Genomic DNA, 288,358 nt, shown 5'->3' on the forward strand with positions numbered 1-288,358 from the left:
GTTTTTCACATCAACAGAAACCTATAACCTTGTATTAAAAAAAAAACAAAACTTCATTTTGATAACACAAGGTAACAAAAGAGGTAATTTATAGTTCATGCGAAAGTTATAGCATGCGACAGATACAGCTCGCTTTCCTGGAATGTCTGAAGGTTTAACACTCCAACAAACAAATACAAAGGATTAACGTTTACAAACGTACAACAACAACAACAAAAAAAAAACATCATACAAACATAAACAAAGAAAACACTACGTATTGCAAAAGAAATTTTTACTTCAGTACTTGTAGGGCCTACAGGGAAATATCATCCCCATTGGATCCATAAATATCGCTATTTTGGTGGGGTTTTATTTGTTTTGTTTTTGTTGGGCCAGTGGAAAGTTAATGATAGGTGGTACATCAGTCAAGTTCATATATGTTGGTGTTAGAGATCGGCAAAGTCTACATACAGTGTTTCTTAGCTCAGGCTGAGGGAAGTGCTTGTTGTTCAGGCAATGTCCATGGCACGACGGATGAGAGAAGCAAAGGTCACTGTTGGACCTGTAGGTAAACCGCTTCCTTGCATGATGTGCCAGGACAAAAGGCCACACATTGCACATTGGGTGGCTGTAAAAGGCTTGGTATGACATCCTGGAGTATGATGGGCTGCTAGCACCGCAACAGCTATGTTGGTGATCTTTCCTTAGTCAACAAAACATTTAATTTGATTCACTTTAGTTCTCATTTTTATTTAAAAGTAATATTTTTAATGCTAACATAAACCTATACAAAATTTGATTTTCATGATAACACAAGTTTGAAGAAAAGTTAAAAAATAAATATCATAGTTCGTGCGACAGATACTTCACTTCCCTGGAATGTCTCAGGGTTGGTTTCACAAACCCCTTCCCTAACACCCAAAGAATAAACACATACAAACTTTCAAAACTCAAAACATTATAAAACATAAACAAGACAAAAAATAAAGTAATGCAAACCAAAGTTAACTCTAGTACAACCAGTTACTTCAAGGTTCTGTCACAGTTGTTGTTTTTTTTTTTTTTTGGCAGTAGATAGTTCTTGACGGATTATACATCCCAGATTCAGTCAAGCTCATGGCTGGTGTTGCGGATCAGCAAAGTCTGCCCTGTTGAGCTCGGAGCAGCTACTGAAGGATGACCCCATCTTGTGTTTCCTGGGATTGGATGTGAGGGGAATGGATGTGAGGGAACATTGGTAATCATGAAGGCTCCTTCTTGTGGTTGTGGAGCTGCATTCTGAGCTGCCTGTCGCGAGTGCGAGCCTCGTGGCACCAGTGACGAATGAATGCATCCTTTGCTCATCCATTTGGCGCATAAGGTAAACCAAAAATTGCCCGCTCTGAGCAGCTGCATCTCTTGCATCTGTTCTTGCACTACGCACGGACTCCAGTTCTGAGGACAGTGAGGATAGTGCTCGAGCTGCCTTTTGACCGCCACGAGAAGTTGAGGGTTCTGATAAATCAGAGACGGCGTCATCTGAGTCATCTCGCTTAAGTTCCTTTCACTTCTCAGCAAACTAGAAAATAACGGAAACCAAGGGTATAACAATCAATAGGATACAATAAATGTGAACTTTTACAGGACTAGGAGTCGGCAAAGTAACCGGCGTAGGATGCGGTGGAGGAGCTGTAGACTGCTTCGTGTTTCCTTTGTTGCTTCTGGTATTTTTGGCTGGAGAGTCTAATGGATTGAGAGATACACATCTCTTCTTTCATTTGATGCACAACTCATTGTTCAAAATTTGTGCATGACTGAGTTAGAACAATAGACAGTAGTGCTACTAAATTTTCATTTGCACGAGCAAATGTCAACTTTGAATGAGTTTTTCAGACCTTTTCAGCAATCTTTTGCAAAATATAAAATCATAGCCTTAATATCCTATCTTTTTCCTTTAATATGATATCCCTTGCGTCAATAATGATCAATATGAAAATATGCTTCCATTTTACCCAGATGGATAGATAGTAAATAAGGAGCCAGTTAGCTTTCCCGACATGCCCAACTTGGTAGATAACAAAGGCCTTCATGCTTCAATGAATTTACTCAAACATGAAGGGAGGGGGTAAAAGAGATTGTTAATGACGGTTCGGTTGTGAATAGGGTCTTAAATTAGCATATGATCATGAGCTTGCCTGACCATGAACCTAACTACAGAGCAAAGGGTGTTCATCAGTGGAATGTTTGGGAAGGTAGGGTGGGAGAAACGGACCTAAAAAAAAAAAAACCTTCCGAGCCCCCCCCCCCCAAAAAAAAGACGACTTTCTGCCCTGCACTTGCACCTCTGAAATGTTAGAAGCGCGAGTTCAGTGATAAATAAAGTGATGTACCCTCTCTTTTTACTTCACCTCCCCCTTCAAAAATTTCAAAACCCTGTCAGTGAGGAAGGACTAACCACGCGTGAGGGAAATGTAGAGAGGAATGAAAACAGTGAAATAAGTTTGAGGTACAAAATCATCAAAATGTGTCATTGTTGTAATGTTGATTTCCCATATCCATTGGACTGCGTGCAGCCTGAGCATACTCACGATATTAGTCTTTAATAATTTTGGTTATGTCTCATAGCTTATTCTAAATAAAGGACAACAAAGGGCGTTCCTTCTCATTAAGCATTCTCTGTAAATACCCCCTCCCCCTCCCCCCCCCCCCCCGCCGAACAACATTCACTGTAGCACTGTGGTTGTTTTGTGTGAATTCAACGGTGCAGATGAGCCCATTGTCGAATTCCGCTATCCGTAAAATTGGTAGAAATGAAGCATGTTTTCATGCAAATTTTTCTCAAGCATGCGTTATTTCTATTTGACGCGTTAGGTCTCATATGAAAGAAGAAAATATTAATATTTGGCTAATGAACTTTGTTTTTCGACAACGTAACGTTAAAAGTCTGAAAAATTTACTTAGAGTCACAATTTGCGCGTGCAAATGAAAATTTGGTAGCACCACTGTTCACTGTTCTAACTCAGTCATGCATAAACGATGAACATTAAGTTGTACATCAAATGAAAAACGAAGAGTCTATATATTTCCATTGATGTATATCTCATATAGAAAATGTATGATTTCGATAGTAAAAAGTTGCATGGAAACCCGGTTTCGTTTTTTTCTGGGACACCCTGTACTGTACTCTGTTCCACATAATCAGCACACTTCAAGAATTTCGAAATGAATATGATACATGTATTTTCTTTTACACACTCTCTTTGGCCCATACTTTATCAATGAATACATACATATTTTTCATTCACTTTTTTCATTCTTTGATAATGAGAACAATAATGACAAAGGTAACACGACTCATTAGAGTTGTAGAACAGTCAATTTTTTCAACTCTAATTATAATGGTGCATTTATGGGCATTTATGTGTCATTTTAGACCAGATTAATTTCCGCCCACGTATGTAATACACTTACGAAGCGTGGAGTGTAACATTTTTTTTTTTTTAATGAGACATCAAACTTAGATTTGCCATTCTTCTTATATATCCACTGTAAATATCATAAATAGTAAATGCATATGAACGAACCTATTATATCATACATGGTGTCCCAGACAGACAGCTACAAAATTGTCTCTTATTTAAAAAGATATGAGCCACTAAATGAAATCGTTACATTATTTAATAGAAAGAACACCTCAAATCTTATTTGACACAATGATAATCAATCTTCGTGCAAGGCCATTTCCCTGAAAATTTGTGATTTACTAAATCTGTAACTTTGGGCACTAATATCCTACTTGACTGAGCGATAGTGAAGCCATAGAAACTGGTAACGAATGCGTCCAAAATAGCTACTGAAAACAGACACAATGAATGAATGCAACTAAATGCATTTTTGTACCTTTTTTTTAGTGGCTCGCAAACAGTAGTAATCAGTCTTTGTCATCGTTTTATAGACCAGAGGAGCAATTTCTGTCGGAAGCTTAAGCTTGAAAAGTTGTCAAAGTTGTCCCTAAGTCAAGAATGGCTTGGGTGGCAATAACAACCCTAAATGTAATACATTTTAATGCTAAATGTAATAATCGAGTCAACCCTAAATGTGATACATTTTAACCCTAAATGTAATAACCGGAGACAACCCTAAATGTAATACATGTCAACCCTAAATGTAATATCGACCCTAAATGTAATACTTTTGAACCCTAAATGTAATATCGACCCTAAATGTAATACATTTTAACCCTAAATGTAATAACCACCCTAAATATAATACACCTCAACCCTAAATGTAATAACAACCCAAGATGTAATACATTTCAACCCTAAATCTTGACCCTAAATGTAATACATCTTATAACGCTAAATGTAATATCGAACCTAAATGTAATACATGTCAACCCTATTAAATTTAATACATTCAACGCTTAATGTAATTACGACCTTAAATGTAATACACCTGATTATAGAGAGGGTAAGCAACGCAGAATATCGGGCAAAATGTCAGGGGGTATACGAAGGAGATAATTATGACGCAATTTTTTCTCGCACTCTTTAAAGAACGACAATGTTTGCTTAGACTTGTTTTTGTTGTTTACCCAGGTAGAAATCACACAGTCTTATTAAATTTATTGTTTGCTGCAAAGTTAATTAGGTCCATGTGACATAGTTCTTAAATATATTACCTTTATCATACTATCACATAAACATTTTGTATTCCAACCTTTCTTCAGTGTTCATTATTGCTTAGACTTTTGTTGAAAAAGAAAAAAAAATGGGCAAAAGTTAAGTCAGTTTGCCTTACTCATATATTCATATATCATAGGAAAGTCAATATACATTAATGGTGACTCAAAGATGATAAAAAAGACATCTATTTCTTTTTGCTTTACTGGCATTTTTTAATTCATTTCGTGTACCCTCCCCACGACCAATTGTCCCAGTGTCGTGTCACTAAGTATAGTAGTGATTACCAGGAGTAGTGAACAATGTCATGAGGCTAATATTTCAGACAGTGATTTGCTGCCATGTCAATGTGTGACAGATATTTCGTCATTGAAACATTACATAGATAATGATGGTTCGTAAAGAATTTGCGAAATCTTTCTAAATCTTTCTAATTTCTAGTTTTCTCAATCTACTTGCTCTATCATCCCGTTTCATCAGTAGGTAGTTGTTTTTCTTTCTTGCAATATTATTCATAATCAGAATTTCCTTGCAAAGAATTTTTGCCCATTTGTTTCTTTTTCATCAAAACTTTAAACAAACATGAACACTGAATGAAGATTGGAATACAAAATGTTTATGTGATTGTATGATAAAGGTATAGATTAAAAAGAAAAACTATGTCGAATGTACCTAATTAACTTTGCAGCAAACAAAGGAATTAATAAGACTGTGTGATCTTTACCTGGGTAAACAAAAAAAAAAACAAATCTAAGCAACTATTGCTGCTCTTTCAAGAGTGCTATAAAAAGTTGCGTCATATATCCCCTTCATACACCCCCTGACCTTTTGCCCGATATTCTGCGTTGGTTACACTCTCTATAATGAGGTTTTTACATTTAGGGTGGTAATTACATTAAGCGTCAAGATGTATCACATTTAAAGGGTTGACATGAATTACATTTAGGATTGTTATTACATTTAGGGTCGATATTACATTTAGCGTTGAGATGTATTACATTTAGTGTCGATATTACATTTAGGGTTGAAATGTATTACATTTAGGGTCGTTATTACATTTAGGGTTAAGGTGTATTACATTTAGGGTCGATATTACATTTAGGGTTAAGATGTATTACATTTAGGGTCGATATTACATTTAGGGTTAAACAGTATTACATTTAGGGTCGATATTACATTTAGGGTTGACATGTATTACATTTAGGGTCGATATTACATTTAGGGTCGACATGTATTACATTTAGGGTTGTCTCCGGTTATTACATTTAGGGTTAAAATGTATTACATTTAGGGTTGACTCGATTATTACATTAAGCGTTAAAATGTATTGCATTTAGGGTTGCTATTACATTTAGGGTTAAGGTGTGTTACATTTAGGGTCGATATTACATTTAGGGTTAAGATGTATTACATTTAGGGTCGATATTACATTTAGGGTTAAGATGTATTACATTTAGGGTCGATATTACATTTAAGGTTAGAAAGTATTACATTTAGGGTCGATATTACATTTAGGGTTGACATGTATTACATTTAGGGTCATTATTACATTTAGGGTTAAAAAGTATTACATTTAGGGTCGATATTACATTTAGGGTTGACATGTATTATATTTAGGGTTGTCTCCGGTTATTACATTTAGGGTTAAAATGTAGTACATTTAGGGTTGACTCGATTATTACATTAAGCGTTAAAATGTAATACATTTAGGGTTGTTATTACATTTAGGGTTAAGGTGTATTACATTTAGGGTCGATATTACATTTAGCGTTGATATTACATTTAGGGGTGATACAAACGTCATGATGATGTCATGTATACATAATCTTATGGCCGTCCCACCACATTTTCTGCATGTATCAGTGTGCACGCACACACACACTTACACGTACAACATGCAATGCTAGCTGGAGTGCACTGAAGAAAATGATTATGTGTGTACAAGACAGTTTTTGGCGCATCAAGCTTTACAATCTCGGAAGATGATAGCACATGCGAAGTAAAGCCTTTCCGAAGGCATTTTGCTATACCTCGCTATAGCAGGTTTGATTGACTATGTTTTTCTTTGTTTGGAAGTCACAAAATTAATCTCGTTATAACAGTTATTGTATTTTCGTTATAGCCGATCTCGCTATAAGAGTAGCATTTTACATAGACTTGTATGGAAGGAAATTTGGGACCGGGAAAATTTCCTCGTTATAACCGATATCTCGTTATAGCAGTGTTCGTTATACCGAGTTTCCCCTGTATATATACTGAGTTGTCTCATATAACCAAACGAATAACTGTAACCAATTCTTCTATCACTCGATCACAGACGAACCTGCCGACCCGTTCGATGCAAGATCTTACACAGATCGTGTCATGTCGAGCTGGTCTAAGAAGTCTAGTAGAAATCGAGTATTGACCGTGTAGTGATCGTGTATTGTTGATCGCATGTAGATCGAGATGTTCGAGTAGAGATCTGTGTGGTTGTCGAGGAGAGATTCTGGAGATGTCGAGAATGGTCGCGTGTGGATCGTAAAAGATCGAATAGCAGTCGGGAAGGGATCGTGTTGAAGGATGATCGAGCATTTGATCGGGATTGCTCTGTTATGGTGCGTTCCCACTGCCGATCAGATCAACTCGATCAATCCCGATCAAGCTTTTTTAGCCTGGTCGGGCTCGCTCGGCATTGGTATTCGGGGTCGATCTACCTTGATCGGCATCGCTCCTGCTTCCTTCACGATAATTTTGGACATGTCCAAAATATTCGAGTAGGAAGCCCGAACACCAACAGCTCGGGTAGTGATCGAGAAGAGATCGAGCTGATCTGGAATCGGTCGTATAGAAATCTAGTGTGGTCGGGACGGATTTTTCCCCGAGCTCAGTTCCCGATCATGTCGAGTTATACTCGACTGCTACACGATTGATTTCAGATCATCTCGATCCAGGATTCATCAGTTTCATGAATAACTCGACCGCTACACGACCGATACAGGACTGCTATCGATTGATACTCGACTAAACTCGATCATGCTTCGACCGGCACTCGATCAAATACCGAGCACTTTTTGACAGTGGTTGCAGTAGGTGCAGACGTACTTTCCAAGCACTCATTTATTGTTCAGGTATTAAGAAAAAATATATGCAGTCCTTGATCACGTTAAAAAGTTAACTGTCGTCAGTATCTTCAGCCACTCCAGACTCACTGAAGAAAAGAAAAGGGCCCCGAAGAGAGAAAAGACAACAAACCCTTAACAGCAGACATGGTAGAATTAGACTCTCCAGACAAAAATACTAGAAGAAAGATAAAAAACACAACTGAAACTGAGAAAAATTCGGTATTCTGGCAATATGACTGTAACGTGAAAGGAAATTTTCTAGATTATTTACTTTACTTATAAACTGAGAATTTATTGTTTCTTGAATTCTTTTGCTAGCTTGTCTGTTTCGAAATTGAAGTTGGTTACGTTGATATAAAATCTATTTCTTACGCTGACGTGTTGAAACAGTATAGTTGTAACGTAGATTCATAAATGCTCAGTGACTTACTTTTTATTTACCTAGATGTTACACTTTTGCTTCGCTTGATAAGGTTTTTTTTTTTTTTTTTAATTGAGAGTTGTATGTACATTGAAGTCCACCTTGATATTGATTGACTGGGATGAGTTGACAAAAAAATAAACAACCAAGATTTTCATCATTTTTGCTAGTGTAAAATGTTATATTGTTTTATTTTCATAATAATGTACTCTGTTCCACATATCAGCACACTTCATGAATTTAGAAATTAATATGATACATGTATTTTCTTTTACACACTCTTGGGCCTATACTTTATCAATGAATACATACAAATCTTTAATTCACTTTTCATTCTTTAATAATGAGAACAATAATGACAGAGATAACACGACTCATTATGGTTGTAGAACAGTCAATTTTTTTCAACTCTATATAATGGTGCATTTATGGGCATAATATAGGCCTATGTTTAATTTTAGACCGAATTCATTTCAGCCTATATGTAATGCACAGTACAAAGCGTGGCGGTGTAACATTTTTTTTTTTCTTTATGAGACATTAAACTTAGATTTGCTATTCTTCACATCCACTGCAAATAGCGAATGCATATGAACGAACCTATTATATTATACATGGTGTCCCGGCAGACAGAGTGCTACAAAACTGTCTCTTATTTAAAAAGATATGAGCGACTGAATGAAATCGTTACATTATTCAATAGAAAGAACACCTCAAATTTTATTTGACACAATGATAATCAATCTTCGTGCAGGCGCTTTGATCTCCATGAAAATGTGTGATTTACAAAATCTGTAACTTTGAGCACTGATATCCTACTTGACTGAGCGATAGTGAAGCCGTAAAACTGATAACGAATGCGTCAAAAATAGCTACTGTTTGTTTGTTTGTTTGGTTTATTTTTGCATTTCTTTCTCCGAATACAATTGCAAATGAAAACAGAATGATACAGATAACATACAAATCAATACAAAAAAAAAATATCATTTGCTAACAACATTAGTCTGAAGTGACATATGAATCAAAATAACATATTAAGGCATACTGTATCTATTAACAAAAGAGAAATCAATACAGGGGACCGTCATCATAAGCAGAGCTTGACGTGGATGAGGCCCTATCTGAATATGTGATACCAACATACTGAAAACGGATAAAATGAATGAATACGACTGAATGCATTTTTGTACCTTTTTGAGTGGCTCACAAACAGTAGTGATCAGTCTTTGTCATCGTTTTTTTTTTCAGGAAAAATGACTATAGAATCGAAACGCCTGCACGAGAATTGATGATCGTGGTTTCAAAATAGGAAGTGTTCTTCTATCAACTATAGGTTTTCCCGGCCAATTTCGCACTTTTGTCAGTCCAATTCCTAATTGCTTGCATTCAATTTAGCAAAATATACCATAGATGACAATGTTCGGTAGTTCAATTTTATGATCTCTTCATTCAAATTTATTTTGGAGCATTCAAATTGCCTTTAGCCTCATTCTAATGAACACTTTTTTTCAATTGAAATTCGTAAAACGAGCACCATTTGGTTATTCGTTCATTCAGTTTAGAATGATATAGTCACGTGATCACGGACATGCTGCTCTCGTTCATTCCAATTCATTTTTTGGCAATCAATTTAACATCTTTTGCAGTCAATTTAGCACGCATGTTTATGGTTTGCTTCTTTCTTTATTTTTTTAACTTAGTTATTGTTTTCCAAGCGTCATTACATTTCATATTTTCGTACTCATTTTAGAGATTTTGGCAATATTATTTTTTTCTTTAATGTGCTTAGTGACTCTTCAAGTCCGAAGATAGTGCAACATGTGCATGGCCACAACTTATCGCACCGTTGAGCACTTTATTCCGTGTGTCGGCCAGTTGTAGGAAGTCAAGGTTATGATCATCAAATATTCCTATAATTCTCTTTCTGTCCCCTTGAGAAATACGTCTGTATCTAACTTGTGCCGTCATGACTTTAAGAAGATGAAGTTAAACTAGAGTATTGGTACATGTAGGCCTAAAATGTAATGTATGAAAGAAAAGGGGCGTTACAGAACAGCAAAGTCGAGTTATATAATATGGTCAAAAATACGATACTTTTACTGCTTAACAGTGCGTGGAAGAAACAATAAGTCACATAGAAATACGCGTTTAAATGTTATCATCTTTTCAAAAAAGAAATAACATGACGTTAATTTCAATGAACATGTTAGGAATTTGACTGCCCATTATACGCGAAATTGAATGACTGAAATACCCCTTTCGCCACTGGCGAATTTGAATGACTGAAGAACACGTGCCAATTTGAATGCCCGTTTAACGAATTCGAAAGGCACATGTGCAAATCTCATTGATCGGAATGCTAAATTAAACGAACAACTTGCAATTTTGAATGACAGAATTTGCAGTGATGAGGATTTTCGCTGAAGTGAATGAACCTTTTATCAAATGGACTGGCAAAAGTGCGAAATTGGCCGGTAAAACCTATACTAAAGATAATTATTTCTTTCGTTTTTCATGCTTTTGCAATTAATAGTCAGTTTTATAGCACTCTTTTGGGCCACGCCGTATTCAAGCATAAATACTGAGTTGCTTCATATAACCCAACGAATAACTGTAACCAATTCTTCTTTCACTCGATCACTGTACGAACCTGCCGACCCGTTCGATGCAAGATCTGACACAGATCGAGTCATGTCGAGCTGGTCTAAGAAGTCTAGTAGAAATCGAGTATTGACCGTGTAGCAATCGTATTGATTGTGTGTAGATCGGGATGTTCGAGTAGAGATCTGTATGGTTGTCGAGGAGAGATTCTGGAGATGTTGAGAATGGTCGGATGTGGATCGTAAAGGATCGAATAGCGGTCGGGAAGGGATCTTGTTGAAGGACGATCGAGCATTTGGTCGGGATTGCTCTGGTAAAAATAGGTGATCGGGATTGATCTCGCTTGATCGAGTTATTTTGATCGGCAGTGGGAACGGGGTATTTAAAAAAGGTGATCGGGATTGGTCTAGCTTGATCGAGTTGATCTGATCGGCAGGGGGAACGAGGTATTAAGGAAGCAGGAGCGATGCCGATCAAGGTAGATCGACCCCGAATACCAGTGCCGAGCAAGCCCGACCAGGCCAAAAAAGCTTGATCAGGATTGATCGAGTTGATCTGATCGGCAGTGGGAACGCACCGTAAGTTACGTATGTCCTATCTTGGCGTTGGTAACGGATCGCACGATAGTTCATCATCATCATCATCAATAATATACATCTGTAATATATACATACATCTTTATTTGTACACAGAACGATTGCCAAGAATAAGTACAAAGCTTGACTTTTTTGGCAACCGATAACGAATAACATTACAATGAAAAACAAGAGGGTCCAACATGATGCTCGTGGAATAAGGGTTAGAGAGAGAGAGACTCAGAGAGAGAGAGAGAGAAAGAGGAATGGAAGGGGAGGAGGTGATAAAAATCCCCCGATCTATAGTCTCGCCAGATCAACTCGATATACTTATATACCGAAACACACACATACATGCATATATTTGTACTTATATGTTACACTGATGTATTCACATAATGAGTGTTGCTTGTGTCATGCAAAAGTTACATTGAATGAGAGAGAGAGAGGAGAAAAAAAAAGCAATCATCTACGAAGCATAGCATTCTATGTGCCCTTTCAAGGCACGACGTTAAAGAGAACCATAATTTGCCCGATCTAACATGAGTAATGAACAACAGCAAAGGAATGAATCCCAGTTTGATCAGAGGAGCACAGTATACTGCAAGTGCAAAGAATCAGGAAGAAACTAGAAAAGCACTCTGAGAGCGCAGACCTCCGCCAAGTAGCTACTTTCCACCGCAACCGTGATCTTGCTCCACAGAGATCAGTGTCCTTCCAACCACTGAAAAATCGCCCGATTTCCAATATAGATACAAGCCTTTGTTATGTCATAAACCCTCAGCTGCGCGGCGCGCCTCGCTCCAGCAGAAACTAGAGCACGCACTTTAGTGCGCGCATGCAAACCTGAAATTCGCGCATCCTGAACTCCTAAGTTCATTGACCCTACGTGTAAAAATATCAAATATCCTTCATAAATTCCCCCAAAATTATTGGATCACTACCAAAATCTAGTCATTTATTAATTGTATCATTCTAAATCTTTCCTGCAAGTTTCATCTAAATCCGTTAAGGACTTTTTGAGTTATTTTGCACACAGACAAACTAACTTACTAACTTACCCTGTACTAGAGAAGCACTCTGAGAGGGGAAGACAATCACCAGTTTGACAGACATGTGTACGGTAAATGTGGCCATGACTTTTATGTGCATGCATGTTGCAGCTATTTTATCTAACGTTGAATAATCCACTTTTACAGTAGTTGGGTGTCTCCAAAAAACGTCCGAGTATCAGGTTCTAACGTTACTAGTCACAATTTGCCTCAGATTTGACAAACTTGTAAAGAAAATACTCTGAATTTTAACATAAAGAAAAGACACACGAACAGGTGCAGTGGTGTTATTTTTACACAGTTGCGCTGTACCGTAATTTTAAAACCAAGGCAACTATAAAGTAACAGAACACTAGATCTAGTAGGCCTAATAGTATTAATAGTAACCGTTCTCATATAGTTAGGCCTAATACTTTTTAACGTTAGATTCGAGCTACTAGAACCTATAGTTCTACGAGTACGACTAACTTGTTACATTCTAATTGACAATACTTATACTAACTAGCGCTAACAATACGTGTGAGATGCACATAGAATCTAGTAGTAGTAGGCCTAGGGGTCTATTAAAACTAGATATTCTCTAGGCCTAGGCCTACTACTTTTTAGTTCGGAAAAGACAAACTCTAAAGTCTAGCATTAGCAAACTAGTGTTAGGGTTTGTTTTACGAACTTTTTGTCGTTATTCTAAAGGTTCGTTACTAGGGTCTAGTTTGTTAATCCGACAAAGAATCAAATAGAAATGTGGATCTTGGTAGGGCCTATAAAAATACGACGTTTCATTAGTCCAAAAATGAAAGGAAATTTAAACATTCATTTACTGAGTATCGAAACATAATTGAAGCACATTTTGTCAATCCAAAAGTGGAAAAAGTGAGTCCACTTGGGGTGTAACGTTAGAATATGTCTAACAAAGACCTAGTTAACGTTAGATTTTAGAGGCAAGGTGCCTACCTATTAAACAAACTTTACCGTACGTTAGAATTAACGCTAACGTTAACCGTTAAGTGTTTTGTTAGGCATCGTAACAACAGCTGCTTCTGTTCTAAAATCTAACGTTGACTTGGAATATAACTAACAGTTCTTTAATGTTCCATAAACCCGAGTTTCTACCCGAATTAAATCCTACCTGCCCGTAGAAAGAGGTCTAACACAGTTAACACAAACAGTCAACGTTAGCCCTCACGTTTAATAGGCCTTTGTTCTAACGTTACTTATAAATCCAATGACACACAGTCGATCCTTTTAACTTAGTTTTAACGTTAACGGTTAGGCCGTTTGTGTTTAAGACTCTGACAGTTAGACTAAGTTTTTTAACGTTATACTGAACGTAACTTGTTAAGTTAGAGTGGTTCTCTAGGTCTAGGGCCTAATTTAAAGGGGCCCTGAAATTAAAATGCATGTTGATTTGTGTTGATTTAAAATACCCTCACGCTCTCAAGTTCTCAATACCAGCATTACCACTTTTGTGGTGAAACGGATACCTAACACGATTAACGTTAACCGTTAGAAACATTCTATTTATTTTTAACGACTTTTTCTTTTTACGTTAGACTCTACTTGGGAACGCCCACAAAAAAAAAAAAAAAACAGAAACCACCTTCCAAACTAACACGTTACAAGTTCTAACGTTAGATCTAGAGTCTACTTTAAGACATTTCTAATCAATATTATTCCTCATCTGTCAGTCATTGGTAAAGACAGTAGATCTATTGTAATGCAGTAGTGAAGTACGTCTACTGAAATATAACAAAACTAAAAAAAAAAAAAAAAAACAAACAAACACCTTCCAAACTAGTTCTAGATTGACTTTAATACATTTCTAATCAATATAATCAAAATAGAGGCTATAATATGGAATGTTTCTTAGAACCACCCTTATATTCCCAAAACTGCAAAAGTGATGTTTTCAAATAAAATTGGATTTCAGGGCCCCTTGCTGGCTTTAGCTTTTCTAAGAGCGTTATCCTAGTAAAAGTAGGCCTAACGTTAGATAGTATTCAATTTACGTTAGGCCTAACGTTAACAGTTAATGACAAGTAGAAATGTGGAAATCACTAACATGAATAGTCTAACATTAGGACCCCCCTAGAGCTAACTTGTAGTAGGCCTAGGGCCTAGTAGTAAGATAGTATCCAGTCGCAGTAGTGCCTAGGCCCAACGACTCTTAACGCCTAAAACGTGTAACTGCTAGGCCCTAACCTTTAGGCCTAATCTAATCATTTTTTTTTTATCTTAACTTGTTAGCGTTAGAAATATGCCTAACGTTGGGCCTAGCCCAACAGTTGAGTAGGAGGTTCTACTTCTACTCTAGAAACTAGTTAGAATTGATGATATATAGAACTTACAGAATTCAGTCAGACGCGACAGAAGCTGTGTCTCTGTGAACTGCTGTTGTCTCGTCACATGTGATAATCCAGTTATAAAAATCCAACCTTAACTTAGATCCGTGAAAAATTGACGAACCAAAGAATTGGTAGAAAACAAAACTAGTTTCTAATCCATATAAACGTTGGAGCTAACGTTAGAGTAGGAGCCCTAACGTTAAGTTAGATGAAAACAAATTCGTCCAGCAGCCGGTCGTAACTTGTACCCACACTAGGCCGGGCCGGCCGGCCCAGGGCTAGGCTAGCTAGGCAGGCCCTGCGTACATGCCCTGTGCTCAGTTTCGTTCAATCGGTGATCGCATCCGCATCATCAGTAGATGCTTGACCTTGACCCAGGCCCACAATGCACCAGCCAACTTTCCAGACATCCGGTCACACCTGCATTTAGGTGGAGAATCGGATTCAATCCGATTACTATAGACCGATTCAAGTGACTGTTCATGGAAGTGCGCCCTCTTAAGGCGACGCCATTACTGGGGGCCAACCAGGCCGGGTCGGCAAGCGCCGTGCGTGCGTGGCAAGGGTGCCAGCGGCAGCCAGTGCTTTTACCACCCGGCGCCAGCCGGCCAGCTAGCTATCTCTGGCGCTGGCAGCGATCGACGCATCTGGATTTGTGACAACTCTAACGTCTATTTTTTTTTTTTCGTTAGCTAATTAATAAAATTAAACAACTTATACCGGCTATGAGCGAATGGGTAGATGGCATATACGGCTGTAGCCAAAACAAGGTAAATATCGGTACGATCCGTGAGTGGAATTGTAACACGTTAGACTCTAGGCCCTACTTTCTTTTGCGATGACCTGGGTATAGGTACTCGCGTGTAAGCCCCTTAACATTAGATCTATATTCACATTTGTGTACGTTAAGAGGATAAAAAACACCTGGGGAGAACTATGGCTAGGCGCAGACAGACGTCTAGATAGTAAGCCTAGACTGTTGAGCAGTTAAGTGATATAATTAAATACAAATAATGAATCAGTTTTGAGCTAGACAGTAGATATGGCGCTATCATTTTATCAAAGCAACTAATAAGATCAGCTAACTTAAACCTTTTTAGGCTTTTGCCTTTTCTCGGACCAGTGGGGGTAAAGTCTGTCTAACGTTTTTTTAGATCATGTCTAGAATTCTAGGCAACAGTCCAGACTAGATCTAGACCCTTCTAGACCTATTGACTTCTACCTAAAGTTAGAACCCTCTAACGTTAGCTACATCCGATCATTTTCGGTTGTCACTAACTTCCGGCAAGTCTAAGTAAACCAAACTGAAGGCAAATCTAGGCGTTTCTAAGCCGTACAAACTTAAGAAGTTAATTTACGTCGCCTGATGTCAACAACCAAACATTCTACTGTTTAAGGTCTAAGTAACCTTGCATTTAACATCGCGCTAACGCCTAAAATTATAATCTACAAAAGTGATTTTCAAATCAAAATTATGCTTATGAAACGGATGTTTGCCACCATTCATGGCAGTTTAATATCTATAAGTATCACTTTATCAAAAATTAATTCAAATTCAGAGTTCCAGGCCCAATGGTCAATTTAATGCTGAACGCTTAGTGAAGAAGTAAAAATTTACAATATAAGATTTTTTTTTACACATCTTGAAACATACATTTGGCTGTAGTGTAGGCTTCAAAATGTTTGTCATATACAATGTAGTATACTAGTAGCCAGGAAGTGTATTCTAACTTTTGTAAGTATTGCACCAAGCATTTGATATATATAGGGCCTATATATAATTTTTTTATATATATATAGGCCTATATTTAATTAATTCTCAAAATCTTTGATCTGAACCATCTGTCTTCTAAAATGAACAAATTTATTTCACGAATATGAATATGCAGTGATTCAGCCTAATCAAGAGAATCTATTAGGCATAGGCCAAAGTTTGTTTCAAAAATCTGTGCATTTTTCATACCGCTGTGTTTCACTTAAGTGTATATTATATTCACCATGCGTCAGTAGTGTCTGAATTTCACACACTGACGTGCAGCTTCCGTTTCCGTTTTTTCGCCTGTTATTTCATTTTGTGCACCCAAACAACTGCACAATATGTGTTTTTTTTCTGATCCTTTGAAGCTTTCATTAATTTTAGATCGATATGTCTGAATTACTCAATTTGTCCAAAAGAAAGGCATTAAATGCTGCTGAATGACTTTTCCACAGTGAGTAAAACAATCACAATTTTAGCGCGGCGGTCGCCGACCCAGCGGCCGCCGGCGGCGCATGCGGCCGCGCCCGGCTAATTATGCGCGATGGGTACGCTGGGCTGCTAGCTGCAAGTGCAACTCGCTGGGTAGCTAGCTCGCTGGGAGCCCCCGTTGGCCCCCAGTTATGGCGGCCGTTATAGCGCCGCTAGCGGCGGTAGGTGAATAGGCCATCGAGATTGAAACGGTCTATAGTATGCGCTTTCTGTAGAAACAACCCGGTTCCGCGTTAGCGCACTGTTTGATTACGCGCTTGCAAATGCTAGGTCTATCGGATTCTCTGTAGAAACACGCTGATAGACGCTTAACTAATAAGACACGAAAGTGCGCGCTTATCCTGTACAAAACAAATGGACAGCGCGCGGTCCTCAAGCGTATTACGCACATCACCTGAGACCACAGTACATAACTTCAAAGGTAGCGCGTCTCAGGTGATGTGCGTTTTTGCCTGAGACGCGCTGTCTTTGAAGTTGTTGCTGTTTCTCAAACATCTTTAGGGGAGTGTTAGTAGCCTGGGCCGGTATTCCATAAACTTCTAAGACAAATTGCTTAAGTTTAAGCAATTTGTCTTAGATTTTTGCTTAGCTAAGGTATTGCCCTAATGGTATTCCATAAACTGTAACAAGTGTTAAGGCATTTTTCTTAAGTCGGGCGATTTGGCTAAGCCAAAATCTTAAATTCTAATGACGTCATAAGCAAGATATTCATGTCATCACTGTTCGCGAACAGCTGCCCCGCGGTGAAAGTCTATACACTACCCTAGCCACCCATGGAAAAGATGTAATGTTAGGCCTATAATTAGATGCACACTATTTCAGAGGCTTTTTTTTTTTATTTTTTTATTATAGGAGCAACGTCTTCATATTACTCTAGGTCTCACAGTGTCTCTGTGCAACACTATGAATGTCAGTCAGCCTACTTATTTAGGCAACCTAGACCTAACACTACAGTTACGTGTTGATTTGGATCTTTTCGGCCAATTCGTAGGTCCTAAACGGCCTTTTTAACTTAGTGAGACTCACACCGCAATCACATCACACCACATTTCAAGTACGACACCGAGTGAACATCATGAAATCACGGGAATCAAAATGAAAGCGAGTAGTATGGTAGGTGTCCAACCCACCGACCGGGTCCATAACGACCGACCGCGCATTATAATGGCATTGCGCGTACAGAAAGAAAATGTACGCATGGGACTACGCGCAACGGTGTTCGATTCTTCACTGGGCTACGCTACCGAGTAAAATGTGGCGAAAACAACTAAGTATTCCCTCTAAATTACCGAAATTTAGCAAAATCGAATAAGGTTTATCGTGTAACTACATATAACTAGGCCTACCTTTGCTGACTCGTTGTTAGATGTAGAGTATCCTTCCGTAATAAATTTGACGATTTTGACCGCAAAATTGTCACCGCCGCTTGTACGATCGTGCACACACATCCACGTTACACATACACATGACATAAACATTTTGTCGCCCGCTACGACCGTACGAGTTGATGCAGAAACGAGAAATGAATGTGAAAAAACAAACCGACTCATCTAATTTATTTCAATTACGATGAAAAGTTTCCTAATGAAAATCAAGTCAAATTCATCAAACAGTCCTTCAAAAGTAATATCGAAGGATTCAAAATATATTCAAATATTATTGGGGAAAAAATTACGACTAGAAAAAAACAGCAGCTTGTCGAAAAAACGCGTTTAAGTACGCTTTATACGTATTGTCAATAGAGGGCGGGGTGGTCGGTCGATATGAGCGCTCGCAGCCGGGCAACTGAGTGCGGAAAAAATGACACCCCACGCGTTCGAAGCCGCCATCTAGAGCGCGTGCGCGTAGGCCTACCTCAGATCGCATTTTCAGTGCGCGCTTGTGAATCCGGAGTATTTTCTCCACACGTGAGTAAAATTTCAGGCAAATTGTGAGATTTTTCACGTTTCTATTGACAGAAAAACGTTAGGTGTCCGATATTATGAACACCCAACCATACTTATGTTTACACCCTAACGTTACTAGGTCCAGATAACTTTAAAAAGTATTTAGTATTCCGTACTCACCGATCCGGTAGAGCCGGAGTGGACGCTTTGTGACAGTACTCGCCTGACTCGATACACAAACTGTGATCGCCGCACGTGTATGTATACGTCTACGTCTAGTCTAGTAGGGAGTTGTGTGGCATAAACGTAGACTTATCCGGGCGGCTATGTGCGTTCCTCTAGCTGCGCGCTCCACTCCGCCGCTAATGCGCGCTGAGAAGGAGGTCGAGGGCACGCATAATACGCGCAACACATACCCCCCCCCCCCCCCCCCCGATTCCCCCGTGGCCAATGGCCCACCGAGTTTCTACCGTATTGATACTGCGCAAGTTCCTACGAGACGCGGTATGAGACGCTTCGTCAAACCCTGAACTCATTTCATTTACATTACTGATTACTGATGAACTTCTTTATTTAGCAAAAAGATGAAAAATCATGAGCTAAAGCCGCCATCTTTTCTACATTGTTTATGCTACACCCATAATTTTTTCTTACTGGAACCCAAGTTAAGACAGCTCAATAGCTGTCTTAAATTTAGGGTAAATTTCTTAGACAAATGTCGTTATGGAATACCGACGGCACATTTTTAAGAAAATATGCTTAGCCAGCAAGCCGAAATCTGTCTTAGCTAAGACAAAATTCTTAGCAAAATGCTAAGACAAATTCTTAGCCAATTTTTATGGAATACGAACTTAAGCTAAGAATTTTATCTTAGCCAGAAAATAAGCAAAATGGCTTAGATTTTCTGACTTAAGCATGCTTATCTAGTTTATGGAATACCGGCCCAGAACTCTAGTTTTAGATCATGTTGTTGCCAAATTGTGTTAGTAGCCTGAACTCTAGTTTTAGGTCATGTTGTTGCCAAATATTCACCTCCACGAAATAATCCTTATTACTTTAAAATCTCGTTCTTCAAAACAATCCTCTTAATCGAAAAAAGCTACGACTATAATTGTTAAATCTTTTGAAGATGATAAAGATACCACTACCTTTGGAAATGGATGATGTTTCTAGGTGTACTGAGTTTGTACTTAGCTCTCTTTTGTATCGTCATGTAGGGTAGCCATTTTGTGTCCATGTTTATCGCGCGCCTTCGTATCTTGTTATCTCTATCTTTGGCAGAAACTAAAGCACGCACTTTAGTGCGCGCATGCAAACCTCACGCGCAGCCTGAACTCTCAAGTTTATTGACCCTACCTGCTAAGATATCAAATATCCTTCATAAATTCCCCGAAAATTATTGGATTACTCCCAACATGTAGTCATCTGTTACTTGTGTCATTCTTAACCTTTCCTGCAAGTTTCATCTCAATCCGTTAACTACTTTTTGAGTTATTTTGCACACGGACAAACTAACGAACAAATAAACAAACAAACCAACGGTATCGAAAACATAACCTCCTCCCTTGGCGGAGGTAATAAACATAATCATACAACAATGAGCAAAGAATGAGTCGTTAAGTTGAAACGCCGCTTTAAGGAACTCTTGCTCTAAACACTTGACTTAATCTGATTACTGCAGATTTTGCAATCAAGACTATTAATTCATTTTACGGTCATTATTGATGATTTCTTCGTGGAAGGCAGCTTTCATTTAAAGTCATTAAAGCCCAAACAAAGTTCTGGTACGCCTGCAAAAGTTGTCAAATTTCGCTCCCAAATGTGAACGTATGCTTAGGAAATGTGCAGGATAACGATGTTATAACAAGATATTCGATGGGTAACGACGAAAATGCGAAATATCAACCAAAAGGGTTCAGTCTCAGTAGGGTTGGGGGTACCACGTATCGTCACCCTAAGGATCTGTAGCTTGTTTATTCTAAATATATAACACAAATCCGCCTAATTCTTACCTCAAATATGCCATAAATACTGCAGTTTTGAATGTCTTGACCGTCTCGTTGATTATGAATCTCCGTTTTAAAATAGCGCAATTTTAGTGCGTGCGTTCCGTTTTCTTCGCGCAGTTAAAAAGGGAACCTTGCGATCGGCACCCCCTCACCTCCATAGGTATACACGTGAATTTCACAGCATAGGTAATACACGTGAATTTCACAGGCCATAGGTAATACACGTGAATTTCACAGCCATGCGTCGTTACTGAGCGGATGTGTAATTTTTAGCTTGGTTTGTTTGAGTTTGATTTTCGTTTCTTCGTTTTTATTGTTTTTATAGCTAATGACACTTAATCCCGCGCGTACTTTTTCGTTCTATACGCAAACAGCCATGATACGCAGGGTGCCGATAGTCAGGTCGCTTAGTGAAATTACCGTTACACGGCGGATAAAAGCACCAAATTTGGAGAGATGACCCTTCATGACCTACTCATTGATATTTGAGTAGGAGCCCTCTGTGATTTTTTTTATTTTCATGGTATAAATGCTGAATTTCATTTTGCAGAAAATATCGCGGGCATGAAACTTTCGCAAATTCGCGAGGAGCTAATATTTGCAAAAGCAAAGTGCGCGCGATTCTAAACAATGCATTTGATGCCAGTGGCAATTCGCGGAATTTTCATGCTGCGAAAAAGACCGTCGGCTCTAAGTCACGAATCATTCGTGTCGCGAAAATAACACCGTATTTATGTATCTGAGGGAGTAAAGTAACAATAAAACGAGGTTTACATTTGTTGTACATGTTTCAAGTTTCATGGAACTGGAAAACAGGAACCCAATCTTGAATTCCTAGATCAACAAAGCATTTGAAACACGGAGGTGGTTGAATTAATGACCGATTTATGAAGAGAAAAACGCTTAATGCTGTTAAGGTGTCACAGTCCCTAATATTCCCAGTTTGATTACGTATACAATATCAACGGGGCTTGGAACGTTTTCTAATGTCAAGGGGGTGGGACATCACTGACCCTTGAACACCCCCCCCCCCTCCCTCAATGGTTCGCATCCCCCTCCACCCCCCCCCCCCCAACATTAGAAAACGTTCTGCAGCCCCTTTAATATCGGGTCTATATTTATGTACAAGTATAGTACATATACGTCTGAACCGCCAATAGTACATCACACTGTGACACCTCAACAGCATTTTCTATTCATAAATCGTAATATATTCAATAACCTCCATGTTTCAAATGCTTTGTTGATCACGAAATTCAAGATTGGGTTCATGTTTTTCTAGTTCCATGAAAAATGAAAAAAATACAACAAATTTAAACCTCTTTTTTGTTAGTTTACTTCCTCAGATACATTAATACAGTGTTATATTCGCGACATGAAATTTTCGCTCATTGGAGCTGACGGTCTTTTCGCAGCATGAAAATTCAGCGAAGTGCCACTGGCATCTAATGCATTGTTAAGAATCGCACGCATTTTGCTTTTGCGAATATTAGCTCCTCGCGAATTTGCGAAAGTTTCATGCCCGCAAAATTTTCTGCAAATTGAAATTCAGCATTTATGCCATGAAAATGAACATTTTACAGAGGGCTCCTACTCAAGTATCAATGAGTAGGTCCTGAGGGGTCATCTCTCCAAATTTGGTGCTTTTATCCGCCGTGTAACGGTAATCTCAATATTTGACATTAAGCGACCTGACTACGATGGGAAGGTGCCCTGCCGATAGGTGGTGCCCAAAGAGATTATACCACAAGAGGGCGTAGTCCAGTAGAGAGGCACGTAGAGAGGCAGCCCAGGCAGCCGCGCGAGGGAGCTGCCATTTTGCGTTGTGGGAGCCGCCATTGCACGGATCTTGTACAGTAGATGGCAGCGCACTGTTAAATGCGCTCGACTTGAATATTCGGCGCAGTGACCTTGCGTTGTTTTATTGTGACGTCACAATGGTCATGTTTAAGCGTCATAATGGTGCTGATGTTGTTTGATTTTATGGCGTGAGTGGGAATGTACGCGAAACAAACGTCATAGTGCTCAACTACTGTCTAGTCTACACCCAAGTTCCCACTGTTAATTTTGCGAACAACAAAAAGGTCTGGACTCTACTAAATGGTTCAAATGATATGGTATCATCGCAGAAACTAATATTTAAACAATTAACCACATTGCGATTCTGAAAATGAAAATGTGTAATGAAGAATAACATATCACTCCAGATATGATATGAGAAGATATGACTTGAACGTAGATCCAGTGCCAGGGGCCTGTTTTACTAAGCTCTGGGATCAATCCTAAGTTCAATTCAATTGATCCCAGGGGCAGTTTTGGGATTGATCATTCCCAAAAAGTTAGGAACTGTTTCACTAAGCAATTTGGGAACGACACGGAGCTGGGAATTGAACCCAAAGTTGGGATTGATTCAGATCTGACCCAAGTTGGGAAAGATCCATTACACTCGCCGAGTTGCGCGCTTATGATTGTTACGTCATAATAGCGATGACCTCACACAGAAGCGTCATAATGGCAATGAAGTGATACAATTTGTCATGTGCTCGTATGTTACATGAGCGAAAAGAGAGAAGAGCAAAAAAGTACGAATGAAGGGACGGAAGAAAGAAGGGAAAGAGAGAAAATAAAGAGGAAGAGGGTGAGGAAAATGTCATTATGTAGTATACTAGTAACACGCCAAGGCTAAGTACATATATATTGCCCAGTATAATATAAAGACCATTCACAGGGTGAAATTATCAATTTAATTATGTTGAACCTCATACTAGTACAGAATTTTCTGGTAGTTTCACCTATACGCCACCTTGGACATTTAACACACATGATGCAGTTACGTGTATATATAACTGCATCATGTGTGTTAAATGCCCAAGGTGGCGTAATAGGTGAAAATGGCAAACAAAAAACAAACATATATACCAAATAAAGAATACAATATTGTTCCAAATATTAATGACAGCAATTACAGTCCTCAGTGTGAGTGGAACAGATACGTTATATATATGTATTATGTATGTATATATATCTATATATATATATATATATATATATATATATATATATATATATATACATACATAATACATATATATATAACGTATCTGTTCCACTCACACTGAGGACTGTATATATATATATATATATATATATATACACAGTCCTCAGTGTGAGTGGAACAGATACGTTATATATGTATTATGTATGTATGTATGTGTATATAGTTAAAGAGTGAGGTTTCAAAGTAAAAGTATTCACCAGCCAAAGGTATAAGTTTCCAGGAATCTGCTTACAGCATACTCTTGTATTTCCTATTACAGTATTATGGAATGAGGGAAATCCTGATGGGGCAACATGTCACACATTCTGACACCAAACAAATCACCACCACTAATCAAACTTAAAAGTAATGAAAACTTTATTCTTCCCTCGACTCCTCAGACGGCATGGTCCCAGCTTCGAGCCATCTTGACTTCCACTATGGGCAGAACAGGCCACACCCACTTTGTACAAATGCATATTCATGACACTATTAACACATTTAGGGTAAAAATATTTAGACAATAATGCCTAAACTTTCTTGCTAAATGACTTTTGAAAGAATACCATTGTTGTTACACAGGGAGATCAAAATCAAAAGTAACCTTTTATTCCCTTATCACCTCTGAATCAACTGTTGTCGTATTTGTGTGGACTTGTTATGTGGAGATTGGAGATGATGAATAAATTGTTACATTACTGTTGGCTCGGCTTATTCATAAGTTGCAGGACAGAATGATGCCGCAGTTGCAGTTCCCCCTAGTTTATACACAAATCCCTCTTCAAAGAAAATGGCGACTCTGCCATGTAATGTGGCTAGAAGCCAAGATCTAGAACAAAGATGACCATGATGATGAGGAAACAGCATAGCGCCATTTATGTGTAGAAACATTCAAAGGCGCCCAGGTCCCAGAATGTATCACACGTCATTCACAAAGTTGCTGGATAAGGGTTCAGTTGAACAGATTTGAAAGCTCAACTTGAAGACAAGATCATCTGTAGCTACAATGCTTGGACAAGACAGTCCCCTAGCTGTTCTCCACGGCTGCATATAAGAAGGAATAGGGTTTCATATCCTCTTATAGAAAGGACGAAGGCTGTGACTGTAGATGTTCCATGTTGACAACACATGACCAATAAAACTCAGCAACTGTCCCTTCCTGAGGTAAAACAAAGCATATAAAATAAAAAGAGAAACATTGAAGACGTCTTGAACCACAAAACGGTTTTGTTACTGTTAAGATTTTTTTTCTATGACATTAATTCTGTAATGACTCATACCATAACTTGATGGACTCTCAAAGATGGTCACATTTAAAAGCAAAAGATTATTTTGCGAATTAAAAAAAAAAAAAAGACATGGCATGTGGGGGTAGCATAGGTCTGTATTACATGGAAGCTACAGATCACATTACATCTCTAGCCCGAGTAATGCTATTTTTCATTTTGATATCTAGCTTAATTTAAGACAAAGTCATGTTGCAAATAGATGTTACTCTGCCAATTAATGAAGTCAAATCTCTCAGGACTTAATAAAAAAAAATGATGGGCAATGGTGATAACTTTAAAGTTAAATATTACACTACTTGCATTTTTTGGTCTCCATACCGACACTTGCATTGGCCATTATTTGACTTACAACTTTGGTTTTAAAAGAGCTTTCTGTACATTCATGATTTTGGATTCATTGCATATCTCATACCGTTTTATTGATCTTGATTTGCCAATGCTGGATTACATAATACCAACTAAAAGTATCTGACGATCCTTTACAGAGAAGAAGAAAGAGAAGAATTTATATTTCTCTGAGGGAGGCAGATTTAAGACGCTAGAAAAAATATGAATTCAAGGAAATTTCACACTTGGTATCATGGAAAATAAGCATTCAAAGTACATGGTGTCATAATTACGACAAAAATGTACATAGGTATTGTGATTAGAAATACCACTACCACCAAATCCCCATTAAATGATTTTTTCCCTCCCACAATCGTATGATTGCGTTCTAAAACTGGGTATAGATAATACATTGAAAAACCTTTTGAATAATGAGCTTTCAGAAAATTTTAAGAAATGAAACTTACACCTTTCCAGTCAATCAATGAGCTCAAAGCCTGGTCAGGAATTCACCTCTCTCATAAGGTTTGCACAGTCCTCTTGTCCACTGTGTAGAAGAGTGCATCACATTCAGAGCCAGTCCCTGCTGATAACAGAATAAAGCAGATTACAAAGTTTAACTATACAAGTCTGTAGAAACATGCTATGACAAGTAAAATATCTCAAGCTCTCGTTCTTTTCTCAAATTTGTCTGTCATTCCTCAAACTAGCGGGAAAAGGAAGTGTCACCGACTTGCATTTGTGCATTGTACTTTCATACCCAGGTAGAGATATTTTGATTTTACTGTAATACCATATTGTATGAAAATGGCAGGAAATACTACCAGCTTTTTTCCAATCATTCACGTAAGTTGGAACCAACTCGGTAAAGGAAATTGTTGATATTGACATTGACTTGCACATGGTTACTGCAAAAACCTCGCTCTCCGCAGCATATACGCTGCGCTGCTGCCTACGCTATCTTACCTGAAGTAACCTACACATCGAGGGATGCATATATTGAAATAGGCTATGGTGTAATATGAATTAACTTTGGTGTAGTCTGGTACAATTTGTTGTACCCCCCCCCCCCAACAAATAATGCACAGCAGTTCAACGAAAAAATATGACCACACGTAAAAGCATGGAATTAGGTCTTTCCACATACCCGGTTGTCAAATTTAGGACAGTGTTATAGTCGAAGTATGGACGGCTTGTTCCAACAAAACAGTAGTGGAACTTGAGATAACATCCGTATAGAGCTCTAAGTCTAGTAAACATGCAACCATGGATACCGAGTACTTAGCACCGAAAACAAAATCAGACAAAGATACAGAGGTCTATAATAGAATCAGCATGCTACGTTGCCATTACTGTGTATCTACTAGTTCTCGACTAATCTAATGTTAGATCTATGTGTTACTGACAAACGTTAGATATCTAATGATACTGACGTTAGCTAACTAGTAGTAGTGGTATGCCTACTACTAGTAGTAACGTTAGATCTAGCCCTAGGCCTAGTCTAGGCTAGGCCTATATAATGGAATCTACTGCACTGTAGTCAAGTGTAGACTGCACTCGAATTGAGTAGTACAGAGTCTAGGTCTAGACAAGAGAGACTCAATTGTGATTGTGATGAAGAGTAACAGGTTAGAGGTCTAACAATGTTAGGTAGAGGGTCTAGAGTTTCTAGGCAGAAAAAGCTGACGTCTGTCCGGAGGAGCCTCAATTCAAATTTGAATTTTCTAGACTATAGCTAGACAGCTACGCGATCGCCTAGCTAGCGGCGTCTGCGATATTGCTGACATTTCACAAGTTATTCGAAGCTCACTTAATCGAAATCTTATCAGTGACAAGTTGTAACTAATCTAACAGTTAGATATATTCTAGGTCTACAGTCGTGAGTCTACTTAAGCATGAATAAAGCAAGGATGGAGCTAGATGTGGATTACCGTATCAGTGGTAGATGTAGACTGACATACGTGTGCGTAATTACACACATGGGACTAAGCAAATCACGATTGTTGCGATTAACATGTTCAATACGAACAGAGTAAAGAAATCGTTGGGCAGTGCTTCCTTATGACTGCCAAGAACAGACTTGGAATGGCATCAGCCATGGAAATAAAAATAAACATGTCATTCTAAGATGAAATTTGTGTACTGAAAATTAAATTTGACCACGAAATATTAATTTCAATGTTTCTTTACCGTACCTTCTGCTTGGTTGTCATGGCCATGTTTCTCTCCTTTAGCTCTCACACTATCGATCACAGCCTCGTTCACTATGATTAAATCAGTCGAACTCAATTAATATCGTTCCCTCCCAAAGATCGATTTGATGAAACGCGTCACAAGAGTCGTTCCCAGGATGGTATCAATCCCAGAGTTGGGATCGGTCTTGGGTTGGATCGATTTCCCATGTTAGTGAAACAGGCCCTTAAACAGACGGCACAGATTGGGGCATGGCGCGTGTTAAACCTATGGGAAAAACGTTGGGTTATGGTTAGGGTTAGGGTTAGGGTTGGGGTCAGGGTTATGGTTAGGGTTAGGGTTAGGGTTTGATGGTTAGGGTTAGGATTAGGATTAGGGTTAGGTTTAGGGATAGGGTCCCCAATCTGTGCCGTCTAAAAAAAAACTATGCCAGGAGCTGTGTGTGCGCTTCCTCTTCAATTTTGGACGCACTATTTGTACGCACGCGTATATGGCGACTACTTACTCTATTGACCGATTCGGGTTCGTTGAGGGCAGCAGACATTTTATGGCACTGGGCGCAGCCATGAGCTCAAATTGCGGTGTCTCAGCCGACCCCCCCCCCCCTGCTCTCCCCCACCCCCAGGGCAACATGTTTATCGCGCACTTGTAACAAAGGTTCGCGCACTAAGCAAGCATTCGCGCACTCAGTACGAGATGCCCATTGGCTAAAACAACCATGCATCAGTTTTTCATTCTGCGCGCGTGAGAGGGGTGGGGAGAGAGGAGGGGGGGGGGTCGGATGATACACCGCAGTAATGGCGCTGCCCATGCCAAAAATACACATAGCGCGTCACAGAATCGGTCAATAGCCGGGTTCACACGTACAAAATAGCGGGATGACGATCGCGATGCTCATCCCGAGTTTTTTTGCGCGCGTCCACACGTACCAAATTAGCGGGATAGCCGCGATCGCGATCGGTATCCCGCTAATTTGGCGAGCGTCCACACGTACCGAATTATCCAGCTAATTGCCGATAGAGATAACAGCAAAGCCTGCACACTGGGTCACGCAGCGCCCTTCTCTATCACTGCCCGCGCGCTCTATAATACCTTTGTCCATTGTCTTTTACGCGTCAGTGGTGTGGTTCGCGCGCTGTTGTTATTGTGCTCCAAAGAGGTGAAGGACCTCTTGGCAGAGGCCTCGCTGTTGTGATGTGCGCATTGCATGATGGGATGTAAAAACTCGAGATTCTAATCCCGACCGTTCACACGTACCAGCGCGGGGCCAATTATCCCGCTAATTGATGAACCAGCGCAAGATTTCTTGGGATTAGCATCGCGATGCTTATCCCGCTAATTTTCGGGTTTTTTCTGTCCACACGTGCAAAAAACTCGGGATGACGATCGCGATGCAAATCTCGAGGTTTGTATCCCGCTAATTGGTGTACGTGTGAACCCGGCTCATAGGTATAATCTCTTTGGTGGTGCCCCAACCATACTTACCCGAATGGGGTCAGGCTAAACTCGGACTCGGGGATAACTCGGCTTCGCTTTGACGGCGGGATGAGTTGTAATGGTTGTCCCTCTGATTGTACAGTGTTGTCCTATGGGAGCTCCGGAGCGGCCTGTATAAACTAGCGCTTCGTGTTCTAGCTACTCGCAGTAATGGTCCGAATTGTTACAACGCGCGCATCAAAAACCTCTTTTGCGCGCATGCAAAATTAGTGTGCGCCTATCAAGCACCTCTAAAACCAAAGACGCTTAACTAATAAGACACGAAAGTGCGCGCTAATCCTGTACAAAACAAATGGACAGCGCGCGGTCTTCAACCGTATACGCACATCACCTGAGACGCGCTGCCTTGACGCTTGATAAACAACAGCAGCGGCTTCAGGGACAGCGCGTCTCAGGTGATGTGTGTCTTTGCCTGAGACGCGCTGTCTTTGAAGATGTTGTTGTTTATTAAGCGTCCTTGATTGTGAGATCATGTTGTTGCCAAATTTTTACCTCCACGAAATAATCCTTATTACTCTAAAATCTCGTTCTTCAAAATAATCCCCTTAATCGAGAAAAAGCTACGACTATAATTTCTAAATCTTTTTAAGATAATAAAGATACCACTACCTTTTGAAATGAATGATGTTCCTAGGTGTACTGAGTTTGTACTTAGCTCTCTTTTGTATCGTCATGTAGGGTAGCCATTTTGTGTCCATTGTTATCGCGCGCCTTCGTATCTTATTGTCTCTACTATCTTTGCTCTAAAACAATAGCCGGGTTCACACGTACAAAATAGCGGGATGACGATCGCGATGCACATCCCGTTTTTTTTTTTTTTTTTGCGAGCGTCCACACGTACCAAATTAGCGGGATAGCGATCGCGATCGGTATCCCGCTAATTTGCCGAATTATCCCGCTAATTGCCGATAGAGATAACAGCAAAGCCCGACAAACTGGGTCACACAGCGCCCTTCTCTATCACTGCCTGCGCGCACTTACCTTTGTCCATTGTCTTTTACGCTGTTGTTGTTGTGCTCCAAAGAGGTGAAGGAGCTCTTCGCAGAGGCCTCGCTGTTGTGATGTGCACATTGCATGATGGGATATAAAAACTCGAGATTCTAATCCCGACCGTTCACACGTACCAGCGCGGGGCCAATAATTATCCCGCTAATTGACGAACCAGCGCAAGATTTCGTGGGATTAGCATCGCGATGCTTATCCCGCTAATTTTCGGGTTTTTTCTGTCCACACGTGCAAAAAAACTCGGGATGACGATCGCGATGCAAATCTCGAGATTTGTATCCCGCTAATTGATGTACGTGTGAACCCGGCTACTCAAAGGCTCTTGATAAACAACAACAAAACTCCAAAGACTGCGCGTCTCAGCACATGAGGACCGCGCGCTGTCATTTTTGTTTGTACAGGATTACGTTAGCGCGCACTTTCCTGTCCATTCAGTCAGGCCTCATTTGGAATTACTGGTATGCAGTGACCAGTAGAATGTGGCGATCACGAACTGCGTGTGAATTGTCTGAAGTAGGGTCGAAATTTTCCCGAGACCGAGTTAGTCTGGAGCCTTCTGGAATAAAAGTCGGTTTTCCTACTATTATTATTTTTCTCTAAATACTCCAAACCGACTCATCAGGCCGGCAAACCGCGTCAACCAGGTAAGTTTCTTAGTGGACTCTTTCGATATATTGCAAGAAAAAATGAAATGGTGCTAGACGGGTTCTAAAGCACTTACCGAAACTTAGTTTTCACTTTAAGGGGGCATAACTTTGGAAGTTTAATCACGTGCTTTTGCATGCCATCACATCCACGGCGGCAGCAATTATCGTTATAATAAACTTTAGATTTTGGTTCAGACTGATATCTACGAAAGATTTTTACAGGTTAAAAGATTCAATTATTAAAGTTCGGACACACGACAATCTATAATTTGCAAACCTGGAAAGTGCCCCACAAAGGTCTGCAAGTTTCCAGGTGTGATAAAATTAAAGATGATAAGTTTGTCTCTAGAAGACAGATTTATGAATTTCATGACAATCATGTTCTAATCAACTTTATTTTTCAAGTCAAATTTATGCAATCAAATGGAACAAAATGATATAACGTATATTGGAGTGAATGACTTGATTGATCGTTATTCAATGTTATTGGAGTTGATGTAATGTTAAGAATTGGCGAATTCATATGGTGTAATAGAGTGGTGAGAAACAAAACTTATATAAACCATGTATGAATCTCATCGTATATGGTTACATAGGTACACATAACACACGTATATAGCATAAACAATGGAAGAATAAGAAACAAGCGGAAATGAATGGTGATAAATCATGGTAGAGTGTATGCGATTACTTGTACAGCAGACGTTTGTTTCGTATTGCTTGTTGTGGGTGCCTGAGACGGGGTGAGGAAGGACCAAGTGACACATTAGGAAAGAAAGTGTATCTTTGGGATCTAATGGCGCCATAATTACACGAAAGGTGGGTTGATACTTTGTCCTTGTAAGTATGCCAAGTAAAATGTAGTTCAAAATGAGAATTGTTTTCATTAGTATACGTGAAATATCCACGGTCTAGCACAACTGATTAGTGTTTGGACTACGGTAGAGAGTGTGTTTTTTATGTGCGTTTCAACTGGTCTGATTATCTCGAAAGCTTTACCGAGGATGTTCATCACCGACCAAGACAACAAGCGTATTCTGGTGGTTGACCTCGAAACACTCAACTTTCCCGCTTCTATTGAACTGGATGAAAAACCGCATGACGTATCGTATGACGAAACTGACAGGAAGCTCTATTGGACCAGCAACTCTGGCGTCTGTCGCTCCTCTCTTCTGAACAAGAAGCAAGAACGAGTTACCAATACCGACTGTAAGCAAAGTTGTTAAAATATTTACGCTGGACAGCATACCCAAACATCCACAACCACACTCATGTATACAAAACACTTAAGCTCAAGTTACACTCGCATTAGTTGCATTGATCCGATTTCATATTTTGTTGGAATATGCATTGATAGTCATTTGACTTGGAAAAGCCACATACAAGCTGTAAATGTATGTGTAAGACGGAAGGTTGGTATTGCGTTTAAATTACGACACTGTGTCCCCCAACATACACTTATTCTACTTTACAAATCCTTTATCCAGTCCAACATAACATATGGAATTGAAGTGTGGGGGAGTACATGCAAATCTTATCTAAACTGCCTTCGTCTTAGTCAGAAAATGGCCATGCGAGCTATCACTTTCAGTCCACTAACACCTTCTGATTCCCTATTTCAAAAACTGGGAGTAATGGATGTATTTGAACTGCATAAACTTGACATCTGTACATTTATATTTGATTTACCAAAGGGAAATATGCCATATAATCTAGTAGAATATTGTCAAAACATCCAACATTCTTATTCAACAAGGGGTAAAAAAGAAGGCTTGCTTTATGTGCCAAAATGCAGAACTATGTATGGCCAACTCTCACTTTCTTATGTAGAAGTGAAATTGTGGAATGCTTTGCCAAAAAAAAAAATTAAGGAGTATTAATACCAGGAAAAATTTCCGAAGTAATTTAGCAAACACATTAAATCTGTATAGACAATGGTACTACAAATTAATAATGTTATAACAGTATTTTTAAATGTATTTTAATAGTTCATTATGTAATACGTGTTTAAAAGGACCAACACCTACTAGCACCTGTGCTACCTCTTGGTTCTTTTTAGCAACCTCATTGTGTACAACATTGCCATATTGTAGCTCTTTTTTATAGATTAACTGTTTTAGATTACATAATCATTTATAATTATATATTATAGATTATATTCAATATGTTTTCTTTAGATCGTCTAGACAGTTACATGTGGTATGTATTAATATTGATGTATAGGCCTAAACATGTATTCAAACTTTCCTGTACATATGTTGTTACAAATAAACTCAAACTCAAACTGAAACTCATATAGCAATATATATATATAGGCCAGAGGCAAGAGTAAGGACACGAGAGGAGAGTCCTGTATCTAAGAACAACGAATACTATAGTAGTGAAGAAAGGGTGCGAACATTGACGCTTAAGTGTTTGCGAAGACATCGGGTGCTCAATGTTTTTTATGACATCTAATCGTGTGAACTACTTTTAACTTGAATCGACGTATATTCTCAAAACTTCCTCAACTTGATTAGAAATAAAAGATAACGCAAAATTTTAGGAATGTTGCATCGCATGGAACATTTTAAGCCCTACTTTATTATTGTTCACTTTATTGCGGAAAACATTGTAGGTCAGAGGTATTGGTCAATATAAAAAATGAAGGATACCTCAGACCTGGCCAACGACACACAGTGTAGGTGTCTATTGTTTTTGGCAAGTTTTTCCCTGTATTAAATTGGGGTTTCATTAGAAAATAGCAACGGCCAAGACGAGTCAGCATAACACATGTGGGAGTGAGGGCGAGCTAGCTATTATGTTTGCATCTGATTGGCTCACTTCCGATTAGAAGACAAAAACAGGAAAGTAAAAACACATCCTATTTTTCAACTAATTGTAGCAAACTACATTACTAAACAAGATTTTCTTCTGCAGAATTCCAAAATAAAGACTACGACCCCGTTAACAGTGGGTGGAAAGGCCAAATGCTGTACCGAAATCGGCCGCGCATTTGGCCAAGCTGTGGGGGTAGTCTTGGCCGCGGCTCGACTGCGGACGAGCCCGGCCTTTCCTCACTGTAAACGCAACTTGGGATAAGTGCGGTATCACATTAAGTCTGGCTTCCAGACCCTCTGCCCGTATTATTTCGCTATTTAGGATATCAACGATCTCAACGTCTCGAACTGGTATAGTTTAAGGTGGTTTTGTCCTTTGCCTTTGGCAGAGGCGGCGACTTCGTCGCCGTTTCGTCGCCGGGGAGTCGCCGGGAAGTCATTGGCAAAGAGACTGGAAACCAGCCTATACCACATTGCGACCAGCGCCCTCCTATTAGTTTACAAGCAGAGCGCCACTACGACAAAATATTGAAGGTTTGAATTAAAGCTCGGGCTGCGCCCGGCGCTGTAAACGGACAAAATTCCGGGGCCGAGTACCGCAACTGAGGCCGTGCTCGACCGCGGCTCGGGGTACAAAAGGCCGTGTCACACCATTCCGGGCAAGCTACGCGGGCTTGTGGAGAGGGGGTAGTTCCCAGCACGTAGAAGATTTTCCGTGGGCGAACAAGAATGTTTGCAATTTTTGCACTTGTTTCTTACCTACTAGACGCGTGCTACTTAGCTTCTACTTGCGTGCATTCCGTGTAACCTGCGTGAGAGCTTTGAAACCGATCCGTTTTCTGTTACGAGCGACTTATGAGTACTGAGAAGTACCTGTGTTGGAGTTGCCTGCGAGGTGCTGCCGGTAAAGGTCTCCTACTGGTGTTCTGCGTGTACCTCTGCGAGTAAAACCCCCACGACTCACTCGGAACAAGTTTTGAGCATGCTCAATGCCTTGTCATACCGTATCTGGGGAAGTTTTGCGGCTTGACCTGCGGGGAAACAAATTTGCTACCCGGAGCTCTTAGCAATTGGTCCGCACCTGACAGTATACCTAGCGCGTATCTCGCCTGTAGTTGCCCGGAGGTGCTCACGCAAGTCCGATTTAACCGCAACGAAGTTTTGAGCATGACCAAAACTTTTTCCGGGTGAGTGGCGGGGATGCCCGGAGAGGTCCACGCAGAACGCCAGTAGGAGGCCCTTAGCGGCAGCACTTCCCAGGCAACTCCCACGCAGGTACTTCGCAGTCCCCGTATGCAGCCAAGATAATGACATTCCGTGTGAGTTCTGCCATTCCTTCAGAGGAATTCCTTCACTGAGTTGTCAGCCCCCATGCGACTGGTACAAAGGTCACACAGTATACCCGCAAGTAGAATTTAAGTAGAACGCGTCCAGCAAGTAAGACACATGCACTGACTCGCCCAAATCCTTGTTCGCCCTCAGAAATTTCCGATATGCTGGAAAATCCCTACACGCAACAAGCCTGCATGGCTTGCCCGGAAAGGTGTGACAGGGCCTAAACATGGTTACGGGTAAAAAGATTTGCGTGCACACCTCCGGGTGACTACGGGTGAGATACGTGCTAGGTACTGTCATGTGCGGCTCATTCCGGGGACCTCCGGGTAGTAAAAATTGTTCTTCATAAGTCGCACGCAAGCCTTGCCCGGAAAGGTGTGACACGGCCTTAAGCTTAATGCTCGTGCACAATGAGAGTTTGTCCATTGCATAAAGGAGGTGATGCGGAATTTCGAGCCATACCGCAGCAACCTCCCTTCAAACATTCTAGTTTAAAGTACGCGTACAAGCTCAACCAAACATGGCGCAAGAAGACTCAATGCTTTAATTTGCAGAAATTAAAGACACTGAATACGTTATTCCGTATCGAAATATTCCGTCGGAAAATTGAAGTGATATTTTTTGTCTATGAATACTCTTGGCTTGAGGCTAAATATTGGATATTTTCGCCTTTGCTTGACCAGATAAATCACAAATAGTTATTATACAGTGTACAATTATAGGTCCGTTCGAAACGTGACTGAAAGACATACTCAATTCTCCCCTCTCCTAGTTTTTTATCGACGGCCCTGACGCATTTTGAGTCCTTAGAGAGTAGCGGTCTACTCTGCAGACTCCAACCGTGCCAGGGCCGTCGACAAGAGGCTTCTCCTCTCCCTACTATATCTTGGTTACAGGCAAAAAGACATAAATTAACCGTTCGAACTCGTCGTTTTCACCGTATCCAGCGTAGTGAAATTGGAATTATGATATGACATGAGCATACGGTTTAACACTCATTAAAGTTTCAGTCTGAAAAAAAAAACGGTCTCATTTTTATAGGTGAAAATTACAAAACACCAGGCTCTAATACGTATGACCTCAAGGAAAATGTTCCAGATATGCTTTTGGAAGTATATGTAACAACGTCTGAGGTAAATTTGACATTAATCTCTTTATCTATCATCTAACATGGATGCCTATCTAGTAAATCAATCCTTATGTTTATTGTCACAAATTAATGATTCCAAAGCTAAACAATTGAATTCACAATATTTGCAGGCGTCTTTTTCGACGAAAGATTGATTTGGCAAACTTACACTATTAATATGAAACATTGTAATGATACACACTGATAAAAAAAAAACCCAAAATAACTCAAACAATATTATTTGACATCAACGCTGGAGACAGTGTGTTTTACCATAATGCTCCCAACGTATCAATTACGTATTAATCGTATTAATGGTAGTGTACCTGCTGAATATTTTTTTATTATTACACTGTACTTCTGCATAACTAGGTCAAGTTCGCAAGGTTCAATCAATATTGATGAAAAAGCTTGGCCGGTTAGAATACATTTATCTATTCATTCATATTTCAGTGAGGTCAATAGGCGAAGATATATTTTTTTTCTTTCCGTGATTTGTCCCACCTTGTGTCTCATTGGTTCTTACTATGTATCAACTCAATAGAATGTCAATACACAAACTTAAAGAAAAGAAAGCCTTTTGCATTGGCAGCTCGCAATGGACTCGCATATACAGCTACAAGCAGTGGACTCGCACGCACACAGTAGCAATCGATCGCAGCTCTCCGGTCGCGTGCTGTGTATGGAGAGTACATTGCTCTCTGTGTGCTAGTGCTGAAATTATAGCGAGCTGCCATTGCAAAAGGCTAAAGAAATGGTGGCCTTTTTTTTGGCTGCTCAAGGGTTGGCAAATTTTCCAATTCTATTTTGCAGTGCACATTCTTGTGTGTGTGTGTGTTTTTCATAATCATCATGTATTGTGTTACTTTCAATATGAGGACCAGCAAAAACAAAATAGGATGAAAGTGAAGTTTTTAGCATGTGGTAATGTTCATAAAAATGTGATCAAAGTGTCACAGTATATCATTATCTTCATTACTTCATCTCACTTCTAGACCCAAAAGCAATCGCTATAATGCAGTCATCAAGGACATTTTACGTGTTGTATCATAACAAGCTCACCACAGTTAGCATGTCAATTGATCGAGAAGAGGAGGAGATGGATGTATTGGACCTCCCTGGCGAGAATGCAGTTGCCTTTGTACTTTACAAAAGGTGAGAATATCTTATGTTTTTGATCAAAATTTCCTGTGAATAATTTATTTTCAAGTATTTCAGAATTCAGCACGTTTGACACTGCATGGTGCACAATATGGAAAATGACGTAGCTTTGTATAAAACACTTTTTTTTTTAAATAGTGCACCAATTGTATAATGATGTATTATTGCTTTGTATACGGCTGCTGCATAATCGCTCAAGAACATCGCAACGATCCCACGACTTCTCGCTTCATTTCCCCTATTTTAGTTATTATTTGATCAAAAAAATTATATAACAAATATACTCTTCCTACTTTCAAGTTTCTGGTTGAAATTGTGGGCCACGATGTCCTCAATAGTGCTGTTCAATAATACTATTTACTGTGTCCGTTTCACACTGTTTTATATTAAAAAAAAAAAAAAAACTCTTGAAGATAAGTAGCGTGGAGATTCACACAGTTGGAAGGCCTGCCCGGTTCCAACATATTCGAGAATCCCCGCATCGAAAAAGATACAGATTTATCACTAACCTCTATGTATTAAAGTACACACACAGCCGAATAATATCGACTGGAGTACACCGTTACCTATGAGCGTACGATTTGAACGATACACATATTCACTGACCGGTGCTATGCGTGGTTTCCGAATGTTACCAGGATGGCAGCGAATTGAAATTCCCCAAGCTACCGCATCTAGAAGGCAACGTAAATTATTTTTTGAATAGTTTTAACGTTAACGCAAGAAGGAGTTGATGTCAACTTCTTCAGAAGGATTCGTAAGTTAGCTTATTTACAGAGCCAATTACTTTCAAACGATCGTTGGAAATTCGACTGTTATGGGGGTGTTTTCCTATGTGAACGAGAGAAAGTGACTGCAATGTATGGCGCGGTTATAATGTTCCATCTTTATTCAGCCTTATCTTACTTACTTGGGGGTCCTGTCATTATTTCAATATGATATTATGTGATATCAACCATTAACTGACTCGGTACAAGGCACGTTTAGTTAAGTTTTACAAAGTTGATGTATTTCTTGGTGATCTGTGATCATTTTCTGTTTCTGTACGATTTTTTTTTTCTTCCTTCTGTGCACATTTTGTGTATTGATTACCTGAAAAGCTTAAGCTCTTAGCTTACGGCCCATATATTTCACGAGCTTAGGATGCCTTAACTTTTATTCTCAGTGACCTCAGTATGACGTCATCACCTGAAATCACATTATTGTTTCTAGTTCCATTTCTAAATGTCATTCTGCAATAAAACTTGGTAGGTACATAATTATTGCATGTAATTAGCTAGGTGCAGGGGCCGCGGAACGTTTTTCAGTACGGGGGGCGGACTGCGGGACCCCCCTCCCCCTTTCCCGCTTTACAGACGCACCGTCGCAGCCAGGATATGACCTCGGGGGCGGTTACTGTAGCTTCCGAGCCCGAGCGAGCGGAGCGGGCGAGAGGGGGAGGGTGCGGGAGGGGGTGTCCCCCCTCCCATGTGAGAACTTTTAGCATTTTGATGTTGTAAATGGTGCAATTTGATGCATGCTTTATCGACTTGAAACGGTCCCTCTTGTTTAAAGTAACAGGATATTTTGATGTGGATTATTATATAGACCAATTTGCCTATAAAGTTGTAGCATTTAAATAAATGTCCTTACAATGTATTCACCTGTTCCATACTGGATTCTGATATCCCCATAGACTTAATACAAAGGCCACCAGGTTCTCGTATGGAACGGGTTAATTCTTACAATGAATTTCATGAACGCTGTCTGTTAAGCAATCAAATAGAAAAGGCATGCACACGTACGAGGGTCTACATAAGGGATATTTCTACCCCCCCCCCCAACATACACGAAGGCGATTTTACATTGTTAGACCTGAAATTCAGCGATCTGGTGCAAACTTTTGGTGCAATACTCTGATTTTTTTCTATCCCCCCCAAAAAAAATTATAATAAATAAAATAATGGAAATAATTAGGGTTTTTTCAGGGAAGTGTTAGTAGCAAAATCACGTCTTGTAGCTCTTATTCCGCGTGAGCATAATCTGTGTGTCTGTACAAAGTCTAGTGAGGCAGGAGGTGGGAGGGGGGTGCCCCCTTCCGCTTGACGGAGCTTTTTTTCGTTTTTAAAATTGTAATAAAGCGATCTGAAGCACACCTTTTGTATACTAAGTCTGTAGAGGGGACCAATCAATGGGAGGGTGGCAAGATACCCCTCCCATATTCGAGGGAGCTTCTTTTTTCGTTTTTAGAACTGAAATTCAACAATTTGGCGCACACTTCTGTTGGAATATCTGGAAATTTGTCAATCCGAGAAGTGCAAGTCTGTGGAAGGAGACATAGCTGGATGATGTGGAAGGGGATAAGCCCTATTCTCCCTCCTACATGAGGGAGATTCTTTATGTTCTGATCGCAGTTAAACGTTTTGGTGCACACATTTTGTGACATGTAGTTGGAAAACTCAAAGTGTAGCCAAAGTCTACTTGTATGCACAGGGCGGGGGGGGGGGGGGGGGGACAAACAGGGAGAAAGAATGGGAGAATTCTATCCCCATCCTTCCCGTTCGAGGGAGCTTTTGCCTTTTTAAAGTTGAAATTCAGATATCTCGTATACACATATTTGGTGGAATATTTTGGAAATTATTAAAAACAATGTTCGGGGAACCTGCGTAAAATGGCCCTGATGCGCACACACGTGCGTGCACCAAATTCCAGAATAAAATTGGACTAGAAATCATTTTGCATACATGGTAGACCATTCTGAACATTTAAAAATTTTGCGCGTACGTCATTAATCTGTGCCAATATGCGCTTACGTAGATCTCCCTCCTACATGAGGGAGATTCTTTATGTTCTGATCGCAGTTAAACGTTTTGGTGCACACATTTTGTGACATGTAGTTGGAAAACTCAAAGTGTAGCCAAAGTCTACTTGTATGCACAGGGCGGGGGGGGGGGGGGGACAAACAGGGAGAAAGAATGGGAGAATTCTATCCCCATCCTTCCCGTTCGAGGGAGCTTTTGCCTTTTTAAAGTTGAAATTCAGATATCTCGTATACACATATTTGGTGGAATATTTTGGAAATTATTAAAAACAATGTTCGGGGAACCTGCGTAAAATGGCCCTGATGCGCACACACGTGCGTGCACCAAATTCCAGAATAAAATTGGACTAGAAATCATTTTGCATACATGGTAGACCATTCTGAACATTTAAAAATTTTGCGCGTACGTCATTAATCTGTGCCAATATGCGCTTACGTAGATCAAAACTAAAATTTTTCGCATGTAATTCGTTTCTGATATCATGGAAATATACGTATATGAACCCGTCAAAGTTAAAATTAGCAAAGAAAAATTGGTTGTTAAGAGACAACCACCCAACAGCATCCTGCAATCACGTGAGTGGTCAAAAGCAACCGCAAACCGATTAATCTGGGTGCCAGAGGCTGAACTTGTCTTCTTTTTTATACCCCGCCAAACGAAGTTTGAAGGGGGACAATAGGAATCAGCGGACGGTCGGGCGGTCGGTCGGGCGGTTGGTCCGTTGCAAATCTTGCGTCGCGAACTACTTCCTCAGTTTTCAACCGATTCCCATAAAACTTGGCACAGATGTGTGCCTTGGGTTGTAGATGTGCAAGACGTAGTTTTTGACAGTACCCAAAAGTACGTTGCCATGGTAACGGCATATTATGGGCAAAAATGGGTACAAATCTTGCGTCGCGAACTCCTCCCACAGTTTTGATCAATTTTTATGAAATTAGGTACAGATGTTCATCTGAATATGTTAATGTGCAAGACACATATTTCCGCAGTGGCAAAAAGTGCGTTGCCATGGTAACGGCATGTTATTGGTAAAATATAGGGCAAAATGCTTCATGGCAAAACTGCTTCATCAGTGTTCTTCCAATTCTCATGGAATTCATATTGAATGTTTGTCTTAGGATATAGGTCAGCATGACACATTTCTTGACAGTGACAAAAAGTATGTTGCCATGGTAACAGCTCACATATTATGAGCCAAAATGATGGAAAATTTTGTGTTGCAAACTACTTCCTCAGTTTTTGCCCAATTTCCATGAAACTTGGTACAGATGTGTGCCTTTGGTTGTAGATGTGCAAGACGCATTTTTCGACAGTACCCGAAAGTACATTGCCATGGTAACGGCATATTAATGGCAGAAGATCAAGGAAAGATCTTGCGGATTTAACTACCTCCTCAGTTTTTTGACCAAAGCTTATGAAATGTTGTTTTGACCAAAGCTTATGAAATGTTGTTTGGCGGGGGTATAACCAGTCGCTGTAGCGACATTTCTAGTTTTTTACCCATTCGAGGGATAAGTTCCATGTCCAGTATAATTAGCGTGATTGTACGTCCGTATATCATGTTCCACGAATGTATTACCCGTCATTTACGTATACTGTACACACTGATATATAATATTATGACAATCTCATTGCCCCTATCATGGTGTATATTCTGTGAACGTGTCATAAAGGTCTTGACGATGGTCTAGGGCCGAAAGCTCGGACTGAAGGGAAGAGAGAAAGAAAAAGCTACATCTCGGTGGAAAATCACTTTTTTTCTTATGCATGGCATGAGTATTTGTATAATTGTAGAAAATGAGATGAGGTAGCCATGTGTGAAGTGTGCATGCATGCGTGTATGTGTGTATGTGTGCGTGTGTGTGTGTGTGTGAGTGTGTGTGTGTTGTGTTGTGTTGTGTATGGGGGAGGTGGTATACGTGAACTTGTCTGCATTTCTTATGTTGTATAATTTGTACATAATCGTTTATGTTTTACTCCATGTAAATATGTTACAGCTTGCCATAATGTAGTGTATTGTGTAAAGGGGCCCGACCACAAGCTGTGCTTCACTGGGGTCCCAAACCTATCATTCTGAATTTTTGCAGTTATGTCTGGTACTTTTGTTATGTTTGATTTGGTTTGAATAAACTGAACTGAACTGAACTGAACTGTAACATTAATGCTGGAATCACGTCTTTGCTTTCAAAATTCCTATTTTCTAATCTATTATCCAACCATTGCCATTGTTTTTACTCATCCCTCTAAACTGTCTCCGCCTAGGTTGCCGTTTTGAAAAGAAATAATATAGGAGAATTTCCTTTACGGAAGGAATAGTCTGAAAACGGACAGGAGCAATCGCAGTATTGTGATCAAAATGATAAGCAAATAATCAACGTTGGTGAAGGTGATGGGAAAAACTATCACTTCCGAGGCGATCTGGATGTAGCTATCTTTCCGAAGCGCAGCTGAGGAAAGATAGCGTACACATTGAGATCGCCGAGGAAGTGTTAGTTTGTCTCATTGCCTGAAACCAAAAGTTGATTATTTGCTTTATATCCACATCTAGGGTCCTAGATATTCCCATTTTATTCCACATCTGAAACCGTTTTAGCTGTCTTAGGGTATCTCAGGGCTTAGGCTACGTAAACTGACCTATCTTGACCCAGGTCAAATGATAGATCACAATGCAACACACTTTTATTTCGCGCGTACTCAAACTTGTAAGTTATATCACGCGTTAGGACTGTGTGGACTAAGAGATAAGCGAAACAAAATGCCTATCATCATACATGTCATAGAGTGTAACGAACTTTTCTTCTCAGGCGATGTAATGGGCAAAACTAGGTTTTATCACGTAATCTTGACCAATCCTTTAGCAAGATTCTTATTATGTGGAATATAACATTAATTATATTCCACATACTAAGAATGTTGCAATAGGATTGGTCCAGAGCTGATCACGCGATGAAGCGTAGGTTTGCCCATCACATCACCTGAGAAGAAAAGTTCGTTAGACTCTATGTTGATAGTCCCTTTTGTTTCGCTGATCTCCACACAGTCCACACAGTCCTAACGCAAGATGAGTACGCGCGAAAGAAAAGTGCGTTACATTGTGTACTATCATGTGACCTAGGTCACTTGATAGTACACAGTGCAACGCACTTTTACTTCGGTGCCGCGCAAATTCATTGTTTTGTCATCTATGCGCACACGTAGCCTAAGACCTATAAGGATACCTAAAGACAGCTAAAACTGTTTCAGATGTGGAATAAAATGGGAATTTCTAGAACCCTAGATGTGGAATATAAGGCAAATTATCAACTTTTAGTTTCAGGCAATGAGACAAACTATCACTTCCTCGGCGATCTGAATGTGTACGCTATCTTTCCTCAGCTGCGCTTCGGAAAGATAGCTACATCCAGATCGCCTCGGAAGTGATATTTTGTCCCATCACCCTCACCAACGTTGACTATTTGCTAACTATTTACGTATACAGCTATTTATGTACCTCTCTCTCTCTCTCTCTCTCTTTCTCTCTATTATATTAACTGTATGTAAATATTGTATGAAATTGCTTTCCTCCTATCTGTCATTGCAGCACTGACACCATCTTACCCTATGGTGAATACGTAATTCATCAGTCAGATTTGGCAGCATTTGTGTCATTTTGTCCGTGTTTTAGAAATGTGTACTGGACGAGCTGGAATAAAGTAGGAATAAAGTGTAAGAGCCTTCAAGACGGAGCTGATTGTACTCCTCTGAGCACATCTGGTAACGACGACATCACCGGATTGTCCATCGACACAATGTGTGAGTAAGATGTACAATGAAATGATTAAAAGAAGTTCTTTTCATGTCAAGGTTCGGAATTACATCATGAATAAGACATGTCAGAGTAACCGCTCGTAACAATAAAATGTGTACTTTTGTGAGATCTGTATTGACCATGTGTTGTTGTTGCTTCCTGATACACTGTACATTGTATATGACATGTGAACTGTTCCGCGTACATGTACATGCAGCTATATATTTTGTTATGTCTATTGTCGGTAAATTGATAGATAATATTAATAATGATAAAAAAGTTTGAATAGCTGAAGAGATGCAACCTAAATGATCTGGAAATTTGGCTATCCATTGTTTTGTGTACGATGTTTTATCCTTTATGTACATTCAAACAAAATTTGTATGGTTTGTTTTTCTTAGCACAGCTCACCTATCATGACCTTAGTGTTACCAAATATTCACATGGGTTTGCTAGGATGTAGTTTCTCGCTCGGACAAACCCTTCTCCATGCAGAAAAGACTCTTTAGAAGTATTCATGGTTCCCATTTTCGCGTTCACATTGATCATTTCATCGGAATGGAAATGATTTACTACTTGTGACAGAAAGTTTCATGTATAGAAAAAGAAACGATTAAGAAATGCATATTCCGCCGCGGCAACGAACACTTAACAGTATCCTCCCAATGAAATAAAACCTTACCAAAATACAAAACAGATAACACTGACAAAGCAGAAAAGAGGTTACTAATACTGGAAATATGGCGGTAACTCTCATGTATAATGGCCAAAGATATTTCAGAATCCAATGAATCCTACACCAATCAAGTCCAAAAAAATTATCCCATCGAAAAATACACAAATGTAAACATACAGTAAGGTAATTTTTGCTATCTAAATAAAAAAAAAAAGGACATCACTGTTAAGATTAAGTGGTAGTGACACTTTGTTGTACGAACATAGTATTTGTCGTAAATCTTTACTTTTCTCCCACTCCCCAGTCTCGTGAGAGGCTATTCCTACACAAGTTGCTGTTCAATAGTTTCCTCTCACAAAATGAGTAGCTTTTATCAAATTCATATACATTAATACTTTTCCTGTTTCCCTCTCTCCCCCGTCTGGTAATATTGAACGTCGTGTATCTTCAAACTGTATCCGCTATAGATTCTATGCTTGCAAACTTCTGAACCTCTGAAGATAAATTTAAACATACTAAAACCAGTAGCTTAGACCAGCATTGCTGAAGAACAAGCTTTTTCTTCAAAGCAGGGAGGAGCCCCACACTCAGCAGACCTTCGATCTGAAAATTATCGGCTAGAGGCACTTCTTTCACCAATGAGACATGATAATGCATTTATTGACTTCAAGAAGGCCTTCGACATGCTATGGCATGCTGCCTTGTGCATGGTACATCATGAAGAAGCACATCGGTACCCAAATTTCCTGAGTGGTAGAACAGTTGGAACAGTTGTACTGCAAAGTCGCAAGAGTTGTCCTTCTGAAAGGCAGGGAAGCCTTCTTTCTCCCACCCTCTTCAATATAATACTTGGAGAGGATTTTGGATGATTTTCTTCAAGACCATAAGCAGGGGAGGATCCAGGAATTCCTAAAAGGGAGGTGCATTTATAAAATTAAAGGGGGTGTCCCATTTTTTCCTTTATTTCTTTTGTTAAAAAGATAAAGAGCGGGTGCGCGCCAGGTAGCCCCCTCTGGATCCGCCACTAATAAGGGCACAGTTTCCAGTAGAGAAAGAGCACTCACATATCTTGGGATTAAAGCGGTTTCAGCCTATCCGGCATGTAGGAGTCGGCTCTGAGAATACAAATGTCATGACAAACGTCACTCAGAGTATCAGCTCTGAAATCAAATTTACTGTGACGACATTGGAAAAGATGAGCACCTTCAGTATCTGTTGGGCTCAAGGGGCACAAAGACTTTCTAAAAGCAAACCTTATGATCTGTAATTTCACTGTGAACTCTTGGGGAGCAACAGAGCTCATTTGAAGTCAACAATGTACACAAGGTAGAACGGCTTTTAATGCCAACAGAACAATTTGAAACAGAGTTCTACATCTTCGGACTCTTTTATTGTAGCATCTGTGGCCAATTGTGTGCATCAAGATTTGAACTTCATTCCCGCATGAGAAGCCACTTCGACAAATGACTTGTCTGCCTAATACCCATCTGACGCATCGACATACAAGTTTCCAAAATCGTTTTGAACGAGAACATCAAACTTGTACCTTATGGCAATACAGAATCACACAAACAACAGTTGTGGTTGCAGAAAGCCAAAACATGGGGGGGGGGGGCGGGGGGGGGGGACGGGGGGATATCAGTCCATTCCCCAAATCCACCTGACGGCAGTGGAGGATAGCTCGAGACAAGTGGAGATTGTGGGTGGTATCACCTTCACATGCGCTCCAACGACATCTCATTCAAGGGACAAGCGGGAGAACTCAAAACTGGTGCTTTCAAACCGTATACATGCATATACCTTATTCCAAATTCGTTTTCGGACGGGTGCTACCTGAACACGAGCTTGAAATCAGTTACAGTACAGTGGAGGGTGTTTGACCAAAACATTACGGCGTAGGACTACTCGTCCGAGATTTGGCAAAACAACCTAAAGCGTTTTGGTACTTTCGAGATATTCCCGATTTTAGAATTTGAAGCAACAAAGTACTAGAATTGTTCCCATTTCTCTCCAGTCGAATAATTTTCCAAGATACTTTTTTTTTGAAATATGGCTTATATTATTTTTCTAGTATCTAGACGAAATTTAAGTCAAAAAGAGATTTTTTGTTCAAAATATCAAAGACTTTTTGTAGATACGTTGTTTTACCTGATCACCCAAACTTCGGATCACGTGCTTGGTTAGGCAAAACAACGCAAGTTGTTCTCGCACCACGGTAGTAGCATGGCAGAACAACGTATCTTGCATCGCACTTGCCAGTGCGAGGCAAGATACGTTTGTTGCGACACGGATTGTCGCCCCCGGTTCGGGGGCGACAATCCTTGACGGAGTTGGCGGCACGGATTGTCGCCCGACCTCGAAGCACATTTTGCTGGGTAATATCGTTCTGGACATAGTCATTGAAATACTAACACATAACCTACATGGCTACATCCATGCAAACATGCCATGTAAAAAGTCATGGTGAGGTTTCAAGGAAGTGTGTACGTGCGCGCGCACATGATAATTTAGTGTCCATTTGTGCGTGTGTGTGTGTGTGTGTGTCTGTGTGTGTATGATGGAAGAATGTGTTTATTATGTCAGCTTTTTGCGTATGTGTATTCTAGCTGCGCGTGGGTAGGGATACCTAGTAAGCAGGTTGCTGGCATGAACGTTGATATTGATTTTATCAGCAGCTTTGACTTTGATGAGTTTGTTTGGCGGATTTGTTTATGAATTCGGAGTGGTGCTTGCGTTGCTGCTATTCTGCATACGGTCCATTATGTCTTATTTATCAACATTGGGAAGTTGTTTCATCAGGAAGGAATGTGGTATCGGTTCGGGTGTGTGTGTGTGTGTGTGTGTGTGTGTATGTGTTATGGGGAGGGGGTTACATTTCGTTATTGCAAAAGTTCGTTATTCAGAAGGCTGTTTAGTCCGAGGTTCTTTATTGGAAGGTTCGTTATTCCGAATTTCATTTTTGGATCAACAAACCTCTAGGTACAGGGAATTGTACAGGGGATGCTGTAGACGATTACGTCCTTCAACGTTTTCTGTTTTCCACTCGCATGGGAACACAGAGACGCGTGGGAAGCCACACAACTCGTCTTGCCAAGCTGCAGCGCATTTACCTGAAGGAATACAACACACTCGGAGCGGTGGAGAGGCAGAACCGCAAAGTCAAGTTACGAAATTTCTCCCACAAATGGTCATTTTAGGAGGCACCCATATACGCATGACATTGCTTGACCACTGGTGATGACATTTTTTCCTTGTACTATTTGAATGTATATTTTTCGAAACTCGGAAGGCAATTTTTGGGTCGGAGATGAGATGACAGCATTTTTTTTTTCACTTTTCTGGCCGGGAAGGTGTGGGACAGCGATAAACTATGTAAACTGAGAACGAATTTAGTATTTCCTTATAGTCTTACCCACTTTACGCTCCATGGATATCACATTTTTTTAAATTGTATTTGGGTGAGGGAGGGGTGTCCGAATGTCCTAATGTTTTTTTTTTTTTTTTTCTGGAAATGTAATAGGCATTGCTTTATTATAACAACCTCCTTAACATAACCCAGAAAGTCATGAATATCGCTGCACAATGACAGTGTAACCACAGTTTGTCTATTCCATGACTGTAAGTGTTATTTTCTTACTCTGTTTAACTATTATTTGTGGTATAATTATGTTATGTAGTCTTTACATTTATGACGTTTATCCATATTTGAGCTACAAAAATAAGATTCAAACTTCACGTTCAAAATTTCATATATCTTTTATTACTGTAAAGCAAATTATACAAATGCGAAAACTTTTCACAACTTGAACGTAAATTCAATTTCAGTTTTCCCTAGTGTACAATGTAAGACAGTCCGTATGTGATAAATTTGCTGTCATAATACATTGGCTTGGCAGGGATCGTCATATTGTACATAATTATTTATAACAATCTGTAACTATCCGAAAATATCCGCAACTCTCCGTAAATAGTCGCAAGTATTCCGAACTATTCGGAAGTTTATGCAAGTTGAAAGAACAAAATTACGTGCCAATTCGTAAGAATATCCGCTAGTGGACGCAAGTATTCGCATTTGGTTGTATCTCTCCGTATCGCCCGCCTATTTTTCCCGTATGTTTTGTAAAAATGCTCTGGTGACAGCAAGGGATCCGCGGGTGTCCGCAGAAAAAAATGACTTATTTGGACGTAACGCCGGACGGGAAGCATTATGTGACTGGGGCCTTACGTAGACACACGAACGCTCACACACAACACACATACGTAGGGCCTACGTAGCCCACGAAAAACCAAACCCCTCAGATACTCATGCAGGCACAAAACTGCGCCCACAAACACGCATCATCACATACCCTTTGATATACACATACGCCACTATATACCACATACACACGTACGCATACAGGCACACGTATACACACAGACAAACAAACCACTACCACTATACAACCACCACACAATATGCACAGTTTCTACATATTGTATTATTATACTGACTCCAAACACACACACACACACACACACACACACAACAATACGGAGACCCATACACAAGTCCACATGTACGCTACTGCAAATCATACACAGCACATACCATGCAGCTCACAACAAATACACACACACACACACACACACACATAACTTACCAGTCATACCCATCCCACCAAAGCTTAACACCGGAGCAACCACCCCGAGCCCGGGGCGACTGGACAATCCTTGACGGGGCGACAATCCGTGTCGCAACAAATTTTTTGCCATCATGGATTGTCGCTATCGAGGTCAAAATCTGCGAACTGCACAAGCGTCACGGATTGTCGCCAGACGACAATCCGTGACGCAGTTGGCGTCACGGATTGTCGTCCCGAGCCGGGGGTGACAAACCGTGTAGGGGCGACAATCCGTGTCGCAACATACGTTGTTCTGCCATGCTACTGAGCCAGTGCGAGGCAAGATACGTTGTTCTGCCATGCTACTGCCGTGGTGTGCAGAACAACTTTGGTTGTTTTGCCTAACCACGCAAGTGATCCGGGGTTGTTATCCGGGGGTAGTTATCCGGGTGGTAGTTATCCTGGGGTTAGTTATCCAGGGGTAGTTACCCAGGGGGTAGTTATCCAGGGTGTAGATGTCCTAGGGGTAATTGCCCTGGGCAACTACCCTCCGGATAACTACCACCCGGATAATTACCCCCGAGGTCTATTCCCCCCTAGGGCAACCTACCCCCCGGACAACTACCCTCCTAGGGCAATCACCCTCCAGGGCCATTACCCCCTAGGACAACTACCACCCGGTCATCTACCCTCCTAGGGCAACTACCCCCAAGGGCAATTACCCCTAGGACGTCAACACCCTGGATAACTACCCCCTGGGTAACTACCCCTGGATAACTACCCCCAGGATAACTACCACCCGGATAACTACCCCCGGATAACTACCCCCAGGATAACTACCCCCCGGATAACTACCACCCGGATAACTACCCCCAGGATAACTACCACCCGGATTACCACCCCGAGATACCCCCCCCCCATAACCATACCCCGAACCCCCCCCCCCCCCCTCCTGATACTTACCCACTGGACAACCCTCCCCCCCCCCGAAAGTTACCATACACCCGTTGTAATTTTTCCATAAGTTCATACACCATATCAGAAGACTAAGCTCATGTAGGCCCTACATTACCGCACCTTTCTCTTACACTGTCATCATTTACTCTTTTGGCTTGTCATTTTCTACCATTATAACACATTAGACGATAAACATAAGAAAAGGAGAGTTGATTTCACTGTAATTCATATTCCCTTAACATTAGCGAGGGACCCTTCGATATAAAGCCATAGTTTCTGATAGGATCCAGACACGGTTTTATTAAAGTTATCAGTCCTGACAAGCTGTCAGTTCCACACAATTACCAATCGTTGTAGGTCGATCAAAGCAGGTCCATGGTAACAAGTCAGTGACTCGAGCTTATTAATCAAGCAGAACCCATGGTTTTATTGAAATTATTAGAGACTAACAAGATGTCATAACTGGCAACTTTTATCAAACGGTGCCCTAATCTGTCATTTGAGTAAAATTACAGCTTATTTTACATACAAGTAGAATTATGCTAGTTTCCACATTAAATGTTCTCGACACTTTAAGGAGAAATCCAGTTCAAATATAAGCTAGTCTGATTAGAAAGAGTAGAATATCACGAGTTTAACGGTATTTCTTTTTTTTTATTTTTTTTTATTTTTTTTTTACAAAACACCTCTAGTTGTTAACGAAGTCTTTTGTCCTGCACCCTCTTTTTGAATAGATCAAGAGAGTTGTATTGACAGAATCCTTTTTACATTAGGGCTGCTCTGTTTTATCCCGGCCATTTTAAGACTACATGTATTTTCTTTTTCACAAAAACTTGAATCCTTCTTGGACTAACATGCTCTTTGATATTTCGTAAGGGGTTTCTAATTATCTCACCCAAAAGATGTTAAAAATCTGAAGTTAGGTCTCGACCAAAACCAGATGATATGAAGAAATGTTGTTGTTGTTTTTTTTTTCAATTCAAATAGCAAACGTTGTTCGAAAATGACAATGAGAGACGTAATTTTCTGGGGGGGGGGGAGTTATTGCAAGATGGGTGATTGTTTGGAGCCTAATTCTAATAAGGAGTAACTGTCAAGGGAGGTAATGCTCTGCGGTGATCATACCATGGATGTGACAATCTCTTCCCCCATCCTTGATATACTAGTTGTTAATGCTCAATGATGCAGTAGGGCAATTCTGAAATGAGCGTTAAAGTATGGTGAACAAGAAAAAAATGTCGGTATTCATAAACAAAATGATTTATATATTTCTGCAAAGCTTAAGTCTCTAGGAATATGAATAGTTAACTTTCAGAAGGTGAAAATGTCTTTAGAACGATTGAGAGATGGTGTTTTGAGGCCCTTTTTAGACCACCTGAACCCGATCTGATGGCGAAATTTTGGTGACCAAAATTATGACGTCATGACATGGACGAATCAGCCCTGCGCTCGCTGATATGATACGCTAGCTAACTTTGCACCTAATCTACGCTCTGTATCACGCCGCGCGCGCCGTGGTTCGCATTCAAAGCGTGAATTCCGCATGATGACCTGAGTGCACCGAGGTATCTGTACGTGTCTTGTTTACTCTATCAAGCAAAAGTGAGTTATAATTTCACTTATTGAATCCATCTTCCTTCGAATTACCATGAAGTATACCTTTTTAAATTTCTACCTGCGCTTTCGCGCCTCAGTCTCTACTCTTAAACGGCTTATAGTAACCGTTTAATAGGCCTAGTTAGTACAGTAGTAGAGCCTAATATTACGGTAGAACAAGAACTCTGACCTAGCTAACGTAAGGATCTACGTAGTGGAGTAGCCTATGTAGGGTTGGACCTACTACTCATCGACCGTCTAATGTTTATTTGCTTGATAAGAATATTTAACACTGAAATTCACGTAAAAAACTTGACCTACGTGATTGAGAAAATCCAGCTCCATCAAATGCCGTTGTTCCCTTTTCGATTCGAAGCTTCAGTGCAAAAATATCGCCGACGAACTAGCGTGGCCTCGTTTCAGCTTCCCGCGGTAAATCGCGTTATCAGGATCGACCGCTGTTTTTTGCATCGACAATGCACGCAAACCGAGTTGTATTGAACACCGTGTTGTAGAAAACGTCAACGAAGCTTTTTAGGAACTTCCATAGACATTACATTGTGCTGTCATAGACATTACATTGTGCTGTCTTTACGATTCGGTGAAAATATTCATTCGAAATTTTGTCCTTGATTAAAACCATTAATGAACATTGAATTATCGCGTTTTCCCACACCATCCTCATCTACATTCAAAGCCGATCCATTTTTATGTGCTTTGCGCGCAGACGAAGTGCGTACTAAGTGTTCAGTGCGCGAATTATACGCGGTCGGTTTAAAAGAATGTGGTCGATATGTAGTGGGGCTACCATACACACCAAACTAGCTCTCCGGCGGGGACTCGGCGGTTCGCTACTGACGTTGCTTCAGACTATATTATTAGTATTATTATGGCTCTTATTTATTTATTTATTTATTTATTTATTCATTCATTCATCTCTTCTTTTTCTAAATAATCGTACATTTTACCCTGCTGTTTCTGCCGATAAAGCAGATGCGACTAAAGACAGGCAAGGTACAGTATTGTATTGCATCCGCTCACAAAGAACTACGTGCTTTATGAATGGCGGACTCGATGTAGAGCTAGCTAGCGCTGCACACTCGATCGTAAAGGGTACGTTCGTCCACGTTATGACGTCATATTTTAGGGCCCCGAAAAATACGGCCGTTCTGGAGCGAAAATCGATGAAGTAAATCAGTCAGTTTTAACTCGCGATTTTTCAGTGGTACGAATATATTTTAAAAAGTCACATAAAAAATCTGTTTTAACAGACATTTCCCTCTGCTTTAACACCTTCTTTTGTATGATTTTCTTGATTTTAATGTCTCGTTCACCATCCTTTAACGGCATAATAGTAAAACAGTTAAAAATTGATGAAACAATGTAAAGAAAGCAAATTAAGACAGAGACGAAATACACAAATAAAGATACAGTGTACTCCCGTTACAACGAACACGGTTATAACGAAATTTCCTTGAAATTTTTCGCAAAACTTCTGGTCCCAAAATTATCGCCATTAAAGTCTATGGTACAAAATTCGCTTATAACGAAGACGGTTATAACAAAATGTTTGTTATCACGAAGTCTTTTCTGAGCGCCACTGACAAAGAAAAACAAAAGAAATGTGCTCCGTTACGACGAAATGCGGATCGCATTCGAAAATGCGTAGCAGAACAAGCATTTTTATAGCGTCTCTGCATGCATGAGCGAACGCTTCACATCATTGTATGTTCACTCCATATTGATCACGCACAGTTTCCGAGGGGAACTTGCGTTATTGTAATACAATAATCTGAATTCAGATAAGGTTTGCTTCATTGTTCCGAAGTCCTTTGATACAAAACACACATATTCTGATACAACTAAATGTCCGCAATAGTTCGGAAATGAAATATTAAGCACATTTTGGCGTTATTCCAAAGGTTCGTTAATCCGATAATAAAATATGGTTCTTATTCTTATTCTTATACGGTTCGTTAGTCCGAAAATGATAGGAATTCAAAACGTTCGTTAATCGGAACATTACAAAAAGAGTCGTTAATCCATGGTGGGAAAAGGTGAGAAGACTAACAAAACTTAAGAATTGCAATCCTTATAATCGTCTAAAGATAAAGAAATCTTCAAAATAACTAACCTTTCTCATTTTTTTTTTCATTAACAAACTTTCTTCGGAATAACGAAGCTTATTTCATTTTCGGATGAAAAAGCCTTCGGAACAACGGACTTTTTGAATAGTAAACCTTTCTATTTTTTTTATTTTATTTATAATTAACCTTCAGAATGACGAACCTCATTTCATTTTCAGATCAACGAACCTTCGGAAAATGAACAATATATTATTTCAATCTAAATTATGAACTTTCGGAATAATGATTTTTCGGAAATGCGAACCTTCAGATAAACCATCGGAATCCCGGGAATGGCGAGACTTCGGAATAAGGAGCCTTCTGAGTAACGTACATAAGTAAGAAAAGAACCTTTAGAATAGCGAATTGTAACCAAATCCTATACACCGTCATTTTCTACACGTGTGACACCACAAACAACTTTATGCTCTTTTTAAAATGTAATATTTAAACGAAATTAAAAAGGTACTCTCCCATTTCACATAGCTTTCCAGCGTATGATAATGATTCAACAAACATTTTTTTTTTTTTTATGCGCGGTTTCCTTCTTTTCGTTATACATTGCATATCATATTCGGTTATAACGAAATTTCGTTAAAACGAAAAAAAAAAAAAAAACAACTGCCGGTCCTGAGCATTTCGTCATAACGGGAGTGCACTGCACATGAACACACACGAGATAAATCCCTTGTAATGAGAGAAAGGGGAAAGGTGAGTAATGAATGACAGGAATAGACTACCTTCACGGTACATGGACAGAGAAAAGCGAGAGGGAAGAGGAAGATGATGGGTCAAAACCAGGGAACGTGAGGCATGAGATATAAGCTCCTCAAAATAAAGAAGTATTACATGGAGTTGTGGTAAACGATAGACGATTGTGGTTTAAAAAGAAATATTGCAAAAAGTGAAGTGTAACATTTCTTCAAAATGTCTTTAGTTCAATGGTAAAGGCATTCTAACTTAAAACTTCTTTTATACTACTATCAAGAGAAATCCGAAATTTCGGAACAGTATAAAGAGAAAATACAGATTTAGCGAAAATAGTTTTGGTTAAAGGCATTGACATTTACTGGATTACCGGGAAGGATATGCAGGGACAGTTTCGTTTTTGATGAACACAGAGTCAAAATACAGAAGGGAAAAATTAAGCTTGTACATAAATCGTCCTAAATGCAAACGATACAAATCGTAAATCCTTAAGATGTTGTTTTCATAAGATGAAGTATCAGTATGTCATCTCCGTGATTCCTGGCAAATGATACAAAGTACTTCGTTTCCTGTAGTAATAATATTCTTTTTATTAAAAGTAAGAGTGGGGGGGGGGGCAATGACCCGGGAATTAGTTATCTGGGGGTAATTGACGTGGTGCACTGTCCTGGGGGTAATTTTCCTTTTGATGATTATATAGGGGAGGGGGAGTTGTAGGCCTACTTATCCGGGGTAATCATCAATGGGAAGTTATCGGAGGGGGTAGTTATCGGGTGGAAGTTGTCTGGGGTCTAGTTATCGGAGGAGGAGGTAGTTAACCTGGGGATAATTATCCTGGTGGTAATTATCTGGAGGGGGGGGGGGTAGTTGTCCGGAGGGTAATTATCCGGGGGTAATTATCCGGGGAGTAATTATCCGGATGGTAATTATCCGGGGGTAATTATCCGGGGGTAGTTATCCGGGGGGTAGTTATCCGGGGGGTAGTTATCCGGGGGGTAGTTACCCAGGGGGTAGTTACCCAGGGGTAGTTCTCCGGGGGTAGTTCTCCGGGGGGTAGTTCTCCGGGGGGTAGTTATCCAGGGGGTAGTTTTCCTAAGGGGGAATTGCCCTGGGGGGTGATTGCCCTTGGAGGGTACTTGTCCGGGGGGTAGTTGTCCTAGGGGGTAATTACCCTGGAGGGCAATTACCCTTGGAGGGTAGTTGTCCGGGGGGTAGTTGCCCTAGGGGGGAATTTTCCTGGGGGGTAATAATCCGGGTGGTAGTTATCCGGGGGGTGGTTTTCCAGGGGGTACTGTTCCTAGACCCCAAAAGAGCGTATCCTTACGTTGTGCGAACATCCTCACACGGCAACGACGATTAGGCAAAATAACGTATCCTGGCATACGGCACGTAAGCATTCTCTCGCGAAGCCACTTCAGTATTCCAAAAGAACGTATCTTGACTTACAAATATCTGCGCTGCAACCGTTTCATCAATGTATAATTAGGCAGAATAACGTATCCCGACTCAATAGCAACAACCTTTATCATTTATCTACTTTGAAAATTTTGTTAACTGGATGATAAAAGTCCCATTATATGCTTTTTAATATATATTAAGATTATTAGAATACAGTCGCTTGCAAGACTATTGATGCCCTTGAACATTTTCAAATATTTTTCTTTCTGAAACGTTATGGAATATGTACTAAATGTAATAAATTGTTTTCTGCCAATTACAGTAAATTTTGGTTTAACTTCATTTGCATAATTACACAATATATAGTTATTGAGATGTCCATTCTTTTTTGTTATCATTGTTTGATTTGTTTTTAATCCCTTGATGTAAGAGTTTTCATTCGTTGATATAAATACATAGATTTGGATTAATATTGAAGACTAAAATACGTGTTTGGGTAAAGTCTGTGAAATGGATTTCATTACCTTTTTTCTTGCATGCAAATGAGATGAACTTGAAATATGATAACTGTTAGTATGACAACGTATGAGTGGCAGCAAAAGTATATGACTGTATGAGAATGGGCATGATATAAAAAAATAAAATGGGTATAAAAAATTGTCTGGACATCTGTACATACACCTCGTTTCACAGACACAAACACGCATTTAAAATGATATGTGTGTTAATATTGGGACCCCTATTTCAATTTTTGTTTTTTATTTGGCTTATTCTAACGGTTTTCATTGAGATGAAAGAATTCGAAGACAAAGAGTGATATTGCGTACTTTGTTATTTTGTTAAAAGTTCTTAATATTTGGTTGATTGCATGAATTGTATACGTAAGGTTAACACCGCTAACGATAATATGCCTCAAGTCTTTGAACAACAATAACAAAAATGATATATCAGGTAATTATGGACAGGTTTTGATGTCTTTAGGTGAACCTTGACCGCACACACACACACACACATACACACACACACACAAACAAACAAGTACAAAAAACACAAAACACACAAAAAAAACACAGACTTGTCAGAGGTGCAAACATTCTCTCAGTAGAATAACTTTGAGAAAGACATGACAGAAATGTAGACGCAGACACTGATTTACACTATAAGAAAAAAATTGTGTACATCTGTTTCTCAAGACAACAGCATTTACAGAAATCATTCGATCATTTTCAAGTCTTAAGAATATGAAATAGATATCTACGATTTCTTCTTACAATTTAAGAGAGGGTTTCATATGTCATTATGCTTTAATCGCAATGAAAGCAAATCAACGGTAACTAAACTTTATCATGATGGTAAATAATAATGAAAAAAAAATGTAATTTAATTCCTGAGTAAAGGAGCTTACAAGAGTATCACAGTTGAACAAAACACTGGTAACAACATTTTCAATTTCAATAGAACAGAACATGACTGTTGTTGTTTTTCTGGAGATTATCTATATTACAGTTTTGTATTACCATATCAGACCTTCGCACCCAGTCTTACCTAGGAAGATAAGAACATCTACAAATTACACATTACAAATTATAAATAGCACACATAACATGCTTAATCCTTACTGTTGTTGAAGTTGTAGTGTAGTAAGAAGTAAATACTTGGGCAAAGAACAATTGTTAGGCAGGTGAAAAGAAGAGAAAAAATGTAACAGAATTCATCTTAAAACACACTTGCATAAATGTTCTATCATGCAAGCGATTTGCTGTGCTGCAATACATTTGTATTGTCTGAGAGCTCCCGGAGGGATTAGGCGCAAAATATATCAAAATTATGCCCGAAATAATGTTACTGTTTCCCTGGTCTTCTGTAATATTTTGGCATGATCCAATCGACATGATATTGATTTTGAGGGCAAGCATTTACAGCAATATTTGATATGAACAAGTGATAGTTTTACCTAAAGTTGATAGTCATCATTTCAAAGGGCAATAAGCCCTCATCAGATATTCTTTTTCGAAATAGAAATCTTTATCTTCATATCAATATTTTAAAAAAATCGTTCTTGTGCCTTCATATTAAACGTGAGAATAGTCATTAGTACTTCCCAGTTGAGTTTTGCGAGTTCTTAATTTAACTGTGAAAGATTTACCTGATCCTATATAAACAATCTGAGTATTATTTTTCTTCTAGAGTTGACTGAGCTAGTGTACAATCCATTCCATCTTTCATGACATTCTGGCGGGCGTGCACAGCTTGTACATTGTACCTTGTAGAAATAGACCTCCGGAACACTTCCTCTAGGGAATATAACTGGAGGTTGACGAGAGCTGGAAGGTGGTTATTTGTTTGGTCTATTTATTGAGTTAGGGCAGTCGGTGGTTCTAATGTGATTTCTGAAGTTTTCGTTTGATGTGGAATCAACGGCACTGTAGGATATAGCCTGTTCCAGGCGGAGATTACTTCCGGGAAGAACGACTGTTGGTGTGGCTTGAATGTGTAATGGTTTATCTTGAACTGCTTTGTATGCGAGCGTCTTGATCTGCTAACTTTAGGTCTAATGTAGTTTTCCGGATTGATGTCTATTTCCCGCGTGAACATCTTGTGAAATGTGATGAGTCGTTGGTCCTGGCGTCTTTGTTCCCCACTTAAGATCTTTTAACATGTCGCTGACACTAGCATGCTGTTCTGAAATTTGTAGTTGCTCTTTCTTCTGCTTTCGAACTGCTCGGCAGACCACTGCAGGAAAATGTAAAAGAAACAAGAGAGAATAATTAACACATATTAAGACAATCTGTTACTTCCATACAGAACAGCTAGCAAATTTCAACTCTGTGTTAGTTATGTTAAATTTTTCCTTACACATGGTTATGTGTAACAAATCGTCTCTCAGAGAACCCCCCTCAAAAAAAAAAATCAAGGAAAATGAGAATGAGTAAATATTCATATACACTCAGAATATTTATTATTAGACATCATACAATACCCCTTGAGGATGTTCAAGGCTGTGTGTTTGTTTTTGAGGGAAAATGGTGACTATTTCACCAGTTTTTATTATTGTGTTTTTTTTCTTTTTGACCGTTAAGGAACAAACTGTGAAATGTGGTACTTTCCAATTATCAGAGAGTCATCATCATGGATTCTGGTTTTGGTTTTTTTTTTTTAAGTTTTCCAAATGCCGGCTTGTGTGGCCAGTGATGGTGACAAAGGTGGGATTCATTTCTTCTCCTTTCTTTTTCTTTTTTTTTTTAATGAATTGATAAGTGATTATTCAGCTTGTACCTTCTATTGTACTTGATACACTGCATTCCTTTTCTGCGCTGGTCCAGGCTGGCGGTTGATGTGGACAGTGAAAAGAAAGACAAGCAAATATGTATTTCAACTCGAATATTAACATTATCAAAAGCAGATGCCTGGGTCTGAATATTTGAATTTTCCATATTATTTGAAACCACCTTACTTAAGAATAAATATCTGAATTCCGTGGGCTTTTGCCCTCAACATTTTTATGGGGGGGGGGGGGACGTAGAGCATCTACATGTCTACAAAGTACAATGCATTATATTGTATCAACCTGAAAAATTAAAGCAACCGAAACTTTAAATTATGGTTTTAAAGAATATCTACAGCTTAAACTAAAACTGCACAAAAAGAAAGAAAAGAAATCAGGCCTCCACAGTTAGTAGGTACACAGTACCATTAAATTTGACTTTGACTATGAGACTAATTTTAAGTGGGTAAAATTCCGGTATGTTTGAAAACACCACAATCATATTCTTAATCCTTTCAAGAAATAACAAACAAGATCTAAGAGACGAACATACTTTTGTTGAACCAAAGTTGAAGACTAAACATTATTTTTTTGTCCTTACTTTTTTACCAAACTAATGATGTTGACGTCATTATTAGAACATATCGTCTGCCATCAGTTTACCTTACCAATGAAGGCTAAATGGAATTCATCATTATCAAGCTTTACTGTCATTTGTTTGTAGTCGAGTCTACTGTCTACTATAAAGCTGTTACTTATTTTTTTAGACATTTGGACGAAAATTGAATTTTAGGTAGACGTCAAGTCGAATGATGTCAATGATCATAACAGTATATTCGGGTACACTTAAATCATTTGCGCAACTTTAGATAAATCTCTTATAACAGTCAGTGTTGAGTAGTAGTAGTAGTAGTAGTAGTAGTAGTAGTAGTAGTAGAAGTAGTAGTAGTAGTAGTAGAAGTTTGATTAGTAGAACCACAACCACAACCACACCATCGTATACCACGCCAATCCACCACTAGCCTACTAGTACTATAGGTCTACTAACGTTATGGGCTACGTTTTGCCAAGCCCACCAAAAGGCAAGGCTGTCATACTCATAGCTCTTAGCTTGCTCTTCATTTTCTTAGCTTGCTGAGTTTCTTTTTCTCTTTTTTTTAATCATCGTTTTCTTAAATCTTAGTGAAATCTATTATGACGCACTGAAAGTACTGGACCCTATACTGGCGAAGCGCACTTATGTCAATTGCCAAGGCACCTCGATGAAACTTGACTGAGTAGGGGGCTGTAGGACGACTGGTCCTACAGCCAAATCTAGATCTAGCCCGACCAGACGCTGTTAGTACGCTGTGCGAATTACCTTCGGCTACATTACAGCGACTGGGCTGTGAATAGTTTAATGGACTAGATCAAACTTAGACCTTACACAAAATAAAACTTACCGGTGTTACCGCTGATTTTCTTTGTGGTAGTGATATTAACTGGTCAGGAGGATATCCATTTCACTGCAAAACAGAACGGTGGGCGTGACTTCGTGGTTCACACTGCAGCAAAGCGTTGTGTTGCCTGCCAGTCGAATCCTTCATAAGTAACTGCTTGCAGCTACACATTGCATTTTCTGCAAGCTAGCACTTGCACTATATAGTAGAGACTACTATGTAATCCCGTGAGATTTTTGTGCCAAAATTGATTTTTTTTTTTTGGCTAACTTTGTCAATTTGGGGGTGCTGAATCCAAAAAACTTTGATTCCATTTTTTCCGACCACGTCTTCAGCCGCCATTTTGAATTTCAAAATGGCCGCCATAGCAAACTGTATTTTTATCCATATCTCATTAAGTGAGCATTGTAGAAATCTCAAATTTGGTGCAAAATGCATGGTTGTGATGTCAGACACTCTGGTATATCTTTCTCTGATATTGTGGCTTGCTTTGATACAACTTGTAGGCTGCCATCTTGAATTTCAAAATGGCCGCCATAGCAAACAGTATTTTGAACCATATCTCATACAGTGAGCATTGTAGAAGCTTCAAATTTGGTGCAAAATGCATGGTTGTGATGTCAGCCACTCTGATATATAATTTTCTGTTATTGTGGCTTGTTTTGATACAATTTATAGGCTGCCATCTTGAAATTCAAAATGGCCGCCATAGCGTTTTTACCCATATCTCATGTTGCAATTATTGTAGAAGCATCAAATTTTCAGTAATGCACATGCTAGTGGTGTCCAACGTTCCAATACAGCTGTTTCCTATTGTCGATCATTAGATAGGCCACCATCTTGAAATTCAAGATGGTGGCCATAGAAAAACATATAGTACTGTGGTAAGCGCCTTAGATAAATTTGCCAAAATTGTCTTAGTTAGACCGAATTCATTTTCAGGTCACGCAGAACGACAGCCATCTCTTCATTCAAAATGGTCGCCATAAGTTGAGACTGTAAGGACGAGGTTCCAATGACGTCATCAAGCCATCCTGAGGGGCAAAATCTGTGTGTGTGTGGGGGGGAGGGGTCAAATACCATTTCCCATAAGTGTGGGCAAGCGTGTAAGCGTTACATCCCACGTCCCATAACAGCGCCAAACGGGTATGTGATTCCATTCGCTTACACGTGATTTGTTTTTGCCTCTCAGGCAAAACATTATTTGGTTTCGTGGAACCTCGTCAATTGTTATATTTAATCCCAGTTATTAAATATTTGTACAAAAGTAAGCATTGATACGATTTATGGTGATCTTCAAAAACTTGATGCTGCCTTGAGAGAATGAAGACAAACATGGAAAAGTCTCGCAATGGCAAGAAATGCCATGGTCACCCTACCAGGCATCCCATTTACAAGCTTGTTTGTTGACCACAAAATGAAACAACTCATCAGGGAGCTCATAATTGCTGGATGTATTTCTGGAATAACACAGAATGAATAAGGACTGCCAATGAGTAGGTTTTTCCTGATTACCCTTGTGTGGGTCATCCTCAATTATCAAGACTTCCAAGATGCTTACTGCTGTATACCGCCAATGACTCTAAAACTACAAAGGAGCAATAGTAGCTCAGTTCTGTGGCACTTTGGATGCATCAGAATTCCTCAACAATTTAGAGCACCATCACACGAGAGTAATCTCAAAAATTATCACTGCTTTGAAACTGATGAATGTGGTGTTTGGCAATCAGGTATCGGAAACATCCATTAAGGAGGATATTCTAGAAAGAGATGAAAATGGATGTTTTCATGTTCTGTACTAAGAATTTGTATCTGAAAGAATTAAAAAAAAAAATCTGTCTGGGATAATATGAGAAAGGCCAGACATTCAGCGCTTGCAATTGAAATACACCATGTAAGATTGGATCAAAAGTCATTAAGCTTAAGAGGACCACTACCTTCTTATAACACTTCTGCCGGTACAACAGTCTGATAGACCTGTCATTATCCAGTCATTACTGGAGGATACAATTATCGGAAGTTATAAGTTCTACTGTTCTATTAAGTAATTCCACAATCACTTTTCATCTCACAATTTTATGGCCTTCTCCTCATTCTCACTAACAAAGGTTCATTTTTCATACCTATGCCTTAGAAACCCACAAAACTGAGCCCAATAATCAGCCTGAAAGTTGAAATACTGATCAGTCAATTCCATCTGACACAGAACGGGGGAAAAAAAGAAACAAAAGGTTCATCAAAGATGCCATGGGAGTTGTCACTCGTCACAATGAGGAAGCAAATATCCTCATTCCATTGCATGTATTAGATGCTACTTCAAGAGCAACAGGGAATTTCAGAGATATTGATGATTATTACGGATAGACACTGACATTTTCATTCTCCTAATGGATCTTTGCTTTACTTTTAATACTGCATCGCATGGTGTCTGCTCCATCACTGGAAAAGGGGAGATGATTAAGTACAATTGACAATGTTGAGAGATTATGTTCCGCAAATTGTTGCAAAAAACAAAGGTCTGCTTGGTCATACCTTTCATGGCACAGGCTTAAGTTGAAAATTTGAGGATGTCTCAAAGAGCAGATGGATCAAGAATTCTCTAAGCCTTGAATCATGCAGAATGTGCAATGACACAGTCCATGCCTTCCAGAAGTTGGGCGTGGATGACTTCAACCTGGACAATCTCCCGCTTTGCTCTCGTAGAGTCTTGATACAACACATCCAGAGAACAAACCTTGTAAACCTTCACAACCTAATTTGTGCCTCTACTATACAGGGGAATATAATATGGTACATTGTAGTTATTTCCAGCGGATATACATCAACTGTGCAATTAAATGCTTTGAGCTTCCTACACTAACGGTAGCCACGGAATTCATTATCATCTTCATAATAATGACAAGAAATGCAAAAGTCATTGTTTCTGGAAAGAATTTAGAACCAATTCTCCCCTGTGTACAGCCCTATATACAAGTGCTGTGACTTTAAAAACACATGCAGGGAATGAGCCTAGAAGACATTAACTAAGTAAATTTCCAATAAATTTTCTAGTACACGGCTAATATTGTTTATTTAAACTCTACAACCAAATCGTCTAAATGGGGGCATTTAGTCACCCAGACAGAGTTATTGAGGCACTTTTGAAAGTCATTTGCTTTGACACCAGAATCACATGATTTCCGATTCACAAGTTTTACCCAAATGCAATGCTCTTAAAGGAATGTTTCCCATGACAGGCATTTTGCATTTCAACATGGCAGTGTACCTACAGGAAACAGTCCCTCCTATGCAATAATAATACTATTTATTGAAGTGATTGACTTACACATAGGTCCTACATGAAAGTGCTCCAGCATGCTTGAGTTTGCAGGGTAAAGATCTTACAGCACCAAATATGGGTCGAAATCCATCTTGAATTTCAAGAGTGGCAGCCAATGCGAATAATCCATTATTACAGAATAATATTGTGTGTGTGTCTGTGTTTGTAAAGGAATGTACAATGTACACCACCATAAACATTGATATGCCTAAAAGTTGCTTGTAACCAAAGATATTAGCTGAAAAGCAGCCATTTTGAATGATAAAATGGCAGCCTCAAAAATGATCTGCAATTTTATGGAGGGGATCAAAGTACATCTGAATGTTCAACATCATGAGCCCGGTTTATGCCCGAAATGTGAACTGTCTGTATTGTTTACAACATGAAATACGGGTCAAAATATACATTCTGGTATGGCGGCCATTTTGAATTTCAAGATAACATAAAAATGGACCATCATTTCAGATAAAGATGTTTCAGAAAGTATGATAGCAAACGCATGCTCTTTGCCCCAAGTTAGAACCTTACACAATGCATACAATATGAGATATAGGCCCAATTACATTTGCTATGGTGGCCATTTTAAATTTCAAGATGGCCGCCAACCAGAATTATCCATCATTTAAAACAAAAATGTGTATATTAGCATATCTGACATCATAAGCATGCTTTTTGCCCCAAATTTATACTTTCCATAATGCTTACAGCCTGAGATACAGGTAAAATACATTTAGCTGTGGTGGCCATTTTGAATTTCAAGATGGCAGCCCTCAAATTGTATTAAAACAATCTAAAATATCAGGAAATGGTGTATCACAATGTCTGACATCATAAACATGCTTTTTGCATCAAATTTGAACCTTCCATGATGCGCACATTATGAGAACTGGGTCAAAATACTGTTTGCTATGGCGGCCATTTTGAAATTCAAAATGGCAGCTGAAGACGTGGTCGAAAAAAATGGAACCAAAGTTTTTTTGGATTCAGCACCCCCAAATTGACCAAGTTAGCTAAAAAAATCAATTTTGGCACGAAAATCTCACGGGATCCAATATTTCGACATAGCAGACCGTACTAATACTAGCACTGCGACTGAAATGGATCTGCGCGCAGAGCAGCATGCAGCAGCAGCTAGCCGCGTAGACCGTGCTGGTAACGCAGCTGCATGCTGCAGTTACGTTGTTTTGCCATGTCACACAACGAAGATGCGTAACTGAGTATTCTGCCAGTACAACCGGAAGCGCACGTGAGATCTGGGACAGAAACTGTTTTGGCAGAACAACGTAAGTAAGTTACGTTGTTTTGCCAAATTATTTGGACTTATTTTGAAAAATCGCTGAAATTTAAATGCATTTTCTGAAAATCAATATCACTTTGAGAGCTGAAATTTTGACAGACGTTCAAAAATGGCTTAATGTATCTAAAAAGCCAAAAACCTGAAAAACCACAAAATTACAGATACGTTGTTTTGCCAAATCACGGCCGTACTTTCGGTAGCTAGTGTTGGATGTCGTATGCTGAAAAGATCCCCGCTATTTGTGCTTTTCCCCATTGGTTAACACCTTTTTATCTCTTCATGTTAATATTTCATGGTAAAATTTTGATGAAGTACGTAATTAGGACTCTACGTTATATCTTCAGGACTTTTGGTATACTCAGTATTCAATTAGCGTGCATGTTACTCGCATTTGCTGTACACACCTATACAAGACGCTTATGTTTTCGCTACAATGATTGTTCTATATCATAGCTGATCGACTGCTCTATTGTGACTGGCATGGAACCGACAGAGCCTACTACACTAACCTGCCTCTAGGGAGTTCAGGGTGGAATAAGGTACCCGGAGTTAATATACGAAGTACAGCCAGCTCCAGAAAACTGAGTGATGTGAGTATATTCAACGATACAGTGTACTGGCTTCGACGTGACGGTGTGGTGGTCACCAGAGACTACGCTTCGGACAGTCCGACTTCCGTGCTGTATCCCATAACACGGAATGAATTCGGAGGTAGTCAAACCCTTAACTTGCAGAGAATAGCCATTGCTTACGATGACGACTTGTAATCCAGAATTCTGCTCATGTTAAAGTCATTAAGACATTTTGATAAACCAAGAATATGATAAAAGTAATGTTTGCTTGTCATCATAAACTTAATACACATGTACTCTTCTTATACCACGCAAATGATTATCTAAAATGATATTTGCGTACATGGCACGTGACTGTTATACAAACGTATATACCCACAACTCGAAGGGGATGACCTGTTAGTTAGAAATCTATAGCGCCTCGAAAGGTTTTGAGTGGTCCTTATGCTTTGATAATCACTTTTCCCTTAATTGAATATGTTGAAAACAAAAAACAAAAATACACTCGAAGAAAAAAAGCGCGCTATAGAATTATCGAACTCTTTAGGAATTCTACATTGAAAAAGAACGGTTTTCGTTAACGATGTTTATGAAGTCCTTCAAGGGATTGTTGTTTGGCGAAAGAAGAATCTTGATATAGAGAGGGGAGTGCGAGAGGGAGGGGCCATAGGGGGAGTATGAGGAAGGCAGGTGATGATTCCCGAAGGTATGGTGAGCTGGAAATTAAGGTCGCACGATCATCTGATTGAGATGGGAGAGTAGATTACAAGGTTGTAATGAAGAATAGAGGGAAAATCAGATGAAGGGTTAGAAGTCTGTAGGAGGAGAATGATGACTAGATGCGGGAGTGGATGGCAAGGACAGGGTTGGAAATTTATGGAGATAAAAAGACAAATTAAAAAATACAAACGATGTTACCCGAAGGGAAATAGAGAACGCGGACTTGGATGGTTCCTAGGAAGGGCTCTTGTGGAAAAGAGTTGTCGGAGAAAAAAAAAAAGAAAAAGAATTATCATCAAAAGTGTAGTCCTGAAAAGAACTCCTGTAAAAGAAGAAATATAGGGGAAAACATGTATTCAAGTAAAAAACGTAGTCCAGAAAAAAACGGGGGTAACTTAGAAATTGATCCCCGTCAATAGCAAAAAAAGTGACGAAGTTGTCGTAAAAAGGAATGATGGATTGTAGGAAAGTAGAAAAAAGAAAATAAGAATGAAATAAGTAAGTCGAAGAGAACTTAGACTCGGATTGGAAAAAAGAAATGGAGAGTCGTGAAAACGACTTAGAAGAAACTTTATTTAGAATAGAGTTCTTTTATCATAATTACTAAGATACTAAGATAATAATGATGATATATCTATAGGAGATGTAAAGAAAATAATTTTTTGTAGAGCCAGAAGTGATAGAGCTAATACAGAGCTTTTGTGGGAATATTGCATTAATGAATGTAGCTTCAAGTTAGCTAAGACGAAGTTCAATCCGGGCTGTCCAAGGAGCGGGGTGGGGGGGGGGGTGGGGGGATGAAGTTTAAAATTTTCAGCTTCTTCTTGAAAACTTCATAATGGGTTTTCACCAAACTTGGCAGACATCTCCCTAAGGGTAACCGGATCTCAATTTGTTTAAAAAGCACCTCCTAGCCGGGAAGGGGGTGGGGTTGACCTTTCACGTTTTCAGCTTCTTCTTGAAATCCTATGACGGATTTTTAACAAACTTGGCAGATAGAATCCCTTGGATACAGTAAGATTTTCAATGGACATCATGTCCAACCCCAAATTTATAATTAGTCTTCTCTTGTAAAACAAGAAATAGGTGACGTGGGTAATGATTCAAAATGTCATTATTATTGATTGAACATTGATGAATGGAGTTTCACGTTTTGTTCACGCCACCCGGGGGGGGGGGGGGGGGGAGTTGGAGTGGGGATTGGGGCTCTGGCAAATCGGTTCTGAGTATTTGCATGTCTAGTTTTACCTTGAAAACTCTGATACGGATTTTCACCAAACGTGAAAGGATTAGCATTCCTATCTAGTGTATTAAAATCATGAAAAAATCCCTGTAAAAATTAACTATAAATCGTGAGAAACTTATTTGTGTTTCTGTGGATGCCTACTCTCAAGCCTCCGTACTTTGGATAAAGTGGTAAAAAGCGTATGATGCAAATTGTGGCATATCTATCAGATAAGAATTTGCGAGTATACCAGCCCAGTCGGCATAATATAAACAGCGTCCAGATGAGGAAACTGCATTGGCGAGGTGATTATATTATAATGATTGTATTCTGTCACTTGACCAGTGTAAGGAGGCTCTTTAGGCATTACTCGATTTTACATCGGCATTTAACACAATTGCTGACTCGATTTAAGATGCGGGTATATAGCTGGATGTGTTCACCATTCATTGTTGCTTACGTCGTATCTGTCAGATTGATCCAATGTCAATTAGTTAAGATTGAGACTGATTCTTCCCATTAAATCCCTGAAGAATGTGGAGTCCTTCAGGCTTCCGTCATAGAATCCGTTCTTTTTGTTTTTGTTTAAGTACACTTTCTATGATATAAGAAATTACATTATTCAAGCTCTTGACACTGGCTCCATAATATAGACTTGTGTGGATGACGTCAATGTGTATTCGACATTCCCAGCAAGTGTCAGAGGGACTGCAATATAGTGCATTAATAACTGTATCACTGGCATTATAGTTTCATGGTCCATCCAGAATAGGTTAATCATCACAGCGTCTGAATAACAATTCACGTCTCATGTCAAAATGTGGTCAACTCCTTTACACCTTGCATGGTTGTAAGCATGGAGCTAGCTCCATGTTGTAAGTATGGATTGTTGAGATATTCCATAAACTAGTAAAGATTGCAATTTTTAAATTATCATTGAAAAATATCTCGCAATCCCCATCCCAGTCACTGTAAATTTAGAAACTCTGTACCAAGTTTAATTTATAGATGTTCGGTGCAAAAGTCGACTAATCATCTACTTAAGGATTCCCTTTACAATCACGACTGCTGACTAGGGAAACTTCACTGGGTAGCAGTGTGCTATTGAAAATCGCGTATTATCTCTAAAACACTCATTAGATACCTGAAACTATACACAGCCGACAAAAATAAAGAAACACCTACATTTTCGCGATTTCAATTTTACTCAGTTCATTTATTTTCATACTTCTCATTTATGAATATTACATCAGAAGTAATAGTAGAAGTTCTTTTACCTTGTCAACAATGTGCAGAAACAAGCAATATACATGGTAATAACAAAGCAACTTTAATGACAACATGTCAAAATCGAAATGGGCTTGAACAATGCGGTTGAACAAAGAGAGGTATGATTTCTTACCGGTCTCAAGACTCAGCTGTTTTTACAAACATTTAAAGGGATCGTATAGTTTTCGTTAAGACCTAATTTCAGATTTCTAACTTTGTGTGTGTGTGTGTGTGTGTGTGTGTGAGAGAGATAATGAGAAACCTCTTATGAAATATGAAAGAGCACGTAATTCCATGAGGAATTTAACATTTATTTGATGAAAATTGGTTCTGAAATGGCTGAGACATCCAAAACAGCGATTCTAATAAAGTGTGGGACCCACACTTTATTACGATCGCTTTGTTTTACTTTGTTTTTTTTAATGTTTCAGTCATTTCAAATCCGATTTACATCAAATAAACTTTGAATTCCTTTTAAAGTGGTATGCTCTGTGTTATTTCATAAGTGATTTCTTGGTATCTTGCAAAAACTTAAAAGCACAATTCTCATCTGCACCAATACTGTACCATCCCTTTAAAAATCTTATGTTATTTGGAAATGCTGAAAATTTATTTCATATCTTTTTCGAAATTAGATCAATATTTTTGTCATTGTTATGTATCAGAACTGCTGTCGTACTGATTGTATGTAGACGCTTAGGGAATTAATCGATAGTAATATTATGCACCTAATTTTTAAAGCCAAAATTATGACATTTATCATACCCCAACTCACACATAGTATGTATGGGGGGTATAATAGTGTTAGGAATCATTCTGAGATTGGGTGGCCGGACGGTCGGTCGGTCGGTCGGTCGGTCGGTCGGTCGGTCCGTAAATTGCAACGGTTGCAAACATTGTGGATCGAACTACTCTTTCGATTTTTAGCAATTGACCGCATATGGTCGCATGTATGACCGCTATCGAAGGTTAATGTGCAAGACCCCCTTTTCGCTAGTGTTGCACAATGCGTTGCCATGGCAGCGGTAAATAATTTTCATTTAAAAATCGTGGATCGAACTACTCTGTCATTTTTTTAGTACAACCCAAAATTTGGCATGTGAGACCGCTATCAAAGCAAAATGTGCAAGACACCTTTGTGTTAGCCTAGTATTACATAATGCGTTGCCATGGCAACGGCAACAGCAAATGAACAAATAGTATAAAATTTCTTTTATGAACTTCTCTCTGAGTTTTACAGCAATTCAGTTGAAATTTGGGATATACGATCAATGTATTATGTAGTTGTGCTGGAAACCTTTTCTGTGTGTGAATAAATATGTTACCATGGTAACAGCACTTATTTTTATACCAGTTATTCAAAAATGTGTGGATTGACCTAACTCGTTGCATGCGTTTGTGAGTATTTGACACATGTGAACACTACAGTATGTAGATGTGTAGAATACCTCTTCTGTCGATGCTGAATAATGCGTTGCCATGCTAACAACATTTTTTCACTAAAAGCATACAAAAATATTGTGGATTCAGCTTACCCCCTCATTCTTTGAGCATTAAGCTTTATATTTGGCACATGTGACGGGTGCTGTTCGTTATTCCGAAGGTTCGCTATTCCGAAGGATCGTTAATCCGAAACACACAAATTTCCTATACCTAGAGGTTCGTTAATCCGAAAGTGAAAAATGGTTCGTTAATCCGAACATTTGTGGCGTCATTTCGAAGGTTCGTTATTCCGAAGTATTCGTTAATCCGAAAATGAAATTCGGAACAATGAACCTTCGGAATAACGAATCTTCTAAAAGAGCCTTCGGAACAACGAACCTTCGGAATAACGAGCTGACCCATGTGACAACTATGGTTTGTAGATGTGCAAATTTAATATTTCGTCATTGTTGAACAAAACGTTGCAATTTAACAGCATATTTTGAAGGAAATTCATACTTGAATAGTGTGGATAGAGTTAAGACAATTCGTCTATGAGCACTTTGCTTGAAATTTGGCGCAAGCGACCGCTACAGTACATAAATGTACAAACTTAAAATCTTTCGTCATTACTGAACTATGCGTTGCCAAGGATGCAGCATTTTTTACTAAAAGCATACAAAATCATTATGGAATCAGCTTACTCAGTCAGTCTTTTTAGCATTTAGAGTGATATTTTGCACATGTGACAAATATAGTACATGTATGTGCAAATTTAATCTTTCGCAATTGTTGAACAATGCGTTGGAATGTTACAGCATAATTATATCTTAGATGAAAATCGTCCGTAAATAGTATGGATCAAGTTAAGTCTCTCAGTCTTTGAGTGTGCTATGGAAACAGCATTTTTTTTTTTCACTAAATAGCTTACAAAATTATTGTGCATGCAGCTTACTCCCTCAGTCTTTTTAGCATTTAGATTGATATTTGGAACATGTGACCATTATTGTAGGTAGATGTGCCATTGGTGAACAATGCGTTGGCATGTAACAGTATATCTTAAATGAAAATCATACGTGAATAGTGTGGCTTCAGATTACTCCCTCAGTCTTTGAGCACTTTTCTTGAAATTTAGCACATGTGACCACTAGGATACAGAGATGTGCAAACTTAGTCTTTCGTCATTATTCAACAATGCGTTGCCATGGAAACAGTATCTTTTTTTTTTTACTCAAAAGTTTACAAAATTATTGTTGATTCAGCTTACTCTCAATCTTTGAGCATTTAGCTTGAAATTTAGCACATGTGACGGCTATGGTATACGCAGATGTGCAAAGTTAATATTTCATCGTTGTTCAACAATGCGTTGGCATGTAACAGATTATCTTAAATGAAAATCATAAGTAAATAGTGTGGATTAAGTTAAGTCCCTCAGGCTTTGAGCAATCTTATTGAAATCTGGTGCATGTGACCGCTATAGTATATATGCAAACTTGTTTTTATGCCTCCGCCACGAAGTGGTGCCGGAGGCATTATGTTTTCGGGTTGTCCGTCCGTCCGTCCTTCCGTCCGTCCGTCCGTCCGTCCGTCCTTCCGTCCGTCCGTCCGTCCGTCCGTCCGTCCGTCCTTCCGTCCGTCCGTAATGAATTTTGTGGACAAGGTAACTATCGAAACATGTTGAGGTATCCTAATGAAACTTGGCATGTATGTGTATTAGGGGGTGAAGTTGTGCCTATCAACTTTTGGGTGCACATGCACAAGGTCAAAGGTCAAAAGGTCAAGGTCAAATACATAAAATTTCACTATTTCCACCATATCTATTGAATGCCTGAAGATATTTTCTTGAAACTTAGTGTATACATGTATTACCCAATTAAGATTCTCTGGTGAAAGTTTGGGTCATGAGGTCCAAGGTCAAAGGTCAAAAGGTCAGGGTCAAATACATGAAATTTCACTATTTCACCCATATCTATTGAATGCCTGAAGAGATTTTCTTGAAACTTAGTGTATACATGTATTACCCAATTAAGATTCTCTGGTGAAAGTTTGGGTCATGAGGTCAAAGGTCAAAAGGTCAGGGTCAAATACATAAAATTTCACTATTTCCACCATATCTATTGAATGCCTGAAGATATTTTCTTGAAACTTAGTGTATACATGTATTACCCAATTAAGATTCTCTGGTGAAAGTTTGGGTCATGAGGTCAAAGGTCAAAAGTCAAAAGGTCAAGTAGAAATATTAAAACTTCTTTTTTTTTTCTCCGTACCTTGGAAAATTGTTCAAGGTATCTTCATGGAACATAGTATATACATGTATTGACTGGAAGTGATTATCTAGAGAATGTAGGGTTCATGGGGTCAAAGGTCAAGGGTCAAAGGTCAAGTGCAAGACTTCAAAATTTTACTATTACCCTCATATTTATGCAATGCCAGCAGCGTTATTTTTTTACACTTGGTGTATGCATGTGTAACCTAATAGAAATTCTCTGGAAAGTTTTTTTTTTTCTTCTTTTTTTGCCTCAAAGGTCAAAGATCAAGTGAAAGTGCTGAACTAACTTTTTCCTCCATATCTCGGAAGTGGCTCAAGTTATCTTGAAACCTAGTACATATTATGCATGTTCTACCTGAAAGTAATTATCTATGAATTTTAGGGTCAAGGGCCAGATGAAAATGGTAACAATTTACTATTCAATTCAGAAATTGCACTTTTTCTCCACACCTGTACCTTGAAAATTACTCAATGCCTAAATGTATGAATGGGTCAAAGTCAAGTTAAAGTCCTTAAATCCGTAGATACATGCTCTCCTATTCATCCAATTAAACCTAGGTCAAGGAAGGTGAACATTCAACACATTTGTGACAAACTTGTCATTTCAATATTTTGCCAATTTTGTGAAAATGTAATCACACATTGTCCACATGTACTATCTAGACCTATTGGGAAAATCATGCATTATGGCGGAGGCATACCAGTCGCCAAAGCGACATTTCGTTTTTTTTTTGTCATTGTTAAACCATGCGTCGCTATGGAAACAACATTTTTTTTCACTTAAAAGCTTACAAAATTACTGTTGATGCAGCTTATTCCCTCAGTCTTTTTAGCATTTAGATTGATATGGTAACATCATTTTTTTTTCTACTTAAAAGCGTATAAAAATATTGTGGATTCAGCTTACTCCCTCAGTCTTGAATTGTTGAACAATGCGTTGCCATGGAAGCCGAATTTCACTAAAGAGCATATAAAAACATTGTGGATGTGCAAACTTTAATCTTTCGTCAATTCTCAACATTGTGTTGACTATGGTAGCAACATTTTTCACTAAAAAACATACAAAATTATTATGTATTTAGCTTACTCTCTCAGTCTTTAAGCACTTAGATTGATATTTGACACAATGTGACCACTATGGTACGTAGATGTGCAAATTTAATCTTTCTCCATTGGTGGACAATGCGTTGCCATGTAACAACATATTTCAAATGAAAATCATATGTAAATACTGTTAATTAAGTTAAGCATGAAATTTAGCAAATGTGACCGTTGTGGTACGAAAGTGTGCAAAGTTAATATTTCGTCATTGTTCAATAAGTGCGTTGTCATGGTAGCATCATTTGTCCTTCCTTTTTATTTAAAAGCATATATAGATATTGTGGATTCAGCGTACTCCATCAGTCTTTGAGTATTTGGCTTGATATTTGGCACATGTGACCACTATAGTAGGTGTATCTGCAAATTTAATCTTTCGCAATTGTCGAACAATGTGTTAGAATGTAACAGCATATCTTAAATGAAAATCATACGTAAATAGTGTGGATCAAGTTAAGTTTCTTAATGTTCATTTTGCTTGAAATTTGGCGCATATGGCCACTAAAGTACGTAGATGTGCACTTTTAATATTTCGTCATTGTTGACCAATATGTTGCCATGGTTCAACATATTTTCACCAAAAAAAAAAGCATACAAAAATATTGTGGATTCAAATTACTCCCTCATCTTTTGAGCATTTGACTTGAAATTTGGCACATTTGACGGCTAAATATAGTCCTGCACATTTCTTTTTTTTTGTTGTTGTTGTTGGTGTTAAACATTGTGTTGCAATGGTAACAGCGATTTTTTAATGAAAATTGCCAATTTATCTTAATCAGGTTTTGAGCGCTTGACTTTAGATAAAGTAAAGCTATGGCACATGTGATTGTCGTTGAGCAAAATACATGTTTATTCTGTGTTGAACAATACATTGCAATGGCAACTTTTTTTTCAATAGAAGACATACAAACTTATTGCTGGTTGAGCTAACTCACTTAGTGTTAATAGGTAAGGGTATTAATCACATTCAATGATAGTTCTACTTATTGCTTGTTCTAGAAGAATTTTATTTCATAACTTTCTCAGATTTAAATCAATATTTTTTCTTGTTTTATATCTGTATTGCTGTCGTACTGCTTGTATGTAAGAATAAAGAGAATTGAATGATAGTTAATATTATGTGCGTAGTATGCGTCAAAATCATTATGACTATTATTATTGCTCGTTCTCAAGACTTAATTGTTTTGCAAATTTTAGAATTGTCTTGTTATATGGAAATACTGGAAGAAATTAATTTCATAACGTTCTCATGTAAACTTTTATTAATATGTTTGTTATTATGTATTTGAATTGCTGTCGTACAGGTCTATTCCTCTCATGTAAGTGCATAGAGAATTGGTTGATAGTAATATTGAATATTTTATAGTCACAATTACTGTGATTACCATATCTTTGCTCTTATCAATAAAGCTGATATGCTGAATCTAAAATGGGAATAAGATCGATTCAACCTTGCAAACTATCAATTTATTATTTCTGGCCAACATATATCAGTCACTCTTAACAACCATCTGTCTGTTTGTTGGCAGCAATATTTCATCGTTGTCTTTTATTTATCAATGAAACGAGAGAAAACCCTAATAATATGTATGATGATTATGACACTCATTGATTGCACATTATTAGTAGAACAAAACAACGAAAGCAAGAAGGACTGATCATAATCATTTTTCATTTGACTCGCGTAAGGAAAACAGGAGAAATAATATAACCCTTTAAAGCGTTTGTCAAGAGCAAGTAAAGAAAATGAGCACTCTTTTGCAAATCAACAAAATCGTTTGAATCTATTTTTTTTCTAGTATTCTTATCCTGCCACTGCGGTCTCCTGGATTTAGCAAAACTTGTTAAAGTATACCAATACCCTGGAAATACATTTGTTTATGTGAATACATACAAAATAACCGTAATTTACATGTGATAGCCCCTGAAAGTATTCATAGTTCGATAAATCATATCAAATCTCCTTAATAGTTTGGCACTTGGGCCCCACGCGTTTAAGTTCCACTCCGTCAGCGGCGGTACTGATGTGCGCGCGTTCTAGCTATACGCGTATGTTTCTACAGATACTGAGTAATTTCGAAATTCCATGGCACGAACGCATTACATTTCGCTATCGTTCAAGACGTATTTCGGAAAAAATATGTCGGTAGTGCGATTGTTCGATTGAACGAATTGAACAAACTAGTCTATTTCTAGTAGTTTTTGTTTGCGTATACTCTTAGAAATTTACATTTAAACCCCAAAAAATCAAAATCCGAGTTACTTAAAATTCGAATATTTTGCAGAGGGCATGACTGTCACAAGTATATTCTACAAATGAATATAGCAAGCATTATATTTAGGGTATTGGTACACTTTAAAGATAAAAACTATTACATAGATTCCCCGAATTTCACTATTACGGGCTTCTAACCACCGCGCTGCATTCACAGATTGATTGGTATCTATTGATTTACCAGGAAGGTGCGTTTCATCTCCCTGATTTTACGCATGAGGCTGGATAGCTTTTGAAGGCTAACTCTGTAAAGATTAATGAATGTACAGGATGTATATTATGATCATGGTTATTCGAAAGTGCCATCGCGACTGTTCAAAAATGGCCTCATTATGTCGATCTTCACGAATTATGTGCTTGTGTGAAAACTATAGAGGAATATTAGATTATGTAAACTGTTTTTTAATGTTTTGCTGGTTGCCGTGTATACCTTCAATGTTTTTAAGATTTTGCTGTTTTAATCGTGATGTTTAGTGCAAAATTGTGACACGCTGAATAAATTCATCTTTAATGAACCTGATTTATTTGGTGATTTTCCATTATGTGTGCAACTGATAATATATAATTATACATATACATATACACACATATATACATATTTATGCATATACATATACATATACATATATATATATATATAATTATATATATACATATATAATTATATATACATATATATTATTATAATATATATACATATATAATTATACATATATATATATATATATACATATATATAATCATATATATATATATATGTTTATATTATATGGATAGTTGAGCGGAAAATAAAATAAGTTTGCATAAATTGATTTTAGGTATTTACCAATAAACCTGCTAAAAAAGACAAAGGAAATAATAACTAAAGATGACAAATAATTCATTATAACTTAAAAATTGTTCGTTTTATATGTAACAAGTGAGTTAACACTTGAAATTTTTAATGTTGATGATGGACTCCATATTACGAATGTTTGAAAATAGCGCTTAAGCCGTTCTGTAATCTAACTCTTCATAAGTAGTTGTAATACTATAATATATGTACATTTTATTGAATATACGTATATATTATACGTTATATGTTATATGTTATATGTATTATATATTACAGTGTAAAATATATATATTGTTGTTGAATGTACACGTATAAAATTATTTGATGTGGTATGACAGATGAATTTCGACAATACAATCTATCCAGCACAAGTTAACCTCCTTCATTATGCATGATACTACCGTATTATGGAAAGAGGAAGAATGTTGATGACGAAGCTAGGATTCCATGTCGACTTTATTTACCGTGTTATTGCTCCTTTCTATCCTGACCTTCTCTGAGGCTAGACAAGAATGATACTTAATATAGCTAACTTGTAAAAGAACAAACATGATACGGATGCGGAAGCTTATTTTATAATAATGATAAACAATAATACAGGTACTAATAATGCAACAATTCCACACGATTAATGTGCTCAAGGCGCGGTAGGAAGAGTGGTTTATGAAATACAAAATCATTACACACACATGTACATGGAAGTAAATGAAACGTTGTATATGACGAAATGTAAGAAATTTCATAATGTACACTTCTATTAAAAAGCAGTTATAAACAAACTGAGTCTTGAGGGCAATTTTAAAGCAGTCAACATTTCAAGTGTAACGGATAGCTTGAGGCAATGTTTCCATATGTGCAAATCACCAATTCCCGTCGGCCGATTGAAGGCATCACTATTTTCTTTTACAGAAGTGTAGATGGCATAATTTCATAGAGCACACACAAAAAGATGACCATTTGTTTTCATGAAGCAGATATCCATAATCAAGGAAGTACAATATTTGAAAATATGTATATGTATATATTATAATATATATATATAAATTATAGTATATATGAAGAGTTTGTTTGCAAAAACCGATAAGTCCATATTTGTCAAATGGAGATATTTGCGATCAAAGGTCAAGAAAAATAAAGAGAACAATAAGAAATTTTTTGCTTCTTTTAACCATAACTTCAAAACTGTACCTTTATATGTAGTGACCAATATATCATTTAAAAGGTATCATTTTGTACTTAATGACAGAGACCGTACTTCAAAATCTTCAAAAATGGACTTATCGGTTTTTGCAAACAAGCTCTTCATATATATATATATATATATATACATATACATATTATCCTTATATCATATGTAGACACAGTTTGATTTTTTTTTTTTTTTTGGTTTATAGGTAATAAACACATGTAATATATTTTGTACGTTCATTACGTACATTATTTCATACTTCACATCTTTATATAAATACCGGTAGATATGCATGATTGTATATGAACATGTGTACAAGATAACAAAACGTCATTCCCTGTTCAACGAGTTGCGATATTCGATATGAAGATAGAATCACTCGTCTCAGTCTATCTGCGGTATCTTGTTGCCAGCGCCCGTCGGATCCCCTTACATCACTCTCCGGCGATGTCCCACGAGAATGGTTTCCGCCCTCCTCCTCCTCCTCCTCCTCCTCCTCCTCCTCCTCCTCCTCCTCCTTCTCCTTCTCCTCCTCCTGCTCCCCAGTACAACATCCAGCGCATCTTTTATACTCCCTATCATTCTCGATCTTTCCCCCTCTCCCACCCTTTTTCTCCCCACCCCCTCCCTCTCTCTGCCAAGAAGACCCCTGAGGAAAGGAGAGACGAGAGGGAGAGGTATAGTCGGAATGCTCGCTATCCCTGGCATCTCTCACGCTTTCCCCTCGAGTCGCCATACGGACAGAGCAGGCAGGCCAGGATGTAGCTCGGTGTCAGAGTGCGGGGAAGGGTTTTGCTCTCCACGAATACAAGCCTTGCGTTCAACTCGGACGACCTATATTATCATAGCGAGCTTACCTCCCTGTCCGTAAGTACCTCCTTATACCTACCATATCCGTATTATTTTGTCCTCTCCTACGAAAAACTCCCCGTGCAGGAGTGAGCGGTTTACTTGGAGTGTTTTGATACAATGTTGATAAATGCTCAGTTCGGGATGAGCAATGAAGTGTATCATTTACAATAGAAATAAAGTTCAGTATGAGCCTGTTTTAAGTAAAATCATTAATAAAAATAGAAATCAGCGAGATAGCGTTTCTGAAGTGTTGAAGGATGTCGCATGTGATTGTTAGGAAAAAATTGTCGTTTGTAGGGAAGTCGTCTTGTCTTTTTATTTGTCATTTTTACGAGTCTTAATTCTTATGTCCGTCACTCATCGGAAAAACGATACAATAGTAGTGACAAACTTCAATGTACTTGCCGATAAAATTCCTCGTGAGGAATAAAGTTCAAATTTTTGCTTTATCTAGGAATTATGAATAATATAAACTTTCTAGAATAAAAGATATCCGCACTCGAATGGATCGTCAGATACATTGTTGCCTATTGAGCACACGTTTCACGCCACAAGAAATCTTCTTATTCTATCTTTGTTCGACAATTCTTTTTTTTTTTGTTTTAGATACACACATGAATGGGTGGAAGTGCGCATGGATTGTAATTGAAAAAAAAAAAAATCTCCAAGTCGACCAATGTAGTCTGGGTTCACTGACCGCGGTCATGAGGCATCTCTTCATAATACATGGACTCGAGGGAAGAGTTGGTTGTCAAAATTTGAAACATGTTATGCGGAAGATTTATCTTTCCTGTGTGTGTGTGTGTGTGTGTGTGTGTGTGTGAATTGTCATAATTTAGCGTGTGAAAGAGAAGGTATATACAGGAAATCTGAAATGTGATGCCTGTGCGTCTTAATAAGAATCGTGTTATAAGAACGCAAGTTACATCAAGCCTCAGTTGGAAAATGCAGGAATGGGTTAAATGTTGTTCGAAAAACATACTTTATCTCAACTGTGAGAAGCTATAGGTCATGCTGTTTGATATACAACGTAACAAAGTTCAAGTCAGTACAACTAAACACACCACATCATAACTAAACACAACACATTCATAAATTGTCATTCCTTTCAATTGCAAATTTCAAGTAAGAATTCATCTCATATCAGCATCTGGGCATCCTCCCCCTACTAGCAAGATTCCTCTTATCACATGCTCAACTGTCTTAGTGTGTTCGACAATTCACCCGTGCAATTTTCTGCTATGTTTATGGTTTATTTGTTGAAACGTGGAATATGGAACAATAAAAACAAACAAGCAAGCAAACATCACGATACTATTACGGCACGCTGCAATGTTGAAAGCTAAAACAAGGTAACATAAAACGATACTAGACCAAGAGCACTGGTATGAGATACCCCCCTTCCATCTTGAACGCTCATATTTTTGTCAGAAAACGTTTGTTGACCAGTCCTTATGAATATTCAAATCAGCAAATTGATGATGCCATGCATGCTGACACAATTTCTTATTCATTTTTATATTCAGAAATAACATAAATCGCATATTTCAGCTGCATAAATATAAAACTTGTCTTAACATTACCCAAAATTCAAAAGAACAAATGTTAACTGTGATATATCTTGGTATGGGAACATGCTTTTACTTGTTTTTGCTGAGAATAATTATTCTTCCCAATTTCACGTGGACATACATGAGAAACTGTGAGGGTATGACATCATCAACTCGCTCATTTGGATATTCATAAGGACTGGTCAAAAAATTTGAAATTTCAAAAAAATAATGTCATACCTTTCTTATTCCTGATCGAATTTTTGTCATTGATGTATCATTCTGTAGGAAATATCTTTGTTTTTCTTTTGAAGTTTATTCATTTTGGGGGTGGATTTGGGGTTTGGGTTTCTGCGGTTGCTCGCCGTCATGTATTCTTTGCTTCCATGGCGGCCACGTACAGCAAATCATGATTTCAATTTAACTCAGTTCAGTGTGGAGAAGAATGACCAGCTGCACGAAGATTACCTGCTATCAGTTTATAACTGGATCAGATTGTCAAAAGGATAGCGAATGAAGTATACTAGTTATTGTAGGTGCAGCACATGAAAGTAAAATAAGATCACTGTTTCAATAGAAATCTATTCTATACAACGACAAGGAAGATATTTCCCTGTGACTGAGAAGTTGACAAGGCTAACAGCTGTGGATGAAAACCTGTCAGGGCGTTAGAAGGGGGATTTTACAGCGAATGAAATGAAACAATGTAACGTTTTGCTACTTTAGCATCATGTCAAGGCAAATAATCGTTGACGAATGCGTACGGCGGGTAAATGAATAGCACATTTTCTGCCCTGGCCTTCATTCGGTATTTGATATTTGTTATTTGATATTTGATATTCTTTGATATGATAATTACAGCTGCAGAAAATCCGGATATGCTCATAGATAAATATGTATAAAAACAAACTTTATCAGTACCTTATGTACCATTAGCAGCTTCTCATTTTCCATAAGTTGGTCCTCAACCTGGTAACCACTCTATTTTCTCTCTCTCTCTCTCTCTCTCTCTCTCCCTCTCTTTCTCTATCTGTCTGTATGTCTATCTATCTCCTACGGATGTATTCGTATGCCTAATGAGTTTCCATTCTTGCATCTAAAGCAATTCCTCTTCCTTTTCTTTTTTTCTTCCTCTTGGTCTTTGCGAATTGCAAGTATACTTTATACCACGTGATTGTAGAAAGATTTTGATGTTTTTGTTACCCAAATCCAAAATCTATCTTATATATTGTGTAAATGTGCTGATGCAAATGGGTGTGTAAACGTGCGTATGAATGTATAGTAAGTTATGCACTTGCCCGACATCGTAAACGTTATACATACTGCAGGACCGCTTCATTTCACATTCCAACGCGTCTTGAATCCCACCTTCAAATATTCGATCCTACCCGCTTCTCCCTCACGTCTCAGTTTCAAGACGCTATACCGGTCGACATCCTTGCCCCTGACACCAGTCATCTCCTCCACGATATCCACTGTATTACACAGAGCGCTCAGTGTCGAAGAGTCTCCAATATGAACACATTCAAACTTCCTTAATGCATTAACCCAAACTCATCAAATCAAAATTGATCTATTCCATCATCTTTGTTAATAGATTCGTTCCATTTATATTTCTCTCTATTTCTCTCCCTCTTGATCTCAACATAATTTTCAAACAAACTCTCAATCTATAATGTTTCATTGACATAGCTTTTTTATCTGTCTTTCAATCATACCTCTTCTCAGTAGCTTCCATTGCTGCTTTACCTTACTAGTTTTGCGTTTGTTTGTTGTTGTTGTGGTGGTGGTGGTGGTGTGGGTTTTTTGGTTTTTGTTTTTTGTTGTTTTTTTTTTTTTGCTCACTCCTGAATCTCATTTCACCTTATCGTTACAAATTTGTATAGAGTTACTGACCGAATGATACACGCCTAGAAATGAAATCAACTGCATCCGATCAGATGTTGGCAATACCTCATATATCCGTCCAAGTCACACAATTTTAGAATGGAAATAATGATCTCTTCGACAATATTCTCAGATATACTGTTATACTGTTATACTGTATTAACAAGGGCTTGATATTAGCGGTTTCTAAGGGCCAATAAAATTGATATCGGTCCCCCAAATATCCAAAAAGCTTATCTTTTGGTCGGGCAATCGGGGCAACTAAAATTCGAAATAGAGTTTTACCTTTGCTCTCATTTCAGGCCTACCTTTCAAATTCAAAGATTTTAGTGGCCATCAGAAAATATATATATATGTATCTTTTTTTATTTAAAAAATATAATATGATGACATGATAACTATATATGACATTTAAGAATGATTATTGTAATGTAAACACAATGTGGATTACATCGTGTGTTACGTGTAGAAAGACTATCACCACTCATCATTGGCTATCTTACCTATAATTCATTATGTCTATGCACCAAAAATAGCGACCATGCACCGCTTAAAATAATTTGCGGATACCACTCCATCACTTGGATAGTTCTTCTCATCCTTAATACCCAAACCTTCCAACATCAACTGACCTGTTTTGAGGCGTCTTGACTGACGTGGCTTCCATCCCATCAACTGACGTAAAACCGTCGCGGTGGTTATGGCTTTTCCGGATTGGTCATTAGAGGCTAGACCGCATTGCACTTTCTATTATTATACCAGAAGAATATTCCTTATACTCATGGTAGACGTGACACTTGAACGCACTTGATCTCATTTGAGCCGACAAGAGCTAGGCAAAATCGAAAGTGCTCAAAAGCCACGTCAGCGGAGGTATCGACCTTTTTATATACATACATTATGTATAAGATTATAATTTTGTATATGGATGATAATGCTTATATGAATCGAAAACCAAGAGGAAGCAACAATATTCGAAAGTCAATCAATGCTTTGTAAAAAGGATAAGTCGGGATCTCTTCTGCCATTTGCAGTCTAGTATAATGCACTGCTCCTTCAATTTTGTGATCTATTAATAGGCCTATATGTATAATGTATATACACAAATAATTGTGTGCGTTTGTGTCTGATTTATTATGTTTGTGTGCTTGTGTTTAAGGTATTGTTTACCACTGAAAACAGCAAGTGATTTAAAAAGAAAAGTTGAGTTATCACAAGTGATGGATATATGTGGGTCAGCTGTATCACAAAGCATCCTACCATATACAAAATGCGGAATAAAGCTTAGAATATAGCAAGATATCACTATTTTTTTCTCAATAAACCATAACTCACACGGTTAATTCTAGAAGCAATTTTGTTCTAACTATTGTCCACATTTTGTGTAATAAACAATACTTAGCATTGATTAAACTGACGAACATCTTTACATTGGTTGTTTCTATCCCTATCTCACATTTTAGAAGAAGCAACAATGCTGAGCTCTTGTTTAAAGTCCAAATAGTATATAATGCCATGAATGTGGCGATTTATAGGAGATACTTCCTTCCAAGACACAGAAGTTGAATTAGAAGACCCCATTTATATCGGAACACACACTCGGGTTTTTACCCCGTAAAATGTAATCGCCAAGTAAACATGTTTTTAATAGTAATTCTTTATTACTCTACTCTACTCTACTCTACTCTACTCTACTCTACTCTACTCTACTCTACTCTACTCTACTCTACTATAATCATTATTACTCAAGGTAGCACCGTTCTGGTTATCAACTGGGGTTTATAAAATGTAGCATTGACGAAAGAAACACTTAAATGTTGTATATAAATGAATATATTCGAGCGGCACACAGCCCCATATGTGATTACTTTATTTGTTGGGCATTATGTACAACAGGCCATTTAACCATGTTTAGATTATGCAAGTGGCGATAATCACAGACTTTTCTGTTCGATTTCCCATGTTTGACGCCGTAAACCAATGGCGTCGTCAACCAATGCCAATGGCGCCTTGTGCAATTGGCGCCAGTGCATGGTTTATTTCCAAGTAATCTATATCTGAGGAATCCGTTCTTCTATACATGTAACTTATCAGTAGCGAGAGAAATAAAGCCTCATTATTTTGTGTCATCTGTAAATTTATGGGGTTTTTTATGTTTCAAACAAGAGTGTGTGTGTGTGTGTCCGCTCCTCAAGCGGCGATCTTGCCAAAGGGATGCATCGAAGTGGCGTAAGTGTATTAAAAGATCGATGCGTTCTCGCTCTGTTCATACCCAGCACACATACCGGCACGGATGATACGTGCTTACACGCATAAACACTGACCAACATAGCAGTGTTCATTCATATACCATTGCGTATAAACATCCCTCATGCTTACTGCGGAGGTAACATTTGATACCCTCCCCCCCCCCCCCCCATCAGTGCGACAAAAGGTTGTGTGCTCGGGTAGCATTTTTTTCCGTGCTCCTAAATAGGTCTTGTGGTAGCGGCTGTCTCAAAATTCATTCATACGAGAATTGCACAGAAGTTCTCAACTATATCCAGCAAGCAAAAGTGGGTTTTATACAAGTTAAGAACACAGACGCACGATTTTCCGATTCATGGTCAGCGTTTGATCTTTAATAGGGAAAGGTAAATGGCTATAGCGATGTTTGCCTATTCTCAGTCACGTAAGCATCAAAGACTGAGTGACAAATCGACTGCCAACTAACCCCTAAAAATAACATCACATATTTGCAGAGGGAGCGATGAGGGCCTAATGGTGAAACAACAAATATATTACCCATATTTAGATATCTACTTCTGTTTACAAAGTTAAAGGTAAACCGGAACAATGACACTAATGTCGAGTGCAGTTGATCAAAGATAATTTAGAAAAATGTTTATTAACACCGTACCATGACCATCCCGCAGCGAGACGGCGAGACCGTACCAGACTGAACTGGGCAAAGACCTCCCTCTCCCAGCTTGAAGCTCGCCCGCCCACCCTAATTAGGTGATACGCGTCTAACGCAGCAACCCAAACACGTGCTCATCGCCGCTAGCTCGCTCCCATGTGGCACTCATACATCACATCACGTCGTTCCCCGTGGGGATACTGGTACATGTAGGTGACGCAGGCGGGGAGAGCCGAGGGCAGGCAGGAGCGCACCGTTCTCTCGGTGCTTACTGCTCATAACGAGCTGCGGGGTCAAATGAGTTCATATGGTTTGAGACGAAAGTAAATCTTGATATACCGGTAGATGAAATCCACAGTGACGTAACTTGATCGTAAGCAGAACTAACATATACCCCCTTCGATTGCCCCCCCCCCCCAACTCGTCCTACACTCTAAAAACGCAAATGTTGAATCAACATTTAAAAGGGCCGAGGAGTGACAGCATTTTTTGAAGTGTTGCATCCAACTTTTAAGATAACATTTTAAATGTTGAATCTAGCAGGAAAACCAACACTTTGAAAATGTTGTTACTCCTCGGCCCTTTTAAATGCTAATTCAACATTTGTGTTTTTAGAGTGTAGATTGTATTGTTTAACGTATTGCTGCAAAGCACAGTTTGATCTTCATTTTGCACCTTTAGGGCTATAGCTGCAAATCAAACAGTAGTTCTTTCTGTTTTTAAACCCAGTGTAATGGAATCCTGTTCTTTCGTGTTCTGTGTAAGTGTAAACATTTCTGAAAAGAGTTTTCTTTTAAAAAAATAAAATAAAATAAAGCAAAATTTAAAAAAAAAAATATTCAAAAAATCGTTGTTCTGATGCGTACAGGCTGATTTGCTTTTCTTCGGAAGCTTAGATTGTCTGATTCAATCATATGACTGTATGATATCAATTCATGCCATTCTGCAGTCTGTATCAAACTATATTTCATTTATCATCTCCTTTGGGGGTGAAATATCAACGTGTTTTAATGCAGGTCCATTAACCGCAAGAATAAACTCTTTCATAAGTATCGTACAGATCCATCTCCTTAAAACAGATTAAGAAATACTTGTTATCGGAACATATTGACATCCTTAATACGTACAGCCAGGCGAAATTATTTTTCGCGGCAGTTTGTTAGATATAAATCTGACGTGAAGAGTACGTAGAAGGTGATTGACGAGGCGCTCAAACACAAAAAATAATACCGATCCTCCCAACTATATTTCAGCGGACGGCCGCCAGATTAACGACCCGGTCATTATGGCGGAATCTTTTAATGATTACTTTGTAAGTCTTGGTCCACATCTGGCCAGTAAAATCTCGAAATCATCAACTGAATTTTATAAATATTTAGGTAATAGGAATTCTCAATCAATATTTTTTGAACCAATTGTTGATGAAGAAATTATAGATATTATCAAGAATTTGAACGATAAAAAAAGTTCCGGATATGATGGAATTACAAATTTTCTTTTAAAAAATATTTTAAGTGAAATCATTTCTCCTCTTACATACATTCTTAATCAATCTTTATTTAATGGCAAAGTCCCCAATAAGGTGAAAGTCGCAAAAGTTGTCCCTATCTTTAAGATGGGACAAAAAGATTTGGTGAATAATTACCGACCAATTTCTTTGTTGACTTCAATCTCTAAAATTCTTGGAAGGGTGGTTTACACACGATTATCAAAATTTCTCACAAATCATAACATTTTATCGGATTCTCAGTTTGGTTTCAGAAAACATTACAACACAATCCATGCTTTACTTACTTTTATAGACAAGGTATTTTAAAATTTTTGAACATTTTGAACATACAATTGGAATTTTTCTTGATTTTTCTAAAGCTTTCGATACGATAGATCACGAAATTTTGTTTTATAAATTGTGTCATTATGGAATCCGCGGGACGCCCTTAGAATGGTTTAAGAGTTATTTAACAGAAAGAAAGCAAATTGTTAATATTAACGGCGGTGATTCGCAATTAAAACCTATTTCATGTGGAGCAGTGCCGTATAATGTGGAGTCCCACAGGGCTCCCTCTTGGGCCCACTTTGATTCATTTTATACATAACGATCTTCCAAAATCATCGCAAATTTTATCATTCATTTGTTTTGCCGATGACACAAGCTTGTTTTTTTTTTTTCACATCGAGACCCTGATGCATAAATTAATATGATGAATACTGAGCTCAGGTCTGTGCAATCCTGGATTTATGCGAACAAATCATTCTTGAACATAGAAAAAACTCATTATATTGTACTCAGTAATTCTTTGAATGTTGTCCCACATGATATCAAAATAAATGATTTATGTTTAAAGCAGGTTAATAACACAAAGTTTTTAGGGCTTTGGATTGACCGAGAATTATCCTGGAAAACTCACATTAAGTTTGTAAGTAAAATTTTATCCAGAAATATCGGAATTTTGAATAAGCTTAAACATTTCTTTTCTGTTTATATTTCGCAGAGTTTATTATTCTTCTTTAATATCTCCACACTTTAATTATGGAATTTGGCGTGGGGAAATGCAATTCATTTATTATTAGATTCCCTCTCCGTATTCAAAAGCGTACATTAAGAATTATAAACCACGCCGGATATTTTGCTCATACCAACTGTTTTTTTCATCAAAACAGAATTCTGAAAATTCCGGACCTATTTTATTATAATCTCGGAATTTTCATGTATAAACTAACAATTAATGAATTACCATCTGTTTTTATCCACATGTTCATAAGGAATCGCTCTATTCTCTGTTATCCTACTCGCCAGAGTGACGCCTATCACCTTCCCCGTACTCGCACTATTTTTTTGCAAAGAAAACAATTATATTTACTGGATCCAGATATTGGAGTGACCTCCCTCAAGATATTACTTCTTCCTTATCTTTATTCACCTTCAAACGCAAATTAAAACAGCTATTACTTAGTGGATACACACTACCAAGTTTTTAGCAACTTTTTTATACTCCCAGTCTATTGTCCTTATCCGCAGCACCAAGTTATTTAATGGTACCGAAACATCAAATATATAGCATTCTTTCAAATTCATGAAGCAGTACCCGCTGCACGCTATAAGGATTAGAACCAACACTTGATGTCGGGCGAAAGCTCGGTGGTCTAGTGAAGATAACGCCTGTCCGGTGATCAGGAGGTGGTAGGTTCGAATCCTGCTCGAGTACGTACGCCCGTGATTTTTTTTTTTTATCATGGCTACTACTAAAACACTGATCAATTCAGTGCTTATTTATGTCGATGTAGGGCAATTTGTCAATCAGTTGCTATAGCATTCTTTTTCAAACACCGCGAGATCCGTATATAGTCTGGTTTGTGCGATATATATGTGGTTCATTAGTTTATTCTTTATCGATTTTTGTACTGGTATGATTTTAGTTGGTCAAGACAAACATATCCGATCTCCGTATAATTATATGCCTATGAATTAGGGAACCCACAGTCTTACAAGCGTTATTATGTAGGCCTCATCGTATTTCTGATACTTACTTGTGACATCTTCATATGATATGACCATATACATTTTTGTCAAGTATGTTTTTTTTTTCTTCTTCTTCTTCTTCAATCAAAAGACATGATTGTATATTTTGTATTCTTGTTTTATTGTCAATAGTTTTGTAATATCATTGAGAAAGTGGAAATATGAAATAAATTTGAAGTGAATATGATGGGAATTACCAAATTGACATGAACCTGAAAAGTACAGCGAAATTACTAGTTATCATAAACTGAGTCATGACTATTATCATTTTTGAAATTATTATTTGCATTTTTCAGTGGATGTTTAAGTGACAACCAATTAAAAGCACTGAAATAGTAATGAGCTAACATGAGACAAGTAATTAGGATAAAGTGGCATGTGTAATATATACACGCGGATTCGAACCAGAGTCGGTCTCCCATGAGACCAACACCCACGAGTCATACAGTCTGCGAGTTCGACATTGAGAAAAAAAAAAGGGTCCATGAGTCATACAGTCCATGAGTTCAACATCAGGTAAAAACAGCCCATGACATTGCACGAGGTTGACATTACACAGACTAATGGGCCTTATTTTCTCAGTGTCGAACTCATGATCTGTACGACTCGTAGGCTGTATAACAGGTGCACGTCACGAGACCGACACCCACGAGTCATGCAGCCCACGAGTTATACAGCTCACAAGTCATACAGCCATGAGTTATACGGCTTACGAGTCATACAGCCCATTAGTTCGACACTAAGCTAACAAGGCCCACGAGACCAACACATTAAGCCCCGTGCTGTATCTGTCGAACTCGTGGGCTGTTTTCACCTAGTGTCGAACTCATGGGCTTTATTTGCCTAGTGTCGAACTCATGGGCTGTATGACTCGTGAGCTGTATGAATCATGGACCTTGTTTCAATGTCGAACTCGTGGGCTGTATGACTCGTGGGTGTCGGTTTAGTGGGATGACCCCGTATGACTCGGGGTCGTATGATACCTAGGTGCTCCATGCACCGCGACTGACAATCTGTGCTCATTTCCAGTGAGCCACAAAACGGTCAGAACCTTTAGTCTGTCTTTTTTCCCCCGCCCAGGTTGTCGTTCCTGCGAGACAGTCATGGCGGACTTTGAGGCCGAGGGGGAGCAGTGAGTATCATTAATCCTTTCTGTGCCATGTAATCAAATTAATGTGCACAAATTTTACACACAAACCTATGGATAGGGAATTATTGTGAGACTCAAAGGGTTAACCATTCGTTCAACATCTTGCGTTTCTTCTTTTTTTTTTCTCGTCCTTTTTCTACTTCTTTTTCTTCTTCTGGTTATTTTTCTACCTCATCTTTTTTTTTTCTTCCTGCGTTTTTTCTTCTGTTTCATCAGCTTCAAAATATTCTTCTTCTTTTTTGTTTTGACAAGCATAAGCAGAATTAGACAATCAGCGGGTGTAATTTCTCGCCAAGTCTTTGAACGTCCTTACAGGAAGCGAGACTATTATTATGGAAGTTTGCAAAATTTACTTGCGCCCGAGCACGATATTATAACACTGTATAGTAAGAAACCTTACATAGAAATTAAAGTCTAGAAATTTTCGTTTGCTAACATAGCAGATCCAAATTTTCATTTCAAATGTTGTCCACTACCAAAATACAGTGTCGTTGTGTACTGATAATTGTTTGGTTTTTTTTTTTGACATTTTTTTTCAGTCATGTATGATTATTCAGCAAGGTCACTTTACAAAGACTATCGAATGAATCGAAAATTAGCTATAGCATAGTAATTGAGAGGATAGAAGATGGTTTTTATCGCAAATCTATTTCTCCCCTGCACTTACATCACCATGTAAAATTTGAAGAAAAAAAAAAACAAACCTTAACATGATGATAACGTTCAAGAACAGAAGAAGATAGCATGAAATAGCAGAAAATGACAAGATTCGTCTCAAACATAATGTGCGTACTAGTTTCCTAGCGGAGAAATCCAGCTTTGGCCTTTCAAAGTATGTATACACATAAGTTTCGGCGCAGTGATTTTAAAAGTGAGGATGCGTAATTCATATTTCTGGTGCCATTTCCGGGTTTCTTCAGCTGACAAGGAAAAAAAAAGGAAAAACAAACAAACAAAAGCCTTCAGCGCAATTTTCAGGTAAAACTTCCGTGGTTTATCGGCTTAAAATCGAAAATTATCTTAACCACATTTGCGGTTGTGCCGGCCCTGCACACAAGTTTAGTCAGATTCACCCAAGTCCCTGGATTAATGAGGAAACATTTTTTTTTTTTCATTTGCATTAGTACCAAAGACGCTTAACTGAAAAGACAGGAAAGTGCACGCTAATCCTGTACAAAACAAATGGACAGTGCCCGATCCTCAAGCGTATTACGCACATTACCTGAGATGTGCTGTCTTTGAAGTTGTTGTTGTTGTTTATCAAGTGTCTTTGATTGTTTTCAGATCATGTTGTTGCCAAATTTTTACCTCCACGAAATAATCCTTATTACTTGAAAACCTTGTTCTTCAAAATAATCCCCTTAATCGAAAAAAAAAAAGCTATGACTATAATTCTTTAATCTTTTTTAGATAATAAAAAATACCACTACCTTTGGAAGTGAATGATGTCTCTAGGTGTACTGAGTTTGTGCTTAGATCTCTTTTGTATCGTCATGTAAGGTAGCCGTTTTGTTTTGTTTCCATTATTATCGGTAAGCACTGTTGGGGCACCCATCCCACTTCATTATGAATATTCATCATCTACATGTATCCGTAATACCGTGGAAATACATGAGTTTTACATTTCCCGGCAAAACTGAACATTTTTCCGTCTCCCGGCGAGACGTTTTTACATTTCCCGTTGATGCAATTTTTCGAGACTGTTGCATTTCCCGGCGATATATTTTTACATTTTATTGCATTATCCAGCGTTCTGGGCACTTACTAGTACAGTATCTTACTGCCTAATGAATATTCATGATGAAGCGGGACGGGTGCCCAAACAGTGCTTACCATTATCATCACGTCCCTTCCTATCTTCCTCTACTCTAATGTCTTTGATTAGTACCCTGACAGAAGAGGAGAAGGCAGCAGAGGATGCAAAGGTACCTCAACATGATTCCATTTTCATTTCAATTTTTATTTCTGGCCACCATCTTGCCACCAATTTTAGTTCTTTCATCATCGTGTATTACAGGTGTAACGTAAAAGGTAAATGTAAAGTTTTTATGTAAGGGAAGTTGCCCTATCAGAACAACTTGTCCACTAAACCAGACGGTTGACAACCTCAATTAAGACTGTTCTTCACTTCGCGCTGTTATATCAAGAGCGGATTGAAGTCTCCTGTTAAATGACCAGAACAATGTCGTGACTTTGTGTAATAGGCAAATTTAAGTTTTGGACTCAACCACAACAACAACAACAAAAGGAATACAGAGTTTTATTTGAAAGCCTCGAGTATAGTGTGATCTTTGAAAATGGCCTTATTGATAATGCAAATATGGCTTTTCCTTATTCTCTATCATTGTTTGTGTAATGCATAAAGTCGTAACTGCCTTTTCAAAGTGCTTTCGTTATGGCGTAGTGGCTTTCTCCTTTAATCTGTTGTTCTTGTGACAACATTTCTCACATCTTTTAATTTCCTGATTACTATCTTTTCGCAAGGTCTGGAATTGAGTAACTTTCTCAAAATGCTACAATTTCAAGGTCTGGTCAGCTCCATTCCATACGGCTGCAATGTCTGATTTTTATCTATATGCTTGATTTTGAATACACAGAGAGTGATTATGAGTATATATAATTTGCAACTCGCACAACAATCTAACCTTCATTTATACATATTATGACCCAGAAGCGAAACTTTTTAAATGATATCATAAATCTGCAAGTGGACGATTAGAAAGTGATCGAACATGTCGAACGAGGAGATAGTAAAAACTGCCTGCTTCCACTAGTATAGTCAAACTTCATATCTACCGAAGATATCTGAATTCGGAACAAGTTTTTGCACGCATGATCAATGGCATTTTGTTGTTCTTTTTGCAGGAACTTCATTGCTTTGCTGGATGGTATTGATTCACCTGCTTGACAGCATGCCAGGACGATCATTGAGCATGTCGCCATTTATTCCAACATCATCTGCATGTCCAACATCATCTCCATGTCGGATTGTTTCAACCACTGCCCCACCCTTTCCGCCCTGGTAGCTAAGAGGAATATTAACCGTCTCTCAACCCCTCCTCTAAATACGATTGGTATCACTTAGAAGCAGGTTGCAGATTGTGCTGAAAAGTTATCCTATCACTACATACCCCTGCCTTTCTAGCTTCACTGACTCTGCCAGGTCTCCACCGGGAAATAAATGGCAAAATATCCCAACTAAAAGTGAGAACAACAGAGACGGCCCTCCTGGTGCTTACACTTCCTTTCTTTTCTCTTTTCGGCATGTATTCTCTGAGCTCCCCTTAGCGCTACTGAACTTTATAACACACATAACGTAAATTTATTATACGAAGTGCAAAAAACTAAGGGTATAAACAATGGAATTAAGAAACTCTCAACAAACCACTTCATCATCATCCAGTGTTTACCCAGGGAGGTAAATCAGCTGAACATCCACATGCTAGCTTTTTAAGCCAAAGGTCCTAGAGGATGTAAATCTATACCCACCATGAATGTTGAAGGTGTCTTTTCTTTCAGGCAAATGCAATACCAGTGGAGAAACTGGCAACGCTGAATAGTTTCTAGTAATTTTTAAAAGTAATATTGGTTAATGTCGTTGTGTACCTGCTTTTGAAGAAAGAAACACATATATAGGATATTAAAAATAAATTAATAATAATAATAATAATAAGGTCTTATTTACCCAGGGTAGCCTCTTCATTGTTACCACTGCTCTACCAGAGGGCCCTGCTCTTATTATTACCCTAGCATTGCCCAGGTACCCATTTATACAGTGGCTAAAAACATCTTGTCCAAGGACGTAAGCACTGGGCGGGATTCGAACGCGGGTCCTCCGATCGGGAGTCGTTATGTTGGGAATTCGAAGTCCCCACAATAGACATTAAACGTTCGTGTCTGCCTTTTGCAACCCTGAAAATTAGATTCCTGTTATAAGCAGGTGTAATGTAGAGGTACCGAACCTTTCCTCAGAATAATAAAAGCGATGGAGGAGATAGATTTCCAGTGAATTTATTCGGGCCCCGGAAAAAAAAAATCCTACCGTTATTCACAGTGAAAATACAAAAGGAAAGGGGTTCTTTTTCTTGAATGACATAGGGTTAGGTTTTCATTTCAGTTTTCATACTTCAGGCTTGTATTTTCTTAAGGTTACATACACGATGTTGTGAGACATTATTCTTCAAAAGGGATTTACGACTTTAAGAGCTGAAGAGCTCTCCTTCTCTCTCCTTGTCTCATCCTCGCTGGACTTCGTCAGTCCGGCGAGTGATCATAAGTTTGCCTTTTCTAACTATGGAAGCACCATGGTCGAGTGGATAAGGCTCTAGATTTGTAATTGGAAGGTCTGGGGTTCGAATCCCACCAGGTTCAGTCATACTTGGACATAACGTTTTGCTAACAGAATCCCTCTTGACCCAGGTGTATGAATGGGTACATGTACCTCATGGTGATGGGGTAAAATTAATGACTGAAACCCTCTATTAAAGAGAGCAGTGTTTACAATGAAGAGGCCACCCCGGGCATATAGGAGCATTATCATAATTATCATTATTAGTATCATTATCATTATTATCATTATTATTATTATTATTATTATTATTATTATTATTATTATTATTATTATTATTATCATTATTATCATCATCATCATCATCATCATTCATTATTGTTATTTTTTATTGTTCTTGTTGATAATATCATTACTATTATTATTATTACCATTATCCATCGTATATTGCTAAATGTCTTTAGTGTTATGACCTACCTTTGTTTAGTGTCCATCCACAGTTCGTACAACAACGTCACTGACATACATTCTCCTGCCACAATTCCAATTCATCAGATGCTACTAATTTGGCACCAAAAAATGCACACTTTTCCACTGTTCATCACGGGCTGAAAGAAACCGGCTGACTCACATGCACATCGATTTTGATTTCGTTTCTGACACATCAAGGAGAACATCATTTCCTGCCAGCACAAAAAAAAAAAAAAAAACCAAGCATGTTGCCTTTTTGTCAAATAGAATTATGTCAAAAGCACTGCTTTGGAGTTTGTAAGAAAATCAAAGGGCCTTGTAAGAGGGAACTTTGCTCATGTGCAAACGAGAGCGATTAACGGACCACGTATCGTTCAACATATATGTCTTACAGTGGACGTGTGACAGTTATGCGGGTTAGGTCTTGTCTTGTGACTTAGAAGAGGTTCGTGGTTCGAATCCTGCAATGGATTGGCGCTTGGCATCTTGGGTAAGACGCCCGCCCTATTTCCTTCCTTCTGAGGATTAAGGCTGCTCTTCCCCTCACCCCCTTTTAACGTTTTTGTGTTTTGAATATGGATCTAGAGAACCAAATTTACCTGCGAACTTTCATTGACTCTACATTCTTACCCAATAAATCAATCTTGGATTTTGCTGGATTTAGTAGTTGCCAGATATCAGTCTTTTTACATAAATGCAAGTGATGAAATTCTTGCTGATATTATATCCCTCAGCAGAAACAAAAACAACAGAGATAAAGACGAAAATGAGTTAGGTCTTCCAGAAAACGACTTTGTCAGGCAGGGAATTTTTCAGTAGCACACTAGCCCTTGCATTTCAAGCATTTAGTGTCCAATCATCCCCCCCCCCAAAAAAAAAAAAAATATATATATATATATATATATATCATTTTGATCAAACAACTGAGATTTCGCTGCGTGAATATGCTAGCGATAGCAAATCGGATGATAATGCCCATAGTTCATGAAAATCCTTTAGTTAAGACTGTGCTGTTAAGATTTCTGACTGATTTTTCATGCCTCGCTTCAAGCACTGTGGGCGCAGTGTGTGTTAATGGGCAGACATTTTACTTCTGAACAAAGATGCACAACGAAGCGCAGCTGTAGGTTTTATTTCAAACCGATGACCCGAAGCTTAAGTCAAAATGAAAACTAACCCGCTAACAGAATCCCTACGTGTCAGCACAAGCTCTTGTCCGTGAACAAAGTGGTACAGTTGCCAACATCTTTTTTTCCCCATTTTTGCTGCTACCGAAGAAAATCTAGCATGAAAAATCTCCCGTCTACACGTTTAGCTATCGTGTTTTTCGTGCAGAGCAATTATCTTTCCAGAGTGATTAATCTTGCCAAATGTTAGCTCAATGCAAGAAGGAAACGAAATACTCTAGTCATTGTGCTTTCCCTCCTATCCAGGCATTGAATGTAAATGAAAAGAAAGATTAAGTGCGACTGGAAATAATACAGGCAGAACCAACAGAAAAGTCATTCCAGTTGTCATTTGTAACCTGGTGAAGATGATATAACTGATATGATCCTTGAATATTAAGTCTCATCGCACAATTCAGAATTGTCGGACGATATAATCATTATGTTGGAATAGATAAATGCAGATTTATATGTTATTTTCAAATCAGGGAATTACATTTGCATAATTCAATGCTATTTGTTGATGGAGGTTTGCATAACCATTTTTTTCTACTCATACAAATTGTGTGAAGATCAGTTCCATTTGCAGTGAAGAGTATATCATTGTGTGCTTTTTCCACTCTCATTCTACATAATTATTTTGCCACCATTTATCATAAAGCGGTTATAGACCATTATACCTGAAAAGCACAATGCAATTTATGTAGCTACTTTTCCTTCATATGGTGATTCAAAACGCATTAATGGTGAACTGAAAGAAAATAAAATTAAAATAGATACACCTCTCTCTCTCTCTTTGTTGTGGATAACAAACTTTCCTAACCATTATGGTGCAAATAGCGCAAACATAATCCATTTCTGAGAGGAAATTTTGAATTCCCTCAGGAAAGTTCCGTATGTTAGTCCTTAAGATAATAAATGACCGATGAATGGGAGGACTTTGTAGCGTGAGATTATAATATTGTGGAAGAAAACAAATATATTTTGAAAGAAAGGTTCAGGTGTGAGTTTCTTCAACTTGTCTCCCTCTACAAATTATATTTGTTAAGATCGCAACTGCTGATCTGTAAATTAACAAACACATCGAAAAAATATGCCTTGTCCGCCTTGGACTACTAATGTCGGAATTTCGGAGCTTGGGTATTCTGTTCTACGTTCATTGTGTCACTGCCGGCAACCAGGGACAGCCCGGAAAGCAGTGGATGACAGGTTCGAGTCCCACTGGTTCTTTTTTTTTTTACCCGACATGTTTGTTAATTCATAGATCAGCAGTTGCGATCTTAACCAAATTAATTTGTAGAGGGAGACAAATTGAAAAAAAAAAAACCTCACACCTCAACAAATATCCTGTCATGTCGTTCGCCGTCGTTATTGTTAAGTGATGTCATTTATAATTTGGACAATCAGAGTTATAAAAGACGAGAGCTTGAGCGCGATTGGGATTTACATAAACCTCTCCTGTAAGACATAAGGTTGGTTACCCTCTTTGCAAAGCATCTAGTTTTGTTTTGTATTTCTTTGCTTTATACTTTTGTTTGCAAATACAGAGGAGCTGGCTATTTGAAGACCTGTGAGCTCATAATTTAGAATTCGTGTGGCAGGAGCTATACATTGAATTACAATACACATAACATACATACACAGGTACATAGATGCATTATTATAGACACTTCGTCGCAAGACACTTATTCTTACTGGACTTCTATTCTAATCGTACAAGCTACAAAGGATGTCTTCTATGTTCTTAAAGAAACACACACGCACTGAGAAGTATAATGACTCTCACCTTCATATTCCTCGAGAACAGAGACAAGATTTTGCTAAAAAAAAATTGATATCAGATAGTAAATTAATATCAATTCATCGGCGATATAGGTTATATGTCGCTTATCTACTAGGTTGATAAAATACTGAGACACTCGGTAAATTTTGTTTAATAAGATTTTTCTTAAATCAAACATTCATCATAAACTGCCTGAATATTCTTCTCTCCTCTCTCTAAATACCTTAGGAAGTATACCAGCTCCTTCCAAGACATAATTATATCATCGTCACCTGTCCCTGCATGGTCTGATAGCATAATGGACTTTTTACGTGTGTATTAAATACAAATTTCCAAACCTTTCCCCCCTTAAAACTTATCTTTTATCACTTACATTATTCACACCTTAACACTGATGCATTCTACAAATATAATGACAATCTTCTAGAGGCAGAAATTCAGCTGTAGGGTGCCTGTAAACTTTTTCATTATTATTTCATAGGATAATTATTTCAGTGAAGCAATTATCATTAAGAGGTAATGACCTCGTTTTCATTGGAAAACCTTATCTATTTGTTATGGGAGTTCAAATAAACAGTTTTTACTTTGTATCCTTAATATATCTTCTGCAGGAAGCAAATTTGAAAAATGTGTGTCATACTGCGGTATATTACAATGCATACATAAATCAGATAAAAGATAGGCCATGTGCAGTCTGGAAATATCAAATCAAAATCTACTTCCTCTTATTTTTTATTACAATATATGTAGTAATATTCATTACACCATTAAGACGTTCTTAAGAACTTCCGTGACATTTTTAATGACACACTAATCGACCAATGAAGTTTGCAAGTCCGACCCTCTGTATCCCAAACAATCTCCTCAATGTATGAGAAAAGCGACTACAGTAAGGCATTACTCAAGCATGCAATTTATAATGAATGTGAGTTGAACATGTTTACAGTTAAGTAAGACTATATGATCAACAAGAAAGACGGACAATGGTACCATCTTCCTCTTTCACAAGAATAGTGTGTGAACAAAACACGCCTGACAATAACTCAGGCATGTCAGAACAGTAAACAAAGTCTTGACAAATCAAAGTTATATGGATTACCCCCGTCATTTATCATCAACCTGAATCTTATCACAATCTTATGCGTATAGAGATGATGGTTGTTTCTTATATTTTTCAATTTTGTTTTCTTAGCTGCAATGTCCACTATAGAGAGGATTTCATTGGCCGTCTTCAGGATAAACTTTTGTGAGCTAAAGAGGAGATGTTCCAACGTAGTCATTTTAAACAGAATTAACTTTTTTACAGTAATATTGAAGTGTGAGGACTGACAGAGACGGACAGAAAAGGAAATTCAAGACAGAATGTGCCGTTTTGCTTGCTACTTTGCGTCACCGTGGAGACCTTTCTGACCGTTTTGAATGCATGACACGGTAATCGCTAACGTGTGACCATTCCTCGTACCAGTTGATGTTGTTTTCCATGTGTTTTTCGTGTTATATCCGTGTGACCACGCCCCATTAGAAGAAGCAGGAGTTTAAGGCCGAGGTGGTCCAAGCTCTCATCATTGTTCGCAAAGTCATCGAGAAGTATGACGAAGAAATTGCCGCTCTGAGGAAAAAACGGGTGAGTTGTGTAAAATTGTTTCTTCTTCGAGTTTTACATGTCGGTAATGTTAATTACACGAATAAATATATTCCTGCATATATTTATATTGTGTTAAATGAACTGTCTATTTCAGTTGGATGATATTCAAATTGACACATTTACCGCTTTGTATCATTCATGTTTTGATGGAAATGAAAAAAATTATTGAATTGCATTAGACGAATAAATACGAAAATTGCACTGTGATAAACATTTTACGTAATGTAACGTAAACTATATCGATAATCGACACGAACATTGTTTTGTTCTTCATTGTTTCCTCGTACATATTCGAAATCTCCCGAGAGCGATTGTTGTACGCGGGACGTCATTGCAACCTTAACCACTGTACAAGGAAGTTTTAGCATAATATGAAATATATGATTGAACTTCCATCCCTTTCCCATAAAAAAAAAAGACAAATTGCGAAATGAAATGAAAGGGGTTTTTCTTTATTTATTTGTTTGTTTGTTCATTTGTTTGTTTGTTTGTTTTTTGTTTTTTGTTTTGTTTTACTGAAGTGTAATGTATCAATCCGACGGGGAGGGGGTGTATCCGTCTTACTTGCACATCATGAGGGTATTTCTGTAATTTACAGCATTACAGACGATTGAAGGGTATTACCTAGAGTCTGACATTTCTCGGGAGTAGGTGGACCATGCTCCATGTGTGCACAAAGCATTTTTTTTCTTTAAATGGCCAGTTGACGCCCCCGTCGTTCTTACATCGCGCACATAAATGAACGTTCTCACTTCGAATATAAATTCCAGTGCATTCTTTGTTTCCACGTTAAAGGCTGAGAGGCGAGAGGAACAGAAGTTGTGGCTCGAAAGAATCACGAGGCACGAAGAAGAGCGCCGCAAGCGGCAGCAGGAGGAGAACAAGCGGCTGAAAGAAATGGCAGAACAGAAGAAGAAAGAACGCGAGGAGAGACGCCGCGCCATGCAGAACCCCAACGCCTATAAGAATGTCATGCAGGTTTGATTTTTGAACACTCAATAGTCAGGGGCCGAGGAACTAAAGGGTTTAGGGGTACTGCAGTCCCATCCCCCCCCCCCCCCTCTTTTGGTTACTGGGAAAGAAAAATTGGATTTAAAAAAAAAATGTGCAAAATCCAGAAAACAAACAAATCACGACACCGGCGACTTTCCGAAAGTTACATCCTTAGATTTTTTGAAACAGGGAAAGGGGTGGGGATAGAGGGATTTAAGAAATACCATTGACCTTGATGACATCTGACCCCTCCACCCTGAACAAAAAAAAAAAAAAAAAAAAAAAAAAAAAAACGTTCCGCTGCCTCAGTCACTGAAGAAGAATTGGGAGAACATGAGAAACTGGCAAGATGAGTTCAATGTTCAGAGCATAAAATTTGATCAATGAATTTAGCAAAAATATTAACACTGGATTCCGGTTGACGAATGCATTCGATTCGTCAGTGTGAAATGTGTAAGATGATTTATCACAAGAGACAGAAGCGGCTCAACAAACGTGCCAAATGAATTGAATACAATTATGAGTAAAAAGCATTTATTCGGCAGCCTGGGGGTTGATTTATTTCTACTTTTTAGATGGCGTAGGACAATGATTAATTCACTGACTGTCTCTCTCCGCAGGACGAGCGTGTTCGATTTGCCCGCATGACGACCGAGGAGCTCGCCCGGGAGAAAGAGGAAACGCTGGCGAAGAGGGCGCCAGCCCTGGACCCCGACGCGATGACCTCGGACGACGCCATGCGCGAGATCGCCCGCGACTTGCACGCCAAGATCCTCAAGGCCTTCGGCAGCCTCTTCGATCTCCAGGAGAAGGAGAAGAGGCAGAAATATGACGTAAGCAAAGTTCAAAGGTTCCAAGCAGTAAGTTGCAGATACCACTACAGATATAACCACTAGAAATTACAAGGCATTGACTGTCAATATAAAATGTCACGTCTAGCAATTAAATCACCAAAATGTACGCATTTTTCTTGTTTACACCACACGCATCTTGTTAACTGATGTTATATCGCTCTCTGGCCATTTATTGGTCCTAAAACCAAAGTCAATGAAATGATTTCCCGTACTTCTGCAGAAAAGAGGATTTAAGGGGTGTTTCTTTATGGACGTGAATGTTCAGGTATGATTGAAGTGTTCAAGATTTTGCATGATATATATGGAAGATTTTGATTCCTCTCTTTTCTGATCAAGTTACACGCGGTCATAAGTTTAAGTTGTATAAGGGAAGGTGTCGAACTGGTAAGAGGTTAAACTCTTTCAGCCAGAGAGTAGTAAATACTTAGAATAGCCTATGTGCGAAGGCTGTCGAGGCAACATCAGTTAACGCCTTCAAGTCTCAACTCAATGATCATTGGAAACAAAAGTATAACAAATTTAATCCAGATTGCATAAATTGACCACTCCGTTGATACATCATATGGAACTCCCAAGGCTCAGAATTGGATCGCATTCCTTTGAATGACCCTTTACAGGTCTTTGACGTTTAATTGGGCGTCATCAGGTTAATAACTTTGCAAGATTAACATTGTGGGAAGCATGACTTAACTTCCACCTTCATTATTGAAAGCGTGAATTAAGATGAAAATTATTATATAGCAATGGACAAACGTGATATCTCAATAAAACTCTTCATTTCATTTTATTTAGTATGTTTCCACACAAATCATACAGTGTTGTATTAACAACATCCATCCACGACAATGTAAAGTTAAACTTTAATTACAAGTTCAGTTGTATCTAAAGAGCTTGCTTCCAAAAGGCGCTAAATCCATCATTTTTCAATGGATTTAGCGCCTTTTGGAAGCAAGTTCTTCATTATAATTAAAACAAAAAACTTTTTGTATAATCGTTTTTTCGAATAATGATTTCCATTGCAGATCAATGAGCTGACTACACGCATTGCCGCACTGCAGAATGCCAAGTAAGCAATGATAGGGATTTGATTCAGTGTTCTAATCCCATATGTATAGAAATATTTCACCGATCCTTCATTAACGAATCGACAGTCAACTGCATCAGATGTTAATCTTTTTGTTTAAAGAAGTTATGATAAAAAAAAAACATTTGTGCATACATATATATATATTCCTACATATTCCCTGGAAAGCTGCTCCTACACTGCACTTGTGATTGAATCTTTTAAACATGGATAGAGTTTTACGCAGTTTATCAGATCAATAATTCAACATAAAATTTCATAATGTTGCTCTTCCTTATGATACTTTGTAGCATATATTAATGATATACACACATACGTGCATGCAAACAAATTACATACACACACACACACACACAGCCATATGTGGTTATTATAATGTACATTTTATATGTATGATATATATATATATATATATATATATATATATATATATATATATATATATATATATATATATATATATATATATATATATATATATAATTATATTCCCATTATGATAGTATTGATTGAATACGAAATGCATGCGTCTAACTTTCAGGTGAAGTTTCAAGTTTCAAGTCATTTATCATCATGCACTAAGGCATAAAAACCTTCTCATGGCATACTGCTTTGAGAATGTGTTTGTTTGCATAGCGGGTGTTCAGAACTCAAATTCCTTTAATTTTCACTGTAATTTCGATTATATGCTGGGAACTGCTATTGTATAAATTTCAATCCTTATTGTTTTCTATCAGGTTGAAAGCCACAGGACATGCTGACGGAAAGATCGGAAAAATATCCATCCCATTTGGTGATGTGGCGGAACAAGTAAGATCATGAAATGTGTCAATCTATAGTCCTCAGAAAAGAAAGATTTTTCATATTGTTTCTGTTATACTTTTAACAATTTATGTTTGATTTTGAAAACAAAAAAAGGATCTTCTTGACACAAGGTTCTTCGTTATGATAAAACCCACGCCATTATGACGTAAGAATGAGTTGTTTTATCATTAGTTAGAATATGAGGGTTTATGAATGACTGGTCAAACCCCAGTGGAGATGCTGGAGGAAATAAGTGTTATGCGTCGCCGGTTTCCATGCAAGACGTGCAAAGAGTACGCCTATATGTGTTGGTGAAATAATATCTATAAGCTTTTCAATACACAAACTTCGGTTCGTCCGCCATGTCTTAAACGAAGTTTGCATGTAGTTTTTGAATAGTATGTGTGCACATTATTAGAGTCAGAGTAAGAAAAAAAAAACACAACAACAACAACAACAACAACAACAACAAAATGGCCGGCATGATAAACTACAGACGTCAACCATTCGTACTGCCTAACTATCGAAATTTTATACCGTTACGGTAGTTCAAACGATATTATTGTATACCTTGCAAAATTAGGACTACACATGTTATGCGCATTGTTGACTTTAAAAAACTGTGGACTCTGTTGCATAAAGGTTGAGATCAAACATAAGTCAGACATGTCAAATGTCAAAATCAAACACATGAAAGTTTTTGAATACTGTGTTCTGATTGACTGTTAGGCCTACCTGACTTACGTTTTCTTTTCTTATGTTTGGTTGCATTTTTATGCAATACGCCTCTCAGCTCCACCAAGAGAGTAAAGTAACATATTACTAGTCAACAATTTCTTAAACAAACGAAGTCACCCCGATCTTCCCTTTTCTCTCTCACAGGAGGCTGCTGCCGACTAAGACCCGCCCATTCCCCGTGACGTCATGTCTGGACTGCTACCGTACCGACTGCTGATTGACCACTTGTCCTATGCAGCTAGCATGGATACTAATGAGTTGTTGTCGTCTGCTAAATGAGAAAGATAAAAATGTCACACTGTGAAAGCTGTCACTTAGCAGCCCGAAGGTTTTAGGGCCGGCACCAACCGACTTCAGGCAATAATTTGTCACCGTCATTGCTCCGCTTATAATTAAAACAAAGACAACATACTTTATTGATAGGATCATTCTATGCTGTTAATAAGTGTACCATGATTATTATTGTCATTGTTATGATTATTGATTTTGATTGTTATTAATACAAAGCATTTTATTGAGATTGAAATAGTTATCTTAGTATTATTAGTTTTCATTTTAGGAAATCTGGTTGATTTTATTGCGGTCATCAAGAAGAGCATTTAAGTGAACTCTGAAGCACAATGGTACCATGATACTCTGTCTTTATGCCAAACTTTCTTGGATAAAAAGCTCACAATCTCATTCTCTGCAGGGCGTATTTTACGGATGATCAAATTACAAATAAATACTGAGCTTCACCAAAATGCTTGAAATGTCATCTGTGTCGAGCAAAGTAAAGTCTTGACCCGAGCCATGAGTAATGAGCGTTTGGCATTAATGTATATAATTTTGCTTTAAGTTAGGCATCTCTTTGGTTACTACGATACTCCTGTAAATGTTGTGTTGATATTATTCATTTATGGTAATGTACAGCTAATTCTACGATACCATCTTTTTTGTTGTTGATTTATTTGTAGCCTTGCTATTCCACTTTTTGAGCATGCTGCTACCATTATAACAGGGATAAAATTCTGTCCATTTTACGTTTGTGTAGAGCATTGTGACGACTGAATAAGATGTGTTTTCAGTAATGTGCTTAGATTAAAGAGGATCCGAAAGAAAACTGTGGCATAAAAAAAGAGTTATTGTTGACTGTTAGTGCAAATGAGACTTATTATTATCATTACATTTTTGTACCATAAGCTGTTGGCGGGGAACGGTGGAAGTAAATATGTATCTAGTGAAATCGTTGGAAACTGTAACTCCATACTATTTCAGTGCTCAAACATGTAAAAGATTAAGAGAGAGAAACAGTTAACTTTATTTTCAGTTTATTTGGATCACTAGTTATGTACAGCGAACTTTTAATTTTTGGAGCTGTTATTTCACTCTATTTATTTCTTTATATATTTTTTCTTCTCTGAAGATAGTGTTTTCTGATGTATAAAGATTGAAACACTTTTACATTATAAGCTCACACCAACAGACTTTTACGTCAGGAAACCCCCACTATTGCCCAGCACAAAGCCATGTCTCCGGGCTTATCCTGTTAGATGATCAAGTTGTTTTGCTTGTTTAACTAGGGCTTGATAGCCAGTAAACCTGAAAGTCGTGGTGGCCTGACGAATCCGTCAAATGTTTTCAGACCCTATTCATCAGACCTGAAAGCAAATTTTCCTAATGTACACTTGATCAAATGGAGCATTCATTAAACATTGCTCTGCTGCAGGGCAGTCTTGATTAAATGGTTATTATTACCCTAATATACTGTATATTGCTTAGTGCCGATTTACACCCCTGGGTCTAGAGGGACATTCCGGGTGAAAAACATCTTGTACAAGGCAGTAAGCATCCTCCAAGAATCTGGACTCCTGACCTCCACGACTGCAAAAAGAGCACAACCGCCCCCATCATGCGACAATGTTTTTTTTTTTTTCTTGTATTTGACAGTGCGCATTATACTTAAACGGTATGTCCGTGAAATGAATGCAGCTAATCAATACCGGTATCCATTTAGAAAATTACACTCAGAAATCCACGTACTCTGGCATTAAGAATTCAGCTAACCTTCTTGAACCTATTGGGCTGTGGTTAACCCAAAGGTGAGCACTTCATCTTGCCTTCCAAAGCGAAAATACACCTTTTCCCATCTCAACACTTTTTTCCATGCATTGAATGGAGTCGAGAGTTCTTATCCTTTATTAAATTGGTACAAAAGTAAATTCAGTACTTGTTGCTCACTCATTGCGAGATGTTTTTTAACAAGTTGCCTGCGGGGCATTGGGTATGTCTTGTATCAGCCAACTAGGCCAACCGCACTATTTCGGAGGCGACTGGTTATTGTGTTGTATTGTGACGTCATATCCGATGTGACAGGTGCGCCATGTACATGTGGGTAAGTGTCAAGACTGGCCATTCAGGGCTGTGGATAAAGTGACGGTGATGGACGTGGGTGTAGAGGCGGGCAGAGACCGGGAATTATCACTCGTGGAGTTCGTCGCATATCGGCAGCTAGTCGAGATCAAGTGATTGAATGGTTGTCGCAGTGTAGCATGATATTATATTTCTTTCCCCATAGAAGTATACAATGTTGTAATACCCGTGCGATGGAATGAACTATATTTGTGTCTAGCCTGATAGAAATCGAAGGAAAATCCGTGCAACAAGCAAAATACAAAAGACAAACTCCTGGCTGTCGCCTCCAGACTGAAATGCACAGAATATCAACTGACCTCTCACGAGTTTTGTACATCCGATAAGAAAAGAGGATTGTCATAAATTTCCCTAGAACCAATAAAATTCCTCTTCATCCTCTATTTGGATTTTCAACAAGTCTCATTCTGTGTGACTGCTTCTAAAGCATGCATGAGTGTCCGGATCTGTGCAGATCATATGCCCACCACGCTACATGTAGGAGTTATGTCCGCAACGTATCCTGTCATGCAAGTAAAAATTGAGTTTTAAGCTAGTAATTGGTGACAAGCAGTATCAAGTCTACAAATTGTTGACACGGACGCACACGCAAACTAAACAGAACTAAGACACCTCACCGACAACGTGTAATCTGTCAGTTACGTTATGTTTTGTTTGTTATAGTAAAGTCTACACCTGTGTGTTGATTTTGTAATATGTTGTTTGTTCGCAGGCACGCGAGTTCGTCCGAGTGTTCGTCGTGTGCACTGAGACGCGCTTGTTTACACGCATGCCATTATGATACAGTGTATTTACAGGCGCGTACCCGCGAGAGATACTAAAATCATGGACACAATCTAAAACGGCAAAGAAATGTCGATTTGAAATGTACCTCTATTTATTGGAAATACATCTTAGAGTGCATATGAAGGTTAACTTTCATTATCATTACTTTGTAAAACAAACATTGAAAACAACGAAGCAGAATGCGCGTTTAAAATATAGCGTTTTGGTTAATAATCTTTGATAAAGAAAATCCATTATGTAATTCAATTACGCAATCGTTTTCTGTCTAGCCTCCCATACCAAAGTCTTGAATGATCGTACGATCAACATCATTACACTGAAAAACATCCTTGCTAATATATATACGAACGTTTACGCAGTCATCCTCTGATTCTTTAACGGAAGTGAGTACAGAGAAATTTGCTATCATAATAAAATTCGGCAAACAGTGCTTTTTCGCATTTTCCAAGTTCCGTTCTTGGGGGCGCTATTGAAAGAGAACAGAACTCTCCTGCTATGTAATGTACTCGATGGACTACGCAAATTGGGTTTTAACTCAACCAATCTCCTTTAAGTTTATGAAAAATATTACTATAACAAGTGAACCTCCGTGGAGATGGGTTATTTTCATAAACGGCAGCGCATTGGTAACATTTTGAACGAAATTTTGATCATTTCGACCATACATCAATTAGCGTTGTTCATCTTATCAAGCATTCAACAGTTACTAGTAGTAGACATTGACGGCTTAAGGGCATCTTTGATATCTCAACAATTAGCTGAGCGAAGACATTATAATTTCTGCCAAGAGTTATATTTTTTATGTTGAAGGCTAACGACGCATGGTTAATCTTTCGCACGGAAAAAAATTTTCCTCACCCCCCCCCCCCCCTCCCGCTCAACTTTATTGGGAATGTCAACCATACAAAATGCTTTTCGGTGTTATATGCTATACACGCGTGCAATTATCGTAACATCATATTATACTGCGCAATATAGTGTAATCGTGTGATTAGCATCATGGCGTTTGTATAATTGTGATAGAATCACATGCTTCTGTACAAGCTTGAAAACTGAAATCCGGACAGTCAAAGACTGCTCCAGTAAAACTGTGAGGCGATGGCCATTGCTTCAGGTCATGAGATGAAGTTTCGATTTCATTCATACCAAGATCGTAGAGGTGGTGATACAGCTAATGGCTCGTCGACGTCGTCTAAAAGAAAGTCCTACAGTATGAACAAATGAAAATTGTAAATAATGCATGAAATATATATGTATTATATATATATATATATATATATATATATATATATATATATATACATATATATGCATATATATATAATATATGTATATACATATATATGTACATAATGTATATGAATTATGAAATATATGTACATTATTATCACTGTACAGTGATTATACGACTTCTAGATACATTTACAAGCATAAGATCAAAATATGATGCCATATCATAATGATGATAATAATGTTGAAAACAACTACTATTATAGCAATGTTAACCTTTATTGAATTGATTAAGTGCTCGGCAGCTAGAAAGAAGTGAAAGTCGAATTTGGAACTCTTCGGAGACAAATCGGAAGAATACTTACACTTCGTCTTCGTAATTCTTGGCTGGTGCCATAGCGGTGATGAGTCTGAGCTTCTCTGATCCCTGGGACACAGGCAAATGCAAAAAACAAAAAAAAAAACAAAAACAAATATATGAATAAACAAATATGGTCGTCATTGAAAATCTGATATCAGATCAGCATACGCGTTTACAGGAAGCTGGAAATGATTCAAACAAAGCAAAGAACATAATATACGCCTACACTAAATCTAACAAGCGATTCTTTACAACTCTGGCGTAAAACAATTTCTGTTCAATAGGAAGAGTTGTTTGGTAACAAGACAAGGTATTACTGACAATTATCTGAAACAACAAGAACCGATAATGCAACAGCAATAAGAAAATTATTACACAATATACTTAGTGGTGCACAATGCAATAATACAAAATGCAATATTCATGATTACGAAACTATGAACAAACTTACATCGAGGGCGCCCTTCATATGACTCTTGAAAGTCTCCTGGGCTTCTTCCAGTGTGACGTCAATGAGTTTCTTTCCTTCCACCATCAAGATCTGATCACCTTTAAAGATTGTACCTAAGAGGCAGTTAAGGAAATAATGGAATGTAAGCAATTATGTCAGCCAGTTAAAAACCGCTAATGATAGACATATATATTCTTTTTAAAACTTGAGATGATATAGCTTGAATTGATACAAAACTTTAAACCAGGATAGGTGCTCGTTTTAACGTACTGCAAGAGGCTTCCTAGAAAAACACATGCACTACGTCTTCAAGAGACATTATTGTGTGTTCACGTATAAACCAGGGTATGTTTCATATGCAATAAAAAAAAATCAATACTTTTATCCACAGAAATAATCGTCAAAAGGATCATAAGTCTTAATGTGACATGTCACTCCAATGTTTTGAAACACCGAGCAGTTTATTGCAATTTATTGACAAATTGCCCTAAATCGAGGTAAATATTTACGTCTATGTAGGGCAATTTGTCAATCAGTTGCAATAATAATAACAAGACGTAAGAATCTCATCAAATGGGCATTTTGTTCGTTTTATTATCCTTTACGGTAGTAGATAAGCAAGGACGGTAAATATAGTAAGTAGGTATTATTTCCTGTGAAATTTACACTTTGAGTGTAATTGCAATTTAAGTGAAATGGGAATGATAATCACATTGTAATATAGGCGTTTCCCTCAACACCACACAACGCACATAAACAAAATGAAAGCGGCGTACCATTTCTGAAGGCCGCACCCTCTTCCATCATCTCTGCGATCACTATTTTGCCCATCAAGGGTGTACCGGCGCCCCCCTCGAGGAACATCTCCAGCGGACCGTCCTTGACAATCTCCACGGAACGCAGCTCTCGCCCGTCTATCTGCCTCGTGGTGAACTATTGTGTAATGGAACGAAACAGGGGATTATGTAACAGTGACTGACTGATTCTTCATGCCCTATCAGAACTGACAAGTCACAATGATCAAGCTTGATGGGTGAATGACTCACGTTACATTTTGCGATATTATGCAAAGAACTTACGGGTCTCCGTATGATTTCCTCTCTATAATCTTTCAAAAAGTGCATGTACTAGAGTGCAGATCAACACATTCAATATCCAATTAACTATCTTCCAGATAACTATATTTCATCCTTTGAGGAATATTGTTTAGAGAGTTAATGTTTAAGATCCGAAAATCTTGGTTCATGCGTTCTCCCGAGGACATCAACAGGACAACAAAAAAAAAGAATAGACGCACAAAAAAACAGATAAATGATGTATACAGTCATAATGATAATAGAAAGAATAACGAAAAGAATTGAGGAGGCAAATGAAAGAGAATTACTTGGGAGCTGGTGGAAAAGGGGGTGAAGAGTTGAAGTTAGAGGAGGAGGAAAAGGAGGTAGAGAGTTGGAGGAGAAGAAGGGGAAGGAGGAGGAGGAGAAGAAGAAGAACGAGAAGGAGAAGGAGACGAAGAAAAGAATATGAGCTTGACCCACCATAGTGTAGGGATCCTTGGTCCACCATTCCGGTAAGTTCTCATCTTCTTTAGATTTCACGGGCGGTTTCTCAGGTTTCTCAGATTTCTCGGTTTTCTCAGGTTTCTGAGTTTAATTCACATGAAAACAAATGTACAAATCTGTGTATAGCACTTTGACCACTGAAATGTAGACATCTATAGAAGACCTCATTTTACTGGTGTATCTCTCCAGGAGCCATTACATTGAATATACGGAAGGCGAGAGGTGCGCTTAATTTCAAGCTAAATGCAAAACAAAAACAAAAACGCGAGAGTTCTGATTCGTCAAACCTGGACTTTGCCTTGGTAATAAACTTGTTCACTCCATTCAGCGTATTACATTTTTCCTTTCTGGCATAGTCACTTGAATCAACTTCTTTCTTCAAAACTAATTTCATAATCTAGATGAAAAAATGCACAGCCATATAAGATGTGAGATGTGAGATGTGTATGTAAATAAAAACAAACACAACAGACATGCTCTACCCTTACAGTTTGAAATTGCCCTATAGTCATACAGGAACAAAGTACCAGCAATGTCAATGTCTGAGACGAAAGTACAAGACGTAGGGTCTTTTTCTCTCTCTTAATTTATTGGTATTCTTTTCGAGGAATCAAACATAATAGCAATTACGTGCATGGTTATGGTAACGACATCACTTTTCTTTTTTTCATGCAGAAAATCAAATTATCATCATTATTCTGCTTTGAGGGCCTCTACTGAGGGTAAATATTTTGTGTTCTTTGAATTCTAAGTTGAAAATTAAAGCTTAGTCGTCATATTTCTGTTATGAGTAAGGAAAGGAAACTCAATTAAGGTGTTCAATGATTCAACTGACAGGATCAGAGAAAGAGTTAATTAAAAATATATGTCATTGATGCCAGTGATGATTGTTAGCGGTTGAACAGAATGATAAAAACCGTTTCAAGCAGCCACTCGCATTTACTGAATGTTAAAAAATAATAATTGGATTAACATGCAATATTGCAAAGCCAAATTTCGGTTAATCATATCAGGGAAAAAAATGTGCATGCACGACCTCTGAGAATTAAAAGAAATCTACATATGAAAGGCACCGATTGCATAGCGAGAAAGCTTTTGTAACAATTTAACCCTTGTGCCAGGGACTTCAAAAAGTGTGTACAGTGCTATAGGGTTTTCTGTGCCGACTGGCACTCTATAGCACTCAAAGGGTTAAAGGTCTGTAAAAGCTTTTATCTCCGTCCCTGTTGACAGGTGTTATTCGAACTGACCCGAAAATTCTGATAGAGGAGTTTAGCGTCATTCCCTGCACACCGCTCAGCACCGCCATTGTATCTTCGGTAGTCCTCTTATGGCATCTCTCAGTTGGTAACTTAGACACTTTGAAACGTACGTACGAGGAAATGCGGTCTAACCCAACAAAGGACGTTCCTTCACTCTCTCATTCACCATTGGCAAGACGAATGCACACAATGTATGATGAAAGGAGCGCTGATCAGTACAATAATGGCTCTGCCTTCTGCAGCCAAAAAGCGGAGGGTGGTATGAGTGGTGGGGGAGGAGCGTATCATTCTGTTCACCCACTTACAGTATCGTCATCACTGATTGGTTTGTAAAATGACCAATGAGAGCCAACCTCCAAACCGCTGGGGACGTCTTTACTCGCAGACACCCATTCCGCGTTTCTATCAGTCTCCGGTTCATCCTTCGTGGGCTGGTATTGAGGAGTTATTTGTATGGCGTCTTCCTGCAAGCAAAATCATAGGATATCAAATACTTTCTCCTTCCTGAGTAAGCAGCTTTCTTGAATGTAACCTCCATCCTTTATATATTCTCTACAGAATGATTAGAGTTTTTTTTTTTATATTACATTTTCACTCTTTTATCTTATGTTTTGACTTGTTTTAGGGTGAATCTGTAAGCTTGTCGGGATTGTAACTTAAGGGTTATGCTTGTTTGCTTGCTACCATTCAAGTAAAAAAGAAAAGATCAATAGCAACGTACGCAGCAATGGGGGGGGGGGGAATCTGGGGCCTTTGCCCTCCCTTTGGAAATTTCAGACTTTAATGACAGAGAAATGCAACTCGAATTAAACAAATGACGCAGAAACTTGTTCACAAGTTATCAGAAATGATTATGAAGTTTACACGATAAAGATAAGTGTAAAATTGCGGAAATTAATGGCATGGCAAACTGGGGCATTCATTGTATCCCCACAAAAAAATATATTACATAGACACTGCCCTGCAAGTAGGTCATGTCTTTTTAAGCTTTGACTTTCCATGCAAAAAGGGCATTTAAAACATTGAAATTGCTTGCAGACTAGTGAAAGGTAGGAAAAACATGGCATTCAGACAAAGGAGATATAGAAAAGTAAACATATCAAAATCTCTAGAACTTTGTTTCTCAACCCAAATGAATTTTTAGTACAATTCAAGAGGAACTTAAAATCAGTAAGAAAAAAAAAAGCACCACCACCACCAACAACAACAACAGCTTATGGTGTAAGGGACTTAAGTGGCATTCGAAAGTAGCCTACATTGTTGTATTAAATCAAAGAAATGAATTCTAGATTGTGCGTTTATTTTCTGACATGATCGGAGAGGAGTAACGACGAAACACATCTCGTACAAACGGTGTCGCACCTGCCAAGATCGGAGCACGATGTTGAGGTGGGTGCTGCTCTTCAGCGCCACGAGAGCTTCGGCGTGAGAGATGTCCCGGAAACTGGTGTCATTTACTGCAGTTATCTCGTCACCCACCTGTGCATGGCATATGCAGGCATAATTTTGTGATATCATGTATGTATTTATATACGATTAGAAGAAACGAAATGACTTGATGACTAATCAATCAGTTGAATACATTATTAGATAATTCAATAAATATATGAATGAATAGATGAAAGAAAGAATGAATGAACGAATGATGATTGAATGAATTGATATATTGTAACATATGCGAAAATTAAGAAGCGTATTAATAAAGAAACCACAATTATTTCACATAAACGAATACTTTTTACATTTCATATAAACCTCCCTCATCTTCTCCAGATCTACCTGCTTATATTAATCCACCCTTCTGTTTTTCTATTCGTCTATTTCTAGACTTCCTCGTTTATCTCTTTATAGAGATAATCTAAGTTGATTCTTATACTCTGATGTTTTTTAAATCTGTCATCGCTTCCACTTCATTGCGTTGACCTCATATTAACACAAGGATCTGCTGACAACTATATCCCGAGGATCCCAATATAGCTGAGGGGATGTTTACATTGGAGGTCAATCACTCACATTAGATAGCAGGAAATAACTCTACAGTTGAGATCTATTCCAGTAATGGACATGAAAAAAAATGAACGTTTGACTTTACTAAATGAGTTTATGTCCCAGGACTTGAAGGAGACTCCTGTAGACTAGAACAGCCGTTGTCTTGAGGAAAAATGTTGTGTCGAGGGGAAAATATAAATACCAAGGGACTGTCAAGTGTTACATTTACAATAATAGATAATACAACATTTAATTGTAGGTCTACGTTGAAATACCTCATTCTAATCTTGCCCCCTCAGCATATTATTGCAGTCTGTCAAATTATGACGTAATATTTTCTGATGTTACGTCACTGTTTGCGAGTATGCAATATAACGATTTCAATCCTTTGTGCAATAGTCACGTGAATGCATTGTGACCAATCGCTGACTAGAATTTGTGTATATAGACTGTTTAATATAAGTACCTGGAATCCCAGTTTCTCGGCCAGCGTTCCCGGGTTGACCTTGTGGATGAAGATGCCGGGTCGATTCATCCTTCCGCTGCTGATACCACACCCTAGTCTCTCCCCCTCCTCCAGGTTAACGAAGATCGTTCGCTCCGTGGCAACGATGTTGCGGTTGGGGTCGATGGCCGCTGGAGTGGCTGGGCTCTGTTTCTGCAACGGGAAATTTTGGTTTGCTTCACTAACTTGGTAGTCATCAACTTCATCAGATTCATCCTGACACTACACATACACTCACATAAAATCCACTCGGATCCCACACATACACATAATTACGATATGCATGTTGCTCATCACCATAGACCTCACCTCAGCAATGCAAAGCGCAAGCAAGGGGATAAAAAGCTTTGATTGTACACTTGCCATTATACTTTATATTAGGCTCCACATCCACACACACACACACACACACACACACACACACACACACTGTTCCAGTTTGTATATCCTGCCATTGAATTCATTATTTGAAATTCCTCTCTCTTGTGGACAGAGAGGGAGAGGGGAAAAGAGGAGAAAGAAGGGAGGAAGGAACTGCAGAGCTAAAGAGTGTATGGGACGGAGAGGGAGAGGTGTAAAGAGTATGTTACAATGAATAAAGTAATAACACACTAATAAGTATACTGCAAAAAAAAAAAATCGGTGTTACAGTTAACACCATGGGTGTTAAATCTAACACCGATCAAGTATCAATAGAGGACCACACCCACAGGCGTAGAAAGTATGTTGTGATGGTGTTGAAAAGTGTTCACCTGGCACTTCGTGGTGTTAATTTGACACTGTAGCTGGTGATATTTTTGACACTACGCTGGTGTTAATTCAACAATGACACCGCATGGTGTTGATTTGACATTGCTGGTGTTAATGTCAATGGTATAACACCCGTCCAGCTTCAATAGGAGACCACACCAACTGGTGTTACTATGGTGTAAGTGTGTTCACACCTTTTTTTTCTTCAAAAATCAAATTCTTGATCGTCTTGTTGAAGTTCAAAATCAACAAGAAGAATAATAACTAAGAAACTATTCAAAAAACAATTTTATCTTTTTAAATGACACTCGGAGGTGTTAATCTAACACCATAAATGAGCACCGGAAACTTAACCCCAGCTCGGTGTTTCATATTTAACACCGAACTTTTTGCAGTGTATAATGAAAAGAACTTACAGATGTTTCTTTGCCACTCTCCACGAATTGCCACGAGACGGTGCTCTCACTCTTGTCTTTGATTGGCACAAGCCCAATGCCTTGCGGGGGAAATAAACATACACAAATAAACAAACAAACACGAATATGAAAGCCTTAATGATAAGTTGTTTTTGTCATTTTTCATCTAACATTATCTCCCATTCTCTTCATTAACGTCTACTGTCATTTATTTCTATATTTCGCTCTTTTAATGTGCTTTGAAGGTTAATGTATATAATGTGAGTGTATGTGGGTGTGTGTGTGTGTGTGTGTGATATGCGCTTCTTATTATCATTGTATTGAGTTTCTCATGAATACCCATACAAGATCCACGTGTATGTTTACATGCCTACAAACAAAAATATATATACATATTATATACTTATATCATCAAATCCGAAGACTTTACGAAACTTCCTTCTTTTACCAGCTGTACGTTGGTATAAAAAATGTTGTTACAATGGTACGATGACCTCTATAAACAAAAACAAACAAATAAACAAACAAAGCGAAGTAGACAATAACTGCTGCATGTTCGACAGTTGTACGTGTTTTCTTTCTTTGTTTTGTTTTTTTTTTCTTTCTGGCTTTACAACTATGAATTACTAGCTGCTGTAAACGGTAGGTATGAACAGTTGGTGTCAAATATTGTAAACTCACTTTTCACTTTCAGTGTCAGCATCTTTTTGAGTTTCATTGCTGCAAGCGCTTCGTTGTGTGTTACCATGGAGACGTTAAACCCATTGACCTGCAGTATTTCGTCACCCGGCTGAATCGGGGTGAAATGGGAATGGAATTGCGCAGATACATTTCTAGGTTTAAAATGAAAGACTGACGTTGTTGGGTTTAATAACATTAACACATATGCATGGAGTACATCGTATGAAAAGAAGAGCTTGTTCGCAAAAACCGATAAGTCCATTTTTGAAGATTTTGAAGTACGGTCTCTGTCATAATGTGCAAAATAATACCTTTTAAATGATACATTGGTCACTACATATAAAGGCACATTTTTGAAGTTATGGTCAAAAGAAGCAAAAATGTTCTTATTATTCTCTTTATTTTTCTTGACCTTTAATCGCAAATATCTCCATTTGGCAAATATGAACTTATCGGTTTTTGCGAACAAACTCTTCAGCATGGACGGGCTGGCGGGAGGGGAAGGAGGATCATGAAAAGACGTTACATGTACAGATTTACTGATATTTTTTAACCTATAAGGATTTGAGAGGCCTACATCTGTTTTGCATGGCCCACATTCATGACATCTTTACAATCTTGCCCTTTACACGGTTCTCTCAATTCTAATAATACAATGATTTTGAACGAATAGTTTCATATTTGTATGTTTATTGTATTGTATCACCTTCAGTAACTGTTCCAACAAAAAAAAAAAGAAATGTGATGTTGGGAAAAACTGATTTGAATGACAATTTTACTGTACCGTTCTGTTATGCTCTCCTCTGTTCTGTTCATTGTTCTCTTTGATTTATTCCACCCATGCAGGCTATCACACTTAACTTGAATATGGTGAGGAGTTACTCTGCAAGAATGTTTGTATTTTTGCTGATCGGCAAACTTAGTAATGTTACGTAAAAACCACACTGATAAACACTGGAATCCCCGAGACAATGAAAAGTACCCTCCTACCTTGATCCCCTTCTGGTCTGCCTGCGAGTTGGGCGTGACCTCTGAGATGTAGAGCCCCACCCCGTGCTCTAGGCCGCCCCGGAACCTAAAGCCAAGAGGCTCCATCCCCCTCCGGGTCATGTGTACCACTCTCGCCTTCCTACTGTTTAATACGAACAAGACGAAATCAATAGAAAAGGAAAACACAATACAAACAAATATTGTATACACAAACGTCTAATCTACTAAACACATACACGAATCAGCACAAGAACTTTACCATACTAGTGGATATAAAGTAATTCAGCATTTTTGTTTTTCCATCGCTTGTTAAAAACAAACATATCGATACTTCGGTTTATTTGTAAGTTTGCCCTTTCGATTGTTTATCAAAGAATATTGAATATACACGTTACATTTCATTGATGTCTTTTTTTTTCTTTTATCTCCAAATCAAAAAAAAAAATTGTTTAAAGTTTGAAGTTATAATCGGAACAATCATAAAACTAATGAAGTAACAGTGTGAATAACAGGCAGTTAAATTTAAAGAATACAGCTAAACTTTCATTGTTGTGCTTGTAAAGCTTTTCTCTTTCTTTGCAGATTAACTTTTAACTCCTCTGATATAATGTCTTTAAACAAGCAGTTGAGATTACTTTCATGCACATTAGCGTTAGATACTAGCGTTGATGGGGGGGGGGGGGGTGAAAGGCATCGTGTAATGGAGAGAGTGCCTAAAAGGTGTAATTTACCTCGGTGGAACGGGGCAGAGGTTGTTATACTCAACCTGCTGGTTGACAGACACGAAGGGGCGGATGTCGTCGAACAGCGCGGCGCGGTCCGGCGAGGCCAGAAGATCACGCATGGCGTTTACAAGTGCGGCAACATCGCGGTCCCTGGATGTAAAGTTTGTGATCATGATAATGGATAAGACTCCCGACTCCCAATCGGAGGACCCGAGCTCGCTTCTAGTCCAGAGTTTACGCGTCCTTGGACAAAATGTTTTTACGCATCACGCGTCTCTCTTGACCCAGGTGTATAAATGGGTACCTGGCAACGCTGTAGGGTAATAATGGCAAGGCCCTCTGGTAGAGCAGAGGCAACACTAAAGAAGCTACCCTGGATAGAGAAGATCTTATTGTTGTTATTATTATTATTATTATTATTATTATTATTATTATTATTATTATTATTATCATTATTATTATTATCATTTCTAGTATTATTTTTTCTTTAAGAAATACTTATAATGATGTGCTTGAACTTGAACCTTATTCTGTTTCATTAAAAAAAAAACACCAACATATCATTAAGTTTGTACAATGACAAACTGAGAACAGGAAACGAGTACATGAACATGCATACATAACATAAAACTACAAATGAAACATGGAAATTACAAAAGACCGGAGTCTTGTCAGGGTCGTTCCCAACAGAAAGAATAACAGGAAACAATATTGCTTTACGAACAAGACATAGGACAGGTAAAAATATTACCAAAAACAAAAAACAAAAACAAAAACAGACAAACATAAACAAAAAATACATTTTCATTATAAAGCTAAGTAATAGTGTTTAGTCATATCAACCCCTAAAAAACAAAAACCACAAAATTATTCATAATCATAGTGTATTTCATTTAATGGCAACTCTAACTTTCTAACAAATGTCTTTTCAGATTCTTCTTAAAAATATACGTAGTTGGATTCTAGAATTTGTAACTGTATCTGTTAATTCCATCATGAGGGTCCAGTGAGTCTGAGTGCATTACATACTAGTACATCTTATCTACCTTAAATAAATGATATGTATTTCTAATTCGAGTATTATAACTATAAATTTGATCATTAGATTTAAACATACCAGAAATCATCTCAGGTATCAAGTTCATTTTATGTTTGAACATATACATAAGAATATTAAACTTATTAATTGATTCATTTTCAGAAACAAAGGCATTGACGGAGCTTTATAATGCGAGTTTGTACAGAATCGAATTGCTCTTTTTTGAAGGATAAATGTGTCGTGTGAATTTGACTGATGAGTATTTGCCCATACAGCATTACAATAATTCAAATGAGATGAAATTAAACTGTTATATAACAAAATCAAAACCGTCGTTGGTAAAATACCTTTTAACCTGTTAATTACTCCAATATTTCTCGAAATTCTTGTATTCATCATCGCTATATGTTTTTTCCAGTTCAAATTGCAGTCAATATAAACCCCTAGAAATTGTGTACATTCTACTCGAGATAATTTTACATCATTTATTTTTACATCACAAAGTTCCAAATCTGGAATCTTTTTTTTACCCTTAAAAGAATACATATAATTTGATTTTTCAATATTCACAATTAATCTGTTATCATAAAACTATTTTGACAATTGAATAACTCATTATTAAAATTAGTTATCAACACATTCAAATCAGAATGAGAAATCAATAAAATAGAATCATCAGCATATAAGATAAATTTTAACCACACGTGAGATATTACACATATCATTTATAGATATCAAAAATAATAATGGCCCTAATGTGGAACCGTGGGAGACTCCACCCACGTGAAACATCACATGTATCCGATAAAGTATCTTTGTATAATGTAACTTGTGTCCGATTGTTCAAATAACTTCTAAACCACTTTAATGGATGACCTCTAATACCATAACAATCAATATTTTGAATCAATATTTCATGATTCATTAGTTCAAAGGCTTTAGACAAATCAAGAAAAACACCGATAACATGCAAATTATCATTTAAAGCAGTAAGAACACTATCTTGCAGATCTACAAGAGCCATTTCTCGAATCAGTTGAAAAATTAATGCCAAATCTATATTGAGAATTACATATTGATAATGATGACGACAAAGATACTAATGTTAATGACCATAATTATTATGATGATAACACTAACAAGGATAACAATAGCAATAATAATAACAAAATGTATATAAATAGAAGGAGAAAAAAAAGAACAGAATGAAGAACAGAAGAACAAAGACAACAACTAGAGTAATATTCCAATTTGCCAAAAAAGCTGGACTTATTAAGCCGAAGTAGCCTCGTCAGCTTAATGGTTTATTTCTTCCAGAGAGCCCTGCCATAGCCATGACCCCTATCAGCATCGCTCTTCTACTCTTGGACAAGTGCATTTTCTCATGTTTACCCAGAACTCACTAAATGAGTTATTATGGTCATAGCTTGTGCACTCTCGGTGATTTTTCCCCTTTTTTATCCGCATAGTTTCCGCCCATTCCTGTTTCTCTCGTGTAGTCCTTAAAATAATTGTGTGTCACAAAATTATTATTTTTTTTTTTAATATTGAGTTTGAGTTTGAGTTTATCTATTTAACCACGGTAAGAAGCTTGCTATCAGCTATAAGCTGTTTTTCAGCATGGCCGTGAAATGATAGCAAAACATAGAAATCATACAATGAAGAGAATGCAAATAAAAAAACACGAAATAACCATTACAAAGAAAAAATGAAAAATTCACAAAGTATACAATGTGTATTGAAAAAAATGAACATTCATAATATCAGAACTGGCCGGTTGTAATCGTATTGTACAACAACGGTTTAAGCGTCTGAATTAAAAACACCAGAGGAAGCCGTCTGAGCGATACTTACTCAGCATACTTCTTGAGGCTGGAGTAGAGGCTTTGCTGCTCTCTCTCCAACTCCAGGATACTTTTCACCTGTTGACATGACATAACGGTTACCATGGTTACAATGGATCCGGCAGATATCAGACATCAGCTTTGGCAAACTTTCAAAAACAATGCAAACCCCCCCCCCCCCCCCCCCCAAAAAAAAAAAAAACAAAAAACACAATGTTTCTTTCCAAATAACAATAATATGGTCATTACGATGACCATATCTTATTCATTGTGGCCTCTTCGTTGTTAGCACTGTAAGTGTAACATCAGAACACCTACCCAAATACCCCAGGGCTGAGAGTGGCGTGGGTAAAACATTTACCATAAGAATGAGAACGTATACTGGCACTAGGCGGTATTCGAACTCAAGACCTCCGAATGAAAGGCAAATTGGAATCTTATCAACTTTACGTGAGTGCTTACACTCTGAAGTTTTACTCAATGAGTATGTACAAGGCTAGATGGGTATCGAGAGGGATGAAGCTATAGGAGACAGGAAAAGACGAAGAAAGCGAAAGTTTTAGCACATGATTCGGAGAGATCATTTACTTTACAAAAATAAATTCTTTTTAAGTGAAGAAGACATGAGGATGAGTAGTTGATGAGCTGTATGATATAGAGAGACAGGATTTCTCTTTCCCTTCCCGCTGTTAGATCCCTATATCACTCGACAGGAATCAAATCGGTGCTTTGTCAGCGAAAATGGCGTATGCGTGACAGAATAGAAATGAAGTATAATGTATAGGATAATTGCAATTTTACAGGTAAATATGATTTGTGTCTGGATAGCAGGAGAAGGAACAATAATAGCCAGCTTATTGAGCACTTGTCTATAAAATTCTCCCCTTCACACTGATTTCAAAAGGTCTTCGTATTTACATGGACTTTGTTTGCCAGGGCGTACACAGTCAACGATCAAAGCGATCAATAATTTTCATATGGGTACGAAGTTCGAAGTCTGTACTACCTCCAAAATATCCATCAGAATATTTCCCTTATATATATATATATATATATATATATATATATATATATATATATGTACTTATAATCATAAATACATGGACATGCCCATCATTTTCGTCTCCAGTGATGTGGGTAAAATTTGACACTGTTTTCCATGTGAGGGGCTGTCTGTCCATACTATTATAAACTCTTCGGTTAATCTTGATGACCGCATACAAGTTACAATATATTGGTTTTTTTTTTTCACGGGTGTTTGACAGACGGATAGACAAACAGCTTTTGACGCAGACAAACATCAGTCAGCTAAGTTGGAATGAGAGTAACACGTAGACAATAGCGGCTATTTGATAAACTATAATAATCCTTCCCGCTAATATAGTGGTTCGCCTGATGACACCGCTGTATACTCAATGGGTGTGTATGTGACAAGTGAGATACCCTGATGGTCCTGAATTGGCTTAGCAGTCTTTATCCCGTGTTTTTTCCCCTCTCTGTATCTCTGTTTAACAAAAAGTTTGAAGATAGCTGGACCACAGGTCCCGAGTACCAGAGGCATGAATTGAAAAAGACAAATTACAGGTGTCAGCGCTATTCGTTAACCCAAATTAGTAACAAAAAACGTAGATCATCCTGTAAAAATTCCTGGTAGGAATGTTCTCAAAGATCTTTGGTGTAGTTGATTCCGTTTCAACGGTGAAAGTTCAAAAAAGTTACATTTTATGTTAACGTCAGTTTAGATGTAAAGATAGACAGTATATAATCATAGATGAATATTATAGGTAGATATAGATAGATAGATAGATAGATAGATAGATAGATAGAAAGATAGATAGGTAGGTAGATGGGTAGATAGATAAATAGATAGATACATAGATTGATTGATTGAGATTGATTGATTGATTGTTTGATTGACTGATTGATTAATTGATTGATTGATTGATTAATTGATTGATTGAGATTGATTGATTGATTGATTGATTGATTGATTGATTGATTGATTGATTGATTGTAAAATAGACAAGTCATATTTGACATGGGTTTTTTCTCACAACGTCATAACGAATGAATTTCTTTCTACTCGAGTGCATATTTTTTATATAAAACCTTGAAAAAGAGCTGTCATTGCTTTGTAATGAGTGCGATAAATTGGCAAATTCTATATACATGTATATGTTTGGAAAGGCAATTAACAAGGATATTCCGCGTATCGCTTAAAGAGTTGATTATGACGAATTGCCGATAGAAAGCAAAGTATACTATCTGCAGGTAGGCACTATACTGACTTTTGGTGTCCGAGCTGTATAGGAGTCAGCGCCGTTATACTGGCACGCAAGCTTGCTCTATCACCGTCAGCAAACCTATTTCGCAGTCTTACTTCTAAATGAATAATACTTTTCGAACTTGAAGATTAACTATATTTTCTAAAATAATTATATAAATCACTTTTACGGCAGAGTATAACGATGTGAGAACGATCAATGTCTCCCATGCTTAAACTTTTGCTATAACCGGAAGTCACATCATGGTATAGGAGCCTATATGCGCAAAAATTGAAGTTATGACACCTGAACAGCCTTTCAGGAGACGTATACACATCCGAAGATTATTCTTACATAGTGCCATAGACAGCGCTAGCAGGCAGGGTCTATACTTATTACAACATATATGGCTGATGAAGGCAGAGTAGGATTATTACCGACTCTTGTTGATACTGCGTGCATCTCAGAGTGTCCTTTCAATAACAAAAGTGATACAAATATTGTTCAGAGTTAATCTATCAATCTCTAGAACTCACCCTGTTATGAAAATCTGACGTGATGCTTCGGTCCATCGTGATTTTCAAGTCGTGGAAACGCTGTCGATGGCACAAAATGCTCCTGCAGAACAACTGGTACAGAACACACCGCTAACTTCAAGGTTATTCTTATGACCACTAAACCAAACCTGCTTTAAACAGTATCCACCAAACTCTTCCTCTCTCTCTCTCTCTCTCTCTCTCTTTCGTGCTATATCTGCATCTAAACACGACAGGTGCATTTGCCCAGGTCAAAGTGCGAAGTCTAATGCGCTGTGTCGTGTTGATCGTTAGATGCCACGCTGCTGAAACCAAGAGCTATGAAAAAAAAAAGCAAACACACGAATACATGCACACCCTATAACACACACACGCACACACACACACACACACACACACACACACATCCACTGACGCAAATCACATATTCATATGAGAAGGCTTATAAGTCCTGACGTTTCGAATAAATGAAACATCCTTTTAGGCAGTTTTAGAAGTGTAAGTTTACCCGTATATAGCAGCATTAGTTGCAAGTTTTGTCGCTATTGTCTAAATATAGTTACAATGTCTCTTTGTTTTCACTTTCTTAGCGCTTAGAAATATGATATTAATCGGTTCATAAATGTTAAATGTTACAATGATAGCAATTGTTATTGTCATTCTTCTTCTTCTTGTTATTATTATTATCATTATTATTGTTATTATTATTATCATTATTATTATTAGTATTAGTATTATTATTATTATTATTATCATCATTATTTTTATTTTTATCATCATTACCATCATCATCATCATTATTACCATTATATCATCATCAATAACAAGACATTAACCCCATCATGCTTAACTGGGAGTGATCTAAAACGTTAGGTAAACGAAGACAGACATTCAAAATAAAATGAATTGAAATGAAAGGCGGAGATTTTTTTTTTTTTTTTTATTAAAGTCGGGGTAAAAACTGGGAAGGCCTTGTTGAATGCGAAAGCTTTCACATGTATTCAGGGAATTAACGGTGAAATTTCATAGCTACCACATATGCAAATTGGATGGATAGTGATGTCATGACCTCACTTTGTAGTCTCCTATTGACCAATACACACAGAATAAGATTCAATCAGTTTCCTTTTTGACATGAAATAAGCAAAGAAACACTGCCTTGCATCCTTCTATACTCAACACGACTGGCAGTGATACCCGTAACCTTTTAGCCGTGAAAACTTTCCGTTCGGAAGTTTGCAGGTGCTAGATTATGTCTATATACGGTATATAGTATAATAATGATTGTAGAATGGTATAGATTACTGGGCACAAACCAAAAAATGAAGATTTATGATTTAATGTCTTCATTTCCTCAGCTAATTTGCACAGCGACACCATGTGGTTGCCGCCAATACCACTATCCGATGAGAATTAAGAGGTAAAAGTAGCGATTTCATAATCTTTATCAAATCTATTATGATGATATTTCTAGCATTCCGCTTTTCTGATTTGTTTTCCTATCTACGTTCAATTTCGGCATGGTGTGAAATTATTTCACTTCAATCTCGAGAAAAGAATACGTTGTAATACGTATTCTTTTCTCGAGAAAAGAATACGTTGTAATACGATGGGCCGGCCATTTTTTTTTCAATCAATGCTTACAATGGCGGCCCTCTGCATAATCGCTTCTTAACTACAATTGTTATTGTAATCCCTGCTGCATAGACATGCATACTGTATATTATATCATTAATTTACTATTCTGCCGTTGTTTATGCAAGTCAAACGATTCTGTTTTAAATTTACTTTGTATATTTCCCACATGTTCATGATTATGTAGCTTATGTATATTGATTTGCAGAAAATAAAGTATCTATCTATCTATCAAACAAAACACCATATCATTACACAATATGGAAAGTGTATAACAATGAAATGACTTGACATTCAGAAATGACCTTTGTAACTTTGGGCCACTTTGCACAATTCTTCTGTAGATGCACTCTACGATATCACTTTGCGTCATGTTTACCAAGGGTGTAGAGCGATTTGATTTGACCCCGTTGCCTGCAAATAACATTTTTAAAGAAAAGTTGTGAACACATTTACACCACACAGTGGTCTCCTATTGACACCCGTCGGCTGGGGGGGGGGGGGGGTGGGGGGAGGGGGGTATATACCATTGACATTAACACCACCAATATCAAATCAACACCATGCATCTCTAGTGTCATTGTTGAATTAACCCCAGTGCAGTGTCAAATCAACCACGTGAAGTGCCAGGTGAACACTTTTCAACAACATCACAATTCTCTACACATGTTGGTGTGATCCTCTGTTGACACTTGATAAGGTGTAAGATTTAACACCGTGGTGCGCTCTTTTTGCCGTGTACCATGCAGGTACCAGTGCCCCTTTTACTTGGTGCCAGAGAACACCAGAGTATAACTTGGCTCTGGAAACAGCAGCGTAAAAGGTTTGCAGGAAAAGATTAGACAGATCAAAAGCTAGTTTGAACTGGAAAAAAATGTTCTTGATTTTTGCAGGATATTAAAAAGCAAAATTAACACAGATATACTTTGATATTATGGATTGTCATATTCAATATCATTCCACTGACTTTATGGTTTAAAAAAAGAAAAAAAAACATACGCTGGATTAGGCTACAACAAGAAGACAAATGTTCAAAACAAAGAAATTTTATTTGTTTTCATTTATAAAGGAGCATAACATTCCAGAACATGAACCTTTGCGGTTGACAAGGGACCAGCATTAATGCTCCCACAGGGTGGATAAGTCGCAAGCTGAACCACGGCCGACGCCAGATCATAATACTAGCGATGATCGATGCTGGCGACTGGCCGTAGTGAGAGTTCCCTCTCACGGCTACAAATACCATTAAGAACTGCTACGAACGCCATACGAACAAGTTTTAGACAATTTCGTAAGATCTTCTTAAGACATTGTGTTACGACCAAAATCACTCTGAGAATGATCGCACAAAAGAAACAATCAACTAATGTTCAGGCGGTTTATTAACAGTGATATTGTGGGTACAGACTCGTAATCGGTTTTCACATCAGTACAGTAATGATCAATAAAACAATTATAAATCAGTAGTGGAATCACTTACACGTATCTGATATCAGGTAATCCTTTAATTGAAAAGGTCCAAATGCAATGTTCGATGCACAAATGAATAATCCTTGACGTGCCGATGAATGATTCCTCCGACGTAACTCCAGAGGCCATTGGAGGCACAGGTTGCATTAATCCACAGTATAAATCCGGGGTAAAATCCACGATATAATGTTCACGGCGAAACGCGCAGAATCCAAACGTTGTGACGACCACGTCCAGTTGATGCGTTGAATGATGATTCACTTTATAATGTCCAGCAAGGAATCCAGCCCGTCACAGCTTTGCCGTAATAATGTCCGTTGACACTAAATATGGAGTCTATCTCCAACGTAGGCAAATTAATTCTCTGCAGGCAAAATGTCTCCCAGGCCTTATCTCCACAAACATAACAGGTCAGCAGGTAACACAGGACTGACTATAACAAGTCGCTTCAGAGCCAGAAGTGACGTAGCTCACAGAGCAGAGGTGTTGGGTGCTCTCCTACCTCAGAATTTCTCCGGCTTATATACTATCCATTCACCCCTTTCTAGTACATTCTGTAATTTTCTCCAACCTGGGGCCCCATACCTGAACATACTAGCAAGTCCAAATTCCAGGAATCCTGGATGACTCACTGCCTAACTATGTGCATAACATCATTGCCAAAATTAACTACCAATCACATTGGGTTACAGGGGCAGTGCCTCACTCAGCCAAATATGTAAGTACTTCCTAGAATTTTCTGGAATGGGTTAAATCATTCTAGATTGAACTCAAGTGAGCTATAATGTATTTCCTGTCACATGCATACATGTACTGTAGCTACATTGTATACCACGTAGAAAATTCTCCACTGATCTGGTCAGCCTGTATGTACTAATACGTATCTATATCATATAGAATGTTCTCCATTAATCTGGTCACCCCATGTACATACACATTAAAACAACCATGCATACAGCCTTGTTGTACATAACTACTTGTGTGTACATTTGTGACAATTGTAAGAAGGCCGTACGAAACCAGCGTTCGTAGACCGCTCGTAGACCATTCGTAAGTTCGTAACCTGGTCGCTGGTCTTGTCCAAGATTTAAGATTTGTCTTATGAAACCCTCTCTTCGTTAGTTAGGCGACCGTACGAACTCCAGAATTCGTACGAACAGTGACATTCGTACGAACGCATCGTTCGTACGAACTTTTGTGACCGTAGCATAAAGGGATAGTACAGTATTGGTGGAAATGAGAATTGGGCTTTAAACTTTTTGCGAGATACCAAGAAAGTACTTATGATATAGTACAGAGCATACCATTTTAAGAGTAATTCAAAGTTTATTTGTTGAAAATCGGGTTTGGAATGACGGAAACATCCAAAAACAAAGTAAAACAAAGCGATCGTAATAAAGTGTGCGTCCCACACTTTATTAGAATCGCTCTTTTTTGGATATCTCAGCCATTTGAAAACCAATTTTCATCAAATAAACGTTGAATTCATCATTAAATTATATGCTCTTTCATATTTCATAAGAGGTTTCTCATTATCTCACAAAAACAAAAAAAAAAAATGTTAGAAACCTGAAATTAGGTCTGAAATTAGAGCTGTTTGTGCTCTCAAATTCCGCTATACCAGTGTACTTCGATATTCCTGCACTAATAATGGTGTCGGGGGCATGGTATATTATGACAGCTTGCATTGTAGTGCTCACTTCACTACAACTGGATGCAAGATAATCGTTGTTGTAAATGCTTTCTCTTCCCAATTCTTCGCCCGTCTGTTCTAAGATCCCAATATACATTTTTTTTTTTAATTATCTAAATCACATTACTGTCAACATTGTTTATGACAAATGTTAATCCCCGGTTTATTGAATCTCCCAATCTGCATTTGAGAAGATTATATCGCTATATTTCCCCGAGTATTTTTGTCTTTTATTTTGTTTTCTATATTTTGGTCCTATCCCAGAAATATCCATGCTCCTTATCTTGATCTCAGTGCGCTCGGTTTCAATATAAGCCTGAGACCGCGCTCAACAAGCCTATACATGTACTTTTAAGTAAGTTCTAGGCCCCTGTTATATTTCTCTAGCATTTATACTCACTATAGGTTGACACTGTGAACGGCTCTCTTTTTCTCATCTTGTGTTCATAGTATATTGAGTTTTGCTACATTTCGCAGTTTCATTTGACCCGCCATTATGCCGACCCCGGGTATTTAAGCTGGACGATGTGGAATGCGATGTGGAATGCATTGCTGACGCAGTCTTAAAGCGATACATAAAGGGAGAAGAATTCCTGAATTCTATTCGTCAAGCAGTGCGTGACGCCATAAAGGGTCAACTAGACGACATGATGCGACGAATTGAAGTCAGTGAAGGAAGGATTATCGACCTGGAGTCCCAGCTGAACAGCAACACAAAGGAGATCACGAACCTCAAGTCCATCATTGAAAGACAACGCTCAGCTCTGGACAAGGTTGGGCGAGCTGCTAACAACCAGGGGGGCATTTCATGAAGGAACTTGTCGGATAAAATGTCCGACAAGTCAATTATATCCGACAAGTTTTGAGAAATTCTTTAGTCTGATTGGCTGATTTCTCCGAACTTGTCGGATATAACTGACTTGTCGGACATTTTATCCGACAAGTTCCTTCATGAAATGCCCCCCAGGAACAATAAGGAAGTTCATGGTTAGCGCATGTCTCATTTGACCCCTACACCACAGACTTTCAAATATCATGGAAAGGACCTGTGACAGAGCATTTTTTTGTTGTTGTTGAAGCATGCCACCTTCGTAATCAATGTCAATGAAATGTGTGTGCAGCTTTTGTTAAACATTATTGATGAGTGACTTTCACCTGTGCGTTCTAACAAGGTGAATCACACAACTTAACATACCAAATCCTAATTTGCCTAAGGATCCTTTTCGTTTGAAAGTCAATGGCAAATACACAAACATTCTCATTTGACCTTTATATTGCACATGCGCACATCGCAACCGCGAACTCCCTTATATCACCAGACGAAATTGCCTCCGTTTCCACGGCATACAGGAATCAGCTGGTGAGGACACTGACGAAATCATTTGCCGCATAGCCAGGGAGAAGTTGAAAGTTGAATTGTCCAGGAATGACATCGAAAGGTCCCATCGACTTCCTTCGAAGAAGAATGAGGACGACTCACGGTCAGCGAGCGGGGTGACACGCAACAGTAGGCGCAATGAAAGGCCTCGAACAGTCATCGTCAAATTTGTTTCCTATCGCATGCGCAGCATGATCCTATCCAAACGCCTTGTCCTCAAAGGAACGAAAATGGGGATAGAGGAAGTTGACAAAAAGTAACGCCCAACTACTTCAAAAAACGAAGTCTTGTAAGAAAGTCCTTGCAGCCTGAACATCGTATGGCAGGGTTCTTGCCCTCCTCCCAGCAAGCGGGGGAAGACAATCAAAAGAGTCATAACCCACGAAAGTGATTTAGACAGAATATGATCCGATAGGCTATCGTCACTTTCTCATTTTAATCGATTAAAAACGAGGGAATTCTGATCACCGGTGCAGTTTGTGTATGATTTTATAACACGACATTAGTTATTATTCGTATAGCTGTAAATGCTAATAATAATTTGTGATATTTTTGTTGATGTTTTAGTTTTGTTGCTTGATAAGTAGTTCATATGGTACGGAGTTACCCGTGCGTGTGCTGCTCTATAGATCTGTGAAAAATAATCAAAAGGGATTACAATGCACTAGATGTAAAAAATGGGTTCACATCCAATGTGGTGGAATAGATGAAAGGGATTATGATGATATGGGATGTGTATTTCTAAACTGGGAATATTCTCAATGCGTTGTGAAACACTAACCTAGTTCCATTGTGATATAGAGATAGCTCATACAATCAATGGCGATACCATACCGATGCAAGAACGGCATCCAATTCACAGTGTATTCCGAATAAGTTAAAATATGATGAGTTAAGTATAAGGGGTTTGAAGATTTTGCACCTAAACGTACACAGTCTCCTCCCAAAGTTATCGGAAATTAAACTACTTTTTAGTCAAAATGATCACTTTCATTGAATGAAACATGGCTTGATGATTCAATATTTGATAGCGAGATTTGCATTGAAGGCTATCGAGTCCTAAGAAAAGACAGAAAGAGATATGGAGGAGGCGTATATGAAAGTGAATTTGAATTATTCAATTTTACAACATGATTCCTTGAGACATTTAGAGGCTATACCCATCATAGTTGGAGAACAATGTCCGAATCTTTCATTTTTGTATCATGGTACAGACCCCCAAACACTTCAGTTTGTATTTTTGATTATTATGAGCAATTGGTGTCATTTTTAGACAGCTTTAACAAAAATATCTTTATTGTGGGTGATTTGAATTGTGATATTTTGAAAAAGAATGTAACTAATGAAACCAAACATCTTAATGAGATAAATAGTTTATATTCATTACAACAAATAAATGGTAACATATGTACTAGAATAACAAATGATTCGTCTACCCTTATTGATCATATAAATGTTATCAAAAGCTCCAAATATTGTATCTGTGTATGGAGTAAAACATACTGGTATAGTGATCACTCACTATGTTTTATGGTTCTGAAATGTCACGTCAAAGATAATGCGCCCTGTACTGTTAATTACAGAAGTATATGAAATATTTTGACCACAATTCATTCATTCGTAGCCTACAGTCCAGACCATGGTGTATGATGTATAAGTGTATGATATAGAAAATATAAATGAAGCAGCTTTTCATTTTGAAAAATTGTTATTGTCTGTGATTGATAAACATATGCCTATTCGTGAAAAACGAGTTAAAAAAAAAAAAAACTTCTTCCCCTTGGCTGTGTAGTGAAATTATCAATCTTATTTATAAAAGAGATAAACTCAAGGATAAAGTGAACAAGCTTAAAAGGATGATATTGATTGAACCTGATGGAAATAAAGTAATATCATTGGAAAATAGATTGAATGATTTGTGTAATGAGTATAAGAAACTTCGTAATGCTGTTACTTTGAAAATAAGAAAACAAAAGAGATCTTTTTTTTTCGCTGAAGAATTCTCAGCAGCTAACACATCTGGTGAGATGTGGAATATCATAAAAACAGTGTTGTCTAAAGATGTTTCTGACATGTGTGAATCAGTGACAGGTAGTAGAGATCAAGATAAATCCGACAAATTTAATACATTTTTCGCCAATGCTGGTAGAGATTTGGCTGCAAACATCCCGAAAGTTCATGACACTTTACAAGATTCTGACAATGTGCATGAACCGGTTGATTCGTTCTCATTGCAATTTGTCACTTATGAAGAAGTGTTTAAAGTATATTCGTGGTATGAAAAATAAGAAATCATAAGGACTTGGTGGTATTTCTATGTATATGTTAAAAATGGCTGTTTCTGTTATAGTGTTATCCCTTACTCATCTGATAAATAGGTTATTGTCCGAAGGCATTATTCCGTTACGATGGAAACAGGCAAAGATTATACCACTATTCAAATCTGGTGACAAGCGTCTCCCTGAAAACTATCGTCCCATTTCTATTATGTGTTCTGTTCTAAAATCATTGAAAAAAATCGTCCATAAGCAACTAACCCGTTATATAAAATTGAACGGTTTACTTTCACCAAACCAGTCTGGCTTTAACAAGCATCCGACTACCACTTCACTGTTTAAAGTGACGGATGACTGGTTACACGCCATTGATAGAGGCAAGTTCACTGGGGCGGTTTTCATTGACATGAAAAAGGCGTCTGACAACGTAACATTGCGCAATGATAAAGAAGCTACACTCTATTGGAGTTTCCGATGAAAGCCTTCGCTGGTTTGAGAATTACTTGTCTGGTCGACAAATACGTACATACTTTTATATGCAATGTCGGATCCCCTGGAAGTGTGTTACGGAGTACCACAAGGTTCCATTTTGGGGCCTCTCCTCTTTACAATCTATATCGATGACATTGTCAAACAGATTGAAGTGTGCAGTATTCATCTTTATGCAGATGACACTATTTTATACTTTTCTCATTCTGATATTAATCAAATTGAACAGGCTATCAACATTGATTTGAATGGCATCAATAAATGGATGTGTTTAAATTTTTGAGTTTAAAATGTTGATAAAACTGAATGTTTGTTGATAGGATCACCCGCAATGTTAAAACGATGCAATATGATAAATGTACAGGTATATAAATGGTAAGCGTGTTCAGTCCAAACAGACAGTGAAATATCTCGGAGTTATAATTGATCAAGAATTAAAGTGGAATATTCATATAGAAACGTTGTGTATGAAGATAAGTAATTTGATAAGGTTTTTGGGTCGTCTCAGTTTCAATTTAGATGAACAAAGTATGAGGATAATTTATAATTCTATAATTAAACCTTTGTTTGATTATGCAGATGTACTTTATGATTCTGCCCATAAGAAGTATAATGAGCGATTGCAGAAATTACAGAATAGAGCGGGGGAATGATCCTGAGAGACAGTCCGTATATGCATATTTCGAATCATGTTATTCATCAGACACTAAATTGGGAATCTTTAAAAATACGCCGTTTAAAGCACATTTTGTTAATGGTATTTAAAACTCTTAATAATTCCAGCGCTCCTTATTTATTGGACCGGTTTGTTATGTCTCATCAATATTCTTTACGATCTTATGGAAGACTAATGCTGTCAAAGCCTAGAACAGAATATTGTAGACGCATGTTCGCGTACCGCGGGCATCCATGTACAATACTGTTCCCTTGGATATAGGTTTTACAATGATGAAAGCCTTATAGGGCCTACACTGTAAAAACATCGGTGTTAGATTTAACACCACGGGTGTTAAATCTAACACCGATCAAACTTCAATAAAGGACCACACCCACAGGTGTTAAAAATGCACTGTGATGGTGTTGAAAAGTGTTCACAGGACACTTCGTGGTGTTAATTTGACACTGTACCTGGTGTTATTTTGACACTGTACTGGTGTTAATTCAAAAATGACACCACATGGTGTTGATTTGATATTTGCTGGTGTTAATATCAATGGTTTAACACCGTGTCCAGCTTCAATAAGGGACCACACCAGCTGGTGTTACTTTGGTGTAAATTTATTTTCACATTTTTTCAAAAATCCAGTATTTTAATGTAAAATTCTTGATCGTCTTGTTTTTATAAAAATTAACAACCAACAAGAAGTGCAGTTACTAAGAAACTCTTCAAAAAACAGTTTAAAATTTGGAAATGACACCCGTAGGTGTTAATTTAACACCATAAATGAGCACCGAAAATTTAACACCAGCTCGGTGTTCACTATTTAACATCGGACTTTTTGCAGTGTACACGAGTTGTCTCGTGTAGGCCCTATATAGTCAGCTTGCCGGGTCTACTGTAGTTATCTACCTAATCCTTGTCACGCAGCCATCTTATCTTACAAGTACGCCAAATTCATTTTTTTTTTTTTTTTTTTTTTACAATAGCATTTCCCCTTCCAGAATATCTGGATTTTTTTTTTTTTTTTTAATGTTTGCTATATGGTGCCGTCACTCCCTTTTTCTTTTCTTTTTTTTATTTATTTTTATTCATTTATCCTATTATTTTTTGTTGAGAAGAAATCGAGAGTATGAGAAAGAAAAAGAGTGGGGGAGACAAAAACAACTAAAGAAAGGAGAAAGAGTGGTGGCGTTTGGGAGAGAAAGATGTGCTGACGTTAAAAGAAAAAAAAAAGAAAACAGAGTTAATACTAGTCGAGTTTATGTTATGAAATTTACATCCTTTTATTCCATACCATGCCGCCCATAAGTATTTTATAAGGAATCCACGCAACTACTTTGTACTACGAATATTGTAAACACAAGTAGCTCCACGACGGACTGCATTTAAGTACACCTGATTTTGAAGAAAAGACATGTGCACTTGATATAAAAAAATATCGTGATATTCATATTATAAATGTAATTTTTTAATTTCAAGCAACGTTTTTTTTTTTTTTTTCTTCCAAAAAGCATCACAAGTTGCGGTGTACAGAATATGACATGAACGAGGCTGGGTGTAGGCGACCTTTTAACACAATTTCCGGTGAAGCTCCGAACAAAGACTCTCTTCATGGTGGTAAGTGCTGAGGAAATTGTCTATATTTGTAGGGTAAGTGCCATCAATAATAGTTATTCTGACCAGCGTTGCCCAACGATAGACCTTCTTGTTCCGTGTCAAGGGAAAATAAGAATATATTACCGCGTGATTTTTATTACATGTGAATTATTGGTGAGTATGTGACTGTAAGTCCTCGACCTCTCAAGACACTACAGACTACAGTAACTACTGTGTGCTGTACACACGTTACACGCACCGTGAATGCAATCCCGTTCATAGATGGCAGTGAACTCGTTGCTCTTTACGTGCGCAATCGCGATCGCCCTGACATGTAGATTCTAATGCGCGAATGGCCGAAGGCAGTGCATGGACATCTGCTGGATTCTGATGACCGTAAATGAGGGTTTACGTAGAATGACCCCGTATGCGTGTGAACAAATTTTATCATATCGTTGTGTCCATGTGATAGGCTGTGCTCTTGAGTCTTGAGGGTCTAGAAATATTAGAATGTCTATGGACGTGATATATGATAGAGATCGTACAATGTACTCTCGTACCGAGTCGTAGTCATAGTCGTACTGTTCGGGCACAGCCTTGCCCTTGCATGGCATGGCTGGGCATGGCATGAGCTTGGCGATCGTCGACGCATGATGCCATGGCATGGCCAACCAGTGCAGTGCAGTGGGTCCCATGCCCATGGCATGGGATTTGTTTTCAGTGTTAACTGTTTTACTTTTTACTCTCGTGTTAATTTACTTCAATTCTACCCAAGATAACCAACATGCAAATAATTTGATTAGGTAACCACACAAGAGAGTATGGTTTTGCTTGGACAGAAAAATCTGTCTGTCTGGAGGAGTTTTATAACATATTTTTTTAACTTGTTACTTTAGCTAGAGTAACTGCGTCAGTAAGCGGCCGTGCAGCCGTTCGCGGCAGGTACAACATACACGGTAATATACAGCTAAACACAGCATTGCACTGTTACATGCACACTACACATACTAACACACTAGCAATCAACAAAAACCAACCGATAAAATGGGCACGATCTCTGACGAAAGTGAAATTTTCTCACCTAAATGACAACATATCGCATCCAAAATGAAATTTTCGGTACTTCTTAACATAACAGTTAAGAAACAATGGTCCAAGAAACTGGATTTTTTTTCGTTTTCTCGATGTTCATGGATTTTGAAAACATATCCTCACGTAAAGTAGAATTTTCGCGAGCCGATGTGGGCCGCCATTTTTTTTCAGAAAGTGGATGTTACCATCGAAAAAAATGAGAAAAACACAAGAAAGACATCAACAACACCGCCAGAAGTGCGATCTTGTTTGCGGCCAATGCATGTGCGCACGCTATTTTCACGTGCTTTCGCAATGGGAATTGGCGCTTACGCAATGTTCGCGAGACATGTGAAGGCGTTCAGCTAAAGATCGCGGAGCACGCGCGTATTGCATAGGGATTGTACATCGTGCCGCAAGCAGAAATACTACGTCGCATATCGCCCTTATCGGCGAAAATTGTGCCGGGTTTTGCCCTGGTAAATCATGAAAACTGCGTTGGTCAATGGTAAATTTCTTTCATGAAAACAATTGCGTTAATGAGTAATCTTGTCTATGATATATGAAATGGTTGAAAATAATTTGCCTGATTTGTTTACAACTTGGAAAAACTCTTACAATGCTTAAACTGCCGCAAACGGGATATTTTACTCTAGTTGTAAAGCAAAAATGCCAAGCCCAAGGTTCGACCTCTATGCCAAAATTTGATAACACGCAAACGCATGTTTTACATGTAACCATTAGCAGGTGGTCGAATTTTGGACGGCATTTAGATCTAATTATGGTCAGCTTGCTTTAGTCATTCTCCTACGAAGTAGGTCTACATCTTTAGGCTGATATAATGATAATTTATCCATGGGAGAATTGAAAAGTGTGAAAAAAATTATGAAACATAAATTTGTAAATTTATGTTTGTATAAATTCTTGGGCTATTTGTGTACTTTCTCACACAGAGTACCAGGTAGATCTAAAGGCAAGCTATAGACCGGGGATCTACACAATTCACTACAGTGTCAGTGATTCTCAAATGTACAATTGTATCCAAACCAGACCAGCCTTCCAGCTCCATAGTGCCCCCACGCTGCTAGGCCTTATAAAATTGTTTTCCGCTGTTTTCACCATTGTAATCTACCGAGTACATGAAGCAATTTTACAATTTACTTTTCAAGCAGGATGAATCTCAACGGATCCATGTATTACAACCGGTTCCATGGCATTTTCTCCTGCAACAATTACTCCCATGAAATATCTGCTCGCTAAGCCAAACATAAATCCTACCCACAAACATAGCCCTAACCCTAATCCTAATCCTCACATCAAACTAAACCTTAAACCCTATCACAACCCTTGCCCTAACCTTTAGTCCTTGGAGAAAATAAGACCAAAGTAATTGTCGCAGGAGCAAAATTGATGTTGTGTCATTACAACCATCGTTTTTCTCTGCCATTTTTTCCTGAAGGTGTACTCGATGTGATTGAAGAGAGACAAGGCAGGAGCACCCACACTTTGTCTTTTGAGAGGCTGTCCACGACAAACTGGGCAAGGTGGAAGGCCCGGCACCAAGAAGTGGTGCTTCTCGAGCTCTTCCTCTTGGCAGGACGCAAGAGACACCACAACAAACTTACCAAAGGTACGTTCAGACATTTTTGAAGATCATCCCCTCGCCTTCTGCTTCTGATGTCAAGTTTTCCGTCTTCTTTTTCCTTTCTTTGTCTTTTTTCAATTCTGTACAGTTGTTTTTCACATTCTCTCTCTCTCTTCTCTTTCCTTGTATACTTGCCTGTATTATAGAGCAGCGTAAAACTGTACCAATGCTGCATTTTACATGTAAAGTCCCATTTATTTTTGATGTGCAGTTTCCTTTCTCATTTTATTTTCTTTTTTCTTGTGTTTCATTTTTTTTTTTTTATCTCTCTGTGACTTTCTATCTGCCTTTGAATATTACTTACAGTACTGTGTAGAGCATCAACAATCAAACCAAAGATTTGTTCTTTTCTACTTCTGCTACCCGTTGCATAAAAGTTATGATTATGGTAACTTTGCCATCCAATGGTAACTTCCATGGAATTCTTGATTTTGATTGGCTGTTGAGTATTGTTGCCATGGTAGTTACCACTGGATGGCAAAGTTACCATAATAGTAACTTTTATGCAACGGGCCCCTGATGTTTTGGTGACACAACATTTTCTCCTGTGACAGTTGCTTCGGTCTTATTTTCTCAAAGGACTTAATAGGGTTAGGGGTGGGATTGGATTTTAGGTTAAGCTGGATGTGAGGGTTTGGATTAGCACTATTGTGTATGTTTGTGGGTAAAATTTATATTTGGCTTTGCATGTAGATATTTCATGAGAGTAATTATTGCATGAGCAAATGTCAAAGAACCAATGTTTAATCATCTAGATGTAATTTTTTTCCCGTCCTATGTTTCCTTTTTTTTTTTCTCTCACAACTGTAAGCCTTATCCATTGCTCTATCTCTCTGTTTCTATCTCTTTATATGTTTGTCTCTGTTTCTCTGACTTTGAGGATACCAGGGTGCCCTCAACCCTCCTCAGCTTTTGCTGTCATACCAGTAATACAAATAGTTTGCCCGTTGATGGCTTGATCTTTATCTCCCTGTAGTTTTCTCTACTTCCATGTATACCTCCTTACTTATAGTACCTCAGCAGCATTACCAAAGGCAAATTCAAACTCTGTTACCTCCGTAGTTGTTTAGTTGGGATGCCCCGAACTCATTCTGTTGGTTTTTTCTTGTTTTCATGTTAAAGCAGAGAGAGAGAGAGAGTGAGCCTTCTTGGGTTAAATGTCCCTCATATTGTACCTCAAGAGTATTCCTGTCAGCAAATTCAAATTCTCCCCCTTGGTGTGATGAGGTACTGGTAATTTCCCCTGTTTAGTCCTTTTTCGCTGGTGTGCATGTATTTTATAGCAGAGATAAGATAACGCTTCCCTGGTGTGTACAGTGTATGTACTGGTACTGCAACAGCATTACAAAGGGCAGTATGCAAATTCTTGCCCTTGTATGATAGTGATATCCCATGATATTTTTTTTTTTTCCTTGGGTGATTTTGCATGTATGGCAGAGGGAAGGTTTCTTCACTGAGACTTGTGTCGGTGTCATTATTGACACCTTCCACTCCGTTTCCTGTATAGGAAATGGCCTGTTATCAGGACACATTGTTGTCCTGCCTCGAGCCATACAGTGTAGAGTGTGAGCATTGTGCATGGTATAAGTAAGCAGGCACATTGTAGTTTCAGAATGCATGTAAGCTGCCTATTGTTTTTTTTTTAGGAATAGATAACGATATGTGTCCTACGCATTGCACTGCATTGATTGTGGAATACAATGTACCCTTGTACCAATGCCTTTTCAATCAGTTTGTGCTCACATTACTCTCAGCAATGCATACTCAATGAAAACATCAGATTTGGTTTTAAACCCCTAACCCTCTTTAGTATGATATGTACTCTGTATTTGACATTTAAGTAAACCAAGAAAGAAGAAATATATGGTACTGAAAAATTTCATTGTGATATGAAATGTAACATCGTGGCTTTTACAACTGTACCTCTTTCTTTAAAGTATGCTGCAGATATGTACAGTATTTTATGGCAGTGAGGCTTCACTAGTTTTAAAAGAAATGAAGCTGAAAACCTGGGCTGCCACTTATTCGCTAGTCCAACCAAAGCATGGACTATCCAACGCGGAGGATCACCTTCCTACTAAGTGTAGCCAACAATCCTCTCTCCTTTTTTAAAGGGATCGTATAGTTTTGGTTGAGACCCAATTTTAGGTTTCTAACATTATTTGGTGAGATAATGAGAAACCTCTTATGAAATATGAAAGAGCATGTAATTCTATGAGGAATTCAATGTTTATTTGATGAAAATTGGTTTCGAAATGGCTGAGATATCAAAAAAAGAGCGATTCTAATAAAGTGTGGGACCCACACTTCATTACGATCGCTTTGTTTTACTTTGTTTTTGGATGTTTCAGTCATTCCAAACCCGATTTTCATCAAATAAACTTTGAATTCCTCTTAAAATGGTATGTTCTGTACTATATCATAAGTGTTTTCTTGGTGTCTTGCAAAAAGTTAAAAGCCCAATTCTCATCTCCACCAATACTGTACCATCCCTTTAATATAATGAACCGTGTTGCCGTTTCCATTTTCATGCAGCAATTACCCCAAGAATGAACCATCTGTGAGAAAAGTGACTCGCTGGGTGCCGCCGAGCACCGTCAGACGTGATGAATCGGGCTCTCGTGATCAGCAAGACGTGGTCTTCAGGCGTGTCCGTGGGTAAGAGCCGACCCCCTTTGACCTACCACCTGTTACTCTGAAATTCAGCCAGAAGTACAATTGCATTATATTCCCAACACTGTATTGCACACAAGGACCACATTCTTTGTGTGATAAATTTACTCCATTATTTTATCAGTTTCTGTAAAGATTATTGAAAGGATATTAGTACACAACATTAATTTGATGCAGAAGATTCAAATTTTCCTTTCTGATTTTGTTTTAAGACAGGAAGACTTTTGTATTAGGTTCAGTGGGAGACTTATGAAAATGAGTGGCATTGTCACCTCATTTAGTTTGTGTGTGTGGTTCCTACAAATAACACTTACACATAAAACACATTATATTATACACTGATATGCTATAATTACATAGCATTCTTATTTTGTGTCCAAGTTTTAGGAAATTTCTTCTACTGATATTCTGTTTGTTTGCATAGTAGTCTATTCACTGAAGCCACTGTGAACATTCAGTGGCATTGATTGCACTCTATGCTTGTATGGTGTAATTGCTTATCTCTAAGCTGAAGGTGCCACTGATAGAAACATTTCTAGGGACAATTCTCTAGAGGGTTAAGCACCTCTGAGCCGTACCTAGGCATTCACCAAACTTTTGTGTGCCCTGTTTTCATTTCTTTTCAGTATCCTTAACAAACTCACCCCCGAAAAGTTTGACAAACTCTGCTTGGAACTCCTCAATGTAGGCATCAATTCAATCGTCATCCTCAAAGGCATCATCTTACTGGTAAGTCATCCTCAGTCAGATCGGGGCCTGTTTCATAAAGATTGAGCGTAAGTTGTGATCAATGACGAATTAAGTTTCATAAACAACTCTGCGATTGATGGCAAGTAACGCTCAAATTACTGAAAGTTACGCTTGATTTTTCTTGAAATCAAACTTGTGTGTCTTTATGAAACAGGACTTACAGTCAGTATTGAACTTACACTCGATTCACATTCACTGAGTTACGCTTTATAAATTGAGTTTAAGATCAATCACAACTCTTTATGAAACAGGCCTCTAATCACACAATAATCAAGTCTGTTCATCCATCAAGTTAAAGTGTTACAGAAATTCTGTTGCAGAAATATTCGCCTCGTCATCAGCAAATTGGCACCTCTGGCTTTGTCTGCTTGTCTTACCTTGGGTAATGATTAGATTGAAATGGTTCAAATACAGTGAGTATGAACAGAATCGGAAAGGAATGAGTAAAAACGTGCCAACTGAAAAAACGGAACGTTTACTCTCTGGATTTGTGTTGCCAGTGTAAGAATCACTCGTAACATTCAACATTTCAGAGGTGTTGTGGAAATTCTGCAACAATAACAATTATACTGTAAAACATGATATATTCGTGGCATAAAAATTTCGCCAAGTGGAGCCGACGGCCTTTCTCGCGGCATGACATTTTTGCAAAGTGCCACTGGCATCCAATGCATATTGTGTAGGCAAGAACTTTCGCGTGCAATTTAATTTCGCGAATGTTGCAAAATTAAAATGCACGCAAACATTCCTCATTTTACAGTATATGAACAACAGTGTGTTTAAAGGAAAAGACTCTTCACACTAACTTTTGAGACTCTAACAATGAATGATAGAACTTTGTAATGAAAAGATGCACCACCAAATGGAATGATAGAACTTTGTAATGAAAAGATGCACCATCAAATGACATGAATGTGTTTTTGACGGTGACGATGTAAGTCTGATCATGGTAATGGAAACCCTCCTTATGAAAAAAAAAAAAAGTTGTGTTGCCAAAAAGGCTTTTTGTATCATTCAAATCAAACCAAAACTGCTCTGCCTGTATCATCCTTATAGGTAAAATTCTATAGTTTTAAGTCACTGGTATACATTTACAGAATTTATATAAAAAGATAGGAAAATAAAAATTGTGATTTTTCATCTTATGTTCCAACAGCTTATTTTAAGGGCATGACATAGATACATTGCATCCAGTAATCCTGTATTATTCTGTGCACTTTATAAAGTTAGATGTGATCAAGACCATCGTGATCACATGTAACATCATATACATGTAATGGAGAACCTATTCCAAACTCTGAATGGAGTGTTTTGCAGAACAAATTTTATTTGTCAGTTGTATTCAGTGCTGATTAATACCCGGGTGATTTTCTCCAGTGTAAGGTTTATATGGCAGCAAGTGGTTTCGATGCTGTTGAGTAACCAGTGTGGAGTTTCGCCACATCCTTAAAATCTCTTCTAAATATGGGAAATCTTCACTCTATGAAGAAACGCCAACTTACACTGCGTACATAATCTTCTAATCTTCGGGTAATGGAAAAATGGTATATAGTAATTGAACTTGTGGAACCCTTCTTCATGCAAAATGCAGGCTCTGCTGATCGTCATGTGAAATTTCTGTGTTGTACTATAGTCAAATTTTATTTCCCCTTTTTTCCCCTCATCATCCAGGTGTTTGAAAAAGCTCTAGAAGAACCGAAGTACAGTTCTATGTACGCGCAGCTATGTAAGCGACTAGACGAAAACGCCCCCAACTTCGAACCTTCGGGTTCAAATGTGAAAGTGAGTGTGGTCTTGACTTATCTGACAAGTTACTGCTTGCCCTATCTGTTGTTGCTGTAAAAGTGGTAATTTTTGGGCATTTTGTGCAACATGAAACTACCACAAAAATGAAATCGCTTGGATTTTTTGCCAGTTATATATGTAATGCTATTTCAGGTATACTTTGATTCTGTGGAATTCAAAAACATGCAGAATGTACTTCACCCAGCTAAGCGCAAACGCCTACTTGCTCAAAAATGTTCACTTTAACAGTATTTTTTATTTTGTGCCGTGTTGAGAGAACTACTGCTACAGTTACATGTAAGTGGTAAACAGCAGAACTATGCTCACATTTTGACCTCTAGGTACAGGTTTGCATGCGATACTCATTCATTTTGTGTTTGGCAAGGCAGTAAAGTGGCAAACATAATGTACCTGAAAGCTTTCCTGTTGTGAAGTTTTTAGAGCAGAGATTACTTATCATTATAAAACAACATTTCTAGATTGAATCTGCCTGTGACCTGCCTGAAAAAAAAAAAAAAAAAAAATGCTAGTTACGCGTACTCTGTTATCTTGAAACTACCACAACAGACAAGTTTTGATATTCCTCTTTTTTCTCAACATAAGTTTACCATACTCTAAATAGAGACCAAAAAGCTGTCATTTGTCATTGTTTTATACCGCTTTAGGTAGGTTAGGGTAAGGAGCTCATGTAAGATTGCTGTCACAGGCATACAAAACTCACAGTACATATAATACTAAGTACACCTTAAATTTAGCAAGTCTAATTTTTTCGCACATTGGGATTCCCAACAATTTCACGAGTGATTAAATTCGCAATTGTGGAGTTCACTACTGAATGGAGAAATGTATGCACTTCTGTCACGTTCATGTCGGGATCAGCGTTAATGTTTTCATGTGTTTTTTTAAATTTGTGAATACCATTCTCCTTCTAGAAATTCTTGACAGTAATAACCTCACAAAATATTCGGCCTGTACAGTAATTATGTTATACAAGAAAAAATGTCACTGTAATATATTATGGTAGTAAGGTATTGAGTTTCCGTACATGTACTTCACGATGCTACTGTATGAGAAAAAGGCGATTGGGTATTCTACTGGTCTTGGATCCTTTCCTCAAATCATATTAAATTATATTAAAGACATTTCTCTCTCTCTCGCTCTTTTTATTCCACACAGACCTTTCGGCGCTTGCTCATCAGCAAGTGTCAGGACGAATTTGAAAACCGATCCAGAGCATTTGCTGGTGAGTGTCAGCAATGTAGAGTTCCGTCAGTGGATATGGACTGTTTTGGTTGAATATCTGTCACTTCCAAACCAATCTTTTATATATGGATAGGTTGTCCTTGGTCTAGAAAACCCTGGAAAAGACATAAAGAAATGAAAGGAAAGAGGTGTGGAGAAGTCAGGAAGTATAGATATGATGACATTTTGCTCTAGTGTGATTAAAGCAAAAAAAAAAGTCTTGCTTCAATTTGTTGTTCTTGATGCTGCATCCTTTAGTAGTTGTGGTAATACTTGGGGGTGGGGGGGGGGGAAGAGGAAATATGATCTTCTAGATTGAAAAAATCATTAAACATTTGTTCTTCTATAGAAGGTGCAGGAGCCCTGTCTATATTTAAGAAGAGTGTACAACGTCAATATGAGGTTTGTTTTGTTTTTGTTTTTGTTTTTGTTTCTGTTTTTGTTTTTGCTTTGTTTTTGTTTTTGTTTTTGTTTTTTATGGGGGGGGGGGGGGGGACTACGACATGGAATTTTGCCGCAAGCTAAAGTGAAGCATTTTGCTCTTTCAAGGCCCCCAAAGTGTTTGCGTAGAAATGATATCTGTTGCCTCCATACGAATACACGGTAGAGGGAACTTATTGGATACTGCTATGTTTGGCTTGCAGCTTTCGACAAACAGAATGGCGCCCTCACGCAAGATGAGGAGGACCAACGTAACCTGGCCAAGCTCAAGATGCTTGGAAACATCCAGTTTATTGGTGAGTGTGCGCTTGTGTAGGTTGTGCATTATTTGTTTTATGAAGTAGATCATGTGTCATTTGTTGTATGAGCTCCTCCCCTTGCTAGAGACTGAAGATATGGAATGACTAATGGCTAAACACACTGCAATAGTGTTAACTATTCACTACGGCACAGTATTTCTCTTTTTATGCCTCTGCCACGAAGTGGTGCCGGAGGCATTATGTTTTCGGGTTGTCCGTCCGTCCGTACGTCCGTACGTCCATACGTCCGTACGTCTGTACGTCTGTACGTCTGTACGTCCGTACGTCCATACGTCCGTACGTACGTCCGTCCACATTCGTTTACGCGATAACTTGAGTAATATTGACTGGAATTTTACCAAACTTGGTCCAAGTATAAAGTATGATGGGGCAATTAATTGATTAGATTTTGGGTGAAATCGGCCAAAGGTCAAAGGTCAAGGTCAAATCATTAAATTGTATCTGTTTACGCGATAACTCAAGACTGGATTCAGCAAATTTCACCAAAATTTGTCTGAGGATGATGTATGATGGGACAATTACTTGATTAGGTTTTGAGTGAAATTGGACAGAGGTCAAAGGTCAAAGATCAAGGTCAAATCCTAATATTTATCTGTTTACGTGATAACTCTTAACTGGATGAAGCAGCTTTCACCAAACTTGGTCCAAGGATGATGTATGACGGGGCAATTAGTTGAGTAGATTTTAGTGACATTGGCAAGAGGTCAAAGGTCATAAGGTCAAGGTCAAATGCTAAAAACGCTGCTATTTCCCCCATATCCATGCAATGCCCGAAGGTATTATCTTGAAACTTATTGTAGACATGTACTACTGCATAAAGATTCTCCAGAGAGAGTTTCATGTCATAAGGTCAAAGGTCAAAAGGTCAAAGGTTAGGTAAATATGTTACAATTTTACTTCTCTTGCAAATGGTTCAATGCATCTTCATGGAACTTGGTACATACACATGTACTGACTGGCAGGGATTTTCTTGGGAATGTAGGGGTCGTGGGTCACTAGTCAGGGGGGTCAAAGGTCAAGGTCAACTCCTCAAAATTTTACTATTTCCCTCATATACTAGTATATGCAATGCTTACATTATTATTTTTAAAACTAAAACTTGATATATACATGTATTCCCTAATGGAGATTCTCTGAGAAATTTCCAGCCAGAAGGTCAAAGGTTAAGGGTCAAAGGTCAGATTTAAATGCAAATATATATGGGCAATTCCATGGGAATGTGGACATGGCACTAAAATTTCAAGTTTATCATATTGCAAAAGAATTACTCATTATGTATTACCCATATATTGAAGTTGAAGAAACTCAAAGAATTATATCAATCGGTCAAATATTTCCTGAGAAACAGCTACAAATGTTCAAGACAATTTTTCAGTCATCCAAATTGCTAAAATGCATGCTTAACTTGATATACATTTTTTTAAAAGAAAAATCCTGCTAGCACTTCAGTTAAATCATTTTAAAGAAGCAAATTGGTTCTACTTCAGTCTCCCATGAGAAAATTTCTATGCCACCTTCAAAAAATTTTTATCACCACCTGAAAGTTCAGCCCTTGAGCCATGTAACGCGAGTTACCGAAACAAAAAATATTTTTCATTCTGAAGGAAGCAGTGCAGGTAATTTGTTGGGAATCATAATTTTTTAAATTCATCACACCCTGATACTGTACACAGGATGTTGACTTGAATAAACACTGTCATCACATTAAAAAATGTCAATGAAAAGTGTAACGCGAGTTACCGGTATGTAACGCGAGTTACCGACTATAAACACAAGTTTCCACCAACGTAAGCAAATTTTAACACTTAATTGAGCTATATCATGGTGAAAACAATCAAATCTAGTGTTATACATACTATGCTGGACTGAAACAAAGGAGAGTAGCCTAATAAACTGTGATTGTATAATACTAGCATCAAGGCCACTGATCACATGCCACATTGAGGAGTCTAGCCAGGCTTACTGCATGTGTACATAGTCTGTACATGTACATCCAGCAGTGAACGAGGTTAACCTAAAATTTATCTTCTGAAATTCCTGCATTAGTATTACAGAATTTTTATTACAGTAGACCTATAAAGCAGCAAGTGTTGGTTCTAATACTTATTCGGTGGTCTAGTGAAAATGACGCCTGTCCGGAGATCAGCAGCAGGAGGTTGTGGGTTCGAATCCGGCCTGCTCAAGTACCCATGTGTGCCCATGATTTTTTATCATGGCTACTAATAAAACACTGATCAATTCAGTTTTTATTATGTTGATGTAGGGCAATTTGTCAATTAGTTGCAATAATAACATCTCAACGAAAAAATTTCATGAATTTGAATAATTATGCAGTACCCGCTGCATGATATAAGGATTAGAACCAACACTTCTAGTCGGGCGGAAGTTCGGTGGTCTAGTTGCGAGATGATGCCCGTCCGGAGATCAGGAGGTCTTAGTTCGAATACTGCTCGAGTATGCACGCCCATGACTTTTTTAATCATGGCTACTACAAAAACACTGATCAATTGAGTGCTTATTTAAGTTGATGTAGGGTAATAAGCCAGTTCGTAATTACACTGTAGTTCATGTACACATTGGTACAAATGACCTTTCTTTTCTCTCAGTTGGTTCGGCACTTCACTCTTTTTCAAAGTGGCATAATGCATAAAACTTGCCTGACATAACAATTTATGGAATTCATGTTCAAAAAAAGAATGAACTTTCATTTCGATCAGGGGATCAGAATACTCCCATCAGTTTATAATTTAGCAAGCATCCATTTCATTGTTTTGTATTGAATGCAGTAACAGCTTATTTCCTTTTATATTGCAAAATACCATTCTTGCTGTCAGGTGGATGTGCTGGCAAGCATCATTTAGATAAGGATCACATGAATAATCATCACATCACAGATGCTTATATCAGTGAATTTACAAACCAAAATGCCTGTTGGGACAAATGAACTTTTTCTGCTCATGCGCAAAGTGGAATTACGAACTGGTCTATTTGTCAGTTAGTTGCAAAGAAATTAGAGTTTTCAAAAAGACAGGATTTTAATTTTTGAAAGATTGTAGGCTTTTTTGTAAACTTGTCAATAGGGTTTGATACTTTTATGTTTTGTTTTTAAAAGAATTTCAACATATTTCATTTTTACACTCTGAAAATTATGTACTTATACACCTAAATCATCTGGGTATATATTGAAACATATTCAGGGTCTCTTTGAGGAGTGAAGCTCTTTTTAGTCTTAAAAACATTCTTCTCTATCAATTGGGTTGATTAGTAAAATATTTGTTTAACATTTATTCATTTTACTATGTACTAAGCATCTCTCAAAATATTTAACACAAGATTCAGTGCCATCAGAACAGTTGTATGTCATCAATTTGTGTCACCCTGTGTTAGTGGACATAATGTAACGCGAGTTACCGTAACGCGAGTTACCGATAAAAAGGCTCCCTACATTTTACCAGGTCATTGTTACTCAACTTTGATAGTGTTAATTCATGAGTCCTAACCCACTATCAATTCAAGGTAGGAAAACTTTTATCAGGATTGTCTAGTATGAGGAGAATTGACCTTGTCCTTTTTGTGTAACGCGAGTTACCAAAATTAAATGATTCAAGAATCCCAACATGTTTGTCCTTTATTTTTCTTTTTGGATTCATTTAGTTGGTGTATGTCTACTTAACCAATGATGAAAAAAGTAACTTGTGGATCCTTCCAATTACAAAGATATTGGCACATTATCCCATAAATGTACCCATTATTTGTAACGCGAGTTACCGTGGAATTGCCCATGTATATTTTACACTGTAATTACACTCTTTCTTCATACCTTGAAAATTACTCAATGCATAAACTTATAAAAGGGTAGGTCAGAAGTCAAGTAAAAGTTCTCAATTCCCCAAATACAGGTACGTGCACTCTTACACAATTATAGCAAACCTAGTTCAAGGAAAGTGAACATTCAAGATATTTCTGACAAACCTGTCATTTCAATATTTTGTTAGTTTTGTGAAACTGTCATAACACATCGTGAAGACATTGTACCATACACCTATTGGGAGAATCATGCATTATGGCGGAGGCATCAGTCGCCATAGCGACATTTCTAGTTTTTTTCTCTTTTTTGTAGGGTAGGGGGTTGTCATCTTTCTATATTATTGGTAATATGATGTTGAAACAAGAAAAAACATGTTGACATATTTGGTGTCTTACATCCTTTAAGAGGTATGTTTTCATGTTTCATTATTGGGTCATTGCCATGTTGTCCAGCATCATTATGACCATGTGTACTGCTCTGAGCATGTTATTGTCTTTTTGAGATTATATTCGTTATTACCTTCGCTAACATCGTCTTTAACAAGAGAGGAGGCATTGTCGAGATCTGATTCTTTTATTCTTCCATACTGTTGTGCAATGTCGTATGTAGCGTTTTCAGAAGGTCTTGTTGTGGCTTATTTTTCTGCAGGTGAGCTTGGTAAGCTGGAGATGCTGCACGAGTCTATCCTACACAGGTGTATCAAACAGGTAAGGATGCTTCCATTACCACCTCGTCCATGCTCTTTGTACACCATCACCACCACAGAATGAAGTTTGTAACTGGTGTTTAGATACACACGTATGTGGGTGTGTGGTATGTTTCCTACCACTTTCACTTTTAATACCGTGCCTTCTTCTTGCTTTTTACCTCCTCTAGCTCCTGGAGAAGAAGAGTCGGGAGAGTCTGCGAGACAAGGCCGAGGACCTGGAGTGCCTCTGTAAGATAATCACCACTGTGGGCCGACAACTCGATCATGACAAGGCTCGGGTACGTTCTGCGCACTCCTCGCACCATTGCCAATCTAGAGTTGCCAAATGATCTCTTACAGTTGCGATGCTGCAAATTCCTTTGCACCTGTACTCTCTTTGCGCTGTTGCCAAGTTGAATTTCCCAGAAGTGATCCTACAGAGTTACACTGTGTCACTGAATTTTTTTTTTTTTTACAAAATCCAGTGACACAACAAGGTCTTTTCCCTGAAATGATTCATAACGTTGAATCATCACAAGGTCCTTGCACAGTTGGTGCTGTTGCCAATTTGGTCTTGTATATCTTGTACAGTTGTAGCATCACATGTTTAGGACTACAATACAAAAAACAAACAAACAAACAAATAGAAACAAAAAAAAAAAAGAAAATGGGAGGAATTGGAAACAAAACTACTTCAAGCATTGTGTTGGAATATCTGTGCTTTTATTTTGAACATTATGTCTGAACGTTAGTTCTTTCATGCAGCTGGTACCTGCATCTCAAATGGGAAAATTAAAACATATCTAATGAGCTAGTGTCTTGTGTTTCAAGGCTAAAAAAAAAAAAAAAAAAGTTTAAATTTTCAGCACATTTGTCAGAATTGAATTGCAGTAGAACAAAATAGAACAAAGTCTCAATGTTATTATAAAAGAACCTTACCCGCATACTGCAGAAAGCGTACTGGTCTTAGATTCATTATAAGGCTAGCAAGAAAGTATCTAGTCATTGATAAGAATGTTTACTACCTGTAATGCGTTGCATGTGTAAGTGTTTGTTGGCCTCTAGTGGTTGGGAGTGGAACAAGAACCTCACACTTAGCTCTCCTTTCCTCTCTCACTCTCTTTATTCCTCCCCCACCCCCCATTCCCGTCTTTCTCTTTCTCCTCATCACTTGCTCTTTCTTATTCTTTTCCTCTCTTTATCTCCCACCCACATATATAGAGGGCGCTGTTTAGCAGCTGCAGACGTGTTTTCAATGTGTTCTATTTTCTCCACTTTCTTGCATTAAATGCTATGTTTGGATTCGTCTTTCAACGTGACTACATGTATGACATTATGCTGTATTTCATTCTCAGGTATATAATCGGTGTCGTACATTTGTGATTTCTGTGAGTCCGATGGAAAGCAACCATATCAGCCTTCGAGCTGCTGGATTGTTGTTTTGTATTAGAACAATGAACCATACTGTTGTTGTTGTTGTTGTTGTTATCATTATTATTATTATTATTATTATTATTATTATTATTATTATTATTATTATTATTATTATTATCATCATCATCATTATCATTATTATTACTATTATTGTTAATATTATTATTATCATCATCATCATCATCATCATCATCATCATCATTATTATTACTATCATTATCATTACTCTTGCATCCACCAGGCCTGGATGGACACATACTTTGAGCGGATGACCCGCTTCTCGGAGAGCATCGAGCTGCCCTCTCGTATCCGCTTCATGCTCCAGGACTGCATGGACCTGAGGAATAACAAGTGGGTGCCCCGCCGCCACCAGACGGACCACGGGCCCCGCACCATTCGGCAGATCCACCAGGAGGAAGCTAAGGTGACCATGCCCTCCATCCTGCATCCTAAGATGCCAACTGTTTCGTTGTGCGTTACCATAAAAAACTCGTAGGACACGCTCGTTTACAAGGTGCACCCCGACTTTGGGACTTGGTAAAAAAAAAAAGAAGAAATGATTAGCGATAGTGATGACAATTTGCAGGTGTAACAAACAACTTGCCTGAGCAGACTTCCTTCTTTTGATATCCTTCTCCTTGTCCCCTCTCATCTCATACTGAAAGGAAGTGTGCCGTATACTTGAGTTTTTAAGTTATTTTGTACTGTTTTGTTTTTGTTTTCACACAAAAGTATTCCAGGTTTCATGGAAAATGCTATTTTCCCCAAATTGTGTCTCTACATATATCTATGGTACAAAATGTAAAGATTTTTTTTTTCACCAAAACTCTAAATTTGATTTAAAAAAAAAATAATTGAATAAAATAGATAATACTAATAGCTACAAAGATATAAATTTCAGACCTCAGAATGCTGCAGTGCTGTTTTCAGGGCTGGCATCCCTGCTCGAGACACCAGACTAATTTGCCACAATAATCAATGTTTTTATGCCTGATGAGTAAAGAAAAGAAGGAAATTATATAATATCTTTCCTCTCAAAAGATAGGCATACCTTTGCAGGCACTGGACTTAAAAAGGTATTTGATAAATGCATTCAAATCAAGAAGTTGTCAGGAAATTTTCCAGTCAAGAGGTCAGGGAGATTATTTGATAGTGATTGGAGTGGTGTTGCCTCACTGAGGAGATTCGTAATTCTCGAGGACAGACAGAGAATACAGGATGGGCACATTCATGTTATGAGTATTGGATGAGACAACGTAGGGCATGTGGCAGGGGCGTAATATCGGGTCGTGTCGCAGTCCGCCATGTTACTATGCGAATCAAAAAGCCCTGATTGAACATACACATCAAGACATGTGGATTCGAGTGAAGCCCCATTGAGGACTGCACTTCACATAGTGATAACTTCGTTATTCCACTACCAACAGAATGCAAAGAAAAAAAAAATGGGTATTGACTTGGTGCTGGGTTCGTTTTGCATTGGAAAAGTGTGTGCTTTTGTTTGTGTGTCATTTGACTGAGACTAATTGCGTGACTGTGCCATGTTCTTCTTGACCCCAGAATGACCATCATGGCAGCCAGTCTCTGAGCCGCTTCAACCAGCCAGATTTCTTCAGCATGAACGGAGAGCGGGGCTTTGCCAGCGGCCCGCCCTGGGCGGCCAGAGGAGGCATGGCTGATCTCTTCTTGCAGGATACTATGTGTGAGTTCTGCGTGTTGGTGCTCTCTGACAAACCCATCCACATGCGAGTACATGCACTCCCACACACAAAACCTGCCCCTACCCCCTCCCCTACTCGCACAGTCACACATTCATGCACACTTTTATTCATGGCATCTATGCAAATGCAGAAGTTAATCCCATGATCAAAGATGAATTATCTATTTATTTATGTATTTATTCAATACTTCATAAAAACCATACAAACAAACAAGAGAAATATACAACATATAAGTATAAATACATTACATTCAAACTCATGCCAATTATCTTCGCACTGTCAGCCACTCTGTCACACCCCATCAATGAGCTGTGACTTAACTTTTCTTGAAACCATACTTATGGCAAAATGAATGTCAATAGCTGTAAGTAAGCCAAAGATATTTGGAAAGCCTGTCTTATTGGTCATCAGATTATAAAGTACAACAATTGTGTGAGTAAAAAAAAAAGTGCAAACTAGCAATAGAACAGGAAACGTTGCTATGCAGGGGGTGAAGCAGGAACATCCGACAATTTTGTTAGAAAAAGAAAATACAAACTACTAACATAAGAAAATTACGAACATCAAAGCCGAAAGACAATTTCAGAAAAAATATAGTGTTTGGCATGATAATACATGGAAGAGATTGAATACTATAAAGCTGAGCGATATATGATATGAAACAAGAGAAGTATATTCTATATTCTAAGACAAGAAAGGAGATGCCATTTATAGTGAATACTCTTGGACCAAGTTTGCTGACGTTTTCTGTCGGTCCGTCTGTTGGTCACCACAGCTGGAAGGGTTGGAGCAGGCCCGGGAGTGATCAGTGACGAGCTGTCGCCACCGCCCGTCTTTGAGAGCTACAGTCCCAGGATGCAGCATCGCCAGCCGCAGCAGCAGCAGCAGCAGCGGGGCAGCAGTAACCGCTCCGACAGCGGGGACCGCCAGAGTCAGGGTACTTTTCCTCAGCACTCTTTCTGTTTTTGAGGGCTTTCGTGTTGGTGGTTCCCTCTAGCGTTGAATTCAGTTTATTCGGAACTGACCACAGCACCAGTATCCAAAGCCAGAGCAGAAAACATTGGGGGGAGGGAGAGTTGATTGTGGAATCATGGTTGTATGTCCAGGGCCTCGCTCCATAAAAGATGTTAGGATAGCAACTCTTGCTGGAATGGCAACTTCCCATAGCAACAGCCAATCAAGAAGTTGGATTCTTGTCATAACCATGACAGTTGCCATTTCGGGGAGAGTTGCCATTATATCAACTTTTTATGAAATGGGGTCCAGAAATGGAGTTTGTCATATCAATGTGATCAACTGATAATGCGGATTTTACTTCGAAAGCAGTTAGCTGTTCCAATTTCAAATCCCTCAACAACTAATAATTATGTTTATCACTTCATAAGGTCTACATTTCCCTTGCCTAATCCCTAATCTCTCTTCAAGCTAAAAGTAAAGTGAGGATGACAATAAGCAAAGATGGGACTGTTTGCTTGAGAATGGTATCTTTGTTTGGGGTTTTTTAATGCACAATGTTCAGGCCATCAGCACCAGGGAGGCTACCAGGCACCTCGATTCCAGCAGAACCGCAACCAACAGAACCCGCGGGGCCCCGGCCGTGATGGAGGAAATGGCATGCAACCACAACAGCAATACCAGCAGCGGTACCAGCCGCAGGGCAGAGAGAACCAGCAACAGGGTAGAGGCAACCAACAACTGCAACAGCCGCTACAGCCGCCCCAGCAACAGCAGCAACCGTACCAAGGCAACTACAATAAGCAACCGAACAAGCAATACTACAACAAGGAGAACCAGGAGTACCGGGGCCGGGGCTCCGGGGAGAGGGACCGGGACCGGGACCGGGACCGGGACCGAGGAGGGGGAGGGGGAAACAGGGGGCCGGACAGAGGGTACGGCCAGCGCCAGGACCGGCAGCAAGGGGAGAAGATGTACGGAGGTGGGATGCCAAGAGATGGGGGAGGAATGCAGCGGGATGGAGGAGGTGGAGGCGGAGGAGGAGGGGGCCCCAGACAGAGGGATGACGGCAGAGACATGCGCCCTTCTCGGATGAACAAAATGGATTCTGGAGAGGTGAGGTTCCATGATCAGCAGTAGATCTAGTCTGACCTCCAAGCCAGAACATTTATAACCCCAACATCGGAAACAACATTCGTAAATCAAAGAAATGTTAGTTCCTATTGAAAGGTGTGTGTTTGTATGTTTGTATGTGAAGCATGTGACATCTGTGACTAAAATAATGTATATATTAACACATTAATAAATGAAATTGTTATCAATGTGTAACACGGTCTCCTCTTCTCTCAAACGTTCCACAGATCAACCTCCGCCCATCTTCAAACATGATGCTCAAACCTCAAGGACCTCGATTCTTGCCACCCAGTGCCATGTCCAACGCCCCGAGCTCCAGCCCCCCGCTGGGCATGACCCCCCTGCAGAGCCTCCTGCCCCAGAACCCGGCGGCAGGCATCAACCAGCCCCCACCCCTGCAGGCCGGCTACCCTGGCCTGCCTGTCAAGCAGCAGGGTGGCAGTGGAGGTGGTGGTGGTAGCGGTGCAGGAGGGGGTGCGGCAGAGAAGAAACAGGAAAAGAAAAAGCAACCCACTAAGGAGGAGCTGCTGAAATCGATGGTCAGTCTTCAGCAGTAGTCTTTCACGAAGCCAATCCTTATGTTTAATCTCTTGTCTGCAAAAAGGCTCTAGGAAATGCAGTAGTTTCCTGTTATATTAACTTGATATCTACATAATTTCTGTTCTACCCCCATTCCACAGAGATTTTCTCTCGTCGTTCACTCATCAGAAGCAAGTTTATCGCTTCTGGCCGCCCACCAAAGTGTATCAGATCACAGTCCGATGAATCCGACTTGTGTTGGTCCACTATCGGGTCAGTGTCAGACATGTCAGGCGGTGATCCGATGAGGCAAGATCGTCCGATGAGGATCATGTGCGACATTTCTTGACACTCACCTGATAGTGGACCAATGCAGTTGGATTCATCAGACTGCGACCCAATATACTTTGGTGGGTGGCCAGAAGCAACAAACTTTCTTTCCGATGAGTGACCGATTAGAGAAAATCTCTGTGGAATGGTGGTATTACAGAAGGAGCGGGAGGGATTTCATGTCTACTGAGGTAAGCACGCATCAGTGATGAGTTCTGATATGTGATGTCTCGGTAGCATGAAATGTGACTGTGTTTCATAACTGTCTTTCCTTTTTGTAATGGTTAGTGAGCTGTGCATGTGCCTTCTTCAGAGGCAGACAGTAAGAACATAGATCACATATTTAAATCATCATACTTTTATTAGTATAATCTTGAATTATACTGTATGTAATGGTATGTGAATTGGTTGTTTGTCCAGTGCTGAAATATGCCATGTTGAACCTAAGAATACTGTATGTTATAAGACAGAGACTGTTACTGTTGGAGACCGTTAGAGCAGGATGTTGTGTACTGACCAGTCTGCTTGTGTTACTATTTCTACTGCGATGCATCCAGGAGGAGCTCTTGACCGCCTACCTGTCCAGCAAAGACAGCGGCCAGGCCGTCCAGGCCTTCAAGGCCTTGCAGGCCCCCAAGAAACACATCCCCGCCCTGCTCTCCTTCATCATGACCCACTGCATCCAGCTGTCGGATGCTGAGAGGGAGGCTGCCGCCGCGCTGCTCTCTGGGCTCAAGAAAGAGGGCTCCATCAACGGGAACAACTTCATGGAGGTGAGAGGCCCCATGGTTCACTTACGGCCACCGTACACCTACACAGCTTTGCCGTAATTTACTGGTCTTACAGCCTTCAAAAGGACAAGTCCACCTTCATAGACATGTGGATTGAGTGAATGGTACTATATTAGTAGAACGCATCAGTGAGAGTTTGAGGAAAATCGGACAGTCTGTTCAAAAGTTATGAATTTTTGACGTTTCTGCTCAGTCACTGCTGGATGAGAAGACTACTACAGTTTGTGATGTCACATGTGTGGAACGATTTATAGAAAATATAAAGAAAATTCAACATACTTTCACTTTTCTCGCATGATAAAAGAATGCTTGGCTTGCGTCTTTCAGAAGGCAGGGGAATAATAGTTATCCATAGGTTCTGCACTCTACAAATGATGTATTATTACTATGCCTTATTCTATATCTTTTCTCTCGCACTCTCTGTCACCAGGCTTTCTCATCCTTCTTGGAGTGCTCCAAGGAGCTGGAGTCCGAGGTGCCGCTCATCAAGTCCCACACGGCGGGGCTGGCGGCCGGGGCGGTGACAGACGAGGTGGTCTCGCTGGCGGACATCGCCGGCCCCCTGGAGAACGGGGCTTTCTACCCGCTCTTCCTGCTGGTGCTGCAGCGCATCGCCAAGGCCCGGGGCCGCGAGGCCCTGGTGGCCGTCTTCAACAGCAGCAAGGTGGACATGCTGCGGATGCTGCCCGAGAGTGACCGCAACAAGGAGAAGATGATGGAGATCCTTGAAGGGAAGGTATGGCTCTGACCACCTTGACCATTGGATTTAAAGGGGCATTCCAGACGATTTCCAGAATTTCACATCATGCAGTACATAAATCAACAGCTCCATGGGTCCTTGTTGTTACTTGAGAAGAGAAACCAACAATCTGAAAATCTTTAACAAATTACACTGAACAGTGTTGGTGACATAGGAGCCTCACATATTTTAGAAATGTAGCAGCGTAATTCCATTACAATACCACTTGCTTAACAAGTTCACCTGTGTGGAATCTATGCATGCCTCCTTCTTTTGTTCTGCTTGCTTGAGCCCCAACTCATGCATTCTTATGGTGAGGCTGCCATGTCATCATCCTTGTTCATTGCAATTTGTTATAAATTTTTAAGAACATTTATTCCTCATCCCAGTCACTATCAATTCTGAATCTCTGTACTCAGTATAACTTATTTATAGTTCAAATGTAAAAGTCTGAAAACCTTCCGGAAGTCCCCTTTAAAGGGACTGTACAGTTCTGGTTGAGTTGAGGATTTAGCTTGTTGAGGATTTAGTTTTGCGAGATATTCAGAAACCACTCCAAGAGATGTCAAAGAGCATGCTATTCTAAGGGGTATCAAAAGTTTATTTGATGAAAATTGGTTTTGAAATGGCTGAGATATCCAAAAAAACAAGGTGAAACAAAGAGATCCTAATAAAAAGCGTGGCCTGTCGCCTTTTATTATTATCACTTTTTTGGATATCTCAGCCATTTGAAAACCAATTTTCATCAAATAAACGTTGAATCCTTCTTAGAATTACATGATCTTTCATATTTCATGAGAGGTTTCTCATCACTTAGGAATGTTCAAAACATGAATCCCCACCTCAACCAGTACTGTGCAGTCCCTTTAACCTTGTCCCATGGCCCCAATGGCATCGTAAATGACCTAGGCTTTTGTTTCCAAGAGCCAACTCTGTCAGCGGGTTGGTGTTAGTATTGAGTGAATTGAATTGTAGATGTGGCATCATGGCCATTTGAAAAAAAAAAAAAAAAAAAAACCTTGACCATTTAGACTTCATGTAAAATTGCTCGTGTAAGCAACCAGAAAAAACAAAACAAAAAACTGTTGACTAGCTTTCATGTAGAATGATGTCATAGAGTTTTGAGCATGTGCAAATGTACACTTGATGATTGAAAAGGCCATTCCGAAGACTGTGCTGGGACTCTGCTCTGTATTCCCCACATATGAGATGTCATTAGTACTCACAAAGCATCTTCTTATCCCCCGCCTCCTTCCAACAACAATTTAAATGTTCGGTATACCGATGGTCGTGTGAAGCAACTATTGCAAAGGTGCCATTTTTCATTGATTCTGCATATACATGTGTATATGTTCAAGTCGTGGTAGGAAAACATGAAAATCACTCTGAATTTGGAATTTTCCTGTGTTTACATTTGCAAACACTGAAGTGTTTGGACACCCCCTTGATAGTCGATGTATGAATGTTGGCAGCCCCGCTGCAGTGTTTATGAGTTTGGTGAAAACTGTTCTTAGAAAAGAAATAGAGATATGGAAAAGGCATGTAAGTTGCAGGGACTTGAAGGAGAAAAGTTCAGCGTGAGATTGAAAACATGCCTATCACCTCCATGAGGTTTATATGAGGATAAGGACAAGTACAGGAGCAATTTAACTCACTTGCATTCCAGAACCTGAGTTTCCTGTTCCCGCTGCTCCGTATGCAAGCCGACGTCACCAAGCAGCTTCAGACAGACCCCAGCCCAAACGCCCTCTACAAGTGGATACGCGACAACGTCTCGGCGACGCTGCAGAAGGACAAGGGATTCATCAACGCCCTCACGGCCAGGTAGAAAACAAAAGAAGTCGGGGTCAGAGGTCAAATTGTAATTGTTATATAGGGCACAACAGAGTCACAAGCATTTCAAGTTAGCTGGTTGTGATAATCTGATGAAATGCCCCGTGTGGGAAGGTATGTGACTTATTAGGAACATATTTCTTGTTTCTTGTTTGAGTAGCATAATTGTATGTGCCTCATCCATGTGTAGATTGTAGTTTGTGGATGTCAAGATTTGAGCAGAGAGAAATATGTAGTTTACGAAAAACATTTAATGTTTCTGACCAACTTGCACAGGATCAAAATTTCTTGTGATTGAGAGTGTCTGGTTTCATCTCAGCTTCTCCTGAGATGAAACACAGAAGGGACTGAAAAGAGATGAAAAAACAACTTTGTAACACTGGCAGGCATGGCTAGGAGAAACCAGGGAATACACAATTTTCCAATTTTCAATTCTGATTCTAATGAGCACATGAGGAACAGTATTCGCAGTCTTCTTCCACTGCGGAATCTCTGACACTTTCCACTGGGGTTTCTTCCAGTGATCTCCCACTGCTGTTAATCTCCCAGCACACATGCACATTTACCCGTAGTTTAGATGATGATGATGATGATGATGATGATGATGATGATGATGATGATGATGATGATGATGATGATGATGATGATGATGATGATGATGATGATGATGATGAAGAAGAAGATATGATGATGAGTGATGGTGATGTAGTAGTGGAGGAGGAGGAAGATGATATGGTGATGTAGATGGGATTATGGGATGGTTAGGATGATTGTGATGATGATGATGATGATGATGATGTTGATGAGGGTGACGATGTTGATGATAAGGGTGATGATGTTGATGATAAGGGTGATGATGGTGATGTAGTAGTGGGGGAGGAGGAGGAAGAAGATGATATGTAGATAGGATTATGGTGATGATGTAGTGGAGGAGGAGGAGGAGGAGGATGTAGATGGGATTATGGGATGGTAAGGATGATTGTGATGATGATGATGTTGATGATGTAGTGGAGGAGGAGGAGGAAGATGATATGATGATAGGATTATGGGATGGTTAGGATGATTGTGATGATGATGAGGGTGATGTTGATGATGAGGGTGATGATGGTGATGATGATGGTTATGATGATGGTTATGATGTTGATGATGAGGGTGATGATGGTGATGATGATGGTTATGATGATGGTTATGATGTTGATGATGAGGGTGATGATGGTGATGATGATAAGGGTGATGATGATGGTGATGATGATGTAGTGCACTTATTGTATAATGCATTGTATCTCTCTGTCTTTCCACCAGTGTAATCCGGTACATCGTGGGCGAGACTAGCCTCTCAGAGGGCGCTGACCCCACCGTGCTCCCTGAGAAACCGATCCAGGAGAAGGAGAAGGGGCTACTGGAAAAGTTTGCTCCCGTCCTCACCAAGTTTTTCCACGAGAGCATCGACCTCCAGCTCAGTGCCCTGTACGCCTTGCAGACGCAGTGCCACAACCTCAGCTTCCCCAAAGGTACACCAGGATCCTTCTTTCTTTATTTCTTTCTTTCTTTTTTTCTTTTTGGGGGGGGGGGAGGGGGAGGGGCATACTATTCCCCTTCCTTTCCCGCTTTTCTCATCCCCAATCCACCCCGAACTTTCTTTGCCAAAATTACAAAGTGCTACTATCTCATCTAAACCAAGGATATATCTTAACCTGTTGAGGACGAGTCCCGAGTATACTCGGGCAAGTGTCTATGGGAAATAGGTGCTGTAGCAAAATCAGCCCATCCTCAATGGGTTAAGCACTTCTTTCTGATATCCCACCTCTCCCCCCACCCCCCCCCCCCTTATCATCCTGTTATTTGATTTGCAATATTAAATGACTGATATTACGTCGTCATGAGACTTGCATGTTTCACAACTGTCACATCGTCGGACAAATCATAGAAAACTTCTCATTTGTCTCTTGGTGTAATCTCTGCTCTACTTGTTGAAGTTGATTTGAACGCGGAGAGATCAGAGTACCCCTTTCACACATCCCTTTGACTCTTTTTGGCCCAACCCTCAGGCATGTTGCTGCGTTTCTTTGTGAACCTGTACAACCTGGAAGTGATCGAGGAAGAGGCCTTCATCAAGTGGAAAGAGGACATCACAGACGAGTTCCCCGGAAAGGGACAGGCTCTCTTCCAGGTAATCCCCACTCAATTTTGATTTAAAGGAAACCAAAACCCAAAGAGCGATGAGGATTGAGTGAAAGCAGCAACATTAATAGAACACATCAGAGAAAGTTTGAGGAAAATTGGACAATCGATGCGAAAGTTATGAATTTTTAAAGTTTGGGTGTTGTAATCACTGGATAAGGAGACTACTAGAGTTTATGACATCATGTGTGGACAACAATATAAAGAAAATATGATCCACTTGATACTGACATAAAGGGTAGTAATTATTCCCCCTGCTTTCTGAAAGCAGTTAATCAAGTGCTCTTTCATCATGCTAGAAAAGTGAAAGCATGTTGAATTTTCTTTATATTTTCTTTATATTGTTGTCCACACAGAATGTCATAAACTCGAGCAGTCTCCTCATCCAGTGGTTCCAACACTAAAATTTAAAAAAATTCATAACTTTTGCATTGATGGTCCAATTTTCCTCAAACTTTCACTGATGTGTTCCACTAAAGTTGCTGCTTGCACTTAAACCACATTGCTCGTTGGGTTTGGGGTTCCTTTAATTTGATTTAATATCACTAGCAGTAGTAGTAGTAGTAGTACCAGCAGTAAGTGGAGGCTCTCTTTCAGGTAATCCCCACTTGATTTTTATGACCTCTGCCAAGGGAGGAGGTTATGTTTTTGTTGGTGTTGGTTTATTTGTTGGTTTGTCTGTGTGCAAAATAACTCAAAAAGTTTTGAATGGATTTGGAGGAAACTTACAGGAAAGGTTGAGAGTGACCCAAGTAACAGACGATTTGATTTTGGTAGTGATCCAGGAATTTTTGTGGATTTTATGATGGATTTTTCGATATTTTGGCAGGTAGGGTCAGTGACCTATGGAGTTCAAGCTGCACATTTTTGAGGTTTTCATACACGCACTAAAGTATGTGCTCTAGTTTCTGCTAGGCCGAGGTATGCCGTCCAACTGGAAGTTGATGATGTATCAGAAGGCTTCTATATTGGGAAATCGGGCAACTTTCAGCATGCATACATATGTATGGAATTCACTGATCTCTACAGAAGAACAAGATGATAAGCAATGGTGGAAATGAGCTGCTTGGTGGAGGTCTGTGCTCTCAGAGTGCTTCTCTAGTTTAACTTGTTTTTGGTTGGCAGTACTAGAACTAGTGTAGTAGTGTAAGTGTGTATAGTAGCAAGTATGATGGTCTTGTTGTAGTGTTAGTATTAGTGGTAGTGTTGGTGTACAGCACCCTCTCCACAAAGAACTGTGGTGCTCAAACCAGCTCAGTTAGTCACTGAGATGAATGGTACTATCGATGAGTCACAGTTGTGGTCTTTCCAATCTGATTACTACTGTAGATAGATTAAAGTACTGTCAAGAGGAAGAAAAAAAAAATCCTCTTGCTGTGAGAGTCTGTGCAGTCACCGTGATTGGTCTTACGCTGTGCTCTAACCTCCATCATCTCTCCCATTCTTTCTCCTCCCCTCTCTCTGTCTCTAGGTGAACCAATGGCTGACGTGGCTAGCAACTGCTGAGGAGGAGGACGACTCGGATGAAGAGACCGAGGACTGATCGTCATGGCAACTCGCCGCCGACGAACCTGTAAACACCGTCATCATATGACCAAAAACGTGTTCAGACCACTGTGCCGGGGTTGACTGGGATTGTAGTGGTGGTCCGCAGATGAAAGGGAAGATTTGCTTGTCGAGACAGTGTACTTCGCACCACAGTGTACAAATTTTTAGCAAGAAAGAACGAAACTCAATTGATGTAATTCCATGTGTTATTATGAATGTAAACCTGCAACTAACAATATGATGTCGAATTGTGGAAGAGAAACTCTAGAGCGATAATATTTGATTTTCATACTAACATGAAATATGAGACTAGTGCTGAGCGAGGAGATGAATGGAAGAAGATTTTAACCATTTTGATTCTAATTTTGATTTTATGTACACAAATGATGTAGGGTAAGCACTATGTGTAGTCTAGACAAGCTAGCTTTGGCTGTGTACTAATCATGACCTTTATTTTATTCTCTGTGTTAAGCATTGTGTGTTGAAATGACATGTAACAGACAAATATTGAAAAAGAAATCAAGAGACTGCAATGTCAAATTTCGTCAATCATGCCGAGATGTAGTCGTAGTTGACACTATTGCTCACTCTTCAGTTTGCCGCCAGATTGGAGCGTTTTCATGTTTATGTGTAGATTAGGGAACAAGCAGAGAAGGAAAGATTTTCACCTGAACTTGTTCGACCTGTACATTTTTGCGTTTGTTTTTGTTCACAAGCAATTGCTGAATTATGAGAGGATGCTTTCCCTTATTTAAGAGAGCAGTGTCAATCCGCTACATTATGTTTATATTTCATGACTCTGTGTATAAAACTTATTCATTTACACAAAAAAACAACCAAACAAACTTGACTCTTGTTATTGATTATGTGATTAATTTAAGGGGGCATTGCTGTTTACTCTGTGTTTCTTAGATGTTTTTTTTTTTTCTTTGTCAAATTACACACCAAAGAGGCCAACAAATGGAGAAAGTGGCAGAATTTCTCTCGATTTTCGTGTAGATCTTCTTTTAAAGGAAAACTACCTCCCCCCTCGCCTCATATTATGTGACTGGTAGGTAGCCGAGTAAGACGGAGAACCGTTTGTTTTGTTGATCTGAGGCTGATCAGAGTCTGCAATGTCTCCTTACTGCTGTGCAGTGGAGAATGCCAAAAAGAGAGATCGAGTATTATGTCACAAAAACGTGTGGATGCGTGGAAGAGATGCTGGCTCAGTTTCTTGGACAGTCCACCCTGCAGACTTCACATACGAGTCTGTCTTGGGGTACCAGTACATGAGACCTTTCATCATTCACAGCCCCAATAGTTTCAGGGTTGTATACTTACTGTTATAGGACAACTATGAGCATTGTGATCCGTTGACAATCGATGTATAGCATGTGAATGCACTTCAAATGTTTGCATTTGCAAGAACTTTTTGCACGAATGATAGCTAAGCCATAGAGGGATTGAACTATGCCTCCTAGAGTAAGCAGATATCAGACAGTCTATGTTGGCCCGTGAGTTTGTTTCAGTGAAACAGAAGTTGGATATTTTTTCTTTTGTGCATATTCATGAAGATTCCGAAATGTTGAAAGTGTTACATATTACATTCATTGCTCATTTGCTCGTCGGGAACCTCTTGACATGATTCTTGTTCCTTTTTTTTTAATTATTATTATTGTTAAGTTTATGAGATATTAATTACATATTTTTGAAACTTTGCAGAGATATCATTTTGAATCTTAGCAGAGATATCATTAAAAAATATATTGTGATGGTAATAATGGTGATGCCAATGGTAACTGTGACAGGAGTGATGATAATGGTGATGCTAATGATAATGGTGGTGATGATGCTATGATGATGAGTCTGTTGGCATTGATGATGGATGTGAAATACAGCCAACGAGTGTGCATATCGCTCCACGTAAATATGATGTAGTATCAAAGATTTGTGTCAAACGTAGCAAAATCACGACAGATTAGAAAAGACATTGAACTGTATCAGATATTTCAGTGGTCAGAGCTTAGCTTGTTGCTATTAAGTGGAGTTGTCATCAATGGCGACAGCCCATCCTCTGTTTTTACAGCTCAGTGTGTGGAAACGATACCTTTTTAAGTTTCATTGTTTAATAAGAATCATCCCCACCAGTGCTAGCTTATTATTGGGATTTGCCAGAAATGTGCATGGTGAGATGAAGAGTGAGTTGATGGCTGGGTTTGAAGTACAAAGAGCATCTGTAGCATTCGGATTTGAGGGGCTTCCTACTCTGGAAAGCAAAATTTTGTGGGCTCACTTTCTGCCAGCATTTAATGATTGAAAGATTGGCAGAGACAATATACCATACTATAATGGTGGAAATTTTTGTGCAACCAGAAACTAGCGCGAAAATAATAGCACACGAATGTTTTTTGCTTGCTGCATGTTCCAGAAGTTTATGTCTTGATTCCGCGTAATTAAAAACACGCGAAACTCTTCTTACCTGGCCAAGCGCAAAAAAAATATGTAGCGCGAAAAATATCTACTTTTACAGTATTCTGAATTATCGGGGGAGGTGGGGAGGGGACTTCCATATGAGAGCTGTTATTCAGAACATTGATTGAGAACAATCTTAACTTTCATGTTTTTGCTTCTGTATATTTTTGGTTGATGTTCCCTGATGATTGCGAAAAAACTAAAACTGCAGTGTGTGCAATCTCATATGAATCCAATAGACTTCAACAATAGCAGTGTTTTCGTTTTGCCTGGACAACATGTACAAAGATTCAACCAGCCATAGGAAATTTGACTAACTGTAGGTTTGCTGGTCGTGCGTGCAGCGACTCCACCTCTCCTGCTTTCGGCGGGAGATCTCCCGCCGAAAGCCCATTTTTGCAAAATCTCCCATTCTTCCGCTTGAGATTTAATTACTCCCGCCCTGGCTCTGTGTCTCCCGCTTGAAATGATTTCTTACTTGATAGTGTCATCGTATGTTGAATAAAAAGCAAACTAAGTCTGAGATAGCACAAGAGAGCATCTAGAACCTGGCCGCGAGGAACTTCGCGCTCATGATGTGGACGAAGCACTTCACACACATCAAGTTGGAGTCTCCAGTTTGCTAGGGGTTTCAGGTGGGAGAATCTCCAGATCAGAAGGTGCTTGGGGTTGGAGTGTGTGAGGACGACTGTAGTTCAAGATATTAGTAACAAACTTTTCAAGCAGTCTGTAAAGAGGCTATGATATCTTTTTTGTCACATTGTACGGTGTGTGCCATTCACATTTGTTTTCTTTTTCTTTTTCCCTTCAGTAGACCGTAGTTGGCAATTCCATTTTCCACCTAACAATTGCATCAGTAAGCTACAGTGTAGATGACAAAGTGAAATGCAATGTAAAGTTAGAAGCACCAAGTTGGTGTAATTGGCAATTCCATTGACCAATTGACAGTTGCACCAGTAAGCTAGGTGATGATATGAAACACAATGTAAAGTTAGAAGCACCAAGGAGGTGTACCTCCTGGGAAGTGCTCTTTTGTGTGCCTGATGTAGTTATTTTGTAGAGACACAGACAGACAGGGGTTTGCCTTTTTCACTCCATCGTAGCGGACGTCTACAAATGTCTAGAATGTTATGAGTAGAGAATGCACGATTTAAAGTTAGAAAGTCTTGAGCAGTTATGTCTTTATGGGGGGGGGGGGGTGGGGTGGTTGCACAAGACAGAAAAATCATAGTTTTTTGTTCATGCTCTATATTAATGTTTTGATATGCAAGATTTATTTATTCCGTAATGCATTCATTATTGTTGGCACAATACTCTTTCGTAGGCAAGATTACATTTCAATCATTGCCAGGAACAGCAGTCGTTGCTTTAGCATTTGTTATTAACGGGCATTTGCTTGTTTGTTTTTGGGTGTGAATATTAGCAAAATCAATTCGCCGGCGGTCATATTCATTGTGAATGTCTGTGTGCGAAGGGAAATCTTACAGGCTTGCATCATTGACTGCAGTACACTTTGGATTATTACAAGGGGAACTGTCAGTGTTTCAGGATATTGCTATTAAGTATTTTTGCTCTATTTTCCTTGTTGCTGTTAGTATTTTTGCAAGTATGTACTACATGATGGTCAGTGGCTTGAATACAATATAAACTATGATTTGTCCAGTGAGGTTGTACAGTTACGTCGGCTTTGACAATTGCTCATATGCCACTCGATTTCTGCCTTGAACAACATTTCTATACATGCATAAGTGAGCTTTCATTCGTTACTGTTTTTTTTTTTTTTTTTTAATATGACAATCCCCCTGACATGCATGTCCGCGCACAAAGCCTGTACAAGGTTTAGTCTTGTTCAAGGAGTTGCATTGTGTTTTTTTTTTTTTTTTTTTTTTTCATGGCATCCCAATGTCAATACTTGAGGTGATATTCATTCTCCACGGATATTTGCATGCACGACAGTTGTGTGTGTGTGTCTGTATGTGTGCGTACACAATCCATTCTTGACGATATTCTTACCTGTAGCAAATCATTATCCACGTGAATCATGGTTAAAGAATGAAAGGGATGAAAAAGAAATGGCAACAAATGAACTTTAGAGAGAGGACTGCAAAAATGTTTTAATCTTTGTGCACTTGTGTGGGCAACTAAATCTCTGATCACCACTCACAAGAAAAATAAAGATGCCTTTGGTATTGTCACAGGATACTCGTACATACAATGTAGTATATTGATGGCTGTACATCTATTTACAAGTTGTTGGTTTTTTTTTTTTCGTTTTTTTTTTTTTTTTTTTTTTTTTTTTTTGGGGGGGGGGGGGTTCGTATTTGTTTCAGACATTTGAATTAGCTTTCATTTCTTCTCTTTTTTGTCATCCCAAAAGTGTGACCTGCAAGATGAAAGATATTCCTTCGAGAGATACACATTTGTTAGAAAAGTGAATAAGCCGTGACTGAATTGATAAATTTGATGCAGAGTTTACACATTTACAGTGAGTTTGAAGTACTGTATGAGCTGAAATTTTCGCGTACAGATATTTTCGCGAATTGCTACTTGGAGGACACTTTCGCGTGTTGTTAATTTCACGGTTGTGAGGGTCTAATTGAACTTAGCCATTCGCGCGTTGTTATTTTCGCGGTTCAAAGGCGATTCGCGAAATTCGCAAAAATAAAACCACCGCGAAAATTTCAGCTTGTACAGTAATGACCCAGTAATGTTTTTCTTTTTTTTTTCACATGACTGGTGCGACCTTAGCAATGGGGATGGATGTAAAGGCTCTCTCCATGAAGCGGGTGGTTATCATTTCTTTCTCTTTTGTTTTTTGCACATTATTTTGAAAATGGCAGGGGGGGGGGGGTGAGAGAAGGATGGAATGGACCTACCACATTGCTAATGACAAATCAGGAGCTAGGTAGAATATGATAGACACCCCCCCCCCCCCCCCAAATCAGTGGCTCCCCTTTGGTACTGGTAGCACCTCAGCCAGCTTATGTTGACTTACTTTCAGCTACCCTCCTTTCATGGCTCTCTTTCGACATCTCCTATTTGGTCACCTATGTTTGATAGCCTGTGAGTGACCACCCCATCATGGAAGCCACTATGTGGTCACAACCACTTGCATGTACAAACCCCCCACCCCCTCCTATAGGGCACATTGATGGAATGTCGCAATTTTCAACATTTCATATGTGGTGTTTGCCTCCAGAATTCGGGTAAAAATCATGGTGGGGGGAATCAATAGTTAGAGCTGTGTAATATACCGAGTATTGTTTTGATCCCCCCCCCCCCCCCTTTTCAGATGTACTGGTACGTGTAGTGTATGAGGCATTTTATCAGTGGCCTTGCATTATAAGGTCAGGGCCCCATTTCATAAAAGATGTTAGGATGGCAACTCTTGCTGGAATGGGAAACTTCCCCATAGCAACCGGGAAGCTGGATTCTTGTCATTGCCGTGACAATTGCCATTCCAGCAAGAGTTGCTATCATATCAACTGTTATATGAAATGGAGCCCTGGTACACGTAAATCTATGATTTCAACGTTACACTGTTAGTAAATGCAGCAAAGTACTGGTAATGTGTTTCAGAGTCTCTAGGGTTTGTTTAAAGCCCCTACGAGGTTCTGTTGTTGTTTTTATTTATATTCATTACCTATTTTAGTGATGACTGCAATTCCGTAGAGTACTCTGTGAATCTACTCAACTTGGGAATTTGACATGGTCATCCGACTTACCAATGCAATTGTACAGCCAAATTTCTTGTATGTGCATACTCGTGGCCATGACCGGATATCTTGCTCTCATCTCTTGCATGAAAACCCCAGAATTATTTACTTATACACATGTAATTATGTCTCTCCATGTGCTAAAGTGGATGCAGGAAAATAACCTTTTTTGTTTGTTTTGTTTTGTTTTGTTTTGTTATGGTTTTTTGGTTTTGTTTTGTTTTATGAGGTTGTGGTGTTTGCTGTTATTGTTGTATAACATACAACTTTCTGAAGTGTAAACCATGTGCCCATAATATACATGCACTCTGGTGAAGAGAACTTGGTATGTGTAGTTGGAATGTCAGTATGAGCAATGAAAGGTAAAAAGTGTGTCAAAACTCTGTTGTTGTTTATGAAGAGAAATATTTGTCGTTTTTTGTTTGGTTGTTTGTTTTCATTGAATATTTCTCCATGATGGTGCAAGTTGTAATCAGCTGTTTAACATCTTGACTCGATTTGGTTGTGAAATATGTTGGTGGACTTACAGTTTCATACTCACTGTAGCAATACATGTTGATCAGAATTAAGCACGTTGTATAGATTATAAGTTCTGTGGACCCATGTTCATTACCATTAGTCCTACTCGTCTTTTCTTCTGTTTTTCCCCTCTTTCTCTCATTAAGGTCTCAAAACAGTTGAGTTACCTTTAGTTTTGTCATGTAATATTTCTTTTGTTGTTTTAAATATGTATGGTTATTGGAAATAATATATAGAAAGTTCTGTGAACGAATCAATTTTCCCCACAATGAAATGAATAAAATGAGGTATGTGCTGTAGTTAAAGGTGTGTCAGAGTTCTTTCATTCAATGTTTAACATGCTCAGTGTCAGACTAGATGCATGGAATGTGATGCTGAGGGTTAAGTCCCTACGAGCACTACAGAGCAGTTGAAAGATGATAATTCTCGGTATTGCCAGTGCACAGAAAATTCTGCGCGCGCTAAAAAGCCACGTCACAGATGCACTGTGGAATTCCTCGGTGCCATTGTCGCTTCCGGTTGTCTTGCTCATGTCTTCGTTCCCATGCAATTCAATGCAATTTTCGTCTACTTTTCTTTAGTTGCTGTTTGTTTGTTTTTTTCGCTTATTCAAATAAAAAAGAGTTTAACATTTAAAAATTGTACTGATTTGCAGTCACTAGAGTCATGGTTCACTACTTCAAGGCTTCAATGTGCTGGTCACATTATGGAAAGTGAAGAAATCTTCAACAAAAAATACACCTGGATAAAAACAGAGCGTGACCCGAGTGCATATGCAGCCTAAATTGGGCAAGTTTATCCCCTGAGCTATCTGTTAATGCATCTAATCGTCACTGTGTGCACGACACCTAGGTACGGTATTGGCAATACCGAGATCTCCTCCTGCCCATGAAACCAGCAGCATGGTATGTATGTGTGTGTATCGGTGTATGTATATTAAGGCCCATGCATAGATGAAATGTTACTACTGAAGTGTGGTTGATTGTACATTGTACAGATGCAGGTGCGCATGTGTGCATGTGCATGTGTATATGTGTGTGATTGTGAAATTGTACTGGTAAGGCACATATCGCCTTTCTTTTTTTTTTGGGGGGGGGGGGGGGTGGGGGATTTTAAACAGCTTTCTCAGGATAGCCCCAATGTCCATGGTTTTATTTTAGTTTTGTTTTTTTGCATGTTCACTTGTTCATTGTTATTGGTACCGGGTACCGGTATTGATACATTAACATTCAGAGGCATTCTTTGAGACAGCAGCATAACAGTATTGATTTTAGGCCTACATAGCCCTACACATGGAAGTCTAGGTTTAAGGTAGCCCAACCAGACCAGACATTCGCACGGCGTCCCCATGCACCAGTATGGCGCCCACGACACTTACGTACAGCAACAGGGCTGTGTGTAGTGAGGTTTAAGGTTTAAGAAAAAAAAAAAATCTTTCAGGATAATTTTTTTGTTGTATAATTATTTAACTGAAAGTGCTTTCTTCTGCCTATAGAGCATTACAAATACAAACTGTACATGAGTCATGTACTTGAGGAGATGACATTTATTCAATATCACAGCCATACAAGTAATGAGCAGAATCCCATTATTGGAAGCCATGTGTGTGTAACTTTACTCCATCACTTTACAATTGTAGTCTGCCATTGCATGATCTCTGTTTGCTTTTGAGACACCCTGTAATTGCCTATTTTCATATCGTAAGTCACTTTTAATGCAAAAATAAGTATAAAAGTATGCTATAGCCGTCATTTGCACCAATCTGCAACTGCCATATTTTTACTGTAGGGTGTGTGTGCTATTAATTATCACCCAAGCTCAGTAGTGCCTCCTCCCAATTTTGAGACATATCACAAAGTAAAGGATCTGGTCTCTGCCTATCACTCTAATCAGTATCACAACCTCCCTGGGTTTTATCTGAAGTTATACTAAGTATAATTTCCTCTGGGAATGTAGTAAACTCAGTGGAGAGAGAGAGAGAGAGAATGGTGCACCAACAGGGCCTGCGAGTCATACGAGTCCGTTGCGACATACGTAGATATGAGTATTTGGGACTATTAGAGAAGGTTACCCGAGGGTCGCTCGACTGCACCGCCAATGTATTGACAGCGCTTTATCCGAGCGAAATTCTCATACTAAGACAACGTTACACGGCTTTTTTTTTTTTTTTTTTTATTGTTGTGACGAAATACAGAATGCTCTTAACGCTGCCACAATGATGTATAATATGTTTGTCTAGGTTTCGCCATATCTTTTTCGATGGGGGTTTTTACGTAGTACAGCCGGCGCAGAGCGACGCCGGTGAGGATTGAAATTTATAAAATCACTTCACTTTCCATCCAAATCCTTGGTAGTATAGTGGTAAGTATCTCCGCCTGTCACGCGGAAGACCGGGGTTCGATTCCCCGCCAAGGAGGATACATTTTTTTCTTTTCTTTTGAGAAATCCTCTTCTTCTTCTTCTTCTTCCCCCCCCCCTTCTTTCCTTTTTCCTTCTTTCTTTTTAACTTCTCGTCTATCTTCCTTTTTTTTTGGGGGGGGGGGCGAAAATATTTGTGTGTACATCCCATGTAGGCTTATAGGCCTATAGATGTTGTGGGTATTATTTATTCTAACTGTACTTGGTAGGACTTATAATACTTGTTATGTCCAAGTGATAATGGCAAAGATGGTAAATAACAACAATGATAACAATGATGATAATAAATGAAATAAGTCATGATAACAATGCATGAATATTGAATCTTTTCTTCACATACGTTGAAATATATTTCTAATTGCTAATCATTATTCAGCGTAACGACCATCGAAAAATAATTATCACGTGATGCATGAACTTCGGTCTTACTATAACAAAATATTGAAGGATCATACGAAGGCACAATGCATAGAAGTAAGATAACAATGGGGCAAATAAAGAAAGCTTTGTGATTCAATTAAGTGCACATATTTTCAACTAGAAACAGTGAAGTTGATCACATCCGCAGCTCATGAACTTATGAGTGTGAATCATGCAGAGTATTTTTTTTTTTCGGGGGGTGGGGTGGGTGGGATGATTTAAAAGTGTCGTTAGTAACCTATGATTACAACAATATGACTTCAGAGAAGGTATACGGATTGCATAGGTGTGATCGACTGAAAGTGGGCAATACACAATGTAATTGAGTACAAAACCAAAATCGTGAATATTATTGTAAGCGGTGAGGAGTCACCATAATAATATACAATTGATATATATATATATATATATATATATTTTTTTTTTTTTTTTTTTGTCTGAAACCCGCGCTTCTCATTTTTTTTTTTTTTTTTAACCCGTCCCCCACTTTGGCTTCCGAGTTCAATTTTTTTTTTTTTTTTTTGAGGGCCAAGGCCTACAAAGCATTATTATTATGTAGGCCTATAGATCGAATTAATTTTTTCTTTATTTTGGGAAGACGTTGTGGCCCATTTGCGAGAGCTATAGCGGCCCATTGGTTGAGAAGTACTGACAGATCGATGTAACTATATATAATACAATATCGTGTGTAACTGATAATATTCAGGTAAAACTTTGTAATCCGAACCTGTCTTACCTTTTTTCTTTTCTTTCTTTCTTTTTAGTTATTTTTTAACAGAAACATATTTGTGTGTTTGATTTATTGTGATGTTTTATTAGTTGTTTTGTTTTGGATGTTTGTTTGTTTGTTTTTGTGTTTTGTTTTATTGTGTTATTTGTTTTGTTTTGTTTTTGTTTTTAAATAATGTTAAAGGGATGGTACAGTTATATTGGTGGAGATGAGAATTGGGCTTTTAACTTTTTGCGAGATACCAAGAAAACACTTATGAAATAGTACAGGGCTAACCATTTTAAGAGGAATTCAAAGTTTATTTCATGAAAATCGGGTTTGGAAGGACTGAAACATCCAAAAACAAAGTAAAACAAAGCCATCGTAATAAAGTGTGGGTCCCACACTAGAATCGCTCTGTTTTGGATACCTCAGCCATTTCAAAAACCAATTTTCATCAAATAAACGTTGAATTCCTCATGGAATTACATGCTCTTTCATATTTCATAAGAGGTTTCTCATTATCTCACCTAAAATGTGAATGTTAGAAACCTGAAATTAGGTCTCAACCAAAACTATATTATGATCCCTTTAAGAATGCACATCGGGAAGTACAGGACTGAATACTCCATCGCTTCTCATCTCTTTGTCTTTGCTCGACCTTCGGTTTTGTACTGAATTCTACAAGTAATTGTCATTATAGACTAATGATTTTCTGAAAAGACCGCTTCACGCGCAAATGCACCTAAATTTGATTATCATGCCACTCCCTTTTACAAATATTATCTAACCTATAACATACAGCGCGGAATGTTTACGACAAATTTGCTGCATTCGATGGGATATACAATTAGCCTGAACGGTTTACGATTTGAACCAGGGGCAGATCCGGGCCAATTCCGGGGGGGGGGGGGGGGGGGGGGGGTCACAAAATGAAATTAAAGGGGGGGCACCCCCTCCATTTTTTCTTTTTATTTCTTTTGTTTTAACAAAAAACAAAGGGGCGCGCCCGATGCGCCCTCGCCTGGATCCGCCACTGTGAACATTAAGCATAATTATTAATGATTGAGAAACAGAAAGAAATGATTAATACAAATGATTGATTTTGTGAGAGCAATAATGTCTGCTAAATGACTATAAAGTATACACTCTCATGATCAAATTTGTCAAAATCGGCGATGACGTAAACGTACTGAGCGTGCTGTATAGGCCTAAACGCGCGAACCAGCAAAAAAAAAAAAAAAAAAGTAATGTGCGAAGAACCGCCCTTGTAATGTTGACGCGTGATAGCATGTGATGTGATTTTACACCGCAAGGATACGAAGTCCAAAGGTATTCCATTTCGCCTCAGTGGAGTACTCCTGTGTCGCAGTGCACCGTCTCTACTCGACTCCACGAAAAAAAAAAAAAAAATCGACTGCATCGAGTTCAGATTCTTGTTTTTTGCAGAATTTTATACACCAATTAGTTGGTAAATCTGAAAACGCCTGACAAAATGCCGGTAAGTTTTCAGTGTCCTATTCTTTTGTAATAGCCGTTCGTCGCTTTGTGTTTACTCTCCTGTTCGATACACAGACATTACGACATCTCTAACCCATGTACAACTACTGCGAAGAATAAGCGAAGAAAAGATCTGTTCAAAGAGCCCTCAACAATCTGTAGAGGGAATATAGGTTGCAACAATCATATAGGCCTGTACTGTGTATAAGTCTATATAGTCCAAGTGGCTGTAATCCTTACTGATCGCGTTGGCCACGCAACCCGAATATCTTTCATGGGTATAACAGTGTGTGTTCGTATACAACGCGTTCTTTGCATGAGAAATGAAAGTTGTTTGGTATGCCGTGATAATAGGAGCAAGAGGAAGTGTATGCGATTGCAACAGCGAGATTTAAGGAACAGTATGTCACATTTTATCATAATATCAACGTTAACGCTGAACGAGTGTTAAAACGAACTCCATGCAGGGTTCATGTCTGGCCAAACAGTGCATGTTGATTGCAGTCGATAACTCAATAATTTTGTTTAGATACTGTTGTCGTTGTGTCCCGAGAATTTTCATATATATATATATATATATATATATATTCTACTTTTCCATTCTTGCACGTAAGACCTTTGAGAGGCTTAACATCATTATTAGAATGTCTTGTAACAAATATATTTGTAGAGTACAAGTTGCGGTGGTATAGACCTAGTCATAATTCTATAGTAATATCATCAATCGTATATCATCAACTTTTAATATCATTATTATTATTATTATCATCATCATCATCATTGTCATTATGATGATGATTATTATCATCATCATCATAATTGTCATTATGATTTTTATTATCATCATTATTATCATCATCATCTTCATTGTCGTCAGCGTCGTCATTGTCATCATCATCGTTATTGCTGATTTTTTATGATTTTTTTAAATCTATTTTTGTAGGTAGGAACGACATTCTCTCAATACAGGGTTTGTATAAGAGCAATTCTTTTTGATAGTTAAGCTATAATGCAAGAGAGAGAGAAGGAGAGAGAAGAAAGGAAGAAAAAAAAAGAGCAGCACAGAATTATTGAATTTTATCGCATATTTACCAGCTGAAAGAATGAGACAAGATTATTTTGTAGCATAAGTATAATCATTATGAATATCTAGCTTTGGAACATACATCAATTATTTCCGCAATATTTTCAAATTCCCAATATTTGTATCAACAATGATTATTTCTTCTATGGGATAACATCTCGTATAATTTATCGACAAAAAGTCAACCCATCGCCAGTGCGGGATTTCATCTTGTCCATTCATGGTGAATAACGTGTATGGGGGATTCCATAAAGCAATCATTATATATCCTTAATCCCAAATAGAATACGGGTTAAACGACCTGAATATTGTATAACTGCAGTGCAAATTGTTGTGTAGCTAATGATGTTTTCAGAAAAAAAGAATGTGTGGCTGGTACTTATCGTTCTTTGGTACGAAGGGGAGTCACTCTGTCATCGGTCAGTTTTCGGTGCTGTCATTTTGGGCATGGTGAATAGCAATATATACCCAGTGGCGTATCTAGGGGGGGGCAAGGGGGGCACGTGCCCCGGGCGCCACTCCTTGGGGGCGCAAAAAAAACGAAAAAAAAAACGAAGAAGAAGAAAAAAAAAAGAAGAAAAAACGAAAAGAAGAAAAAGAAAAAGAAAAAGAAAAAAACTCGCCCGGAAGAGGGGGGGGGGGGGCAGAAAACCAAATCAAACAAGATAAAAACAAAACATGATGATGACGCGGACAAAATGACAATGTTTATTGTGTTCACACAAAAATTCCATGTTCTGTGAGAGGAAATACGAACATTTTCGGCTCGCTCGCCAAAATGTATATAAAAAAGAAGGTAAGAACAAAACGTGATGATGACAAAATGACAGTGTCTATTGTGTTCACATATGTCATTTTACATTTAGCAGGCAAAATGTTTCACGGAGCAGCGGCAGCAATTTCTTTCGTTCTGAAGCGATCGCCAATTGGATCAAAAGAATTAGGCGCCAACGGTTTCGAACATACGGGGGGGGGGGTGCGCAAAAAAACCGCGAATCAAACAAGATAATAACAAAACGTAATGATGACGCGGAATTATACAAATTTCGGCTCACTCGCTCGTACTAATTTAGAGTATTTTTTTCAAGTCCTCATTTTGTTGGTATAAATCGTTATCTATAAGGCCGTCACTATATCTTGATTAGAATTGTAAGATTTAATAAGCAAAAAATGACAAGAGTTTCATGATTTGTAAGCTGAAATACAAAAATTTTCGGCTCTCTCGCTGCGCTCGCTCGCCAAAATTTGTATTTAAAAAAAGAGAAGAGGAGAAGGGGGGCGCAAAAAAAATCAAAAAAGATAAGAAAAAAACGTAATGATGACGCAGAAATATACAAATTTCGGCTCACTCGTTCGTACTAATTTAGAGTATTTTTTTAAGTCCTCAGTTTGTTGCGGTCGTCACTATAATTGTGAGATTTAATAAGCAAATAATGACAAGAATTCCATGTTTTGTGAGCTGAAATACAAAAATTTTCGGCTCGCTCGCTGCGCTCGCTCGCCACAATTTATAAAAAGAAAGATAAGAACAATACGTGGTGATGACGAGGACATATACAAATTTCAGCTCACTCGCGCGCACTAATTTAGATTATCTTTTTAAAGTCCTCAGTTTTTTTGGTATAAATCGTTATCTATAAGGCCGTCACTATGATTAGAATTGTAAGATTTGGTAAGCAAAATATGACAAGAATTCCATGCTTTGTAAGCTGAAATACAAAAATTTTCGGCTCGCTCGCTGCGCTCGCTCGCCAAAATTTATCAAAATTCATTACATTTAAATTACTCTCAAAAGATCCCTTTTAAGTGCTTGAAAAAGCATCATGTGGACTTTGTTTAAAGTCCCTACCGGGATGGGGTTGGGGTTGAACACTTTTTCAGAAATTAAGGGCGCAATTTTCGTGCTTGCCCCGGGCGCCGTTTTCCCTAGATACGCCACTGTATATACCTTTCATGAAATGAATTAATCTAATCACGGTAAATATAGATAGAGGATATGGAAGAGGAAAGTACACACGACTGGCCCGAATCGATACAGAACTGGTCTTGTGACTTTTCAAAACTAACTAACCGGGAAATACGTATTTCTGGAAACAGGCGTTATGGTATATTATTATCTCACACTGTATTGCACAACAGTGGGGAGCATGATGAATACAAACCACACATCTTGGATCATCACTAAAAACTGTTAAACGAAGTGAAAGATAATCTTACAGCAGGGACAGCCTCTGCATGGTACAAGATAAATTCGAAATAACCATTTGTTACGATGCCTTTAAACTCTGAACACATGCACATAAAGTACTGTTGTAGACAACACGAAACAGTGTATAATGACCTCAACAATCAGCGTCTTTCAAAACGTCGACGCAATGATCATAAACGCCACATTCTTGCCCTGTACTCAGCTACTGAAAAATATGGCAAATCCTGTTTTTATCATTGTTATTTAGTTAATTCCAGAAGGTACTATATCGTTGTTATTCTTGATACGTATTGCTGTAAAAAAAGAAAAGAAAAAAAGAATAAATAAAAAAAAAATAAGAAAAAAAGTCTAGGTTCCCTCTGAAATGCCCCCAAAGCAGATAATAAGATAGCCGGTTCCGGTTAGTTTCATTGACCCAAGATAACCCGGCAGACTCCGGCTTAAAGTCTCCGATTCTATAGAAAATCAGAGAGTTTCTTAAACAAAAGGGATTGCAAATCAAACTGCCTTGCTTAGTCACCACAGCTGTATGCATTAATGGGATGGTAATAATTCCCCCATTGTCTGACAGATTATTATCGGTGGGAGTGGGCAAGTGGCTTCCATTAACAGATGTGTCTGAAAACTGACTTCGTGTAATTTTGTGACGAGCGGGGTAAAGAATGAACACTAGAGCGATATAAGCCCGATTGGTTGATATGCGGATTCGAAACTTATTTGTATGCTTGTCTATACGCGAGGCATACATGCAGCAGCGCCTGTATATGAGTCTTCTCTAATGATGACTGGGCAAACACTGCATGGCACAAAATAATGTATACTTTCGGTATTAGATAAGGGATTGAAGTCCAAGTGGAAACCAATATTGCCTTGCTGAGGAAGAAACTGAAAAATGAATGTAATTTAAACAGAAGTGGCCTAGCAAATCATGACGTTGCAATGAATTCTCAAACAGGATTAAAAGCGCGAATCGATTCACGCGGGCGACTATACTGCAGAAATCATGGTAATGAACCGAGTTGCTCAGTTATTTATATAGGCTAACTACAGAACCAAGTTGTTCAACTCGTTTTGAAGGTATTATTTACGTACAAGTTCGTTTCGAAAACAACCCATGAAGTTATGCAAGGAATTCATACATTACAATCATGTCGAACAACTGACAAATGTATACTTGGTATTCATAACATTTTCTTTGATGGAGAAAAAAAAATGAATTAGATTGAATTGTATATAAATAAAGAAAATGTATTTTGTACGGATTTTCATGAAACATAAACACACACACACACACACGCGCACACACACACACACACACCCACACACACACACACAAATATACAAAGGAAACGATGAAGAGATAGCTTTAAAAGTATTGTTGACTATAACTGCTAGATTTAAAGATTTAAAAAATGTAAAAAACAAAATGAACAACCTTCTAGGTAGAGTGAGATCTACTGAAGAGGGCAATTATAATACACATCATGAGTGAAAAAAGCGGGCTGTATAGAGACACTTGAGTTGTCACTACGTAGAAGAGTTGGATGGTAGACCGTAGAACAGTTCCATATATATATGAGAGATCTATAGATATATGCAGTGGGATCCCGTTTTATTGAAATCGTCCGTTCCAAGTGATTTTTTCTCGTTATATCCGGACTCTCGTTGTATCCGAACACGACTGTGATCTCAGAGAAGTGCAGAAGAGTTCGGGGAACAAAATCTGTTTTTACTGTGCACAGATCAGTGCCATCTAGCGTTGGGTTTAAACAAAAAAGAAGAGAAATCACGATGTTAGCTCAGTTCAGTTCAGTTCAGTTTGCTCCAGTTCGGTTCAGTTCAGTTCAATTCAGTTCAGTTTACTCCAGTTCAGTTCAGTTCAATTCGGTTCAGTTTACTCCAGTTCAGTTCAGTTCAATTCAGTTCAGTTCAGTTCAGTTCAGTTCAGTTCATTTTTCTCCATCGCAACAAAATCAATAGCAGTTACAGTGTACGTGAAAGTAAAGAATTTCAACGTAAGTAATCAATAGTAAAGGGAGGTAGGCCTATAAACATCATACTTTAGAAGGGGATCGTACAAACATAATGCTGATAAATAGTTGATAAGAGGATGGAGATGGGGGACCCACTGAAAAGCCGACATTCCGACATTCATCAAATAATGTTCAAAGACAGGTATAAGGAAAGGGGTGGGGGCAAATGGAAATGTGTAATTAACCAAAATGTTATTTCTGGACAAAAAAAAAAAAGAATATTAGGTTTGATTTAATCCATCTGGAAACAGGACGAAGTCCCCCAGGAAATTCTGATTAGTAACATGAAATAATATTTAAAAAAAAAAAAAGGTTTATAGAAATCGTGTCATTCAATTCCAAAGAGTGTGGAGGTTTTATAGCTTAGCACAGACGCCACAGTCATGATAAAGGAAGGGAGAGGCAAATTCAGTAAACATGATATTGAAAGTTTTTTTTTTTAATTTTTTTATTTGTGTATGGAAAGGAGAGTACATCATCGCCTTAAGCATGTGACTTTGACATTACGATTTCATTTTACAATATACTGATATTACGATTTCATGAATAATGAGAGAGTTTCATCGCAACTGATAGGATAGGTGCCATTTTTAAACAATAATATTTGAATAAATTCATCATTGCTATAGCAAAATGAAACCTTTCCAGTGATACCTCACTTGTAACGTGACATGGAATATTATTGAAGTTAAGATTGAATAAATACCGTATTGTTTTATTGTTTTCTTCATCTTTTAGCAGATTTACTGGCGAATCTCGACTTTTGAAGAGTGGAATTGCTCGTTTTGTAATAAAATTCTTCACACCATGATTCTTTAAGACCTTAAGACTTCCTGAATTATTTTCATTCTTCGTCCGATTAGTCATTTTTTTTTTTAAATACTAATGTGCTTTTCTTCTGCAGTTCGGACATCATCACCACCATCACCACCACCACCACCCTCCCCGCCACCACCACCCGCATCACCACCACCACCATCCCGGCGTCGGCGTCGGAGTCGGCCTGGTAGCCGGAGCTGCTCTAGCGGCAGCCGCCACGTCTCGACCAAAGCCCGCACCGCCTAGGACCGTGGTGAAAGAAGAAAAAACCGTTGTGGTAAGTTGGACTCAGTCTCGAATCGGTGTAGGCCTATACTTCACAGCCGCGTCAAGTGAAGTGACGGGATCTTGGCGTGATTTACAGATTTGTGGAAAAACGAAGACCAAAAACAGCAAACAAACAAGGCAAAATCAGACATAGTAACTCAGAAAATAGTAGAGGGCTGTTATTGGCAAGGCTCTTGTAAGCAACTGTATTATGTTCTAAACAACTGTACTTATGCAAAATAGGCTCTATATTCAGTAGTAGTACTGTAGACAAAATAGGGCAAATAGGGATGGTGTATAGTTTTAATTGAGATGGGTTTCAGGTCTCCACCTTTTTTGTGAAAAAACGAGAAACCTCTTATGGAAATCAATATAAAGAACATATAGTTCTAGGAGAAATTCAGCTTATTTGATGAAAATTGGGTTTGAAATGGCAGAGATATCCAAACACAAATAGGTCCTGATAAAAGATTGGACCCACCTTTTACAAGGATCCCTCTGTTTTATACGTTGTTTTCGGATATCTCATCCGTTTCGACACCGATTTCCATTAATAAGCTTCGAATTTTTCGCAGAATTGTTTGCTCTATATGATATTTCATAAGTGGTTTCCAATTATCTAACAAGAGCACACACACACACACACACACACACACCAAAACCCACTACCAAACGTGTGAATTTCTGAGGTTTCTAATCCGAGATTATTCTCGTCAAAGTGACCGGGGGAGGGGTTCTGTCGACCACAAAACAAAACAAAACCAAACAGCCCGTGCACCCTAAAAAAGAAAAGAAAAAAAAAAACGAAAAAAGAAGAAAACAACGAGCGCTACCCTTGACCCCTCCCCTCCCCCCTATATATAGGAACCTTTGTGTACCCCCTCCCCACCCTATAGGAACCTATAGGAACCTTTGTGCATTATATCACATCGGTGCTGTGTGTGTGTGTGTGTGTGTGTGTGTGTGTGTGTGTGTGTGTTTTGAACGCTTTTCCCACTGGTATTATCAATCCAAAAGTACTCTAGTTTACATGTTGGTGAAAAGCATGAACTAATGTACATAGTTACAGGTGATAAGTGTCGGCCTATAGTATAACGTAAGTTTGTGCTAAATAAAGCTGAGATGCAATGACGCCATTTTGAACCGCCGTAAACATCTTTTTACTGTGGTTGGCACTTGCTACGTGAATTGAAACTATGACTATAGTCTAGATACAGCTCTACAGGGACCAGCACTTAATATGCCTTCACATTTGCATGGCATGTCCTCGTATATTATGTGCTGGTAATATAAGGTATCTTCTTACATCGATTTTATTGTTGTTAAATACAAACAATGGGAACAAAACAAAGCACAAGCATTTTACAGAGCATACAAAACCTCGAGACGTCTTTAGGTAAAACAACCAAAAGAAAGTGTTCTTTTATGCGTCAAGTCAGACTGCCGTCATTTGGACTTTCAGTCTACACTAACCTGTTGCCAATTTGCAATTCACCATTGAAATATAATCAATATCACTGCAAAGTATCTGTGACGCATACCATTCTAATCTCTGTGTTCTTTTGAAATGAATTTTCTGTTTAAGGTCTTTAACTCACTGAGTCATTATTAAAGGACAAGTCCACCTTCATACACAATGGTCATGTGGATTGAGTGAATGTTGCAATTTTAGTAGAACACAACAGTTGGGGGAAATTGAACAATCCTTTCAAAAGTAATGAATTTTTGAAGTTTCTGCGCGGTCACTGCTGGATGAGAAGACTTTAACTACAGTGTATGATGTCACATGCGTAGAACGATATAAGGAAAATATGAAGAGAATTTCACAAAATATTATTCTTTTAAAGAAAAAGTGCACATTCCCTTGATTTGGGAATGACATGTCAAGGATATTATTATTCCGCGTGCCTTCTGAAAGAGGCAAGTCAAGTGTTCTTTTATTATGCGAGAAAAGTGAAAATATGTTGAATTTTCTTTATATTTTCTATATCGTTCTACGTCATGTGACATCACTAAGCTTTAGTAGTCTCCTCGTTCAGCAGTGGCTGCGCAGAAACTTAAAAAATTCATAACCTTTGAACGGATTGTCCGATTTTCCTCAAACTCTCACTGATGTTTTCTATTGCTGCATTCACGCAATCCAAATGTCTATGAAGGTGGACTTGTCCTTTAAACACATACACTTTGTCATAGGTTTTATACGAATAATAATTCTTACAGATCTCAGTGTCTTTTGTTGTTGTTTCTGGTGTTTTTGTTTATCTTTGTCAGTATAACGCTATACGCTCTTAGCATAAAATTAAAGGGATGGTACAGTAGTGGTGGAGATGAGGATTGGGCTTTTAACTTTTTGCGAGATACCAAGAAACCACTTATGAAATAATACAGAGCATACCATTCTCAGAGGAATTCAAAGTCCATTTGATGAAAATCGGTTTTGGAATGACTGAGACATCTAAAAACAAAGTAAAGCAAAACGATTCTAATAAAAGCTGGGTCGCACCTTTTATTATAGGACTGCTCTGTTTTGAATATCTCAGCTATTTCAAAACCAATTTTTATTAAATAAACCGTGAATCCCTCTTAGAATTACATACTTTTTTCATATTTCAGAAGAAGTTTCTCATTATCTCTCTCGAAAAAAATGTGAGAAACCTGAAGTTTTATACGCCTCAACCAAAACCATACGATCCCGTTAAGCTGTGCTATAAGCCCGTCCAAGACAACCCTATTATACATTTATACTTTCTATAGAGACATTAAGGAATAGAGTGGGGCTTATAATTATTATCAATTATCTAAAAGTCTGAAGGGTCTCACTCGTCTCCCTGTCTACGTGTCTCTTTCTCTGAATAAAACAGACAAACAAACAAACAACATGTCATTGTAAGATTTTGAGGATACGGGAAAGATGTCATGATTATCACTCGGGATACATTGTATTTTGCAGTACGTGACAAACCCGACTCCGACTGCTGCCGCCTATCCAACCGGATCCCAGCCGCCTCCACCTCAGGGATACCCGTATCCACCGCAACCCTATCCGAACCCTCCCCCTCCTCAGGGCTACCCACCAACAAGCTATCCGAGTGCTCCTCCACCACCGGCCGGGTATCCGCAACCGCCTCCACCACAGGGGTATCCGCAACCACCTCCACCACAGGGGTATCCGTACCCACCACCCAGTTATCCGCAGTGAGGATACAAACGAGGTGATCCTCCGAAAGACGTTATAATAGGCCTACTGCTAGTACTGCAACTATGTGCATTTCAGAGGTTTTGCTGACGTTTGTCGTTATTTCGCCTCCCCGTCTGCACTCGTTATGATCTCTATACTCTGGCCACGGTCACACTGGCAAGACATCGCAAAGTTTACCTTTGCGATGTTTGATATTTCGATGTTTTGCCAGTGTGGCCGCAAACTTCCCGAAAAACTCAACACTCAAACTGCAAGGGGAAATTTCCCGGACGCCGCGGCCTAATTAGCTTCTCGTAGATACCATTATGTGCAATGCGAATCTACTGCGTAAAGTTTGTCACCTGACCAGTCCACCACCTGTTTGTGGGCTGTGCCTCCAATTAAAAAGCGCGTGTTCATTGTCACGTTTACTTGTGTCTTGTTACGTCACAATCACTAGCTGTCACAGGGCGCGCTTGCGTTCTTCTTTGTTGCGCGTGCGCACCAGTGACCCTAACTTTGAGAACCTTTACTGAAACTTCGCGAATTTTGGCTGCATGCAGTGTGGACGGCTGAGCTAACTTCGCAAGGACTTCTCGAAGTTAAACTTTGCGATGTTTTACCAGTGTGACGAAACACGAACGAAATTTTGCTTCAGATTTGAAAGGCAGTACAAAATGATATAATAACGATAATGCAGAATATGACATAATGCCATTACAAAAACCCGCATTAATGTCATTTCGAGGTATATCAATGGCTGTTGCTTGTGTTGTTCTATTTCATTTTGTTTTGATGAGTTTTGTTTGTTTTGACCTCTTATCTGATGTATTAATTGGGTGTACCCAACAGTAAATCCTTTTCCGTGCCATATCTGCACAAATTACAAAAACAAACCTGTCAGCAGCTAATTTATGGCACGCACAGGGTTGATTGAAATGTATAGCTTACTCATAAGGATCTCTTGAAATGTCAATTTGTATTTTCCGGTCCATAACATTAATCCCATTCTTATCATTTTTCTTAATTTCTCAGGTGAACTTTGAACCTCACCCGAAGCGCCGAGCACTGCACAGAAGTGAAGGCTGTCCGTGGGTCGCCGGGACCAGCTGGCGTGATAATGTAAACATCTTTCAAATAGATACAACAGAACAAAACATAAGAGAAAAGGAGACAGTACATGACGGAATGAAAGATGCTTTCAAAACCTAAATTCTGTAGATTTGTACATTAGCACTCCTCTCCCTCTCTTTCTTTCTTTCCATCATTTTCTTTCTCTTCCTTTTCCCATCTCTTTCTCTTCGTCTCTTCGTCATATATGAATAAAAGTTTCATAATATTACAGTCTCACTGAATCCTTCAAATTATATTAATAAATTAATATTATAGTTATGCTCCACCTCCTCTCTATTTCTCTCATGTTGTGCCTTTTTTACCTGCGTATACACCATGAATAATTCTCCTGACAAAGTTATGATAACAAGACAAATTAAATCGACTTGAAAAAAAAAAAAAAACGATGTGGAACCGCTCTCTGTATATCAATATACATCGATCATCTCCTTTGCCTGATTATCTGTCAATAATGACATAATTATTGCGATGAATGAAAAAAAAAAAAAACCCACACCAACAGGGGGTACCATGATCAACATCCATTGTAACATAGTATCGATTCGCTGTATAAAGATTACTCTTTACATGTATTTTCCGTGTTTAAAAAATGAATTTCTGCGGATAATTCTTCATTTATTGGTTTTGCAGCTATTTTCATGAACATACATTTTACAAAGAAAATTATTATTCAAGATAATGTGAAAGTACTATGTTGCAGTTGTGTTGTAAATAATTCTATACATTTTATGATTGCTAATTTCCGTACTTTTTCGATACGACTAGATCTACCAGTCACGATGTGTCGACGTTGGTATAGTATAATCTTAATGTATCTCCAATATTTGACATGTTGCTAATTGTAAGGATCATAATTTCTTGTATCATAAATTGCTGGTTTTAAGAATTCCTCGGATAGGGGATTATTACATTCATGCTGCTATAGCTTTAAACGTATCTAGTTGTATTTAAGAATAATTATATATAAATCATGTTACGTCGGGACAATATGTATTGTTATGTTACAGGCTGTATGATTATGTATGTTTAGGTTTTACGAGTTTAGCTCAGTTTCACTTTATTGAACGCGGCTATAGTCTGTGTCAATATGCCTGTACCATTATCGCTTCCCAGCATGTGCTGGCAAATGGTCTGGAAACCAAACTAGTGCGGCTATACTGCAAATAGTGTATGTCGATATGATGCTTATACGAAGGCTATGGCATGGAATATGGAATGCCTTATAGTGTATCTGATTTAGTTGATTCGAAACAGGGAGCTCAAGATTTAGAGTCCGCTGTCTGTCCGCTGAATCACACAGGTTTTTTTTTTATCTTTTTCTTTGTTTGTTGTTGTTTTTTTTTTTGGCAATTCGCTTGTTCATTTCATTTGATTGAATAATAAATGCTATTACAGAGTACCAATCATTTCATTCTCGTTTTCGATGTAATGATTGTGTGTCCCATGACGCAAAGAACAATATCAACGATAGACCTGATTATTAACGACTAGCTCACTATAATCGTTGTATCATTTTATGGTCCGTATTCTTCATTGTCGTTCCTTAATTGGGGAAATGACATCAAATCTTATGTTGAATTGCATTATCATTTTGGCATTTCTTCACAGGCCTAAATATAGATATTAACCATGTGCATCAAACTGACTATTATAGGTTAGCCCCGAAAACTTTCAGGAATTTTGGTAAGAATCAATACGAAATCCACGCTTTCTTTGAAAAGGTCATAAATCCAACACTTTGCTTTAAAAAAAAAAAAAATGGCCTACATCCACATTAAATTTATCTATCCTGTATCCTGATTGGCTAAAGCGAAGCCACCATTCCCTTTCGTGACCAATAAGAACTCAACACTCTGTGTAAGGGTGTTTTATGAAATCAATCATGCTATATCAGCCATATCAAGGATGATGAACAATGTTATGATGATGATGATTATGATGATGATGATAATGACGGTGATGATGATGATGATGGTAAAGAAGGTGAAGATGGTGAAGATGGTGATGATGACAGTGATGATGATGGTGGTGGTAGTACTGATGATGATAACGATAATGAAGAATAAACATGTTGATGTGGAAAATGTATGGTAAACCCTCTTATAAGAAGCATGTAATCGTTTAATGCATTATTTGGTAGAGATTGTTGCTATTTTGGGCAAGCTTCTAGCTTTCTGGTAATACGGACATGGTGGTGAATGTCGATAAGGTGCTGGCAATAAAGGCGGACCTCACTAAGGCATGAATGGCTGCTGAAGCTCAAATTTTGAATTGATTTTAGGTTGTTGTTATATCAGACAAGGTTTCTATAGCTATTATGTGAACAATTTAAGCAGTTAGTTTCTTGTTTTTTACCCCTATTCTTCCGATTTGTGCTGTTTTTATGCAAGGCATGCCGAGCTGGCCTTCTTTTCGCAGGACATTTTTGCCATAATTATTATGCGCTGCATGTAATCTATGTCACGCTATTTTAATACCTCTCCTTCTATCTAGTCAGTGATAAGGGGATAACTTTGATGGCGTCCCGTGCAAAAGCCCCTGCACCAGGGGGTCAAAGTATGACCCATTTCCATTTAAACATTAAGTTAAAGGGGTTGTATCTAAAGAACGAGGCTACATTATGGTTGACCGCCTAAGCGGAGGGGAGGGGACTAGACAGACATTGTTAAAAAGAAAAAAAAAAACTTGTTTGATATGGATTCAGAAGAAAGAGAGGGGGAGAGAGAAAGAAACACAATCAGACAGACATACCGGGAAGGAAAGAGAGAGCGAGAATCCATGAGAGCGAGAATCTATTGTTCGTGTTTTCACAAGTTGCCTTTTCTGCTTTGTAATATATGATATTATTCTCACAGTTTTAACCGGCTGTATAATGCAGCTGGAAGAGAAGCGGTTGCGATCACAAGTCATCTACATACATGTACTTGACCATTGCCTGCATGCTGCTGCAGCTGGCTAGAAGTGCGCCCGTGTAGCTGCTCACCACGCACCATCAATAGAATCATACATAGCGGCTACCGTCAGAGGGCGAAAGACACCTATAAAATACAAGTTAGAGCGTGCGGACTAGTCTTGCACGATTTCCTCAGACGCAGGCACATGTCATGATCAAGTAGTAGGCCCCATACATACTGGCATACTATGCAGTACTCTTTAAGGTCTTGGCACTGATACATGCTAGATACCAAAATCTATCCTTTGTCTCTCCGTCAATAGATGGCGCAATAAACCAGTCACCATGTCGACGGATACTTACTTTTGGGGTAGTCGACTTGACTGCATGTAACTGGTCTTATACTTTGGTAAATCGACTTGTTTGTTTTTTTTTTTTTTTAATGTCGCCAAAACGACATGCATTTTTTTATTTTTTTATTTTTTTTTAGAAGTCGACTTGGGTGGAAAATCTATGTGGCCATGGCGACAAATAAAAGTAAATAAATCGACATAGCAAGTTACTCTGGACTAGTCGACAAGATCGTGGAATGTTGATTATAATTAGAAATAAGGCGATTTATTTCTTGCCATGTTGTCAAGTCGAATCATTGCACTTCCGTAAGGGCGTATATGGAGCGAGCATGGAGTAACATTATCGCACGTGAGTCCTTTGGACAAACAGGGGGTTTACGAGATGGCGAAGGAGTCACAACAGTCTTATTCCCTTCAAACCCATGTTTGTTTCCGCCACTCATGAATAATAATTGAAGTACTTATGTGCCAAACTGAATCCGCTTCACAGATCAGGGGCGGATCCAAGAATTCTGTAAAGGGGAGACGCCTTTACAAAATTAAAGGGAGGCACACCCCCCCCCCCCATTTTTTCCTTTATTTCTTTTGTTTAAAGAAAAAAAAGAGGGGGCGCCCCCTCTGGATCCGCCACTGCAGATTATAGGCCTACCATGTCTCATTGTATAAAAGTGACCAACCACTCTTTATGTCTAATTGTGTCTAATGGTAATCACTTTTCACCATAAACCATCCATGCCAGGTGTCTAAAATGAGCGATACATGGTGGTAAAGACAATGAATGAGCGAACAGAGATTGGGTAAAAATTGATGAAAATAATCCAGATACTAATCTGATATAATAAGAACTAATGTATATCGGAATTGATCGGAAAGTGATATAATAATCGGCTCTAAAACAGGATGCCGTTTCAAACACGTTCTGGAACCCATACACTTTCACTGCGAACAGCTTCAATTTACTTTTTTTTTTTGAAAATCGGGAGTATTTCTGGACGGCATTAAAGTTTGTTTCTATAAAATCATGTTTAATCTTTATATTATTACAGGTGAAATTTTATTTCATCTATTCAATTTGATCTACTAGCAAACCTTATAGTGTATTCGGACATCTTTTGTGCATCCAAAGAAAGTTGACAGCGGTTTGAATACTAGTAGCTGATAGTTAAAGCTTTATACACTATAGCTGGAGGTGAACCTCGTTAAGATGGGCCAATGTGATTAGTGCAATTTTCTTATAATGACACTGGTACATTCCCTGACAAGAGAGGGCAGCAGCATAGGGCTAACCCAAGGGCCACACTACACACAGCTTATGATGTCGCGTGCGTAGAATGATGTAACGAAAGTATAAAGAAAATGCAATATATTTTAACTTTTCTCGCTTAATAATAGAGCACTTGACTTGCCTCTTTCAGAAGGCATGGGGAATGATATTATTACCTTTAACATTAACTTTTTTCAGTAGTGAGTCGAGGAAATGTGCACTTTTTTTTTCTTTCAAAAATGAATTTATATGGAATTCTCTTTATATTTTCCTTATCATATCGTTCTACCAAGGAAGTATGAGTTCTCTCATACCTCCTTGGTTCTACGCATGTGACATCATGCACTGTAGTAGTCTTCTCATCCAACAGTTACTCAGAAACTTTAAAAATTCATATTTAAACGTTTGAATGGTTGTCCAAGTTATTTTCCTCAAACTTTCACTGATGTGTTCTACACTGCAGCTGTATTCACTCAATTCATAATCATGTGAATGAAGGTTAACTTGTCCTTTAACATTATCTTTAGGCCTATCCAAGTTTTATGGCAGTTTGTGACAAAGATTTGTTTGTCTGTCTGTTTGTTTTGCCTGTTCTGTTCTTTCGTTTTGTGCAGAAAATTAAAACACTGAACATCATCAATTTTCTCCATTTACTTTTAATTACTCCTTCCCGTTCCTGCCTTTGGGATCGGAGTGTTTGATTTTTATAACATAGAAATATTGTAGAATTAATTTTATACTTTCATGGCTGAGTAAAATCTTAATTTCTGACCTCCCCTTTTTTAACGTAAGCTATACATTAAGGTGTACATACTCTGAATTTATTAATCTCGGATAGAAATCATCCTGAATGTGTACTATTCAAGGGAAATGAAATCCAGTATACTATGCCTATACAATCATGTGGATTGAACCAACATGCAGTAATCTAGTATAATATACATGTATAATAACACCTTATAGGCAAAGTTTGAAGAAACATGGACAATCCGTTCAAAAGTTTCAGTACCACTATCGCTTGATGAGAAGACTTCTACAGATCATGACGTCACTTAGGGAATACGACATAAAAACAATAATAACACAGAATTTTTGATTAAGCAAATTCTGTATTAGTGAGTAACTGTGCATGCAGTGGCGTATCTAGGGGGGGGGGGGGCAAGGGGGGCACGTGCCCCGGGCGCCACTCCTTCGGGGCGCAAAAAAAAAAAGAAAAAAAAAAGCGAAGAAGAAGAAGAAAAAAAGGAAAAAAAAACACGAAGAAGAAGAAAAAAAAAACGAAGAAGAAGAAAAAAAGGAAAAAAAAACACGAAGAAGAAGAAAAAAAAAAAGAAGAAGAAGAAGAAGAAGAAGAAGAAGAAGAAGAAAAAGAAATGAAAAAAAAAAAAAAACTCGCCCGGAAGGGGGGAGGGAGAATGGTGTGTGTGTGTGTGGGGGGGGGGGGGCAGAAAACCAAATCAAACAGGATAAAAACAAACATGATGATGACACGGACAAAATGACAATGTTTATTGTGTTCACACAAAAATTCCATGTTCTGTGAGCTGAAATACAAAAATTTTCGGCTCGCTCGCTGCGCTCGCTCGCCAGAATTTATATAAAAAAGAAGGTAAGATCAAAACGTGATGATGACAAAATGACAGTGTCTATTGTGTTCACACATGTCATTTTATATCTAGCAGGCAAAATGTTTCACGGAGCAGCGGCTGCAATTTCTTTCGTTCTGAAGCGATCGCCAATTGGATCAAAAGAAGGCGCCAACAGGGGGGGGGGGGGCGCAAAAAAGCCCCAAATCAAACAAGATAATAACAAAACGTAATGATGACGCAGAAACATACAAATTTCGGCTCACTCGCTCGTACTAATTTAGAGTATTTTTTCAAGTCCTCAGTCTGTTGGTATAAATCGTTATCTATAAGGTCGTCACTATAATTGTGAGATTTAATAAGCAAAAAAATTACAAGAATTCCATGTTTTGTAAGCTGAAATACAAAAATTTTCGGCTCGCTCGCTGCGCTCGCTCGCCAAAATTTATAAAAAAAGATAAGAACAACACGTGATGATGACGAGGACACATACAAATTTCAGCTCACTCGCGCGCACTCAGTCCTCAGTTTTTGGGTATAAATCGTTATCTATAAGGCCGTCACTATATCTTGATTAGAATTGTAAGATTTGGTAAGCAAAAAATTACAAGAATTCCATATTTGTAAGCTGAAATACAAAATTTTTTCGGCTCGCTCGCTGCGGTCGCTCGCCAAAATCTATCAAAATTCATTACATTTAAATCACCCTCAAAAGATCCCTTTTAAATGCTTGAAAAAGCATCATGTGGACGTAAAGTCCCTACCGGGATGGGGATGGGGTTGAACACTTCAGAAATTAGGGGCGCAAGTTTGGTGCTTGCCCCGGGCGCCGTTTTCCCCAGATACGCCACTGTGTGCATGACAGAACTCTTGCTTGGTGCGCCAACACAAGCAATATACGCGCGCTGACAAAGGACATACTTCACGACTGATTTGAAGAGTTTTATTGCGAAATGAGCTAAGCGCCATTTTTAAACATTTCAATATACGTCCACCATCAGATAGAGCAAAATTAAACCTTTCCGGTAATACCTCACCTGTAGCATAAGAAGGAATGTTTTAGAAGTTATAGGATGGAAAATATCCTGTAGTTTCTTACCATTTTCTTTGTTTTTGTTTTTTATAAGCTTTAATCACAAATATCTCAACTTAAGAGAATAGAGTTAGCTCTTTTTGCGATAAACATTTTTTTTTTTTTTTTTTTTTTTCGTCGAAGCTATTTGTATTGTCTGTGCCGGGCTTTGGCTTGTTTCTCAAATCCATCTATTGGTATACGTAAGCCTATGATTACGATACTTCTCTCTATCTCTTTCTGTCTCTCTCTCTCTCACACACACAGAGACACACACATACATACGCACACACTACACTTTGTATTTTTTTTTTAAGATATGAATTTTCAGGTGAACGAAAAAAAGTCGACTTCACAACATTATTCTGAATACAATAACATCTGTCTTTGACACCTGATTGGGTAGAAATATTTTTCTGAATTATCTTGAAAATTGTACAGTTTCAGATCTAAAATCGGTATTTTGAGTATTCACAATTGAGTAAGAAGATATATATTTCAATTTTATGTCAATTAAGCTTAGTATGGGGTTTTGTCATCTTCGGGACAACAGAGGTAGGCCTATATAATAACTATGTAGTTTCTGATCATTTTAAAGGAACACAAGAAATTCCCATTTTGAATTTCATACAATATTTCACAGGATAAATGTCCAGGGAAGGTCATCGAACACAAACTCTTCACTGACCGGGATAAGATTCATACATACCTGTTTATAAAAGGTAAATATTACAGGGGTATAATCGAAAGACAAAGCCAATGCGAACATATCAAAGGGAACTACGGAAACGCGAGGAGGAGGGACGGTAAGTCAGCCGCTGCGGTAATGTGAAATTTGGCCCCCGTAGAATTTTCAAGCCCGTCTTCCGAGCATACCCAGCGTCTAACCGCATACTCCCGCGAGTATGCATGGGTCGTACCACGGGCGCATATCACTGGCGGTATTTTTAGAATGGTTGCCGAGCGTTTATATTCAGTTTGGGGGAGTACGAACTAATGGAGCTGTGAGGGACAAATATCGTGGGATATATCCACGGTGCGCTGCTTTTCCGTTGTGGCCAGTGGTGGATAGACATAATCAAAAGTAGTTTGGAATGTCTTGGGAAATATTCTGGACATAGGCCAGAATTAGTTGGGATGTTGCAGTTTATTCACCATTCTCAACCCAACTTAGTAGTCCCTAATAGTAAGATTGATAATAGCAACATTAACTGTAATCAGTATTTTGAGCAGATAATGGTAGTGCATGCATTAGAGCTTCTAACTACTAGTAACTAGTAGTGGTTGCGGTAGACGGTAAAAAGTTGTGGTAGTAGTACCGATAAAGGCTGTAGGAGCCAAGACGAGAATGCAGTTCAACAGTAGGCTCTAGAAAAAAACACAAAACAAAACAAAACAAAACAAAACAAAACAAAACAAAATAAAACAAAAACAAACAAACAAACAATACATAAGATGACTACTTCACTAGAAGTAATCCCCTTATCACCATGTGACACAACAGTATTAACAATGACAGGATGTAAGGTTATGTAGACATTATCATTCGAAAAAAAAACACAAAAAACCAAAAACTGATATTGTGTTAACAATCAAAAGGTGGAAGAATCCCGACAATTTCAGATGGCAAAGTCTTGGAAAACATGGTTATTCATGGGTCCTTATTGTGGGTAGGTAACGAATATATCGCTTGAAGTGCTCTTGACTTGAAACAATTATCATACACTCTAGATTTTTGTGAAAATTATTGTCCCCTATTCCAACTCAGCAAGTCGACATTTCTGTCGTCCCTCCTTAGTGTGTAAAGGACATTCACCTATTTTTGAGTGGACTCACCCTGACGTCACGGTATGGCAGCTGATCGATTCTCGGATCGCGAAAGGCGAAGACATGTTGATTAGATGGCGAAATGCTGAAAGAAACACACGGGGCCAAAACAAGACAAGAATTTCGGCCACAAAATGCCCCGTATTGACGCGAGATAGTTCCAACTCTGACAAGAAGAAAGGAAAAATATGAGAAGCAACACTCAGGATATTATTTTAGTGGAGATAACGCAAGTTTCATACGTGAAGTGGAAAATCGGGTAACTATTTGTGTAATCTACAACGTGCTTGTACGTACGGAATTCGTCGCTGGGGAATGTACACACGCGAGCCTCTATTGTTCGAAGCCATTTGTACGCGGGATTCATAGAAACGGAATTGTGGATGATCGTGTGTCGCCGTCAACTAGGGCGATGATTTCAAGATCCGATCGTCGAAATTGTATTATCACATGCAAGGTAACGTATACAGTCCATGTAAACTTGTCTTTGTTCTTGTCGAAAGCAAGAAGTATTCTGGCGTTGTTTGTCATATTGCCCCCATTCTGTGACCTAAATGTTTGTGTATGTTACTGCACTGCGACTGCTTACGTGCGCATGCATGGCTATGGCTCCATAGCATGCGAGTGAACTGTGCTACTGAGCTGTACTGTCATCCCATGCACTGTGTACTGACCACTCTAGCTATGCGCTCCCACTGTGCTGTGTGTTGTGGTGCAAAGGAGATAATGAGTTGTCAAGTTCTAAACGTGATAACAAATATGCAAGATAAAAAAAGAAAAGAATCCACCAATAGCACTGGCAACAGCTGACTGTAAGTGATTGGCAGTGATTATGGCGGTGATCGTGTAGATGATGATGTAGCCAAATCATTTTAACAGCAGTGTTCACAGTTCTGTTAATGTTATGTTATGGTTATTTTAGCCAACAGTCAACACTGCACTTTCTTTTATGCACTTCTCACAGATGACTGAATTTACACCATGCACTCTACAGTCAAACAGACTGGTAGTGGTAGAGTGGTATTGTTCAGTGTTACGTTAATTGGTAGTTCAGTGGCAGTATGCCAGTAACAAGATCATGAGTGTTTATGCACACATAGTAGAGGTCTACTACATAAAACCACCTGCATGCAATCTTGTCTCTATTGTAAAAATGGCATTCTGTCATTTAGTTTTCTTGAATTCTGTATGAAACAGGACTCAGGAGGAGCGAAATGCATTCAACGTTATAGCATTTACATTGTTGAACAATACTTTACATTGACCTCTGATTTTATGATTTAACTGTACTTCTGGCATCCATTCAATACCTACGGGTGCTGAACAAGTCAGGAAAGGCAGAGGCTCTAAAAGTAACATTTACAATATTCTTTAAATTGTGCCATTGGCCATCTGGACTGGTTAAAAATGAGGAGAACTAGAAAAGCACTTGGAGAGTATAGACCTCTGCCATCAATGACCCAAGCAGCTCATTTCCGCCCATACAATTTAGTACACACATACTGATAATTGCCCTATTTGTGATTGATAAAGAAGCCTTTCTACTCAGGAGCAATCATCTGTTGCTTGTATCGTCATACAGTAAACTTATCCTGTAAGTTTATCCAAAACTCTTCACAACTTTTCGAGTTATTTTACAAAAAGACAAACATATACACAGCAAGATACACATAATCTCATTGCATTGGTGGAGGTAACAGGAATGATGGACATGTACAGTTTTGTGCATGTACTGTACAAAGTGAATATTCCAAACACTTATTTTGACCTATTCTGAAATTCACTGTGCTGTGGGAGTGAGTACAATGGATCTCTTGCTGGCTGTATGGGTACGTATGTAATTGATAAAATTGGTGCTGTCCCTCTATAACTTGTACAATCATATCAACAGCTGTTGTACAAGTGCTGTAGAATCATAAACTCACACACACGCATGCACACACACACACATGCACACACAAATTATGGAGGTTACACGTTTTAGAACTTTTTTCTGCATCTTTTTCTCTTTTTCTCCTTGAAAAGAAAGCATTCTAAGTCGTTCATACAGTCCATTATCTACAATTGTACATGTACAGTAGTTGATACAGTCTGGCATGCATGAAAGGGTTCTACATGTACGTGGACAATGTACAAGTACAACGTAGTTTTAGTTTCAGCTGGAAATGTATGTACCTGTACATGTAGGTTTGGATGAGTAATGGTTCCATTTTTCAGTGACTCATACAAGCTGTAGATTCAAATAGTAATTGTTGATGTGTTATGGCATGCTTAGTTTCTCTGTTACAACAGATTAAACAATAGAAGTGTTTTAGGGTTTGGAGAAGAGTGCTTTTAAATTGCAAAGTTTGGAAAACTTCTTACTTGAGTTTCAGTTCTCAGTCTGTCACATTCACACGACCATACATCACTTTCCAAGGCCCAGGTGTATGTGTGTGTACAGTGTATGTTGGAGGGGGGTTAATCCGTTTTCAATGACTTTTCATCTATAATGTACAATCTAATGGTTCCCTTATTTTACTTGTTCAGTTCTCTTTCAAAGTTTCAGTTTTTTTTTTTATATACATTGTATATATTTTTTCATGTGTGTTAAACCTCTCTTACTGTAGCATGTGGGGGCGGGGGGTTGATGCTATTTAGTACCTCCAGCCAGGCAAAGTTATACAGGGAAGTTGGCATTGAATAATCATAATACAGGACAAATATTTCAGACCACATTATGTTCCGTATTCTTTCTCATATCATTATGAAAAATTGTAACAGAGCCTTACAAAAACCTGTCTTCATCTTTAAATAGGCCTAGTGCATTGTATGGGCCTAGTTGCATACAGGTGTACCAGCATGAGATTTTTTTATTTTTTTATTTTTTTTGATTGATCAATCTGTTTTCTGTTTATGAATTACTTATTGATCTCTTCCATGTTGTATGTGTATGTGTGTAGACAGGGCTGCACACGAAACCATTTTTTTCTACTGGTCTGACCTGTCCCTGTCAGACCGTTAGATACCCAGTTTTCCATTTTTTACTGGTCTGAACCTAAACTCACTGGGCCATTAAATTCATGAAATGATGTACTGGTACATGTACGAAGGGCAAATTTTTTTTCATTCAATTGCAATCAAGAATTTACTGGTCCTTATCTTTCTTTCTTTTTTTTCTTTTTTTTTTTTGACTGGCCCCAACAATGTTGTTGCCTAAATCAAGGTTGTACTGTAGGAGGGTGAATTACTCCACCTTCATTTTCATATGTTACTGGTAAATTCATCAGACAACTACATGTAGTAGGAGGGTGAATTACTCCACCTTCATTTTCATATGTTACTGGTAAATTCATCAGACAACTACATGTAGATGATCATGTAACCATTCCCTGACAATATTTTGTCCTGTTAAATGCATCCTTGCAGTTGCTGAAAGTGGCCGGTACTGAGGACTTGTATGAAAGAAATATTCCCCACATGCTCCCCCCCCCCCCCCAAAAAAAAAGAAAAGAAAAGAAAAGAAAAGAAAAAAAAAAACTTTTTTTTTTTTGCTTTTTGCTTTGAAATACTTTTATTTCCATTGTGTACACTTCCTACACAATATTAAGAAGGTATGAAGACAGTCTATTTGTCTCAGGGAGTTGCTGGAATACATGTAGATCCTGGTCCCTGCCTCATGTCTGTGACTGGCTGTTTGTTCATGGGTGAAATTTGGAAGGAAGATTGGGGTTTGGGGATTCATTTGGGTTTTACGGAGAGTTTTTATTCAAGTAGGCCAGACTCTACTACAATGTACAACGATTAATCCAGAGGATCTTTACAGTGCTTTAGCATGCATGAGTGGTGAAACAGGTGTGTGTTGAAATGTGGGCCAGGTGTTTGCTCATTTGGCAATAAAGGAAGGAAAAAGAAGAAAGGAAAAACAGAGAAAAGAGGAGGGTTAGAAGGGGAGACCCTTTATCCTGTGAATGGCCAGTGAGGAAGTGTGCATGGGAATGGGGCCTTTTGTTCCCTGAAGTGAATGCGGAAAGATGGGGGGAAGGGGGGTAATCTGCTCAGCTGTCCCCATTATTAATGGTCCACTCCATAATGCAACAAGTGAAGTGGCCTGAACATGCTGCTGCCTTTCAAAAGTCAGGCTCTTGTGGAGAGCCTGCATACTTGTAGGCCTATGGAGTAATGAGAGAGAAGAAAGAAAGAAGGTTGATTGGGTTTAATCATCTCTTGTAATACTAAAGGTAAAGATTATACACAGCATGTGATCCACAGGTAATTAGACAGGAGTGTGAAGATGGACATGATGTGCATGAGCTGAGCTGCAGTTGGTGCTCATTAAAACAGTGGTTTTGTGACAGTACGCACTGTACTTGTAGGCCTACAACACTTTGTATAAAACATACACAAGTAGCAACATACTGTAATAGTGGTGGTGTGTGCAAGTGATTGTGTAGGGTTATTTGTGTAAGGGCATCCATAGTTCTTCTTTAAGGCTTTGATTTTTGTTTCCTTCCTTTATAGGTTTACTTCTGTACATGATTCCGTAAAGAACATGTTACAATGTACATACATGTACATAGTACATGTGGTTCTGCATTTTGTAGGTTTTGCAGCCAAAGCATTGCTGGCTTTGATAGAGAGAGTGGTGTTCTAGTAGTTGCCTCAGGAAACAGAATTGAGCGCAGTATTTGTGTGCTGTGCTCTGTGGAATTCAGACAAGGGGTGTGTAGTAGTCCTCCATGGCCTTGGACAGCTCACCCCTATGACACTTCAGGAGAGAAAAAAAAAATCACATTGCAGGCCATAGAATTAGAAACACAACAGCACAACAGGGAGAGAGAGGACGAGTGTACATCGTGCAAATGTGTACAATACACACTCACTATGGTACTGTATTTTAATAATGTAATTATTACATTTTAGATATTTACTAACCCAGGGCTGCCCACTAACCCATTTTTTTTTTTCTACTAGTCCTACCTGTCTGTTGGACAAGTACACTGCAGGTAGGCCTACCCAGTTTTTCCATTATTTACTTTTCCATCCCTGAAAAATTTGCTGATCCGACAGTGCTTTTTACTGGTCAGGGACTGTGTGCATCGTTGAATAACATATTTACTGTACACTGTATGTACACTGTACATACATTGTATCTCAGTCTCTGTATAATGGTGACTTCTTGCTCTTTAGATAAAGTTCCTGATGGAGGATGAATAATGACAACTATTAAAATTGAGTTGATTTGATGATTAAAATGTATAATAATTTGGACAAAAAGGTTTTTCTTTTCCCACTTTTTACCTACTGTGTAGGCACTATGACAGTAGTGTAAAGTTTGTACACTGGAAAATTGCAGTTGTGTATTAAAGAGGTGTACAATGTGTACTGTATGTGTTTGTGTGTGTTTGAGGAGTTGGAGATCTACATTGTAAAGGACCTATGATGCGCACACATGTATCCCATGCCAGGAGCATATGTACAATAGGTAATGTACTGTACTGCGCATGCAGTTCAGGCTTTAATTACTGTAGTTACTTACAATACAAAAGACAGGTGGACATACAATGTATAGAACTTTGTATAAATACCGTGTACAGACTGTACACATGGTACATGTAATATATACAAACCACTGTACATGCATGCAATGTCTGCTTTGGAAGCATACCGGTAATTATGGAGACCTGTCATGCAGGTTTTCCTCTGTACACAAAGGGGTAAAATCAACTGTGCAGCCTTTATTACCGTCCTGCAGTAGCAGGATCCAACTCCTGGAGAGAGCAACAAAGGTGCTCCGGAGTTTTTTTTTTTCTGCGGGTGTGTGGGTGCCACAGCCGTGCACGTGCCCACCAGACCCATAGGCCAGCAACACTGACTACGATGCGCGATGTGGAGGTATGCCTTTGTGTGTGATGTCGTTTTGGGGGTTGAAGGGAGAGTGGTCTGACCCCTATTCCTGGAGGTTGACCCATGCAGGCGGCCAAGCAGAGGGGCCAGACAATGGAAAGAGTCCGCCCCAGGGTAAACCCTACACCTCCCAGGCTCGACACTCGCACACTGACCCCAGATTCAACCCTTCCCAGAATGCCAGGGCACTTGACACTTGTCTTCATAGTTGGGTCCAGGTGCAAAATAATGTAGTCTTTGAAAGAGAGACAGAAAAAAAAGGAGGGGGGGGGGGGGAGTGGGAAAGAGTGAGATGGAGAAAGAGAAAGAAAAGAACAAACAAAACAAACAAACTCACAAAGCGTTCTTGGTGACTATATTCTTATATTTTTTTAATGCACTTTCATATGAAATTTGAATACTTCAAGTGTAGTAGTAGAATTAAAGCCAGCCATAATAAAGTGTATCATAGTAGGGGACCTATTTGTAAAGGGTGTACAAATGTACATGTAGTATATTGAGTGTGTTCACAAGAAGGAAATTTCATGTACACTTGTATAATGTACAGTGTAAATCCTACTCTGTAGAAGACAGTGCTTCTGAAATAGGCCTACTGTACCTGTGATGTCTCTTGCATCACATGTCATAGAAAATGTAAGCATCTGCTCTGCATTTCTTGATCACATGCTTTGCCTGCATTGTACTGTATGTCAATACTTCTTTCAGGGCAACATGTATACATGTGCAGGTAAAAAGTAGCTGTGTAGTAAAGTTTTGATGATGTCCCTAAAACTGTATGCCCATTTTTAGAGTCCATGACCATCATTAATGTGTACAGTATATTGTGCAAATTGTAGTTTTACATCGTATGTGGTGTACAAATAGTGTACAGTACATGTACGTACATCATCATGGGAATCAATACTAGTACTTCTACAGTGAATATTTGAGGAAGCCATGCCTTGCTCCTTAAGTTAGAATAGTAAGGTGATCGTGTGGAAAAGAAAATACAATTGTACATGCAAACAAAGGTACTGTCACATGCATTGGAATTGATATCTAGGGGCAGGTACCGTACCTACAGTACATAATGAAATTGTGAACTGTGCATTTGAGTGTCTTTGTTGTTTCTTCGTACAATGTACGTTGTACAATTATAAAACGTAATCATTGCAGTACAGTGTATGAACAGGTTATGTACACCTTTTGTAGAATATAGGCCTACAATGTATGATACTGTATTGTATCTTTTTGAAAGGTGCCACAGTGCGTGTCTTTTCTGCAAGTCTCTCAGTTTATTTCGGTTTTATTTTTTCATACAATGCTTGCCATCACTTGAGCACTACCAATATAAAGACAGAGACTCCAACCCCAAGCACCTTCTGATCTGGAGATTCTCCCGCCTGAAACCCCTAGCAAACGGGAGACTCCAAGTTTATGTGTGCCAAGTGCGAAGTTCCTAGGGTTATAGATGCTCTCTGGTGCTATCTTAGGCTTATTTTTGCAACATGCGATAGCAATACAGCTGTAAGTAAGAAATCCTTTACAATGGGAGACATTGAGCCAGGGCGGGAGAAATTAAATCTCAAACGGGAGAACGGGAGATTTTGCAAAAATGGGTTTTCGGTGGGAGATCTCCCGTCGAAAACGGGAGAGTTGGAGTCTCTGTAAAGACTTTTCTCTGATTTTCTACTTTTAGTGAAAATATGATTCTTATAGAAGCAGCTTGATGACTTTACTGGTTATGATTGAATTAATTCCGTCTTCTTTTTTCCTTTTGCTTTCAGCAGTTATAATCAATTTGGTATGAAGTACTACAAATTGTACAGCTGTACTTTCCTTATATGTTCATTCACTCGCATTTGCATGGAAATCTTTATCAGAGATTCAAATTCAATGCTTGTGACTTATACAGTATACACTGTACAAGTACTTCATATACTCTAGTCAGAAACAGCTGTCTGCTGCTATTGTACAGTCCTGCTAGTCATCCTTCACATCTTTGTACATGTACTGTGTACAATGTACATTGCATCTGTACGTACCATTGGTACTCAACATTACAAGGCTATTAACATTTCCATTGGATCCCATGCCCAGAAAGTGTTCGTTGTTTAATACGTACATGGTTGCCTGCTGACAGATCATAGGCTCTTTTACATGTATTGCACAATAAATTGTACAGTTGGGTGCATAGGAACAATTACAAACCTGTGTGAGTGTGTGCACTTAATACTGTTATACATGTTTCTGTTTCTGTTCTGGTTCCGTTGGTATACTCAGAATTAACTGTACTCCACCAACGTTAATACAATTGTAATTTGTACATGTATTATGTAGTTGATCTACTTTTTACACAGCACAATCAAAATTGCATTGTACTTTACTGTCATTCTTTTGATACTGCAACAACAGCATACAATGTTGTATGAAGGTGGAGGCTGGATGCAAAAATGTGCCTACCAGTAGTAATGAGGAACATGACTTGTCAGAAATTTCTAGAAGGATTAGGGGGAAAAAAAGAAGAAGTCATGAGTGCAAACCATTGAGTACAGCTGTACATTGTACAAGTAGGACTGTACTCCTTCCTGTCTCAAGTTTACATTCAGTACATGTGTACATTATACAGTATGACTGCAGATACACTGTACTATACAGTGTACCATGTTCTTTGCTGTGCATTACTCCATAAACTGGCATTGCACCAAGAACAAGTTTGGAAATCGGATTAAGTGGGATTTATTGAGATTAAGCTGCTGCGTTCCAATTGGGCGTCACACACAACTGTGTGCATTAAATGTGTACTGACTTTCAATAGTATGCTGTATCATACAGTTGTACAGCTGTACAATGTACATACAATGTACTCCATACAAAGGTGTACACTGTACATCAGTGGCAGTTGTGTTGAACTCACTATCTACTCTTTATAATAAAGTATTCTTTCTTGACACCCTCCCCCCCCCCCAAAAAAAAAAAAAAAAAAAAACCAAAACCAAAACCAAAAACAAAACACAACAACCACCATACAAAACAGAAAAAACAAAAAACAAACTGGCAGCATAAAAGCATGCACTATATTATGAAAATCATTATAACTCACATGTCTTTGTGGATACAGTTCTGACAGCCTGACAGGATACTACATGTACAAACTGTGTATGCATACTACCAGGGAGGTGAGACTCACCTCCCTGATACTACACAGCTGTACATACAGCTGTACAGTGTACAGAGTCTACTGCATGTACAATTTGTACACACTGCGTAGGCCTGCAGGACTGGTACAATATGGGTACATGTACCTACAATGTACAACCTGTGTACAATGTACAAATTGTAATGATATCAAAGGGTATACAACTTACAAGTATTAAAATAAGAATGGCAATTTCGTGAGCAGTTACCGCTGTACTACAGTGTAGTTAGGGATCACATTGTAGTTTATGTTAATACAATTATTATGGTCAATGTGAAATTTCATAGATATGATGTAATATTATTTTATTTTTTTATTTATTCAGTCTTATTTCAACAGTGTAGCCCCTGTTGATCATGATGACATACAGTTTAAGGACACAATTTACCACTTCAGAATGGAAAATGATTGCAGTACATATCTGTATTGTACAACACAAGCCAAAAGACACTACCAGTAATACAAAAAGGTGCAATCATACAATGTGTTATGTACACATGTGTGTGTACACATAGTTTTCATTGTTTATCATCCTGCAATACATCAGATGGTGAAAAATTTAGTATGGAAGGTCATACAGTGTACAATGGTAGCATTGTACCAAGGTACAAGATTTTGCTGCTAAATTAATTAACCACAGTACAAATGTACAGTGTCAGCTTCATGTACCAGTTGGAACAGACTTCAGCTCTGTTTTGGGTATTTATATGTATACAGACTGTATACAGACATTGTACCAAAATAATAAAGAGTGGAGTACAGTACGTATTGCTTGCTCAAAATTCTGCTGCTAAAAAGGGCAAAGCATGTGATAGAGGTCAAAGGTTATGCTGAGTGAATTACCCAGCTATAGTGATGCTGATACAGCTGTAGATGAAACATGTTGATCAGATGTACAATGTGTGTACTCATGTGTTAGGAGTGACAAGAAGAAGCATGTACAGTTTGTAGATCTCTATCATTGCGGCCAATGCCTTTTGCTCCTCCTACCATACATGTGGACAGTACAAAGTACTGCAATGTATGTGTGACATAAAATTCAGCAAGATATGCGATACTGTAAAAGTGGAAATTTTCGCGGTGTTGAAATTTTCGCGCATTTCGCGCAACCAGAAACTAACGTGAAAATAAAAACACGCGAATATTTTTGCTTGCCATACGTTCCTGTGCGTGATGTCTTGATTCCGCGGAATTAAAAACACGCGAAACTCTTCTGACCTGGCCTAGCGCGAAAAATTAGTCGCGCGAAAATATCCACTTTTACAGTAGTTGTGTAGTGCAAGTTAAAGGGGCAATTGTATGCGGCATATGGTATACATTTGGGAAAATTATGTTTTTGAGAGCTGTTTGGCTCAATCAGGAATTTAATTCTATTTCTAGTGGCAGAATGCTGTGCGTGTGAATACTGTAATCTTCTTCGCGCATATCCTGTGGGCTGCAGACTGCGAAGCCGTGTCGGCCACGATTAGGTTGCCTGAAAGTCAGAGTCAAGAATCCAAGCAAACATGGGGAGTTTCGCAAAAGCGTGGATCCACAGATGCCCCAACGAGGGAATGAGTGTGACTGATAGCTCCCCATCTAAAGAGATCTAAAGATAGATTGATGCTTTCCGCCGAGTTCCTGTCTCCGAAATTTCTCAGTTTCCTACCCTCCACCAGGCCGGCGCTGGCAGGGCAATTTCCCCTCATGAATCGCCGGGTCTGACCTCTTAGTTGCTAGTGAGCAGTGCTACATTTAAGGGGGGGGGGGGACTTTTGTCATTATGGCACAAAGAACTTGCAACCCTTTTTATTCTCATGAGGACATAGAATGGAGCCTACAAAACTTGGCCCTGTTTTTACAAGTTGTAGATTTTTCTGAAAGTGATGTATGGACATTAAACATGGGTATACAATGTAAAACAGGTATCCAATCAAGGGGAGTACCAGGGTACTTCTGATTTGAAAACTGTACAAGTCATTAGCATCAGAGTGTTTTTGGTGATGCCCTCAGCCATGATAGACTGATATTATAGTTTCTGTTGCATCAAAGCCATTTTATCAGTATTTGGTGAGCATTGAAAATTGAATCCAATCTTAATAGAAAACAGTTCAGTGTGCTGGGAGAAGTGACTGTGAAATCAAAAGCTACTTTATTCTTTGTGTGTGTTTGTGTGTGTGTGTGTGTTGGGGGCGGGCACTTAATGGGAATTACAGTCTTTGAAACAATCATGGTTATTTTCTTTTTACAACATGAGAAGGAGACATGGGAGAGTGGTCCTCATGACAAGACTGCTGAGTGCAGTGAGTCAGAGGTAATGACGTTTCCTTGCGAGTGCACATTATCTAAATGCGTTGCCATAAGTTGTCTGTGAGGAAGAAGCGGGGGGGGGGGGGTGCCATTGTACCAAGAAAGTTAACATTCCCATGTCACACGAAGAGCACACTACACTATCTTCAAAAGTTTATGTGGATGAAAGTATGAAGGCTAAACCAGTCCAGTAGGAAGACACTACAATGAATTAATCACAGATCTGACATTGCAAACCTCATTACAAATGTACTGTACTGTAGGCCAGCTGCCAGATCAAGCAATTTTTTTTTTTCTGTCACTGTACACCATACAATTTGTACATGTACTTTCAGTATGGTTTGCTCAGCAGACCCAGTTTAAATGTTAAGCTACACCGTAGTCAACACAGTGGATTTGATCAAACATACATGTAGGACATATTTTGTGCATTCTAACAAAGGGCTTTGATCCCTGCCTACCAGAAAACATGCTGGGAAGTGCCTACTGTAACATGGTGTCTTGAATGCAAGGTGTATTCCAAGAATTGAGTGGATCGAATTTGAATACAGCATTAACTTCATTGTAGCTGAAACACATTCCGAAATGAATAGCTGATTGTCAAGTCCTGCGTAAAATCTGGTATTGACTGCATTGAATATAAACAGCTGTAAATAAACTTATCTTCTTATCTCTATTTTCTCCATCTTTATCATCGACAGTGTATTCCTGTGCATGAAATTTTAATACCCATCTTGTACGACGTACACTACATACATGTATACTACAAATGTGTGTATGCAGTAGTACTGATTTTTTTGTATCATTTTGAGCTTTCAGAATACCATTCATGCATGTACAATGTAGTTCATACACACATTACAGTGCAGAAGTACAGTACATGTATATTGTGGTATGTTCTTCCTAGCTTTTGATTATTATGTCACAATGGACAACAATGAATTGTTAAAATCCAGAGTCAGAAAATGTACATGACATACAGTATTACATGTGAATTATGATAAAAAACAATTTGTGACTGTGACACAACATTACAATGTTCTTGTAATACATTGTAGTATAGTCGCAACTCTTTTTATTTATTTTTTTTTCAGTATTCAATTGCTGACAATCTACAAGCTGTCCTTTTTCCAGCTGTGTATTCAACTTTTCTTTAAAAATGTGAACTTTAACCCGTTAGTCGAATCCTGAGAATTTATACTCGGGCTGGTGTCTATGGGAAATTCGTATCATATCAAAATCAGTCTCTCTAATTCTATCATGTACAAATGATGCATGCTGAGGCAGAATGCAAGCCTCCAATTGTATAATCTGTGCTATGCTGCAATGTACGTTGTCCAAGTGTTCGTACACTTCCCTGTCAGACCTTGTTCAGTAGAATACAAGGCAGCCGCTGTCACATTGTGCAGCCACCAAGCGACTCTCCGCAGAGGGATGCTTCTTATCAGATGTGTGAGTCACAAGGATGAAAAAGTGTTGGCACAAATTTAGCTTTCTCCCTCTAACCACAACTATTTTTTTTTTTCATCATCTTCCGCAAAGATTTTGAGAGCGATAAAGACAGAGGGCCCAGATTAATGAATACACTTTCTCATTTACAAAGAAAATTGGGAAGTTGCGATGTCATACTTCCACAACTTTGCTTTTAAGATAATTTGCTTTTTCAGAGAATGATTAGCATTATCTATCTATAAATCACATACTTAATAATTATTTTATGATAGTGATCAGTATTTGTGTGTTTTCTGAAGGAACAGAATTCTGAAAGAGTGGCATTGCTCTCACATGAATTTACATAGAGTTCCTACAAGTACAAAATGTAGTTACTGTAGAACACACAATCTTAGCACCTATAACCGTTTAACATTTTTACCAATATCGTATGGTACATGTGCTGTGCTCAGTTCTACAAGTCTTAGCTGCATATGTAATTTGGCCCTTTGTACATTTTATGTACCTGTCTTGTGTTTAAACGCAGCATAAACTTGCATCAGAAGACACGTACAGCAGTGTACCATGTGGTGTAGAGCAAGGCATAAAAAAAGCTGTTTCCTCCACCGACACAATTCACATTCAGACAAGAGCCCCATGCATACTGTACAGCTAAGCTTTGATACTACAGTTTGTAATGTACCATCTACACTGTATAACTAGGGGGCACCCATTCATATCACTTGCTCATCAGTCATATTTGTTTGTTTGTTTGTTTGTTTGTTTTTTGCCCTCAGCAAATGGGCAAATGGATGATTTGCAGCATACTATCAAAAAGTACGGTATGCTACATGTACAATGTATGTTGAGCTGTCTACCACAGTTGAGAGCAGTCAGTGTTGCTTGAAGTGACCAGATTAGAATTCATCCAGATTTCTTTGAGAGCTGGGCCACTGGTCAAGTCAAAACAGCCTGAAGTGACTACAATCACATTTGTATGTGTACTTTGTACTAATCAACTCTGTTGATACACTCTCTGTGTGACCAAGTGACCTGTCTTTTTAGGCTGAAATGAGCATAATATACTCTACATGTACATGTAGCTCCATTCTTCTTGATCTCATACGTTTGTAGTTTCAAAAACAATGCTGATACCACAGCTCCGAGAAGCAGCATGGAGAAGAAGTCGCAATATACAGATTGTAGGCAGTGATACGCATGGATTAGATTTTGAGATTGTTGGTGTTTTGTGTCGTGAACTTGCAATTATTTTATAAGAGTTAAAACCCTTAAGATTCATTTGACGTTCAGATCAAACCATCCAGCTGATAGTCACAAAACAAAGACCAATGCAGCGTGTACTTGAGGAAAACAGATTGATTCAAAACAAGATAAGTTTTATTTATATAAAGCGAAGAGCAGAGTCCATGTGGTGATTCCTATTGTGTTTGGCATTAGACCAAAGTTCGCTCTCATTGTCATTTTGGTGGCTGTTTGGGCATAAGAGTGCAAGGAATGTTTACAGAGGCACAAGAATAGGGTTCATAACCTAGACTTGATAGCTTTTGAAATTGGAGGGTAGTATCTGTTTTGTTTATATGCTGTGTTTTTACTGACATTATGGGCCAATTGGGTAGATGTCTCCATTTTAAAAAAAAGAAATTGTTAATTTTCATACACTTTATGTTCTCATGATTACTCAATAGTAAAATGTAGGGATTGTGTGCTTCATGAGCATTATGAAACTAACACTGGCTGTACAGCAAGTACCGGTACATAGTATGCTACATTTTCTTGAAAGGCAATGCAGGCCCCCTTTATAGCCCAAGTTTCTGTCACAAGATATGAGCACCATTTTGGCAAGCTCATTCGTGTCTCCACTGGGACACTTTGCTCAGTCGTCAAATATGACTGCACTTGAAGTATTGACAGCATAAATATGCAAGTATGGGACTAAAGTCACTCTCGGTGCAGTATTATCGAAGATTCATTTAATAGTAACATACAGAAGCAGGGCATTATGAAAGACATATTTCACACATTTGGCCATTAAATGTTGGAATTCAGGGCAAAGAGAGCCTTCAAAATACATGTACATTATACAGCCAAGTGTGCATTGATTTTACCTGCCCAATGTGAATTTCAGTTGCCCAGGCAAGCAGACAGTTGGGATTGTAGCCACCTGACTGAAATGTTGTGGGATGCTTGGTTTGTGCATAAAGTCAGGAAGGCAGCCGTGAAGTTGTTGCATGGAGGAGCAAACTGGGGGCGAGCTGGAGACTGCGGGACAAGTTGTAAATAGCTGGCTTCCTGTATGCTAAAGCCCTGACCAGAGTGGAAGGGGTCCATTTCTGTTTGGGGGGGGGGGGGGGGTGATGATGGCTCGGGAAGGTGCTTACTAGTTCAGAACTCAAAATAGAAAGCGGCATGAGCAATAGGGAGAGTCTAACCTGTCAGGAAAACGCGGGGTGACATTTCGTCAGTCGGAGGCGCGATTGCCCGGGCTCCGGCTAGAGAAGGAGAGATTTGTGCCATCTGTGCATTTCAGATGGGCCATCCATTCTTTGCAGAGTCAACATACAATGATGTACTATCGAAGTTATGCTGATGTCTGGTCTGCTGCCTGATTCATTCAATGCATTGTTGTGTTATGACTGACTGCTGAAGGAGGGGGGGGGGGGAGGGGGGAGGATTGTTCAAGATGTGGCCTATGCATGATGTGAAGCACAGCTTTAAGTATGGAGGAATGTGTGTTATGAGTAGTAAAGTCCTGGACATGAGATTCAGGTTTCTGAGCATGATTTTCTGCCGCACTTACACAAGCCATATTATTGACATTTGATGCAAAGATTGAACTTATTTACTCGGTCATACACGTGTGTGCAATTGCCCTTGTAATATAAAAATGATGATGTTGTTGAATATGAATTGTAAAAGTTTCAGGTTCAGACTTGCACACTATGTATGTGTGTGTATGTAGCCATGCAGGGTATGATCTGTTTAAAGTTCTGGGACGAATGTGTGTGCAAGTGCCAGTCATTGCTGCCAGTTGTGCTGTTGTACACAAACACTTTTTCGTCTGGGCTTTTTGCATAAGTTTCAAGCTATTGTTTACTAGCACTTCTTCCTTTGGGGTTTGCATGTAGGTACAATGTACCTTGTATCATGTACCATGTTTCAAACTTCACATTTTTTTTTTTTAACACCACATCTCATGATAGTCATCTAACTGATGGATTTTCACCAGAGGGTTGGTCTTTATTATTGATAGTTGCCTAGCAACATCACTACTAGTTCGCAGGTTAGAAGGGATTTGTTTTTGTTTTTGTTTTTTTTTTTGGGGGGGTAAATTCTATTTTGATGTTTTTAATTTGACATAATGTGGGCTGATGATAGATTATGTGAAAACATTTTTTAATAGATCACTTTTGTAAAAGAACCCAACACGTGTACAAGTATGTATTCAGTATCTGGTCATCTCTCTCCCTGAGTCCCTCCCTCGAATGCTTTTATCTCTCCTACATTTGTATCTGTGTGCCCTTTATGCACACAGTGCCCCTATGGGCTTTAAATGTGTACATCATTAATTAATCCAGCAGGGTGTTCTATTTCGGGGGGGGGGGGGGGGGGGGGCACTCCATGGTTCTTGCCCCCACAGCTACAAGGAGGCGCGATCAAGACTCTACAGTGTAGCCTTTGACAGGAAAGCACTATTCATAGCTCACAAAAGGGCAAGTACAACAATAGAGCAGTGAACAACAGGGGTAACAAAAGTGGGGGCCCCCTGGAGCAGTATATATTGTAGGCTCACTCCCAGTCTTTTATTTACACATCTTTAAAAATGTAGTTTTGTCTTTGTAATTTACTATGGAGATGAACAGTCCCTCCTTATGGGCAATTCCGTAAAATAGTAAACCTCAACGTCAAAATTTCAAAATCGTCAAATCACTGCAAGTAACATACCATATCAATTGTCAGAGATTATATTTTCAGGGAATTTTGGTGATTTCAATTTGTTATGCATATTGTAAGAATTATGGGTATTGAAGTAAGAGGCTAATTTTCCTCTCATTTTGAGTTAAAAATTTGCCAAAATATACTTTTGATTTATCTCCTAAAAATTTCAAACCTACACAATATTTATATCTTGCCAAGAAGCTTAACAGGTATACTTTTCATTTATTAATCCAAGAAAACTCCAAGGCTTTTCATTTTTTAATGACAGTTTTCCCCGGTTCGACCACTTTGGTGATGTACGTCCGACACCGTAAACATACATTTTTTAATATTCACATTAATCAGAAGCGAGATAAATCATATCACTTAGGATGCAAAGCACATTTGTCATAGGCAATGTAACCATCATCAAAGGTCACTTGTATGGTTTGTAAAAACTGAGATATTGTGGTGTTGGACGTACGCTTTGAATGTACGTCCGACACAGTGTACGTCCGACACCATATTGTCTCTCCCATAACTCCAACAATTTCAGTTAATCAGACATGGCACAGCTAAGTTTTAACTTTTCTTTATTATGGGATATTCTACTGATAAATTCATCATGAAATCAAAGCAAATGATCACACTGTATAAATCTTATGTGGAATTTTAGAACGATCAAAGTAGAAAACAGATCTGGAGCATGCAGTTCTATACAGTTACTGCATGCCTGGCAACAAGGGTCTGTGCTGCTAAAAATAGATTAAGCTGAACTAGGTTACTTAGATTTTTTTTAAACTGTAGTACCCTAATTACGGGCACAGTATTCAACAAGAAGCAGAATACAGCATCTTATTTGCAGAGAAGCTTGAATTGTTGAAGCAAATTATTTTTGGATAATGATACAGAAATATTGTTACTGCCAGCTGGCCCCTTAAATCCAGCTCATTTTTTTTCTAAGTTTGATGGAGATTTGAGAATGAATCATTACAGTGCTCTATTCTGTAAAAGACAAGTTCATCTTCATTTACATGTAAATTGAGTGAAAGCAGCAATATTAGTTGAACACATCAGTAAAACTTTGAGGAAAATCAGACAATCCATTCAAAAGTTATGGATTTTTGAAGTTTCTACACAGTCACAGGTGGATGAGAAGTCTACAGGTTATGATGTCACATGCCTAGAACAAGGAAAATATAAAGAGAATGTCACAAAATCTCTCCCTTTTTTTTAAACAGTACACATTCCCATGACTTGTCACTGATCACATATTAAAGGGATGATAGTTTTGGTTGAGAGGGTGGAGTAAGATTTTAACTTTTTGAGAGATGGGTAATTAGAAACCACTTATGAAATATTAAAGAGCATACAAATCTGAGAGAAATTTTATTTGATGAAAATTGGTTTTTAAATGGCGGAGATTTTATATAAAAAATGAAATAAAAGAAAGTGGTCCTACTAAAAGGTGAGTCCCACCTTATATTTCAAAACCAATTTTCATCAGATAAAGTTTTTACATAGACTTGTATGCTCTTTTGACTTTAATATTTCAAGGGGTTTCTCATTATCTCTCTCTCTCACACACACATACTCACACAAATGGAAACCGAAACCCTATCTCAACCAAAACTATACCATCCCTTTAAGGGTAACATTATTCCCCCTGACTTCTGAAAAAGACAAGTCAAATGCTCTTTTTTATTATGAGAGAAAGGTGAAAATAGATTAATTTTCTTTAATTTTCTCTTTTATTAACTCGTTACACATCACAAGCTGTAGTAGTCTTCTCATCCAGTGATGGCGGCACTGGCACTTCAAACCTTCATAACTTTTGAATGGATTTTCTGATTTTCATCAAACTTTCAGTGATACTTATTGTATCAATATTGCTGCATTCTCTCAATTCACATGACTGTAGAGAAGGTGAACTGGTCCTTTGGTAGTGCTGAGTACTGGTGCCCTTGAAACACAGACTGATATGTAGGTTAATACAAGTTATATTTTGTAACTATCCGCTATTGAAATTTGGCGTATTGATTATTAAATTGATATACATAGTATATTGCATTAATGTTATTGGACAGGAAGGAAAAGGACATGATGCACTAATTAATCATCATATCAATATCTTTTTCTTCACGATTGGTGTAAATGAAGAGCATGTGCGCAATGTTACAAAAACGTGTAAAGAAAGATTGACATTTGCGTATACTCAGCCTTGTTCTTATAATTCTTCATACACTGTAATAGTTTGTTCAGACTACATGTAACCTTTCAAGTAGGTATAATGTAATAATTGCATATTCTGGAAATTCTTTCATATTTACTAACTTACAGTATCTTAATTTTGAACAAATATGGAGATTGAAATCTTACATGTATGTAAAATACAAGTATATCTGTGTACACACTTCAGTGATCTGGTTGCAAATTCAAATACTGCTCTAAACTGAGTTTTATCATTCGTTGGACTATTATAAAGGAAGTGTTTGTTAATCACTCCTATAGATAGGCTAAACAGTTATTTCTATAAAATGCCAACATCACATTGATCGTGCAGTATCTCTATTACATATACTTACATTATGTTTTCCAGCAACTTCTTGAATTTACATTTTTAGAGTTCAGAATAAATTGAAATAATTTTCTGAAGCCTGGGGTATGGATAAGTAGAATTTGTCTGTACATGGAGTTTAGCTTTAGAGGTCTTTGCATGTTCTATACAGTGTGTATAGTACATAATGTACATTGTGTGATGTACATTCAGTGACATTCATCCCAAATAACTTACTGCTATTGTTGTATTTGGGCATTTTAAACATAAAAGGTCAGAAGCTTTATTTTGTATGCTGTGCTATAATCTTTATTTGATATAGATTTTGCAGTTAGTTTGATATCAAATTAGACTGATTCTCTTGTTCCATGATGTTTTGATCATACTTAGTTACTCATTGATAATGCTAGTAAATTTTTGAAATTGTGGATTTTTAAAACTTTTTGGGGGGTATTTAGATCAATGTGCATTTGGAAAAAGAAGTAAGAATTAACAAATAGAAGAGTTCATCATTGCTTTTGAATGTATTCAACTGATTATGTGTTAAAATGCTTTGGATAAAAGGAAAATTTGATCAATTTTTCCACAAAATAAAAAATTACATTTTGGTGTTGGACGTACACTTCTGATTTTCTCAATTTTGTGCACTGGTTGAAATTAAGATAGTAAATTCCTGTGAATGTTAAACATATATGTCTGCATAGAATATTACCTCATGTGTCTGAAATATGAATCATTACTCAAATATTCTTTGTACTTTAGAAAATACAGAGTGTCAGATTGGTGTCGGACGTACTGTCTGAAAATTTCACACGGGTACGTCCGACACCGTAAAATGTACGTCCGACACCGACAAACTTTGATGATTTACACAACTTTCAGAATAGATTTAGACATAATGCTGGTATGTGTTATAAAGCTCAATCCTTCATTCAACCAAAACTGGTATCAGTTCTACTATGAGCCCTCACACATCACAGAGTTTTGACCATGAATCTTCAAGGTTGAAAAAGTCAATTCGTGCGTGTACGTCCGACACCATGGTATTTTTAGCACATTACTCCTTAATGAAACGAGGTGCCACTTTAATAATAAGTGGGTTTATAGTACTAGCACCTTTACACATCTTGCACACTTAAAAACAGATATGCCCCCATTGGCAATAAAAATCCAGGCCTTCAAAGTGTCCGAAATGTACGTCCGACTTTACGGAACTGCCCTTATGCCACATTCTTTTGTTCCTCTGTAGATAATTTATCATCATTTTCAAAAGAAGCAATAGTGTACATGTAGGTTTTTTATACGATGTTTGGGACCATAGTTTGCCATCTTCTTTTTGTTAGAAAGTCTGATGTTGAGGCTAGTAGGAGTGCCTTGTCAATGTGTATACTCCTGTACATTGTATCAAAGGTACCACGGTACTCATGAAAGCATTGTTCTTTCCCTGTCCAAGGCCTGTACTTTCCAAAGTCTTGGCTCGCCATCATTGATTACCTGCTAAGCTTGTCATTAGCCACTGGCCTGCCATTGGCTTCCAAAGGCTCAACAAGTTGAACTGTAACAAAAAAAAAGAAAAAAAAAAAGAAGAAGAATGTATTCTGAAGCTTTTTTAGAACATAAAGGCTTAAAGAAATTTTCTCAGAGTCAGTATCCAGTTGTCTGTAATTTCTTCTGTGAATGGATTTGTTACCTTGATTTATTTATTGTTCAAATTCATATTAATGAATTCATACATGTAGTTAGAAAAAAATAATAAACTTATATAACAAACCTATTCAGACACCCCCCTCACTTTGATGATGAAACAAAGTACTAGGCCTACAAGTTTGAAAATGAAAATCCTTTCATATGATTCAATACAGTGTTCAAACTTTGACAGCAATGTGAGTGCAGTTACAGCGTATAACCACTGTGATAGCATGTTCAAAGCAAGCAAACGTTGTGCATTATGCTTCAAAAAGGGTAGGAAACTGAGAAATTTTGGAAGCAGGAACTCAGCGGAAAGCTTCAGTGCTTCAGGTTGTAGATTGTGTAGGCCTAAATTGAAGTCGATATCACTAACATCAAATGAAGCGAAAAGGATCAAGATTAGATTTATGCGGGTCTGAGTTACCAAACCTAATCAAATTAATTCAAAATCTGTGTCGTCATGCTAGTTGACAAGTGTTTTCGACTGTGACTGGTACAGCCATGTTGCAACTACCTGTACATTGTAGCTGTGCAGCGACAGGACTGTGTATAGTGGTGTATTGATAGCAAACAAATATCCCATTTACAGAACAAACAACAAACACAGCACTCAAATAAGCACAAACATGGTTAAAAAAAAATTAAAGTTATATCATTTTAGAATTGTGTGCTTTTCAGAGTCTTGTGGTTTGGAGATTCTAATTCTTTTAATCTGACAAGCTACAATGTACATGGGGTTGTTATTTCAAAACCGTACCACCAGTTTGAGGTTTGGGGTTTGCAATGGGATACAATACCCAATTTCCACAAATAGCCATGACAAGGGTAGAACCCCTCTCCCCTTTTGTTTAATCAGTCCACATGATATCTTTATGCCTTTCACCAGAGGCATAATGATGTACACTTGTTGATACAGTACGTGATGTCAAAGAACAGCAGTGTATTAAAGCGTGAAATTTGAGTGGCAAACCACTTGTGCAGAGCGCACCAAGAAGTGAAAGTAATTGTATCATTTTCGATCACATTGTCTTTCAACCCGAGACAGATATTTTTAGAGGTACCACATTGGTAATCTGTGTGACAGCTCGTCGTAAGGCTCGTCGACAGTCTGAGGTATCCCTGCTGTGACGTTGTTCACCGAAAACATTTTTGTTATCGTTTTCTTTTGTTCTTTTGTTTTCCAAAAGGAAAGGAACGGGGATGTACATTCCTGTTTATTACAAGGAGGGAGTCCACTCTGACAATGAATTGTCAAATCATTTTGCGATTGGTACGGCTGCCAAGCAGAAAGGCAGGATGAGAGCAAAGAGTACCAGTGGTAGTGTTTTGTTTTAAATCTGAATGACTTTGAAGACATCTCTGTAAATTTCAACTAAAAAGTGACTGATTTGTGATTGAACAGGTCTTTCCTGACAGCCTACGTATTAACCACGTGTACACTCACTGCACAGGCATTTTGCAAGATCTGACATTCTGTCACGTAATGCATGATCTCAGAGATACAATGTCAACAGATCTGTGGTAGTGATGCATTCAATGTGAAAACGTTCATTCTTTTGATGTGACCTGTGATTTATAGTTTTTATGAAGATTGAAATTGTATTTATACACTGATAGGGATCATGACATATTTTACCTTGTGTTATTTTTCAAGATACGGGTAGTGTTTCTTTTGCTACTGTTGACAGCCTTTCAATTTTTTCTTTCTGCTTTCCAGGTATGTCCACTCTCAATAGGAACACAAACTTTGGCTCCCAGACCAGCGCCTTCTGTTCCTTCAAGAAGTTCCACATCGAGCCCACAGCCAACCATTTGCGCCAGTCGGCGTCCAACAACAATGACGTGATAGTGACTACCAACCCCCAGACGGGGGTCTCCACCAGCACCCTCAGAACTGTTCCCCTGAGCGATTCCAACACTCAGGATGTGTACCTGGAGTCCTCCAAGAGCGGAGGTTCATCCTCGTCGCTGCGAAGGACTCAGAACGTGATTCAGGCCTCAACGGTGCGACTCTTGGACACGTATCAGAAGTGTGGGTTGAAGCGAAAGAGCAAAGAGCTGGACAACCACCACCATTACAGCACCCGGCAGGAGAGGCAAGATCGCTATGACAGACACGAGAGAAATGAGAGGCAAGACCGGAGTGACCACAAGGAGAGAACAGACCGAGGAGATAAGCATGAGAAGTCGCATGCGTCAAACCACTCCAGTAAAGCTACAACGAGCAATGCCAATACGGCAACGAATTCCAATAAGAATGCAAACACGTCCAAGAAGAGCTCGTCTGGCGGGGAGGGCGACTATCAGCTGGTACAACACGAAGTGCTGTGCTCCCTCACAAATAGCTATGAGGTGTTAGAGTTTCTCGGGCGGGGCACGTTTGGACAGGTCGTCAAGTGTTGGAAGCGAGGTACTAACGAGATAGTTGCCATCAAGATCCTTAAAAACCACCCATCCTACGCCCGCCAGGGTCAGATTGAGGTTAGCATCCTCGCTCGACTGAGCGCAGAGAACGCGGACGACTTCAATCTCGTCAGAGCCTATGAGTACTTCCAACACAAGAACCACACGTGCCTGGTCTTTGAACTCCTTGAGAAGAATCTTTACGATTTCCTAAAACAGAGTAAATTTCGCCCCCTCCCCTTGAAACACATCCGCCCCACCCTGCAGCAAGTGCTGGTGGCGCTGTTGAAGCTGAAGACGTTAGGTCTGATCCACGCGGACCTGAAGCCAGAGAACATAATGTTGGTTGATCCAGTCAGGCAGCCTTATCGGGTCAAGGTCATCGATTTTGGCTCGGCCAGTCACGTCTCCAAAGCTGTCTGCTCCACGTACCTCCAATCACGATACTACAGGTAAGGCGCTTTGCCACATTGTCTTATATGCCCTGGTGAAACCTTGCTGTCCTCACAGTGAGTCATCAAGCTGTTGTTCAAAGCCGGAAGTTTTTCCTTTTGTGTCCCTTGTCATAGTTCTGGATGTGCCTTGAGCCGTGCCAATTTTTAGCAGCAGTTCACGGCTGAACATTAGTCAGACCAGACTCTAGAAAGTATTCTTGCTCAGTTAGGTGCAGGGTGGCTGCGAACATTTGTCTGATGGCTGAACAGCTGTCTTTTGTCAAACACTGTTGGGGCATGGAAACAGAAATATGGCTTATCTAAACTGTGCTTGAGAGTGACAGCTCATTTACCACGTACCACAGTGTGTATCGAAACATGAGATACATGTATGCATTATTGGCAGAGAGGCAGAAGGTACCTTTCACAAGGAAGTCAGAGAAAGTATAACAGTACCCCAGTTTACATGTATGTTCACAGCAAAGATGACACAGTGCACATATGCACAGTCCACCATTCTTGTGAAGCCAAAATTTTGAGAGTATATTCAGCATAGGGTGCATATCATGGTGCAAGTTATCAGCACATGTTCATACTCTTCCAAGATGACAGGGAGTGGCAATGATCAATATTCTGTTTTCTTGCCTTTTTCCTGAAGTGTGTCGCAGGCAGTGTTCGTTTGTTTGTTTTTAATATGAGAAGTGTGAAAGTTTTGTATTTTGGAATGTTTTTTTGTGAATAGAGTCATTTATCATTATCATTCATAGTCATGAATATTTCTCACCGACAGCTTGCCGATGAACCCTCCTATTCACCTCTTTTAATAAGTTTTTAGTTGCAATGCAATATGATAGCCCTCAGTTGAATGCATGAGTTGTATACTACATGTATGTAGGGCAAGACTTTATATGTGTAGCTATTCAGGCTTCTTGTATTAAATGAGGAAGAACAACAGAAAGTTTCTCCTAAAGGCATGCATAAAATTTGATAAGGGTGATAGACTTGTCAGTTACTTGTATGTACCTGGCTAATAACAAGTATATTGTACCAAGGTAATGCTGCCAACAATCTGCTTGTCTGCTTGTATTACCAAGGAAAACAAAAGTGATCCAATCGTATTCCGCCCCCTATTATTTATTCAGAAAACATCATCTCCCATGATAAAGCTGCAAATGACTTCCGTAAATGGGATTGAGTCATTTTCTAAAAAGAACTCATGACTACAGTGTGTGGGTGTGTTCAATGCAGATGCGTGTGTGTGTTTGTGTCGGTGTGTATGCGATACAAAGGGTCTGCACGGGCATGACCTCATTTGCATAGATGAGTGGAGCTCCCATACCCACCCCTCATTCACCAGCCCCCTCCTCCATCTCCCAATCCCTTCTCCCCCATCAATCACTTGGTATACCATTTTATCTTTGTCCTCCACATACCTTACCAGCAAGCTGGCTGGTAATTATCTCCAAGGGGGGCAACATGTGGCTAGTTGGATGGACAGCATCATAAAGGCATGACAACTGTACCCCTACCAGGGGCAAACTCTTTTAATCGGCACAAAAGTTCTTTTACAGCCCCCTCCCATTGCACTATTAAAATAAAGGAGAAATTACTCAGAATATGTATGGATTCATTTGATGCTGAAATATCAGAAGAACACATGTACAGCTGTAAGTGGAGCTTCAGGACAGTCAAACAGTCCATACAAAAGTTATGCCTTTCTAAAGTTAAAGTCCACCACTGCTAGAGAGTGCTACATGTAGATAAAAAGGCTATCTGAACAGGAAATTTGTGAGACCACAGTAGGATAATATGATATAAAGAAAATATAATTTACAAAGTTTGATCTTTAATGAAAACTGCATTTTCCTTCAGTATTTTTCTGGCTGTGTGTAAAGGATAATATCATTCCCCCACCTTCTGAATGGGGTTAAACCATGAACTTGAATTTCATTAAAATGCTTTAAAAAAAGGAGATAAATTCTCCTCTATTTTCTTCATATCATTCCCTTTGACTCTGACATCACATCTCATTGCCTTCTTGTCCAGCAATGACAAAGTCCAAAAGTCAACCGGAAAGTTTAAAACAATATCAATTTTGAAGGTGACAGAAATGAAATGTAGCATGCCCCCTCTAGCCTTTAAAGTATGTCTTTGCTTCCTGTATTACCCCCCCCCCACCCCCTGGAAAAAAATGTTTAAACATGACACACACACACACACACACACACAAAGAATATGATTTTGAAGGGTAGACAACTTCCAAACCAGCTAAATATGAAAGAAATGGCAAATACCACATCTATACAGACATCATGTTTTCTGTGCAGTGAGTCAGTTTCAAGAACCCCCAAATGATTTGCCTACAGTTTGGTGGCACTGTGAACCAACTGCTACTTGTACAATAGTACGTTGTAGGTTCTGTAAATTTTTAAGTCTTTTTTTCATACTTATTTTTTTACTGTTTTTGATTATTGTGTTGTTTTATTGCTCTGCATACAATGCTGGCTCAGCTGTCATGTGTACAAGTAGGTTGTATTTACATGGGAATGGTTTGTTTTTATTATTCTTTCTGTGTTGTTCTTGTCATTTTGCATCAAATCCAGGGTAACTGACTCATCTTTTCAATAAATTCAATTATTTTACTGCCATTTTATGAGAATGTGAGATTACAATTTGCACTCATTGTTATAAAAAAAAAAAAAAAAAAAAAAAAAAAATGCAGGCATACCTGAGCAGAGATGAACCTCTTAAAGGGGATGGCTAGTAACTGATCAGTGGGAATCACTGTGAATTCTGGGGGATGATTGTTCCAATCCTTGTGGGATTCATTTAAGAGTACGTTATATATCGTTGTATGAAAATTATTTGCTTCAGAATGGTCTCAAGTAATGTGCAGTTCAATGTTTCCAGGTTAGCATGCCTGTACAGTGTTGGGGCGATTGTTAACGACTAGGCGTTAGTGATCACCCCGTAATACCACTAGTAATACCACTGTTTCATGAGAATGTGAAGCTCTAGAATTCTAAAAACATTATCATGATGTCATATTTTCATGATAACCCTGCACCATAGCCGGCATCAGTACATTGTATGGAAAGGTGCTTTCAGCTTGAAAACTACATGTACACTGTACTTGTGAAATTTATCGAGTGTGACTAGAACTTTGACTGCAGTACAGCTGTATAGACAACCGTACAGCGTAGCTAAGACATCATACTTGCCAACTAATAAGATTTTATCAGATTTAGTAAGATTTTTTTACATTAGAAATAGCAAAATAAGATTTTCTGTCAGAGAAATAAGATTTAAAAAAAAATATTTAGATATACCTTTCATGTGTATTTTCTGAAGATTTGACTGAAATTAAGATTTTTAACATCAGTTTGCATATAAAATAAGATTTTTGCAATCCACGAGTAAGATATTTCATCTTGAAATGTTGGCAGGTATGCAAGACATTTGTTGTTTGTTTAAATATTAGCAGGGTATGGGTATGTCCGTGGAGTCATGGGACTTGGTGTGCCGAAATTCTTGTAATGCCACTCATTTAATGTGTGACTCTCAAGAGGTGATGGCTTGATTCTGTGACGTCGTAACAGTTTACCCTAGAAGTCCCAGATGCGAGAGTGTGGACGATTGTTAAAGGTCTCTATGAAGGTAGCCTTTTGGCAAGGCCTTGTGGCTGAAAAAGGGACTAACTGCAAGAGAACGGGTGAATGCAAGACCGACGCCGCGAGGCCTTTTGAAACCCGACATGAATTTCTTAACTTGAGCATTGTTTCTCGCGGATTCTCCTACCAAAAAGGGTAGCGACCGCATTGCTCACCACGCCGTCGCATCTAATGAATATTTAAATGCATAAATATGCATGTCGGCGGCTCGCTCATCCGTAGCTGCCTGCATTGCCATTGCAGCGTTGACACGTCCTCATTAGCATACCAACTGTGATCTGACTCATGAATATTTGAATAATTCATATTCGCCTTCGTCGGGAGGTGGAAGGGAAAAAACAAAACAACAGGTTTCAAAAGGCCTCGTGGCTGCGTCACTCGGTCTCGCGTTCACCCGTTTCTCGCAGTGCTCAGTGTGGCAAGTTACATGTAGTCTCAACCTTCAGCCACGAGACCTGCTATGTTGTATGAGGGTTGATGACAGTGCGCACACATTATGAGCATGAGCATGCGTGAGGTATTATGTGTCATTGTTGTCGTAAACAAGTCGAGAAACTTGCTGACCACTGACACTTGATGTGTGTCTTGTGATGATGTCTCCAAGTGATAGTTGAGCTGGGAGATCGTGTGGCTTCTGGCAAAAATATCGGTGCAGCTGCAGAGACATGAAAAAAAGGCAGATGCTTCAGGAAAATTTCATGCATTTTAGAAGTTGGGACAACGGGATGACCTTGTTTTTATTCTGATTAGGGCTATTCTAACAGTGATGCCCCCATCCCCATTCCCCCATGATTGGAACTTGGAATATAAAGAAGACCCGTTGGCTGCTATAAAATTTCAGCAATTCAAAACCCACTGCCAGACCATGTTGTGGAACTTCTCTTCATAAAGCCTAAATTCCTTACCTGTGTCACACCTTCCCTCCCTTCACCTACACCATTAGCTTTCCACTCCCTCTCCCCCCAAAACTTCAAGTGTGTCCCATGTGTATCAAGACATGTAGGGATTGCTATTGTCTGTGGCATGCAGAATGTGTTTACTGTACAAGCACACAATGCCTGCATGTAGTCTGGGGGGGGGGGGGGGAGGGTGTTCCCTCACTATCACTGTCACTGGTCTTCAAACCAGGTCCGTTTGATCTTGCGAGCAGGATGAAGATCGCAAAAATTTGTGTTGTGCAAGCACAGAGCTATGTATTCAAAAAGAAGGTAAAATCTTGCCCAGCTTGAGTAATTTTTAGGGAGATCAGTTGAAGATGCTTCAAACCAAAAGCATGATCCAGTCAATGCTAGCAAAGCACAGTTATAAAATGTGTAAATGTCGCAAGATACAGTATGCAGGTTGTGGCATCTCTATTTGTTCAAATTCAAAGGCACTGTCACATTTTGTACATCCCTATGCTGTACAGTATATGGCTCAGATGATACAATCTCAAGGGATACTGTGATATGCTAACTTTGCCTGTGTTTACAGATCCATATGATGTGTCCAAGGGGGTTAAAATTCAATCTCAAAACAAGAATGGTACAATTGTATGCATTTAAATTTCTGATGTGAAGGTGGGTGGCAATATGCGTGACAAACAAATGGGCCTTCATAGGGTCTCAAAAGCTTGGAAAGATTCACATCAAAGCAATGTTTACAGACAGAGGCTCTTCGGTAAAGATGAACTCGGGTGATTGACGGTTGACCTCATACACATACAGTATTATGACTCAAAACCTCTTCAGTAGTTGACGGAAGTCCCTGTGTTCTTTAATTATGTGGTTAAAATACACCTTGCATTCGATGGTTTATAGGTGGGGATTCTGCTGTTATAGTGTACGATACTAATTTAAAGACAAAACAGTTTGAATGCACCCATTGGACTGAAATTTGAATTATTTTACAGCCCTATTAAAGTTTTGTGTTGGTGAACTGCCATGATGTTGGCCTGAATATTAACTGTACCAAGCTCATACCCAATTGTGTCCACAACACAGTGACTCGATCCTTTCAGTATCATGAAAGTAAAGCTTAGCTTTTTTAAATGTCATTATTCATTATGGCTTGTGAAGATTTCAATAGTGAAATTTCAAAGTATCTAAAAAAGTTTTAAAGGGACTGTACAGTACTGGTTGAGGTGGGGATTCATGTTTTGAACATTCCTAAGTGAGGTAATGAGAAAGCTCTTATGAAATATGAAAGAGAATGTAATTTTACGCAGCATTCAACGTTTATTTGATGAAAATTGGTTTTCAGATGGCCGAGATATCCAAAAAAGTGATAATAATAAAAGGCGACAGGCCACGCCTTTTATTAGGATCTCTTTGTTTCACCTTGTTTTTGGATATCTCAGCCATTTCAAAACCGATTTTCATCAAATAAACTTTTGATACCCCTAAGAATTGTATGCTCTTTGACATCTCATAGAGTGGTTTCTGAATATCTCGCAAAACGTTAAAAGCTAAATCCCCACCTCGACCAGAAGTGTACACACTCTTTAATATTGGAGGCCACAAAACTGAGCAAACTGTACCTCTCAGTATCTGATATTCTAAAGACTGATCTTTTGTTTACACTGTTGCACTGTGCTTGCATGAAGGTCCGTCACATAAGCGTACATTTACCATATAGGCCTACATTGATGATCAGAAAGAGAGATGTGAGATTGTCTTCAAACATCCAGAATAAGTTTTCAGGTATCTTTTGAAACTTATCTGTGTCGTGGATAGAGTTTAATCTTTAAGTTCATCCCCCTGGGAGAGACTGATACCACATTCTCGCCATCAAGATATAGTGTGGTGATGATGGGATGCTCGGTTGGATTGGTTGTCGAAGTGACGGAGATGGAGACAGAGATCATGGAGACGGACGCGAGAGAAGTAGCAGGAGGAGGAGGAGGGGGATAGCATCCTTGGCAAGCCTTGTGGCAGGCATTCTTGGTTCCCAGCCAGGCATTCCAGGCGATGGGAACAGGGCGCGGTCCCGTGGATGATGCATTCTGTCGGCCGAAGGAGAAGGAGGAGGAGAGGAAGAGCGATGTCGAGGAGGAGGATTGTACAGTGTGGTTGTCGTGTCTGTTCCGTATCCAGCGCCAGACACTTCTCTGTCGCAGCCCTTATAAAACAAGGCAGGGCTTGTTGGCTGGCTGGCTGGCTGGTTGGATGACTGAAGTGATATCGTGGTGTCATGCTGCAGACTATTGTATGTTAAGCACGCCATGTGTGTTGCACATACGTCTGCCCTCTCACTGTACACACTCATCCACAATTTAAGAGTATTTGTGTTGGAATTGGAGCAAATTTGCATTGCACACATCTTTCTTTCTTTTTTTTTCCTGCAACAAAAAAAAAGAAAAGAAAAGAAAAGAAAGAAGTTTGCCCTTTGTACAATGCTCCAGACAAATCACGATTTTGTGTTTGTGTCCTCCCTTTGGCAACTGTGTTGCTTTCAATAACATTGAAGGTTTTACAGAGTTGAAATGACTCTAATGGTCTTCAAAACTGGGAGTGCATAAATCTATCTGATGTACATGTTTAATCACACTCTTTTCCTTTTTGGTGTGTGTGTGTGTGTTTTTTTTTTTTTTTTTTTTGGGGGGGGGGGGATGATTACCTGGTTTACCCATTTCCTGGCCAGTCAACTTTTAACCATCCTTGACAAATCTTTCAGAAATATTTTTATAGCAAGTTGATACAAATGTGTGTTTCAAACACTAGAAGGATGGTAATGATAACAATGATTGTCTTATCTATATACCCAGGGTAGTCTCCATGGTGTAAAACAATGTCCTCCCTGTTGTGTTGAAATGATATGGCATATCTTGCAAGGTTGTAAACACTTCACAGAGACAAAGACTTCATCGTATCATTCGACTGCAGGGAAATCAAATTTTGTGTGCGTTTAAAAAGTCGTTAATGCCACCATCAGTCGTATCATACAGTGTATGTGTAGAACAACAAGTTTTTCTTCTTTTAATTCTCTCTCTCGATAGTTCATTGTGTCAACTATGATTCTGAGCCCATGACAAGTCAATTGTAATTGTATACTTTAGGGATTTATGGATTATGACATTCAAAAGAAATTATGAGAATTTGCTGGAGAACATCGAGTTCCAACATGAATATCAGTTTGTGTGACTATAAATACTGTAATAGTAGGTGATACAAATTTGGGTCTCATTGCAATTTATCTCAAAGTCACCAACTTTGTTCAAAATAATGTTCAGAGTGTGTTTGATCTTCTTTCCTGTTCATCCAAACTATTCAAATCAGGCAATGATAATTCATGACTTTCCCAATTATAAAGGTGATTCATACATTTCGCTGATGCAAGAAAATGACATTAAACACCCTTCTGATAATACCAAAATACACACAAAAAAAGCAGACCCTAAGATGGGGAAAACAGGGTCTGGCATAAATATACAGTCCAGGAAATCCCAAGGAGGAAATTGCAAACCCATCAAACCATGTGACAGTCAGCTGAAGGGATTGTTTGGTGTGATTATTATCACAGGGTCATTTATAATTTGTTTCTTTCTGTCTATTTACTCTTTCTCTTTCCACTTCAGGGCACCGGAAATCATCCTTGGTCTGCCGTTCTGCGAGGCCATCGATATGTGGTCCCTTGGATGTGTAGTGGCAGAGCTCTTTCTGGGATGGCCGCTCTATCCAGGAGCGTCAGAGTACGACCAGGTACAGTATGGGAGGCTCTCCGCATCCCCTCGGGTGTGGTCCTCGTTGCCATGGCAGCAATGATTACATCTCTTTGTGTATTGTGTGTGCATTAGAGAAGATTGGTCAAAACTTAGGTATTTGACCGTGGGGACAGCCATTAAAGTTCACCTACATGTACATTTTATGAAAATTATGACCATCAGTATCATCGCGATAAAAAAGCAAAGCACTGAGCATGGATTTTAGTATAAAATCAGGTTTTTGTTACAGGTTTTATTTTGATGGGGATCTACTTAAGCTTTCAGACTGGAAATTGTGAATTTGTGTACAATACGTACCACATTTCCTCCAGGTTTTATTATAAATAAAAGAGAATAGTTGCAGCAATTTTGCTTTTGTTACTTTCGTCATGATAAGTCATTGCTTAACACTGACGCTGGTCAGATGGTCGCAAACTAGTAAAAGTCACTATTGGGCCAGTAATTTTTAAGCAATTGCCACATGACCAGTAAAAACAATTGCATTTTCGGGGCACTTTGTGTATCAAATGTATCAAGTGAATGATGTTTTGATACTGAAAAAGGAGTTGGTTGAATACTTTAAATAGAGCAAATAAATGTGAGTCATTATTGCTGACCACAAATAATAAGCCCTAGATGAAGGCCCCCCCCCCTAAAAAAAACCAACACACCCAAAAAAACAAACAAGACAAAGCAAAACACACACATGGCAAACAACAATATTAATAAACACAAAGCGTTGTACGCCTCCATGGAGACTTTGGTGCTGCATTCAAGGAGCACCAGTTTGGAGTTGACTAATAAATGTGATTGATTTCCATGGACCTTTTGGACCAGGCCTTGTAGAGAATGAGAATATTTAGATGTACAAGTGTTTGTGCAAAAGTAATGAATAGTGCTTGTCTACAGCACTCACATGTGGGCTATTACTTTAGGCCTATACAGTCAATACAAGTTTCTACCTACCAGGATAGTGAGTGTGGGATGTTTGTGTAACCTTTCCTATGCACTGTCCTCTCTATGTACCATAATGACTAGTCCCAGACTAAAATGGCTCTGAGAAAAAGTCTGGTGTCTTGAGTTGTACAGTATTATGCAGTAATACGGTGTATATTAAAGTGGTGTGATCTAGATCTACTGTGATTTAGATGCTGCACGATGTAATTCTTGTTTGTTGGATATGATGCTAGACATCATTTCTATGTTTTGTTTTAATAGATATACACTTTCATACCTAGGTGCTTATTTTTATTTTATTTTTTTTTATACCGGTCGTTAATACCATTGTTATCATTGTACAATTTGTATTAATAATGTCATCATCAATACCATTATTATTATGTTGAGTGGGCAGGGGAAGAAATAGTGAAGATTGTTGTTAGTATTGTTATTGTGTCTGTAGCATTTGAAATGCTTCTGAGATGCTGTTTTTATGACTAACTCTGCTTAATAGTCCCAGACATTCAAGTACATGCTGGGATAGATGTGCGTGAAACATTCTGATCATACGTACCACGCAAGTGCTTCCCATGACACTTGTCATTAGCATTGCAGACCAGCGCACTTTAATGTCATGTCTTTGTCACATGCAAGCATTCACACATTGTCTTATCCTGGCAAGGGTATTCTCTTTTCCATGAAGCATGGAAAAATGTGTTCATAGTTACAGCACGTGGAACCAACATGTGACGACAGATATGTCTGTTGTGTCGTTTAGTGTACAATACAGTAGTAGACAGTGCAGAGTGAGCCTTGAGGGGAGTATTCCCCTTCTTTTTATTTCTGTCCCCAGGGTGGAATTGAAGACGAGAACCATCAAATAGCGTACCAGCATATTTACCACTGACGGAAGTACTTCTATCGTTAAACGAGAGGCCAGAATGAATATTATGCCAGTAATAAAAAAAACAACAACAGCAACAAGAAACAAAACCAAGCACACATGCATGTATAGTGCAATCTGTACATGTTCTTGGTAAAGGTACGATGTACTCCAAACAAATTCTGTAACCCAATCACCAGCTTTTAGTACACGCTTGGCAAATCACAGAGGTCTCGACAGTGAATCTCAGATTCGTTTCCACCAATAGCAGGATTGCACCTCTGTGCTCTTAAAATGTTGGCATATATAGATACTAGAACAACAAAGGAATTTTGGAGTGGTACAGTGTATGTACATGAAGCATTTCATGCTCAAGTTTTCCACTGCACACTGAATGAAAAATGCCAGGATTTGAGTCCTGATTGAGATTTGATTTTATCACCTGAATGAAAGGCATCTGAAAGAAGAGTCAAGGACAAGAAGGGAATGCTTTTCTCATGGAAAGTGGTCCAAAAAGAAAGACACAACAACAACAAAAAAAACTTTGTGGGGTACGCTATACTTTGTGGGTGTGAATTGGGTCATAGGACACTCCTGCACAGACGAGGGTGCGTGATGGTGATTTGGGAGGTACATTTTGTATGTAGGGACAGTGATAGGAGATTAGAAAGTCTTATAAGAAAGGTCAGGGGAACAGTTCAGAAGTATTTTTAGGTGATGTGTCAAATAACAGGGATATGAGTTGCAGCGTTGTATTTATAGACAACACGCGGTTTAAAGGGGCTTTCAAACGCTAAACCTGTATGCAGCCAGCTCTACTTGTGTGCTTTCTATCCTTGCACCATACCTGCCGACTGTTCCTGCTTTTATACGAATATTCTTCTCTGTAGAAAAAAAAAAAAAATGAAGAGATTCGTTCAATCTTGTGTTCCTATTTTTGTCATCACCTGCTGATAGTAATGTGTGGGAGGTGGGTGAAAATTTCAATTTTTGCAATTTTTTCTCCCAGTTATTGTCCGGAATTTTAAAGTTGGCAGGCATGCTCCAGACCTAAAGCACTACCAAGATAAATTTTGTGTATGAATCAACCCAACCATTATCCAAATTTACAGTACTTGGAATTAAAAAAAAAAAAAGGAAATTGGTATTGTGTATATTAAAAATCCTATGGAATTCCCAACAGAAACACCATTCAAGAAAAAAGTAAATGATAATAACACACGACTTTGTTTCTGCATCGGGAAAAAGAAATTATGATTAAAGACTTGGTAGGCTAGTATCGTAGGGAGATATGGATGGCCTATATAATATTGGATTCGATTTTCATTTGCTGCACACCAAGATACATTACATTTGAAAAGCACATGTGAATAGTTCCATCGACTGCGAACACGTGAATCTAAGGCTGCGTTTATCTATCACTTGAGAGAGAGAATCACGTTTCAAAATGTGTTTGGAACGGTGTTTGCAAACGTGGTTTGAAATGCGATTCTCGGGGAGCCGCGTTTATCTTACCATCATACAATCATGATTCGAGTGGTGTCACTGCACAGCTGCTTTGCGCCGTTTGACCTGGGAAGTATAGGTCAACTGCATACCACCAAACATACCTCCTCAGTCACACACAAATAATGGGTAGAGAGCACAACCGTAAGCAGCTGGGATTTGACCTAGAGATATAAACGTGTTTCAAAATGCTCTTTGAAAGGCGTTTCAAAGCGTCGTTTCTAAATGCGTTTGAAAACATGGTTGCGTTTATCTAACCTCTGAAAATGCCTCAAACGCATTTAGGATCGTGATTCTGCCTCAGAAAGTTTGTAGATAAACGCAGCCCTTGTGTTCATTTATCGGTGACAGTCCACTTGATTGGAGGTTCTTTGGTTGTGTGTGTACCTACAATGTAAAGTACATAGAGATGAGTGATAAAGAGTACACAACTCCTTTACTGGGACTGTTGAATAATTGAGAACCAAAACCAAAACAGAACACAACACAACCATATAGCGCCCACAATATGGCATGTGTGTGGATACTAATAATAGTATTCAAAGAGTTTGTAGCATGTTTTGGTGATTTTGCGTACTTTCATAGTGCAGCAGACATAAAATGGATTTAAAAGGAATAGTGAAAAGTGATACTTGTACGCATGTCACCATATCAATTATAAGAGTGTTTTCCTCATGCTGTTTTAGTTTTTTGCAGTTGGTTTTGTTTGCTTAGTTGTTGTTGTTGTTGTTTTTTTTTTTTTGTAGTTGATGTTTATTCTGTGGGCTTTTCCCACCCGGGGACGATTTCGTTATAAACATCCAGAAACTCCAATGATTTGCTTTCGAGAAATACAAATTGAAACTGAAAGTTAGATTATACATGCTCAAGGATAATTCATTTTACAGTTTGCGTGATGCGACCATGCTTTGCAAATTAAAGGTACAAGCAGGAGAACTGTCAACGCAGACCCGGTAAGTGGATTGCAATTAGGTTAACCCCATTTTCTTGGGGCACATTGATGAAGTTTTAATCGAGAAAATTGCTTTCTGTAGCATTCCATTCAGACGACTCTTCCCTCATTTCATATCTCTCGTTTATTTTTCTCATCAGATCCGGTACATCTCGCAGACCCAAGGCCTACCAGCAGAACACCTGCTGAGTGCTGCCACCAAGACGACGCGCTTCTTCAAACGCGATGTAGAATCCACCTTCCCCCTCTGGAGGTTAAAGGTGAGCTCACTTGGGCAGAGAAGAAGCATGTAACTGATGTTTAAAATGCTGTGAAACACCCTCACAAAGCAACTCCAAATATCCCTTTACATCACTGATAAGGTATTACATGACCTATATAGTCGGAACTATATTTTTACACTATTTTTACATTTCATTCAAGTCTACACTCTTATTCACATAGATGAGACCTATTTATTTTTTAATAAAACACTGTAACTTTAATATATTCCAGCCATAAAGGGGGGGGGGGGGGGGGTTCCAAAATAAGAAGAGATGATTTGATGGATTTTGCAATGAGTCAGGTGCATTGCTATGTCTGGATGAATGAGCTGTTCAGACGATAATACTGAACTCCCTGTGTTATGGCTGAAATAAGCATTAACATAAAAAACAGCCCTCAAACCAAACGGGTCTGAAGTCTGTATGATATTTTGTGCTATATTAATTCTCTTTGGTTATGATTGCATTGTGTGCCCACAATAATGCTTCGCACTGTTTTCCTGACCTACACCTGCATAACAAAAAAATGTAGCAAGAAAGAGTAGCAACAAAGCAAGAAGAGATGACATTTACAGATTGAAATAGGTAATTGGAGATACACATTTGTAGTTCAGGCATTGACCTTTTAGTAGCAACAGATTTTAAACACTAGTTGAGAGCTGCACACTTTTAGATTGTGGAGGATTACCATAGCAGTGTATATTGAGCTTTATTCTACCAATGTGGATAGAGTGGTCATTTATAGGCATATGGCAGGGAATTCATAGTGCATGGAGTGGATTTCCTGGTTCATGCTGAGCAGTCGGTAATAATAGTACGGAAATTTTGTTTTAAATGCCACCTGTGTGACAGTGGAAGTGGTCATGGAGCATGTTCAGATATACAACTGAATACAGCAGGAAACAGTGGTTGATTTAGTATAATGTACTAGTATGCATACAAGTTTTGTGCGTACATACAGTATACATGTTGCTATGTTCACACCTGATTCATTTCTCATGTTCACAAATGACAGGCATGATTTAATGCCCACTTCCTCACAGTCCAACCAGGTACACAAGCAAACAAACAAACAAGCCAAAAAAAGAAAAAAAGAAAAATAAACAAACTATAACAGCAATTTGGTTTTTGATTGTATAGAATGCTCATCTCAATTCAAGGGATATTATTTACACGAGTTGACGTATTCTTAAAACACTCAGCAATTTGTATATAAAATCTCAGTAGTGTGCTGTACTGAAATACAGAACATAACTAAACTAGAGAAGCACTCTGAGCGCGCAGACCTCCGCCAAGCATGCAGCTCATTTTCCACCACAAATCTTGTTCTTCCATACAGAGATATCGGTGATTTCCACCCATACGTACTTATAGCATTGTGTTCTGAAAGTCGCCCGATTTCCCAACATAGACGCCTTTGTTACGTCATAAACCCTCAGCTGCACCGCGCGCCTCGCCCTAGCAGAAACTAGAGCACGCACTTTAGTGCGCGCATGCAAACCTCAAATACGCGCAGCCTGAACTCCCAAGTTCATTGACCCTACCTGCCAAAATATAAAAAATCCTTCATAAATTCCCCCAAAATTCTCGGATCACTACCAAAAGTTAATCGTTTGTGACTTGTGTCATTCTCAACCTTTCCTGCAAGTTTCATCCAAATCTGTTAACTACTTTTTGAGTTATTTTGCACACAGACAAACTAACTAACTAACTACATTGTAACTAACGAACGAACAAACAAACAAACCAACGGTAACGAAAACATAACCTCCTCCCTTGGCGGAGGTAAAAATAAATTTACAACTTTGTATAAAAGAGATCTGTTGTCCAGTAAGAATTTGCTGGAGCGAGCATATAATATGCCTTTTTGTTTTGTTTTGCTTGCTTTGAATTGTTACCTACTTCACTGGAGTGAAGTGTACAAGAGATGTTGTCTATTATGTAAAAATTTTAAAAACTTGGTACTACTATAGTAATAGTGCAAATTTTACAAACTCAGTACTTGTTCTGACAGTTTCTACATCAGTGATCTTGATGACAATATACTCAACATTGTACACAGGCACAATTTATTTGCAAGTTGACCCACTTTTCTGCATTCTTCTTTTTTTCGTCCCCGCGTGAGGCTGATGTGCAACAGTTGCGCCTTGCAAGCTAATCTGAAAAAAAAAAATATATCATTTGATGTGTGTGGGTGAAGATAAGGTATTGTCCCCTCCAGACCTGGTGCGCATGGCTCCGTTCAGCGAGCCCTCCAATATTGTAGCTCCTGCTTTACTTAACATTCTTTCCAGCGTGCCCTTCTCTCCTCACTAGATACGGAAGAATATTTTCATGCTAATTCTCTTTACAGTATGTTCTTTCAATGTCAAATTATAAGAAAATGTATCCTTTAAGTTCAAAATTCCTTTAAAGTAAAAATTTGCATGTCAGTAAAATTTGGTTTGGCATGCATGGTACACTGCGTGCAACTTTCTGAATTTTAAACCAAAGTGTGGTTGGCCACCCTACTACCCTGTATACAACTGTACCTTCACCCATACACATGTATCGGTTAGTGCACACAATCTCTAGGAAGTAGAGACTGTACTGCTGATATTCAAGTACACTTACCATTGCAATTTATTGCAGTATGAAACTTCTTGTTCTTCAGCCTTTGCCCATGAGGGTAGCTGAGGTTTTCTTTTCTCTTTCTTTATTTTGTCTTTATAGTCCAGAGGTCTAACATTTACCTCCAAACATAAAGGTGTCACAGATGAAGGCACTGGTTTGCATTAGCAATCAGCAGATTGATATTGAGGGATACAGAACGTTATCAAAGTTGTCAGCTAATAAGAAATATATAACAGTATGAAATCAACTGCTATCTTTAATATCATGTGACACAGGTTTTTAAAAGCAATTAAAAGTAAAAGCGTATAGTTTATTTGACCATGATGTGCTATTTGTGTTCCTCCCTGTGTGCTTTGCAAAGGATTGAAACAAAGACTTGATTTCCATGTGACTCTGTAGAGGACTCCCCATTCTGCTTGGTATAAATAGCAAGGACAAATGAATGTCCTGTGTGCAAAGTCTTCAGTAGAAAGCGAATGCTGGTAAAATAATAATTCTGAACCTCACAAAGGCCCGAATTCACGAAGGTGGTACAAATGAAACCACGGTTTAAACCATGGACAAAAACCATGGAATATTTCGTTATGAAATCAATCGTTTCGTCGATGAAATTATTATTCTGTAACGAATTGACATTTCTTACTGTAAATGAACATTTCGTCCATGGAATGATAATTTCGTTAATGAAACGGTCATTTTGTCAACGAAATTACTAATTTCGTAAGGAAATATTCCGTGCGACACTTGGCGCTCCATGGTTTTTGTCCATGGTTTAAACCATGATTTCATTTGTACCATCTTCGTGAATTCGGGCCTACACTGTAGGCATGTGTTTTCTAGTCTGATATTGAGCCAGGTGACTATTTCCATTGCACATAATATTTGACTCGTCAGCAATGAAATCTCTACGTTATCTCAGTCAACCAACTGACTGATTCAAATATTTCTCAATCTTCCAGGAGTGTCTTACACTGTATGCCAGATATATAAACTTGATTTATGGGCTTCTTTCTTTTCCAAGGATTTAAAGAAGGTATCTAGACCCTTATGTTGTTGTTTTTTCTTCAAACGATCACTTTATTGGACAGTGCATCAAAGGATGCATGAAATGCCTGGGTCAATATTTCAAAACCAGTTTGAAACGACATACATGTATGAGGCATATCATACTTACAGCTTGTGAGTCATATGCGTACAACAATGTAAAGAAAATGTAAAGAAAATTCAACAAATGTTCACTTTTTTTGCATAATAAAAGAGCACTTGACTTGCCTCTTTCTATTAGGCAGGGGGAATGATATTACCCATAACATATGTCGGTAACGAGTCTGGGGAATGTGTACTTTTTTCAAAAGATGAAATTTTGTGAAATTCTCTTTATATTTTCCTTATATTGTTGTACGCATGTGACATCTAAGTTATTCACACACTGCAGTAGTCTTCTCATCCAGCGGTTACTGCACAAAAACTTCAAAAATGTATAACTTTTGAACGGATTGTCCGATTTTCCTCAAACTTCCAATGATGTGTTCTACTAATATTGCCACATTCTCTCAATCCTTATGTTTATGAAGGTGAACTTGTCCTTTAAGGCATGCAAATTGCATTGTCAGTGTTGAGAAATGCATCGAGTGTGGACTTGGTAGATGGTGTAGCTTGTAGATATCTTTTATAGGAGGAATGGTACTATGAAAAGATTTTAATGTGATAGTGAAATAATGATAATGAAAAAGTCCAGCCCATTGCAAACAGGAGAAGAATGCAGGACATCAAAAGACCATTCAGCATCTAACTTTTGAAGCTCTTCATTCCCGAGAAGTTTTACAATAAGAAGTGATAGTATGCATTCAAACCAAATAAGTCACCACATGAACCGATGAAAAGGAACAAAGAAGGGAAATGTCTCGTAAGCTTTAAAAAAATAGAAGGTACACTGAGTGTTTCATGACACGTACTGTACAGTGTGTCCCTATAAAATAACCAGCATGACATGTTGATATGTATGTAAATTGCCCACTGTAATTAATACATGTATGTATCCATTACATGTTGAACCATAATGGCCTCTACTGATAGATTGCATGAAGTACATGTAATTTCAGCGATTCCCTTCTACTAGCCTTTATTCCAGATGTCCTGAATTCAAATCCAGCTCTTTCAATATTTTCCACACTTACATACACGTCTGTGTGTGTGTGTGTGTGTGGGTGGGGGAGAGGCAGGGTTGGTGATTGTGTATCCATAAACATCTTGGTTTTAATAACATATAGTCTCATTTCAGGCAACTATAACAGCAGTTTCAAATTACCACTATCATTCTTTATCATAAACGCAAACAGGGATATTTACAGGTATTTGCTTGGGTTTGATTGATAATTGGGGGAGGGGGTGGTAATCAGGGGTATGAGACCATACTTTGCAGTTATTTCTCTTGTCAAGTTGTAGGCTCCCTTGCGAGACAATTGTTGATTTGAAAATAAAAAATGATGGGAAAAAATATGATAAGAGACAATGCTCTGGATATGAAAGTCTGGGATGAGACTAGCCATGTCAATGCACCTGTTGGTATACCTTGACGCTACAAAGGATTGCACACGCTGAATGCAATGAAGCAGGCTTGGGAGGAATAGCTTGCAATACTACAATACCTCAGTCAGTCTCCTGCGTGCAGATCATCCTATGTCATGTGACTTCTGTCTCCTCCTGTATGTCACAGTCAAAGGTAGTCTTCTACTCAACCTGGTACAGACTGTATTTACAAAGTCATGCACTTCAAGGAAATTTAACCATAATACTAGGATACTGGTAGAGCTATACCAGTACTATACCCATTACAATTGTAGACAGTATTGCTACTACTGTTTAACTAATTTGATCTACTATTGGTAGGAATGATGATGGTGATGAAAATGATAATCCTGATGGAAATATGGTACAATGGTTATCGTACTTATGATAATGCTTCTTATATCATGAATCAAAGATAGCAATTTTTAATATAACCGTATCATCAGAATGGTAAAGCAATGTTATTCACTTTAATAGCCCACCGTATCCTTGACATCGCATTTCTGTGATTTGGTGCTGTATCTTTTTTTTAAAAAAAATCTTTATTCTTATATGGTTTTTTTGTTTTGGTTCTGTGTTTTATTTATTTTTATGATTCATTGTTGATGTTTCACGTATTCCATACTTGCCAACTAGTAAGATTTTATCAGATTCAGTAAGATTTGTTACGTTAAAAATAGCAAAATCAGATTTTCTGTCAGAGAAATCAGATTTTAAAAAAATATTTAGATATACCTTTCATGTGTATTTTCTGAAGATTTGACCGAAAGTAAGATTTTTAACTTCAGTTTGCATAGAAAATAAGATTTTTGCAATCCATGAGTAAGATATTTCATCTTGAAATGTTGGCAGGTATGGTATTCAAGTAAACTATTCAATACGAATCTGGACCCTTTATTGTCTAAAGGTCTATTCAAATTGTTTTGGTTTTAAAAAAGATTTTCAAAGGCCTCTTGTGCTGCAGTTGCTGACTTTGTACACTTTAAAAAAAAAATTGGCAGCACAATTTAGGAAGGGGAGTTCCTGTTTGCTCTCAAATTGGTAAATTTTTGCACATTTCTTTTTGAGTTTGTGCAAATTTAGTGTAATGGGTTTAACCAGTAATGTCTGATCCTTCTTCAGCATGATGGTACAGTACCTGTACAGTGATACTGTATTCAGAGTTGTCAATGTCGTGATGGCAAGGTGGTTATTTCTGCAGCAAAATGACAGATGATTTGATGGGTCGATATCATTTGTCGTTATCACAACTTTTCTTTTTCACAATTTTCCTTTCTTCCATTTGTGTGTGTGTGTGCATTTCTCCCTGGATATATATAAAAAAAAAAGCAACAACACTAATGTGTGTAAAGTACACATGTACAACTGCGTATCCGGGCAATTACCCCCGGAGGGCAATTACCCCCCGGCCAAATACTGGTTAGTGGTAAGGTAAGAGTATAGATTAGGATTAGGGTTAGGTTTAGGGTTAGGAGTTTGGGTTAGGGTTAGGGTTAGGTTCAGGATTAGGATTAGGATTAGGGCCAGGGGAAGGGTGCGGGGTAATTGCCCAGGGGGTAGTTGCCCTAGACCCGTACAACTGTATGCCATCAAAATGCAGCATGTACACGTATGTGTCAGTGAATATGGGCCTGATCTCGAAGACTAGGCAGATGAATATTTGAAATGTCAAGCACATGTCAATACTGTATATCATGATGCCCCGGGTCCACCTATCAATAAGCCATGCAGGATGATGTGCATTGTAAAGAAAGTCCATCGGAGGATTTCTATATTTACGAAAGAAAATAGTATGCACTATTTTTGATTTGCTATTGAAATGCGCGGGGCGATGATAAACTTTGCCTGATGATGAATGCCCTGCCTATAAAAGCCGTCGTGGGCGGCAATCAATGTGTTGTTATACCTTCTCATTAGGCTTTAGTGTGCTCCCAGACCGTGTGCAGATAGAATCAAACATAGTCTGACCATTAAAGTAAAAGATCGTTGAGTATTGTATAAAGAAAGAAAAAAATTCAACCAAAGCTCTGCTTTAGCCATCTCTAATAAAATACAACAAATACAAGAGCCTCAAATTGAGAAAACAAGAAGAAGAAGAAAAAGAAGAAGAAGAAGAAAAAGGAGAAGAAGAAGAAAAAGGAGAAGAAGAAGAAAAAGGAGAAGAAGAAGAAAAAGGAATCTGAAAAAGGATCTGACTGCTTATGGTGTTATGCAGCAGACTAGATGGGAAGGACAATAAAAAAGGTGAATAGGTTGGCATTCTTTCTGATATGCTGGCATAATCCCAACAACAGCAAGAATGGTATGTTTTTTAAATGCGTTTTGTCTTTGAAAGACTTGTGAACATACACGTGTATGTAATGCGCTGCCTCCAGTACAATGTACATCTGTATGTGCTCATAAACACACGCTTCTTTTTTTAAAAATTTTTATTGTGGTTTGGAGTAAACAAGAACATGTTGCGCCTTCGTGTAATTCTGGGAAAGATTTATTGACACAGTGCTGTGGACCCATAATGACAAGCGACTCGCAGCTGTCACAGTATTCAGTAGGCCATGTGCATAAAAGTTGATATTAAATACATTGACATTGTTAAAACTCATACTTAATAAACCTCCATGTAGGTAAATGCAGCTGTGTGAAATTGATGAGCACTGTCACATTTAGAATACTGCATGGACGTTTTCATGCAGGCAAAACCAGTTGAGGTTTGCAAATTTGATTTAGTGACAGCAGGCCTATTTGTATAAAGTTGAAAGAAAGTTTACTGGTGCTGCTATCAGCACCAAGTATAAATGCAGTTGTACCAGGTACTGTAGTCACTTTGACCAATGATACATGTACACCCATCAGCCATCAGACTAGTGCAGATAATATACGAGTAATGCATTATGAAAAGCTTCTTTGAATAGACTGAGTGATGCTGATTGGCTGAGATTTTTGCTATCACATGATGGTAGGGAAAAAGATTGGTCAAACGAGGATTTAAAACCATGACAGAATACCTCATTATATCAGGGCCCTGTTTCATAAAACTCGTTATCAATAACAAGTTACAATAGTTGTTAAAAATAGCTACTGAAATCCTGGCATCTGATTCTCTGAGAGCAAATTTTTCATAGAAATGTGGCAGTTGTTGAATACTGATAACAAGTTTTATGAAACGGGACCCAGGTTTCTCATGTTATCAGAGTAGTACAAAGAAAACAAAGGAAAGATCATAAAAACTGGGACCTGGAAAATTGCCTTGTTACTGCTTGCTTTTATAATGGACTTATTGTAAATGTGTGTATCCACCCTCTTTGGAATGAGGTTCCACTGTAGAAACAGTGGGTGCATGTATTATAAATTCAAAGACATACAGTATGAACTTCAGGAAATGGGGACGGGTCTCCAAGGCCCCACTCTCTGGAGTTTACATCTTGGCTGGCGGCTTGACTTTATGTCTCACATGATGGTCCTCTTGCATTTCTTGGAAGTATCGTACGTGGTACTTCAAGGACAAGTCCACCTTCATATAAATGAGGATTGAGTGAATGCAACAATATTAGTAGAGCACATCAGTGAAAGTTTGGGGAAAATCGGACAATCCGTTCAAAAGTTGTGAATTTTTTAAATATCTGCACAGTCACTTCTTTTGTTATGCGAGAAAAGTGAAAATATGTTGAATTGTCTTTATTCTTTCTTTATATCGTTGTACACATGTGACATCACAAGCTATAGTACTTAGTCTTCTCATCCAGCCGTGACAGAGCAGAAACTTCAAAAATTCATAACTTTTGAAAGGATTGTCCGATTTTCCTCAAACTCTGAATCACAATGATGTGTTCTACTAATATAGAGCTCTGCATTCACTCAAACCATATATCTATGAAGGTGAACTTGTCCTTTAAAAACCTACTATACTGTGAGAGGGACTTTGACCAAGGCTAGTGCCTATGCCAGGCAGGTGCCTGTTCCCTCCAGTGACACTTGTCCATCTTGTGACCGCCCAAATGTGCACCCATCATTCCCCTCCCCAACACACACACAAACAATTGTACACACATGCATAAAAACACAACATACATGCATGGGTGAAAAGGTTATTAAATAAGGAGAGCATTCTGCCCTACGGTAGGCCAGTGCCAAGAAGAAATGTCTCAGCCTGGGGATTAAATGTCAGCCTGATAACATTGTGGAGGAGAAGAAGATTCAAATTGCTGGCAGTTATCCATAGAGCATAACACAATACATGGCACCATGCAGAGACGGCGCATCAAACATACTGTACAGTCCATAACAAGTACCACGGTACATGCCAATGTAATGTACAGGTACCCTGAAAGTTATTAACAGGATCATAAAGTGCCTTACACAATGGACATGTACATGTGTACAAGTGTAATCTTTATCCATTATCTTACCAATGCTAGTAAGCACATTATTGTTCTATTTATGAAAAGATTTGAGGCTCTTTTGCTAATAATCCGTCAGATTTGAACAACACTGTATAATGATTAAATAGCAAAACCATTTCTTGTTGTGTTTTACTTTTGTTTGAGGTTGGTTTGTTTCTTTTTTTTTTTTGGGGGGGGGGCGGAGGAGGAGGGTGGAGTTGGCATTATGAAAATGGGTGTAGGGTGTGTCACCAGTCCCCTTCTAAAGTGAGTACCGGTACTCCCTGATGGTTCTTATTTACTGGGATAGTTCTGTGAGGGAGCATACTTTAGTAACTGTATGATAAAATGCAGTATATGGTAAGAAAGTAGGAGCCATGTCGTCATGGTGATACTGAGTGGAAGGATCGGGTGGGTATGAATTTTGTGATTATGGATGACACTGAATAGAATCTTTTTGCCACTGTGTGATAATTCATTTTGTCATACACGTATAAAGAAATGAACTTTTCTTCGCTCTTGCTGCGTGACAGCCTTTGCAACAATGGCATTTTACAGTGGAAAGAGATGCCACAGTTATAATCAGTGTATTATACTGCAAAACAACATTGACAAAGTACCAAACGGAGACAAGTCTGTGTATTTAATACGCAGGCTGTGTGTGTGTGTCATCTTTGAATACCACGGGTGTGATGTGTTAAAATAGTTTGAAGCCATAATACATGTACAGCCATGTTTACTGCATAATAAACAACAATGTGTATGGTGGGCATAAACCAATGGACTCTTAAGTGAAGTATGCAGTCTTGTGACCGTGTCTATCCCTGTACACTCAAAACCCTAACTTTAAATCCCTTCTCTTTGTTGTTGTTGTTTTTTTTTTATTTCTATTCTGCTAGAGCCCCGAGGAGCATGAGTTGGAGATGAACGTGAAGTCAAAGGAAGCCAGGAAGTACATCTTCAACTGTCTAGATGACATCGCAGGGGTCAACCTCCCAACTGACCTGGAAGGAAGTGAATACCTGGCAGAAAAGGCAGACAGGTATAGATCTATTTGACTTAAAGGGATGGTACAGTATTGGTGGAGATGAGAATTGGGCTTTTCACTTTTTGCGAGATACCAAGATAACACTTTAATATGATATAGTACAGAGCATGCCATTTTAAGAGGAATTCATAGTTTATGTGATGAAAATCGGGTTTCGAATGACTGAAACATCCCAAAACAAAGTAAAACAAAGCGATTGTAATAAAGTGTGGGTCCCACACTTTATTAGAATCGCTCTTTTTTGTATATCTCAGCCATGTCAAAACCAATTTTCATCAAATAAACATTGAATTCCTCATAGAAGTACATGCTCTTTCATATGTCATAAGAGGTTTCTCATTATCTCACCAAAAAATGTTAGAGACCTAAAATTAGGTCTCAACCAAAACTTTATGATCCCTTTAAAGGAAACGTCAATCTCTCCTGAAAAAAAAAAAAAAAAAAAAAAAAAAATGGGTATTGGAATATATGCTAGACTCATTGTCCAGACACTGCCATGTTTAACTGAATGTTTCCATAATGGTAAAACCAGGATTTTTGGCATGCATGACCCTTTTTGAGAATCAAGGTGCCAAGTTTCGCGGAAGTAAAATGCACGCGAAAGTTCTTGTCTGTAATACAATGCACTGAATGCCAGTGGCAGTTTGTGAAAGTTTCATGCCGTAAATGTTTCCGGTTTTTAATGTAGTTGGAATTAATTTATAGAAGAGACACCATGGCCTCGAAAGGAAAAAGGCTGTTAGAAATTCTGTGGTTATCTCGAAAGGACGTAAACACATCAAAGAGAAAAACATGGAGATATCCTGCAGGACTTGGACCTAATATCGTATTGACCTCTTAAGAAGCATTGTCTTCATGTGTAGGAAACATGCATCGTTAGTTTGCTGTTGTTTTATTGTTTTTGTTTGTCTTCTCATGTGTTGACTACTGATATTAGTTTGTTCAAAAGACCTGCATAGTATACAGCTCTGCCAATAAAACTTTCACTTTGTCGACCTAGACAGTGTGATGAACTTTCCTGCGACGAAGCAAGGATGTTTTATCGGCTCTAAAAGATGAGAGTATTTTGCTCTACATTTGTGAAACTGCAAGCATGTAATACATGTCAGGAAGGCCAAATTTTGCGTTCCTATGAAATACCATTAACATATTCAACAATACAAATATCACTTCAAAATACTCTACACAAAATTACAAACAAGCAAATTTACAAATGAGCAAAGCTAGTATGTAGTACAAAAAAACCCCAACAACAAATGATAATGATAATTCATTGAAAGCTTTGATTACACAGTCATAGAAAGTTTGAAGACTGTTCAAGGATTGTGAAATGTGAGAGAGAAACAAATCGGAAATATATCTGTTTGTATGGACGTTCTGCTATATCTAGATGCATGGGAAAGAAATAAGGGTGCCATGTCAGCAGTATGGTTGGATTTTGGTTGTTAAAGAATGCACAAGACATATGATATGCTCATGTCATAAATGTACAGAGATGTAGCGGCGTCTCTGTGTCGACCTCTGCTCATGCCAAGAACGAGGCACGAATTGTGGACAGCTGGAGAAGAGATAGACAAGAAGTACATTTGACTTATCATCTAGCAAACTGACTATCATGAAGACGGTGCAAATACAGCAAAAAAGCAACAAGAATCGCAGAGCTTGCCAAATGTGCAGACAGAGTTAATACTTGCCAAGACATTGTGTAAGGTTTGATGCGTGAATATATTTGCAAGGGACATAGTGTTAGTGTCACAGAAAATTTTGTTTTACATAAATGTGAACAGGCTTGTACCATGGATGGTTAGGGGTATACAATTATGTAAAATCACACAGTAACACTTGCTGAAAATTGATTAGCTACTGTGATGATTCTCCAACCATTCATTCTCAGGTGCCAGAACAATGCATCAAATTCTGATCTCTTGATAAATAATGCAGTCGTTCTGGTCTGGCCCAGATAGGTGAAAGCAGTCAAGTTATTATGACATGCCATTGACCTTTTCTAACCTGCAGGCGAGAGTTTGTGGACCTCCTGAAGAAGATGCTGACCATTGATCCGGACAAGCGGATCACCCCTCTGGAGGCGCTCAGTCACCCCTTCGTTAGCCTCACTCACCTGGCAGAGTACGCCCACTGCCGCAAGTAAGAAAAGCCTTCCCACCCCCCAGCATGCAATGGACCAGTCCATGAGTCATGGAGTTCACCCTGCCAAGCAATGGACTATTCCATGTTGTGAATTCTCATCCCACCCCCAACAGATAGAACAGAACTTTTACGGGGGATGGTCTCACATTAACTACACCCCATATATTCTTCTGTTTTGCTTGCATTGGGGAAGTGATCATTTCTTTTATTTTGCTTGCATTGGGAAGTGATGATTTCGTTTGTTCTACTCGCTGAGCAGCATTATTATCAAAAGCAAAGTCTACAGAATCAAAGTTTTTATTCACTTGAGGGTTATTTTGTTAGTTTGGTTATTCTTTTTTGAAGGTTGGGAGGGATTTCATCAGAGAAATTTGATAGAAGCCACCGAAAGCTTTTTGACATGCATTGAGTAACAAAAACCCATCAATTTAAAGCATGATTTGGCCCAGTATATAGTGTCCAAGATGTTTCAGGTATAAATGTGTGCACAGTGTTGGATTATTGCACCAAAACAAATTCAAGCAAGATGTGATTTTCCTGGGTTGTCATGGCTAAAACAGTAGTGGTAAGAACAATCAAGGAAAGAAAAAAGTGTCAAATCAGCATTAGATACAAATGCTACACGTTGGTCAGAGCCGTTCTCATAAACCACCGGCCCAGTGCTCGTTAGACGCAATTACAGTGACGTCTTATCTTGTGTGGTCCAAGCGTGCGTCAATTTATGATGCAAGAATGATGGCTCGTAACCATGGTTACTTGTAGTCAGTCCATTGTTGTTGGATTTTATGATTTTATGATTTTTTTTTTTTTTTTTTTCAGGGAAAAACTTCAGGAAACAAACATCAATGAAGAACTTTATTATCCCATTATGAGCCAAGCTTTTTAACAGGGTAGAATTCAGCCTTCTTTTTGACTACATGCAGGGGTCAACAATAGTATTTTTTTTCCTGGTAATATCCTCAGATTTCAAATTGTAGTGCCCCCAGAAAAAAATACAACAAATAGATGAATTATTAAATTGGCCTATAATATATAGAGGAAATATAGCAATACATTTGAAATCTTAGTTGCCTGATCTGGCCAACAATAGATGACCTTTTCAGAAATTTAATGGCCCCCGACATCAATTTTTTGGGGGGAAATGTTTCAGATGCAAAAGGAGGAATGCCCCGATGATGGAATGTAATCTACTCTTCTAGACATGTTCATAGTAGCTTTTCCAGTTTGCATCGGTTTGGAGATCACCCTTACTATTCAAATTAAAAGTGGCAAAAGTTTCACTTGGTGTTTGAAAGTTCATTTCTGATTTTTCTTGGGCTTCTGGAGAGGGACAGCCCATGGTGAGAGCTCCCTCTTTTGATATTCCTGGTGAATCTCTGATTAATTAGAGTTTAAGAATTATCATGCTACTGAAGTATTACCAGCCAGTAACTGATTGAATAGATTAAAAAACACAGAGAGAAACCAACAAGGAAAGGGTTGAAGAAAACATAAGAAATGGAAAACTTATGACACACTTATTGAGTTCATGGTTTCATAGCAATGTATGTTGTTTAGTATGCGTGCTAGTGCCATTATACTTGTTACTTTGTCTTCATAACGTTCAATAAAGATAGGATCTTGGTCACAGGAGAGTGTGGTGAGAAATTGTGCTGACAATTTTGGAAACTAGATTCTAAGGCATGTGGACTGACCGTTGAATTTACCGCTGTCCCTTTTCCCCACTTGCAGCACCAAGTCATCGGTCCGTTGCCTGGAAGTTTGCAAGAGGGGAACGCAGCTCTTCGACAGCAACCTGCCCAGCGTACCAGCAAGCTTCGGCGGGGTCATGACCCCTACGGCCAGTGCGGGCAATCTCAACATCGCTTTCAACAACCAGCTCAACGCTGCCATCCAGAACCAGGTAGGGCCTACAACTGAATGCTGTTTATCACATGACCCTCGACAAATTTGTCTTTGTTACTGAATGTACAAAAGAAAAAAAAAATTAAGCCTTCATTGTCATCATACTGGTTTTATTGTGATCAAACTACATGCATTAAAGTGATCTGCTGATGCACTGTAGAAAGTGATGAATGTTTTTTTTCATATGCAGTCAGGCCAGCTTAGGGTTCTGTACACCCCTAACAAAACTTAAAAACAAAAACAAAAATAAAATTAAAATAGTATAGAAAGCAACAGATCACAGATTTTCTCTTTATATCCTTTTACACACAAAGACTATTTGCAATCTACTGCCATCAACAGTCAGATTCATCTATTGATATCAATCTTCAAGTGAATGTCATTCATTTATATGACACAATTTATTCTCTGGTTGACACTAGTACTTGACTACAGCTAATCACTGTAGGGCATAGAAGTCAAATACATAATATCTGCATAGATTTTCCAAATATCACTTTAGATCTATTTCTGTCAAGACACAGGGCAAGTGCAACTACCGAAGACTATTACAAGTAGGATCATACATACAAAATGTTCTTGCTTTGATCCAGACATAAATGTCATGAATTTTCTATCAGTCGTTGCTAAAAGGAGCAAACTTTATCCATCCCAGGCTCACACCCAGACGCTGGGCACGTCGATCCGGTCCCAGGCGCCCGAGTTCCCCTTCCTCCAGTACCACCTGCAGTCGGGGCCCTACATCCCCTACCAGCCGCCCCAGATCGCCCAGAGGGTGTCGCAGAATACCAATCAGCAGCAGCAGGCATCCACCCAGTACCCGAGACCGGACCCCTTCCAGCAGGTGGGTACCTCTGCTTGCACCCCTCTCCCCATTTTCCTTGCCCCCCTACCCCCGCCCTTCCACCCCAATTGTTCCTCTGTCCCTCCTAGGTCCTTTTCCCTCCCCAGTTCCTCCCCCTTCCCGATGCACAGCAGTACTGCACAAAGATCTTCCCTCCCAAGTTTGCAGACGAGTTGTAAACACAGTGCCCAAAATACCCTCCTCTTTCCTCATCATATCGCATGTGAGGGAAAAAAAAACATACATAAGATAAAACTAACAACAATTTAGAACTCCCAGGTTTTGGCAAGAAGTTGGCCAAAATTAATCAAAAAGAAAAGATAAATAGAGCAATGTCAGATGTCCGAAAGAGTTTTTCATTGGTATAGATTATCCTGTATAGTTGACAGCAAGTATGCCAAGTTTACAGGTTGTCAAAGTTCAAAATGCTTTTGCCCCAATTCAGATGAAGTCAGTTTACTTCAAAAGCACATGTCTCAGCTCTCCACGGGTATATTATCTGTGTTCAATGCAAAAATCTCCCCAAATGCTTTATTATGTTGGCAGCTGGGCTTATGCGTCTTATTGGATACCTGGTTTCGTGTTCAATCAAATTCACACACACACAAACAAATGAAAGAATTAAAGCAAAAAAAAAAAAAAAAAAAAAGGAGAACAGAATAAAAATCATACAACTGGTAAAATTAACCAAGAAGTGTTACTCTTATCCTGCCACGAGTCCACATGAACAGCTGTGATTCCATGTAGGGGACGATATGAAACAATATGCCAAAGGTGAACTTGAAAAGTTTCACCATCCCAAATTTAGGAAATGGCGTGTAATTGCGTAATGTCTCAAGAACCACTCCAAGGAAAATTGGAAGGAGATAAGCGAATGAGATATGGAGGAGATGAGAGTTACAATGTGTATTGTGGCGTCCAGCCCTTACAGGTTTACCCAGTGAGAGTAGACAATGGAGTGGCCATGGTCAGCCAGGCACCCCAGCCTCAGAGTCTTCAGCTCCAGCCTCAGCTCTTCACACAGGTCAGTAGTGTTAAACACCACACATAACACCACTGAGCTAACACAAACACCTTTGGCTTTACACAACTGCACCTTCCTTACACCATAACCCCATATACCGTAACCCTTTGTTTTCCTATTTTTTCCTCTTTTTAACAATGCTGCCTTTTGCTAACACTACTTCCCCCTTCTTACAACACTACCTTTAACTAACACCAGGACAGGTAAATGTTTTGTTAAACTAATCTTCACTTAATACACTACTATCCCATTTTACAATCCTACCTTCACATCTTTCTTGCACCATCCATCCACAGCTTACACCATTCTCCCTCACTTAACGCTGCTACTCCTTCCTAACACTATAGTCCTGTGCACCAGTGCCCCTTTTCTTACACCAATACACCTTGTTTACACCACCATCTTGTGCTTTCACCACTTTCCTTTGTTTACACCCATACTCCTTGCTTATACCTTGATCCTGACACTCTGTAACACAACTACCCCCTTTCTTGTGTATATCCCCTGCTTCATCTTTCTAATTGATTTTAATTGGAAGCACAAATGCCACGTTTGGTTATTTTCTGTCCATCTGGCGTTATTCAGCTGCCAGGTGATGGAAGATCTTGTCAAATTAACACGTGTGCCATGTGGAAATGAGTCAAAGAGATTGGATAATGCTGTTGCAAAGCCCAAGAAACTTAGGAATTTTGAATCCACTAATACAATTTACATATATTCATATGGATAGAAACTGGTAGATTTCAAAGGAGGAGTTTGATGGAAGGTAAGCACCACTTTTAAAGATTTTAGCGTTAGTCCATCATCACGCAGGGCAAAATGAAGCATTTGCAGTGATACCTCACTTATTACATAACAAGAAATATTCTTGAAGTTATGATTAAGTATCTCCCATATTTTCTTATTTTTTCCTTTGTTTGTTTTTTGTATACAAATCTAATTGCAAATATCTCAAATTGACAAGAAAAAGTGAACATATTTGGTTATCAAACATATTTCATACAAACATACTTTTGCATGTTTGCACGATATGAATAAAAATATCTATGCTTGTATACAGTTTAGCATATTATAAATGTGATGGTTACGGAAAGAAAGTAAAGGAGGTAGGTCAGAAAGTATTGCAATTTGGAACTCATCAAATGAGAGAATGCCTTTAATCAGGGACAAAGCAAACTTTGTTTCGAGTGTGCATGGGACTATGACATCCTGGTTTTCTGGAGCCGGCTGAGGAGAGAGCCGAGTGAAGGGGATACGGCGTAATAACCCCTGTCCTGTTGTTGTGACTCCGCGGCATATTTTTAGCCGGTCGCCCTCTATCTCTTCATCTACCATGCCGATTCTCTGCAGAGCCCGTTTTCCTGTCTCCCAGCCGGTCCCCACGAATATCGCTAGTCTCGGTCTCAGGCTGAGAGAAAAAAAACCCACATCATTTCCGCACAGCTAATTTCTAAAAAACACTCGCAAACAATTAGTGTGATTAGCTACGAGCGCTGCCGTGTTGTCGGGCATTGAATCACACGATGACAAGTCATACTGTCTGATTTCACTCGTATCAAAACATCTTCCATTCTGGCATTACTCACCACATCACACTCTAGGCTGCAAGTAAATTATTCCTTCCCCGAGCATGTATCACCTGCATGTCGACATTGGAATTAGTCTGATACAGTTCTCGAGGTTGTTTTGAGGAGAAAGAGAGAAAAATGTGAATGAAACTCCCAAAAGCATGATGATCTTAGGCACATGTACAAGTACTTAACTTTTGCTTCATCAGAACTTTCTTTAAATGTCAAATTCATTGCAGCTTGCCTCTCATGCCATGAGAATGTTCTGTGTGACTTGAATTGCAATCTGTTAAATTTGTAGATCTTTCTTGGATTGAGAGAGGACTTATTAGCAGGGAAAGGGAGTGGAATTCTGTGGGATATTGAATTAATTTCTCTACATTCCTGGTAATCTTTGTAGATGATCCTCATTCAGCATGTATGGGGGCAGTCCTCAATCCCCCTCTTCATACCCATTGAGACCTGAAGTAATTTGCTGCGAGAATTAGCATCTTGTCATAAACCTGACAATTCCTAATTTTATTCTATATCCTGTATTGGAAAAAGATTATATGGAACTGGTTATATTCATTATTCCGTGTAAACACTGGAAAGGAATGTAGGCCTATTGCAGTTTGTTAGTTTGAGAGTAAACATACATACGTACATTTGTAGATTTCATGTTCTGAAATATGTGTTGTGAATTTGAGAGTCATGTATAGACTTTAAGCAGTTGTGAACCATATCGGGCTCCCATGAAAAATAATTTGTTACTCTCCATGTGTTGCATTATGTATCAATTGGAAAAATCATGACCCCCCCCCCCCCCCAAAAAAAAAAAAAAAATAAAAAAATAAAATTCTTTGTCTGTGATTGAAGTAGAGAAATTTTGTTTCTGGGACTATTATGGGTTAAGTGTGACTTTTTTTTTTTTTTTGGGGGGGGGGGGGGGGGACTTTATGTAAAAGCAGTCGGTCACGTACAGATGACACATACCTATATATTGTGAAAAGTGCATGGTCTCCGGAATAGAAGATGATGTCCTTATTTATTTTTATCCCTCTTTGGCTCAGAGAGAAAGGAGAGAAGAATAATGCTGTGACATTAGAAAACAAAACAAAAGCAATGAAATTGATACAGGAGAGCAAGGAAACATTCATTTGCCCTGAATCAAGGCTAATATCTCAATCTGAATGTGTTTCCTGTTTTCAGTATACCACCATTTTTACTCTACAAAATGCTCTGTACCGACCTTTTTGTCCCAACGTCTTTTTACCGTGTTGTCTCCTGTTCAGCTGCTCCATACTTGATAGGTTTAATCCCCTGACAACGCTGGTTTGTCACCCCCCATTACTCAGTGGATGCTTCCTGGGAAATGTGACCATGTTGTGGGCGTGATGGAAGATGCCATTACTGTTATGGGGGCTCTAGAAAAATGAGGGTTGATGGATGTGCCTCATAATGAAAAAGTGAAGAGGCTCTGCTGATTCTGCAGGGAACTGATGTTGATAGTCATGTTTGGTGGTATACTGTATGATAGAGTATACAAGTTGTCAATTTTAGTGACTGTCTGGCCTCCCAACCATCTTACTTTCATAATATTTGACCCAAAATATGCTGCAATGTGACATAAAAATTGTCAGGTTGAAGCTCAATTTCAATGGTATCATCCTTTTTGTAGCAGCTGTGCAATCATGGTATACAAAACATTGTATACAGTGTCAAGATGTGTTCATGAATTTCGAGGAGGGGTAGGGGAAATGGGATGGGGGAGGGTGGGCACGAACAGAGATGGTTTCATTTACATCTAATACTAAGCAAAATCCACCAACTAAAATGAAGGGGGGAGGGGGGCAAAATCTTTTCTCAAAGGGATATAGTATGTATTTACATTTGTTAATTCTGTGTCATTTAATAGATGAGCTAGAAATACTTTTCATTACAAGATAATACATGAATGAATACTCCCTAATAAGACCATGGAACAGCAATAAAAAGGCAGTTTGCTTGTCAAGAACTGATAAAACGTAAAATTGGGAAATGCCGGTGATGTATCATAAATTTCCTTCTACATGACAGCTAGCTCTGCATAGTGTGTTACCATCTGTCTATCCTATTTGACATTCAGTACCAGTGGGACATTTCATGAAGCGTTTTGGTCGTTACTATATTTTTTCTGACAAATTGTTACAAGCTACTGAAATTCTTGCATCTGATTGGCTGAGAGCAAATTTGTCCAACAACTTTGTCAGACAAAATGCTTCATGAAATGCCCCCCAGTACTGCTAGGGATGATAGCTTGAAGATCCAACACAGCAGAATGATGTCAAAATACAATCAAATATCTCTTTATTTCTTATAAAAACTTCATTTTCTGCGGAGAGACCTTATCAGATGTAAGTCTTAAGACAAAGGGCGAGATAGCGGAAGAGAACCCGTGGAGGTACATCTCTGAAGGTACACGTACCTTTGAAGGTGACTAAATGGGAAATGGGGCGATAGCATCTTTCACCCCTCTGGCTTCCAGGGTTCAAAGTTTTTAACATCCTAATCACAGCTCTGCTCCCCTGTGTACATTTTCACCCTTCCATAGGCTCAGGAACCCCCTATGGTGGGCTGCATCTTTGCACATATCTGATGGAACACAAGACGCTAAAATATTTTCAGTCCTTCCTTTTCCGGCTCCTTTTTTTTTTTCGTCAGGTGCTGCTTGAAAGAGAAACCTTGTGACCAACTGTTCCTGAAGATAAAATGACACTTCCTAATCAATGACGGGGAAACAATGGGTATACCCATAGTGACTCGCCTTCCGCTTCTTTCCATGGCATTCTTGTCAAAGTTAGAATCCACGCGGCGTTCAATTTAGTTCTTTAGTAGGTCGAGTGAAAAATCCAACTGACAGAATGACGAAAGTTTCTATTGAAAATTGCACATGTACAAGAAATGATACAGTGATAGAATTTTCAGGTTGCTAATTTTTCCAAGAATGGGGATATCATAGTCATAACAGCAAAGAATTTGAGGTGATCATTTCGTGGGTTAATAAATCTCCTATATGCTTCCTTGCAAATTATCATTAATTTCCTTTTGAACTTGAATTTATGGAAAAGGTAAAGAATTCAATGAAGATGAAGAACATTTACATCCTCGAATTCAATTTGCATAAGGTTGTATAAAATGATTAATTACAAAACAAATCATTTTGTAATATTTTTAATACATATATATACAATCGTCTGCGTGTGTTATGAAGCGGTGGCAGCATTGCTTTGCCTAATTTGCAAACAGTTAATGCCACGAAAGTTCCTAATTCGTGAATATACTGTATGTAAATTGAACTTCATTCAACTCCATGACATTCGGGGTGGGGGTGGTCTGATTTTGATAGACCTTTACTGTCCTTATTTACTGTATGTACAATAATGTACAATACTTGTTAAACTTAACATCAATCAAAATGGAATGTCTCTTTAAAAAAAAAAGAAAAGATCTACAATGTTTTTCAAGGAGAGAAAAATTACAAACAGGGGTTTGGCAAGTTTGCATGATTCATGCGAGTGTTGAATGGGTGGAAGGGGTACAGTAGGTGAGCCAGAACTTGCCAAAATGCATTGTTTAATGAATTTTCACGGCCAACGTAATCTTGATTTTTGATCTGGTCCTTCTGAAGCTGGTATTTGGTGAATATCTATTTGGAATTTTGTTCCTTGGAGTTCCTTTTGAGAAGTATTTTTCTGTCACCTGTTCCTTGGTCTCTCTTCTGGCGCTAACTGTCATTTCGGTTACGGGTGAAGCGCAGGTCAATGCTGGTGCGTCAGGAATATAACAAGCCTGCTTCCATTCGGCTGCACCCGCCGCTTTTTGTGCAGCGGTGCCTGCCAGTTTCTGATAGCTGATATGATTGACAGTTTTGGCTGTTTTCGTTTAGAATTAAAGCGAGCAGGAAAATCCATTTTGGGACTTTCTCTTAAAAAAGATCTCACATCCTATTCTTTCACACAAGGGGTATTGTTTTGATACAGAGATATAATGGGGGCAGGGGAGGGGGTGGATATTGTGATCAAATATTATGAGACTGGAAAGATTAAACCCATTATTAGTTTTTGCTGTTTAGTAGCTGACAGTGGAAAATGCATGGCACCTCAACACTTTTCATAGCAAACATGCAAAAAATAGTGATGGACATAGATAATTGTTTTCAAGGCATTGTGTACTTAATCCCGTATGCATCCATCAAGAAGTAGTAGTACGTAGTAGTAGTAATAGTAGTAGTAGTAGTAGTAGTAGTAATAGTAGTAGTAGTAGTAGTAGTAGTAATAGTAGTAGTAGTAGTAGTAGTAGTAGCAGTAATAGTAGTAGTAGTAGTAGTAGTAGTAGTAGTAGTAATAGTAGTAATAGTAGTAGTAGTAGTAGTAGTAGTAGTAGTAGTAGTAGTAGTAGTAGTACTAGTAGTAGTACTAGTAGTACTGGTAGTAGTAGTAGTAGTAGTAGTACTGGTAGTAGTAGTAGTAGTAGTAGTAATAGTAGTAGTAGTAGTAGTTGTAGTAGTAAGTAGTAGTAGTAGTACTGGGAGAGTGTTAGTAGTAGTAGTAGTAGTAGTAGTAGTAGTAGTAGTAGTAGTAGTAGTAGTAGTTGTAGTAGTAAGTAGTAGTAGTAGTAGTAGTAGTAGTAGTAGTAGTAGTAGTAGTAGTAGTAGTAGTAGTAGTAGTAGTAGTAGTAGTAGTAGTAGTAGTATAGTAGTAGTAGTAGTAGTAGTAGTAGTAGTAGTAGTAGTAGTAGTAGTAGTAGTAGTAGTAGTAGTAGTAGTAGTAGTAGTAGTAGTAGTAGTAGTAGAAGTAGTAGTAGTAATATTAGTAGTAGTGGAAGTTGTTGTTGTTGTTGTTGTCACATTTTTTTAAGCAGAGCTTCAGGTGTATGATAGGAAAAGACTGAATGAGTAGTGTACTCCAATAGTGCCTTATCGTGGTGCTGGGCAAATATCAAGCACCCAGTATGGGATCCATGCTCTCGAGCTCACACTTTCCCACGCACCTCCACCCCTTCCCACAGAAGAACTCCTGCAGACAAACACACGCATGCATGTATGAAGGGCAGTTGTGGGCATTTCAGTGGTGGTTTGAGAAGGGAGACTGTAGGCAGATTATTCACTGAAAGGTTAAGGGCACTTTAAATACAGTGGAAATCCAGCTCAAGTGTGTTATCGAGAAAAGTAATTTTGTAAATTTCAGTCCAAACGCCTGGGGATTAGATAACAGAAACTGTTTGGCACAATTGATCGCTTTGTTTTGCTTTGGTTTTGGATACCTCAGCCATTTCAAAACCAATTTTCATCAAATAAACTTTGAATTCCTTTTTAGAATTGTGTATGCTTTGTAACATTTCACGGGTGGTTTTTTAATTGATTGTCTCCCAAAAAGTTAAAAGTTGAATCCCCATCTGAACCGAAACTGTACCATCCTTCAGTCTACATTCCCCCCCCCCCTCAAAAAAAAAAGAAAAAAAAAAAGAAGTAATAATAATGCTTATAAATCCTGGTGTTACACCATGTATATATCGCCCACCTTTAAACAGAAAGGTGAAAAAAAAATGAAAACAAAGGACAAAAAACAAACCCGAACTTCATGAACAATGACAGAATATAAAGTAGTTCTTGTGATACACTGGTAGTGTCGGCCTCTCAAAACAGGGCTCCCATGCCTGATGTGTTCTCAAGTGACTAATTTCCTACCCCCATCCCCTTGGAGCTAAGCATGTGAACAACCTCCCTTTCTCCTCCTTTTTTTTTTTTTTTGTCATCAGTAATTCCACAAAATCAAGAAATCTAAAACAAAATGAACTGACTTGAAAGGGAGGAAAAAAAATTACACCAGAGCAAGTTTATACATGAAATCGTAGCAAAATCAGCAATCATACGTAGCTATAATGTCCATCAAGATCGCTTCTTCCATTGTTTCTTGTATGTCCTGAAATGTCCGTTTGTCTGTCAGTGAGTAGTCACTTTGTGCATTGCATTGTCAACCCACTTCCCCCCTCCCGTAATTGAATCATAATTTTTTTTTCTTTATGTAGTCTGAGAGAGGTGTTTTCCAAACTGCACTACGTTTTTCTTACAGCTCCTTGAAATGATAATTTGTTGGTTGTAGAAAAGTCCTCACGCCCAATTAAAATATTCCTAAGGCACTTCGAGGAAAAATTATCGACGTGTTCCCTATCAGGTGACTCCAAAACACCTTGAGCATTCGAGACAAGATGAAATGTATATTCGCAGATGAAAAACAATATCAATGTGCTTCATCTACTCCCCTCCCCCCCCCCCCCATCCCACCAACAAAGGACCAGAAACCAGTTACCGATTGTACGCATGACATGAAATACAGCGTGTATGTGCAGCTCATGCAAATGTAGCAGCCACAAATTGAATATGCAGCATGTTAAATGGAAACATGATACCCAAAGTCTTCTTGTAACATCCAGTGCCTGTAGGTGTGTGGGGAAGGCTTCGCCAACCTTGTGTCCCCTTGGCTAGCGTCAGAAGAAAGTGACAGTTACACCCACAGTAATCTTGAGATGTGAGCAGTGGAATGGAAAGGTTGGGGGGGGGGGTTTAAAGGAGAGATGGAATAATCATCATTTACAAAAGGTTGCCATTCTCCAGGAGATCCATTTGCCGGGAACCTTGGTTGTCTGCTCAACATTTGACGTGTTGCATTGATTTCTGTGTCATGCTAAAGGAAGGCAAGCAGTTCTTTCCTGCCCTTAGCTCTCGCATGGCCGGATTGATTGCTATTCCAGTCGTAAAACAGTTGCACTCGACTTTGTGAAAAGGGGTCACGCAATTTGGCTTTCGCTCTTGAGTGAAACTGTTAAAGTTGGTTAATGCCAGCAGAGTGTAAAACAGGTTGCTGGGATGTGAGATCTCTGTGTGAGACAATGAGCAAATTCTGGCCAGGGTCTGACTTCATACACTTTTGTCTGTCCCAGTATTTTGTTTTTGTTTTTATTTCTTCAGGGTAGTAGTCTTGCATTCAGGCTACTGTTAATAGCATAATGCCCATCCCTGTGCAAATAACTGTTATTTGTTGGTGGTGGGTGGGAGGGGTGAAAATAAACCATCGGCATATTTTATACGTCTTCATTGAGTTCCTTCATCCATATGCGCCCAAAGCTCTCTTTTGTAAGCTGTGACCGATATAAAGGGGCAAATTTTACATGAGTATGTGATGTTGAAAGGAGGTTAGTGGGTATTCATGTGTGTTTGGTTGAGGAGAAGAAAAATAGACAGACAAATTACCGTAGCTGCCAACTCCCAGTGCACAGCAAGTTCATAACACAAAGGAGTCTGGAAAAAAGACTATGACGACCCTTTCCAAGATCGGAGCGGGACTCAGAAGCGCCAGATCTGCCTATGACTCATTAAGTGTGCAGCTCCCTGCACCTTCACATCATATCTGAACTGTGGACTGGGAACACATTGGCTGTTGTGCACACATAAATGTACAGCTATGGAAAAAAACAAAAACAAAACAGAACTCCAAAACTCAGTAAAAACAGAAAGGAAAAGAAACTTGGATGACTGTATGCTAAATCTCTCATCTGTGTGTGGGCCAAAGAATAACAGACATCAGGCGTTTGTTCCGAGGGCACAGAAAAGATGTCATCACATTACAGAATTACTCAAACAAAGACAACTTTGGATTATACAGACAAAATCACCTTCTGTTTAGTCAAACATCAGGAGGGCAGTACATGTATCTGAACCGATTTTGTTGCATTTCTGAAACCAGTTGTTGCCAAAGCGAACAAAAGTCAATAAACCAGTTTCAAGTAAAAAGACAAGCCAGAAATGATGACACGTTATTGCTGATTTTGTTATGCCTCTGCCACGGACATGTAGTGTCACCAGGGGCATTATTTTTCTCACAGTTTTTAGTTTCTTTTTAAAGCCCTATCATTACATTTCACTCCAAATACTTTTAAAGCTGTCTAAAAATGTGCATGAAACCAAAGACGGATTAAACAAAACACACATCTCTTGTGTTTGGCTGCTCAGAAAGAATGCATTGTGATTATTTTAGCATGGGATGTGATATGACTGTGTGCTGTAGAAAACAGCGTCACTCGTTCCAGGCTTGTGAGATTTTTGCAGTCCTTAGCATGTACCAAATTTAGACTCTACACTCTACACCATGTATGGTGTCCAGCCCTATTTCTTGGAAGGTCAGCACAGCTCTATGGGATAATCTGGACATAAGAAACGGTTAAATCATCTTGGCAATAAGTCTTAGTAGCCATTATTCAGTGAAGGTGATATACATTGTGTATGCCTGGTAAAACAGACCGACTGTACATGGGAAACCCTTTGTGTGCATTGTCACTCTAGACTTTATGTCTTAAAGGGACCGTACAGTTCTGCTTGAGGTGAGGGTTTAGCTTTTAACGTTTTGTGAGATATTCAGAAACCACTCTAAGAGATGTCAACGAGCATGCAATTCTAAGGGGTATCAAAAGTTTATTTGATGAATACCAGTTTTGAAATGGCTGAGGTATCCAAAAGCAAGGTGAAACAAAGAGATCATGATTAAAGTCGTGGCCTGTCGCCTTTTATTATTATCACTTTTTTGGATATCTCAGCCATTTGAAAACCAATTTTCATCAAATAAATGTTGAATCCATCCTAAAATTACATGCTCTTTCATATTTCATAAGAGGTTTCTCATCATCTCACTTAGGAATGTTATAAACCTGAATCCCCCACCTCAACCAGTACTGTACAGTACCTTTAATAATCAACCAAGCTGAGAACAAAGCATGTCTGTGTAAATAATCTAAAGCAGTGTGTGTGTGGGGTGGGGGGGGGGGGAGGGGAGGGGGAGGGGGAGGGGGAGGGGTAGGGGGAGGGAAAAAGATCTAGAAAGAGAGAGAATGGCAGATACAATTATTTAGACCCACATAATATTGGAATCCAAGACAGACATACAGAAATACAACATACATCCAAATTATCATTCATGTATTCAAAATTGCAGACATTAAAGTGAGAGAGAGAGAGGGAGAGGTAGAGAAATAAGTGGAGACGGAAGGGGACATATGGATAGAAGGAAGTGATAGTGCCCTGATGAGATCACTCTATGGCATGTGTGCCCTAGCCCTGGGTGAGTGCTTGGTGCGATAATGGAAATCACACTAAATCTTGTCAAAATACCCACTTTGCGACTGCCGAATACATGATTAATCGTTCAGTGCAATCCCTGCCGGCTTTGCCCGGACTTCCAAGGGCTGACCCAGACAAGCTCTAGCAATTACGCTCAGGGTTTGACTCGCGGAAAAACACTGCATGCTGCATGGCAGTGTTCTGTTTCATAGTGTTTGCATGCATCATGCAGAAGGCACTGCGTTCCTGGGGCATGTACAACGTACAGGAAAGAGTGGTGCTCGGATGAGCTTGTTGTAAGGAAATCAGAGTAGGAAGCAAGGAGAGAGAACGGATCGTCTCCCACTTCCGCCAGCCAGCTCCTCAGTGAAGACATTATCCACTGTCCTTTTGTGCCTCAAACGCTCATTGTCCCCCCCCCCCCTCTTTTTCTCCTTACAGAGCAACTCACATAGAAACAAAAAAAATGCCATAAGAATCACGCATTCTGTGTGGTTAGGTCATGTCGGTAATGGTGATTATTTGTTAGGAAAGTACATTGTTCTAATACAGCAGACAGGAGCGTGAGAAGACACGGGAATGATGACAAAATAGTTAAAAGAGGAGATCACGATGAAAAGGGTTTCTAGGAACAGTATATATTCCAGTTTATTTCTCTTCCAATTCTTCATGATCACATCAGATCATTGCCATTGGATTTCTTGTATTTGTTTTTCACCATTTCAAAAACAGGGAACCACATTGTTGGTATGCTTACTCTCCTTTCCTTCTGCATAGTTTAGATATGTTTGAGTATCATAGCAAATAACTGTCTACCCATCAAAAAGTGCATCATTATTATTCATGATTCTTCATATATTGTTTTTATCACTATAATAATTAGTATATTGTCATTATAATTATAATAATAATGATAAAATAATAATGTATTATTATTGTTATTATTATTATTGTCAATAATATTGCTATAATTATTTTTATTTTTATTATTATTATTATTATTATTATTATTATTATTATTATTATTATTATTATTATTATCATTATTATTATTATTATATTAATTCAATAATACTGATAAAAAACTTTAGGTTATGCCTGTTACAAATGCATTTATAAGGGCTTTTTGTCATTTTATTGTGATTTCTATCAACATCAGCATTATTATCATCAATATCATAATCATCCTCATCGTTATTGTCATCATTATCATCATCATCTCCGATATTGAATATTTTGATTCACCATTCATGATGTGTTTGCCTGTGTCTTCTTTCTATCTCCAGAGTCCATCATTAGGGTCGCGACACACCACCACTGTGGTCGCTCCAATCGGCCAGCGCGGGCCGGGCGGCCACCACTCCATCCAGCACGTAGCCCTGCCCATGGCCGTCGGGAGCTCCGGGGCCCAGCAAGGCTGGCCACCCCGTCCAGCGGGGCAGGGCCAAACAGTATTCTTACCCGTAAGTCCACACCAGCATTGTGACACAGCGCTGATAAGTTTTCTTGATTTTTACCAAAGTCGTCCTGAAAAAGGCAACTCTCTGAATTTCATTACATCCTAACAGTAAAGAAATAATTGTCAACTGCAAGGGCGATGGTACAATTTAACATCGCCAAGGTGTCTATCAGGCCGAGCCAAAGGTGAGGGCTGGTAGACACCTCAAGGATTACCAAGGCGATATTAGATTGTAACCATTGCCCGGGAAATAGGAGATGATTATTTCGACTGACAAACTTGAGGTATCATAAAAATGTATTTCATTAACCATGCAGATTTTTATTTCATAATCGTGCTGAATGTTACAACACAGGCGGTACAGCTGCAGTTCGCAGCAGTCAAATGAACGAGACTAACACTCGATCTAAGACGATAACAAACAATCAAGAAACAAAAACAAACAAACAAAATCTCAAAATATAATTCCAAAAATCTTTTCGTGTCTGCTGCAGAATGGGCCAGTCCAGTCGTGGCCACCCAATGGGGGTCAAGTATTTCTGTCGCCATGGCAACAGGGGGCAGCAGCAGTGACACAGCAGCCAGTCATTCCGGAGGCACAAACCTTGACTGAGACTTGGAGGTGGGTTCTTTTCTCTTCCCTCGTTCTCATTCTTGCTGATTTTCTCTGTAGAACAGTAGTGAGAAGTAGTAGCAGTATGTGACTCACTACAACAAGAGGATCCGGAAAATGACATGACATTATTCCCTTACTCTTCTGCTTTAATTTCATATATAACACAACTCATAAAAGTACTCAGTTGCAGAGATATTGACGAAGTTATGAGACCACGTCGAGTGGTCTAGGAAATCAGCATTTTGAGAAAACCTTCAAAGTGTTCTTTCCAACTCAATCATGATCAAGGGGAGGTAAGACAATTTTCACCTCTTGACAATAAAAGGTATGCTCATAGGAACCTCGGCAATGTTCATTCAAGCTTAGCCCCAGCGGTCTATGCTCGACCAATCAATAACCAGGATGCCACGCACTGACCAATAAAATCTCTCCCTCGTTGCTAGGGGCAATGTCTATCTACGCCGATAAATCCAAATCTTCGGACACGTTTCTGTTCTGTTGAAAGTCAGAAAATCATGGCCCAGAAAAACGCTGATTTCTTGCCTTTCCTTTGATCATTTAGCTTTGAAATTTTGGCAGATGACAGATGAAACATTAGACTACAACATTATGCCAAAAACAGAAATTTGATGGTTTTGACCAGTTTTGATGATCAGACTTCAAACTCTATTTTCTCTGACGGGTCACATATAGTGGGTAGTGCCTTTTCATGTTGGAAGGATGGAGCCCTCCAAACATATAGGGCTTAGCCATGCAAAACAGCTGCTTATGCTTTTTGATGGTGTTAGGTCTTTGTTGTTGATGCCAGCGAAAGAAAGCCCACCAAACAGATGAGAAGTCACATGTGGACAGGCGAGGGAGCCCTTGGCAAAAGCCTTTGGCAGCTACTGGCAGTATTTATGGAAAAAAATGAATAATAAGAAAAAAAGTAGGAATACAGTGGGAGAGATTAATGTTGGTGTGGATTCAAATGTTAAGAGCAAGTATTCATGTCTACACTACAGTGTACTCTCTGCAGATACAGTGTACACTTGTGACCCATCGGAAGATTATCTTGTTATTGTAGACACCAAGGCTATTATTAGGATAAATATAGTAATAGCAATAGTACAAGTGTTATCAGTAGTTATATTTGTATAGTGGTAGTGGTGGAAGTAGTAGTTGTTGTAGTAATACAAGGGGGTGTTTCACAAAGCCGTTCTTAAAGTCAAGAAGGACTTAAGTGCGACTGGTGATCAGCTGTAGTAGTAGTAGTAGCAGTAGTAGTAGTAGTAACAGTGATGATGAAAAGTCTCTCGTTTTAAAACAAAACTCATACTTTTTCTCAACACTTGTACTTCCACTGGAAATTTGCACGTCTGTCAAGTATACTTTTCATGGTGTACAATTGTATGTTCGTGTGCTGTTTCAGTCTTTTATTGTCTCCATGGAAGATTTATGCTTCAAATTTTGTTTGTTGGTGTTAATGTTGTTGTTGGTTTGTTAACAATTTGCCCATTATCTGTTCTCTTCCCCTTCCCACCAGACGGCAGTATGTTTCTGCAGCCCCGGTATCATGGAGAAGTTCTGATGAATCTGGGTTTGTCACCACGGAGCCGAGCCCCGCCCTCTTTCACATGGATGTTGGGGAAGGGACATTCTATGACCATGGTATAGAGGTCAGTAACCCTACGTCAACCCCTCCTCCCCCCCCCCCCCCAAAAAAAAAAAAAAAAAAGTAGAGAAAATAAGAGATAAGAATGAATGAATGAATGAATGAATGAATGAATGAATGAATGAATGAATGAAAATTGGATGGGGGAATAAAATGAATTGCAATGACAGTCATACTCTAGCTATCAATGAATAGCACTGATTGTAATCCTGATTGTAATAAGAGAAAATAAGAGATAAGAATGAATGAATGAATGAATGAATGAATGAATGAATGAAAATTGGATGGGGGGAATAAAATGAATTGCAATGACAGTCATACTCTAGCTATCAATGAATAGCACTGCTTGTAATCCTGACTTTGTGTCTGTTGTAAGTAAGAGACATCTGGTCATTCAAAACTGAGAAAGATATGTTGCAAGATTTTGTGTTATTTGGTACACATGTCAACAAGTTTGTGTAACATGTGAAGTGTATCTGGAGCGGTATGAATTTAGCCATACTTTGCTTTATTGTATTAGTGGAAGAACAGACAATGGGAATGCGCCATGGAAAGTCTTTTGTCATAAAAGCACAGTGTCTGGCAAGAATCATTTGAATGGAGCACCTCAAAACAAACAAAAACACCAGATTATTTTGGTTTCACCATTGATTGCGAAGTAAACACTATCGAAACAGAAGCTGACTAGCTGGGTGTTCAATTTCAAGTTGTATGTGACTCATATGGTTTGCATCGGTTTATACTCCCAGGAGGTGACCTAAACAGTCTCATCCTGTTATACCCCCGCCCACACATACATTGTAGTGTGCAAGAGGGTGCAGTATATAGGAATTACCTGGAGGTCGGGTCCCAGTTTGTTGGTCGATCTATCATTTGATCGGTTGCAAAATAATGTAGATTGACAAACTTCCTCATTTTTTTTTTTTTTTTTTTAGCAATTCACACAAAATGTGGCATGTGTGATCACTATCATAGGTGTATGTGTAAGACACCGTTTTTTGTCAGTATCAAATTCTCGTTGCCATGGTAATGGTGAATTTGTATTCCTCTCCATGTCCACCCTTCCAGAGAGCGCAGTTCTCAGCCGGCCACCATTTCCACCCGATGATGCCCGTGACCCCGCAGCACTCCCTGCAACACTCCCAGACGTGGGGCACGGCAACCAACCTGGCCCACGGGGCCGCCGCCTCTTCCTCCAGGGGAGCCTCCCAGCACCGGCTGGCTCGCAAGCAGGGCGGACAGAAGTGAGTTGTGCCTCCCTCGCATGACCCCTCGGTCGTGTGGTTTGGTGGAGAGATGCATGAGTTGGATAGGGTAGATTGATGTGCCACAGCAATGACTAGCAGAAACAAAGAACCATGCAATTGACTTGAATGTGATGTCAAACCTACTAAAATCTTGTGAGAAGATCCTTACATCTGCGGATTTTAGCTCATTAAATGTAATCTAGTGTTTAACTGTAAAACTGGGATAGCACCAGAGAGCATCTAGACCCTTGTGGACCTGGGGAACAAGAGACAAGAGAAAAAAAAAAAAAAAAAACAACAACTAAAAGGGATAGACTCTCCAAATGACAGATTTACATATCCGACATCCTGATAATTTTGAAAGGTTGAATGATCCTTGGTTACATGTGTCTGTTGGAAAGATGGCCAATAACACATCAGTTTATCAGAATGATTAGCAGGCATTTTCCCTATGGGTCGTTCATAATCTTGTTGCTGTTCTTTAAATCTGTAACTCCTCTTTTATTACAGTGGTGCAACCTGTAAAATGTAATGATTTATGAGACACATATGTGCTTTGTCATCAATCTCCTTTCAGGACTCATACTGCATTTAGCAGCAGTCTCTCTCCTCAGAAGAGTAAGCGCATCAAGGGCAACACGCCGCCCCTAGTGTCGGCATCCGAGGCACGGCCCCATGGGCGGCGGCTCAACGCCACGGTGACGTCCCAGGACGTGCGGCTGAGCCCCGCCCTGAAGCAGGAGCGGGACGTGGAGGGAAAGAGGGTGGGGTCCAGCGGGCGGGGTCAGGCTTCGTCCTACGCCAACAAGCGGGAACCGATCGTCATCCCCGACTCCCCCAGCCCCACCCCCAGCGTCATCACCATCAGTAGTGATAGCGAAGATGAGGTGGTGCGACCGGCAAAAGGGTAATCTTTTTATCCCCGACACATAGGTCAGGGTTCATACGGGTCATGGAAAACTGGAATGTCATGGAATTTGGATTAGTCTTTTTCCAGGCCTTGAAATTCATGGAAAAGTGATATTTTCATGGAAAGGTCATGGAAAGTCTTGGAATTGCAAAAATTATAGAAATTTATCTGTTAGAGATGTGTAAATAATCAATGTCCTTTGCTTCGCTTTGATTTGAGATCAATTTTCAGTCTAAAGTGTTAAAAAAATGTATAAAAGTCATGGAAAGGTCATGGAATTCTGGCTAGAAAGGTCATGGAAAGTCATTGAGTTAAATTTGTGAGAAAGAGTATGAACCCTGTTTTGAAGGTCCAGTAAACTCTTACTATGAGCAAGTATCCACTTGGCATCTGACAGGAGGCCTAAGGGCCTCAGTCCAGACGTGGCTCTGAAACTGCACTTCACCTGTGGAGATTTTAGCCAAATTTCAGAAAACCAAAAACAACAAGTATGTACGCTGTTTTTCCTGCTATGGCAAAACTAGTCAGGTAGTGTGGAGGTTACTGGGTAAAAGCGTATATTTTCGTGCAATTAATTTTTCGCACTCTGTCTGGGTAGATCAATTTTGTGTGCTTTAATTCTGTGGATTGAAGACATTAATTGGTGGAACATATAACAAGCAAAAACATAATTTGCATGATTTCATATTCAAAATGCAAAATTTCCACACCACACAGAATTTCCACTCCTACAGTGTAAGAGTGATTGTCAAGTGATCAAATTATGTGTGACAGTCCACTCTATTTTCCCAATCACTTGACAGACATGAATAGATTTCAGATAAAGGATGTCAAAATCTGTACGTTTTCAGTTGAAAGAGTGTAGCTCAGCCATTTCCTTACCTCATTTTTGTATTCCCATCTGATTTCAGATGTGAAGACAAGAGCTGCACGGCGTGTAATGACAACAGCATTACCCACAGCTGCTCCCTCAGTAGCTCCAACAGTATCCTCAGTGCCAGTCCCGATGCCCACCACCACACCCAGCACAAGGTCTCCTCGCCGTCGTCGTCCTACTCGTCCTCGCTCGGCGTGTCCCCCCTCAAGACCAGTGAGGACGTGGTGAAGGAGCAGCGGACCAATGTGGTCAGCTGCGTGACCATCCCGGACAGCCCCAACCCTAGCCCGGACAGGGCGGCCCCCAAGGACGGCAAGCCGGCCAACGTTGACAGCAGCGAGCGGCAGAACCTGAACGAAGCAGGCGCGGGGAAGAAGCGCTCCTACAGCGACGTGAAGGTGGTGAACGAAGTGACATTGAGTGCGGGTGTCGTGAGGAGGGGTGTGAATCGTATCAAGGAGGAAATAGATGTTGATGACGAGTACGGTGGAAGCTCGGTGAATGTCCAGCCGGACAAACCAGTCCGGCAGGCTGGGGTTGGAGAACAAGAACTGAGACTCAAGAAGGAGAAGCCGTCACATCACCGGTCGGATTCTGCCATTGCGTTCATCAACCTTCCTCCCCTTCACTCCGAGACGTCGGGGTCCACCACAGTGACCACGCCCTCGATACCGCCTCAGCCGTCAGCGGCAGTGAACAATAACAATAACACTAACAATAGCACTCTACCCTCCATAGGCGTGAGTAGTGGTCCTTCGCTTCTCGCCTCGCGCCAGGAGCAGTCCAGGAAACGTACAAACCGCCCTGATCCTTCCTCCACCCAGAGGCCCACCAACCAGCCCCTTCACCCCCAAATAAACTCAACATCAGACAGGGGGGAGAGACAGGTTTATATTTCTAATACTGGGGCCCACTCCCACCCAAACTTGTCCATCATTAACAGCCCTTCCCACAAGCCAAAGACCACCCAGCACCACCTGCCGTCGGCGTCACAGCTCGTCAGCTACACCTACGGCAACACCCCCATCAGCTCACCGGGAGGCGGTGCACTCCCCACACTCTCCCAACCCGGCAGCCACCAGATCCGCTACCGCACGGCCAACATTCCAGCATCCCTCCCGCCCCAGGTACTCCACTCCCCGACGGTCCCCCCGCAAGTCTACCAAGCCTCCCCGCTCCCCGGAGCCCCTCACCAATTTCACCACCACCCCCAGTATAACCGGACTCTCTACGTCCGCTCCCCGTCGGGGAACATCTACAGTACCTACCCACTCAGCCCGACGAGGGCGCGGCCGTACCAGTACGTCTACCAGGGTGATTGACTGACGCTTGTGCAAGACAAACTCTCCCAGCTACATTTCTGAGCGGCGAGTGAGCTGCGACCGTGGCAACAGGAGATCTTGGGTGAAACGATGTTGGTGTCTTCACACACCATCGAGACCCATGGTGATTTCAGGGGGGTTCTTTTTATTTCCAGTCAGGGTAACATCTTGCTGGCATGTGAGAGAGAGAAAAAGTCAGATTGTTAGACTGGAGTGGATATCGGATAGAGTGAGGTTTGCGAGCGATGCCTCGCATTTTTATTTATTCACTTTGCTAGCTGTGGTCTGACCCACTGCACCTGTTGTGTGATGCTTTGGAGGATGATGGGATGGGGTCCATGTAGTATTGTTGCACAGAGCTTTTCTCAGCAGCCTTCGTGAGGAAAGAGTGCCTCTGTGATGGTTACATGTTTATGAATTGCACATTATCCAGTTGTTGAATTGCGACTGTCCAGTGAGCAATTTTGAGGGTATGCTAAAAGGGACATTTGCACTTTGCATTGTCAGGAGAGGCATCAAAACTATGACTAGTTTTGCTTTCGCTGCCAATTCTTATAAGTGCCGGAAGCCATAATTCAAGAGAGCTTGCTTGCCAAAGCAAATATTTTACATTGGATTCATCGAGCGTTTTTTAAATGTATTTTGTTGTCGTTGTTGTTGAAAGTTTACTTTCCAACCAAACCAAGCTTTTTAATGTAAAACCATCCCCAGTCCGCGGTGGGCAGATTTGCCTGAAAGAGATGGGTCAGTTTTTGGTTTTTTTTTTAATTCAGAGGACAGATTTCACCAGTTATGTCCTGAAGAGGACAGACTGAAACCTCCCTTAGTCCCATACATGTGTTTTAGTGCTGGCCAGTACATGGAAACTCCACTATGTGCAAGCTTATTTGTGCAGCCGTGGAGGTTTCTGTGAAATGCAGTTGGATAGAATTTGTCTTGCCCGTGGAATCAGTTATTGAGAAAGTTGAGTTATGTTATATATTTCGAGGGAGACAGCTACTGTTTCTGTAGTGGTGAGTAACAGCGGCCATTAACTTGTGGCACTGCCGATATTGTGTAGTGTGGAGATATGAATACAAGTTAGGTTGCCTGTCCTCTTCTAAGTGGCCTATGAAAAGGAAATTTAATTGAAATTGACATTTTTAATAATCACCTTTTAATCTTCCTGCATGCAGTTTGTTTTGGTTGTTGTTTTTTTCCCTCTGTTTTCAATCCCTGTGTGTTGTACATTAACTGGTTTTAATTTTGCAATATATATTTTGCCTTTTTGAGATATATACCTCATTCACTTGTACAGAAAGTAACATATAATATTCTCTACCCAAAGAGTTGTGCCCCCTAGAGCTCATGACTATATTTTGTTCTTTCACGATTATGCTTGTACCTGGCTAACTAATGTTACCATAACTATCAGTGGAGTTGCCTTTTTACAGCTATGAAGAGATCATTCTTTTGGGATTTTATCTTATTGTTGTATTTTTCTTCTTCTTTCCCTACAATTATAAAATAATAGAGAATTGTGTTGTGAGATGTATGGGAAGAATATTCATCTTATCTTTGGTTCTGTTTTTGAAAAATGTTGTACTTTGCTTTTTTTTTGGCAGAGAATTGTTTCTGGAACTTGTATTGGGATGTGGCAGTCAAAGTCACCAAGGTGCTACGTTTTAGTGAAGTTTTGATTTGCAAAAGGAAAAAGGCAAACAAACTAACAAGAAGAAGGTGAAAGAAACATTTATAAATCTTTCACAGAGGAGGCCAGCTCATTTTAACCGTCTGCTGGTATATAACATTTTATCGTGAAATTGTGATGATACAAAAGTCATATGTACCTGAAATTGTTGTGAGTAGCTCTATAGAATGGCAGCATATTATATATATTTGTCAAGTTTTATGTTCTTCTCTTTGGAGTACAACTACAAAGTATTGAGCGTCTTGACAGCTGTAATCTTTTTACGTGTATCGCGTGGCATGGTAGTGATGTTTGGGCATTAGTATATGATGGAGTCAGATCAATTTGAGAGCAAGAGCCCATTTAACCTAGTGAATGTATTTCATTTGAATTCAAGTTCATCATTGGTTTTGCTAGCTATTAACTATTATCACATAAACATATTTTCTGCACTATTGTCCTGCAGATCTTTAATCATTTACAGTATTTGTAGGATTTTATTTTTTTTTTTGGTGGTCTTTTGAGCTTATTGTGGCTGTGCGTAACATCAATGGACATTATTGGATTTCTGTGAATAAATCTTTGTACATGTACAATATGCGGTTACAAAGAGACATTTGTAAACATAGAGAAAACTATTTTTGCTAGTGAATTTCATGATAAAGACAATTTTTGAGGTTTGAATGGACATACGTTTTCAAATGACTTATCATCTTGCTCTGTACAATGTATATGTATGTAGAAAGAAAAGGTATTTTTGGATTTGGTGGTGTAGTTCAAAGTTGTGTGGAAATGAATAGAAGTCTCCAGGCTTTATGTGTAGTCTATCTATGTTTTGAAAATCCAGAAGAATCGATAGTGGCATGACTTTTGCCAAGATCCGCACGATAGATTAATATCGCAGAATTATCTTGTGAGCACGTATTATGCAGTTGGTTGTAGTATCTCACCCCGTGTTCAGTTTTATCTTTTGTACGCAAGTTGCCGTGTCTCTCAGAGACTTGTGTGTGTGAGTGGATCAGTTTAGGTAATCATTCCTTTGAATGACTCTCAGAAGGGTGTACTCTTATTTCAGGATTCAAGTCATACATCAGAGTGTCCTACAGCAGTATCATAAGAATAGGAAGGCTTGCAACTTCATTGATGGCAGTGACTTGTCAGGATCATGTGTGTATAACAGAGTTTAGAAAAATCAAAAAGATATGAGCTATCCTAACCAAAAGAGCCCATAAATTGTTTACCTAAATGTGTGTTGTTGTTTTTTTAATTTGTTATTATCATTATTCCTTTTTTTTTTTTGGGGGGGGGGTGTTTATTTCTTGTCAGTGTTCTAGTCCCTTATATGGACATTTAGTCAGTAGAAGACAGTGATGTAGCAGAAAGACAACTTTTCTCTTTTTTTTTTTTCAAGATGGAACACAGAAGTTTTAACAACCATAACAGAGAATGAATCCCACAGCTAAATTGCAACAAAATTGAGGGAAGTCTAGAGCTTTTTTTTTTTCTGTGAAAGAAACTTTTAAGTTTATAAGTTTGAGAACAATTATTTGTCAAAATGCTATTTCAGAGAGGACAAAGGGTTTTTAACGCTCCAGTAAAGGGGTACGTTAATAGCGCCAGCTCCCCTGTACTTATTACCGCTGTTACTGCATTGTTGTTTGGGGTTTGGCCTTTCTTTCCTTTTTTTTTTTTTTTTTTTAATTCTTTGTAATTTTTTCTCCGAAATTTGACAGGTGATCAAATTTACATTGAAATTGATGTGTATAGGGAGATATGGCTATATCCTTCTTTGTGATAATCAGCTGTGAGCCTGAAATACAGATATACATGTATGCCTGAGAAATCATTCCAGTCACTGGTGATGGGGTTAAATGGAAATCACCTATAAGTGAGATTGGTGTTGGCTGGATTTAAATCCATACATTTAAGAATTCTTTCTTCTGTATGTCTATGGGTGTTGTGTTGTAGTGTTTTTTTTTTTTTCTTTTTCTTTTTAACTTATTTAGACGGTAGAGTTTATAAAGATGTTTTATCCAGATTATCTAACCTTTCATCCACGTTTTCCAGTATCCAGTCATGTTATTAACGAGTAGAGTGCTGGAGAGTGAATGGAGGGTTTGGAGTTACCAGTTGGACTGATTCGCAGTAGTCTTTGAGAGGACAGACAATGTTCTTTACTCTGCCTGTATGATACTAAATGTGAATTGTACACCTCTGGTGTGTTCAGGTGCTATTTGAACGAAGTGAAACTTTTAATGAAGACATCTTTGTGGAAGACTAATATTCTGTGTGCCTAAACTAGTTGTATAGTGTATTCAATACTGCAAAAGGTACGCATTAGGTAGAACACTGTTGTTTGAATTGTGGGGGAAAAAAATAACTATTTGAATTGTTTCAGAGTATACAGACTCTTTTCTTTCTTTTCTTCATGTTTGTGGTTGAGATATGCAAGATATGTATTAGTCTTAGGTTGTTAGATATTGTGCCGGTCAGAAATCAATACTATGTTTGCAAAATTAGATTGCATAGAATCGTCACTCTTTTGTCTGACTCTTTGAAATGCTCAGCTTTTATATATATATTTGAATATTTTCTAGGTATTAGTACCATTTTTCAACATATTGAAGTGACTTCGATTTTGTGTAGTTATTCAGAGTGGTAGAGTATATAGGAGGGAGTGGTGTCATCTCCAGTGAATTTGCAACAACCAAAGTCTGTTGTAAAGTCTAGTTGAATAATAAGTATAAAGATCTGTACCATTATATGAATGTCAATTTACAAGATGTCATGTTGAATATTCTCGACCTTTACGAAGCAAGAGGTCAAGTCGTGTTGATTCTGATGGATTCTGCTTCCAAAATTCTATTTACATATGTGTATGCAGTGAATGATATTTGTCCATGAGGTGGGGTTTTTTTTTCCTGTGGTGTTTTTTGTAGAAATAACCTTGAATTTGTAGTTTCACAACAAATTTTCTGTTTGATTTGTGCTGTGGAGAAATTGTAAAGCAAAGATCAAGTTACCGCAAGAGTGCCAAGTTGATTCTGTGAGCAAATTCCTCAGCTGTGGTCCCTGTTACATTTTTGTTGTTACCTGTTCTGATGGTTTTAGCAGTACCTTTACGCGGAGATGTGCAGGGCTGTTCATGAGATAAGACCACTCTGACCTGGCAGAAAATTCCACCAATTCTGCGCTCTTCCAAGCGCACACACGTATGCCGGATTCATGATGATATACCGTGTACATCGCGGCAGGCGCAAGCCGGTTGCAATATGTAGTGCATTTGCATGTGCATGTGCGCATTGGACACTGCAGTAATGGTGGAATTGGCTGCTGAGTCAGATCAGTCTATATGCAGCCTCCTGAAACACCGTCATTTGATTTTGCAGGCTCAGCCATGCTGTGGTTTGTGTGAGAAAAAATCCTCAAACGTAGACGAAGGACTTGTAGTTACGCAGTCTTTTATGCACCCATTTTTATTTATCAAGTTAGGATGTCTCTTCGGTGCAAGGGCGGGTGAAAAATTAAAAACCCAACAGGGTACAATCCTCATGAAGGTGTGTGATAAGACTCGTACATGCAAGGAAAATGCTGAAGAAGAATCAAATTTAATCGAGACATTTTTTGCTTCTGCACATATGTGGCTATGCCAGGGTTTTCGGTGATGTAAAGGGAATTGTCCAAAGCTCAGCAGAGTTCTACATCCAAGGCCATTATAGGCAGGTGTAACTTGAGCTTTTCTAGCAATGTGAACATTGGCACTCTTGTTCTTTTATCAGAGCGACAGTCTGTACGGATGGTCAAAGATAGTGACGTTATGTCGGGAGATTTGATGCTTTCATAATTCAGCACGGCTATATTCAAATAGAAGGAATAGAATCATCAGAGTTGGAATTCTGCCAAAGTCGGCTTCGAACCGTCATTAGTGTGACGAGTCAAAAGTGTACGAGAGCCTGACTAGGGGGGAGACTGTTGTGAGTGGAGCTGGCGAGGAAACTTTGGTTTTAGTCAGAGTGCGTACAACAGTTATCAAGGAGAAATTCTATTTAGCCTTGGTTTCTCGTCACATTTTTTTTTTCTCAAATGTGCTATTAAATGTTTTCTTTCTTTCTTTTTTTGTAGACACTGCCTGAAAGAACTGATAGCAAGACTTGCGTAGAACAAAGTGCTCTTTTTACTAGGCTAATGTGCAAGTCATATATTCAAGCAAGACATGAGTTTGTACTTGCTCATTGTGAGATTTTTTTTTTTTTTTTTGTTCCTTTTTTTGTGGGGTTTGTGTGGGTGTAGGAGTGAAATTGACAATACTGAGTCTTGTGTGTTCAAGGGAAAAAACAATACAAATTCAATCATCAAACTTTCTATTCGTGGAAATTGAAATCTTGTTGGTGTCTCTTGCAGCAATAGGCTCCGCGTATGCATGTATATGTGTCATATTTAAATTCTTTCATTAACAGTATTAATCATTCCATGTTCTATAGCCACTTGTTCGATTTTTGATTAGCATTCGTTATCCTAGCAAGTTAGTCTTGTTCTAGCCAAATATTGTTGAAAGTTGCATTACAGTATATATATTGCATTTTATTATTATACATAGTGGACTCCCTCCCCTTCATAGATGTGTAAATTTGCTACAAGTTCACATGTGAGCATCATGAAATACTTTGAATTTGTGTGTCGACTTTGATAAATATGTAGAATATTTCTGCGGTTTTTTTGTGATTGTGGTGACAAGTGTAATACAATTGTGGTGGAATTTTAATTTTTGAGTTTTCCTCTTTTTTTTAAAGAAAAAAACGAAACATCCATTTGTTGTGAACAGCTTGTAGAATTTTGATTTTTGTGTCGTAGATTTCTAGTTTCTTTCCCATGATGCATTTCTCTCACGACTTAGCGCATGTGCCGTGAAATGTACATGATGTGCATATCTGGCATTCTGGTGATTTTGTCTTTGTGAGTTTAACTGATTTCTGCTGAGGGATAACATGCAAGCAGGGGCTCACTCTCTGAGGGTCCAAAGATCACATGCAAGATTGTGTGTGGCCAGACTTTGTTGTTAGTTACCTGATTATTCCAGTAGAATTACATTTCATTTAGGGGATATTTGACAAAAAGAAGGAAAGATCACTATTTTGGTATATTTGGACAGCTGTTATTGGCAGTTTAGTATTGGTCTTGCGTCCTTTTACATTTGTTTATGCCACCCCTCCCCTCCTCCCCCCCCCCCCCACCCCGCCACACGTACACACACACACACAGACAGCTGTGCAAAAACAGGGATAGCTTTTGATTAGTATGTGTTTCCGTCCTTTGCACATAAAGAGTTAAAATCTTCAATATGTTGCCAATGTAAGGATCAGATAAAAATTCAAAAATCAAGGTGCTTTTGGAAATACTCCCAACCATAACAAGCAATGCTAAATTAACAAAAGAGTGTTATAATATGAAGATAATCTTTATTTTGTGGTATGAAACACTAGCCAGAAATAATCCAGATTATAGGAAACTGACCCAGAAAAAAAAAAAAATGTTGAAACATCTTTTTCAATTCCCATAGCGTAAGATATAGCCCCCTTTTTCTGATGGGAGAAAAGCAAATGATTCCGCCAGTAATATGGTTGACTCTGAAATTAAGATTTTTTGACTCTGAAGTGTACCCGCAGTGGCATCTTTTGTTCCAAAGTTTAAAATAAAAAAAAAATGAAAACAGACGTATAGATTTTATTTTCAGTTGGGTACCTAAAGCAACAAGTGTTTTGCTGGAAAGAAATCCGAGTGTATAGAAAGGAAATGTATTAGTGTATTTACTGCAGAGAAAATTGCCAGTTTACTTACATGTGCCTTTGGAATCATCATGTAATCTCGTCAGATGGTAGACAGCAACATCTAGATATGTTATGAAGTGACGTTATGCCGTGTTGTTCCTTCTCCAAGTATATAATACAAAATGTATGTAGTTCTAGAAACCATGGTATTCCCTATTCTAGTATTGTTTGATATAATGAGCACTCGGCAAGGACATGCTTCTTCCCAATTAACTATTTGTATTTTACCGTAGTGAAAGACATTTACCTGCATAAGCTAGTACGGAAAAGAAAACTGCTTGAAGAGAAGAAACTCAAACAAAATCAATTGCATAATCAGTCACCATAATATACATTATATATGCCGCATTTACTTGTGCACTCTTTCTGTGGCCGTTTCGTTGGGGAGAACAACAGTGGTCTGCAACGAACAGCTCTAGTGAAATGAATCGCTAAATGTACTTCCACCTGTGTTGCAGCAATGCAACTGTGTTTTCAGGTACACCGAAGGGTAATGCTCTATTTTGGTCTTCTATGTTTTCAAATTTTGGCATGTTGTTGCCATGTTTGTTTGGAAAGAAGAAGAAGAAGAAGAAGAAGAAGAAGAAAAAAAGAAGAGGACTCAATTCTTCCTTTTGGTGGATGTATTCAGAAAAGCTCCTCAGTGAATCTCAAACATGTGCAAATCATTAAGATATTTTCACCAATTTTGATAAATCGATTGGTGCGGCTGTTTTTCTTTGTTTTTGTCTTCTTCTTCTTCTTCTTCTTCTTCTTCTTCTTCTTCTTCTTCTTCTTCTTCTTCTTCTTCTTCTTCTTTTTCTTCTTCTTCTGCTGTCAGAAGTGTTGTCCCACACATGTTCCAGCCCAGTGCGATTTAGCTGGTGTTATTTCTTTCAAGTAAATGTAAAATGGATAGTAATATTTCAGAGACGTTATTTTGCTTACATCCAAGCGATCCTCGTCACAGTTTGGCAGAAATATTCCAGTTTTGAGGGTAGTTACCCAAATTTTACTGTTTATTTCCATGTTTCTCTTTCTCTTCACTTTTTTAAAGAAAAGTGTTATTCTGTCGAAGATTGAAGAAGGGTATTTGCAATGAGAATTGAATGAAATATAAGATTTAATGCTGCATTTACGATGCCCCATAATTTTTTTAACCAGTGTCGAATTAGGTTAAAAAAATGAAGCATAATATTGTCAGTTATGACTAGACTTTGTTCAATTCTTTTGTTTTCTCATTTCCTTTTATCTGACAAACAGACAAACAGAAAAGTTGACAGGTCCGCTAGAATATTGTCTTTTTTTTTTAATTGCCAAATAGCAATAGGAGGCAGTAGCAAGTAACTATTTTGTATGATTACTTGATAGTTGAATGAAGTCTTTTCCCCCATTAATGTACTTTCGCATCATTTCTGGAAATAGTCTTGTTTTCTCAAAGGCTCTGTGTGTCGATTGTAGTGTAGTTCAGTGTAATCACTTTCTTTGTTTTTTTGATCGTTTAACAGTATGCATTATATGTGTGTGCAATACGAATTGTAGGTTTTAGATTTAGAGTGAAATTTTTGTGGCTGATTATTTTATTGCCTTTACTTGGAGAGCTGTGTTGTTCTTTTTTTTTTTTTCTTGAAGAGAATGTAGTTCGAAATGTAGATCGCAATGTGGTAGATGAAATCCAAGCCAGAGATAGAGACAAGAGGATTCAAGGTGTTAAGGAAACTTAATACTTTCTACACACGGTAGTGGTACTGCACGGTTTTACTGATGTATAACTCGATGTGATGCTCTCCTCAAATATATATTATATCAAGATCGTAATATCAGAATGGAAGCTACCGGCATAATGGATGTACTAAGAGATGGAAGAAGTGAATAAAAAAAGCGGTACTTCATTGCTATGTACTGTAGTCCGTTGTGGTACCGTCACTGTTGGCACGTATCATGTAGTGTGGACATCTTAGAGTATTATATATTGTACACATTAGCTGGGATTTCATTTTGTTTTTTGTTTTTCTCGAATGGCAGTTCAGAAAACGTGAAGAAAAAATACATATAAAAGAATTCTTTGCCTGTGTGGTTACTGGGCACAAAGTATGTTTCAAAATAAATAAGCTATTTTATTGGCATTGCACACCTGCTTGTCTTTGTCTTCATATTATGATATTCCTGCCCCCCCCCCCATTCTCCTTGTGTGTGTGGATACATCTGTGTGTTTGTGTGCGTGCGTGTGTGTGTGTGTGTGTGTGCGTGCGTGTATGTGACTGCTAGTCTTGTATATTGTGTGTATGTTTGCACAGGATGTTTTGCTCTGAGTCTGTATTAAAAAAATGTATATATGGATTATATATATATATATATATATATATATATATATATATATATATATGAAGAGTTTGTTCGCAATAATTATATAGATGAATATATATATACACTGTGTATATATATATATATATATATATATATATATATATATATATATATGTATATGAAGAGTTTGTTCGCAAAAACCGATAAGTCCATATTTGCCAAATAGAGATATATGCGATTTAAGGTCAAGAAAAATAAAGAGAATAATAAGGAAATTTTTGCTTCTTTTGACCATAACATCAAAAAATATACCTTAATATCTAGTGACCAATATATCATTTAAAAGGTATTATTTTTTTACTTTATGACAGAGACCGTACTTCAAAATCTTCAAAAATGGACTTATCGGTTTTTGCGAACAAACTCTTCATATATAGATATATTATATATCATAGAAGATAGAAAAGAGAGTTTATTGAAATTGTGATGGGACGGAATACAAAAATATAACAAAGCGCATGCCTGTAGGCATTGTGAAAATATAACCAGGTACAGCTGGCAAGTCAAAAGAAACAATAATGAAATTAAGCAACTAATTTTCTCGATTAGAAATCCGTACAATAACACAAAATACGGTTTTGTTTTGTTTTTGTTTTTGTTTGATTGTTTGTTTTTTACTACCATTTTGTTTAAGTTCACGAGAATGTGTTCACGTATGGATAGGCATGTGGTATGTTCTTGTACAAATATAAGTAAGTAAAACATCTTGAGTGTATGTCTCACATACGATGTAGTTTGGCTCAGGGGGATACGAGGATTTAGCGACCATGGTCAGTATACCGTGGTACGTAACTGTGTGTTACGTGTGTAATAATTTTGCGTCTCTGAAGATATACAAATCTCTCCTTTATTTTTGTCGTAATTCGTCGCCCTGTAGACTCGCCTCACGGTTGTTATTTAAATTTTGTCTCAAGTCTGCTCTCTCACGATGAGATGCAAACATAACTGGCATTGGACGATGATGGCGCTTCTCTCGCCGCTCTCTTGAACTGTTTAGTAGGAGTCGTGACATCAAACACACTGGCATTGTTTACACCCGTCCGCGTCCCTGATCACCTGTTTAGGTAGATGATAGATGATAATTGGTTTCAATCAACGAAAGTAAAGATAATGACACTTTTACGAAATTTGACTGACAGCACAATTTGCCTACAAATTACACATGAATTCAGACTTTTGAACAATATTTCTTCGAACATGCATGTGCATAATACTCTTTATGCGTAAAATCAAAACTGCGCTCCCTGGAGTCGTAAATTTGGTGTCAAAAGACGCGGGAGACTCGAAAGAACAGAAGTCGCAAAACATTGCGGCGATAGCTTTTTGCAGCGGCGACAAATCGCGAGGAATGTGAAGGGGAGGGGGCCTCCCAGCCCCCCCCCCCTTCCCACCCACCTAAGTAGGGTTAACAGGAACTGCGGTATTGCTGCAGACACTTGGATAAACTGCAGCATAAAGGGTTAGGATAGACCTATCAAACAAAAATCCGGTGAAATATCGGATTTCTGCTTCGGTGTTTTCCCGATATTCCTGAGTGTCGACGCAGATTCGTACGTTCCGAGTGAGCGTGTCTTTATGGCAAGTCATAGGTGCCGCAAGCAGCTGCTTTGCGCATGCTCAATCTTCATCCATCTTTGGAAGAACTTAAGAATGTAGAAATCATTGTACTGCTGATGCTCCGGAAAGAATATAATGGGAGAGTGACACATCCATGAACTTTGCTGCAGAAGTGAGCATCTTTTCATCATTAAAATGAAATATCTGAATTGGACGTTTAATATTTTATCTTATCTAGAGAAATATGAAAGGGGACTAGTTATAATGATACAATCTGCACTGAATTAGAAAGAAATTTACAAAAGAAAAATAAATTTCGGTTACACATACAACAATTGAGATGTTTTTCAAGAAATCTGCAACTGGTGCTGGAACATAGACTATGTATGAATAACAAGGTCTACATAATGAAAGCGAATGTTTAACTCAACGATATCTCACAATGAAAAGTAAAAGTCGAAATTCAAAGATGTATCACAGAACCAACGAGATATAGGTATCTTTGGACTTAATGTTTCATGAAGACAGCAACAACCAAGGGTGTGCCGAGGTGCTTAAAGTTATAAACGCCATCCCCCGTCATTATATATATATATATATTTTTTTTTTTGCACGATATGCTTTGTACCAGTGCATTCTTTGTTGAAAATGAGTGAATCAAATCAAATCAAATCAAATCAAATCAAATCAAATCAAATCAAATCAAATTAAATTAAATCAAATCAAATTAAATTAAATCAAATCAAATTAAATTAAATTAAATTAAATTAAATTAAATTAAATTAAATTAAATTAAATTAAATTAAATTAAATTAAATTAAATTAAATCAAATCATATCATATCAATTGTTCTCTCCCACTTGTTCAATGGGAAGAATGTTTGCATGGACTCCTTAGTCTGAAGTCATGTTTTGTTTTGCTGTGTGTGTGTGTTTGTTTGTTTGTTTGTTTGTTTGTTTTTTTAAGAGCTAGAAGACAGTGTGCCCTGGTTCTCCTTGCAGTGTCCCCTATAAAGTTATGTTTATATCATGTGTGTGTCAGTGTGTGTGTGTGTGTGCGTGTGGGTGAACAGATTCTGACATAACCACTATGTACAAACACACACACACGATTACATACACTGTACATACACGCACATACACACATACGTACATGCATTCATTACTCGCAGTGTCAACGTCTCGGCCGCATGAGAATAAAACACGGAATCCTGATTGCTATGATGAGCGATGGTTTGTGTAAAAATTCTATAAATTTGCCCCCGGTGCCTAGCAATACGCAGGCTACCTGATCCCCTTTTGTTCGTCTCCACGGATTTGGCGGGATTTCTCTTCCTACCAGGGCTGGAGAACACCGGCGAACAATCTTAAAGGGGAAAAAAGCCCAGAAAAATGCTTCAAATTTCGCTGTCAGATTTCCACGCTAGCAAAAGATTGATGCGCCAGCAATTTTGCGTACAAGGTTTTCTGAATGAGCGGGCTTGAGATCTTAAGATTTACAAAGTAAATTTAATCCATAGCTTCCATTGTTGATGTCATCGTGTATTTCTCCAAAGTCATAACCTTGAAAAAAATAACAATAACACCAAGCAGGCTTCTTGTGCTTCCAATACTTGCAAAATAATTTTCGACTCGTGGATAGTGCTTCATCTGTGGTCAGTAGAGTGTATTAGTACTGTCACAATGGCAAGTGGTGGACACACGCTTATCTAGGATAGTATAATAACTCGGTCCACGGGGAGAAAGAGAGAGAGAGGGGGAAGAAAGAGGGAGTCTGGTGCATTAATTAATAGAAATGAATATGAGGAGTTGAGCGATTTGCGAAAATGGGAACAATAGGCTTTGGTTCAGCCTGTCATCTGTCTATAGGAGATCAAAATGAATCGGGGTCTCTGGGACAAACGTCTAATCTATTTCAAACAATCGTGAAGATTATAATTGATTGATTTTGATTTTGATTTGATTTGATTTATGCTCTGTATGACGTTGACTTACAATTACATCAATTTTCAGCAATTTCATTAAAATTGTATATAACTCATATATATATATATATATATATATATATATATATATATATTATACATAGTGCACCTCATCTTTCACCGAGTGCGAAATCTCGTTCCATTGCACGAGTAAAGACCATACACTATTTGTTTTATACAACGTCCAAGTAGATCTTTGTTATTTGGTTGGAGGATTGTTGGGTAGGTCTATAAAGTAGGCCTAGAAGTCTATATATGTATGAAAAATATAGCCATACTTACATGTGGATCCACTGCGATTCTCTTTCTGGCTTGTGCAATCAGTGTAACGTTAGATACAGATCACAGCTAGCGCTCGTACACTAGCAGGGTGGTGAGTTGGCTCAGTCGGTAGCGCGTCTGCTTCACGATCACGCGACCCGGGTTCGAACCCGAGTCTGGACTGAGCAATGTTGTGTGTAAACATACCGTCCCCTCCAGCAAGAGGCAAAACACTCTGTCCCTCGGATAGGACATAAAATGGAGGTCCCGTGTATGAGAGAGTCACAGCTCATGCACGTAAAAGATCCCGCTTCATTCATTCATCGCAAAAAGCAGGGTGTCTAACCCGGTGAAGTGGTCCCACCCCACATCCAACTGGACCCCATGGAAGACCAGCTTATTGTAGCTGAACATGGGCTATCCAGCCATCTTCACAGATGGAAAATGAACAACAACAACAACAGTACTACGTAGGCCTACATACGCGCATCTGCATGCGATCCTCAATATGCAACACACAGTACATGCAGTACCGTACAATTTCTCGAACCGTGGAATAGAGCGAAAAAAATCGAACCAAGTTGTACGCAAAAATAGAACCAAAATTGCACGGCGCGTTGAATGGAGTACTTATTGAATATCACGTCACCAACAATCCTCCAATCAAAATATAAGGATCTACTTGGACGTTGTATAAAAACTAATAATGCATAACACTAATACACAGTACATGAAAACAAGGGGGTCTACCACGATGCTTGTTGAAGAGATGGTTAAGGGATATACTAAAGAGAGAGGGGGAGTGGGGTTGTTAGAAAATCAAACTCTTTAAATCGAGGAATATTCACCTGATGATTCAGCGAAATAGGTCAAAGTAACGTCCTATACTATTTGATTTCCATGATTTGAACTTTTATATATATATATATATATATATATATATATATATGTATATATATATGTATATATATATATATATATATATATATATATATATATTATATATATATATGTATATATTATAATATATATATATTCAAATACACTATATTTGTGTGCAGAAATAAACCGTTGGTGATACAGCATGAACTTTGTTCCAGTTTAATATATATATATTCAAATGACGAAAATCAAATAGGACGTTACTTATATATATATATATATATATATATATATATATATATATATATATATATATATATATATATATATATATATATATATCTCCGGCCAGGAAATGTGATATCATTTTATCAAACGGCCACTGAGTGAATATACAGTAGCGGCTCTATTCACCACGGAGGTGTGTGGAAGCTCCGTTTTCGCTCGAATGCATAATTTCGACCCGATCGGTACTCCATTCTTCCTTCTCGTCCATGTTGCCATAGAGATGCAACACATTTTTTTTTGTCATTTTTTTTTTCTTGTTGACAGGTAGCCGCTGCGTGAAGAGGATGCAGCTACGGCGCGAAGAGAGAGAGAGATGGGGGGGGGGGAGGGGAGGGATGGGGTGGTGCAGGTAGAGAAATCCGTCAGGATTGTGAGTGTTCGTCGCACTGAGTGATTAAAACGCTCTTCTGGCAAACATGTTGTGCAAAATACAGCAACATTTTGGAATCTGTATACATATGCGATTTCGCATGGTACATCAGTTACTAGTATTTCGATGCTGGCAGCTAAAACAGATTTGGTGACGATCAATCAGTTATTCCTATCGTATAATAAAGCACCTTACACTCATATTCTGCATCTATCTTTCTTTATCTTACCCTCTTTCTCTCTCACATAAACACACTTTAAGCCACATATCTTGCTCTAATTCTACCCTTGATTTATAATCATCAGATCATAATATAACCTCACTGTAATGTTGCTTTATGGCCAGTATGATAATTCCGTATATTCCCTTACATTGTGATGCATAGCGTCATGATACCCGACTTTACGTGTTACTACAAATGTTATGTAATAACATCATGCTCTTTTACACGTCAATGTCATAATGCTATGCTATATTCTTTCCAGCTGTGATGTGATGTGACGTGACGTGATGTTATGTGATGTGATGTGATGTGATGTGATGTGATGTGATGTGATGTTATGTTACGTTACGTTACGTTACGTTATGTTATGTTATGTTATGTTATGTTATGATATGTTATGTTGTTATGTTATGTTATGTTTTGTTATGTTATGTTATGTTATGTTATGTTATGTTATGTTATGTTATGTTATGTTATGTTATGTTATGTTATGTTATGTTCTGTTATGTAATACATGATGTCATATTATGCTACATCGTAATATTGTTTTTTTTTTTGTATTTTCAACGGTCTCTACAGCTCAGTAGTTCTTGTCCAGTGGTGAGGTCGCGTTCGATAAGTAGATTTATGAAAAGAATAGATATTGTTGTATTCAGCAATATTGACCTATTGTTTCAAAATCTAACGGAAAGACACACACACTCACACACAAAGGAAATGACATGTCTTTAATTTTTGTGGAGGAAAAACATCAACAATATTGTCAGATGCACCCTGAGAAGCAGGTGAAGGAACGACACATTGTATGATGTCTTTCAGCGCGTGCAAGAAGGAAGAAATAAATCAATGAACGGAAGGCTTTTTTTTTAAAGCAAAATGACTTATCCTTTTTGTTTGAACACTCATTTTTTTTAGGTCCTTTTTTTTTCCCGGTAACCTAGCTAAAACTGTCCGAAAACACTCCCTGCTTTTAAAGTTCGCTGTACGCCCTTCCCTGAACCTGGAGCAATTTGCATTCATTAGCGGTATGGGTAAATGTTAATTTGGTTTTGGTTTCTACCTGACTGTCTGTCTGTCTGTCTGTCTGTCTTTCTGTCTGTCTGTCTGTCTGTATCTCTCTTTCTTGCATCCTTTCACTGGTTCTCATCTCTATCTTCGTCTGATTATCTTCTATTCACCTTACATCTTTCCTCTTCCCAGCTTCCTGTCTCATTCTCTCTTCCTCTCGTCTTTTGATATTTGCTCTTCTCTATATATTCATCCTTTTTTTCTCTCTCTCTCTTTCTATTTTTTTATACTCATCCTTTTTTCTCTCTCTCTTTCTATTTTTTTTCAATAATGTGTGACATTTTACTGGCTATAATAAATGTATGCTGTTATTCTGAATGTAAGACGTATTTTACATTGTTAGCCTTATACATTTATTTTTATTCATCTTATATCATATTCAAATTTATATTTGGTTGCCGTTTTAACTTTTCGTATTTTGTATTGTATTGTATGTAATACATTGTTATGGATTATAACATTGTACTGTTCAAAATTTGTTTTAAATTCTAAACTTTATTTCAATATTTTTATGTAATACACGGGTCTCCTGTAAAGCAGTTTTATGTACTGAAGAGACTACCCTGTATAAAGAACACAGAATAAATAAATAAGTAAATAAATAAGTAAATAAATAAGTAAATAAATAGATACATAAATAAATAAATAAATAAATAAATAAATAAATAAATAAATAAATAAATAAATAAATAAATAAATAAATAAATAAATAAATAAATAAATAATCTATCCTGTCCACTGGCTGTCCCTCCTCTCCTACTCTCTGTCACGCCACAAGAGAGTAAGGCATCTGAATAATTATTTTGTTTAGGTGAGAAGTGCTCAGGGCTTTGGAGGCGAGCCTCAACGCGCTGCATGGCATCCCTTAATGACTGCTGCATATTTCTTTTTCCCGTCTCCGTTGCCTAATCATCTCCGCGCCTTGCCGCGACTTCTCCTTCTTCCTGTTCTGCTTCTCAGCTTCCCTCTTGCGCGCTACATCAACAGCTCTCAAGCTTTCTCTCTCTCTCTCTCTGTCGCACGTCTTGGGTATGAGCGCCAAAATTCACCTGATCACCCGTCCACTATAACTGTTGGCTGCGTCTGTGCAGAACGCAGCCACGGTGTTTGGACGAGCCCCCGTCCATCTGACAGTAAGCACGGGCGCCTCGAAATTCTACTCCCACTCACAGACAGATATTGGTAATGCCCACGAACACCATTTCACGGCTGCGACGCTTTTTTCCCATGGATTGGTTGGATTCTGCCCGAGCGGTTACTGAATGATATTTTCATGACTTAGATTCGGCGTTTTGGAAGATAATCCTTTGTCTTTTGCGTTTGTGTTTTTTTTTTTCTTACCAGAGGCATATGAACTGATTTAGAGAATCGTTCCATTCGTGTTGTGTCGCTGGCAAAGGACAATTCTAATCAGGATTCTGACAGCAGGTAAGTCATCAATTCTCGAGCCCTTTATTTCTTGCGTTTGACAGTCTTACTGTTTGACATTTTCAGGGCAATAACGTCACTTTTTGGTGTCTCTACGTGAACCTGTGATGTTGTGGTATCTTCTGCTGCAATGATTCATCTCTGACCTCCTCTTGCAGGTTTGCGTGGATTTGTTTTCTTCTCCAATGGTTCGTGTTTTGTTTGTTCGTTGTTTTTTTTTTTGTTCTTGTGTTTCGATGCTCGCTTTTTATTGAGATCAGTCTTCGTAGCTGTTTGAATCCTAGATCACCTTTTCCCCCTCTGTATGATACCACTAGAAAGTCAAAGTCAACTCAGTCATTAGCGCAGCTGGACGCATTCATGAATTGACTTTGGTATCCGTAGTTACGTTCAGACGGTGATCCTCAAACTCGAGGATAGCTATCTTCGAGGGTAAGCGTTCACACGACGAAGCTTATCCTCGGAGGTAGCTATCCTCGAGAATAGGCTCACTGCCCCCCCCCCCCCTTTATAACTACGCTTATCCACAGGTTCCTAACAACAAGTTATTTCCACACGATGCTGAACTACGAGTAGGAACCCCAGCGGCTCGTTGATTCAGTGCTAACCCTGAGATATCTCGTGGTTAGCTATCTTCGAGTTAGCTACTAGTTACCTATCAACCATAATCAACTAATGCGTCTACGCGGTGATTAACTGTGAGCCTATCCTTTGAAGATAGCTACCCTCGAGATTAAGGATCACCGTCTGAACGTGTCCTCTTTCACTCCAATGACATTCCTGCACTTTTGTTTCGAATAAGTTTTCATAGGATTATGATGAATATGGCATTGTATAAGTACATGCACACACACAGCTCTCTCTCTCTCTCTCTCTCTCTCTCTCTCTCTCTCTCTCTCTCTATATATATATATATATATATATATATATATATATGTATACATATATTACATACAGAGAGAGAGGGAGAGAGATAGAGAGGGACAGTATGTGTGTGTGCGACAGGGGAGGAATCGAGTTTTTCCCTGCGAATTTAAATTGTACTAAAATCGATTTGTAATAGAAGATATCGCCATTGGCGTCTTCGCGGCTGATAAATACGGTGTAATTTCATGAGTGATGCAGCCATAACAAAGGAATATAATTCCGTTTCGAAGCACGCTTTTCTTGATGTTTTAATCGCAAAGTGCCCGCCAAAGGGCTTTAATCACATTGATGCACAAAAGTTACAGGGTGGAAGGCTTCTCCACAATGTATGACAATGTTTTGTCCAGACTTCAGAGAAGTTGCTGCGGCTTAGTGGATGCAACAACAGACTGTTAATCACGAGGCCCCTGGTTCGAGACCCCTGGCTACGTTGTTGTGCCCTTAGGCAAGGCACTTTATCAGCTTTGCCTAATTATTCGGAGCGAACTTTTGAAACCGGTGGTGCCATTGTTGCTTGCTTACGAGTACACATTGTTTCCTTATTGTCCACGCAAAACAAACTGATTCAGTCTAATTCAATTTCTTTCAATTCAATTCAATTCAATTCAATTCAATTCAATTCAATTCAATTCGTATCAGTGACTTAAGCAGCATGGCATCTGTAGAATATGGTGGTAATATCAAGTTTGAGAGAACGGAAAAAAAGTTTTTATTATTTCGCTAAGTCCATGGTATTTAGTGGTATCTACATGGCATATTTACATCACGCTTAATGAGGTCAACAACATTCAGTGGTTCGGCACCTGCAAGAGACGGGTGAAACAAAGCAAACCACGGGTCGCTTTCTATAGGAACAAACCTCTCATTTCAGAGTGTGCCTGGATGATAACGGAGACATTCTTTGTCGTCTATTCACATGTCTGTTGACAAAACCTAACTGAAAGGATTTATTGACAAAGAGAAGATAATGGACTCGTAAGAATTCATCGAATTTGTTGAAATGAATAACAAAGTTAAAACTTCCTTCCTATTTATATATCAAAGAGTAATGGGACTAACGGCAGATATTCAAGTCGGCATACCTGGATGATAAAGAAAAAAAGAAAAATTTTCAGCATTTTGGTGTGTGTTGGTTCCGTTTGCCAATGTATAAAATATAGGCCTGTTGTGTACCTACATCGATGCGATCGAGCGCTTCCATGTTGCAGATGCCATTAGTTTGGAATATAGCAAACTGTTGCTTGCAGGAGTTCCACTTTTTCCGGTTATGTACGGCAGTTTAATTGTCGGAAGGGGTCTGTATAATAGCCTCAAAACTATTTTGCTGTTTGCTGCTGTAATTCCGCAGGCCCAAAGCTACAGTTTGCAAATTGGGGGGATGATGATAAAATTAGAGTGAAACCCGCCAAGTTGATTTTCCATCGTTTGCTGCTTGCAGCTACTGAATTTGGGCGCGTGATCAATAACGCTTTCTATTCGGGGATGGGGGAAACGGAGTTGGGCGACGACAACCTCATCTTTTTCGATGACTTTATGACGAGAAACCAACTTAGATTTTTCATGAGAACAGGTAATTTCCCCCGACAGCAGCTGGAGCGAGCCATGCCAACGTCTTGCCCTAAATACCACGGCCGGTCGGTGGTAGCTAGTCAATTATTCAATCAGCGCTCGCATTATTGAATAAGATGCTTGCTGGCACTATCAGCCGGGAGGTAGCTCCTACTGACTTCAAGAGAGATTCACAGCTCATTTGCCCCAATCTACTTTCTGTCCCCCCCCCCTTACACACACACACACACACACACACACACACACACACACACACACACACACACCCTCACACACACCCAAACATCACCACTACCACCACCATCACCATCACCATCACCACCAACATACCCCAACACACATGCACAGACATCTTTATATACACCGAAATTACGCCAAAACCGTTTATATTCATGTACTATATGTTTTTGATGAAACTGTTCTGGGAACCCGGTCGTCGAAATAGTGCCCTGGAGTTGAGACTATTTCAAAGAATCCTCATCTGAACTGTTTACAATTAATATGTTGTTGTTGTTGTTCTCCTGAGGGGATAACTTCTGAGAATAGAACAGTCAATCTTGTTCAGTAATAACACAATTTTTAAGGAACGTAAGTAAAATCACTAAAGAATTGTATGTAGCTTTTAATGCTTTTTTTCTAGAATAAAAGAGTACAGGCACAAAAAAAAAGCCAACAACAACAACAACACACACACACACACACAAAGACGCTAAGACTTTCCTTGAAGTTCTGGAATTATCAAGTTTCAGGTGGTAAAGTTGTGAGACGACTTCATCTATCGCTTTCCAGTTGGGATTTTGTGAGATCCATCTTTCATGACAAAAATACAAAAACTTCGACATTATTTTTGTACCTTATCATGAGACCGATATTAATCACCAAAATGTGCACTGTAAAAACAACGGTGTTAGATTTAACACCATGGGTGTTAAATCTAACACCGATCAAGTGTCAATAGGGGACCACACCGACAGGTGTTGAAAGTATTTTGTGATGGTGTTGAAAAGTGTTCACCTGGCACTTCGTGGTGTTAATTTGACACTGTATAGCTGGTGATATTCTGACACTGCGTTGGTGTTAATTCAACATTGACACCACATGGTGTTGAGTTGATATTGCTGGTGTTGATTTCAATGGTATAACACCCGCCTAGCTTCAATAAGGAACCACACCAACTGGTGTCACTGTGGTGTAAATGTTTTCACACCTTTTTTTCCACAATCAAGTACTTTATCTGAAAGTTCTTGATCGTTTCGTTAAAGTTCAAAATCAACAAGAAAAACAGTAACCAAAAAACTAGTCAAAAAGCATTTTCATACATTGAAGTGACACCAGGAGGTATTAATTTAACACCAAAAACGAGCACTGAAAATTTAACACCAGCTCGGTGTTTCATATTTAACACCGGACTTTTTGCAGTGTGTGCAGATTGAGTGACAGCAGCCACAATATTAGGAGAATACATCAGTGAAACTTTGAGGAAAATTGGACAATCTGTTCAAAAGTTATGAGTTTTACAAGTTTCAGTGCCACCATCACAGGATAAGAAGACTTCATCAGTTTGAAACGTCACTGCAGGACAAAGCTTTGAAGAGAATATATAAGCAGAATTAACAATATTTTCATATTTCTTGCAAAATAAACGAGCGCTTGACTTTCATCTTTCGGAATAGCCGGGGAAAAATATTACTCTTGACATAATATTATGTAAGTTAGTATTCGAGGGGAGATGTTCCTTTCATTTAAAAAAAAATGTGGAATTCTCTTTATATTTTCTTTAAAGGCGTAGTATAGTATTGGTGGCGATGAGGTTTGAGCATTTAACTTTTTGCAAGATACCAAGAAACCGCTTATGAAATAATACAGCTCACACCATCCTGAGAAGAATCCAAAGTTTATCAGATGAAAATCGGCTTTACAATGGCTGACGAATCTAAAAACAAAATCAAACAAAGCAATCGTAATGACAGATGGGTCCCACCTTTTATTAGGACTGCTCTGTTTTGGATATCTCAGCCATTTCAAACCAATTTTCAT

General features: G+C 38.6%; 5 protein-coding genes, 1 long non-coding RNA gene and 1 other non-coding gene across 7 annotated transcripts; 5 read left to right on the forward strand and 2 right to left on the reverse strand.

Moving 5' to 3' along the window:
* Positions 1-24,307: 24,307 nt before the first annotated feature.
* On the reverse strand, positions 24,308-27,762 carry LOC140236028 (uncharacterized). The gene is made up of 3 exons (XR_011901740.1): positions 27,730-27,762; positions 26,002-26,120; positions 24,308-25,077 (listed from the first exon to the last, which is right to left on the reverse strand). It is a non-coding gene; the product is annotated as an uncharacterized lncRNA (long non-coding RNA).
* A 51,154-nt stretch (positions 27,763-78,916) lies between these two features.
* On the forward strand, positions 78,917-104,013 carry LOC140236024 (uncharacterized). The gene is made up of 9 exons (XM_072316001.1): positions 78,917-79,034; positions 89,956-90,007; positions 91,911-91,950; positions 99,256-99,357; positions 100,174-100,356; positions 100,992-101,204; positions 102,248-102,291; positions 103,047-103,119; positions 103,996-104,013. Exons 2-9 carry the CDS (start codon positions 89,979-89,981, stop codon positions 104,011-104,013), a joined length of 702 nt encoding a protein of 233 aa, XP_072172102.1. The 5' UTR covers positions 78,917-79,034; positions 89,956-89,978.
* A 3,929-nt stretch (positions 104,014-107,942) lies between these two features.
* LOC140236351 (harmonin-like) lies at positions 107,943-120,959 on the reverse strand. Its single transcript, XM_072316307.1, has 13 exons — positions 120,865-120,959; positions 117,978-118,121; positions 117,247-117,388; positions 116,257-116,365; positions 115,576-115,655; positions 114,371-114,562; positions 113,278-113,394; positions 112,269-112,379; positions 110,630-110,734; positions 109,868-110,024; positions 109,092-109,204; positions 108,645-108,706; positions 107,943-108,254 (listed from the first exon to the last, which is right to left on the reverse strand). The coding sequence occupies exons 1-13, from the start codon at positions 120,957-120,959 to the stop codon at positions 108,242-108,244; spliced, it is 1,440 nt and encodes a 479-aa protein (XP_072172408.1). The 3' UTR covers positions 107,943-108,241.
* Positions 120,960-137,479: 16,520 nt separating this feature from the next.
* LOC140236023 (eukaryotic translation initiation factor 4 gamma 2-like) lies at positions 137,480-164,207 on the forward strand. The gene is made up of 19 exons (XM_072316000.1): positions 137,480-137,553; positions 140,104-140,226; positions 140,868-140,970; positions 142,663-142,773; positions 143,953-144,019; positions 144,663-144,755; positions 149,236-149,294; positions 149,464-149,574; positions 150,951-151,133; positions 152,270-152,411; positions 153,206-153,367; positions 153,950-154,500; positions 154,746-155,057; positions 155,925-156,140; positions 156,589-156,894; positions 158,564-158,721; positions 160,033-160,241; positions 160,779-160,900; positions 162,383-164,207. Exons 4-19 carry the CDS (start codon positions 142,702-142,704, stop codon positions 162,452-162,454), a joined length of 2,835 nt encoding a protein of 944 aa, XP_072172101.1. The 5' UTR covers positions 137,480-137,553; positions 140,104-140,226; positions 140,868-140,970; positions 142,663-142,701; the 3' UTR covers positions 162,455-164,207.
* Positions 164,208-171,492: 7,285 nt separating this feature from the next.
* Positions 171,493-171,564, forward strand: Trnad-guc (transfer RNA aspartic acid (anticodon GUC)). Its single transcript has one exon. It is a non-coding gene; the product is annotated as a tRNA-Asp (tRNA).
* Positions 171,565-174,065: 2,501 nt separating this feature from the next.
* Positions 174,066-186,311, forward strand: LOC140236027 (uncharacterized). The gene is made up of 4 exons (XM_072316005.1): positions 174,066-174,196; positions 180,426-180,617; positions 183,558-183,819; positions 184,821-186,311. Exons 1-3 carry the CDS (start codon positions 174,191-174,193, stop codon positions 183,804-183,806), a joined length of 447 nt encoding a protein of 148 aa, XP_072172106.1. The 5' UTR covers positions 174,066-174,190; the 3' UTR covers positions 183,807-183,819; positions 184,821-186,311.
* Positions 186,312-216,599: 30,288 nt separating this feature from the next.
* LOC140236022 (homeodomain-interacting protein kinase 1-like) lies at positions 216,600-266,142 on the forward strand. The gene is made up of 14 exons (XM_072315999.1): positions 216,600-217,735; positions 225,944-226,067; positions 230,490-230,609; positions 241,072-241,214; positions 243,237-243,365; positions 245,100-245,271; positions 245,929-246,117; positions 247,040-247,141; positions 259,126-259,302; positions 259,793-259,920; positions 261,440-261,572; positions 262,637-262,812; positions 263,393-263,722; positions 264,637-266,142. Exons 1-14 carry the CDS (start codon positions 216,600-216,602, stop codon positions 265,922-265,924), a joined length of 4,347 nt encoding a protein of 1,448 aa, XP_072172100.1. The 3' UTR covers positions 265,925-266,142.
* Positions 266,143-288,358: the final 22,216 nt, after the last annotated feature.

The sequence above is a fragment of the Diadema setosum genome, chromosome 12 (assembly GCF_964275005.1).
Source record: "Diadema setosum chromosome 12, eeDiaSeto1, whole genome shotgun sequence".
Lineage (NCBI taxonomy): Eukaryota > Metazoa > Echinodermata > Echinoidea > Diadematoida > Diadematidae > Diadema > Diadema setosum.

Coding starts and splice junctions, on each gene's coding strand:
- LOC140236024 (XM_072316001.1), top strand. CDS start 89,979: ATGGCGGACTTTGAGGCCGAGGGGGAGCA. Junction 101,205..102,247: donor AGAAGAGGCAGAAATATGAC/GTAAGCAAAGTT, acceptor TTTCCATTGCAG/ATCAATGAGCTGACTACACG. Junction 102,292..103,046: donor GCCGCACTGCAGAATGCCAA/GTAAGCAATGAT, acceptor GTTTTCTATCAG/GTTGAAAGCCACAGGACATG.
- LOC140236351 (XM_072316307.1), bottom strand. CDS start 120,959: ATGGTAACCGTTATGTCATGTCAACAGGTGAAAAGTATCCTGGAGTTG. Junction 113,395..114,370: donor CCGAGAAACTGGGATTCCAG/GTACTTATATTA, acceptor TGCCATGCACAG/GTGGGTGACGAGATAACTGC. Junction 112,380..113,277: donor TCGTGCTCCGATCTTGGCAG/GTGCGACACCGT, acceptor TTTTGCTTGCAG/GAAGACGCCATACAAATAAC.
- LOC140236023 (XM_072316000.1), top strand. CDS start 142,702: ATGTACGCGCAGCTATGTAAGCGACTAGACGAAAACGCCCCCAACTTC. Junction 149,575..150,950: donor TCGATCATGACAAGGCTCGG/GTACGTTCTGCG, acceptor TGCATCCACCAG/GCCTGGATGGACACATACTT. Junction 155,058..155,924: donor AGGAGCTGCTGAAATCGATG/GTCAGTCTTCAG, acceptor CGATGCATCCAG/GAGGAGCTCTTGACCGCCTA.
- LOC140236027 (XM_072316005.1), top strand. Junction 180,618..183,557: donor AAGAAGAAAAAACCGTTGTG/GTAAGTTGGACT, acceptor TGTATTTTGCAG/TACGTGACAAACCCGACTCC.
- LOC140236022 (XM_072315999.1), top strand. CDS start 216,600: ATGTCCACTCTCAATAGGAACACAAACTTTGGCTCCCAGACCAGCGCC. Junction 261,573..262,636: donor TCTATGACCATGGTATAGAG/GTCAGTAACCCT, acceptor CCACCCTTCCAG/AGAGCGCAGTTCTCAGCCGG. Junction 263,723..264,636: donor GTGGTGCGACCGGCAAAAGG/GTAATCTTTTTA, acceptor ATCTGATTTCAG/ATGTGAAGACAAGAGCTGCA.